The sequence below is a fragment of the Gopherus flavomarginatus genome, chromosome 4 (assembly GCF_025201925.1).
Source record: "Gopherus flavomarginatus isolate rGopFla2 chromosome 4, rGopFla2.mat.asm, whole genome shotgun sequence".
Lineage (NCBI taxonomy): Eukaryota > Metazoa > Chordata > Testudines > Testudinidae > Gopherus > Gopherus flavomarginatus.
Genome location: NC_066620.1, coordinates 29,906,160 through 30,194,517, shown reverse-complemented (window position 1 = coordinate 30,194,517; position 288,358 = coordinate 29,906,160). Strand labels below are relative to the sequence as shown.

Below are 288,358 nucleotides of genomic sequence, written 5' to 3'. Positions count from 1 at the left end.
AAAAGGGAGGGTGACTGGAACCAACTATGGGAGATTATTTAGGGAACCTCATAAGCAAGATCCCAGCAGATCAACACATCATGGCGTTTGTGTCAGCCGGTCTGAAAACACCACTGGTATCATGCTGTTGGGAGGAGAGGCCTGTATGAAAGTCAAAGGGATTTCCCTGAACATAGCAAACTGTGAAAAGATAAACTTTGACAGTTTGAAAGCTCTAGTCCTGGACTATAGAGTGGACCTGAGAAAGAACACCCCAAAAAAGATAGAGGTGCAGCAGCCCTCTCTTGCAAGTAATAAAAATCAGTGGCAAATAGAAACAAAGGCCCTTAAGAAAACACAGAAAGTCATTTACAAAAAGAGGGTCCTCAGAGCAGGGTTTTAAACCCTGCCCTACTGCTTTTGAAAATGGATACGTGGTGGAAACACCCCTTTTCTGTAATTCTCGCAGGGTCTAGCAACTGCAGAAAAAGTTACTTTATAAAAAATGTGTTGGATAATGCTGAGTGAACGTTGTCAGTTATGCCTGAGAACATTGTGTGGTATTACAGTTGCTGGCAACCTCTGTATAAAGGACTGCTTGGTAAATAGCCCTTTATACATTTTGTGGAGGGGTTGCCTGATGCTTTTGATGTTGACCAGTTGTTTCCTACCAATAAAGTAAATATGATTATCTTAGATGATCTGATTAACTCTGCTTGTGAAAGCAGTGAAATTGAGAAAGTCTTTACCAAGTACGTGCATCACAGGAACCTGAGCATTATGTATATAGGTCAGAATGTATTTTGTCAGGGAAAAAGAGCCGCGTGATTAACCGAAACGCAAAGTACATGGTTCTATTCAAAAATCCCAGAGATAAATTACAAATCACAATGTTCACTTGGCAAATGTACCCCAGCAAGGCACAATTCTCTCTGGAAGCTTTTGAGGATGCTATCAAAAGACTTTATGGCTACCTAGTGGTGGATTTAAATGCTTCTACAATAGAGGCTTATCGACTAAGAGCAGATCTTTTCCCTCCAGATTGGCCAGCAGTTTATACTTTGAAAAGAACAACAGTCAGGTATAAAAAGAGATGAATTATCAGCAGATCCTTTTGAACAGCTGGGGCTGCTGACCAAAAACATGTGTGAAGAGAAACCTGGTCCTTTTAAAATTACTTAGCAAATCGTCCCCACAGCAAAGGAAGGCTATGCTGTGTTCGGCCTCTGACGATTTAGTAGCAGCCATCTCAGAAATAGCACTCAATACCTTAAAAGGAAACGTACCTTTGATACAGAATCAAGTGTGCGTGCTGAAAAAGAGACACACATTTATAAAAACTCTGTATAATAAAAGGATCTCTCTTAAAAGAAAGAAGCATCTGGTGAAGCAGTCCAGGGGGTTTATTGGACCTCTGTAAAGTTTTGCTATCCCTCTGATAATCAGGTTTTTGACTAATCAATAATTGAATATGCAGAAAAAAATGTACCTTCTGCCAAGCTGCCAGTTGGAGCAATTAAGGGTTCCACCTCCAGCAGAGGAAAATATCAGAACGACAGTGACTCGCTTACTGAATGCTGAAATGAAGTCTCCTAAGGACTGACTTAGCCAAATAAAAAAGGCTAAACTTTACAGTAACATGCTTCAAAGGCACCTAACTTATGTGAGGCAGAGAGATGTGGATAAAGGGAAAATAAGTCTGCTTCTACTGGAACAGGAATGTAGTGTGACTGCCAGACCCGCAGAATCACCAAAGACCTCTGACTCTGTTGCTCAGGAGGTGTTGGATAACGTGAATAAGTGTTATAAGAAAAATGCATTAGTATTGCTAACTAAGCTGAGTCAGGATAAAAATATCTCTTCATGGAATGATAAAGGGGCTTTTGTGTACAAAGGATCAGTGGTTAACTGCTCGACTTAGTCAGGGCCACCACCCAGACATGCTCTGTTGTTAGCAGATGCGAACCTAAAGGTTGGGATGTGCTTATGAATACTATGGCGGAACTGAATGTACCATCTTCTGTCAGGAGCATCATGGCCAACAGAAATCTTTTGGAACACCTGAAGACCTCGACCACTAACACCAGAGTTGATCAAGAAACAACACCATCGACACCTTTTTGTATTCAAAAAATGAAAATTGGCTAAAAGACCCGAATGGCTAAGTGTGCAATGTTTTTCATGCTCTAAAAATAATTTTAAAACTGTAATGTTTTGCTTTAAATAAACCAGTTCTATGCTTTAAAAAAATTAATATCCACATGTACTTTCTCTGAATTGGTCATTGTAAAATAAGCAAACAAACAAACAAGCAAAACTCCACCAGACATCAATTGTCTTTAAACCCTTCATGTGGGGTGCTTTACTGAGAAACATGGCTATGAAAGTCATTGCAAGATACATGTCTGAGTTTGTTGAAACATGTTTTGAGCAAGCCTAGGTATGCCCGAGAATTTACATTTTATATTTTTTACAAAATTCATCACCATCCAGTCATTTTGCACTAAGTCGTAAGAATACAATTTTAAAATCTGGTCAAAAGATTGAAATGGTGATATAAGAAAAACATTCAGTGATAGCCACAGGCGATGGGGCAGGGGTCTTATAATTGTCTAGTGCGAATCGCAATGTCAATGGCATTTTTGTTTAAAATTTTCATAATGCTTCCATGAAACAACACGCTGTTCGGGAACTGCCTATATGAGTCAAAAAACTCTCTGTGGTTATGCTCCACCAGGTACAAGGTAAGGTTCACCCAGTTGGTTGTGAGTATATGTGTTGACTACCATACCTACGGGTCTCCGAGACAACCTGTCATGAGGAAACCAATCGCAAGGGAACACATCTAAGAAATTCTCTTTTGTGTAAGGGTCTGTTGATAAGACATGCAAGAGCTGTACGGTGTCCATATTCACAGATAGTCAAATAGAACATTTCTCCTCTGATTTATCTCTATGATGTTGTCAAAAAAAGCATACATGATCATATTGACAGTGACTATCAAAACCTTTGCAAAACGTATTTCTGCTTTCAGGTTCCCAGTTTTAATCAGGGAATCGTGATCGGCGCATTGCTGGTTGGGAGATGGGTCAAAAGCAAAGAAAGTGTAACCCTATGCAAACACTTCACGGTCGATTAATGGAGAATGATTTTTCATGTGTTTACCAGCTGTCTGTATCAGATTCATGTACTCTCTTAGACAGCGCCCAACTTCGGAGTCTGGTTGCAGAGGCTTGGCTGGTATCTGTTCACCATTCACATACAAGGCCCCAAAATCAATATCATAATGTTTAAAGTGAAAAGGTTTTTTAATGTAACTTCCGCTAAAGGCATCGTGATCCACAAACCGCAGGATGAGCATTTTCGGTAATTCCCAAGAACAGGTTCTCCTGGTTACTGATTCTGCTGCCTGCAGCGATGCTGAACACTTTCATTCCCCCACGGTTCGCGGGATATTTAGCCTTAGTGGTAAGCTCCAGACAGATGCCCGGGGTCACCCATACTTTCTTCACAAAAAGAGACGCTGATACAATGTGCAGTTTAAAGCCTTCGGCCGCATCGCCCATTAAGCAGAAGATGTCTTTACTGCATGTCAGTTTAATTTTCACATCCACTCCATTCAACAAAAGTTTTTCTTGAAAAAACAGGTCACTGTACAGATGACCCAACGGCTCTATCATCCTGCTCAGGGCCTGCCTCACAAATTTGCTTTTCCTGCCATCCAGCGCCATTGCTTCATATTATCCAGGAGTGTCTTTGTAAAACAGGCCGGCAAAAAATTGTGTGGTGAGGGTGTCATTCCTATAACTGAGTATTGATTCTATAAAGGCCCTGTAAGGGAAACAGTTGTTGCTTTGGCTTAGGAGGTGGTCTCCCAATGTCACATCCAACTGACTGAAAATAGGCATCATGGGGAAATTCACAAAGCCTGCTTCACCCCGCTAGTAAGTTCAATTCTATCTCTTTTTACAATCTTGCAGCAAAGGTGTTGTTTAAATCCATATAATCTGTGCCATTCCCTGACATAAAATAGTCAATGGGAGCAGCCTCCTTAATGGCTGATAGAAGCAGCACCCCAATGAAGATCCTTTTCTCAATGCTGGTCTGTGTAGGGGCTATTTGGAACAAGTCTAGTTTGGATTTGGTGCACTCTTCAGATCTACAGTGAACAAAAGCCATATTGATTAAAATATGTCTCTTTTACTATGTGGAGAGAGTGTCCTCTTTCGCCCAGCCTTCCTTTTGGTCTTTTGCTTATGGCCGGCCCTGCACATCAAAGCTGGTTTTTTAAAGGGTTTCAGGGGACCCAGGAGTCACAGGTCTGACGCATTTCTCTTCCGCCTTTTAATGTACATCAGCCCCCAGCCCTCTTTTGCAGATGCATTCCCAATATTCTTCAGACCAGAGCAGGAGACGTGGCCCAAGTCTCTAGTTATGTTATGAGTGGCGGTTTTTACATGGGGTTTAATAATCTCTAGCCCTCTCCTCTTTTTGAACAAGGTTATGGAATATTCTGCCAACACCAGACCTGTACGTCACAGGGGCCCATGAGATCCAGGAAGGGCGTATCCAGCCTGGGCTTCGTAATAGTTGCTGTAGACAGTAGGGTCACTGTAATTTTTCAGGGTCACCATTACTGACTGGGACATAATGCGGTTTATCATAGGTGATGGTGACAAACACATTGTTCCTTCCTCAGAGGGGATGCAGCGTAACAGGGGAACGGAAATGTCCCCCACAAACTGGTGTTCTACACTATCTATGTATAGACACAAGGAGTTGAAACCCACTGTGATGTCTGCTGAGAAGGGGATTATTTGAATGCTGTGCTTGTGGCCTGAACTCAGGATATTAGCTAGCTCCCCACCGATAGAAAACATATAAACAACACTAGTGGATTTAAGTCTAACTTTTCATGACCACCTCAGGCGGTCCATGATGACAAGCCATGGTGCTGTTCATATGATCCAGTAATTCGGGTATGGACAAATAATAACCTCATTGTAGGATGAAACTCGATGCCTTATTTCCAATGGTGATTTTGAAAGGAGTGTCTTCATTGATACTGTTCCAGGTGTGTGGATATTGTATTTCCATTAACCCCATCTCCCAGGCACCCGGGAAATCCAAGGACTTAATTATCTGTATTGCAAAGTTTGAACTGGTGTTTTGTGGAAAAGCCCCAAAGCTGGCATTGCTGGGCAAAATGATGTAAAAGCCGCCATTACTCTTTTTTTTTCTCTCTCTTTGCAGGATGAATCGTTTGCATTCAAGTCTAAATGTCACAGAGTTGAGAAGCTTCCACTCTACTGTTAAATTTATCGGGCCCCCAACCATTTCACCATAGCTGCTTTTTTCTTCCTTTTCCTTTCTCTGCTAGAACGTTTTCAATCCCATAAATCCTGTCCTGTTTGGGGTTTATTTTTCGTAATTCTTCAGGGTAAAAAGACCCAGTAACTGTCTCACCTTCCTAATCTTTTAATCAGTATACAGGTCTCTGGTCTCTAGTTAAGCTTCATCTACTATGAATATCTCATCGGTAAACATTTGTTCATAACCTTTTTCAAAAGCTTCTTTGGTTATAAATAGTTGCAAGTGATCACCTTTTCTAAAAGGGGCAAGAATTGGTTTTATTTTAAAACCATCTCCTTAAACCATTTTCCATATCTTCAGAGAATTTGAGAGGTTAACATCAACAGGTCTGGTACATATAGTTCTGTGAAAGCTCAGGTTGTAACTCATTTTAAACTCAGGTAACACACTGATGTAGCGAAAGATGTTGTGGGCTGTAAAATATCTCCACATCCTAGATTTTAAAGTTCTGTTAAATCACTCGACAATCCTCAATTTGACTTCATTATTAGTAACAAAATGGTGAATGCCGTGTCACTTTCACAATCTGCTTAAAGGCTTATTTAAAAATTCTTTTCCCTGATCAATTTGTAATTTTTGAGGCATGAGACCTTTGCTGAAAATAACTTCAAAGGCCTTGGATACTTCACCTAAGACCCAGGCATATTTGGATAGAATGTCTATTGCTGTTAAGATGTACTTAAGACCTCTGTTGTGTGTGAAGAACCAGTGCATAGCCACCAAATCTGCCTGCAATTGCACACCCACATCTGAAACAACAGTCTTGTTTCTTTTAAAATGTATATGACACAATTTGTGTAAAGTGTAAGCTCCTGGTCTGACAGCCAAGCTGTTTTCTATTCAAAGTTTTACTATGCTTTTTGCCACTTGAAAAAGGGGGTTAACCCATCAGAAGCTCCCAACTTCCCTAAGGGGTATTATATATTTTCTTCAACAGAGCCATCTGTGTAGACATGACTGTTACTTGTAACATCTTTTCCTAACACGAGTGTGGAGGGGACACATTCACATTGACAAATTTAAACAAGTTTTATTAATCACCTGGTTTCACATACCTTTTACAGCTGCCTGTGAAAATGGACGCCATGGCCCCTACCACTAGGGAGTCCGAGCTGGTTCATTCTTCCATTATTTTCTTTTCTGGATTTTCCTCTCAAGATCCACATCTCAGACATGAGAAAAAACAGCTGATGCAGGACAGATTTGCTCCCACAGGACTACTGATGTGTAAGTTCTCAAAGGTCTCTAGAAAGGCATAGTTGAGCTGTTGAGAGATTTTCAGAAAAGAAACAGCTGTAGGCCCCCACTGCCTGTTTTTTTAGATTTATGCAACCCTGGTTCAGTTCTAACCCCATTATGCCTCATCCTTGACCATCACTTCTTATCGTTCATTTATCTGTGCCATGTCTTCTCCATTCATCTTGTCCACCAGTGACTCCCAGGAGCTACAGTTGCCTTCCTCCATGGGGGAAGACAATGAGAGTCTGTCAAGCTCATCGGTCTGCCTCATGAATGCTTGGGTTTCGGGATAGGGTTCCAGCATACCAATCAATGGCTGACCAAAGGGCCCTCCTTGTCGCTGATGTAGTGCTTTCTCCACAGGTGGTCAAAGGCCCTCAGAGCTAAAACAAATTCTGAAGTTCTCACAGGGGGTGGTGAAGAAGTCCATGGTTCCTCTCAGCATTTTCAGGATTTCTGGAACACACATTTTTGAAATGATATGGCCTCTTTCATACTGCACTGGGACTTGTGAAGGATGGTGATGCCAGACAGCCAACCATCAAGCTCAGAGACCAGGGGGTTCTGGCCCTAGACCACATGCTACTCTATTGCGATTGGTACACTTTTCCCTTCTGGGATGGCCTAAAGGGGCTGAAACTGGTTCCGATTGGTAGAGGGCGGTGGGATGAGTTCTCAGAGGGGTCACACAGCCCTCTTCTGGGCCGGTCACTCCACCCCAGGACATGCCCATTTTTGGTCAAATCTGCTCTCAGGGCAATCCTACGGGCATGAAACCCACCGGGATTGGTAGAGCATGGTAGGAGGAATTCTTAGAGGGGTCACATGACCCACTTCCAGAGGGGACACTCCACCCCGGAACTTCTCCCAATTGGTCAAATCCACTCTTGGGCTGTTCCTACAGGGATGAAACTCACTCCAATTGGTAGAGAGCAAGGGAGGAATTCTTAGAGGGGCCACAGGCAATCCCTTGCTTCTAATCATGTATCCATCTTGACAGCTGGAAGTGGGTGGGTCTTATGATGTCAGGTGAGCAGGGCCTGAGGGGCCAAGGGGAAAGGCCAACCTAACATATGAGCAGGGCATGATGGGGTCATGGAGCAGGTCCAATGTTTGATTGATGGTAGACCCCTTATAGTATTTACTTCTAAAAATATTACAACTTGCACTTAACACCTTTCTTCCAAGGAGCTTTACAAACAATTAATTAGACATCCAGCATCTCTGTGAGGTACTTTTCTCATATGTTTTTTTAGTATGTTGTACTCATTATACTGGGCCAGGACACTTACAGAAAGATTAGATTTGTCTAAAAAGAGATCCTGATGACAAGATACTTAACAGTGCTCTGTTGTATAAATCATGAAGTAAAGGTCAGAGAAGCCATTAATGTGCCCTATTCAAGGCAGCTGTAATAAAAGACATATCCTGCAGGGACTTCTCACTGAGAAAAGATAGACAGGAAAGAACCTTCTACTTTCTTAATTTTGCAAAATGGTCAAATCCTTCTCCGTCTCAGCAGTCAACATGCCAGCTACTGAAAGTTGTATAATTAGCAGTCCAGTCTCACTTATCTCATGTCTAGAATTACCATACTTGGGGATGGTGGTAAGATGACATAGCGCTACTGCAGTCTCCTCACCAGCAGGAGGCACAGTAGTTCAGAGGAAAGGACTAACTTCAGGAATCAATTGTGAGAGTATAGGGGAGGGGAGGGGTAGTAGTGGTACTAGAAGAGACAAGTAGTGTTATTTTTATTTCAACAAATTAAAGCTTGCAATTTTACCGAGAGGATCCTGACTACATACTAGTTAGATGGGCAAATAAAAGGGTGATAATAGCAACAACAAACCCAACTGAAATTGTATATGAACAGAAATCACATTTAAAGACAATACAACAGTCAGAATGCCAGCACTAGGAACAGCAGCCTGCACAACAGGTTGCCACCTAAAAGGAGCACAATGATAAGAACTCCCAACACTAGTACTACTCACTCTAAACATGACAATTCACTACCAGATGATCCAGAAGAGACTTAGTTTTCCTCTGTCAAGACATACATTTAGCAGTTTACCCCAAAACACCTAACCCAATCAAACATTTATTTAGAGGCAGTGGGCCAGATCCTCAGCTAGTGTAAATCAGGATTGCTTAATAGACTTTATTGGAGCTACACTAATTTACAACAGATGAGATCTGGTTCACTGAATCTTAACATACATTTATTTTAGTAATCACACTTCAGTTTGCATAGCTGCCATATGATAGACTGGATCTTACTTTCTTAAAGATCAGAGACTGTACTGGAAACTGCAACTCAGAATGACTTACAACCTATCAACATCTGTGGAAGGGACTTCCCCACACAACACACACTCTTGTGATTTATCTTTCAGATGTACAATAGATATCTCTATTTTAAATGCCTGAAGCTTTAAGGACTTGATATATTAGTAAAGGAGGAATGTAAACAAATTAGCACTTTTGACCACTATTGAAGCAAAACAAAATGAGAGAATATACACACCTCAGTTCTCTTCAGAAATCACAACTGTAGCCCCTCCCTCCAACCTTGCTCCTGACAACTGTACAGCATACAAAAAAAAAAAAGCTGAGAATCAATGACAATCAGTTTAAACCCTACCTCCACTACCAAGAGTCCTGTGGATACTTTGGAGGGACCGGAGGCAGTGCCCAGTGGACTCAACCCTGGGGATGAAGTGATGGATAAGGAAGTGTAGCTGGAGGACAAAGTGGAGCATACAACAGGGTTGTCTGGTGGTGCAGTGAGTTAGGAACTCTTTTTGACTCCAGAAGGGTCTAGCCAGTCCCAGCATTCTGACTTTGGAACACATAATGCAGGAGGAGGAGCTCTGCTAAGTGCTCAGTTTGTTTTGATACTGCACAGTTAGAGGATATTGAGCTCTCATGTACTTTGTTATATGATAGAGAAGGGATAAGGAACAGAAATTAACAAATGAGCTTATGCAGCTATGCAATGGGGGGCATGGCGGAAAAGTTTGTTAATGTACACGGGTATGTCACTGGAATTCTCTATAGTGATCTCTAGGAAACTTTCCTGTAGGTATTCTGTAATCCTCTGCCAAAGATTCCTTGGGAGAACTGCCTTGTTTCTCCCCCTGGTGTAGGAAACTTTGCCACGCCACCAGCAATTATTTCTGAAGGGACCAGAGTGGCACACAGGCGAGAAGCATATGAAGCTGGTCTGATGCCACTTGCATGCGGGAGATGCAACCTTACATCCTGCTTTACCCTTAGGAGGGAGATATCGGATTTGATTACCCTAGCCTGTGGAAAAGGGTACCAATATTCAGAATAGTATCCCTAGCTGCTTGTAGTAACTCCCTTCACAAACCACCCATTGTTCTTTCTTGCCAATTTCTACTTGCCTCCCCATCCCCCCCCGGGTGAACTCATCATATTTGGGACTTGTGCTGAACTGTGTGGGAGCCAAGGGATGGGTGAGAAAGAAGTGTGTGTAACTTTTGTGATTCACGGCTGTGAGCGCACTCAGAATACTATCTCTGTTCATTGTTTTTTTGGCTTCTGCAGATGTGCCCTTCAGGACCCACTTCTCCACGCTGGCTGAGTGCCTCCATCGGGTAAGGCAGCGAACCAGGAGAAATAAGAAGGATATGTTCCGCAAAGTGCTGCAGTCAACAGATACAGCACAAGAGCATGGAGGGAGACAATTAATGAAAGACTCAGGCTGGATAGCCTGGAAAGGAGACAGGGGCAGGGAGTGGATGACAGATGGACAGGAACAGATGATAAAGCTGCTGGAAGGCCAGACAGAGCTGCTCAAGTCCCTCATTACTCTGCTCCTCCTGCAGCCAATGCAGAATGCCGTTTCATACCTTCACCAAACTCCCCCACTGCATTCCTTGCATGTTCCCAGTCCCTCACAGTACCCTCTGCATTCCATGCCTAGGGAGTGGTTTCACAATGAAAGCTGGAGTTACATCTGTGAGAACCTTAACTAAGAGACTGTTCCTCGTTGCCATGTCCCTTTTGATCAAAAAATTGTGTTTTGTCCTGTTTAATAACTTGAGTCTTCGAAATAAAATTAGTCTTTATTTGTGTCATACACATGTCGGTAAGTGCAAACATTCAAACACAGTGGCTATAGGCAGGAATATTTGCTTAGTGCAATTAACTCTCAAGAAGAAAGCACTACAGGGGTCATTCAAGGCGACAAGTAAACATTGCCTGGCTATACAGTCCAGTGCTCCGAAAGATGCATGCATCCTGCATATTCCTTTCTTCTAGTGGATGTGAGAGAGAAGAGGTAAACTCTGGACGTGGCCCTTAAGAACTGTTAGAAAAGATCATATATAATTATTTATAGAATCTAACTTGAACAGCTGCTTCTTTGACTATCTTGTGGGACTCATTAAAAGAGGTTTGATGCTCAAATAAATTCCTGTGTTTGGTGAGTTGGAGAGAGTGTGTGTACTTTAGAAGTTACAAGATTTGGAAAGTAAGATAAAAGATTCAGAACTATTATGGAGTTACTCACTGCTCCCCATGATCTCTTACAAACTGAAAAAATTATGAAAAGAAGCAGAGTAGCCTCTGCTCACTGCAGAGAAAGAAACAAGGAAGTTAAACAGGGAAGAGTCAAAGTGCATTTGAAAAAGGAAGGGAAAAGAGAAGAATAACAATATTAGATGTTCAAATGGCATGTGATGAAGTTACCTGTCCATAGCCACTAACCAAATGTAGTATTATAAGGCTAGCTCGTTAGCTGGTTGGCATAGCACCATTTACTTCACATTAGTGAAATGCCTACTTACATCAGCTAAACAGCTGGCCCTAAATCTTAATTGTCTGTCAACTATAATTTACATTAAATGATTGGACATTATTGTTTACTTCACTGTTGTGTGAATCCTATTAAAAGAGGCAACAACACTCAAATTAAGTGTTTTCCAGGTTCACACTCTGGGAGCTTGTTAGATTCCCAATTTGTTCTGGGAATATGCTGCAGTTGTGACCAAGCACACCTTTTTTCCCTTGTCTGTGCTTTCCTTTCATATGTGAATATGGGCACAGTTATCCATGCCCTGGTCAGCAAAGAGTGGAATGCAGCGCTGGACTCGTCATGGTGCAACACCTGAAGCCCATTTGAAAACTTCAGCTAGTGCGGCTTGTGCTTGCTAGATGGTGTTTTTCACAGGGAGCATCATTATACCTATGTTGTATGTTCTGTGCTGGCTCCAATTCGTTTCCACCTGCAATTCAGTGTTGTTTGTGACCTATAAAGCAATAACTGATTTAGGCCCTACCTACTCTGTGCCTGTCTTCATGGCAGTTGAGAGCAGCCCAGACCCTCAAGCTAACAGCCTCCTGGTTTAAACCATAAAAAATTTACAATACTATACAATACTATATTCTCAGGGGGGCCCCTGCAAGGCCCAGCACAAATTGCCCCACTTGCTCCCCCCGCCCTGCCACCATGGGCGGCCCTGGGAAAAATAAACCTTCTCTATCTCGGCACAAATCCAGTTTTGAGAAAACTTCTTTACAAGGTATGACTGGTTCTTAGCATCAGCTAGTGCTAAAAGGCACTAAAGCTAAATAAAAGGGTTGGACAAATATTTTCCATCAAAACTTTTTCTGGATCGAAAACTAGGGGTTTTTAAAAACAGGAAAAAAAATCACGGACAATGTCTACTTTCCTTCAAAATTTGTTGTGTTTTTTTTAATTGAAAAGTTGAAATTAGTCTGCCAAAACCTGAATATGGTTTGGGGTTTCAGAAGTGTGTGGCCAAACATTTGCTGCTTGCTGTGTTTGATTATTTAAAGAAACAATAAAAAAATTCTGCTTAAAAAAATTCCAAAACTTTTGAACCACTTCAGCTTGTGACTAAATGCCTGAGCCCATCCAGTCAGAGATTTTTCCAGGTTTCTGATACTCTGCTGGCTTCCTTGATTCATATCTATCTCCATAACTTTGGGTTCATTTAGCTTAGAACATAAGAACAGCCATACTGGGTAAACCAAAGGTCCATCCAGCCCAGTAGCCTGTCTACCGACAATGGCCATTGCCAAGTGTCCCAGAGGGAGTAAACCTAACAGGTAATGATCAAGTGATCACTCTCCTGCCATCCATCTCCACTGTCTGACAAACAGGGGCTAGGGACACCATTCCTTACCCATCCTGGCTAATAGCCATTAATGGGCATTTATCTATTTCCTAAAGACTGGCTCCATGGGGTCCCTCACAAACTGAAGACGGTTACTGTGAGTTTGTCTTATGTACATACTCCACGAACTGAGCATTTGAGCTTGTTCCAGGATCTGGGATGAGCCTATGTGGTGAAAACTGAAATGCTCAAAATAGCACGCATGTGAATGGACACAGGGTGCTAAAACTGAATTAACCCAGGGGTTCTCAAACTGGGGGTCAGGACCACTCAGGGGGTCACAAGGTTATTACTGGGGGTCACGAGCTGTCAGTCTGCACCTCAAACCCTGCTTTGCCTCCAGCATTTATAATAGTGATAAATATATAAAAAAGTGTGTTTAATTTATAAGGGGGGGTCGCACTCAGATATTTGCAATGTGAAAGGGGTAACTAGCATAAAAGTTTGAGAACCACTGAATTAACCCCTCTGGAGCCTCAGGAAATGTAGGGGAGGCGGGGGTCTCCCTTGGTAGGGTTAGGAAGGATATTGCTCTTCTCATGTGATCCCTCCCCGAGTGGCTAATTTTAAATGAAACTACCCTCCCCTAACATGAATCTCCCTATGGTACTGAAATTAAATATAGACTATAACTTGGTATTTAAGAAGTGAAAGGGATGGTAGCCCTAACGGAGAAGTGAACAGCTTGGCTTTTCTGCAAGCCTCAAACTGCTGAATGAGCTTTAGGGTAGGGAAGGCTGTGCCTCCCAAACAGTCTGGCCCTGCCCCCATCTGACCCCCACCCACTTCCTGCCCCCCGACTGCCTGCTCCCTCTCAGAATCCCCAACCCATCCTGCTTCTTGTCCCATCACCATCCCCCAGAGACCACACCCCCCACCACCACTCCGGGACCCCACCCCTGCTCCCTGTCCTCTGACTGCCCCGACCCCTATCCACACACTCCCACCCCCCACTGAGTCCTGACAGACCCCCGGAACATCCACGATCCAACCCCCCCTGTTCCCTGTCCCCTGACCTCCCCCCCAACCTCTGTCCCCTCCCTGTGCCCTGACTGTCCCCGGGATTTCCTGCCACTTAGCCAACCCCTCCGGCCCTGGCGCCTTACCGCCGGCTCTCCCCTCAGCCCATCCAGCAGCGTCCCTGGACAGCTGCAGCGTGGCTCCGGCGGGGCCCCTGAGCTCTGCCCTGCTCAGAGCCACGTGGTAAGGCGGCGGGGCTACGAGCTCCACACTGAGCAGAGGGAACTCAGGCCCCGCTGGATCTTGCAGCCCCGCCCCCTTACCACGCGACTCTGAGCGGGGCAGAGCTCTGGGGCCCAGCCGGAGCCACGCTGCAGCTGTCCAGGGATGCTGCTGGATGCCCTGAGGCTCCAGGAGAGAGGCAGAGATAGGGTCAGGTCGGGCTGGGGCCAGGGAGGAAGCCTCAGCCATTCACATGGGGGCCCCTGTGGAGCCCGGGGCCTGGGGAAAATTGCCCCACTTGCCTCCCCTCTGGGCAGCCCTGGTGCAGACAAACACAGAAAATTCAGAAAATAATTCTGGAGTTCTCCTGGATGGATTACTCTCTGATGCTAAGCTCTCACATACTAGTATCCATGAATAATGCTTTCTGGCATCTGCATTTGGCTAGGAGACTCTCCCATCCTGGTGGACAGTGACCTGGTTTCAATTATACACAGTTTCATCACATCTCTACTGAACTACAGCAACATGATATACCTGGGCATGAAACCATCAGCCTTTAGGAAACAAACCCCACCAAATGCTGCTGTGAATATCCTCAGCAGCACAGTCTACTAAAAGCACAGAGTTGTCCTCCACTCTCTACACTGGCTTCCCATAGAATATTGAGTTAAGTTCAAGGTCTTGGTCCTTGTCTTCAAAGTGACTAATGGCCTGGGCCCAGGAGATCTAAAAGGTTATCCAAAGCTTTTGGATGAGGACCGTAATTGACAGCTCTGTTCCTCAGGCAAAATGAGGAAAGCTCACTGTGCCGGAGATAGATCCTTCTCGAAGGCTGGTCCAAGCCTGTGGAACGAACTCCCACAGGAACTAAGAACCACCACAAACCTCAAATCTTCCATGGCATGCATCTTTGACCGGACATCACTAACATAAATGTTCAGCAGCACCTAATTATAATGAAAAACTTCCAAACCCTACGAAAAACCAATCACACAAAATTTTCCCCCTGGGGAGAGGATGCGTGAGAGAGAATGAACCACTAGTGCCAGATGCTATTTATGTTAATACACTAATGGAAGATGCTCAGGTACTATGTTGATGACGATGGTATAAAAACCTGAGCAGAACAGATACAGGTTGGAACTGAGAGCAAGGGCATTTTCAGTGCTGGACTTTTCACTCTGAAACTTGCTTTCCTCCCTTGATCTGACAGATTGAATCTGTTAACCTACAGAGCATGCTACAACCTCTATTCTCTCAGGTTTTCAAGAAGGGTATTGGTTGAGAACAGTGTAAGTGGGTGGAAATTGCAGCCTCTGTGGGGGTGAGGAAGAAGTTCTACTTCTTACCAGTTTATTATGCAACTGTTGTATTTGTTTTTGTACTCTTCATATACCTCGGAGAGGCCTGTTTTATAAATAATACTATCAATAATGAGGAAAAATAACACATAGCACTATCTCTGCATGTATTATGTCTGGATAATTGGTCTACACAATGGGCTGCCTGTTGTTTCTGGGTGGATTTTAAGGTGCTGATTTTAACTTATAAAGCCCTAAATGGCTTGTGACTGGCCTATTTTAGAAGCAATTTTTCCTGTTTGATTCTGTGGCAGCTCTGAAGCTGGGATGCCCTCAGCTAGGAGGAAAAGGAGTTACTGGCTGAATCTACTACATAAGGGTTCCTAAACCTTGTAATTTAATTCCTACAGCATCGTTCAAAATAGCCCTTATCTGTTAAGGTGAAGGGTGTGCTGAGGGTTGGTGTTTTATGTGCCAAGGGCTGTTAATTATGACTGGGATGGGTTTTTGTTCCCTTAAGGGTTTTGTGGGAGCTAGGGGTTTATCTTTTTTTTTTATTAGTATGAGTGCTGTGATACAGCATGGCCAAAGGGCAGCAGGAGAGGGTTAGAAGAGAGCCTTATTCCCTGTAAGGGGAAGAAAGTTTGCTATAGATTAACTAGAGCACCTGATGCCAGTTAGAACACCTGAAGCAAATTAGAGCATCTGGAGCAAATTAGAGCAACTGCAGCCAGTCACATGATAAAACCCATGCTTCAGGCAGACAGTGTGGGAGTAGAAGCAGAAAGGATTGGTGTTGGAGCAGGAAGAATTGGTGTTGAAGCAGAGGACAGTTTGGAGAAGTGCTATGATGGGCTAAGAAGTCCTAGACCCTAGGTAAGGGACACCTGGCTTGTGCAGAGGGAGGGCAGGAAGCCCCCAACAAGCTGAAGGGCAGTAGAGAGAAGTAGCCCAGGGAAAGGAACTGGGAGTTCAAGTGGTTCACCACTATCCTCAGGGCCCCTGGGCTGGGACCTGGAGTAGAGGGCGGGTCCAGGTCCCTCCCTCTCCACTCCCCTCCTCTAGGACACTAGTGGGGCAATTAATATTCCAATTTAGGGGCAAAAAATGGTGCCCTGAACCCCCCCAAAGAAAAGAAAGCGTGAGACCCATCATAATAGTGCTGGCAATTTGCCACAGTGCATTTTTTATACATAGCAAGGGCACCTGGAGACTTGGATTTGTATATCTTAAAATCTATTATATAAATATTAAACAAACATACCTGCTCTGTGAAATTTTCTGGGTGTGGCTTGGTAAGAAAGGAAGGATTGTCTAGTACAGAGATCGGCAACCTTTGGCATGCAGCCCATCAGGGAAATCTGCTGGTGGGCCAGGATGGTTTGTTTACCTGCAGCATCTGCAGGTTTGGCCAATCGCAGCTTCCACTGGCCGCCGTTCGCCGTTCCAGGCCAATGAGGGCTGCAGGAAGTGGCAGCCAGCACATCCCTTGGCCCACGCCACTTCCTGCAGCCCTCATTGGCCTGGAACGGCGAACGGCAGCCAGTGGAAGCTACGATCGGCCAAACCTGCAGATGCTGCGGGTAAACAAACCATCTCAGTCTACCAGCAGATTTCCCTGATGGGCCGTGTGTCAAAGGTTGCCAATCTCTGGTCTAGTGGTTAGGACACTAGACTTGTGACACCTGGATTCAATAAATGGGTATTGTAGTACTTCACTATTTCACAGAGGTGTTCTGAAGACAAAGCCAAAGACTCTGAGGTTCTCATATATGACAGTAGTGGGGACCATTATAAATACCCTACATAGGTAGCAGGAGCTCATATGAACCTCTTCTATGGTTTCAATTCAAATTGCTTTACTTTCCCTAAGATTTTACTTTGAATTTCAGCTCAGATTGAAACTCAATCAAAAATCACTCCCATTTCACAGTGAATTCCACATCTTGAAACAGTAAGTCTTCCCAGATTCACTTAAAACTGTGCATCGATTCTCTCAGTCATGCCTAAGCCTATAGAACAATTTGGAACTGAGTTCCAAGTTCATTACAAAAACAGAACTCAGGCAAGATTCCTATAGATTCAGATCTTGTAATCCAAGTTTCACACAACTATATATCTCTCTCAGCCTGCTGCACATGCACAGTGACATAGGTATGGAATCTGCCATAACTATATTGCCAAGCTGAGTCTAAAACAGCCAATAGTCAAGAGTGCTAAGGGAATTGGCTGATGTGATTGCAGAGTCACTGGGCATTATCTTTGAAAACTCGTGGTGAGTGAGGGAAGTCCCAGACTATTGGAAAAAGGCAAATATAGTGCCCATCTTTAAAAATGGGAAGAAGGAGAAACTGGGGAACTACAGACTGGTCAACCTCACTTCAGTGTCTGGAAAAATCATGGAGCAGGTCCTCAAGGAAACCATTTTGAAGCACTTGGAGAAGAGGGAGGTAATCAGGAACAGTCAACATGGATTCACCAAGGGCAAGTCATGTCTGACCATATTGCCTTCTATGATGAGATAACTCGCTCTGCGGATATGGGGAAAGCAATGGACATGATATATCTTGACTTTAGCAAAGTTTTTGATACAGTCTCCCACAGTATTCTCAGCAAGTTAAAAAAGTATGGACTGGATGAATGGACTATAAGGTGGATAGAAAGCTGTCTAGATAGTTGGGCTCAATGGGTAGCGATTAACAGCTCCATGTCTAGTTGGCAGCCGAAATCAAGTAGAGAGCCCTAGGGGTCAGTCCTGGGGCCAGTTTTGTTCAACATCTTTATTAATGATCTGGGTGATGGAATAGATTCCACCTTCAGCAAGTTCGAGAATGACACTAAGCTGTGGGAGAGGTAGATACGCTGGAGGGTAGAGATAGGGTGACCTAGAAAAATTGGAGGATTGAGCCAAAAGAAATCTGATGAGGTTCAACAAAGACAAGTGCACAGCACTTTGGGCGAAAGAATCCCATGCACCGCTACAGGCTGAAGACCAACTGGCTAAGCAGCAGTTCTGTAGAAAAGGACCTGGGGATTACAATGAATGAGAAGCTGGATATGAATCAGCAGTGTGCACTTGTTGCCAAGAAGGCTAACAGCATATTGGGCTGCATTAGTAGGAGCATTGCCAGCAGATAGAGGGATGTGATTATTCCCCTCTATTCGGCACTGGTGAGGCTACATCTGGAGTATTGTGTCCAGTTTTAGGCCCCCTACTACAGAAAGGATGTGGACAAATTGGAGAGAGTCCAGTGGAGGGGAACGAAAATTTTCAGGGGGCTGGGGCACATGACTTACGAGGAGAGGCTGAGGGAACTGGGTTTATTTAGTCTGCAGAAGAGAAGAGTGAGGGGGGATTTGATAGCTCCTTCAACTACCTGAAAGGGAGTTCCAAAGAGGATGGAGCTCAGCTGTTCTCAGTAGTGGCAGATAGCAGAACAAGGAGCAATGGTCTCAAGTTGCAGTGGGGGAGGTCTAGGTTGGATATTAGGAAACACTATTTCACTAGGAGGGTGGTGAAGTACTGGAAAATGGCACCTAGGGAGGTGGTGGAATCTCCATCCTTAGAGGTTTTTAAGGCCCGGCTTGACAAAGCCCTGGCTGGGATGATTTAGTTGGTGCTGGTCCTGCTCTGAGCAGGGGATTGGACTAGATGACCTCCTGAGGTTTTTTCCAACTCTAATCTTCTATGATTCTGTGAATATGGTAAGTGATGTAAACCTATTCAGCTATAGAGAAATATCAAAATGCACACTAATTTATACATCTGTAGGTATTTATACTGGGTATAACACTGATATCCAAGTGTCTGTCCCTTGATTGTGAATCCACATAGGGAATGTCTACTCCACAGCCAGAAGCATACCAGCTTGGGTAAATAGACACTTGGTAGCTCTGCTTGAGATAGCATGCTAAAAATAGCCTTATATCTGGGGGTAGCTTGGACAGCAGGTTGGGCTAGCCACCCAAATAAGTACCCCGGGAGTCCAGGTTTTTACTCAGGTGGCAAGCCTTAACTGCTACCCATGCTACCTCCATCAACACTGCTATTTTTAGAGTGGTAGCTCGAGCAGACTTAGCAGATATCTGTCTACCCAAGCTGGGAAGCACCCTCCCTGCTATAGTGTGGACATACCCTCAGTGTTAGGGTATGATTAGTTGGCTCATTGGAAGTAGCCTTAGTTCTGACAATAAATGTGAGCAAAGAAGGAAAAGGGAGAGGGTAGGATAAAGGATGTAATATGCTTAGAGATAGAAGAGGGAAAATAATTAACTGACTTGTACTGGCTAACATTGTGAGAGCTCTCTTTCTTATAGTCAGTGAAAATATTTTCCATATTCTCGCAGTATGTCTGTCAGATGCTTAACTATCCCAAGTTATTTGTCTATAGTTATCCTCATAGGAGTTGTGTAAATTGATCTGTAGGATGATTTTTTAGGAAATACTATGTAGAGACTATCCTTTCATTCTGACAGCTTATCTGAGACCAAAAGAATTCAGTTATCAACCCTCTCAAGTCAAAGTAGGGAACATTTCACATGAGATTCTGAATGTAGATTCCATATGGTTTTTTTACATCTGACTTTGCCTCTTGCATTCTGACCTTCTGAAAATTCTAGAGGGATTTTTGTTATCAGCTTTCTATATTCCTTATTCTTGGACAAATATGAAATATTGGCTCTTTCAGCTCCTGTGTCTGGAAAGTAACAATACATGTACTGCAAGGTTGTGCACTTACAGAGATGTTAAAACACAGGCAGCAGGCACTCATATCTTGCCATGTCATGAAAATGAGTTTAGCTGAAGTCAAGAAAACTCTGATACTCTTTCTTAATGTGGGGCACTTATGGTAGTGGAAAGCAGATGCAGACTCCCCTCTGGGGTGGGTGAGCAGGAAGCTAGCACGGCCAAAAAAGTGGATATTATTGGCTGAGGATTGGTTTGACCAGGGACACAATAACTGACTTCAGTGGGACTGTTGAATGAAAGGACTGCAAGATTAGGGCTGCATGTAAGAAACCAGCTAACATCTGGTTGGAAACACATTTCATATAATGCATTTTATATAACTGGTTAAAATTTGTCATTCAAAACTTTTTTTAAATAAAAAATTGCCTTTCTACAAAACTGAAAATTTTCATGGAAAAAAAGATCAACTGAGTTTTTGATTTCAAGGAAAACTAAAACAAAAAAAATTGGTTTTCAAAACCAAATATTACAATTTTACAGTTCTTGATATTTTAAGTTCCCTTCCCTCCTTTTCTTTTTCCCTCCTCCATTCTTTTTTCTGGGCAAAATGGAAAAAAAGGTAAAAGGCAAGGAAAAAGAAAGGAAAAGGAGGTCCAGGGAGAAAAAGATAAAACAAAGACAGAAAACACAGAAACAAAAAACTGAAATATTCTGTGGGCAATTAAAATCAGAAAATTTATATTTTTAATTAAAAATAAAAGGAAATGACTTATTTGAAAAAATTTTACAAACATATTTACCATTTTCCAACCAGCTCTAATATTTTAAAATCTATTTTATTGGACACATCTGAGATTTTGTACAAGTTAACAGAGACAGTTCGAAACAGGGCTTGTTTCCTCTTTTTTTAATATGCCCAACTAACAGAAAATAAACTTTCAATGTAATTTTAAAGTGCTTAATATGAGAAGGCCACAATATTTTTAACCATTATTTTTAAACTAGTAACTTTTTTCATATAGTCCAGCTTTTGCTATTTTTATATTTATACAAATACATGTAATAAGAATTAAGTTGCTGCACCGTTAAAGTGTACAGAAAATAAACATAACATTTAATTTATCTATATGTCTTGCCTTTCTTCTGAGTGGTATTAGATGTTAGGGCCCTGCAGATTAGCTTCCCATTGGAGGAAAAATCAGTGAAGCAGTGTGAATAAATTCTTAGTGCAACTTATTTATCTTAAACTATACCTAGTCCTTAAACAGAGGCAACCTCAAACAGCATGCAGGCAACATCTTTCCGAAATCGCCACCAAAACACTAATGCCTAGTTCCCAGGGAGCAACTGTGCTCCAAAAATTGACTCTAGTTAGAGATATTACGGGTATGTCTACACTACAAAATTAGATCAAATTTATAGAAGTTGATTTTTTAGGAAGCGATTTTATATAGTCCATTGTGTGTGTCCCCACTAAGCGCATTAAGTTAGCAGAGTGCATCCACAGTACTGAGGCTAATGTCAACTTCAGAGAGTTGCACTGTGGGTAGCTATCCCACAGTTCCCACAGTCTCCGCCACCCGCTGGAATTCTGGGTTGAGCTCCCACTGCCTGATGGGGGCAAAAACATTGTTGCGGGTGGTTTTGGGTACATGTTGTCAGTCGCCCCTTCCTCCATGAGAGCAACAGCAGACAATCGTTTCATGCCTTTTTTCTGTGCAGACGTCATACAACGGCAAGCGTGCAGCCTGCTCAGCTCAGCCACCGCTGTTGTGTCCTGGGTGCTGCTGGCTGCAGACAGTACAATAGGACTGAAAACCATCATCATGCTTCTGCTGCCACTCTGCTCTCCTGCTCTGGCAACAGACGGTGCAGTAGTGCTGCAAACCATCATCATGCTTCCGCTGCCACTCTGCTCTCCTGCAGACGCCATACCACGGCAAGCAGGGAGCCCGCTCAGATCACTGCAGCAGTTATGAGCACTGTAAACACCTTGCACATTATCCTGCAGTATATGCAGCACCAGAACCTGCAAAAGCAGGCGAGGAGGCGATGGCAGTGCGGTGAAGAGAGTGATTAGGACATGGAAACAGACTTCTCTCAAAGCATGGGTCCTGGCAATTTGGACATCATGGTGATAATGGGGCAGGTTTATGCCATGGAACAACGATTCTGGGCTTGGGAAACAAGCACAGACTGGTGGGACTGCATAGTGTTGCAGGTCTGGTATGATTCCCAGTGGCTGCAAAACTTTTGCATGCATAAGGGCACTTTAATGGAACTTTGTGACTTGCTTTCCCCTGCCCTGAACTGCAAGAATATCAAGATGAGAGCAGCCCTCACAGTGCTCAAGTGAGTGGCGATAGCCCTCTGGAAGCTTGCAATGCCAGACAGCCACCGGTCAGTTGGGAATCATTTTGGAGTGGGCAAATCTACTGTGGAAGCTGCTGTGATCCAAGTAGCCAACACAATCACTGAGCTGCTGCTATCAAGGGCAGTGACTCTGGGAAATGTGCAGGTCATAGTGGATGGCTTTGCTGCAATGGGATTCCCTAACTGTGGTGAGGCGATAGACGGAATGCATATCCCTATCTTGGGACCGGAGAACCAAGGCAGCCAGTACATAAACCAAAAGGGGTACTTTTCAGTGGTGCTGCAAGCACTGGTGGATCACAAGGGATGTTTCACCAACATCAATGTGGGATGGTCGGGAAAGGTACATGACGCTCACATCTTCAGGAACTCTGGTCTGTCTGAATGGCTGCAGCAAGGGACTTACTTTCCAGACCAGAAAATAACCGTTGAGGATGTTGAAATGCCTATAGTTATCCTTGGGGACCCAGCCTACCCCTTGATGCCATGGCTCATGAAGCCATACACAGGTAGCCTGGACAGTAGTCAAGAGCTGTTCAACTATAGACTGAACAAGTGCAGAATGGTGGTAGAATGTGCATTTGGACGTTTAAAAGCGCGCTGGCACAGTTTACTGACTTGGATAGACCTCAGTGAAACCAATATTCCCATCATTATTACTGCTTGCTTTGTGTTCCACAATATGTGTTAGAGTAAGGGGGAGATATTTATGGTGGGGTGGGAGGTTGAGGCAAATCGCCTGGCCACTGATTACGTGCAGCCTGACACTAGGGCAGTTAGAAGAGCACAGCAGGGTGCACTGTGCATCAGAGAAGCTTTGAAAGCCAGTTTCATGACTGGCCAGGCTACGGTGTTAAAGTTCTGTTTGTTTCTCCTTGATGAAAACCCGCCCCCCTGGTTCACTCTACTTCCCTGTAAGCCAACCGCTCTCTTCTCCCACCTTCGATCACCACTTGCAGAAGCAATAAAGTCACAGTTGTTTCAAACTCATGCATTCTTTATTAATTAGTAACAGAAATAGGGGGATAACTGCCAAGGTAGACCGGGAGGGGTGGTGGAGGAGGGAAGCACCGGGTAGGGTGGTGGAGGAGGGGAGAAAGGAAGGACAAGGTCACACTGCACTTCAAAACTTATTGAATGCCAGCCTTCTGTTGCTTGGGCAGTACTCTGGGGTGGAGTGGTTAGGTGCCCGGAGGCCCCCTCTCCCCACGTTCTTGGGCATCTGGGTGAGGAGAATATGGAACTTGGGGAGGAGGGTGGTTGGTTACACAGGGGCTGCAGTGGCGGTCTGTGCTCCTGCTGCCTTTCCTGCACCTCAACCATATGCCGAAGCATATCAGTTTGATCCTCCAGTAGTCTCAGCATTGCCTACTGTCTCCTTTCATCATGCTGCTGCCACCGTTCCTCTTGCTACCACCACCTCTCATCTTGATCCCGCCACCTCTCATCTCGCGCGTCCCTCCTACTCTCATGTTCATTTTGTGCCTTCCTGGACTCTGACATTGTTTGCCTCCATGCATTCTGCTGGGCTCTTTCAGTGCGGGAGAACTGCATGAGCTCAGAGAACATTTCATCATGATTACATTTTTTTCACTTTCTTATCTGCGCTAGCCTCTGGGAGAGAGATGATAGTGGTAGCGCTGAAAGATTTGCAGCTGTGGGTTGGCCATTTAAAAGGAGGGGATAAGGTTTTCAGGTTAATGTGCAGCACAAACCCAACTAACTCCCCCCCCACACACACACACAATTCTCTGGGATGATCACTTCACCCCTCCCCTCACTGCGTGGCTAAGATAGGGGATGATTTCTTTTCAGCCATAGGCACACAGCCCTGCAGGAACAGCCACCTCTGAATGTCCCTTAATAAAATTCCCCTATTTCAACCTGGTGACCATGAATGATATCACTCTCCTGAGGATAACACAGAGAGATAAAGAACAGATGCTGCTTGACTGCATTCCAATAGCTTTACTGGCTGCAAATACATCCCAAGTCTTCAGGGCAAATTAATCATTAAACACGCTTGCGTTTAAACCATGTATTATATTTACAAAGGTACATTCACCAAAGGTGCCTTCTCCGCCTTCAAGGTACGGGAGCCTGGGTTGGGAGGGTAATATCTCCAGGGTGACAAACAGTTCCTGGATGTCGGGGAGAACGGTCTCTCTGCTTATCTGCTGTGCGCTATCTTCAACCTCCTCATCATCATCATCTTTCTCGTCCCCAAAATCCTCATACCTGTTGTGTCAGACTCTCTTGCAGAAGTCCACATACAGGGGTGGGGTAGTTATAAGGGCACCCCCTAGAACTGCATGCAGCTCATGATAGAAGTGGCATGTCTGGGGGTCTGACCCAGAGTGGCCATTTGCCTCTTTGGTTTTTTGGTAGGCTTGCCTGAGCTCCTTAAGTTTCATGCAGCACTGCTGTGGGTCCCTGTTATAGCCTCTGTCCTTCATGCCCTTGGAGATTTTTTCAAATATTTTGGCATTTCGTCTTTTGGAACTGAGTTCTGAAAGCACAGACTCATCTCTCCATACAGCGATCAGATTCAGTACCTCCTGTTCAGTCCATGTTGGAGCTCTTTTGCGATTCTGGGACTCCATGGTCACCTCTGCTGACAGGGCCAGCTCCAGCTTTTTTGCTGCCCCAAGTGGTGAAGGAAAAAAAAAAGAAAAACCCAATTGAGCTGCTGCCAAAGTGGAAGAGACGGCGTGAAGGACACGCCACCGAATTGCTGCTGAAAACTAAAGCAGAGAGTTTGGGCTGCTGCCGAAGTGCTGCCAAAGACCCGGACATGCCACCCCAATAATGGAGATAGTGCTGCCCCTTTCTATTGGCTGCCTCAGGCACCTGCTTCCTTCGCTGGTGCCTGGAGCCGGCCCTGTCTGCTGATGAGCTCTGCATGGTCACCTGTGCTGATCAGCTTGCCACGCTGGCCAAATAGGAAATAAAATTCAAAGTTCACAGGGCTTTTTCTGTCCACCTGGCCAGTGCATCTGAGTTGATAGTGCTATCCAGAGCAGTCACAATGGAGCACTCTGGGACAACTCCCGGAGGCCAATACCGTTGAATTGCATTCACACTACCTCCGAATTTGACCAGGTGATGTCGATTTCAGCGCTAATCCCCTTGTCAGGGAGGAGTACAGAAATCAATTTTAAGACCCCTTTAAGTCGACAAAAATGGCATCGTCGTGTGGAAGGGTGCAGGGTTAAATAGATCTAACGCTGCTAAATTCAACCTAAACTCGTAGTGTAGATCAGAGCTAGGATAGACAGTAAATTCACTTGCTACTTCCCACAGCTCCCCCATTCTGTAAAAGAAACTGCCTCTGAAAATGGACATAATATAGCCTCTCTTCTAGGCTGTACACTACTAACACCCAACCTAAGACAAAGATCTTATAAAACTGTGTAAAAGCACCATCTGGTGGCTCCAACCATAACAGTATAACCCAATTTCTTTTATTGTGGGTGTCTGGTTTATTTGGTGTTTTTCTGTCCATGGAACTGTTCTGTTTTAACCAATTTCAGTGTAACTTAGGAACAAGTTAGTTAAAAGATAATATTCCTTTTTTGGTAAGAAACATCCTCTTTGCAAGTGTTTTAGAACTGGAAATCTTCGTGGCTTTTTTGTTTGTTTATTTTTCTGGCTTGCATTTTAAACATTATAATAAGAGTAAGATTTAAAAGCCAATCTCATGATTTTTGAGGTTTGACTTGTGATTTTTGAATGCTTGGAGTTGGCAGTACTCTAATTGACTTCAAACCTGACTGAGCCCTCTGGATACTGTAGTGGGGCCGACTGCCCCACTCCCTGGGAGGATGGACTGTGGCAGGCCAGGGAGCCTGTGCAGCCCAGGAGCCAATCAGAAAAGGGCTTAAGGGGAGCCAATCAGGGCCCAGATTGGAGGGAACCAATCAGGGCCAGGCTCACCCATATATAAAGGCTGCCAAGAGCAGGAGCAGTCAGTCTGTCCCTAGCCTTTGAGAGGGGAAGGTCAGTCTTCAAGGGGGAAGACTAGCACTGTGGACAGTGCAGTGCAGTGCTGGGCAGGCTCAGGGAGGCTAGAAGGCTCTAGCCCATAGCTACCAGACTGCAGGCCCTGAGGGGAAGGGCCTAGCGGGTCCAAGGGGCTGTAGGGGAAGTGGCCCAGGGAAACAGACAGAAGAGGGGAAGGAAGTGGACAGCGAGGCTGATGCCAGAGGGTCCCTGGGCTGGGACCCAGAGTAGAGGGCGGGCCTGGGTCCCCCCCTTCCTCCTTGCAGTACATCCAGCCATTGGCTGTAGGGAGTGGCCATTATAGACCACGCCAGATCCCTGCCAAGAGGGATTAGACTGTAGGGCATGTGGTTGCACATGATGGCTGGAATGGAGGACTGCTGATGATTGATCCCTGGAAGGGGGTGCAGATGGACTAAGGGGCACTGCCAGAGAGCAGTGGCCTCAAAGAGGACGCCACCGAGCAGGGAGCAATGTGGGTCCAGAAATGCCAACTGAGGGCAGAAAAACGGACAGGACACCACCAGGAGGGGCACTCCACTGGAATCGAGCTAATTCCCAGAGCTACCAGCAGGAGGTGCCGGGTGGTGAGTCCCAACCCGTTTACAATGCAAATAATAAAATACTGATAATGATGGGATCTGACTTTCTTGAAAGATCGCAACACCTCAGTTTTTATAGTCTTGCTTCACTGCTGCAGCTACCTTCTTTCTCTTAAGGAAACAGTGGTCTGGAGGTGTCTTCTGCTTTATTTAGGGAATATCAATGAACCTCTGCTTTATTTATTCTCCTAGACCAAATATAGCAAATGTTGGTAACTATATTTTTATTTTTTCATAAATTGTAAATGTAATATCTCATTTCCAGAGTATCAATAGTTTTTAACATACATACAACCTCAATGAGAGTACTACGTATTATTTTGTGTAGTATTGCTTTCTCGTGCTTTTATTAAAAACATAAAATAAGAAATAAACCTGATACTTGGCTTCATTCCTCTTGGTTTCCAGGCATTATGCAATTTATATGCCTTCCACACTTTTCCATATTTCATCATTTTTACAACTGATTTCATGGGATTTGAAGGTACTCAGTACTGTACAGAATCAGGCTCTCTTGGTGTAAAGAAGGTGCATGTTGTACACCCCAATTAACATGAACTACAGCCTCACATGAATGAGTTTTTGCATAGATTTTTGAAATCTGGGCATAATAGAGTGAAGCAATCCATTACAGTGAAAACACCTTCTGTCACCTGAGGCTCTAGTAGCCCATGTGGCTTGCTTGGGGGACCTGCTCTTTTACCTGCTTCAGCAGGTGCTGCTGCCACCTCCTGGTGACTTTTTTTTGGCTGCTACTAGGCCCAGTTTGGGGCTCTAATAGAAAGTTAGTTGAGCGCTAGCCTGCATAGTTGAGTGGAGAGGCTGTCATGAGCTGATGCATCCCTCTGGCAGGTCCAATCTGGTGTGAGGCAATAGGGCACTCCCTTTAGCTCCACCTGGCTTCTATGGAATAGGTCCTTCTTTTCTGTCTACCTCAAAAGTAAAATATTTTCTCTTGATCTCCTTCCCCCCCCCCATTGACTAAACATTACAGATACTCTGAAAGTGAGATGGCCAATGGTAAAGCCATGATGAATTTTCCAGTGCCAGTACCGATTTCACATCACTCTTCTGGTGCTCCTGGAAAAGCTCCCTTGTGGGTTGTAATTAGGAAATATATGGCAACTTGTTTTAAAAACTGCAGGCTAGATGCAATCTGAGGGATCAGATCGCTTATTTTGTTTGTTTGTTGTTGTTGTTTTAAGTTCATTCTTTAAACATGTCATACCTGCTGTGATTAATAATATTTATCCTGATATTTAGCATAAGAGTGAATGTGTTTTCCCTGCAGCAGGGGAGACTTGACTAGCTCTAAAACTTTTCCATGAGAGGTATGGGTGCTTTGCCCAGAGCTTTATTTCCTTCCCTTCAGTCCGATAGCACTAGAACATACTGATCCTGTCCTTGCATCAGCCAACAAGATTTCTATGGTCTCTATTTTACAGCTTTGAATCTGTAAGTAGGGGAGATGATTCTTTTATAAACAGATTGGAAGATTGTTTTGCCTTTTACAGCAGTTTATTTCACTTCTTTTAGGCCTGTTCTCAGACTAATATTTCTTGATAGCCCTTTAAGTGAATACACTTTCAGTCCTTCTTTGGCCTTAGAGACTTATCTTTGAATTATGTTATGTAATAGCAGTATTTATGTGGCTTTCCCCATGATGAACAATCAATGTATACTAAATTTTAGCATATAAAAAAGCTGTCATTACATAAATAAGTTATTTAATGTTCAGGAACTTTGGGTTGGTGACTGAATAGTTTGCATTGAGCTACAATCATTTTTAATTAATTCTAATATATCTTAAACTGTAGACTGGTAGATTATAGCAAGTTATAGTCATCTAAAAAGGATCATGTTGGGAATGCTTTGTTATATTATTTTTTTAGAAAAAGACAAACATAAAAGATAAACAGGACAGTTTTATGAGATCTGCCAACTTAATAGTAAACACAGGAGTTTTTCTTTAGATGCTCATGTTGTATCTGTATCTGTTTTAGATTCAAAATTATTTTAACAAAGAAGACAAAAATGTACTATTTGGGGGAAAACTATTTCTATTCATTTTACAGTCGGTACCTTCGAAATGCTGTGGAGCCTACACAGAGCCTCTCAGCTGAAGTGAAAATAGTCCTTTTACCTTTTGTCTCAATTGGCAGGGGGCATTGGTACATTCTCTTCTGGTATCTGAAGATTCTTTAAAAGATATGATTGTTTGATTTTTCACTAGTCTGAAACTCCTTGCCTTGATAAATAAAAGAGAATCAGATTTCTTCTTCAACTATTAAAATATTATCCAAGTCTCTAGGAGAGCTACAAATTTCATGTTACAGTGAAAGTCCTCTAGACCTTGTCTCTTAGATTATTCTTGGGGCATTCTGCACCAAAAAAATTAAAATTCTGCACACAGTATTTTAAAATTCTGAAAAATTCTGCAAATTTTATTTTTTTAAATAACACTACATAATCACACCAGTTTCAATTATTTTGGTAATTTATTTCAAAATACCTGCCAGCAAGTATGTCTGTAACAATACAGACACGTAGGAGTAGAGAGTTAAAGAAACCCTTATGACAACCTAGTTCCTATTTCATTGTCCCCTTCCCTGCCCCCCCTAGAGCCCAGCCATGGTGCACCCCCAACCAACAAACCCAACTCCCACATAGCCTAGTTTCAGGAGGCCCTGGCCCAGATACCCCCTCTCCCCCAGAGCCCACCAGCCATGGGGCCCCCCTGGCCAAGACACCTGCACCCTCTATGCCCTGAGCCCAGCCGCCCCCACAACCCTAGGGTGACCAGACAGCAAGTGTGAAAAAACTAGGCACCTATATAAGACAAAGCATCAAATATCGGGACTGTCCCTATAAAATCGGGACATCTGGTCACTCGACCCAGCCCAGACAGCCACTTCTCTCCCCCACAGAGCCCAGGGATCCAGAGGGAGAAAGAGAAGCTTACTCATCTTGTACAGTAGCTGAGGTTTTTTGAGATGTGTGTCCCTGTGGGTGCTCCACTTAGGTGTTCGTGCGCCCCTATGCTAGTAGTCAAAGACTTTTGGTAGCAGTGCCTGGTTGGCACACGTGTGGTCCCTGCCTCGCACTGCTGCAGGCAGTTAACTGATGATGTGCGACTAACCTCCACTCAGTTCCTTCTCTACTGCAGAGACTAATAAGGAAACTCCAAAGTAGAGAGGAGGAAGGAGAGTATTGGAGCACCCACAGGGACACACATCTCGAAGAACCTAAGTTACTGCACAAGATGAGTAACCTTCTTTTCTTCTTCTTCAAGTGCTGTCCCTGTGGGTGCTCCACTTTATGTGACTTCAGAGCAGTGCCCTCCGATGAAAGGAGGGGCTTTGGACTTGAAGTCGTGACCTCCAATAGTACAGAGCATCCGAAGAAGGTATCAGGTGTTGCCTGTTCCTTTAATGCATAATTGTATGGGCTGAGGCCCAGGTAACAACTCTACAAATGTCCATGATAGGTACATTGTGCAGGGAAGCCATGGAGGCTGATAAGGTTCTAGGGGATTTGCTCACATCCCACATAAGGGATTGGCAGTCACACTGATGGTAGCAATTATGGATCTACTCGGAAAGTCTTTGTTTATAGATGGTGCTCCTTTGGGAGCATTCAGTGATGGATAGAAACAGTCTGGGTGATTTATGGGATGGTTTAGTCCTGTCTATGTAAGAAGCCAATGCCCTCTGAACACCAAGATTATGAAGTATGTAATGTGTTCTATCTGGTTTAGGCAGTGATGAGCTGCTAAAATCTTAACAACCGGTTCCCTATAAAAAGTTCTGATTTAAGGGATGTGGCACAGTATGTATTTTTTGTACCAATAGGGTTACCATATGTTCGTATTTTCCCAGGAGGAATTTTCCCTGGAGGAAGTCCGCCCAGACAGCGATTTAAGAACCAAAAAGCCTGACATCTCCAGTAAAATACGGATGTATGTTAACCCTACCGAAAGTTCTTTTTTAAAAAGATGGGCCTGAACTAGAAATGAGCTCCATTTCACATGTGTGGGTCCCCGCCACGCCCTTGGGGTGTGCTAGGGTGACCAGATGTCCCAATTTTATAGGGGCAGTCTCAATTTTTGGGTCGTCTTCTTATGTAGGCTCCTATTACCCCCCCACCCCATCCCAGTTTTCACACTTGCTGTCTCATCACCCTAGAGTGTGCACATGTGCGCATCCCAGCTGCTCCCTGCCCCTCCTCATTGAAGCAGGTGTGCAGGGTTACTGCCCTGAGAACTGCAGGGCACCAGTGGACATGGGGCTGGCTGAAGACAGGGGCATGGGAGAGGGCTAGCTGGAGGCAGGGAGTGCGACACGGGCTGGCTGTGGGCAGGGGGTGCAGACAGGGGCTGGCTGTCGGCAGGGGGTGGCTGCAGGCAGGGGGTACAGACGGGCTGGTTGTGGGCAGGGGCTGGCTGCGAGCAGGGGTGCGGCAGGGATTGGCTGTGGGCAGGGGCTGGCTGTGGGCAGGGGGTGCAGACATGGGCTGGCTGTCGGCAGGGGCTGGCTGCGGCAGGGGATGCAGACAATGGCTGGCTGAGGGCAGGGGGTGCAGACGGGCTGGCTGTGGGCAGGGGCTGGCTGCGGGCAGGGGTGCAGACGGGCTGGCTGTGGGCAGAGGGTGCGGGCAGGGGGTGCTGACGGGCTGGCTGTGGGCAGGGGCTGCAGACGTGGGCACGGGCTGTGGGTGCAGACAGGGGCTGGCAGCGGGCAGGGGGTGTGATGGGCTGGCAGTTGGCAGGGGCTGGCAGCGGGCAGGAGGTGTGAGGGGCTGGCAGTTGGCAGGGGCTGGCAGCGGGCAGGAGGTGTGAGGGGCTGGCTGCGGGCAGGGGCTGGCTGCGGGCAGGGGCTGGCTGCGGGCAGAGGGTGCAGACAGGGGCAGCAGCAGCGGGCAGGGGCTGGCAGCAGGCAGGGGTGTGGGCAGGGGCTGGCTGCGGGCAGAGGGTGCAGACAGGGGCAGCAGCAGCGGGCAGGGGCTGGCAGCGGGCAGGGGTGTGGGCAGGGGCTGGCAGCGGGCAGGGGTGTGGGCAGGGGCTGGCAGCGGGCAGAGGGTGCAGACAGGGGCAGCAGCAGCGGGCAGAGGGTGCAGACAGGGGCAGCAACAGCGGGCAGAGGCTGGCAGCGGGCAGGGGTGTGGGCAGGGGCTGGCTGCGGGCAGAGGGTGCAGACAGGGGCAGCGGGCAGGGGCTGGCAGCGGGCAGGGGCTGGCAGCGGGCAGGGGGTGCAGACAGGGGCAGCAGCAGCGGGCAGGGGCTGGCAGCGGGCAGGGGGTGCAGACAGGGGCAGCAGCAGCGGGCAGGGGCTGGCAGCGGGCAGGGGGTGGGGAGAGTGGCTGGGAGCAGCCCAGGCCCAGCAGAGCAGCCGGAACACACAACGTAGCAGCAGGAGCCCCAGCCCCAGAGGTCGGGGGAGCAGCAGCAGCAACAGGGCCAGGAGGCAGCCCACATGGCTCCCGCAGTGCAGCGCAGCACCCCCCCGGCGGCCAGGAGGAGGAATTACACGCTTCCCGGCTGGAGCCCATCAAAGCTTCCCTCGCAGGGAAGCCAGTTAACAAGCGGTTCCACCGCTTCTAAATTCAACAACCAGTGGCTCCAGCTCACCCCTGGCTTTAGGGGTGTGGTCTGAGGGAGGCTTTATCCTCAAAGAACACTATGTATGGGGGTTCTGGCATGAAAGCCCACAGTTCTCCCACACATCTGACAGATGTCATTGCCACAAGAAATACTACTCTCATAGAACGATGTAGCAGCAATTATGTCATCATGAGTTCAAACAGGAAAGAGGTGATGATACCAAGGACCAGGTTCAGGTCCTATGGTGTAGTAGGCTCATGTAGTTCAGGGTAGGCATTATTGATTCCTCTGAGGAAACACTGGGTCAGGTAGATGGGTAAAAACGGGATGGCAATCCACCTTGGAGTTGAATGTTGTGATGGTAGATAGATGGACTTTTACTGAGCTCCTGGATAGGTCTGTCCGTTTGAGTTCTAATAGGTAACGCAGTATAGAGGGTAACTTCCCTGGGATGGAAGTCATCTGTTTTAGTTGACACCAGGCCTTAACTCGTCTCCCCTTCAGGGTGCATGGGTGACAGTTCATTTCTGTTCATCTCTGTAACAGTATATTTTTATGTCTTCTGAACAGATCAGCTCAGGTTCCGTGAGCCATGCAGAAGCCATGCTCTGAGATGAGTTTCTGTGGACGCAGGACATGGCCTGAGTCCTGGGACAGCGGGTGAAACAGAAGTGGGAGTGTGATTCATGGACATACGGTTATGCTGAGAGGGTAAGGATAGCATGGTTTGGCATGGCCATGCTAGTAGAATTACTATGGCCCATCCAGCCTGATCCTGTGGATCACTCAGTTCAAGAGAGGAATAGGAGGGAAGGCATACAGAAAGGGAGCGTTCCACTTGAGGAGGAATGCATCGCCTAATGACTGCACACCGAGATCTGCACCAGAATGAAAACGAAGGTGTTTGGTATTTTGTGCAGTTGTAAAAAGGTCTACTGTGGGGAACCCCCAGTGCTGAAATACATGCAGGAGTACTGTGTTGTTGAGCTCCCTTCATGATCCTGAGAAGTTTGACTGCTGAGGTATCTGCTGTGCTGGAGTAGATATTGTGTCGATAGACCATCATCAGGGTTTTATGCTTTGCATACAGAGGTACTGTGAGTGTGCTCCTCCTTGTCTGTATATATAATACATAGAAGCTAAGGCTTCAAATAGCCTTGTCTTTGAGTGGCAGGAATTGCTAGGAAGCATTGTGGACAGCTTGAAGTTCCAATAGGTTTATATGTTGAAGGGATTCTGCAGGGAACCAGTGGCCCTATACAGAATGTGGGTGCAGGTGTGCTCCACATCCCAAGAGTGAGGCATTTGTGGTCTGAATGAAGGGTGCCCCCGTTCATACGTTGGTCGGTTTTGCCCATCAGAGAAGGGGGTCCTTTATTTTGCTCGATATCATGGGATGCTTGTTTATGCTGTGCCTGTGTGGAACAAAGCTGATAGGTAGCCTTCTTTGTAGGTAATGGATGTTTAATCTGGTGTGTCTGACAGCAAATATTGTGGCTGCCATGTGGTCAAGGAGTTGGGGGCAAGTCTTGGCAGATACCTCTGGGCTGTTTTGCGCAGTGAGTATGAGGCTGGTGAGAGTGAGAGAACATTGTCTCAGTAGTGAGGCTATGGCCTCGATAGAGTTGAGATGGGCCCCAATGAAGTCCAGCTCTTGCACAGTTAGTTGTTAGAGTAGGCTGGTCGGTATTTATTAGGAAGCCCAGATTCATGAAGAGGGTTACCACCTGTTCGGTGACTTGCAGTGCTGCCTCCTGGGCTGATGCTTTTAGCAGGCATTCACTTATAGTGTATGGAGTGACCATCTTGAATCGTTGTGTTTCTGACTAACTTGTTGAATTATCAGAGGTCGAGTACTAGTCTCCATCCACCAGAATTCTTGTTCGGGGAGGTTGATGGTTGGGATGCAGCAACTTGAGAAGTAGATTGTTGTCCCCTCAGGGCCTGTGTCTGCAACCCTGTGAATCAAATCACCACTTTTGTTGTGAATACAGTGGACAGTGGTATTGTTGGGATGTAAAGTAATTCCTCTATTTCCTCTTGGTTGGGAGTTATAGGTTTCCAAGGATCAGTCGCTCATGAGTCCATGAGTGAGTGAAGTGAGTCATCTGTCTTTTTCGCAAATAATTTGGGGTGGCAAGTGTTCCACCATGGATTGCACCTCTTCGGGGAAGCCAGAAAGATAGAGCCATGAGGCCCTTCTCAGTACAACCACTGTTGACACAGATGTTGCAGCCCTGTCCTCAGAATCAAGTGCTGTGAATTTTCTATGTCCTTGGCAATGAAATTAATCAATTCGGATATTTTTGGGTAGTCTGTATTGTTGTATTTTGTTAGTAATGTTGCATAGATGGCTAGGTGAAGGTGAGGTGTAGCCAAGGAGTAAGCCTTATTGCCAAAACTGATCAAAGTCTTTTCCAGTCCTTATCATGAGTTGTGTTTCTGGGTGGTTGTTAAATGCAGTCCAGTGACATGGCATGCATCACTAAGAAATTAGGTGCTGGGTGTGAACTCTGCGCCCTTTGTTGGTACACACTTCCTGTCGGACCTCCTGCCAGCTGGAGGGGCAGCCACGGGGGTCTGCAGAATGACCCTTACAGGGTCCATCAGTGCCTCATTCATGTGAAGGGCAACTTTTTTTTAAACAAAGTGGATGTATGCAAAAAGTCCACTACCCCATGCTGTATCATGGGAACCTCCTTGAGGGAGAAGTCCAGAGAGAGCCACCCTCTCAAATAAGCCATGGAAGAGTTTGAAATCATCCCCTATATTAGGGGGAGAAGGCATAAAGGTGTCCTCTGTGGACAATGATGGCAAGTGGGTAGGTGATGTCCCTTGTGTGGGGCATATGACTCATGGATTCCAGTATGCCCATTGAGATGGGAGCAGCATAGAGGGTCCCCATATCACTGTAAGTACCTGGGGACAGCATAATATGTCCCAGGAGAGACTTCTGGGTTGACTGACTCCTGATAGGAGCCGGTGAGGGAATAGCTCTCTGTTCTTCCTCATCATCCTCCTTCAAATAAGGAGCGAGATAGTGAGTGGTGTTGGGGACGCAGAGAGACTTGGTGCCGAGGGTATCATTCTCATATCGGTACCATGGATAGCGGGGTCGGGGCAGAGCCGAATACCAGAACCCTCTGTCTGAGGAACTGCTGCTGTGCTGGTTTGATGGGCCCCTGTGGCCGCCTCCTTGTCAGTGCCAGGGCAGAGAAGGTGGTGCTGTTGGCTGCGCCGCTGTGCATGTCAGGCATGCCTTTGAAGAAGCCCCCTTTTGTAGCAGTGCTGTTCCACCATTTGTAGATTGCGGTGCGGAGGCCTGGATTTTGATTTCTCCTTATTGCCTATGTCAGAGCCAGCTCTTGTAGAGTCTCTGGCTCTAGTGATGCCGGTGATGCTGGGATTTTAGGCTACTTCAGCTCCCGGTGCTGACAGCACAGCTGGTATTGGATGCCTGCCGGCAGAATGAACATACGTCACAGTGCAGAGGCACGGGGCTTTGATTTCCTTGTAGTGCCTGCAACGGAGTCTGCTCTTGTAGAGTCTCTGGCTCTAGTGGTGCCAGCGATTTCCACCACCTCAGCTCCCAGCGCTGAATGCCTGCCCACGAAGAGGCTGTAGACTGTGGCGTGGAGGCACGGGGCTCCAACCTCCCCTCAGTGCCTGCGCTGGAGCTGTCCTCTGCAAAGTCTCTTTCTGTAGCGGTGCTGGAGCTCTCAGCTACCCCTCCTCCTGGCTGCTGACAGCGCAGCCAGTGCTATTATTATCCACAGGGAGGCTTTTTTTTTTTTTTTTTGCCGACTCTTGTGGTGGGGACCCAGGTGCTTCCTCGAGCAATGCCCAGCAGGGCATTCCGACGTGGGGTTGGAAACAAGACTCCTGTCCGAAGCCGCAGTTGGCGAAGTGTGTGTGGGCAGAGATCTTCCCATTCTGTGCCGTTCTGGCCATGAGCCTGAGGCAATGCAACACTTTGTGGCATGCCTGCTTCGCCCAGGCAGCAAACACCGACTGTGGCTGTCAGGGACAGGCACTGTGAGCCTGGAGGAAGGGCGCTGAAAGCCTGGGAAACCAGCCATTCCCATGGGGGGGGGGGCTTTCGCCCCCAAAACAGATGTTTTTCTAAAGTTCCTGGCTGTGAAGAATTTTTTTAAACCAAGGAGAAAAGAGAAAAGAAAAGGGAAACAGTAAGTAGCTAATAATAAGAAAAGTAAGTAACTGACTGCAACTAATTAATTACGAAGTAGCAAGGTGCTGCTGATTGCTCCAACTCCTAGCCAAGGGCGGTAGAGAAGTAACTGAGTGGGGGTTGGTCACACAGCGTTGGTTAACTGCCTGCAGCAGGAGAGGCAGGGACCACATGTAACCCTTCTGCCCCTCTGAGTTGGCAGCAACAAGGGCCGGGTTCAGTATCCAGGAATTCCATTTCAATAACACAATGCAAACCGGCTCGAGCCCCCATCCAGTGACCTGAGACACTTACATCCACCCCCCGACGCGCCTCTAGGAGGCAATACTTCCCCACTCACAAGCACGGAGTCTGAGTGTAGCAAAATCCTTTTAATAAAGGAGGGAAACAATGTGGCATCACCTTGGAGAAATACCACAAACAGGATTATAACACAAACCATAAGCAAAAAAAAAAAAACCCACCTCCAAGTACGTCTGGCAATGTCCTTTCCCCCTTAGGGTCTTAAGTCCAGTCACCCCAAAGTCCAACAGCCCGAAAGTCTCTGGTCAGTGCCACCCCAGAGTTCAAAAGTTTATCTGCAGAGTTTAACCCCCCGCCAGCTTGGGTGGAGGGGAAGCCCACACAGGGTGTGGGGTGTCTTACGTGGGCCAGGGCCAACTGCTCTGCCTCTCTGTGGAGTTCTGCTGCAGCCTTCACCACGACCAGCTCCACTTCACCAGCTGTGCCACTCCTCCAGCCAACCCATGAGTCACTCCAGCTGTCCCTGCAAACCACTCCACTCACTGTTCCATGGGCTGCTCCAACATGCTGCAAACTGCTCCACTCTGCCAGCCACTTAGCAATAGGTCTTCAGGCTCCCCCACTAGCTAACACAGCACTCAGTGATCTCAGATCAGCTCTTTTAGTGATTTCAGCTCTTAACAGCGGAGCCTGGTGCTGGTGCACTATTGGCTCAACATGAATTCAGCTCAGCAGTCTCTAGATGGAGTCCTAATGGTCAAAATTAGCTCTACTCTTTAACAGTGGCGAGAGGAGGATGTGCAATTGGTGTTCCAGGCCCTCAAAAGGGGCCCATACTATCAGGTACACACACCAGTCCCCAACTTCTCTCAATTCACTGGGTTTTGGAACCTATGTCCCTTGTCTAGCAAGTGTCATTTAATTTAGGTTGAGTCATTTCTGTCATAAAGCAGTCTCATAGTTCCTCATTCACATAATTAAGATGACAGCACTTTTTTTCCCTCTTGCCCCAATAACAAAGAAATTGGGGATCCCAGCTGTCAAAATAACCATCCCAGGCAGCCGCAGGCTAGATGGGGTGGGTGTGCCAATGCAAATACTTGGAATTCCTTTCCACACTCCCTGAGATTCTTTCCACACTCCCCATAATTCACCACCAGATGTCAGGGTAGGGCTCATCCTGACTCTGCTTACACACGCATGTGTGACCCAACTGGGCACTGCTACCAAAAGTCTCCGACTACGAGTGCAAGCATGCACAAACACCTAAAGTGGAGCACCCACAGGCAGGGCCGGCTTTAGGAACTGCGGGGCCCGATTCAAATACCTGGTCTGGGTCTTTGGCAGCAGGGGCGATCCTTCACTTGCTCCAGGTCTTCGCAGCACTGAAGGACCCCCCACCGCCAAAATGCCGAACACCCGGAGCAAGTGAAGGACCCCACGCTGCCAAAGTGCCACCAAAGATCCAGACTGCCACCAGGTGAGTAAAAACATTTAAAGGTGCCTAAGGCGAAGGGCCCTCTTAGGTGCAGGCACAGGGCCCGATCCCCAGCCCAGCCTAAAGCAAGATGGAGATGCAGTTACAGGAGGAGACCTGCTCAGCCTCAGGTTGGAACATGCCCAGTATGGACAGAATCTTGGGAATTTAGCTACTAAAATCTGAGGCAGCTCTATTAAGCATGTGCAAACTGCATTTTTTCAAAAGCTATTAACTTGGTCACATTTCGTTGGATTTTCCTGGGGATGGCAAAAAAAGCACATCCCTGATACAAACATCGAATTTCAAGTCCCGTCTTCAAGGCTTTGGGCACGATGACAGCTTCTCAAAAAGACCAACAGAAATTTTTACAATGGGCAAAGTAATATTTTTTTCTTAGCTTTAGTCTCAGAAAAGGAGGAATCATTTTGACTGAAAGGTTCCAAAATAAATTCCGGCTGAAGCAATATGGAAAAGTTCAGCCTACATGGTTAAAGTTAAGGGCCTTATAACGGGAAGTGCTACAAGTCCCACCTATACTATACACACATACTGATGGTGATGGCATCTCCTGTTGAATTTGATAGATGAGCTACAGTCACTTATTGTTGGTCCTGAGATGAGACCAAAGACCAATTTCAGACAGGTAAATTGTAGCAGAAGGTACATTGCTTTTAGCTTTATGCCTTGCACATTTCCACTTGATAGTAGCAATCTGCAAGAGCTCTCAAAGTTTTTCAATCTGAGATGGCAGAGCTGTTGTCATTAAATTTTATCATGGGCTAAGAGCTCCCAGGTGTTGAGGTTAACACTGCATGATTGGAGGTTGGCCTTGAGAGTGTCTTTGTAACATTTTCTTGGTCTACCTATAAAACAAGTTCCAGCCTGCAATTCTCTGTAGAAAAGCCTTTGATATTCTACTGTCAGACATACAGACCACATGACCACACAATCTGAGATATAAATCTTCAATGCCTGTGATGTTGCAGAAATCAAGGACCTCTGCGTTTGGAACAAAATCTTGCTATTTAATGCCAAGTATCCACCTTAGACGTTGTAGTTGGAACTGGTCTAAGCATTTTATGTGGTGTTGATCTGCAGTCCACATATTGCAGCAGTAGAGGAGTGTGGTGATGATAGTGTTGTGGTAAACATCAATTTTTTTTGCAGTCTGATACTGTGTTCATTCTGGAGATGACACTGAAATTTTCTAAAGGCATCACTGGCTTCCTCAATGTGCTTTGTAATGTCATCATCAATCATTGCATCTCATGAAATGACACTGCCTAAGTAGCAAAATTTGTTATTGACCCTGAATTTGTTAAGACAAAAAACATTTTGCTGCACATGCAAAACAGTCAGTGAGCAACTGCATGTCCCTGAAACTATCAGTGAATAATTGTCTCCATAACTTTTGTCTTTGCACACCGGTGATGCAGATTTAAGACACTTCCATTCATACAGTACTGCATATAAATGCCACAATCAATGATGCTGAATGCACCTATTAGAACTACTGCAAATATGATACTAAATAATGTTGGAGCATTTGAAAATCTCAACAGGAATACCATCTGGACCCGCTGCTTTGCTATTTGTCATTTGCTTGACTGCTTTATGCACTTCTATGGGTGAAAGAGACAAACTGCAGAGTTTACACAGAGCTCTTATTCAAGTCTTGTTTCTCTCACCAACAGAAGTTGGTCCAATAAAAGATACTACCTCACCTACCTTGTCTTTCTAATATCCTGGGACCAACAGGGCTACAATAATACTGCATGCAGCTTGCCATACATCAGATATGTTCAGTGGAATTGAAAGTTGGTCTTGAATTGGAAGTTATTCAGGATTATGAAGTGCTGCTGCTCATGAGGTGGACAGCCAATTCAGAACCTTATTAAAGTGTTCATATAACATTTTCAGAATTTGTCCATGATTGGTTAGCAGCAGTGACTCATCTGCATTCCAAATTGAGTGGCACCATTAGGTTGTGGACTGAACATGGTGTTCAGCTCATCAGAAAAACATCTGGAGTCTTTTTGGTCTGATGCTGTGTATTCTTCCTTCTCCATACTTAATCCTAACATTTTCTTGGCCCCACAGTAATGCCAAAGTCACTATAATCATCCTGATACAGACAGTGATTTAAATAGGGGAAGACTTGAGAGATTATGTATAATATAATCTCCTTAGAAAATGGCAGAGGTTGAGGGGAGAGAAGAGGAAGGGGACAACTTGATAAGGGAATTTTTCAAAGCAGGTCAATTTTAAATAACTCCTCCCCTTTGAAACATTCCAGAATACCCAATATTCTTGCATAGGGAGATTTGAGTAAAGTTTTCTATTATTTCTATTTTTTTAAAGTATGAAAGTATTATCTTTTATTAAAACCCTTACTAGAGATTTCATAGTCATTTTGCACCTGTATTTCTCCAAGTGTTTCATTTTTTCCAAACAATTAATATATTTGGTTGCAAATTAAGCGTAGATGATTAAGCAAATACAGCTTTAGATTTAAAATTAATTGAATATAAACTGAATATCACTAACCTTAAATATGAAAAATGAGTCAGGCCCCAAAAATCATGACTGACTTAAAAATTAGTCTTAAAATTGAGGTTCTTTTTGTTTCCCTTCTGGTTTTTGAGCATTCCCTTCATGCTTTCCAACTTTTCTCAATAACCATGAGGGCTAGAAACCTATTTTGTTGAAATGAAAGCTGAGATTCCCACATGAATCAGGAACTGAGGTTTTAGAAAAACTCCAGGTATCCCAACACTTTATTTTTAAAAATGTTTTATTTAAAATAATTAGCATACTGAAACAGCTCACTTGATGTAAGAAAAATCTAATGGAACTAATTCTCTTCTCCCATCAGTGTAAATCAGGAGCAGGTTCACTGAATTCAGATGTCTTGCACACACATAAGTAAAAGAATCAGACCTATTGTTGAGTAATAATAACAAATTAAAGTTGTCAGCACTATAACAATTATAGTAGTAATGCAGATCCAGTTAGGATGCATCACTTACAAAACCAAAAACACCACACTGTGTCATGAATCATAAAGCAACATAGAGTGAAAAAAAATAACACATTCCATCACTGTACAATACTGATTTAAGATACAGCATTCATCATCTTTGCAAGACAATTTTTATAGTGAACATATTTCTGTTGATTTTCTTCTCTGACTTGTTCTGTGGGCATGTAACATTCAAGAAGGAGATTTTTACACTCAATTTTTCACTTGCACACTCCTTAGTTTTGTACTGGACAAATATCCCATTAACAAGTATTGGAAGTGGATTACAGAGATTAATGTTATTTACCTGGGAAAGAATTGAAAGACTGAATGTAACTCATATGTAGTTAATAGCATGGACTAGGTAGGTGGCATTATAAGGCAGCATCATCCATTGAATCACATGGAACCATAATTTGGATGGAAAAACAAGTGATACAAAGATAAGATTTTGGAAAGTTAAAGAATACTAATAAGAGTATAAAGAGGTTAAATTAACATTTATAAGTAAGTATCTAAAAAGATAGCTAGCCCCTCTATTCTTCAGAGTGACTGTCAGTAACCTGTCTGCCCAAACAAGAATACCATGTACTGGCATGCTGATTTTCTTTTTGACACCGATTCCAACTAGAAAGGCAAATTCTGAATTCACAGAAGAGTTGGTGGCAAGTCTTGTGCTATTTAATGTTTTTTCTAAAGTCCCAGTTCCTGGAGCCATGTCAGTACAAGAAAATCTCAGTTTTCATTTAAAAAAAAAAAGGAAGATTTTAACTCCTGTGGCTGTGGTGAAAAGCCTGAAAACATGAGCTGAGTGTATCCCAAAGAAACCAAAAGCTAAATATAAATAACCCCAAATTTATTATTTATTAATATTATATTATGAGTTTTAAACCAATCTTGATTTTTTTGGTTGACTAATTTTGAACACTAGGAGTTGATAGGAGTTGGATGAGTGGTTCTAACAGTACACTATTTAATCTGGAGTAATTTTAATAAGTATTTCATGTTGTTTTATTTCATTAATGACCTGTAGAAGCAACACACGTTTGCTTATATTTCATACATTACTTCAATGATTAGATCACATCAATGTTCACTACTGTTGATTCACATTTCATGCATATGCATCTGAACTGTCTTCTCCCTCCCTCCCTCTGTCCCTCTACAACAAAATATTGAGGACTTGAGATATTAAGACATAGGTGATTAGTAAAGATTAGTACAAGTTATATATAGTATTCTTTTGTTACTGCAGTCAAAACAGGTCAATTCCTGCTATTGAGATCTATTGCATAACACATCTTGCTAGACATCTTCCTCATCTTTGTTGTCTTAATCAGACACTTTTAAAACACCACTTGTATTTTGGATTTTGAGGCCAAGTTGATAAAAACATATGTATACTCCTTCTTTAAGTAGGAAGTACTTTTTTTAGGGCTTTCAGTGTAAGTGTGAGATTATCTAGAGAGGTCATTTTGAGGAATCAGGTTATTACTATGAGTCACTGTAATTAACAATAACCCTAAACCACTGTGCCTTATTTAAGATTTGTTCTTACCTACTACTTTGCACGTATCTACAGATTTAAAGATGTACAAAGTGTAGGAGTTATGTCATCAAAACATTGTTCTGAGTTTTAACTGTATGATTCCTGGTAACTGATATGGATTGCACAGTGTAAATGCATTTGAAAAGGTTTCCTTTTACCAAAGGAAAAGAGACTATAGTACATAATGAGAACTAACATTTAGTCTTTTGACTAGAATTTCTGTCTTCGGAATTTCTAGTGTGCCAGTTTTAACAAGGTTTCAAGGAGCAGTGTGAGCAGAGAATTTTTGTCTGAGTTCTATGCAAGCAACTCCTTGGAGACGAGGGTAGTCTGTATCATGGTTGTAGCTACTAGAGCAGGGGTAAGCAAACTTTTTGGCCTGAGGGCCACATCTGGGAATAGAAATTGTATGGTGGGCCATGAATGCTCACAAAATTGGGGTTGGGGTGTGGGAGGGGGTGAGGGGTCTGGTGGGGGTGCGGGCTCTGGGGTGGGGCCAGAAATGAGGAGTTCAGGGTGCAGGAGTATAGGGTGCAGGCTGGGGGAGGAGAGTAGGGGGCAGGGGGGCAGGGCTGGGGATGAGGAGTTTGGAGTATAGGAGGGGATCTCAGCTAGAACCAAGGGGTTCGGAGGGCGGGAGGGAGATCAGGGCTGGGGCAGGGAGTTAGGGTGCAGGAAGAGGTGCAGGCTCTGGCTGGGGATGCAGGATCTGGGGTGGGAATGAGGGGTTTTGGGTGCAGGAGGGTGCTCCAGGCTGAGATTGAGGGGTTCAGAGGGCGGGAGAGGGATCAGGGCTGGGGCAGGGGATTGGGATGTGGGGAGAGTCTCGGGGGTGCAGGCTCTGGGCGGTGTTTATCTCAAGCAGGTCCCGGAAGCAGTGGCATGTCCCTTTTCCATTGGAGTGCCGGAGGGGGCCATTGGAGCACGTAGGAGCTGGAGGAGGGGCCATACCACAGCTTCCGGGAGCCGCATTGAGCAGCCCCTGACTGGAATGGTGGAGGAGGACAAGCCCCAGACTCCACTCCCCAGCAAGAGCTCAAGGGCCAGCTTAAAATGGCTGGTGGGCCGGATCCATCTCGCAGGCTGTAGTTTGCCCACCCTTGTACTAGAGGTACAATCCTATTATGGACAATAGTTTTGTTTAATCCTGGGTTCATTTACACACAAGAATCTTATGGAAGCCCCTTCAATAACCACAAATAATAGACCTGCACTGCATTCTCTACTCAGGCAAAATTCCAGTTGCATGAATAGTAACTGTGGGGTATGGAAGACCCTACTTGAGTGATGTTACAGAGAACAAATTAATTTGTAATAGATCTAATAGGTAACCCACATTTTTCTTATTTGCTTGCAGTGTTATTGTAGCCTGTTGGTCCCAGGATATGAGGGACAAGATGGGTACGGTAATATATTTTATTGGACCCACGGCTGTTGGAATAAAAGAGAAGTTTCGAGCTTCACAGATCTCTTCTTCAAGTCTAGAAAGACGGGAAAAGATAACCAGACTGTCATGGTTAAAAACAAGGTGGGACCGATTGTTAAGCATAAGGGGTTAAGATATGTTGCGGGCTACCTCTTAAAATGAAGTGGGTAATTAACATCTTCAGTCATAAGACAAAGGAAAGTTAATAGGTTACAAATTGTAATGGAACAATAAAACCAATGTCTTTATTAAGTCTATGATTTTTATTGTATAGCAGCGTTATGAATTTAAGTTCCCAGACTCATCTTTTGAAAGTGTTGTGCAGGTTTCCTCTGAGGATGAGGACTGAGAAGTCAGCGATGGAGTGATTCCCTTTGTGAAAAGTGTTTGCCACTGGGTGGTAGGGTGTTTTTGTCTTTTATAACTTTTCTGTGAATTCACTCAAGAGTGTAGTATTTGTCTGGTTTCACCCATGTAGTTGTTATTGGTGCATTTGATACACAGGATTAGGTTCACCATATTGTGATAGGCATGTATAGGACCCATGGATGTCACAAAGAGTATCATGGAGGGTAATAATCATTGTAGCAGTGAAGACATGTCTACAGGTTTGAATCGGTTGTTATGGCAGGGTCTGGTGCCACTTTGAATTGATGTGTCCTGGTCTGTGGGGAGGCTTACTTCTGATGATGAGCTTGGTGAGGTTGGGGGATTGTTTGAATGCCAGGAGAGGGAGCTCGGGAAAGATTTATTTCAAGATGCAGTCCCCATCAAGTATAAGTTGTAATTGCTTGATGATGTGCTGTATGGGTTTCTGAGTGGGGTGATAGTGACTGCACACCTCCAGTTGTCACTTAAGGATTTGGGTTTCTTTTTTAAATAGAAGCATGTTCTTTTGGGGTATTTGAGAGGCCTGTTCCATGATGCGATCTACTTCTCTGGTGGAGTGTCCACGTTTGGTGAAGGCAGTTTTAAGTGTGTTAAGTTGTGTATCCTGAACTTTCTCCTCAGAGCAATTTTTGTGGTGTCTGAGTGCCTGGCTGTAGATTACAGAGTTCTCTGTGTAACTGGGGTGGTTACTGGATCTGTGGAACTAAGTGGGGTGATCTGTGGGTTTCTTGTACACAGCTGGCTGTAGGGTTCCATTGCTGAAGCTGATTGTGGCATCTAGTAAGTTGATGCTAGTGTGGGAGTGTTCTAGAGTTTGATAGATGTGCAGTGGTTGTTGAAGTTGTGGTGGAAATCTGTGAGGCAGTGAAGGTAATCTGTCCAGAGGATGAAAATATTATTCATGTATTGCAGGTATGTCATCCATTGTGTGTTGCATTTTTCCAGCAATTCTTTCTCAAGTCAGCTTCTGAAGAGGTTGACATATTGGGTCAGACCAAAGGTCCATCTAGCCCAATATCCTGTCTTCCAAAAGTGGCCACTGTCAGGTGCCCCAGAGGGAATGAACAGAGCAGGTAATCATCAAGTGAGTCATCCCCTGTTGCCCATTCCCAGCTTCTGGCAAACACAGGCTAGGGACACCAACCCTGCCCACCCTGGCTAATTGATGGACCTATCCTCCATGAATTTATCTAGTTCTTTTTAAACTCTGTTATAATCTTGGCCTTCACGACATCCCATAGCTGTGCCCATGTTTTGGACAAAGTTAAATGTAAAGTTGTTATGCGTTAAGGTGAAAAAGAATGAATTCGGTGATGTGTTTGGGATGGACATGATCTTATAGACATTTGAGACAGAGAGCAAGATCATCATGGTGATATTATCTCATCCATCTCATTTCTCTCCTATTTCTTATTTAGGGGACAAATTACCAGGCAAGGCATTAGTTTAAGAGCATTTTAATAGGGTTTTTTTTTTCCCCATAGCACCTTGATACACAGTCTGCAGTCCTGTCATCTTTAAATACTGGGTGAAATCATGGTTCCACTGACATCAATAAGAATTTTGCCATTGATTTCCACAGTGCCTGGATTCACCCACTATGATTAAGTGATCAGTATAAACCTACTATTATGTACCATTTCATCTGTCCCCGCATCCATTTATTTGAGATGCATCCCCATCCTGGTCAGATAAAACTATCCCCTTCTCCCCACCTCACACTTTTTGATGCAAATTAATTGAGAACACCACATTTATATAAATACAGCAGGATTTCTAACCATCTTCCACTTAATAGCTATTTGAAGAGAAAAAACTGAAAGCATTACACAGTGTTGTTTTTTCACATTTGAAATGCAGATTGTTAATATGAATAATGTGAAACAAAAGCAATTTAATAGATGTTAGTAGTTGCAAGTTAAGGTTGTATATTTTTAATAAATTAGTAAATAGCTCTAACCATTGAACAGGATTATTTTTGGTGGTGATAAAGCTACAGTTGAATTAAACATGTATAAATAAATATTAAGCATATAAATAATGCATATATATAAATTGCATTTACAAAACATGTTATCAAGAAGGTTAAGTTTATCACTGTGCAGCATTTCCACCATGCCCTGGTAGAAGTCTGTTTTCGCTGTTTAGCATGATATACTTGAAGCTAGTTCAAAACACAGAACATATCTATATGTAAAAAGAAAGTTAGTATTTAAGACATGGTTATCAACCTGTGAAAGTAATGCCAGAAGTTATTTCATTTCAGTTCTAACCGCTAGGCAAACTATACAATGTACGACAAGTCCTTTGCCCACTGGCTTCCCCAGTAAAGTTCAGAGAGGCTTCTAGTTCTGCAGCACCCATAGCTTTATTTACACAATGTTCTCCCACCACCAGTGTTATACTATATACAGAGCTTGCAGGCCAGGCCAGGCCAGGCCAGGCCAGGCCAGGCCAGGCCAGGCCTCTCCTCTCCTCTCCTCTCCTCTCCTCAACAGAGTCTGCCCTCAGCCTGGAGACTGACCTTCCCCTGACCATTCCCCCTTCTTCTGGCTGCCAGTCAGCCTTTATAGCCCTTGAATCCTCAGGCCCACAGGTGCAGCCAATTCTAAAGGCCAGGCACCAGGCTTCTCCCCAGCCCCAATCTATTTCCCCTGATTGGGGCTGGCTGAGCAGGGGCTAATTAGGTGCCTTTGCACCAGCACCCTGCTATACAATGAAGTTTTTTGCTTTTTATATTCAGCTACCATATTAAGAAGTATTTAAAAAAATACTTCCATCTGTTTCTAGAAAACCAAACAAGAACATTCACCAAAGCAAAAAAAGGTACGATCCAAGAGGAAAAAAAGTGTCAGAAAGTTCTCACCAATCTTAATTCTGCCCTGTATACTTCCACCTATCCAGCATATATGGGCTGGATCCCATACTGGTATCAACTCCCCTCCCAAATGCAGACCAGAGACAACCTTTATATCTGTCACAATGTGGGTTTCAGTTGTTCCTCTATTTCTACTGACTGATGAACTCTTCAACATCTAGCCACCTTCCCAATACAGTCTAATTACCACCCTCTATGTCTACCCAACTCCTTACTGATGCCTACCCTCAGGATGTGGCCTGGAGATGCCAATTTGCTAGTAAACTATATCTGTCATCCTGAAACAAGGTGCAGCAAAGGAGAAAAATGGGTGGTTTTATAACAAAACCCCATGTTATGATGCTCATGCAAGGAGTTCAGACTGGTGTGGTCACCTTTGCTGAGAATTTCCTGCCTTTTTCACATTTTAGTATTCAAGCTCAAGTTTTATTCAAGATTTTGCTGTGATTGTGAGGTGGCTCCAATGCTTACAATAAGATGTCAACCATTTAGGAACATGTGGAAAAACAATTTGGTAGTGGCACGACAGCACTAAAATTAAGCTTGTGTCACAACTTCTGTTTTAAGTCTTAGGTTCTTTAACACAAGAATTTTATGGAAGCCCCCTGAACAACCATAAATAATATGCCTTGGACTGCATTCATTACTCAGGCAGATTGACTCTTCTAAGTCCTCTAAAATGGACATTCTCAGTTGGATTCCTCTGAAATTTGCTGTGCCTCAACTGCGTGCAATATTGGATTAGTGACCCAAATTTGGGGTTATTTGAGTTAGAGGTTCTGGAGATATAATCCTACCAACATAGCCATTTTTCAAAAAGTTTGTAGATGGTTGGTTTGTTTTTTTGCATGGCGCTAGAGACCAAATTATTGCTGTGATGTAGGTCAAAATGGTTTTAACCTGTCAAATTTTACCTATGGTAGTGCATGGCACCCACTAAATCTTTTCAGGACCCAAATTGAGAACAGTATTTAAGAAATATATATCTTTTCCACTCTACATATACCAATACAGAAAAATGCCATTTCCACTATTTTATAGGCTTTAAATTTTGACTCTTGTAAGTGATCTAAAATCTGAATGGTTACTTAGATTGCTTTGAAATGTGATGTGCCTCATTGGGGAGGCATCGAGTGGTGTTAGTGATCCAGATTTGGGGTCACTTGACCAAGGGTTCATGAGTTATAGCCTCCCCCCAACCCAATTTTCTTCTACTGTATTTCACTATTAAGATAAGAGGTACTAAGGATCAGCTGAATCACAGACTTCATTAGGACTAACATAACTAAGGATAAGCTAATCACAGGCTCCCACCTAAGACAAAAGGAGTTTTGGACTGAGTGGCTGGATATTGCTTCAGTTCCTGAGCTCTGAGTGGCAATTTTATTTTGGGGGGAATTTACATACATGAATGCTTCCTGGGAGAGGACTTAGGGGGCAGAGAAGTAGGGGAATAGGAAGAGAGGGGTTTGGGGCTGCAATGAGAGGAGTGGAGTCATGGAGAGGAGAAAGAGGCTGAGGGATCATATGAGGGAGGCATGGGAAATGGGGATTACAGCAGTGGGACACTGGGAAGAGGGATGTGGGCCTCAGTGATGGAGGCCTGGGGGAGAATAGAGGCAGGGGTGCTTGTCAGGCCCACATTCCCCTTCCATTTGTGTCAAGATCTGCCACCGCTCCAGCTCATCTACAGAGGTGTGACCCCCATCCCTACCTCGCATGTAACCCAGTTTCTGGAGGGGGCTTGCCTATTGGTGTCTGGGAGGGGGTCTGAGCCCTTCTTCCTATTTCCCCTATGTGAGCTGGGATCTGGGGGTCCCTGAGGCCATTCCCTGCCCCCAAATGTGTACCAGCCTCCAGGGGCTCTCTGGTCATCTGTGATGATCTGACCTCTCCTCCCTGCCCCCCTCACATGAGCCAAGTTGTGAGGAAGGTCTGAGCCAAATGAGCTGAGAGGAGCTCCCTGCTCCCCAATAGTATCTGAACCCTACCCAGATATATATACCAGTACTTCGGGACCTCTACCCATCTATAAAGGGTTGACACTCCCACGCTGACACCTCAGAAATAGGCAGAGTAAGGGGTTATCTGTTGGACAGAGGATCTTTCTCTCAGTTATAAAACCATCAGTATTTTGGAACAAGAAACACTGTCTGTGATTTCTCTCACCAGCCCGTCTAAAAATTCCTCCCTCCTTCCCTTCTGAAATACACTCCAGAAACAAAAAAAAAAATAAAAAAAATCCCCCATACTAATTTCCCCCTACTGTTACTCACACCTTCTTGTCAACTGTTTGAAATGGGCCACTCTCATTACCACTACAAAAGTTTTATTTTTCCTCCCTTGGTATCCTACTGTTAATTGAATTGTTTTGTTAGACTGACCTCACACTTGGTAAGGCAACTCCTATCTTCTCATGTATTTATACCTGCTCCTGTATTTTCCACTCCATGCATCTGTGAACTGGGTTTTAGCCCACAAAAGCTTATGCCCAAATAAATTTGTTAGTCTCTGAGGAGCCACAAGGACTCTTCATTGTTTTTGCTGATACAGACTAACACAGCTACTACTCTGAAACCTGACTCCAGAAACCGAACATGAGCAGGGTTAGAGGAAAGGGGGAAGTAAGGCAACAGAAATGTTTGTATAGCAAGGAGTGAAGACATCAGGGACCTGAGTTGGAGCAGGGCTTGTTGGAGTGGGAAATGCAGTGAAGAGGTCAGTTCATGCTGAATTAAGGCTGGTGGGACCCTTCTAATTGGTTTGCATACTGGCTGGCTCTGTATGCAAAGCATAGGATGTGATATGTACAACTGCCTAAATATCTACCCGTTGCTACCAAACAATCACCTGTACTTGGAGGTGCAGATCCCAGTGCGAGGAGTGCAGTGCATGGGGGAAAAGGATCTGATGTGAGTGGCAGGAAAGATGGAAGCTGAGCCGAGTCCAGACTTCCCCACAACTCTCGCTGCCCATTCTGGAAAGGAAGAGATGGAGGAGGTAACATGAGGAGATCATCTCCTGCCTCACAGTAGGGGCTGCCCATGTTACCAAGCCACCATCTCTGATAGAATCATAGAACATTAGGGTTGGAAGAGACCTCAGGAGGTCATCTAGTCCAATTCTCTGCTCAAAGCAGGACCAACACCAGCTAAATCATCCCAGCCAAGGCTTTGTCAAGACGGGCCTGTTAGATAAATAGTGCTGTGGATTAGAGTGAATGGGTTCTAAAAGGAGGGGAAGAGTTTGTATATTACAGAAGCTGTGGGGCTGGCAGAGTAAAGGTGATAAGGGGGCATAGCCAAAAGAGGAGAGAAGTAAGATTGCACGGGCAATCATAACTTTGCATTTCTTAAATCTTCAGAAGTTTGAGTCTTGCTCAACTCAAGATTCTGCAAAAGGGACAACGTACCACCCCCCCACCTTAACTCTGCAGTAATGTAGGTTTTTTACCATTGAATATATAAGGTTTTTTTTTTTTCAGCATCTGTGACTACATGCACGGCCAGGAAGTTGCATCCTTTTAAACTAGCAATTAACATAGGGCTGATCCAACTCCCTTTCAAGTTAACAGGAGAATTTTAAATTGATTTCAGAGGCCATAGGCCTTGTCATAAATATAAAGGGAAGGGTAACCACCTTTCTGTATACATTACTGTAAAATCCCTCCTGGCCAGAGCCACAAAATCCTTTTACCTGTAAAGAATCTCAGGCAACCTAGCTGGCTCCTGACCAAAAGGACCAATAAGGGGACAAGATACTTTCAAATCTGGGGAGGGGGAAAAGGTTTTGTTTTGTCTGTTCTTTGTTTGTCTGTTCTGTGTGCTTGCTGGAGACAGATCAAGACAGCAAGCAATCCAACTCAATTAGAATTAGTAAGTAATAATAAGGAAGTGTGTTAGCTTACTTTTATTTTGGCTTGTGATTTCCTTTGTAGGAGGAGGAGGGAGGTTTATCTCAGGTTTTGTAATTTTAAGGTTTTGCCTAGAGGGGAGATCCTCTATGTTCTTGAGTCTTTCGTTATTCTGTAAAGTACTTACCATCCCAATTTTATAGAGGTATTCCTTTACCTTTTAATTAAAAAATTCTTCTTTTAAGAACCTGATTGATTTTTCATTGTTTTAAGATCCAAGGGTTTGGGTCTGTGTTCACCTGTACCAATTGGTGAGGATATATTCTCAAGCCTGCCCAGAAAAAGGGGTGTAGGGGTTTGGGGGGATATTTGGGGAAGGTAGGGCTCCAAGTGGCCCTCCCTAAATGTTTGTTTAAATCACTTGGTGGTGGCAGCATTACTTAATCCAAGGAATAGGGGAGTTTTTAACATAAGATGGTAGAAATAAGCTTAGGGGATATTCATGCGGGTCCTCATATCTGTACCATAAAGTTCAGAGTGGATAGGGAACCCTGACAAGTCTAATTCAACTCTCACTAACTTCAACCAAAAGACTACCCCTGACATATTGGGAATTGGATCATATCCCATCAAAATAAGTGGATTGAAACACCCAGGAAAAGTCTTCACAGTACTAATTGTGGTGCATTAAAAAACAAACCAACCACACACAAACAAGAAAAACACCACCACTTTTTCATTTTTTAGCTTACAATTACAGTTTTAGCTTTGAATTCTTATTTTTGATCCACAATATCAATTGTTTTTCCTGAGAAGATAGAAGAAGTCTGGTTTCATAACACAGGTGTCTACAGTTGCATGAAATTATATAACATTTTCTAGCTCTTGCACCATTCAGCCTAGATTTCAAATGTTTTGTGCCCCAAATTTACAGTTTGGATTAAATAAATTAAGTAAAATGGTGATTCCTGACAGAATGCTATCTGGTGTCTTCACATGGCTTTAATAAATTCTATGCAGACAAGCAAAGTATATTATGGATAGTGCATTCTCTCTCACCTCAGAACATTAAAAGAATCTTCTCTAATAGAGAATGTTTGCACCCTTGATAGCATTAAAATCTTCATTCAGACCACCTTATACTAGTAGTCTTTTCTTTCCTTATAACTTCCTTTTGTAAAATGAGAAAAGCTCAAATTCCTGAGTGCAAGTATAAGGAATTATCTTCTAATGTAAAAGTCACAAGTTGACTTACACCAGAGCAATGAGATTGGAATACAAATAAGACAGTAACCTGAGGATTCTTGATAAGTCACTTTTTTTTATTTCTTCCCCGTTCTTTCGCAATAAGATATTTTACTTTTTGAGCTCAAAGGAATGGACTGCCTTCTCAGTTGAGATTATCTGAGAATATTACTCCTGGGGGAATTCTGCACCAAAAAATTAAAAATTCTGCACACAATATTTTAAAATTTTGCAAAATTCTGCATATTTTATTTGTCAAAATTACAATATAATCACACCAGTTTCCAGTTATTTTTGGTCATTTATTTAAAAATACCTGTCAGCAAGTATGCTTGTAACAATATAGGCAACAATTTTTTTTTTTGACAAATAGACTCCTTACTAGGCATATTAATACAGAACTGAGTAATAATTTGTTTAAACTACAACACAGAACTTTATTTCCTGCACCCTCCAGAAGCAGGGCAAAGGCCTAGGGGAGTCAGGGGTAACAGAGGAGCTGAGGGTGAGGGAAATAATGGCTGGGAAGGAGCCTAGATGTGAACTTGGAGGATTGTTGGCTATGGTGGGGAAAAAGTACAGAACAGGGTTTTTTGGGGGGCAGGGAGGGATTGTTAGGGAGCTTCCCCCATGCAGACTCTGGCTAACCCCTAGCCTAGGGACAGGTAACCTATGGCATGGGTGCCGAAGGCGGCACGCAAGCTGAGTTTCAGTGGCACTCACACTGCCTGGGTCCTGGCCACCGGTCCAGGGGGCTCTGCATTTTAATTTAATTTTAAATGAAGCTTCTTAAACATTTTAAAAACCTTATTTACTTTACATACAACAATAGATTAGTTATATATTATAGATTTATAGAAAGAGACCTTCTAAAAACATTAACATGTATTACTGGCACGCAAAACTTTAAATTAGGGTGAATAAATGAAGATTTGGCACACCACTTCTGAAAGGTTGCCAACCCCTGCCCTAGCCTCTCCCATTCAGTCAGGCACATCTGCCCCTGTCCCCATGTGTCCTTGCACTCACAAGTGACCACAATCAAGGCAGTCATTTGAGACAACTTCCCCCAAAACACAAAGGATTTCAAATGGAAATGCATATTTTTTAAATTTGTGATAGTGCTCAGAATATCCTTTGTGCTGTCTAAAACATAGTAAGTGGTAGCAGGTGTTGCAAATCTCTTTATGCAGAAAGGGATACAGTAGACCAGCAGAGTATGATGGCTGATGGCTGAAATGCTTGTTAATTCAATGTCTTTTTTTTCCTTTTGTTTATATTATAAACATTTAATTATAGGGTACTTAGGTGGCTTGTTCCACAAAAACCACCAAACAGCCTTCAAATAGTGGCTGTTTTGCTACTACTATTGACATTAGCTGAATTTGAACCAGTGATGTATCAATACCCAAACCTTGTGCAGCGTTTTTCCATCAGTAGCAGAGGGGCTGTCTTTCTAAGTTGCCAGGGGTGCTTGACCACTGCCCCAGACCCTGCCCCCACTCCACTCCCTCCCCGAGCATGCCCTGCCCCTGCTCCTCCCCCTGGCACCTCCTGCACACTACTGAACAGCTGATCTGCAGCGGGCGGGAGGTGCTGGGAGGAAGTGGGAAGAGCTGATGCGGAGGCTGCCAGCGGAGGGAGGTGTTGGGGGGAGGGGCTGCCGGTGGGTGGTAGGCACCCACTATTTTTTTCCTCTGTGGATGCGCCAGCTTGGGAACATTCATGGAGTCAGCTCCTATGATCAGTAGCTCTCAAACTGCTTTACAAAGGAGGTCAGCATCATCATCTCCATGCATCCAATGATGTGGGCTGTAGTGCACGAAAGCTTATGCGCAAATAAATTTGTTAGTCTCTAAGGTGCCACAAGCACTACTGTTCTTTTTGCAGCTACAGACTAACATGGCTGCTACTCTGAAACCTGACATGTTACAAGTGATATCCAGAAAGGTGAAATGACTTTCCCAATAAGCCTGTTGCAGAGCCAGGAATAGAATCCAGGTCTCTTGAGTCCCAATCAAGTTCTTTATCCATGAAGCCATACTGCCTAGTATGAAAGATTGTCATTTCCAACATTGTTCTGAGCCATTCAGTCATCTTGACTAGAAATCTCCTATCAAGAGGATCTTTGGGCTGAGTGAACATGGGCTACTGAATTATTTTTTCACCCTCAAAGTGCATCTTCCAGGTGCAGCTACGATCATCCTTTCCTTTATATTGTTAGTCATATCTAGAATTAGCTGAATCCTGTGCCTCTGGAAAAGTAGTACTTCACTCTTTATATGTAGTTGGGTTGGTTTGTCTTTGTTTTGGCAACTCCTTTCCCCAGTTGCCTCTTACATTCATGAAATGAAAAGAACTTTTGATCTCAGGCAGTATATGTAAACATTTCCACTCCTGCTGAACAAAATTTTAACAATTTATTATTCCTGTAACTTACCTGAAAACCTATCTATTTTCCTAAATCTTTGCAAGTCAATTTTTACCCGCCATTGGAGTATAGTCTTTAGGGGAGTCTTCTGCTGTAACTATATACTCTTGGCTTCTGAAATAAGAAAAAAGGAGAGAGAAAAAAACCTCAAACACATTGTTAACAAATGGTATGTGTTCATATGAAAATCATATAACAAATCTGGTTTCTCTTCTTAGGTTCTGCCCTAAGAAAAGGTTAGGAGAAGCCTAAAGCATACTGTATTTTTTTCTAAATATTTATAATGACTTCCTAGACCAACTGCAAAAAAGCAACAAATCTTGGTGGAAATGATTGCTGAACTTAACTTGTAATCAAAACTACACTTCTAATAATTTTTTACAATTCCAATAACATCACTGGGATTCAAAGCTATTTTGGGAGAGAGTGCTGTCTCTTGAGAATCCGTAAGAGGGGGTAGGGGACAGGGACACGAGGTAGGACACTGTGAAGGCTCTTCCATCAGACTACTCCTAGAATAGATTTAATAACTAGCAAGACATTTTTTCTTTATCTTGCCACTCTCACAACTGTCACAGAGCCTTCCAGTTCCAACATTCCATCTTTCTTGCATAAAGAATCAAAATAACACTTGAAAACAAGTGTAACAGAGAGGAACAAAATATAACAGGTTGCATGGGGAAGAACACAGTGTTTGGAACCACTTTCAATTACTTATATTTCTGCTGCTGGTTCTGTTTAACTCGGAAGAAATTTTGCACTGGAGCTATGCTGCCAGAAGGCTTAGGCTGCAAGACAGTAGGGAGACAGCAATCACTGTGTAGACAACCCTGCAAAGCTACATCAAAACTACAGTAGCATTAGTGAATCTTTTTGTGTTCAGGAGATTTGAGGGGTCTACCCCTCTGCTTTTGTCAGGAGGGGGGCAAACTCCACACTCCCTCACCAGAAAATGCTAGCAAAAATCTGTAAGGGGAACGCTATCTCCCCAGACCCCCTTCCACAGGCTTTCCTATAGCTAGGAATTATGTGGATTTTTGACTTTTTTTTCCGCAAAACCTCTCAAGACTGGCTTGTATACCTCAGTATAATATGAGGGGTAGAGTCTAATGTGTCTGCTGTTAGAGCAAGTACAAGCACTATCACAAGTTTAAAAATATGCATTTCCATTTGAAATCCTTTGTGTTTTGGGAGAGGTTGTCTGAAATGACTGCCCTGATGGTGGTCACTTTGGTGGACATTTCCTTTCCCACCCTTTTTCTGCCTTGCCTATTTGGACTAAGCAGTTTGGGGGCAAGGACCATCTTACTATAGGCAGGTCATCATTACAAACATTCGCCAGCATAGCTATGTCAGGTGGGGGTGCAAGGAGTTAGAATTTTTGCTGATACAGCTATGCCAGTCACAAGCTCCTAGCATAGACACCGTTATGCTAACAAAGTATGCTTTTGCCAGTATACCTAATTTCACATGAGAGCAGGAGGGCTGGAACAAGCTATACAATCAAAAGCATATGTTTGCTGGTGTAGCTACATGTGCACTTATAGCTATGCTGATATACAAGTTTCATTGGTTAAGGGCATGGGGGAAAACGCCACACCTCTGACTGACAGCTATTCTGATAAAAACACCAGTGTACATGCAGTAATGCTGATAGAAAAGTTCTATTATCATTTGTGGAGGTGGTGCTCCTATACCAGCAGAAAAACTCTTTGGGTCAGTGGCCACACTAGGGAGCTATGCTGGCATAGCTATGCCAACACAAACTCTGTAGCTTAGACATGCCTAGAAACGCTTTGCCCATAAAATATATTAATATACTGGCAAAGCGCTTCTAGTATAGATATGGCCTATCTGTTTTTACAGCAGTTAGTATAGTCAGTTGGGGGTCTCTAGATGTTATTGTAATACAATAATAGAAGTATTTTTCCAGTGACTGCAAGAAAGCAGGGAGATGTAACTAAACCCATGCAAAGACAGGTTCACTTTGGTTTAATGCTACAATAGGGTATGATCGATCTCTGAACAAAACTTGTTTGGTTTGAGCATTGGCCTGCTAAACCCAGGGTTGTGAGTTCAATCCCTGAGCAGGCCATTTGGGGATTGGCCCTGCTTTGAGCAGGGGGTTGGACTAGATGATCTCCTGAAGTCCCTTCCAACACTAATAATCTATGATACTCTAAGATCACATCTCAGATTTCAGAGCCACAGATGAATAAAGATGGCCATTGCTGGAGGATAGAGTAGATGAATATTTACTATTTTAATTTAACATTTAGGGTTTTTTTTGCCAGGAATTTATTTACCTTATAAAGTGTAAAAATTGCTTAGCAACATGAGTTTCTGTACAAGCTTGTTTTATCCCTCTCCCAGAATGTGACTCTCTAGCACAGTTCACTCCCACAATCAGTTCTCATTCTCCTCACCACCAACCCAAACCACTTGGTTCCATAAACTATACATACATATATATATACACACACACCCCATACAACATACACACACACTGAAACTGTTTATAAGAAAAATCCACAGAGGCTGTAATGTATCCTGAAATGGCTTATAACTAAGTTTTGTCAAGTACCCCAACGCTGGTCAAAGGCTCCAGTTCTCAGCATGACCAACATATTATCAATATTTGAGATCCTCATTTGAAAAAAGTATCCTAAGTGTCCACCTTGATTTGGCTTTAAGCTTTTTCAGTAAAGCTCTATGCTAACCTATCAATTTGAACCTTCAGACAGATTGATTTCATTCTGGCAAAATTAGATCATAAATCTGGAGGCTGCCTTTCAGCAACTCATGTCCAAATCTTAAAAGTAGGGCCCAACCAAATTCATGGTCCATTTTGGGTCAATTTCAGTCATAGGATTTTTAAAATTGTAAATATCATGATTTCAGATATTTAAATCTGAAATTTCATGGTGTTGTAATTGTAGGGGTCCTGACCCAAAAAAGGAGTTGTGGGGAGGATGCAAGGTTATTGTAGGGGGGTTTGCAGTACTATTACCCTTTCTTCTGCGCTGCTGCTGGCGGCAGAACTGCCAGCAGAGCTGGGTGGCCAGAGCTGCCACCAGCAGAAGCGCAGAAGGATGGCATGGAATGATATTGCCACTCTTACTTCTGCACTGCTGCCTTCAGAGCTGGGTCCTTGGTCAGCAGCTGCCACTCTCTGGCTGTCCAGCTCTGAATGCAGCACAAAAGTAAGATTGGCAATACTGTGACCCCCTTAAAATAACCTTGTGACTCTGCTGCAACTCCCTTTTGGGTCAGGACCCCAATTTGAGAAACGCTGGTCTCCCCTGTGAAATCTGCATAGTATAAGGTAAAAGCACACAAGATCAGATTTAATGGGGAGAGACCAGCTTTCACAGTCAGTAAAGCATTTTTTATGACCGTGAATTTGGTAGGGCCTACTTAAAACCAAAGCACTAAAAGTAAAGGAGTATACTGGTAGTGAAGAATTTTAAATAATGAGCTGGGACACTAAGATTTCACAGCTTAGAGCTAGGTTTAAAGGAAAAAGCATTTATATCAGGGATCTCAAACTCAAGATGACCATGAGGACCACATGAAGATTAGTACATTGGCCCGAGGGCCACATTACTGACACCCCCCCGACTGCCCTGATCCCCGGCCCCACTCAACCCCTTCCATGAGGCCATACCCCTGCCCCGCCTCTTCCCACCCCTTCACTGGCCCCATTCCAACCCCTTCCCCAAAATCCCAACCCCAACTCCGCCCCCTCCCTGCCCCCAGAGGGTGCAGGAGGGATGTGGCAGGGGCTCAGGGCAGGAGGTGTGGGGTGTGGGGTGCAGGAGAGATGAGGGGTGCAGGGGGGGTCAGGGAAGGGGGTCAGGGTGTGGGGTGCAGGAGGGGTGTGGCAGGGGACTGAGGGCAGGAAGTTGGGGTGTGGGGTGCAGGAGGAGTGAGGGTTGCGGCAGGGAGTTCAGGGAAGGGGGTTGGGTGCAGGGTGCAGCAGGGTGCAGCAGGGTGCAGGGTACGGCAGGGGGTCAGGGCGCAGCAGGGGGCTCAGGGCAGTGGGTTGGGGTGTGGCAGGGGGTCAGGGTGTGGCAAGCGGCTCAGGGAGGGGGGTTTGACTGCAGGAGTGACTCGAGGGGCAGACTCTGGCCCGCCCCTCTCCCGGGGGCAGGGCAGGCTCCCTGTCTACCCTGCCCCTGCGCTGCTCCGGGAAGCGGCTGGGCTGGAATGTGGGGGAGGAGAGGTGCAGGGGTGTGTGTTGCTGTTGCTTCAGGCACCGCCCCCCAGCATCTCCCATTGGCCAGGAACAGGCCAGAGCTGCTCTAGGTAAACACTGGTGGAGGGTGTGGGGGCCGCAAGAAGCTTGCAGGCCACAGAAAATAACGTGCGGCCCACGGGCCGTGTGTTTGAGACCCGTGAGTTAGATAGGACATCTATAAAATTACAATATTGTATTTAAAGATTTGCAAGTTTGCAGAAGTTATGTTTGTACCTTATATTGTCATCTGAGTTTTAGAATCAAGTGATTATGAAAGCAGGAGTATTCAAATAATTATTTAAAGGAGAGCATTACAAAAATTTCTCAGAAGCCTTACAACCAAGATTTAAATTTGGTAAAATTCTGCAGACTAGATCAAGGTCCAAACGAAAGCACAGTTTTGTTACAAATAATTTTTTTTTTCTGAGAACAGTGGAATTATAATCATGCTGGCACGCAGAGCCTTTTTGGAATGGACAAAGTGGACTAGACCCAAATAAGAAATTGGCAATAATTCTGAGTGAAAGTTCTTTTCTCTTCCTACAAATAAAGTTATCTTTCTACAGATAAAATAATGTAATTTATTTATCATCTCTCTGCTTTCAATGAAAGAGGCAGAGTTAGCATTCTTTTTTCAGGCAAGAGGAAAAACTATACTGGATTTGTTGACCACTTCTCAAGGCAACAAAATGGTACAGGCCACAGTATATACTGCTCAATAGATGGCATCTTGTTGTCACACAAAGTTGTTAAAATAAATTTTACCATTATATTAGGCTAAACCTGAAACACACCAAGAGAAAAAGTCTTTGAATTCAGATTTGATTTTTTTAGAATAACTGTTGTTTCCTAGAGCCTATGCGACTTCCACTTGTTCACCTGGAACAAATTTACCTTCAGCCTGGAATTCTTTTGAGTCTTCAGTAACTATTTGCTTACACTTAGCATAGCTAACAAGTGTTTGTTATTGAAGCTCTGACATAAAATAGTGGAAGGCTTTGCAAGGATCAGGGCCTGGGTAAACAAAAAGAACTCAAGTGTTTATACTTAAGCATGCCTGCTTGCAGGATTGAGGCGATAGTCTTAAGGGAGTAACTTTGGAGACAGCAAATGATTTTCCTCGTATTGCTACCATTTCCACAGGATATGTATTCTTTATACAAAAGAAAAATAAATGTAACTCATTTCATTGGTTTCTGGTCTGAAGTCCCCTGTTGACTACCAGCCATGATAAGCAGTGATTATTTTAAAAAGTGTAAGTCTGAAACACTGGAACAAGACCAATAATATATTGTTATATTTAGTGAAAAATAATACAAGTGAGAATTTGTAAGAGGGAGATATACATTCCTGGGATGGAAGAGTTGCTGAACAGAATCCAGCAATAGGTAGGCATTGAGTGGAAACCAAGGAAACCCCCACCCCAAGACATTGAGGCCAAGTACACATCTAACAAAGTTACCAGGGCACACAATACACACAACAAGGCATTTTAGTCAATCATTTCATGTCTCCCTGCCTACCATTTTATACATTACATTAGCTGAAGGTTCTGAACGCTTACTCTCCCACCACACTTCCTCTTTTGTTGCTGCTCCACACTGCTACCAAAAATAGCAGGCTCTGTAGAGACGCAACTGGAATCGTAACCTGCTCTCTGAAGATTCACATAAACCCAATCTGCTTAAATAGCTGCTCTCTTCACTTTGTTGCTCCAGGAACCGATTAATCACTTCTCTCCATGAGATCACCACCTATATCTACACTATTATTATTTCCACCCTACATTTTTCCTCCTCCCACAAAGAAATGTATCTAGCCTCCCTTCTTAAATGCCAAACCTTCACCACTCTCTTCCAACCTCTTCTTCCAGAGGCACACACATCTATGATCCTTTCATAGATATTGCTGCTGTTACCACCAGTCATTCAAGAACTCGTTCTGCTTCCACTAAGAAAAGCATTTGTAACCCTTGTGAACAAACCATTACTGCTTTCAACTCCCCTAAAAAAGCCCCCTTTCCCCTCCTCCTCCTCTCCCCCAAAGCATCATCCTTTGTAATCCAAACCCTTATATCCCGCTTCCGCCAAACACGTCTAGGCCTCTTCTCTCACAGTGTCTGTACAGAACTCCCCCATAAACACTGAGCCCCAACAGCTACCACCCAGCCCCCTCTTCTATCCCCCACAACCCCTCGTATCTCCCCTATGGGGTGTGTGTGTCCCAACCCCTTGCTTTATATGCTGCTTCTGCCTCCAGCCACCCCACCCCGCTCACCCCAGAACCCCCTCCCCACTTTGGCTATGATGAAAGCTGCTAAGTGATTGGCTGCGAGACTGCCTTCTCTCTGTGTGGGAGGTGCTGATTGGTGGAGAGCGGCCGCGAGTGGTTGCCTCTCACTGAGTGTCTCAGGCAGTGTCAATGGCTCCTCCTGCCACGGAGCAGCTACAGTCTTGAGGATTGCGGGGCTCCTTTAAGAGAGGGTTTTGGGGGGGCTGGGGAGGGGGGAAGCGGAGCGAACATCCCCCATAGCGAGCGCCCGGGAGACCCAGGCGGCCCCTGTTCCTCCATAGCGAGCCGGGGAGGAGACGGCAGCAGCGGCGGGACCCGCAACTGGAGACACCCCCCACGCCGCCGCCGTGAAGCGGCCACCCCCGGGGCTCCCCTATCCCCCCCCGAAGAGGCACCGTTTGTCGGAGGATCAACCCCCCCCTCCCCTTCCGCCACCCACACGAGCCGGCAAATGAACTCGGTCCGAGCCGCCAACAGGAGACCCAGGCGAGTGTCCAGGCCGCGCCCGGTGCTGCAGCAGCAGGAGAGAAACAACGCAGCCGCCGCCGGGGAACGGGGTAAGCGAGCCTGGCTGCGGCGCGGAGGGGCCCTGCCCGAGGGGAAGCGGGAGGCCGGGGTGGTAAAGCCCCCTCCCCGCGTCGCCCGGCCGTGGACCGCCAGGAAAAGCCCAGGCTGCTTCACCCTTGGCTCCTGCTCAGGCCGCGCTTTGTTTGGCTTGGGCTCTGCCCCGGCTAGGGCTGCTGGGCCCTACAGCCGGGCGGCGGCGGCGGGGACGAGGCTCGGCTCTTCCCCAGTTCCGGGGAGGGTCCCCCCCGCATGCGGGGGCCGCAGCTGCTCCCCTTTCTCCCCGGGGAGCCCCTCATTGAGGTCTGTGGGCGATCTGCTAGAGCGAGGAGGAGGAGGGCACAGCGACCCCCGTGATGCGGGGTGAGGGACTAGCCCCCTGGGCCGAGGGGGATCCGCTGTGCCTGGGGACATGAGGAGATAGTAACCAGGCTGCTGGGGTAACCGAGTAACTTGTGTTGACACCGTCTCCTCTTCTCCACCCCCATCGTTTAAATGGTGTCTCAGGGAGACAGCGGCAGCCGCCGCGGCTCCTCTCTCTGCCTCTTCCCAGTCTCCTGAGCCGCACAATGTTTGCTGCGCAGTTTGGATTCAGTGCTTTGGTTACACAGCCCCGAAGGGGGAGGGGGACCTATTACAGCGAAGCATTTCAGTGTAACACATCGGCCATTTATTTACCTCCACCTCGCAACTCTTTTCTCCCTTCACCCGATATCCCCTCACCACGTTTGTTCCTGCTGAGAAAAGCTAGTGTCAGGATCCGGGGTGGGAAACGGTAGGTGCTGACCAAATGCATCTGAACCCTGATTGTTTTGTGTGTGTATGTCGGTCCAGGGCCTAGTGCAGAAATGTCAATTTGAACCTAATCAGGGCAGCACCATTGTCTAAAAGGGCTGAGAATTTACCGAGGTGGGATTCCGCCTCCAATGGAGATGGTAGCGGAAACGCTGGAGCCCAGGTTTTATTTTTTGTTTGGAAGGAGAATGGTTCCTTGATCACTTAGCTCTGTAACTGTTGCCATATTAATTAGCTGGTATGTGTGTGTACAGTATTTTCTGGGGGTATATTTTAAAGGAGAGATGGTGGTGGGATTGAAGGAGACATTTTGCACGTCTTCTCTGGTTGATTGGATTTTATTTTTTTTACACATTGGCTGTCACACCTCTCGCCTGATAAAGGGAACTGATCTGTGATGCTGTTAAGATGTACAAATGTCTTTTTAAAATAAAAGGTTTCATTGTGAGCTGAATGTCTTTTGTTTCTGAGTACCTGGGATGTTACATTAGAAGCAAAATATATTCACAACAGAGATACATTATGTTTTGATTGCATAAAAACACTAAACTGTATAAAAATGAAGTAAAGCATTTAAGATGAAATATTTTAAATTCTCTATTTCTCCCTTCTCTTCTCTTCTTTTCTTTCCTCCTTCTCTATGTCCCCACCACCACCACCACACACATTGGTCAGAGCAAGGAATGTTACTCAGACCAGATCATTGTATATGTAACTAGAGGATGTGATGTCTTATGCCCAATTATGGAGTTTGTGTAAACCTTTACAAATCTTCCTCAGTAATTATATAATTAAAATGACTTTTCTGATAAACTGATATTTAAAACATTTTTATTTCCTTCTTTTGTATGACACTTTCATCTCCTATGTTATGCATAATGTAAGGTGTGTTTTTTTTTTTAATTCTCCTGGGTTGATTGTTTTTAAAAACAGAATAATTTTGTAAAAGAGAAAAATTACATAGTTATAGGTAAATGGCTATGACTATTCAACCTTAGTGTTCTGCTAATCATCTCAAACTCTACTAATTTGTTAATTATATGAGCAGAAACTTTTTCAGTTAGAATGCCAGGCTGTAAATTAATTAGTCACGTTACATATTTGAGGAGGTCTGTGTACCCTAAAATTCTTGGACTACTTATTTAATGTTGTTTACCACCTACTGATGATGAAGGAACTACACCTCTACCTCGATATAATGCTTTCCTTGGGAGCCAAAAAATCTTACCGCATTATAGGTGAACTTGGTTTAATCAATAGGTTATATTGAACTTGCTTTGATCCACTGGAGTGCGCAGCCCCGCTCCCCCTGTTTTACACTGCTTTATATCCAAATTCGTGTTGTATTGGGTGGCGTTATATCGAGGTAGCGGTGTGTAACAACATCAAGTTTCACTGTTTGTTTGAACTTTTTTTCCCCTCTTCCACTTTGTAAGTTTGGCTTGATCCCAATCTGATTATAAATTGTTGGATGTTACATCAGTTTTATACTAACATTTAGAGCATCTCTGCCATGCTTGTTTTTTCGTAGAGGTGTAAGAGGCTGAACCAATATTCATGGAAGTTAACAGGAGCTTTTCCAATGGCTTTCAAGGGAGTAGGACTGGACAATATTGAGGATAGTCAATAAAGTAAATAAAATATTAAGGGATTAGAGAAATGTCATTATATAGATCAGTGGTGTACTTTCATTTTTATTACTACCTTCAGTTTTGGTCATCATCTGAATAAAAGTAATAGAGAAGTGAGCAATGTAAAATTATTAGTAAAAGGCTTGCATCTGGAAAGAAAGATATATAATACTGGGATCTGGTTTAGAAATAAGAGGAGCAAATGTGATGATGTATAAAATAATGAATGGTATTTATTTGTCTCATGCCTTAATATAGAACCAACTTTTAGGGATGTAAATAAAAAATAAAGTTTTTAATGCCTTGTACTGTTTATCTGTACAACTCCTTATTGCTTGAGACAAATGGTGTTGTTTATATAGAGATCAGACCTTTTATATATTGGTGCTTTACATCCACAACAGCAACAACATTTTAAACAAACTTGAGTAATAACTAAAGGTTATACCTCCTGCTACAGGAAATAAATGGATTACTAGGTGGAATTAGAAAGCAGTCTTTCACCCATGGTACGTTATAGGGGTTTGAACTACAAGGGGTTTGCCAACGCTTTGCTGTGTGACTTGACACAACCCAGTCATGGGCATTTATATTCTGGTATTTCATATTTGCAGTGTAGCAGGGCCGCCTAGAGGATTCCGGGGGCCTGGGGCCATCGGTGGCAGGTGGCTCCAGTGGACCTCCCGCAGGCGTGCCTGCGGAGGGTCCGCTGGTCCCGCAGCTCCGGTGGAGCATCCGCAGGCACGCCTGCGGGAGGTCCACCGGAGCCGCGGGACCAGCGGACCCTCCGCAGCCATGCCTGTGGGAGGTCCACCAGAGCCGTGGGACCAGCAAGCGGCAGGGGGCCCCCCGCGCGGCGAAATGTCTAGAGCCAGCCCTGTTCGGCGGCAGGGGACCCTTCCGTTCTGGGACCCGCCGCTGAAGTGCCCCGAAGACCCGTGGTGGGGGCCCCCCGCTGGCGAATTACCGCCGAAGCGGGACCCACCACCGAAGTGCAGCCCGCTCTTCGGCGGTAATTCGGCGGCGGGGGGCCCCCGCCACGGGTCTTGGGGGCACTTCGGCAGCGGGTCCATAAACGGAAGGGCCCCCCACCGCCGAATTACTGCCGAAGATCGGGTTGCACTTCGGCGGCAGGTCCCGCTTCGGTGGTAATGCGATGGTGGGGGGTCCTTCCGCCCCGGAGCGGAAGGACTCCCCCGCCAGCGAAGACTGGGAGTGGAAGAAGCTCCGGGGCCCGGCCCCGCAAGAGTTTTCTGGGGCCCCCGAGCGAGTGAAGGACCCCGCTCCAGGGGCCCCTAAAAACTCTCGTGAGGGCCTCTGCAGAGCCCAGGGCCTGGGGCAAATTGCCCCTCTTGCCGCCCCCTCCCCCCGGGCGGCCCTGCAGTGTAGTATCGTCATGGTATCTCCACATTATAAACTATTAGATCACAGAAGCTGGTAACCAGTGGGTTCTTTTGTTTGCAATGTGAAAAGAACATAATCATAAGCAAATGCAAATCAAATAAAATAAACCTGTTCCAGCATATATAACTGTGTCATATAGCTGTGATGTGGTTAAGGCTATGGTGTAGTTGAGTCCTTTCATCTTCCTCTGAAACATGTGGGACAGACTTCTTTCAGAGACAGGATACTGGACTAGATGGACTTTTTGTTCCATGTTAAATATTACCACATTTCCTGTGTAGTACCATTGTTCACTAATAGTAATGATTGTTATAATTTGTGAAAGAAAACAAGGTTAGGCCATATTTAAAAATTCTTGCTCAGTACATAGCTTAAAACTGTTAGCGTGAGAAGTGGCACAGAAGATATGTGTTTTTTCCCCTTGTTTGCAAAAAGCAGCTGTTTATATACATATATATATATATTCATTCATTCTTTGTGTCTTAGTCCTGCATATGCTACTGAGTGTAATCCCATTGAAGCCCAGGGGTTATGTCCAGAACCAAGTTCTTAATGGAATTGAGGGTCCTATATTGTAAACTGAAAGTATACCTTGCAAGTTTGTTTGATTTTTGATTCTGCCTGTATCTTTACCAGTGATGATTTCATATTTTCTTCCAGTTAACTGACGATAATAATAAAAAATTAAATGGTGTAGAGCCAATAACATTGGCATAACAAAAAGTGTGTGTTAAAATTGATTTTATTTTGGTGTGTTTGTGTGAACACTCTTATTTTGGAATAAAAGTGGCTAAAGTCAGTTCAGTCACTTTTATTGTGAAATAAGAGTGTCCATACACAAACTCGCACCAAAATAACTGAATCAGTTTCAGTTTGTGTATAGATCAGCTCCGAGATGTCAAGAAATTAGAGAGAGATACTAGAGGTAGAAAGAAATTTAATGTCAATTTTTTGTGTTCCTTAAAAATCATATCTGGCTAAGAAAAGGTGATTTGTTTATACAGGGATCTGTATTCCTTATTCCTCTAAAGGGAAATTTTGAAAAAGTATCTTAAATAAAATTAGTGAAAGTTATACACTCGGTTCTCCAGTACTGCTTTGGGCCCAAATTCTGTATTGTGAATTGTGGGATGCAGGTTTTGATGCCTAAGTTAGTAAAAATACTGTCACGCTGTTGTTGAAAAATCAAAGGCAAGTTTGTCCATTGTCCTTATCAAGACATTATCCCTCATCTAGTGGCCACAAAGACATTGATTTGAGAATAGTTGGGCCTCATATGCCAACACACAGGGTTCCCGCTCTCCCTCATTTTGTGTGTACGCGTGGTTTTATTTTTATTTTTTGTGTGTGTGTGTGTGTGTGTAATCCTAAACCTTACTTATTTTGGTTCTGGCTTACAAAAGCTTTTATTTTTCATAGTTGCTTAAATTTCCTTTTTTATAGATTAAAAGAGAGAAATCTATGTATCTAAAAGGGTGTCATAAGGAGGTGGGAGAAAACTTGTTTATCTTAGCCTCTAAGGATAGAACAAGAAGCAGTGGGCTTAAACTGCAGCAAAGGAGGTTTAGATTGGACATTAGGAAAAAGTTCCTAACTGTCAGAGTGGTTAAACATTGGAATAAACTGCCTAGGGAGGTTGTGGAATCTCCATCTTTGGAGATATTTAAGAGTAGATTAGATAAATGTCTATCAGGGATGGTCTGGACAGTATTTGGTCCTGCCATGAGGGCAGGGGACTGGATTCGATGACCCCTCGAGGTCACTTCCAGTCCTAGAGTCTATGAATCTATGTTTATATATACAGAGACAAGCAAATACATTTCTGTAACATTGCTAAATTTTGTTATGTGATTGCTTTTTATTTTACTTTTTTTAATAAGAAACAAAACCAAATATATTTGATGTAGGAAAAATAATTCAGTAACATATGATGTATGTAGACTACACATCCACAGTAAGGGCAAAGAATAAGATATACATGTTAATAGGAAAAATATTTTGTTTTGGAATAGGTATTGTAGAGTAAAAGTGATCAAGAAAAAGTAATGTTTATTACCTGTTTGATATTGTCATTACTTAATCTTTTGACATTGTTTGTTACACTTGTCTCATAATTGTTATACTTTGGCTAGTTTTTAGCTTAAAATCTCCATTGGTAGTTTTGAGTGGTGTATGTAGTGGTGTAAATATGCCTGGTGAGTTTATTACTTGCATATATGATCGGTACATAGCTCAGACATCTTTGTTTTAGTTCTTTACTGATCAGTGAAATTAGTCTCCTATGAATATCAGAGAAAACAGTAAGTTAAATAACCTCTGAAACATTGCTTTCTATAGTTTTAAAATGTAGCATTTTTTACAAAATTTTTTAAAAGGAGACTTTTAAAATTTTGTTTTATTAGAGCAAGCTAACAAACATTAAGTGTGCAGTAAGTATTTTAAACTTGCGATATAGGAACCAGTTGTTGCTAAATCTTACTTCTTTCTGTAGCATGGTGCTGCTGGGCTGGGGTCCCTCCGGATGGTTAACATCGGTTAATGGTAAGCCTAATGCTTACTGTTTAACCTTTTATATCCCTAATGGGGAGACTAGGATGGAAGACACACTTTTCCAGGCATAGATTTATTATCAATCAAGTCTAGCTGTTGCCTTATGAGGTATTAGCTCATATGATCTATGCTTTGATTCATATTACTGACTGCAAAGTTGATAGTTAATAAGGCTGTTATCATCTATGGATGATATCAAAGAGGCTCCCAACTTCATTTATCTGATCCATGCATCTGCTTTATCGGTGGAAATATAGATGAGACGGGAGGCAGTATTTGCTCCTTGCGCAAGAGATGCCTTGCTCCAAAAACTGGCTCACTTTTGTATGTCTACTGTGTGAGAGTCCCAGGATGGAAATACATTTTGAGTAGATGGAGTATACAAACTACCATTTTAAATTTCCTGCCCAGATTAACCGAGGTCTCATCTCTGTTATTGGAGTCAGCAGAGCTTGATGTCTTGGGTGACTTCAACATCTAGGGCAAGAAAAGAAGAGGGATTTCATGGTCATCATGTCTATTGTATGTGTAATCCAAGTGGCTGGTTTCATTTGCAGGGAAGCGTGTACTCTGCTCTCTAAAGTGCACGTTTTCTGGTTCTCAGCTTGGGGTGCATATGCGGGGTAGGGACGACGATTACACTTTTGTCATCTTTCATTCACTTGCAGTTTGAAGTTTGTGGCCACTTTTACTACTCTTGGGGTGGAGAATGCATTTAATTGGCTTGTCTACAGAATTAATGGGCCTACGCGCATTTCAGTGCTCTCTGTGGGAGACTATATACAGCTTATGTTCCTTTCTGTTGGTTATCATGATTGTATTTTGTCGTTGGCCATTCAAACAATGTCTCTTCAATTTCTTCTTAATATGTAATCCTCATGTGTCACTGTACTTCATGCATGCCCTGCATCAGATGAAATGTGGCAGTTGTACCCAAAGCAGCAAAAGCTAATTTTTATGATTATAGTTCTAGTGGATAATGGAAAGGAACATCTTTCTCCTTTCACTTTTACTGTTGGTGAAGACGCAAACCATGGAATTTATTTTCAGGTGGGCAAATCTTGTTGATTTTGAGCTGCTTCCGAGTGTGGAACCTGGAGAAGACAATTTGTCTTCTGTGAGTTTGGCAAGTTTGGATACCTGTAATGCTAAATGTACTGCCTATACTCTATTAAAAGAAACAAAACAAAAAAAAATTAGGTTTTGCCTATAATGCATAAACTGGACTTTTCTGTTTCTGGCTGATTAAAATCTAGCTAGAGTGAGGGATTGGGTTCACTGTTATTTGAGATTATTAGCACTTCTATCCTAGAGAGCTGGGTGCCAGCTTCTCTTGTGTAGTGACTAGACTTTTGCCCAAGAAACTGTCTCTTGACATTGGTGTTCTTGCCAACCAGCGCCTCATCTCTAACCTTTCTCTTTCTGGATAGGTTTATTGAGAAGATTGTTGGGAGGAAACTTTGGCCTCATTTGAAGTCTTCAAGCTGATAGGTGAGGGAAATCAGCTTTTAACTAAATACTGTATGGAAACTGTGCAAGTGAGGTCCCTTGTTTTTGTTTTACACTTACCAGTATTCTTTGATACCATTGACTATGAGGCTTTGTTGACTTGCTTGCTGACCATGTTTAGCATAGGCAGGGTCACATTTCAGTGTCTGTTCCCCATGGGATGATCCCAGTTCGTAACATTAAATAATGACTAATTTGTCCCAAGGGCTGTGTTTTGCGAATTCTATTCTATCACCCTTTTATATCATGTATATGTGGTAGCAAACGGATATAGTTGGACAATCTTGATTATGTAGCATTCAGTATATGCGTGATGTGTGACTGTGCATCTGACTCAGACGTCGTATTCTCCCACTAGCCAGTGTCTAGTTGAGATAAGTTCTAGAACAGAACATCCTGACAGAAGCTCTATCCAGACAAAATGGGAGTGATTCTGGTTTGTGGAGGAAAGCATCTGGAAGGGGTTGCTAGGGGTGTTTTCTCTTCTGTGTGAAGATCAGACAATTCACAATTTGGGATTGCCCTGGATTTTCAGATCATGGTGGTGAAGAAGCTTCTCACCCTAAATGATCTGTTTGTGCGCTTATGATCTTTTCTCAAAGATGTGGACCACTCCACAGTTTCCCATGTCGTAATTGTCTCCAGATTGGATATGGGCAGTGAATGCTACATGGGACTACTCTTGATAACAGCTCAAAAGCCATAACTAGTGCAATGTGCATCTGCAAACTTCTTCAGAGGTGCCAATCATAGGGAGCGTATTCCATCTGTTGCTGAAGTCTATTAATTTCAGGCTTGCTTCTGGAAGAAACTCAGGTGTTTATTGACCTATAAAGTCATAAATGGTTTGATCTTTGCTTCGGAAACTACCTTTGTATGTACTTCCATGACTGCTGAGTTGGTTTACCTATAGTCTGTAGCAGGGGTCAGCAACCTTTGTCACATGGCCCATCACAGTATCTGCTGGTGGGCCGCAAGATGTTTCCTTTACGTTGACCATCTGTGGGCACAGTCCCCCGCAGCTACCAGTGACCGAGGTTCACCGTTCCCAGCCAACGGGAGCTGCGGGAAGCAGCGCAGGCCTCAGGGATGTGCTGGGAGCTGCAGGGGGCCATGTCTGCAGGCAGTCAATATAAACAAAACGTCTTGTGGCCCGCCAGTGGATTGCTGTGTTGGGCTGCATGCCAAAGGTTGCCGACCCCTGGTCTGTAGCTTTGAGTGGCTGGAAACTGGAACTAGCACATTCTTAGTGGATAGTCCTTGAGTTAGTAATTCACTTCCCCTCTTCACCCAAAAGAACCATAATATGTTTTAAAGTACCTGGAATAAAACCTGCCTTTTTTTTGTTTGGTTGGTTGGTTTTTGGTCAGGCTTCTCATTGAGTGTCATCCTATGGGAATGATGTTTCAACTCTTTGTGTTTTCCATTAATAAATTCTTGTACTTAGAGAGGGCTTATCAGTAAATTTTTAGAATCCTATACATTAGTTATTGTTGGTTATTTCATGTTGTCTTGAAAGACTTTTTACCTATATAAACAAAACTGTTTTCACATCAGTTTCTTTTAGAATGTGCTTTCTAATAGAGTATAAAAAGTCAGCAGTTTTGTGTGTATTTAAAAAAAATGCTATGACTAAGACAACATGTAATATATGTATGCTCTCATTTTCAAGGGTGATGAGCAAAGTATGAAAACTTAGATAGTTGTCATGAAAATGGAAATAATGCATTTATGGCCTAATCAAAAGTCCATTCAAGTCAGGTGAAAGAGTCCCAATGATTACAGTGATATTTGGATCGGCCCTTAAATGACGCACATGGTCAAAACAGCCGATTTCCCATTTCTTCAATTGCTTATCCATTTACTGTGCATTTAGCTAAAGCTTTTTTTAAAGTAAAATCTGAATTTTATAAAGTAAAGCTCTCAGTAGCTGTTGATGAAACAAACTGTCCTAACAGGTCAGCTTTTTAAATGACAAAGCATGTATTACTTAAATAGCTAAATAATGGAAAATGTCTCTTCATGTAGCGAAATTTCCACACATCAGTGATTGAACAGTGAGAGTCTTAGGGGAAGAAACTTCCCATGCTAATTTTTTTTTTCTTATCACACTAGCCCTGTGAGTACAGCTGGTTGGTTGAATAGTGGTCCTGTAGTTATGGCTGAAGAGGCACTTCTTCCAGTCTCTTTATTTTATTTATTTATTTTTATTGTTTAAGGAAAGCTTACCTTCTGCTCAAATTTTTCATGTTTATTCTGAGTTCAACAGTAACTTTCTTTGGAAAACTTGTTATAATTCAGTGTTATCCAGTTATCTGAGCATGGGCAAGTGATTGTGAGTATTGTTTTTGTGTCTGCAGTTTAAGCATCATATTAAAACTTCAGACTTCGCACATTCTTACTGTAGTCTTCTGAGGAATGTAGACCTCCAGTGTTACGCCTTAGGTGTCTCCAGAGTGGGGCAGAGCCCAAACCCTGCTGCCAGCCCCAGCAACCCAACACCAAGGCAGTGCATCCTGGAGCAACAGAGAGCGGGAGGGGCTGCTACTTCCATCCTCACCCACAGCGGAGGAAGCTGTGGCTGCAAGAAAAGCCCCTGGTGGCTCATTTGAGAAATGCTGTTTAATCCATCCATTTAGTAGCAGCAGCAATGGTTGAGAACTCACCCCGTCCAAGTCAGTCTCCTAAATGAAATTTGAGTATCTAAGCTTAATTGGAATTAAATACAGTATTAACATCATTATTACTCCTGGGGGAATTCTGTGCCTAAAAATTATGCAAATTTTGTTTGTAAAAATAATGCAATATAATCACACCAGTTTCAATTGTTTTGGTAAATTATTTAAACTATAATACAGAAAAAAGTCACAATAACTATTCAGAATTTCCTAAACACATGAAAGTTAACTTACAAATACTTTGTAACTGATACCCTGCATTCAAGTTATTATCCTGGATTTTCATTTAAATTACATTGCAGAACACCAAACAGGAAAAAAAAAAAGTAGAATGTCATTTTAAATTGCTCAGACTAGCTGAGTACTTTGGGAAGTACCTGTTTCTGATTGTCCTAACATTTTATTGACTGCTTGGTAAAAGTTTTATTTGCCCTCAAAGGTCTTTTTACTTACCCGTTTAAAAAAAAAAAAAATCTACCCCCACTGTACCACTTTGGCACAGGAAAAAAGTGAGAAGGTGCATAGATCTTCCTAGCTGATTCCCTTACTGTCATTTTTAAGGCTTTACATCACTCTCTGGCAATATAGGGGCCTTAAAGCTTCTACAGGTTTTTATGCTCCTGGGGGAATTGGCTGAGAATGGGAATAGTTAACTAACAATGGAATAATTAATAATGTTACTATGCAGACAGGTTGCTACATTTCTGCCTATGAGAATGAGAGAGCAACATTAACAAAATGTGGGTGTCAGTTTTTGTAAAAAAAAAAAAAAAAAAAAAATTGCTTTCATTACAGTTTTTTTTCAGTAACATGATACTAATATTTTTTTTTTTCAATTCACAAGAAGTTACATTTTAGTAGGCAAGCAGGCTGCTACACTTCTGCATAACAAAAAGACATACGCTCCTCCACGCCCTTTGAGCCGCAGTATCAAGAGGCTTGTTGGCCTGCACCCTGATGGTGATCAGCGTCTCCCCTGCAGGCATGCATGCTGAGCCCCCCCTTTCCCTGCAGTGATTCGCATCTCTGAAGCTGCTCCAGGCACTCTGGAACAGATGTGCTGCTGGGGAAGAGACGCGTGTTCCCCCCCGCAGATTTCTTTAGCGTTTTTCTGTGCGGAGGGGGGCCACACAAATATGCGGGCCATATGAATTTTGTACCCCTGGATCGGCACAGAATTCTGTCAGAAGTAAATTATTAACTACAAGTAATTTTTTTTTACCTTGAAGTACCTTCTGCACGCTTAAATTTTTATTTTTTTTTAAAGCAAAAAACAAAACAAATTGAGAATTTCACTCAAGTTTTCTACGGTGAAGTGAGCTTGGTCATACTATACCAATGTTCACCATTATATTAATGGATATCACAAAATATACAATGACCAGTGAAAATATATTGAACATTTAATAGGAAGTTTATGTATGCTGCCTAAGTTAATACTGCAGTGGGAGATCTAACTTTTCTACATTTCATGCCTTATTGTGGAGCTGCTTATGTCTATTCCATAGTTAAGGTTGCGTAAGAAGTTTTCACTTTAACAGGAGCTTTAAACCTTTTTTTTTTCTTTAAAGAAACCTAAATATAGAAGGTATACTTTGAATACTAGGATTTTTGTTGGTCATTTGATAGAAGTTGGGTTAGATTCAGAAAAAACAGTAAGTGTTAATAAATGACCCCTTTACATCTTTTTACTGTATTGTCTCACCTTGTTTCAGACAACTTTTGGAAGAAATCTAAAATGCTCTATGATCTGTGCTTTTCGTATCTTAAGGTGATTAATACAGAATTGGTTATAAATGAATGGTATTTGTCAGTGTTGTGGTTTTCACTTTCTTCATAACTGAAAAGAAATGTTCCAATTAAAGGTGACGCAAGGTCATTGCAAGCAATGTCAGGAATAGATTCCAAAATTTAAGCCATGGTAGGCTTAAATCATAGCTATTCACCCATAGGCTTCTCAGATAGGATAAACTAAGCACATTCTTTCTCTGTCCAGTATACTCTTTTATTAGAGCCAGGGATAGAAGTCGGTTTCCTGATCTCCAATATGCGGCTGCTGTCCAGCAAACAAATATGTAAAGCAATGGGCTCCCTGCTGCAGCCAGGTTAGAACAGTTTGGATGGCGCTCTAGCTTGTACCCACTGGTAATGGTCGCCTAGGGACTTTATGCCATTTGAGGATAGCTGGAGTACAGCAAAATCTATCTATTTTCTCTTCTCATCCTGACGTATCCCTTGCACAAGAGGCGGTGGGGTGGGTAGAAGATGAGTATGCTGACTCCATGTCTGCTGGGGGAATTCTCAACAGGATGTGGATGGTTTTTCCTTCCTCTGGCGTGCCTAAGAATGTATCACAAAGTATTGATTGTGGCCTTTGTGAATTAGAGAGTTTGGTCCTGAGGCTGAAAAGATTGGACCCCCGACCCTACAATATGGCATTTTTAATCAACCCACCATCACCCTCCATCCCACATAATTTCGAAAATAACTGGAATTAAAACTTGGCATGAAGTTACTGTGCAAAATTCCATTTTGTCACTTGCCTGCTGCAAGTAGCTCTTCGACAGAGGAAAATATTATTTCAGCCTGAATGTGAACCTTTCTTTTTGGCGTTTATTTGGTTATCAATATTTTGACCGTAACAAATACAATTTGAACAGATAAAGTGCTTTAAAAAGCATATTTTAAAAATCTACAATATGCGATAGAAACATCTTTGATAAATGATTGCCTCCAAGTGTATTGGCAAGCAGTCTAGAAATTTAAGATTTCACTTTTCATAATCTCCTTCTGTTTAGTTACTTTGGTTACAGCATTTGCCCAAGATCGTACATGAAATTTGGGGCACTCAGAAGTAAAACTTGGATCTCCTGACTTCAGACTGCATGTTTTGACCATGAGACCCGCTTCCTCTGGATCAGTTAGCAATGACTGATTGCTGGCAACAGTCCTGTTTTGGTTGTAACTGGCCCAGTTTTTACAAAAATTTGGTCACAGCCAATTTCCTGGGATGCTGGCAGCAGCTTTTTAAAAAAATGTAATACTGGCCTCCTGCATCTAAGAACAGCAGTGCTGAGTGGGTGTGAGGCTAGCTGGTGAGAGCGCTACCTCCCTTCCTCATTCCTGCCTCAGACTTTCCTCTGTGCTATTCCTAGCTCAGAACAGAGAGCACAGTGTAGCCTTAGACCAGGGGTGGCCACCCTATGGCTCCGGAGCTACATGCGGCTCTTCAGAAGTTAATATGTGGTTCCTTGCGTAGGCACTGACTCCAGGGCTGGAGCTACAGGTGCCAACTTTCCAATGTGCCTAGGGGTGCTCACTGCTCAACCCATGGATCTGCCACAGGCTCTGCCCCCACTCCACCCCTTCCCGCTCCCTCCCCAGAGCTTGCCATTCCCTCATTCCTCCCACCTTCCCCCAGAGCCTCCTGCATGCCACGAAACAGATGATCAGGAGGGAGGAGGAGGCGGAGGTGCTGGTGGGTGGGAGGCACTGCGAGCAGGGTGGGGGAGCTGATGGGGGGCTGCTGATGTATTACTCTGGCTCTTTGGCAATGTACGTTGGTAAATTCTGGCTCCTTCTCCGGCTCAGGTTGGCCACTCCTGCCCTAGGCAGTCACTTCCCACCTGCTCAGCAGAGCCAACCTCTTCCCCTATTAGTGCCTCTCTTCTCACACTACAATCTCTCAGCTCACACTAGGCTTAGAATGCTTTACAGGAGAACTCAAGAATGACTTCCCTGGAAAATCCTTCACTTTTAGTGAGTTCCTCTTACAACATGTCCTGATGCATTGTGGTAACTGAAGGGTAGGAACTGTATGAGTGGAATCCTGCCTCCATCATTGGAGATATTAGGATAATTATCAGCTCCATCCTCCTTGTTCCTTCTCTCCCCCTTTTTTTTGTGCTTTTGTCCCATGCTCTCTCTGTGTCCCTGTGGAGATGGCCCCTCACTTTCTGTTTGTAAGGCTCCTTACTGCAGCTTTTAATGGAGTTTATTCTTCTGTGCTGTGCTTGCTTTTTTCCCCCTTGTCTCTTCTTTGGGCTGGATCTTTTTCATGCTCTCTCTTTCTGTGGTTGTTCAGCCCCAGCCTGCACTGAGTCTGCTCCGCTTCTTTGAGGGTGAGGAACTCTCGTCTCCCACAGTAGAAGAGTTTTTTACGTTTTCTTTTTCTTCCTTTCATTTAGGTTGAATTTCGTCACTTTGACACCGTGTAGTCTGAGCTGAAAAATGCGACTCCAAATGCTTTAGCAGAAAGCTTCTCCAGGTTCTGGTTCCTGATAACAGTGGGAGTAGATGGCTCATGTCCTTGAGAGTTTGATCTAGTGTCCATCTTTCCTCCCCTGTCCGTGACAGGCACAATCCTTCACAAGATTGTAAAATCCAGGTCAGCTTGTTAGTCGTGGACTGGCCCAGGAATCCTTAGTTTGGGGAGCTGCCTAACTTCTTCCTTGATCAATCTCTCTGCATTTCCCCCAAACAAGGCTTTGATTGACAGTTCACCATGGGGAAACCTGATAATCTGTTTGGCAACCTGATGACATGTTTTTAGGTAGTTGTGTGTGAAGTAGCAGCAGTTTTCAGAATGGATGCCTTCCACACTGGTGTACCTGTGATATCTGCATGATCTGGTAATCTGAGGTAACTTCAGATCATAGAATCATAGAAGATTTAGGTTTGGAAGAGACCTCAGGTCATCATCTAGTCCAAACCCCTGCTCAAAGCTGGAGCAACCCCAATTAAATTATCCCAGCCAGGGCTTTGTGAAGTCAGACCTTAAAAACCTCTAAGGATGGAAATTCCACCATCTCCCTAGGTAACCCATTCCAGTGCTTCACCACCCTCTTAAACGACGCATGGGAGGAGGAGAATTCAAATCTTTAAAATGCAATGTTCTAGCATTTTTGCCACTTTTCAGGGTAAAATATATAAAGACTTGAATGACTAAGTGTCAGCTATTGGGGGCCTTGAGAAACAACAACAAATGTTGCTCCATGGGTTCCCATCTGGAGACAGTGACCTCAGAGCAGCTGAGAAGCTAAAACAGAGAACTTTTGGGTGTACACAAAGCTCTTAACTCATTGGGATACAACTGGGTGTTAAATGCTGTTAACAAATGCTTCTTTCTGAAGAAAAGAGAGTGTCTTGAGAGGTGCCTCCCCTTAAAACTGTCTTTCTAATTGCCGCCATGTTATCTTGGTCTTGGTCTTCACTTAAAACTTACACCGGCATAGTTATGTTGGTTTTCTCCCTCCACCTCGCCCCCCCACCAAAGGTTAAATAGTGAATAAGCTTGTTCCTGTCAAAATGGTTTTCTGTTTCCACTTGATCATAAGGTTTGTCTCATTCTCCTTTCTGCACAAAGGAAACTTTGCATATGGATAATGGCATAGAGAGTACATTTATAAAAGTTTGCAGATGGTACCAAGCATGGAGGTGTTACAAGTATTGGAGGACAGGATTAAAATTAAAAATTATCTTGACAAACTGGAGAAATGGTCTAAAATAAATAGGATGATATTGTATAAGGGCAAATGCAAAGTACTTCATTTAGGAAGGAATAATCAGTTGCACAAATACAGAATGAGAACTGCCTGCCTAAGAAGGACTACTGCAGAAAAGTATCTGGGGATTTTGGTGGATCACAAACTAAATATGAGTCAACAATGTAATACTGTTGCAAAAAAAGTAAATATTCTGGGACGTATTAGCAGGAGTGTTGTAAGAAAGACAAAAGAAGTAATTCTTCCATTCTACTCAGCACTGATAAGGTCTCAACTGGAATATTGTGTCCAGTTCGGGAAAGCTGTGGACAAAATTGGAGGAAGTCCAGAGGAGAGCAACAAAAATGATTAAAGGTCTAGAAAACATGACCTACAAGAAAAGAGTGGGAAAAAATTGGGCTTGATCTGAAGAAGGGACATAAGTCTTCAAGTTGTTATAAACAGGAGCACGATAAATTGTTGTCCTATCATAAGTGGATAAAGAGAAGAACTAAAGGGCTTAAATTGCAGCATGGGAGATTTAGGTTACATTAGGGAAATTCCTAACAATAAGGGTAGTTAAGCACTGGAACAAATTACCTAGGGAGTTTATGGAATCTCTATCATAGGAGGTTTTTAGGAACTTGTTAGACAAATACCTGTCTGAGATGGTCTTAGATCAGTGGTGGGCAACCTGCGGCCCATCAGAGTAATCTGCTGGCGGGCCGCCAGACAGTTTTATATTTGCATGGCTGCCCGCAGCTCCCAGTGGCTGTGGTTTGCTGTTCCCAGCCAATGGGAGCTGTGGGAAGTGGTGCGGGGATGTGCTGGCTGCCACTTCCCACAGCTCCCATTGGCCAGGAATGGTGAACCATGGCCATTGGGAGCTGCGGGCAGTCGTGCAAATGTAAACAAACTGTCTGGCGGCCTGCCCCCGAATTACCCTGATTTAGATAATCCTTAGTCCTGCCTCAGTGCATGGGTCTGGAATAGGTGATCTGTGAAGGTGCCTGTGAGTCCTATATTTCTATGATTCTACACATCTGAAGAGAACTTTGAATGTTAGAAAATGAAGCGGTTTTTTCGTTTGTGAAGTGTGCGTGTTTTGTTTTGGGTTGTTTGTTTTTTTTAATTTTCTTTTGATGTGTGTGAGTTCTAGGAAGAAAAGCTTAATAGTTCCTAGAGGTTTTTTTTTCTTGTTGAGGTCACAACTGGATTAAGGAGGCCAGTGTCCTAGATAAACAAGAATTATTCAGTGAGAAGGGTCCCTTTCTTAGGATGAGAGAGGGTAATGCTTCCCTTCTTGAACTGAACAAGGCAGTCACTTGAGCATCCTCATATACTTTTTCTTGTCTTTTTGAAGTGGTAGATTGGTGGATGCTACCGTTTGCAGGCTGGTCCGGTAATCATCTTCAATTAATCTGATTGTCTGTATCTGTTCTAAAATTGGGTATTAATGCAGAAGTTCCTGATATCTTTGCTGGTGCAGAGGGATGGTGGAGAATAGTAATGTCTTAATTTCTTGTGGTCTCTCTAGAAAACTATATACAGTAATGTTTAGATGGTGGTAGAGTTACGATTTTGAACTAAACTATTTAGTGCTATATACGTTTTAGCCCTAGATTTATGTATGTGTTTGGGTGATTTTTTTTTCTTTTGATAACCAGATACAGGGGTATAAACCTTGGAAGGGAATGTCAGATCAGTATGCAGGGGTGGCAATTTTAAAGCCTACTGTGTATTTTATTTTATGGATTAAATGGGCATATTGCTGATCAGTCATGATGGCTTAAATAATACGTTTTTGAGTAACCAGAGAGCCTGTTTTTGAGTAACCATACTGCATTCTCCTTGGTGAAATAAATTGCTACTTTTGCATAGAAACTTGTATTTAGCGTAACTGTTTTTGCTGTTTTCATACCAATACCGAGCGGTCTTATCCTCAGACTCATGAAAAACTTTAATCAAACAAAAATAAAATTAAGCTGATCTATGTAACCATGACATCTTAAGCATCAGGGTCAAAATTTTCAAATGTCAGCCACCCAATTCAGAAAGTTAGCACTAAACTTGTATCTCCTTCCTTTCTGTTTCTGTGAAGATACAGACTGAGATTTTGAAAACTGTCTAGCCAATTCACATGAATGCTAATGAAAACTGAGTCTTATAGGAATTAAGTATCCAAGTCCCTCTGGCAGCTTTGAAAAGCTCAGACAGAATAGTAAATTTTTTTGCTAAACTTTAAAAAAAAAAAAAAAAAAAAAAAACGGGGGGGGGGAGGGACGGGGAAACAAAAAAAAAACCTTGAGATACCCTTCTATGTCAGATTCCATTAATTAATTTTTAAAGGCTTGTTATGTTATACAGTAGTGTTTTCAGGATTCCTTTAATAATAATTTCTCTCTTCTCCCTCTCCTCCCTACAAACTTGTAGCCTTTTGTCGTTCCTGGTTTGCCCCTCTGCTTTTCATCTTTACCATATATGGTGTCAAAGAAGTGCCACGGCTGCTGCGTGGAAGGGGAGATGTAGGAGATCATTCTGCCTGGCCACTTAAGAGTTGAATAATCTATTATCACATGCTTCCCCTGCAGCTGAATATTATGCTGCTGGAAAAGATGTGTAGCATGTATTTCCTGCAGCCTCTAAGGGAAGCGACATATCCAGACTACCTGCTACTGGAAGGAGGCAGCTTGCTGTCTCAAATCCAAAGATACAGAAGTAGAGGAGAGTTAAATGAAGCTCACTGAATATCCTGACTGAGGGTAGGTGTTCTGGAGCCTCCATCTCCGTGTCTAAAGATGTCTGCAGATGGCATTCCCACTTACCTGTCTCTGAGGCCATGGCTACATTGGCGCTTTATAGCGCTGCAACTTTCGCGCTCGGGTGTGAAAAAAACACCCCCCTGAGCGCTGCAAGATACAGCGCTGTAAAGCCTCAGTGTAAACTGTGCCGCAGCGCTGGGAGCATGGCTCCCAGCGCTACAAGCTACACCCGTAGAGGATGTGGAGTACGTGCAGCACTGGAATTACACTCGAAATTTCAGAGCGCTGCAGTGGCAGCACTTCGAAGTGCAAGTGTAGCCATACCCTAAGAGATTTTCACTCTGGGCAATAAGTGGAGGTAGCTCAGGAACTAGATGCAGTGCTGGTTTCTCCCAGAGGTGCTGTTAAAGCAGAGAGCAGAGATCTAAAGGAAACATGGATGAGCAGAAAGTGGCAGTGAATATTTGGCCATTTGCCTGTTATGTCCCATGCAGTGGGTGGATGTAAGGCATTGGAGGTAGGTGTGAATATGACAATATCAGCTTCCATGAGTAAGAATTGAAGGTCTGGGATTCAGGAGTTGATGGGTTAGTATAGGCCTGTAACTTAACTTAAAAACATAAAAATACCCTTACAAACTTATAAGCCAATTGATCTACATTAACAAACTGGTTTAAATACGTTTTATTTAAAAATAAGTCTAGTCAAATTGGTGTAAACCTCCAAAGTTGGCACACTTAAAACAGTTTTATCTGGCTTAAAATTATGACTGTATTGGAGGTTTACATTGGTTTAACTAGACTGATTTGAAATAAACTTTTAAACCAGTGCAACTTTGATAAAGTAGTCTTGCTTAATAAAACACCTCTCACAGTGTGGAGAAGTCTTTTTTCCTTTGTGAAAGGAAAGCGTACAGGGCTGATCAGTTTGACTTACAATATACAGTACAAACTTTGTTATCTGGCATGTTGGGAGAATGGGGGTGCCTGTAAGTAAAAAATTCCAGTTAACTAAGAGGAAGGGAGTTTGGGTGTGGGAGGGGGCCCAGGACTGGGGGTTGGGGCGAAGGAGGGGTACAGGCTCTGGGAGGGAGTTTAGGTGCAGAAGGGGGCTTAGAGCGCAGGAGGGGATGCAGGGTGCTGGATCTAGGCGACACTCATCTCGAGCGGCTCCTTGCAAGCTGTAACATGTCCCTGCTGCTCTTAAGCAGAGGTGTGGCTAGGCGGCTCTGTGCCCTGCCCCCAACCACCCTGAGCGCTGGCTCTGCCTCGGAGCAGCAGGGATAGGTCATCACAGGGAGCTGTCCAAGGTGAGCGCTGCCTGGATCCGGTACCATGCACCTCCTGCCTCCAGAGCCCATACCCTGCACTCCTGCGCCCCAGCACTGAGCCCCCTCCTGCACCCAAACTCCCTCCCAGACCCCACACCCCTTCCCACACTCCAAACTCCTCCTGGCTGTTCCTTCACCTATGAGCAGCAAGGGCATGTTGCCACTTCTGGTGAGCCACATGGAGCCTAGTAGGGAGCCTGCCAGCCCCACACCAACCGGACTATACACCAGACTTTCAATGAAGATCAGAAATGCCAGTTTATAGAGCTTTCCAGTATGTAAAGTGCCGGATAATACAGCTTTTACTGCAGCTTGTGTTTTCAGTTGTATTTGATTCACTCTACTGTAATGTCCTTTGATGCTTTGTATAGCATTGATGTCCCTTTACAGAATGCTTGTGAGTTTGCATAATATTTGAGATACAGAGTGGCCTTAAGTGTTTTTTTTTTTTTGTGTGTCCTGGTGGCAATACATACCTCCCTTTGGAACCCAGGAATACCTGTGATCTTTCCCTTCCCTCTGTTGTGTGTTCTTTTTGGCACGTAAGTGCCAACAGCTGTGATCAAGTATAAGGTAGAACTTATTAATGTTCCATTGCTAGTACATTAAGGGTACATCTACAGTACAAAATTAATTCAAACTTATTTTATTCTAATTTTCGGAAGCGATTTTATACATTCGGTGTTGTATGTCCCCACTAAAGCACGTGAATTTGGCAGAGTGCATCCACAGTACCAAGGCTAGCATTGAATGTCAGAGCGATGCACTGTGGGAAGCTATCCCACAGTTCCCGCAGTCTCTGCCACCCATTGGAATTGTGGGTTAAGCTCCCAGTGCATGATGGGGCAAAAACATTCTCGCAGGTGTTTATGAGTGTGTGCCGTCACTCGCTCCTCTCCTCTGTGAAAGCTATGGCAAACTCCATACTACCAGCAGACAGTGCAGCACTGTGCACCACCTTTCTCCTGGTACTATGAATCCACCTCGCATGTCTTCTCGTCTTTCTATCTACTGTTTCATCTAACCATTTCCCGCCTTTTTTCAGCTACCGTGAACTGAGCCTCACAGTTTCTGCCACTTTTTCCATGTTGTCGGTCCTGGGCTCCCGTGGAAGCTACAGAAGGCAACAGTTCCCCACCATTTTTCAGCCATCATGAGCAGAGCCACACAGCTTCTGCCACAAACTCTGCTCACGTTTCCGCCGCAAATTCTGCTCTCCCACTCTTGCAGCTCTAACGAGCTTCCTGACTCCATGAAAGCTACACCATTTACCGCCTTTTATCGGCCATCTTGAACCGAACAGCTTGTTTCATGCCCTTTTCCAGGATTAACCATGCAGGCCCCATAGCGCAGCAAGCATGGAGCCTGCTCAGATCTCGACTTCAGTTTTGACCAACTCGCTTATTATCCAGCAGTATGTGCAGTGCCTGCAAAACCGGGTAAGGAAGTGACGACAGCGCAATTACTATACTGATGAGGACATGGACACAGACATTCCTAGAAGCATGGCATGTGGCAATTGGGAGATCATGCTGGCAGTGGGCCTGGTTCATGCTGTGGAATGCCGATTCTGAGCCCGGGAAACAAGCGCAGACTGGTGGGACCACATAGTGTTATAGGTCTGGGATGATTCCCAGTGACTGCGAAACTTCCGTATGCATAGGGCCACTTTCATGGAACTTTGTGACTTGCTGTCCCCTGCCCTGCCTGAAGTGAAAAGACACCAAAATGAGAGCAGCCCTCACAGTTGAGAAGCAAGTGGCCATAGCATTGTGGAAGCTTGCAACGCCTGACAGCTACTGGTCAGTCAGGAATCAGTTTGGAGTGGGCAAATCTACTGTGGGGGCTGCAGTGCTGCAAGTAGTCAGCACAATCATTGACTAGCCGCTATCAAGGGTAGTGTCTCTGGGAAATGTGCAGACCATAGTGGATGGCTTTAATGTGCAGGGGTTCCCTAACTGTAGTGGAGCGATAAATGGAACACATATCCCTATCTTGGCCCCGGCACACCGGGGTGGCCAGTACATAAACCGCAAGGGGTAGGTATTTTTCAATGGTGCTGCAAGCACTGGTGGATCACAAGGGACATTTCACTGACATCAACGTGGGATGGCCAGGAAAGGTTTATTACGCTCGCATCTTCGGGAACTCTGGTCTGTTTGAACAGCTGCAGGAGGGGACTTACTTCCCAGATCAGAAAATAACTGTTGAGGATGTTGAAATGCCTATAGTTATCCTTGGGGACCCCGCCTACACCTTAATGCTATGGCTTATGAAGCCGTACACAGGCACTCTGGACATTAGTAAGGAGCAATTCAACTATAGGCTGAGCAAGTGCAGAATGGTGGTAGAATGTGCTTTTAGACGGTTGAAAGCGCGCTGGTGCAGTTTACTGACTCGGTTAAATCTCAGCACAATCAGTATTCCAGTTGTAATTGCTGCTTCTTGTGTGCTCCACAATATGTGTGAGAGTAAGGGGGAGACATTTATGGTGGGGTGGGAGGTTGAGGCAAATCACCTGGCCGCTGATTACGTGCAGCCTGACACCAGGGCAGTTAGAAGAGCGCAGCAGTGTGTGCTGCGCATCAGAGAAGCTTTGAAAGCCAGTTTCATGACAGGCCAATTGTACGGTGTGACAGTTGTGTTTGTTTCTCTTGAAGTTACCCACCCCCTACATATATGAAAGGAAATAAAGTCTAAATTGTTTAAAAACCGTTCTTTATTATTTGTTGCACAACACAGAGAGAGAAATCAGAAGGCAGACTTGGGGAGGAGCATTAGGGGTGTGGAGGAGGAGGGAAGGAGAAGTTGAGTAACCAAATCAAAAGTTCTCATATTCTAGCTTTCTGCTGCTTGGACGATCATCTGGGGTTGAGTGTGTGGATCCCTGTAGCCTCCCCCCTCATGTTCTTGGGTGTCTGGGTGAGGAGGCTATGGAAGTTGGGGAGGAGGGAGTGTGGTTATACAGAGGCTGCAGCGGCAGTCTGTGGTCTTGCTGCCTTTTCTGCATTAGATCCACCATATAGCGGGGCATGTCAGTTTGCTCCCCCATGAGCTTGACCATAGCGTTGTGCCTGCTCTCATTGCACGTATCCCTCCTCTCTTTGTGTTCCTGTAATGCTTTACAGGACTCTGCAATTGTTTGCCTCCATGCATTCAGCTGGGCCCTATCAGTGCTGGAGGACTGCATGAGCTCAGCGAACATGTCTTCCCAAGTTTGTTTTTTCTGCATTCTAATCTGGACCAGCCTGTGGGACAGAGTAGATAGGCGCCGCGTTGAAACATTTGCACCTGCGGGAGAAGAAAAAGGGAGGGTAGTATTTTAAAATATACATTTCAGAGAACAAAGGGGACACTTTGATGTGAGTAAGCCATCACACACTGTCGGGCAACGGAATTCATTCATTTCAGTGTTTTCAAACTGCTGGGACCCCTTTCCCATAGCAAGCCATGCCTGGTGGGTTTGCCATGAAGGAGGGGCCTGCAGACTCCCTGGGATGATCACTTCACACAACACCCAACCACCCCCTGCATCCACCGCATGGCTTCGATGAGGTTCTGAGCAGGAGCCCTTTAAACTATACACGAACAGCCCAGCATGGCTGGGTTCTTCCCCCCTACCCCTCCCGCATGGCTCCGATCAGGCTCTCACTCAGCAGAAGTACCTTCTCCAGGGTCAGGTCCGGGAGCCCACACTGGGAGTAGCGGGGAGGCTATTGGCTCCAGTGTTAAGCATAGTTCCTGGGATAACGGATTCCTCACTTGCTGCCTGTGCACTGTGCTCCTCCTCCTCTTCGTCCTCCAATGACCCTTGCTCCGTGCAACTCTCCCCCTGCAGGTGTCCACGGACAGTGGTGGGGTAGTGGTGGCATCACGCCCCATAATTGCATGGAGCTCACGGTAGAAGCAGAAGGTATGGAGCTGTGACTCAGAGTGTCCGTTTGCCTCCCTGGCTTTTTGGTATGCTTGCCTGAGCTTCTTGATTTTTGTACGACACTGCTCTGTGTCTCTGGAGTAGCCTCTTTCTGTCATGGCCCTGGAGAGTTCATCGTACGTATTTGCATTCCTTTTTTGGAACATAGTTCTGCCATAAGACTCGTCTCCCCAACATGCAATGAGATCCAGTATCTCCCGTTCGGACCATGCTGGAGCTCGTCTGTGAATCTGGGACTGCATGATCTCTTGTGATGGTGGGCTCTGCGTGGTTGCCTGTGATGGTGGACTGTGCTGATGGTCACCGGTGCTGATGGTGATCAAACAGGAAATGAAATTCAAAAGTTCCCTGGGGCTTTTCCTGCCCCACCTGGCTAGTGCATCGGAGTTGAGAGTGTTGTCCAGAGCGGTCACAAGGGAGGATTCTGAGATAGCTCCCAGAGGCCAGTAACGTTGAATTGTGTCCACAGTACCTTTTAACCTGGGATTGCGATCTCTATTTAAGCACTACTCCACTTGCCGAGGTGGAGTACAGAAATCGGATTAAAGAGCCCTTTAAATCGAAAAAGCCAGTTTGGTCATGTGGACGGATTTTTTTTTTCCGAATTAACTCTGCTAATTCCGAAATAACAGACTAGTGTAGACCAGGCCTAAGTTTAGGATCAGCAGGTAGTGTTAAATGTATCAGGGATTGATTTATTGTGTCTCGTCTGGACGCGATATATCGATCTAATTGACACCCGTACTCCACCTTGGCAGGAGGAGTAAGCAGAGTCGACGGGGGAGCTGCGGCAGTCGACTCACCGCTGTGAGGACGGCCAGATATGTCAAACTAAGATACTTAGACTTCAGCTACTCGAGTAGCGTAGCTGAAGTTGCGTATCTTAGTTCAAACCCCCCCACTAGTGTAGCCTAGGCCTTAAACTCTATTATTGCATGGTCTTTGGACAAGAGTTTGAGCAAATTGGAGTAGATAATATGCCATTCTGATGGTCACAGGGTGAGGCTTCCAGGAGAGAGAGAGAGGGTGCGTGTATGTGTTTATATGTACTTAACTGGAAAATACAGAAAACTCTGTTTATCCTATGATTTAATTTCAGTGGATAATCTCAGTGTCATCTATAATCTAGCTAGGGTAAAACAGAGTAAACTTTAAAAATTCAGCTTCCACCTTCTTCCCTCCCAAATGCTTTAGCTGTAGAAAGCGAACTTTTATTACCTTTAAAATCATGTAGTATGCTGTGGAGATTGGAGGAACATGCAAGGAAAGTTCCACTTTTTTGTGTCTGAAGACTCTTTGGAGATCCCTTGAAATGACTGAAAAACCAACCTCTCTGGCCATGTCAGTTTCATGTGGCTAGGGTAGCAGGTTCTGGAAACCTGTTTTGCTGCCTTCTACATACTTCTGTGGGCGGAAGAAGTTCATGACATCTTAGGAGCCTTACTTAAATTATAAGGAATACCTGAACTCTTCTTTGTATTTAATTACTATAAATTTATACTAGTAAATGAGTCATTTAAAAAAGATCTGAAAATAAAAATCTTTAAAAATCAGAAGTCTTTCTTCATTACAATTAGGGCTGTTGATTAATTGCAGTTAGCTCATGTGATTAACTCAAAAATTAATCACGTTTAATTACAGTTTTAATCACACTGTTAAACAGTAGAATGCCAATTGAAATTTATTAAATATTTTTGGATGTTTTTCTAAATTTTCAAATATATTGATTTCAATTGCAGCACAGAATACGAAGCGTACAGTGCTCACTTTATATTACTTTTGTTTATAAATATTTGCACTGTAAAAATGACTAAATAGTATTTTTCAGTTCACATCATACAAATACTGTAGTGCAATCTCTTTATCGTGAAAATACAACTTACAAACGTAGATTTTTTTTTCCAGTGCATAACTGTGCTCAAGAACAAAACAGTGTAAAACTTTAGAGCAGGGTTTGGCAACCTATAGCTAACCGCCAAAGGCGGCACGCGACCTGATTTATTGTGGCACGCTGCTGCCTGGGATACTGGCCTGAATAGATGGAACTCCGGGCTGGCAGCGAGCTGAGTGGGGCCAGTCGCCGGGACCGTGGTTGGCAGGGGCCGGCTAAGAGAAATGCAGACCGGTAGCGGGCTGAGTGGCTCAGCCCGCTGCCGGCCTGGTGTCCAGCCCACTGCTGGCCTGGGGTTCCACCTGCCGCTCCGCTCAGCCTGGTGCCAGTCTGGAGTTCCTTCCACCGGCTCCTGTAAATGTAAAATGTATTACTGGCACATGAAACCATAAATTACCGTGAATAAATGAAGACGTGCCACATCACTTATGAAAGGTTGCTGACCCCTGCTTTAGAGCCTACAAATCCACTCAGTCCTACTTCTTGTTCAGCCAGTTGCTAAGAGAAACAAATTTGTTTACATTTGTGGGAGATAATACTGCCCGCTTCTTATTTACAACATCCCCTGAAACTGAGAACAGGCGTTCACATGGTACTTTTGTAGCTGGCATTGCAAGGTATTTACATGCCAGATATGCTAAACATTCATATGCCTCTTCATGCTTCGATCACCATTCCAGAGGATGTGCTGATGATGCTCATTTAAAAAAAAATGCATTAATTACATTTGTGACTGACCTCCTGGAGGAGAATTGTATGTCTCCTGTTCCATGGTTTTACCCACTTTCTGTCATATATTTTGTGTTGTGGGAGTCTCGGATGATGACCCAGCATACGTTGTTTAATTTAAGAACACTTTCACTGCAGATCTGACAAAATGCAAAGAAGGTTCCAATGTTAGATTTCTAAAGATAGTTATAGCACTTGACCCAAGGTTTAAGAATCTGAAGTACGCTTCCAAAGTCTGAGAGGGATGAGATGCGGAGCATGCTTTCAGAAGTCTGAAAAGAGTAACATTCTGATACAGAAACTACAGTTCACTCAGATAATGTGATCAGCTGACTCAGATAATGAAAATGAATATGCGTCAGTCCGCGCTGTTTTGGATCATTATCGAGCAGAATCTGTCATCAGCATGGACGTGTCACCTCTGGAATGGTGGTTGAAGCATGAAGGGACATACGAATCTTTAGCGGATCTGGCACGTAAATACCTTGCGATGCTAGCTGCGACAGTACCATGTGAAGGCCTGTTCTCACTTTCAGGTGACACTGTAAACAAGCGGGCAGCATTATCTCCTGCAAATGTAACCAAACTTGTTTGTTTGAGCAATTGACCGAAGTAGGACTGAGTGGACTTGTTGGCTCTAAAGCAGTGGTCCCCAACCTTTTTTGGCTGGTGAAATTTTATTTTTGAATGCAGTTAATTTTTTGTACAGAATTCTACATTTCTAAGTTCGACTTTCATGATAAAGAGATTGCACTATAGCATTTGTTTTAGGTGAACTGAAAAATACTGTTTCTTTTTAACAGTACAAATATTTTTGTAATAAAAATAAAGTGAGCATTGTATACTTTGTATTCTGTGTTGTAATTGAAATCAATATATTTGAACATGTAGAAAACATCAAAAAATATTTAAATGAATGGTATTCTGTTATTGTTTAACAGTGCATTTAATCATGATTAATTTTTTTGATGGCTTGACAGCCCTAATTATAATGTATAAGGAGAAACTGAAAAGTAGGGAGGTTTGTTATGTTTATTTTTAATCTTAGGAATGCCAAGTCCAACCTTGCCTGGAGGTAGCAGGGGCTCTCACAAGATGTGTATAGTTAGCTCTCACACATTAATTGAAGCAGGAGGGCTTATAACACAGACTTCCTTTCTCCAGAATATCGGTTAGCCATTGAAGTTAACCCTGGAATTTTTTTTATGTGTAGTCTGACTGAGGCTTCATTGGCTATATTACAAGTTGCACTGGTTTAACTAAAATCTGTTTTGGGTGAGCTGTTTCAACCTCCTACATGGCCTTCTTTAAAGTGATGTAAAACTGACTTATATTGAGGTTTAAATCAACTTAAATGTCCACACAGGGGTTTGCACTGGCTTACTTACATCAATCTAAAATAAGATTGTCCAACTTGTAATCAAGACATGGCCTCTAAATCCTTTCCCCTCTGAATAGTTCATCTTTCATTGTCTTGACCATTTCATTAGTTCTAGTGCTCAGAGACTTCCAGGCTAAATGTATAATTTAAAAAACAAACAGAAGTTTTTTTAACTCTTCAGGTCTTGTTTATACATCATAAAGAAACAACTAAACAAAAAAGCACAAGATTAGATTTGTTTAATATTCTTTACATCCTATCTTTAAGATAAATTTTTATTCATCATACTGAAGATTTAAACTACTTTAAAATAATAAATATAATTTTAATATAATTAAAATGATTTTACTGCAGTCATTCCAAATACTATCACTTGTTTGGGCTGAGTAAAATATTGGGTTTTTTTCTATAGCATCATGGGTAAGAGAGCAAATTTCTGTGCTTGAGCTAATAGATTTGCGTATTGGCTTTGCAATGCCTTGTTTAAAACACATTTTAGGATTTTAATTGCACAAAAGTCCAGAAATTCAAAGTTTAGCTGAGGGGGAATCTTAACTTTGCCCCATTTTGTGTGTGTGTGTGTATTACAGCAAGATCTTTTATTACATGGTCATGCAACGCACAATAAATACAATTGTTTATTATGAAAGAATATACAATTCAGCATATTTAATCTCATTGGAGTAATATAGAAAAAGTGTGTTGTATTACTGTATATTGAAGTTGCTGTCTAATCTTTCATCTCTTACACAATAGTGGGTAGTAAGACTCTATTGTAATTCACAGGAAGGAAGAGTTAAGTTTGCTGTGAAAACCTTAATGTTGGATTTCCTAATTTCTACAAGGTTAGTGTGTAGTTCAGGTTGATATTTCAAGTGCTTTTTGTATTTTCTTATTCTAAAATGGCAAAATTTAAAAAAGAGAGTGTGTTTGGAGGTAGAGTAGGTAGGGAAATGGCAGTAGTTTATTCAGATTAGTATTTCATAATAAAATGTGCCTACACTAGGCTTTGGAATTTTTAAAATTCAGTCTTGCTTGAATGCACTGAATCCTGGGCTATTTTTAATTGAGTTCATGGTTAAGGTGCACCCAATGGAAAAATAGGTTTAGCACAACTTTCTAAAACAATTCTGTGGTAGAATTTTGTCATGCTTTTTCTCAGCCTACAGTTGATGGGTGTTTTTCTAATATAAAAAAAAACAAACAGTCATTTGAGACTAGGACAATCAAATATATTTACTTATGGCTAAACCTCACCCAGAGTTCATCCCCTAGAATTTCATCCAAACCAATACGAGCAACACTTTGCACCAGGGGAAAAGAAATTGCACATGCTAGATGTGTCTGGGACTTCGGTTCAGTCCTGTCTATGTACTCAAACTGTTTCTCCATCTATTTCTGGCTACTCTTAAGTTCAGACCATCTCTTCACAGAGAATTATCAAAATGGATAACAGGATGTATCTTGCTCTGTTATCAGCTGGTTGGTGTACCTTTCCCACAGAATGTTAAGCTCCGTCCACCAGACCTCAAGTGGCATGCTCTGCCTGCTTCAGGCCTTTGCAGATATCAGAAAACTGCAAAACAGTGACATGAAGTAACCCACTAACCTTTGTTAAGCATTGCTTTTTGGACTTAGCAGCCATATTTAATGCCAAGTTCAGAAGAGCAGTTCTTCAACTGCTGTTTTGATTGTTGTAGCTGACACTCATTCCCACTATTCTGAAGAGATGCTGCTTGCCAGTCACCTACAGTGGAATCCACACTGACACATACTCTTAAGAACAATTACTTTGTAGTAACTGTGGTTCTTCAAGATGTCAGTGTAGATCAGGGGTCTCAAATACGCTGCGGCCCACAGAGCTCTTCTCTGTGGCCTGCCAAGCTTCCTGCGTACCCCCCTCCCCCAGTTAATTCCTGTCGCCGCCAAACTCCCCTCACCCCCACCCCAAGTTATTTTATATGACAGCTAAGCTCCCCGTGTGCTGCTCCCCAATGTTTGGGGCCAGGTCTCTCCCCTGGCCTCGCCTGCCACCCCCATGCGCCTCCCCCGAGTGTCCCCTGGCCTCACTTGCTGCCCCCTCACCGCCCCGGAGCCTGCAGCTCATGGGGACTCTGCCTGGCTCTGCCGGCTTCTGACATCACCTGCTGCCACAGGGTCCTAGTGCCTCCCCACCACCACTATGGCCAGGACAGCCTGCCCTTCCCCTGCTCTAGTCCTGAGCCTCTCCAATGCCCCAAACCCTTCATTCCCAGCCCCACAGCCCTCACCCCTGCACTCCCTCCTAACCCCAAATTCCATCCCAGAGCCTGCACCCCCACCTCCTGCCTCAGCCTGGAGCCTGCACCCAGTACCCAAACTCCATCCCAGAGTCTGCACCCCAGACCCCCTCCCCTACCCAAACTCCCTCCCAGAGCCTTAGGCAGGTGGGGGCAGAGTTTTGGGGAGGGCAGGTTCTGGGCACCACCAAAAGTTCTACAAACCTGCCACCCCTGGAAGAGGCAGAGCAAGAGTGGAGTGGTGGTGCAGCCCAGTGCGGGGCAGGGGGAGCTTTACTGAGTGTATATATTTTATTAAAACCGCTTGGAAATGACTTCATTGAAAAAAAGACCACTCATGGAAGAAAAGAGAGTTTTTTTCAGAGGTAAAATATAAAATTCAGTGCCTTATTTGTCAGCAAACGATTGCTGTTCCCAAGGAGTATAATGTGTGTCGGCACTGCGACACAATGCACCGTGAAACATATGATGCATTCACTGGAATAATCCGAGAAGAAGAAGTTCAGCAACTTAAAGCAGCATTTGCGAAGCAAAGACATTTCTTTTCGGGGATTAACAAGTCTAGCGAAGATTCAGTAAGAGTAAGTTTTGTCATAAGCGAAATGATAGCTAAATCATAGCAACCTTTTACAGAAGCCTTATTCGTAAAAGAATGTCTTATGAAGACCAGCGAAATTTTATGTCCTGATAGGAAGAAAGTTTTTGAAGACATATGCTTGTCTGCCAATACAGTTGCCTGCAGTATAACAGATTTAGCTGATAATTTGCAAAAACAATTGATTCAAATGGCAAAAGACTTTGAAGCATTTTCAGTTGCTCTTGATGAGAGTACAGATGTATCAGATATCGCACAGTGTGCAGTGTTCATTAGAGGTGTGCCAATTTGAATATAACTGAAGAATTGCTAGACTTAATGCCACTGAAGATTACCACAACGGGACGTGACATATTTCAAGGACTGGAAGAGTGCATAGAAAAAGCTGCGCTGCCATGGAACAAACTCGTATCTTTGGCTATGGACGGTGCACCATCAATGTGCTCTGAAAACGTTGGTGTGGTTGGATTACTGAAGACCAAACTGAAAAGCCTCAATATACCAGGAATTAGCTTCACCAGTATACATTGTATTTTGCACGAAGAAGCCCTGTGTAGTAAAAGTCTACAAATGAAGGAAGTCCTGGATGTAGTTGTTAAAAGTGTTAATTTTATACGTGCCCGAGGGCTGAATCACAGACAGTTCACTTCTTTTCTAGCAAGTATGGACAGCGAATATGGGGAACGTCTGTATCACACTCAAGTTAGATGGCTGAGTTGTGGAAGCGTTTTTTTGTACTTAGGGAGGAGATGTTTTTCATTTTCATGAAGGAATCAAAGGAGGTTCCACAGCTTGCTGATTCCACTTTTATCTGCAGTCTTGCTTTTCTAACAGATGTAACTGATCTCCTGAATGCACGGAACTTGAAACTTCGGGGTAGAAAACATGTGATAACACAGAGGTATGACACTGTTAAGTCATTCAAAGTCAAACTTACTTTGTGGGGGAAACAGCTGACAATGTGGTTCATTTCTCGACTCTGGATTCCTTAGGAAAAGTTGAATCCAAATCCTTGAAAGCATATTCAGAGATCATTCCTAACTTACACAAACAGTTTGATGTGCGGTTTAAAGATTTCAAGGCACTTGAACCACATTTTTCAAATTTTTCCACACCATTTGCTGTTGAAATTGACTATGTTGTAGAGGAAATGCGGATGGAGTTAGTGGAGCTTCAGTATGACACCATTTTAAAGCAGAAGTATACAGATGTTGGAATTCCAGAATTCTACAGATTTCTTTCATAAGAAAGATTTCCCATGTTACTCTCTGCTTCTGCAAGGATAATGGCAATGTTTGGAAGTACATATTAATGTGAACAGTTTTTCTCTTCCATGAAGATTAACAATTCTGTGTTAAGGTCAAGGCTTACTGATGAACATTTGAAAGCAACACTGATACTGGTTTCATCTCAGGGTATCAAACCTAATATTAATGCTCTGGTTGATGCAAAATGCTGCCAGCTAAGTGGCCAAAAATGAAATGACTGTCAAAAATAGTACTTTTCACATTACAGTTAAAGAAGTTGTTAAAAAAAAAAAAGTTAATAAATTGACTTTTAATAGCATGCTGTATTTTAATACTATACTACTATATTACTCTTCTCTTTTTTTCTGCCTACCTGCAGGCACTTCCCACCGCCAAGCTACCAAATAGCTGTTGGTGGCGCTTAGCACTTTCCAGGAGGGAGAGGGGAGGAGTGGGGAGCCGCGCACTCAGGGGAGGAGGTGGAGAAGAGATGGGGCAGGGGCAGGGCCTCATGGAAGGGGTGGAGTGGGGCCGGGGCCAGGGGCAGTGGGGGGGGCGTGTGTCAGTGATGCGGTCCTTGGGCCAATGCACTAGTCCTCATGTGGCCCTAGTGGTCATTTGAATTTGAGATCCCTGGTGTAGATCTACCAATCCACTGCTGCTTTTTGGAGTTCTCAGCTATCACAGGTTTTGAATTGAGAGAACTGAGAGAGGGTCACAGCTGCTTCTCCTATTATGCTTGCATAGGAGAGCAGGAGGAGGCACAGTGAATGCAAGCCCAGGATCCTGCTTTTCAAAAGACTCTGATCTCACACACAAGAGGTGCATGCATGCGTGCCTATAGTTAGATCCACACTGACTACAACATCTCATTGAACTACGGTTACTGTAGAGAAAGTTTACACTTTCTCCAGACTCAGAAAAAATGGTAACAATGGCTGTGAACTCTTTCTCTCTTTCCCTTCATTCATTTTATTGTGGTGTTAATCATCATTAGGCACTAGTTTTGAGTTAGCATTAAATAGTTAGTTGCTGATCATTTCAGTGGATGGAAGAGGGAAGAAAGCTAACAGGCTGTGGGATTGAATTGAGGGGTTGCTGCAGGAAAGTAAAGAAGAGACATAGAGAAAGGAGGATGGAGAAGCTAGAAAGAAAAAGGAAATAGTAATTGTCCTAAAAGTGAGAGTATTTCCCTACTAAGAGATATTGAATGTAGCAGTAAGGTACCAGACTTTTCAGCGATTGTCTACTTACTGCACAAAGGCCACATTCTCTTGATCTTCATTCAGAAATCCCATTGACATCAATGAGAGTTCCATTTTGGTTGGCGGAAAATATATAATATGACATTCATACACTGGCTCATGGACAATAATTGAAAATGGAATTCAGATTTCTCCACATAATGCACATGACCCTCCTGCACTAGCTGACTTGTTGCTTCCAGCTCAAGTATACGAGTCTCTCAAGGTAGACCTGCTATTATACCAGATCTTGAAAACCCTGCTGTTCCTGGTAAGTGCCATTAACTTCTGCAGACTCAGTTTTACTTAGGCCTGGTCTACACTATAAACTTAGGTTGACAGAAGCTGCCTTACATCTATCTAATAATGTATGTGTCTATACCTCCAGGTCTCTTCTGCCGACCTAGTTTGCCTGCTGTATCTACTTAATTACTCCACCTCCACGAGAGGTATAGGGTGTAATTTGATGTTGGTGGGTCGACATAAAGGGAGAATAGATGCAGAGTTGTTTAAATTGACTGAATTAGCCTCCAGGAAGTATCCCACAATGCTTTGCTGTGACTGCTCTGGTGATCGTTTTCAACTCTGCTACACAGCAACCAGTTACACAGGAAACAGTCCCTCCTGTTAAAGATCCAGGAACTTGTGAATTCTCATTTCCTGTTTGATCAGCCTGGAGAGCTCACCAGCCCAGCTAATCATGGTGACTCAGTGCCCAAAACATGCTCTAGCCTGGAGTACACAGGAGGTGGTGGATCTTATTGGTCTGAGAGAAGTAGAGTCTGTGCAGGCCTGTGCACCAGCCAGAGAAATGTTAATATCTACAAGAAGATCACGTAGGACATTGAGGAAAAGGGCTACAGCAGAGACATACAGTAGTGCCATGTGAAAATCAATGAACTTTGGCAGGCATACTAGAAGACAAGGGAGGCAGTTGTACTGCATTCTGCACTGCAGACATGATGCTTCTACAGTGAGCTGCATGCAATTCTAAGCTGGGACCCCACCACTACCCCCAAAAGCAGCGTGGATACCTCAGAGGAGTCTGAGTATCGGGCTGCCTCAGTCAACAACAAGGAGAAAGTTTTGGACAAGGAAGAGTAGGGGGAGAATGGGGAGATTGGCGAGTGGGGGATCCATTCTCCCTGAGAGCCAGGAGCTGTTTTTAACCTCGGAGCAGTCCAACCAGTCGCACAACAGCATCGTGGCCGAGTGTGATGCCGGGGAAGGCACCTCTGGTGAGCATGCAATTCCAATCAAACTGTAGGGATTATATGCTCTTATGAATAGCTGAAGAAAAAGTGAGATACAGTGAGTATCTGCCTCCCAGTGGTCGCTCCAGCTATGCAGACTATTTATGTGCACAGAGATGGCCCGGATATCCTCCATGGAGATCTCCAGGAAACTTTCATGGAGGTACACCTCTACCCCAATATAACGCTGTCTTCAGGAGCCAAAAAATCTTACCGCGTTATAGGTGAAACCACGTGATATTGAACTTGCTTTGATATACCAGAGTGCGCAGCCCTGCCCCCCGGAGCACTGCTTTATCACATTATATCCGAATTCGTGTTATATCTGGTTGCATTATATCGGGGTAGAGGTGTACTCTGCAATCCTTTTCAGAAGGTTTCTGGGGAGGGCTGCCTTATTTCTTCTACCACAGTAGGACACTTTCCCGCACCACTCCAGTATTATTTCTGCTGGCATCATTGTGGTACACAGCGTAGCAGGATAAGGACAAGGTCATACCCAGATGCTTTCAGCATCTGCTCCCTTGCTTCCTCTGTTACCCTCCAGAGACTGATATCACATAGGGTCACCTAGGGAGATGGTGGTAGTTTTCATTACAAGTGCTCATACCACAAACAGTAGAGCATGTGATCCTCCACTCATCATGATTTCTGGGTCCCTCTCAAACACAATTTCCCTATCATGCCGGTGGTTTGAGTGGCAGGGATCGGCGTTGACCTAGGAATTTGCAAGCCCTGGACAGCTGCTACCAGCAGCATTAAGGGAAGGGGGGGCGTGTCCTGTCTTCTCTCGCAGCCGCATCCTCCCTTCTCCCTATTCTCCCTCAGAGCCTCCTTGGACAAAGATCACACTTTGGGAGGCTCAACACTGGTCCCCAGTCTCTGTGCACTGTCAGTGTTGCTAAGTGGAGGGGGCATTGCACACCTGTACTTCCAATACGGGTTGCCTGCATGTTGCATTACAATACCTGTCGCCCATATCCCTGCACCATACTCACCATGGCTGGAACAGCAAACTGGTTCATTGAATAGCTGGGAATACTGATTATGTTCTGAATTTCACTTCAGTGGAATCAGGGAAGTGATTTTTAAATACTAAGTGTATGCTAGACCTAGGGTATGCACTGACAGTGGTTGCCTTGTGCTTTGCATGCTTTACTGTGAAAAGCTTGGCCTTCAGCGAATCCTTCACACCAGTGGAGAGACTTCCCCAGATTTCGAAAACATGACATGTTCAGTGAGATAATGAATGCCTCTTGGACAGAGGGAATGGAGGTAAGAGCCTGGGGGATTTCATTTTCTGAAAAATTGGACATGGACATGGAGAACAGGAGAGCATCCCAGGAGCATGAGTGTGCCATGCAGGATGAGATGCTGCGGATTGTGAAGGAGCTATCATACATGTTGAGGCATCCAGCTGAACTTCAGAAGAGACAGCAGAACAGCCTGCAAACATCGCTATATTCCCACTCCTCCTCCCCCAAATGTTCCATGAGGCGGGGTGGGGAAAAGAGCAATATCCCTTCCACATAACACGAGGGTCGAGTACGAAGAACAAAACCCAGCAATTCGATGACCTTTGATGGGCCAGACTGCTGTGCTTTTACAGACAAGCTGACTTGGTGTCTCCCTTCCCAGTTTTATTACACTGTTTGTCTGAGGTTAAATTCTTTTCCTGGTCTTTCAGTTTCTTTGTGTTTGTGCAATAAAAGTAAATGTTTTGAGATTGAAATAGTCTTTTATTTATTCCAAACAAAAGGGTCATTACTGAAATGGGTTTTCAAAGCATCCCGCAGTTGCAGAGCTCCTCACTGGCTCTTCTTATTGCTGCTCAAAATTAGCAGACAGCCTCTCTGCCTCCACATACCACTCCTGTGGAAACTTCTCTCCCTTTGCCTCACAGATGTTATGGAGCATGCATCACATAGCAATAACAGTGGTGATATTGCTTTCACTGAGGTCTAACCTAGTAAGCAAACTGTGCCAGCGACCCTTTAAACATCCAAAGGCACATTCCACCACAGTCCCGCACTTGCTGAGCCTGTTGTTGAATGGCACCTTACTGCTATCCAGGTGTCCAGTGTACAGCTTCATGAGCCATAGGAGCAAGCGGTAGGCTGGATCTCCTTGGATCACAATTGGCATTTCAGTGTGGTTATTTTGTGATCTGGAAAGAAAGTCCCTTCTTGCAGCCTTCTGAACAGATCTGTGTTCCTAAAGATGTGCACATCATGCACCTTTCCTGACCATCCCACGTTGATGTCAGTGAAATGCCCCCTATGATCCACCAGTGCTTGCAACACCAGCTGTTTGAATGATATTGCAATGTTCCACACGGCAGCTTCTGTCTCATCTCTGGAAATACTGCAAGATAAGATGCAAGGTGTTTCTAATGCTCACAACAGTATTGCACAGCTGAGCGGGATCTGTACTTCTTGGATTATGGCGTATGCCTGGCTAAGCCAGCTTTTTGAAAAAAGGTGTGAAAAAGTATGGAGTGTTTGCTGCTGAAATCAGGGTAGGTAGGGAGGGAAGAAACTGCATCATGGGAGGTCAAAGCCATGTTCCCATTTCCCAATTCAACAATGTTTTGGTCCCATGAGGCATTGCAAGTCCTTCCCCAAAACCTGTGCAGTTAGTACACTGTGGGATATCTACCAACAGTGCACTGCTCTCTGCATCGATGCAAGAGCTGCTAGTGAGGAGGCAGTCCACTGACACAGTGAGCATGGTGTGGACATGCACGACTGACTTAATTACTGTGGCAGCTGGATGTCGACTTAAGTTGACTTAATTTTGTAGTGTAGACATGCCTTTGGAAAAAGTAAGTCTGCAGACTGACAACCGTGGTGTTACTGCTTCTGCCTATAACTTTGCCAAATTATAGCAGAGTGAAATTGACAAGATTCTGGTCAGCTTCACTATTATTAAGAACTTTATTGGCAGCAATGAAACTGAGAAGAATTGAAACATTTCACTCTGCTGCCTCTTGGCAGAGCTTTGAGCGGCACTGGAGGCATGTGTTGGAGCTTTGCACTAGGGAAGAGGACTCATTGAGGTGATTGTAGGGTGTTCCGTTATAGTGATGTGTCCATTTATTGCCTCTCACGGATTCTGTCATGGCCAGGGGTGCCTCTGTGCAGTCCTACTCTTTCTCCATCTTCCAGGTCTTTTTACACAGACTCCATATCCTTTTGCTCATCCAGTCACCACACTCCTTCTTCAGGTCTGGGTTTATTCAGATAAACTTAAAAGTAAAATGCAGTCTTGAACCAAATCCATCCATTTTATTGTTTTGGGGTCATTTCCTGGCCTTTCCTGCCTCTCTGCTGGATCCTCCTCACTCCTAGCAGCTTTTTATTTCCCTGAGCATCTCCCCACTCAGTGCAGCTTCCAGCTGCTCTTCATTGGTGAATCACTTGATTCCTGTCAGGTATGGCTCATTATGTAATCAGGGTTGGCTAGCCCCAGCTTCTCCAGTCTGTGGAGCAAGCCACCCTGTTACAGCCTCTGTTCAGCAGCCATAAAGCAGCCATAGGGGCTGGGAGAATCTGGAATGAGAGAGGTGGGTGAGAGGAAGAGAGAGAGAATGTTACTTCTTCCATTAAGGAGCCAGAGAAGGGCTTGATTTTCTGGTAGAGGGGTATGTGTGGAGCATCAAATATTGGGTAACTATTAGCAAGAGTCTGATATTAGAGAGAGAAGATAGGTTAGGTAATACCTTTTATTAGACTTACTTGTGTCTGGTGAGAGAGACAAGCTTTTGAGCTGCACAGAGCTATTCTTCAGGTCTGAAAAAGGTACTAAGAGTGTGTTTAGCTGTGACATGGGATTTAGAGGCAGCATTCTCCCTTTTTCCAACTGCTTTTGGAGCATAGTTGGCTTCTCACATGTTCATGGTCCCAAGGCAGAGGCAAGTCCCTTTACTATCAGTCTACAGCTAGTAGGTTTAGAGACTGGCAGGTATCTGCTTACATTTCCAAATTAATGGGGATGTTGATGAGTAAGAGGGGGTGAGTGGGAGAGATTGAATTTATTATCTCCCATTCTGTGTCTGTGCATATTCCATGCAAAATAACTACATTAAAAATCATTAAGGTTGCAAAGTCAAGCTCTGAAGAGTTAGGAAATGCCAGAATAAAAGCTATCCATGCAATCCTAATTCAGCTCCAATGTAAATATGCATGTGATGAGAAATCCTTAATTACATTACTGCATACTATGTGTTCTGAATCGTTGCCTTATTCAGTGTACCAAGTGGACAGTGTTAAGTATTTCTTTTTATCTGTATCATTCATCATATGGCTCTATGCCTTATTTACTGAACTTCATCTTAACCCTGCTCTGAATGAGCCCTTTATTTCTTCAGAGGCTTTTCTGTGATACTCATCATTGTATCTGAGTGCTTCACGGTTACAAATTAGCCCAGAGGATGGGTTAATTAATAAGATAGGGAAATCTTAACCCTGTTTTAGAGAGAGAGAGAGAACAGAGTATTTTTCAAAAATAGCCACTAATTTTGGGTACTGGTAGTTAGAGTTAACTATTGGCATGGACAGCCATCTCTAAAATGTGCTTGTTACTGGAATAGCTTAGCTGAATGTTCAACCAAGAAAAGAACACTAACCATGAGGAAGAACTTCTGTCTATCTGGGAACCAAATTCAGCACCAAACTGGGCAGAGTAGTTCCAGTTCAGGACAGGTAACCTAAAAGTATAATAATATATCATTCTGTGTTGTCATCAGGTACCCCTCCTCAGTGGAAGATGAATTCCAGGCACTTGAAGAAACAGCTAGTCCTGGCCCAGTCTGTTGTACTTTCTCTGAGGTGGTTGTTGAAACATAACCAATTTAAAAGCAAGCATGCTGGAACATGGGGGGAGGGATAGCTCAGTGGTTTGAGCATTGGCCTGTTAAACCCAGGTTTGTGAGTGTAATCCTTTGAGGGGGCTGTTTGGAGATTGAGTTGGGGATTGGTCCTGCTTTGAGCGGGTGGTTGGACTAGATGACCTCCTGAGGTCCCTTCCAACCCTGATATTCTGTGATTCTATGATCTTCCTTCCAATGGCTCACCATCCTTTGGAATCCTCTCCAAGGATCCCAGTCACTTATCAGAAAGGAAGATTATAGCCATCAGTCATTCTATGCTTCCACCACAAATTTAAAAATGCCTGATTTGAGGATATAGTTGGACAATGCAGCCTCCATCCTAAATCTAAATAAACTAAAAGAAAGTATATGACCAAGGAAAATCAGCTTTTGATAGGATAGTATGGGCAGAGAAATGTAGACTCTTAACCTAGCCAAAGCACACAACACATATTATGTGCACTTTGTATTATTGTTAGTTTGCATTATATCTTCCACCCCCGACCCCAATTCCATTACACTATTGTGTCTTGTCGTCATAAGTCATGACTATAAGCTCTTCAATGCAAGGATCATCTCTTTTTCTACATGTTTGAACTATGATTTGCACAGTTGAGTCTCTTAATAGATGTTACTATATTATAAAAAGTACTGGAATGATTAAGCAGTCCCAGATATGCTTGGGAGTTTAGAAAACTAAAAGCAGATTAAATTATGACAAGATTACTCAGTGGAGGTGATCATAAATAGAGATGATGGCTACAAAGGCTAATGAGGAAAAAAGACAGGTGTTTCAGCAGGGCCAGAAAGAAGATTAAAGAAGCACCTGTACCATTTAAAAACTATTGTAGTGTAGTATGTAGATTAATTAGCTGTGAGAACAATCTTAAGTAGGCTTGGTGGAATTTCATTTTTATTATTTTTATAATTATGACTGATAATATTGGTCTATTTTTAATTTTTTTCAATTTGTATCGATTTAAGTTTTCACAGTTGCAGGATATTATGGGGGAATCAAACAATTATTTGACAGTAGATGTTGAGATTCAAAAAGTTAAAGCTTTATAACCATTAAAACACAAACTGTCAGTCAATATAAAATGTCAAAACATACAAAGTAAATCTCCTTATATCAAACTCAAAGTTATCAAGCAACATTTTTCTTTCTTTGTCTATCTGTAAATTTCAGTTATCATCAATGGAAATATTTTTGTTGGTTTGTGTGTGTACAGTGAAACCAACATTTAATTATGAAAATCTAATCCTTCCAAGCCTACAGTAGTCCATACTGTTTGCATACCTAATTTTTAATGTAAAAAAACAAGTAGAACAGTCCTCTTCTCCTCTTTGGAAAAGACTTTCAGAATGCCTTTATTCATCATAAGTTAAAATGTGGACTTTTTTTTTTTTAAATCACTTTGCAGGTCTCCTTTAACATAGACTTTAATTTTTTTAAGATATAATTAAGAAAAAGTGAAGGGTCCATTCTGACCTCAGCTAAAAATGAATGATTATTAGTTTATCCCTCAGCATTCAGTTTTAAGGAAAGTCTTAATGCTACTTACACTGAATTCTTCCTTGTTATAAAAGGCTTATTGCCTGTAAGCCTAGAAGTGGAAGTAGAGTGTTGCACTTCTAAGCAGCATGTTCTTGGCTTTGTAACGCCTTGCTCCCCTGGCCAGCAGCATCTGGGAGTGGCAGACAGCAGGGATTCTGCACAAAAGGCTCTGTCCAGCCTTTTAGACTAGAATGGTGTTGCTGTGGGAACTGGGTCTTGCGAATAGGAGACAAGGTGCCAAACTTGTTTGTGGTTTTTTTTTTATGACAGCATATCAATAACTTCAATTAATACTTAAAATATTTAGCATTGTTGTATGTAGTGTTGTTGTAGCCATGCTAGTCCCAGGATATTAACAATACAAGGTGTGTTTTCGAGTGCTTGTCATGTCTATTACATTCTAGGTGCGTGCACAGTTGTTGGAGACTTTTGTCTTAGTGGTATCCGTAGGGTTGGCTATGGTGCCCCCTGGAGTGCCGCGCTCATGCGTTAGTATATCAGGCACCGCCGGCCCTATGCCTTCTCAGTTCCTTCTTATTGCCTGTGGTGGTTGGTCAGAGTACCTCCATTGCTTTGCAAGTGGTCAGCAGTTTTCTTAGGGCTTGGCTACACTGGCGCTTTACAGCGCTGCAGCTTTCGTGCTCAGGGATGTGAAAAAACACCCCCCTGAGCGCTGCAAGATACAGTGCTGTAAAGCCTCAGTGTAATCAGTGCCGCAGCGCTGGGAGCGCGGCTCCCAGCGCTGCAAGCTACACCCGTAGAGGATGTGGTTTACGTGCAGCGCTGGGAGAGCTCTCTCCCAGCGCTGGCGCTCCGACCACAGTCACACTTCAAAGTTCAAGTGTAGCCATACCCTTACTCTTAGAACCTCATGTTCCAGCTGTAAATAGTTTGTTTTATTGTAGGTTAGTTAGTAAGTAGCTGTTAAGTACTGTAGTTAGTCAGTTAGGGTCCTGGCAGGGACTTTGCCCCAGGCAGGGCATGCGCACGTCTCCAGGTTTTAAGCCCTGCTCTGACTGCAACAGGCCTATGCCTGTTAGTGACCTGCATGGTAGCTGTCTGAAATGCTTGGGGGAATCCCACGTTAAAGAAAAGTGTTGCATCTGTAAGAACTTTTGTCCAAGGACACAGAAAGAATGCAGCATTCACTTCAGGGCCTTTCTCATGGAAGCCGCTCTTCACCCAGCCTCTGAGCTAGCCCAGCCAGACTCAACTGCCAGCACTTTGGCCTCAGTGCATAGCGCTCCCCAGCACCAGGCTCTACTCGACACTAATCCCATCATTGGCGCTGAAGATGAAGACGAAGAAGAGGGATCTGGCACTGAGCAAGTCAGACCAAGGGGCATTGGGCAAAGGACCGTGCTCGGGCTGCCCGCTGACATTGGAGCCACAAGGGGTCACATCCCCAAGGGGACCTCCTACCCCTCTATGGGATCTACCACCGACTCTGGGTAGGGGACCCAGACTGATGATGCAATCAATGCCTTCTCGGCTCCCGGCACCCAGAGAGCAAAGGACTCTCCCACCACAGCCAGCACTTCGTGCGGCAATGAACCGGCAAGCCAGCCAAGAAAGCCGCCCAGAAGGTGAGTAAGCACCACCAGTCTCAGCAGCTGAGGCAGAGCCCTTTGTTGCCATGCCCCTGGTCTCTGCATCAGCCCAGGTCACCCGTTCTCCACTACTGGCACCATGTTCTCACTGGCACCATGTTCCTGGTCTCCACCCTCACCCAGTCTTGGCCAGAGGGAAGTTTTGGTTGCCATACAATCAGCACCAGTCATCTTCGCACCAATGGTCACTGTCACAGAGACTTCAGGGACTCTCTCCAACATAGCACTGCTCCCTCTACTCCTGACACCAGTCTGACTATTCGAGGCACCAGTCTCCCATGGCAGGATCATCACCTGCATCCTGCTATGATCAGGCAAAGGTGCCTCCACTGGCTATTGTAACCGCCCACTGAACTATAGCACAAGCCTCAGTGCCGGCTTTCCTGGCCCATATGCCAATTTCTGATCTCCGTAGGGCTGCCACCTGGTCGTCCATCCATACGTTCATGTCTCACTATGCGGTTACCCAGCAAGCCCAAGACGATGCTGACTTTTGTAGAGCGGTGTTACAAGCTGTGCATCTGTGAATTCTGAGCCCACTTCCAGAGATCCTGCTTGTGAGTCACTTAGAATGGAATCAATATGAGCAAGCACTCGAAGAAGAAAAAACAGTTACCTACTGGGACACTTCTGAGAGTACCAATTCAGGACAGATTGCTGAGAGCAGGACAGTTACAGCTCAAAGCTGGGATTCCTTTGCACACGAAGGCAAACCAAACCAACCAGAAAGAGAGAACTTTGGTTTTACCTCACTGGCTAATAAGTCACACAAGCAATTCCCTTAGGCGCTCCTGTTTCCCAGTATCCCCACCAGTGCCACTCGTTATGGGGATGAATGGTTGTGAAAACCAATATCCCAGTAAAAGAAAAAGGTTCTCACGATCCCAAAGGACCAAGCCCAGACCCAGGTCAATATACAGGTCAGATCTTATCCACAAATCATGCTGTTGCCAATCCTTTAGAATCTAAAGGTTTATTCATAAAAGGAAAAAGATATAGATGAGAGCTAGAATTGGTTAAATGGAATCAATTACATATAGTAATGGCAGAGTTCTTGGTTCAGGCTTGTAGCAGGCTTTTAGAATAAACTGAAGATTCAGATCAAGTGTCTGGAATACATCCACAGGTTTGGATCCACAGGTCATTCAGTCCTTTGTTCAGAGCTTCAGTTTGTAGCAAAGTCCCTCCAGAAGTAAGAAGCAGGACTGAAGACAAGATGGAGGAGATGCACCTGCCTTTTAATATATTTTCTCTTGTGGCTGGAAACCCCTTGGTTCTCCTGTGCAAGATCACAGCAAGATGGAGTTTGGAGCCACATGGGCAAGTCACATGTCCATGCATGACTCAGTTTTTTACAGGCCGACGCCATTGTTTACATGTTAGTTTGAAAGTTCCCAAGAAAGCTCAGATGTGGATTGGCGTCTCCCAAAGTCCATTGTCAGTTAAGTGATTCTTGATTGGGCACTTACTAAGAATAGTCCCTTCTCAAGAAGCTGACCAAATGCTTCACTGAGGTCACTTAGAATCAAAACACATTGATATGCAGGTACATAGCCAATATTCATAACTTCAACTACAAAAATGATGCACCCATATAGATATCATAATCAGCAAATCATAACCTTTCCATAGACACCTAACACAACAACCTTTGTACAATATTTGCTACAAATATATAACAGTGGTTGCAACAATGAACTATACGGTCAGAGGTTATATCAGAACGTCACACCTACCTTTTGTAACTGTTGTTCTTTGAGATGTGTTGCTCATGTCCATTCCATTACCCGCTCTCCTGCCCCTCTGTTGAAGTTGCCAGCAAGAAGGAACTGAGAGGGCATGGGGCTGGCGGCACCTGATATACATGAGCGCAGCACTCAAGGGAGTGCCACAGCCAAGTCTACGGATACTGCTAAGGCAAAAGTCTCCCAACAACTTTGCACATCGGTGCGCACGCACCTAGAATGCCTTATGAAAGAAGACTCAAAGAGCTTGGCTTGTTTAGCCTGGCCAAAAGAAGGCTGTGGGGGGATATGCTTGCTCTATATTAATATATCAGGGGGGTTAACGTTAGGGAGGGAGAGGAATTATTTAAGTTTAGTACTAATGTAGGCACGAGGATGAATGGGTACAAACTGGATATAAGGAAGTTTAGACTTGAAATTAGACAAAGGTTTCTAACCATTAGGGGAGTGAAGTTCTGGAACAGCCTTCCGAGGGAAGTAGTGGGGGCAAAAGACTTTTCTGGCTTTAAGACTAAGCTTGATAAGTATATGGAGGGGATGTTATGATAGGATAGTTTAATTTGGGCAATTGATCTTGGATTATCACCAGATAAGTCTGCTCAATGGTCTGCGGGGAGATGTTGGATGGGATGGGAACTGAGTTACTGCAGAGAATTCCTTCTTGGGTGCTGGCTGGTGAGTCTTGCCCACATGCTCAGGGTTTAGCTGATCGCCATATTTGGGGTCGGGAAGGAATTTTCCTCCAGGGCGGATTGGCAAGGCCCCTGGAGGTTTTTCGCCTTCTCCTGCAGCGTGGGGCATGGGTCGCTTGCTGGTGGATTCTCTGCAGCTTGAGGTCTTCAAACCAATTTTGAGGATTTCAATAACTCAGTCCTGGGTTAGGAGTTGTTATAAAAGTGGATGAGTCGGGTTCTGTGGCCTGCCTTGTGCAGGAGGTCAGACTAGATGATCATATTGGTCCCTTCTGACCTATGAGTCTATGAGAATGGAATGGACATGAGCAACACATCTCAAAGAACAACAGTTATGAAAGGTAGGTAATCGTTTTATTCCAGGACTCTTCAGAAATGTATGCCTGAAAGTAGGAGCCCAAGGCCATATTTAGGCATGTAAATAAGTGGTCATATATTTTCAAAAGTGCTAAGCACTCAGCAGCTGCTTTTGACATCATGCAAGATTCTGCAGCACAATTCTGGAGCAAGCTGTGACTTGTGTGGAAAAGTCGCAGAATTGTAGGCTTCCTGGAGTCCTGAATGTGATTTTAAAATTGTAAATTTCTGAGGTCTACATACACTTACATCCACAACATATAAACATATCAATTCATGATCTAAATAGATGAAAATAATAATGAAATATTCTTCTACCCCAACACATTTAAAATATGGAATTTTACAAAACTCTTTCAGAACATCATGTATCATGTGTTTCTTTCAAAATATTTATGCACATTTATTAAAGACTATACAAAATCAATAGTTTACACTCAACATCAGATTTCTATAAGAGAAGAAACCAAATGAGGAAAATTTAAAGTTGGGTGGACATTGTAAATTAGATAGGGTTAGATTACACTGGTCTACAATTTTTGAGAAGTCGTCTGCTTCAGAGATAAAATGTGATATTTACTATGTATTTTGATGTGCTGAATTCAAATATGACAATTAAAACAACTGATTGGCTACTGTTTCTAAGATATTTAAGTTTTTACATTTTATATCTATGTATACTATGTAGATAGTAGAGTTTTAATCATAAATTGTAAACCTAGGTCTTTTCATGTGTTTATGGTTGCTTTACATGATAATATTTCACCTATCCTGTTTATGTAACACTTTAAAAATCAGCAAAAGGGTTATATAAATAAAATGTATTATGAAACAAAAGGCAAAAAACTATTATGTACATAGTTTAGTCCTATTCAGTGTCTACTCGGCGCTTCTTGGCTTGTCTCTTGTATTCATTAAATGGAGCATCTCTTGTCACTGTCCAGCAATAGTCTGCAAGCATAGATGGGCTCCATTTGCGCTGATAGCCTGCCAGGAGATTCCACTGCTGTAGTCTGGAGCCCAACAGCTCTGCCTTACTCTTGGGTAGTTCCAAATCTTTGATAAGATTATTCAGTTCACCTTGTGTTATGAGGTGTGGTTCAGAGGAGGAGGATGGGAGAAAATGTGGGTCCTGTGACATTGATGGTTCAGGACCAGAAGTTTCATGCTCATCCTCTTCCTCGTCTGACTCAAGTGAGAATGATTCTGGTGCATCAGGAACCGGCAGTCCTTCTCCGTGGGGTACTGGGCGTATAGCTGATGGAATGTTTGGATAATGCACAGTCCACTTTTTCTTCTTTGACACACCTTTCCCAACTGGAGGCACCATGCAGAAGTAGCAATTGCTGGTATGATCTGTTGGCTCTCTCCAAATCATTGGCACTGCAAAAGGCATAGATTTCCTTTTCCTGTTCAACCACTGGTGAAGATTCGTTGCACAAGTGTTGCAGCATATGTGTGGGGCCCACCTCTTGTCCTGATCTCCAATTTTGCAGCCAAAATAAAGGTGAGAGGCTTTCTTAACCATAGTGGTTATACTGCACTTTTGTGATGCAAAAGTCACTTCACCACAAACATAGCAGAAGTTATCTGCACTGTTCACACAAGTACGAGGCATTTCTGTTCACTTTGGCTAAACAGAAATGTGTCCCTTTGCAAAATCAAACACTGACAAATAAGAGAGCACGACACTGTATGATTTCTAGAGCTGATATAGGGCAATTTGTTCAGCAGAGTGATGTAAGCTTCGTTATGATTGCATCATCCATGACTTCTAGGAATAACATGATGCAATTCATATCATGTATGACGCAATACCAGCTTCAGATTGCATCATTCATTGTTTTGCCTAAAAAGCAAGTACTGTCCAAACCCAGTCATAGATTTATTCATAGATCCGGTCAAAGATGTACTGTAGTCATTTCTGGTTTAAATTGAGATCCCTTCCCTTTATAACTCACTTATCCTCCGCCGTTCCCAAGTCAAGGATCGTATATACTGATCCAATAGCATATCTTGAAAACTAGAGCCAATCAACAATTTTAAGCATCATTTTCGTTCTCAGTGACCCATAATTAGTAAAGTTGGACTACATTTATTTCAGAAGCATTTTGGCTGTAGAGCAGTGTTATATGGCAGACGGGGTATTGGATGAGTTGCCTGACTGTTCACTTCCAACATTCCGATGTTTAGGTTTTTAAAAAAGTATGGAACATTTAGTATGGAAAACATAATATTGTTTTTCAACCGTAACCCTTTTTAACAAAGGTTCTTTTTCTTTGTGATCGATGCAGAATCCTATGCTAAGAGAGAGGAAGTAAACCACATGGAGGCAAAATTGGGGGAATATAACTAAACAACTGAACTTGTTTCCATCATAGTAGATAGTTATTTGCATGTGGTGGATATTTTCCTAATATGATTTCTTGTATCCAAACACTGTAGCTGCTGCATGGAATGTATGGGATTAGGAAGGATGTCTATTCCAGAATATGGAAAAATATTGATTAGTACTTATAAATTATATCTTCAGTCACATGACATAAAAGCTTCTTCCCAGCTTAAATGTCTTCCATTCTGGAAATGTGTATTGATGGAATTGGACGGTGATATTTGTGTAACTTGTATTCAAATTTAAATTTGATAACAGACTTATTCTACTAGGTCTAACACATAACGGAAGAGAAAGCATGAGCTACACTCTTTAAAGATTTATGTTCACATTTAAAAAGGATCCTCGCCCTGGTCTACACTACGGGGTTAGGTCAAATTTAGCTGCCTTAGGTTGATTTAAAAATGACTGTATCCACACAACCAACCCTGTGCATTCTTGTTGGTTTTAATTACCTTAATACATATTCTTCACAACTTGGAGATAGATGTAGGTTTCATTTTTAAAAGGTACACGTTATACATTTTTAAAGTGATTTATTTTGAAAACTTTTAAGATTAATTTTACAGCTATATCAGAAAATGAATGTTTGGTTATTTCATTTACCAAAGGTAATTGAAGCAGATATTTATGAAGTCATTGGGAGGTGAACTATCTCCAATTCAACAGGTTAATCATTAATATTTGAAGGATTTTCTTGCCATGCTGTATTAGGAGGAGAACATTACCAGACAGACATTTAAATTGTTTTATTAAACTAAAACAATGTTATGTATTCTGAATTTTTTTCTTCAACAGCAAACATACAATATTTTAACACAACAAGCATATGAATTTTTGAATTTAGTTAAGTTTTTTAAAATCAGATTTGTTTTTGTTAAAATTGTTTTTAACTAAAATATCTAAATGAAATATTTTAAAAAAATAATTAATCCACTATGTCTGCCAGGTCAACATGAGAAACTTAAAATATTGGCTTCTGCAGCTAACTCAGTCGTCTTCTCCTTCATTTTCCTGTTCGTTCATAATCTGGAAAAGGAAAAACAAGCCTGCTTTTTCAGGTCCCTAAACGATTTCTCAATTTGGAATGAATTAGTCCAAAGGAAGAAAATATTCTTTCTGTACCGGCAGAAGAAGCTACTGCTGTTAAAAGTGAGATTAGCACTTCAACAGTCTCTGAATCCAAGTGCTTAAGTGACTTCCATCAGTTCACTGGTGTGCCTTTCTTTAAAATATCAGCAAATATATATTTCTTGAATGGTTCACCCTTAGCTCTGACGTTTATTATAGTTGGCATTATGGAGGGATGATTGCTGGATGTCCCTGTCATAGCCAACTCCTCTTCTTCGGCAGTTAAGGTTTGACCCTGGTACTGAGTTTTAAAAATATTTGCAAGAAAATGAGCTGGAGATAGTGCTTGTCCCATTTGGTTTTTTCAATGCTTGTAATTTGTCTGTCATTGCATATTTCTCTCTTTAAGATCTCTTTTTTTTAAGAATTTCAAGAGCATCAGCATTAAAACAGCTATTTCCCTGCATTTTGTTCAAGGCTACAGAAATAGGCTTCAGGGTATTCAGCATGTGTTCAACATATCTCTTAAGCCCAATGTTGAGAACTTTGGCTGTGACAGTGCCATCTATTTTTTCACAATTTTGTTCACAAACTATCATCAGATTAGGCCAGTTCTTGAGATAATGCTCAAAACAGTCCACTACTGAGTTCCATTGCATGTCTTCTGGGAGAGTTAGCTTGGTTCCTCCCACTTTTTTCAGAGCAGCTGCTGCAAAGTGGTTCTTACGAAAGCATTTTGCAGTTTCAACAACATTAGCCTTTATTTCTGGAACACTGAAGTCTTTGGCTAGGAAGTGCATCAAATGAGCATTGCAACTGTATGTTATTAGCTTGCTAGTCTCTTCACTCCCTTCTAAATAATTCCTTCTCATATTGGATATATTTGCAGCATTGTCTGTGACCAAGCTACATACTGGACATTTGAATTTTTTTTTCACAGTTTGTTGTAGCTCTTACTGATACTTGTAAGTATTCTGCACACTGCTCAATTTCTCTTTCATACACTTTATCCAGCAATTGGCCTGCGACATCTGCTCTGTTGGATGGACTGTATCCTGGTCTTAATGACTGAATCATGTTAATGAAGTGTGGATTCTCAATCATATGGAAAGGAGAGTTTGTTGCATAAACAAACCGGACAATTTTTTCCTCAATTACCTCTTTTTTTTTGTAATCTGCTGGTCCTTATCACAAACTTTACCTGTAGTTATAGGTTTCAGAGGGGTAGCCATGTTAGTCTGTATCAGCAGAAACAACAAGGAGTCCTTGTGGCACCTTAGAGACTAATGTTTATTAATAACATAAAATAAAATAAAATAAATTTGTTAGTCTCTAAGGTGCCACAAGGGCTCCTCGTTGTTTTATCTATGGTTGTTTCTGGATGATGGCAATATTTTTTTTTTCTTTTTGCTACAGGCGGTGATGTACTATGGCTGTGTGACATACATGATGTGACTGAAACACTATCTTTGGCAGATCACTATCATTTTCTATAGTTTCAGAGTTATCTTGAAGATAATGAGTCTTCAGAATCCTGTATGTTGAGGATGGATTCTGCTAAACAAAATATGTCAATGCATTTATTTTAATTATTATTACCATACTACTCATTTAGTATTACTCATTGCATTCACTGACACTCAGTACTACTTTAAAGGTGAAATTGTAAAAGGAAGATCTGCCTATTTCAGCTATTTATATTTTATCTCAACTGCATCTAAAATGATAGTACCATAGAGTAACAACTATATTTTTTGCTCAAATATGAGAATTCAAGAATAGTCCAGAAGGAAGACAGGCAGTCCTTAAGAAAGAAGTGTGAAAGAAAAAAGTTGACCAACCTGAAAATCCTGCATGTTCAGACATGTTCCTCTTGTCATCTTCAACACCGCTTCCTCCTGAGAAGGAACATTTCTCATGATGATGTTTCATTGAGGCAACCAGGCCTTGCATTGCTTTGTTGCACTGTTTGCATTTTGCACGCATACCTGTCTTACCCACAGGTAGAGGAACATCATTAAAATATTCCCAAACTGTGTCTCTTTTATGGCCTGGTGCCATTGTTGGTTTTCCCTTCTAGTGAGAGAATGGTATGGTAGGTCTCAAATCAATGAAGGCTACACTCAGAAAGACCTCAAGACTTTAGGAATATGCTGCTCAAATAGTTTCACTTTTGTTTCTACTGCCTGTCTCTCCCTTCTCACATTCATCTCCAGTCTTCTCTTGGTCCAGATCTATTCCACCCTCAACCATCTTCTGTTCATTGAACTTTTTGAAACTTCGCACTTTTAGAGAGAGGTAAGGGACACAAATTTGCAGAGGGACAATAGGGTTGAGATCTTATTTCTTACCTCTATATAAATAAATTAGTGGAGATATCCTATCTCCTAGAACTGGAAAGGACCTTGGAAGGTCATCGAGTCCAGCCCCCAGCCTTCACTAGCAGGACCAAGTACTGATTTTGCCCCAGATCCCTAAGTGGCCCCCTCAAGGATTGAGCTCACAACCCTGGGTTTTGCAGGCCAAATGCTTAAACCACTGCGCTATCCCCACCCCTCTTGCTGTTAACAAGCATGTTATCTCTGTAGACACAAATCCACAGTTTGAGAACTGCAAAACTGAGCATCTCTGATGGTATCTTCTAGACTGAGCACCAAGTCCCATTGGGTAGATAGAATAATTTAAATAATCTATACAGAAGCCCCTGGAACCCCTTAAGATCAGGTCTCTAATCCATGAACTATTGGAACTCATTTAGAAAACTTTTCTTAAACATTACATGACTATATTGTCTCATACTATAGAATTAGAATGTATAATCCCTATTCCATGGGGAGATATCTTTGAGCTATAATGTATCTTAATTAAAACTTTAGATAGGTTTTTCCCTCAAAAAGCATTTTATGAAAAAAATCCTATTTAAACAAAAAAAAAATCCGATTTTTAAATTTTTTTTAATCCTTGATTTTTATCCACCCTGATTGCAATTAATCACAGTTCTAATCGCACTGTTAAACAATAGAATACCAATTGAAATGTATTAAATATTTTTGGATGTTTTTCTACATTTTCAAATATGTTGATTTGTTACCCGCAAAAAATCCAGGACACTCTGCTTATACCCTGCCGAGGGCTCAAGGCACGACCTGGTCAATTTCAGGCATCCTCACCCTTTCCCTTCCAAGGGTTCAAGGTATAAGACACCTATCCTTACCTACAGGGCTCAGGAAGAAACCTGGTCAACATACATACCCGCCCTTTCCCTCGGGACTCAGGGTTCTAGAGGACTGTGGAATCACTTCCCAGTGAAAGAGCCTTACACAGCTGTGCTCTAAACATCTATTTATTAGCAACACACACAGAATACATAGCCGAGCAAATCTCTCATACTCACCACTCCCAATATACAGACAAAATTCACCCAGTGGCCAGTCAGGATCTGCTTGTCTGGGGGTTCCAGCAGTGCCTCTGCACATCACAGTCATGCAGAGGGTTCAGAGTTCTAGCAACTTGATATTAAATTGCAGTCTGGAGATGAATCCCAAAGAGCATTGTTTTTTGGTTACATTATATAGGTAAAACTAGCTACCTCCTTTAACTTCACTAAACCTATCACATTGTTCAGTACTCCTAGGTAACAAACTTTAACCAATCACACACTGGCACCTATGTTTTCTCGTCCCTGCTCAACTCTTTTTATATTTTATCTCTCATGCCCAAATTGTTACTTATGACCTTTTTTTGTGCAGATGGTCAGCATAAATTCACTGGTCAGAGTTTATCTTATCTATTTTACCCGTTCTTGGGGTCTTTCTGTTTCTTCCCTAAACTTCCCAGCACTTGGGTATCTCTACTTTAAAACTCTTGGTGTTATGACTTGTGTTAGGGGCATTCCTGAGGTGGAGCCACCTTAGCAGCAGTGGAGCATTTTTTCCCTCTTAATTTTAATGGTGAAATCCCTGAGTTTCACCCAAGACTGGTTTAGTATGCGGTGAGTTAAATCTCAGGCCTACAGATTTTAATTACAACACAGAATATGAAGTGTTACTCCTGGGGGAATTTTGCACCACTGCGCATGCACAGAATTCATATCGCCTGCAGATTTTTTTTTTCTTCCCCATAGAAAAATGACTTTCTGACAGGGAAGCAAAGAGAAGCTGCAAAAACAGTCACACACCACTCCCTAGCAGTGCAGGTATGTCATTTCAGACAGCTAGAAGAGAGGTGAATCACCGCGGGGTGGGGGACAGCCCAGATAGTGGCTGCTACCCTGAGCCGGAATCAGCTGCTAGTCCTGGCTGGACTGGAGGCAGGAGAGGATGGGGCTTCCTTTTCCTCTGCAGGGAGTTGTTGGGGATGTTTCAGACCCACCCCCAGGAACCTCCCCCAGCTGCAGGAAGCTCAGCATCCTCCCCTGCTTTATGTCCACCATGGCTCTCAGCTGTGCCTGTGGGAGGAAATCGCTGTAGGGAGAGCTGCTCCCCCATCGATCCAACCCCCTGTGCGTCCAGACCTTCCATACCCAGACACCCTTGCCAAGCCTCACTGGGTACATCCAGAACTCCCCTAGCCTTCCATACCTGAACCTCACCCCATTCACCCTCAACCGCTGCATCTAGCGTCACCCTGCACCCAGACTCCCTGCTGCTGGACCCTCACCGCTGCACCCAGACCACCCTCTATTGAGCTCCCTCCACTCAAACCCCCACCGTGATGCCCCACCTTGAGCCCCCACATCATTAACCCTCAACTAGCTACACCCAGACACTCACTGCACCAATCCCCATTTCCCCAACACCCAGACACCCCCACTGAGACCTCCACACTCAGACCCTTCCGCTGAGCCCCAGTCACCTTCATCTGGAAGCCTCTGTAGAGTACCATTGCCCCTGCACCTGGAACCCCCCTCAGTGAGCCTCTGTGCATCCAGATCCCTCCATACCTAGATCCTCTACTGAACTGCCTGCTCCCAGATTGTCCCACAGAGAATCCTCTCACCCCATACCTGTATCCCCCCATACTAAGCCCCTCCATGCTGCCCAGCTGAGCTGGGTGTTTCTGGGGCAGGCCCAGACCTTGTGTGTCAGTGTTGGGTGCAGCCTCACTGCTGAGTCCATGTTCTGTAGGGTGATCTCCCACCTTCGTGCAGCCAGTGGCCTGTGTGCCCCACTGCCACGCTGGAACCTCTACATTTATTTATTGACAAATAAAAGTTTAGAATTTTGCAGGCTTATAATTTTTTGGCTCAGAATGCCCTCAAGATTAAAAGTATATAGTGCTCACTTTATATTATTATTTTTATTACAAATATTTGCACTGTAAAAATGATAAAAGAAATATTTTTCAATTCACCTCATATAAGTGCTATAGTTACGGCCATACCAAATTCATGGTCATGAAAAACGCATTACGGACCATGAAATCTGCATAGTATAGAGTAAAAGAACACAAGAGACCAGATTTTATTGGGGAGACTAGTGTTCCTTAAATTGGGGGTTCTCACCCAAAGGGGAGTTGGAGGAGGGTCACAAGGTTATTGTGGGGTGGCCGCGGTATTGTCGCCCTTCTGTGCTGCTTTCAGAGCTGGGTGGCTCGAGAGTGGCAGCTGGTGGCTGGGTGCCCAGCTTTGAAGGCAGCGCCCCATCAGCAGCAGTGCAGAAGTAAGGGTGGCAATACCATACAATGCCATTCTTATTTCTGCGCTGCTGCTGGTGGTGGCTCTGCCTTCAGAGCTGGGCTCCCGGCCAGCAGGGGCCACTCTCCAGCTGTCTAGCTCGGAAGACAGCGTAGAAGTAAGGGTAGCAGTGCCGCAACCGCCTCTACAATAACCTTTTGACCCCTCCCCCCCACAACTCCTTTTTGGGTGAGGACCCCTATAATTACAATGCTACGAAATTTCAGATTTAATTATATGAAATCATGAAATTAACGATTTTTAAAATCCTATGACTGAAAATGACCAAAATGGTCCAGGCCCTTTCTTTGTCATGAAAGTGCAACTTACAAATGTAATTTTTTTTTTTTTTACATAACTGAACTCAAAAACAATATAAAACTTTAGAGCCTACAAGTGCACTCAGTCCAACTTCTTTTTCAGCAAGTCATGAAAACAAACAAGTTTGTTTACATTTACAGGAGATAATGCTGCCCACTTGTTATTTACAGTGACACCCAAAAGTGAGAACAGGCATTCACATGGCACTTTTGTAGCCGGTATTGCAAGGTATTTATGTGCCGGATATGCCAAACATTCTTATGCCCCTTCATGCTTCAGCCTCCATTCCAGAGGACATGCTTTCATGCTGATGACGCTTATTAAAAAAATAATACTTTAATTAAATTTGGACTGAACTGCTTGGGGGAGAATTGAATGTCTCCTGCTCTGTTTTACCCACATTCTGTCATATATTTCATGTTATAGCAGTCTCGGACAGTGACCCAGCACATGTTGTTCATTTTAAGAACACTTTCACTGCAGTGCAGATTTGACGAAAGGCAAAGAAGGTACCAATGTGAGATTTCTAAAGATAGCTGCAGCACTTGACCCAAGGTTTAAGAATCTGAAGTGCCTTCCAAAATCTCAGAGCAATGAGATGTGGAGCGTGCTTTCAGAAGTCTTAAAAGAGTAGCACTCTGATGTGGAAACTACAGAACCCAAACCACTAAAAAAGAAAATCAAACTTCTGCTGGTGATACCTTACTCAGATGATGAAAATGAGCCTGCATTGGTCTTCACTGCTTTGGATTGCCATCGAGCAGAACCCGTCATCAGCATGGATGCATGTCTTCTGGAATGGTGGTTGAAGCATGAATTTTTAGCGCATCTCGAACATAAATATCTTGTGATGCCAGCTACAACAGTGCCATGCCTGTTATCTCTTTCAGGTGATGTAGACCGGCATCGTGCAGCATTATCTCCTGCAATTGTAAAAAACTTGTCTATCTGAGTGATTGGTTGAACCGGAAGTAGGACTGAGCGGACTTGTAGGCTCTAAAGTTTTTCATTGTTTTATTTTTGAATCCAGTTATTTTTTTGTACATAATTCTACTTTTGTAAGTTCAGCTTTCATCATAAAGAGATTGCACCACAGTAATTGTATCAGGTGAATTGAAATACTATTTTTTTTTGTTTCTTTTTTGCAGTGCAAATATTTGTAATGACAAATATAAAAGTAAAAAGAACAAGAGTACTTGTAGCACCTTAGAGACTAACAAATTTATTTGAGCATAAGCTTTCATGGGCAACAGCCCACTCATCAAAGGCATAGAATGGAACATACAGTAAGAAATATATACATACAGAGAACATGAAAAGGTGGAAGTAGCCATACCAACTGTTGGAGGCTAATTAATTAAGATGAGCTATTATCAGCAGGAGGAGAAAAAAACATTTTAGACAGTTGACAAGAAGATGTGAGGATACTTAACATGGGGAAATAGATTCAACATATGTAATGACCCAGCTCTCCCAGTCTCTATTCAAACCCGGCTTAATGGTATCTAGTTTGCATATTAATTCAAGCTCAGCAGTTTCTCATTGGAGTCTGTTTTTGAAGCTTTTCTGTTGCAAAATTGCCACCTTAAGTCTGTTACTGAGTGACCAGAGAGGTTGAAGTGTTCTGCTGGTTTTTGAATGTTATGATTCCTGATGTCAGATTTGTGTCCATTTATTCTTTTGTGTAGAGACTGTCCCGTTTGGCCAATGTACATGACAGAGGGGCATTGCTGGCACATGGTGGCATATATCACATTGGTAGATGTGCAGGTGAATGAGCTCCCGATGGCGTGGTTTATGTGATTAGGTGCTATGATGGTGTCATTTGAATAAATATGTGGACAGAGTTGGCATCAGGCTTCGTTGCAAGGATAGGTTCCTGGGTTAGTGTTTTTGTTGTGTGGTGTGAGTATTTGCTTCAGATTGGGGGGCTGTCTGTGAGCAAGAACTGGTGTGTCTCTCAAGATCTGTGAGAGTGAGGGATCATCTTTCAGGATAGGTTGTAGATCTTTGGTGATGCACTGGAGAGGTTTTAGTTGGGAGCTGAAGATGACGGCTAGTGGTATTCTGTTGTTTTCTTTGTTAGGCCTGTCCTGTAGTAGGTGACTTCTGGGTACTGTTCTGGCTCTATCAATCTGTTTTTTCACTTTAGCAGGTGGGTATTGTGGTTTTCAGAAGCATGATAGAGATCTTGTAGGTATTTGTCTCTGTCTGAGGGATTGGAGCAAATGCGGTTGTTTCTTAGAGCTTGGCTATAGACAATAGATGGTGTGGTGTGTCCTGGATGGAAGCTGGAGGCATGTAGGTAAGTATAGCATGGTGTTTATGTGACCATCGCTTATTAGTACAGTAATGTCCAGGAAATGGACTGCTTGTATGGATTGGTTGACTGTTATCAAGTATCCTCACAGTTATCTTTTCTCAAGAGTAAATGTACCCAGTTTTTTTAACCTTTATAGATTAGGTTTTCTAAACCTTTCATCATTTTTTGTTGCTCTTCTCTGAACAGTCCAGATTGTCCATATCTTAAGTAAAATATGATGCCCAAAACTGGACACAGTATTTCATCTGAGACTTCACCAATGCTGAGTAGAATGGGACAGTTACTTCCCGTGTCTCACGTGCTACACTCACGTTAATGTATCCCAGAACAATATTAGCCTTTTTGCAAGTGCATCACAATTTTGTCTCGCATTCAATTTGTGATCTGCTTTAAATCTGAGGCCCTTTTCTGCTGTACTACTGCTTAGCCAATTATTCCACGTTTTGTGTTTTTGCATTTGATGTGGTTAATCCTCCCCTTTTCGAAGAAAGGCATACTGTCTATGAACTGGATAGACACACAGAAAAAAGATACAACACATCATATTGGCTGCTTGTTGTTCTGCCTGCACCACCATAAGATCATCTAGGCACATTCGCACCACTAGACATTGCCTCCCAGTGCTTCTTGTCCCTGTTCAGAATCTGCCTGTTCTTGCTGCCTCTTTTCCCTTTGTGGATCTGGAGTTGATAGATTACCTCAAAAAGTTCTCTAGAGAAACCAAAGCCACCGTATGCTAAGAAGCCTATAATGAGAGGCCTAAAAATGCTAACAAGAAAAAGCATATCTTCCTAGAGGCTTCTAAGGAAGAAGCAGCAATTTCTTTATCATCTAATCAGTTACTTACACACGTGTAGGACAGTCACAAAGAAGTTTTAGTGGGAAGATTTTTGGAAAGCTGTTTCACTTGCAAATAGTTAGTTTGTTTTCTCAGCTCCATCTGTTTGCCAAACAAGTATCAAAACTTTGGATTAAGGCTGTCATGCTTTGACATACTAACTTTTTCCCACTACCCATTAGATCTGTGATTTCCTCACTACAGGCATCAAAAAATTCACCTCTTGGAGAAGAAACTCACCATTCTGGAGGACCTCAGAAAAGCTGGACTCAAACCATGCAGTTCCACAGTCAGATCCCAATTTGGTCACCGTAATTACAGATGCCAGTCACATCTGACCTAGAGCCAATATGAAGCAGATGTCTCTGCATGGCAAGTGATGAGATGGTTGTGGTTCCAAGAGACATAGAATTCCAGTGTTCCCTAGTTTTAGTAAGTTCTTGTATCTACCATAAAATTAGAGGCACTTTGCAGTTGTGGCTTGTAGCAAAGAAGTCTGTTGCTGGAGTTCTCCATTTCCTGTAAATTTGGTGAAATATTTGTGAACTGAGACACCCTTTCATGGGAGGTACGCTGGGACAGCGCTGAAAGTCTTTAGTAATGAAGAGATTCCCAACTATATAGATTGCTCTGATAGCTGGATTGTTTTCTGTCCATATCAGAGTAAGTGATGCCTCCCTGAGTGAGGTTACCTGTTTCCCCTTGATTGTAGAGATAAGCCACCACTGCTGCAAACATATGAGGGCTGCATTCTGTAAAATTTGAGGCTTGAAGTGGAAGAATAGCAGGTGAATTGTTTTCATTTCTAGTCTGTAGATGTGAAGGTATTTCTCAATGTCTGTATCGTCTTGTATCTTAGGAATGTACAAAAGGAGAGATTTAAAAAGACTGAGACTTTTCAGCTTGGAAAAGAGACGACTAAGAGAGGTTATGATAGAGGTCTGTAAAATCTTGAATGGTGTGGAGAATGTGAATAAAGAAGTATTATTTACCCCTTCATGTAACACAGGAACCAGGAATCACCCAATGAAATTAATAGGTAGCAGGTTTAAAACAACAAAAGGAAGTACTTCTTCACACAGTGCAGTCAGTCTGTGGAACTCAGTGCCAGGGGATGTTGTGAAGGCCAAAAACAGTATCTGGGTTCAAAAAAGAGTTAGATAAGCTTATGGAGGCTAGATTCATCATTGGCTATTCATCATTGGTTGTGCGTGTCTCTAAGGGTACGTCTACAGGATTATTCCGATTTTACATAAACCAGTTTTGTAAAACAGATTGTATAAAGTAGAGTGCATGCGGACACACAGAGCACAATAATTTGGTGGTGTGCGTCTATGTACCGAGGCTAGCGTCGATTTCTGGAGCATTGCACTGTGGGTAGCTGTCATGGTGTAATTCCCCACTCTGAACCTTAGCGTCCAAGAGATGGGGTACCAACATGAATTCCTCTAAGCTCAATTACCGGCTTAGTACTTGTAGCACTGCCACCAACCAGGATTCCAGTGCCTGGTACACTCGGGGGTCCCCAGGCAAGGTTTTGGGGGGACGAAAGACCCAGACCCTCTGGATCTTACCACAAGGAAAGTAAACCCTTTCCCCCACCGTTGCCTCTCCCAGGCTTCCCCTCCCTGGGTTACCCTGGAAGATCACTGTGATTCAAACTCCTTGAATCTTAAAACAGAGAGGAAAATGCACCTTCCCCCCCTCCTTCTCTCTTCCCCTCCCAGATTCTCCCTGAGAGAGACAGTAATCCTAACACAGAGAAATTAGCCTCTCTCTCCCCCTTCCCTCCTTTCTCCCCACCAATTCCCTGGTGAATCCAGACCCCGTCCCCTGGGGTCTCACACCAGAATAAAAAAACAATCAGGTTCTTAAACAAGAAACTTTTAATTAAAAGAGAGAAAAACAGTAAAAATTATCTTTGTAAATTTAAAAAATGAAATAGGTACAGGGTCTTTCAGCTATAGACACCGGGAATACCCTCCCAGCCTAAGTATACAAGTACAAATTAAAATCTTTTCAGCAAAATACCAATTTGAATTCCTTTCAGCCAAATACACATTTGAACTCCTTCCAACCAAATACACATTTTCAAATAAAGAAAACAACCATAAGCCTAACTCGCTTTATCTACCTAGTACTCACTATTCTGAACTTATAAGAGCCTGTATCAGAGAGATTGGAGAGAAACCTGGTTGCACGTCTGATCCCTCTGAGCCCCCAGAGTGAACAACAACCAAACACTAACAGCACACACGCAAACTTCCCTCCCTCAAGATTTGAAAGTATCCTGTCCCCTGATTGGTCCTCTGGTCAGGTGACAGCCAGGCTCACTGAACTTAACCGTTTATAGGCAAAAGAGACATGAAGTACTTCTGTTCTATTAACCCTTGACTATCTGTTTTTGACAGTAGCTATCCCGTAGCTATCCCATAGTTCCCGCAGTCTCCCCCGCCCATTGGAATTCTGGGTTGAGATCCCAATGCATGATGGTGCAAAAACAGTGTCGCGGGTGATTCTGGGTAGATGTCGTCACTCATTCCTTCCTCCATGAAAGCAACGGCAGACAATCATTTTGCTCCCTTTTTCCCTGGATTGCCCTGGCAGACGCAATAGCATGGCAACCGTGGAGCCCGTTTTGCCTTTTGTCACTGTCACCGTATGTGTACTGGATGCCGCTGACAGAGGTGGTACTGCAGTGCTACACAGCAGCATTCATTTGCCTTTGCAAGGTAGCAGAGACGGTTACCAGTTCTGTACTGTCTGCTGTGCCATTGTAAATTGGCGATGAGATGATGGTTATCAGTCGTTCTGTACCGTCGGCTGCTGTCATGGGTGCTCCTGCCTGACTTGCTGAGGTCGGCCGGGGGCGCAAAGAGAAAAATGGGAATGACCCCCCCTCGAGTCATTCCCTCCTTTATGTTGTATCTAAAAATAGTCAGTCCTGCCTAGAATATGGGGCAAGTGTACTAGAGAACCAGTGTACCAGAGAGCACAGCCGCTCCGTGTCAGATCCCGCAGAAATGATGAGCTGCATGTCATTCTAGGGGGTGCCCCTGCAACAACCCCACCTGTTGCTTCCCTCCTCCCCCAACCCTCCTGGGCTACCATTGCAGGGTCCCCCCATTTGTGTGATGAAGTAATAAAGAATGCAGGAATAAGAAACACTGACTTTTTAGTGAGATAAAATGAGAGGGAGGCAGCCTCCAGCTGCTATGATAGTCCAGGCAGTACAGAATCTTTTCTTTAGACATGAAAGGGGTGGGCCTGATGGAGCTCAGCCCCCAGTTGCTATGATGAGGACAGTTACCAGCCGTTCTGTACCATCTGCCGGGAATAACCGGGAGACATTCCTATTTTTACCCAGGCTCCCCCGGCCGACCTCACCTAAGGCCAGCCAGGAGCACTCACGGGATGATAAGGACGGCTACTAGTCCTTCTGCACTGTACCGTCTGCCACCGGGGAAGGGAGGAGAGAGGGTGCTGCTGTTCAGTGCCGCACCACCGTGTCTACCAGCAGCATGCAGTAGACATATGGTGACATTGAAAAAAGCCAAGAAATAATTTTTTCCCTTTTCTTTCACTGGAGGGACGGGGGGTAAATTGACAAGAAAAACCCTGAACCACCCCGGACAACGTGTTTGACCCTACAGGCATTGGGAGCTCAGCCAAGAATGCAAATGCTTTTCGGAGACTGCGGGGACTGTGGAATAGCTGGAGTCCTCAGTCCCCCTTCCCTTCCTCCATGAGCATCCATTTGATTCTTTGGCTTTCCGTTATGCTTGTCACACAGCACTGTGCTGTGGACTGTGTATCATAGCCTGGAGATTTTTTTCAAATGCTTTGGCATTTCATCTTCTGTAACGGAGCTGTGATAGAACAGATTTGTCTCCCCATACAGCGATCAGATCCAGTATCTCCCGTACGGTCCATGCTGGAGCTCTTTTTGGATTTGGGACTGCATCGCCACCCGTGCTGATCAGAGCTCCACATTGGGCAAACAGGAAATGAAATTCAAAAGTTTGCGGGGCTTTTCCTGTCTCCCTGGCCAGTGCATCCGAGTTCAGATTGCTTTCCAGAGCGGTCACAGTGGTGCACTGTGGGATACCGCCCGGAGGCCAATACCGTCGATTAGCGGCCACACTAACCCTAATCCGATATGGTAATACCGATTTCAGTGCTACTCCTCTTGTCAGGGAGGAGTACAGAAACCGGTTTTTTAAGAGCCCTTTATATCGATATAAAAGGCCTCGTGTGGACTGGTGCAGGGTTAAATCGGTTTAACGCTGCTAAAATCGGTTTAAACGCGTAGTGTAGACCAGGTCTAAGCCTCTGATTGCCTCATGCTGTGACTGGACGACAGCGGATGGATCACTTGATCTCCCTGTTCTGTTCATTTCCTTTGAAGCATCTGGCATTGGTCACTGTTGGAAGACAGGATACTTGGCTAGATGGACCATTGATCTGATCCAGTATGGCCATTCTTATGATATAATAAACTGTTTCTCATAGCTGAAGAGTGAACACGAAGCTTGGTTGGTGAGAAACTTTTACACACTATATATGATTAAACCATGGAAATTGTTGCCACAGGAAGGTGAGACGAAGAATTTAACAAGATTAAAAAAGGGTTAGGTTATTTACATGTAATTCAAGACTGTACTAAGTTATTCTAATTAGGGCTGTTCGTGATTGATCGCGTGATTAAAAAAATTAATTGCGATTAATCAAACTGCTAAACATTAATAGAATACATTTATTTAAATATTTTTGGATGTTTTCTACATATTCAAATATATTGATTTCAGTTACAACACAGAATAGAAAGTGCGCAGTGCTCATTTTCTATTTATTTTTTATTACAAATATTTGGACTGTAAAAAACAAAAGAGATAGTATTTTCAGTTCACCTAATATAAGTACTGTAATTTAAATCTCTTTATCAAGAAAGGTGAACTTATAAATGTAGAATTATGTACAAAAAAAATGCACTCAAAAACAAAACAATGTAAAACTTCAGAGCCTACAAGTCCACTCAGTCCTACTTCAGCCAACTGCTCAGACAAACATGTTTGGTTACATTTGCAGGAGATAATGCTACCTGTTTCTTGTTTATCATGTCACCTGAAAGTGAGAACAGGCATTCGCATGGCACTGTTGTAATCAGCATCGCAAGAATTTATGTGCCAGATGCACTGAAGATTCATATGTCCCTTCATGCTTCAACCACCATTCCATAGGATATGCATCCATGCTGATGACGGGTTCTGCTTGATAACGATCTAAAGCAGATGCATGTTCATTTTCATCATCTGAGTCAGATGCCACCAGCAGAAGGTTGATTTTCTTTTTGATGGCTTAGGTTCTGTAGTTTCTGCATCTGAGTGTTGCTCTTTTAAGACTTCTGAAAGCATGCTCTACACCTTGTCCCTCTCAGATTTTGGACATTACTTCAGATTCTTAAACCTTGGTTCGAGTACTGTAGCTATCTTTAGAAATCTCACAGTGGTACCTTCTTTGCATTTCGTCAAACATGCAATGACGGTGTTCTTAAATCAAACAACATGTACTGGGTCATCATCCGAGACTTCTATAACATGAAAAATATGGCAGAATACGGGTAAAACAGAGCAGGGGACATACAATTCTCCCCAAGGAGTTCAGTCACAAATTTAATTAACGCACGATTTTTTTTTTTAACAAATATCATCAGCATGGAAGCATGTCCTCTGGAATGATGGCTGAAGTATGAAGAGGCATACAAATGTTTAGCATATATGGTATGTAAATACCTTGCAACGCTGGTCACAGAAGTGCCATGTGAACATCTCAGGTGACATAGTAAATAAGAAGCGGGCAGTATTATCTCCTAGAAATGTAAACAAACTTGTTTGTCTTAGCAATTGGCTGAACAAGAAGTTGGACTGAGTGGACTTGTAGGCTCTAAAGTTTTACATTGTTTTGTTTTTGAGTGCAGTTATGTAACAACAACAAAATATATATTTGTAAGTTACATTTTCATGATAGCGACTGCACTACAGACGCTCCCCGGGTTACGCAAGACCCAACTGAGGCAAATTTGCACTTACAGAAAAAGTTCCATAAACCAGAAATAGGATTTTCGAGTTAAGGAAATTTTTGTGTAACATACGGGTATACGTTTCCGACTTATGCAAAATTCAAGTTATGCAAGGCTTTCTGGAATGGAACACTTGTGTAAGTCAGGGGGCATCTGTACAGTATCTATATGAGGTGAATTGAAAAAATACTATTTCTTCTATCATTTTACAGTGCAAATATTTGTAATAAAAATAATATTAAGTGCGCACTGTACACTTTGTATTCTATGTTGTAATAGAAATCAATATATTTGAAAATGTAGAAAAACATCCAAAAATATTTAATAAATTTCAATTGGTATTCTATTGTTTAACAGTACAATTAATCATAATAAAATTTTTTAATCACAATTAATTTTTCTAATTCTAATTAATGACATTTACAATTTTAGAAGAGATAGTAAACCTTATGTTTCAGGTCTTAACTATTAGAGATTAGTATGAGATCTGTGTAAGGGCATGTGTAATATGAGATCTATGACAGGACTGCCTCTCTCAGGACTTGCTGGTCTCTAGTCAGTAAAAGTCCAGCAGAAGGGGGTCAGGGAAGTTGAAGTGCTCTCAACAGAAGAGATTTGCAAAGCAGCCACCAGGAAGTTAATCCACTCATTTACTAAGCACTATAGGGTGTACTTCAGTGTCTCAGCTAGTCCAAATATTAGCCTAATATTTCTGAGGACTTTAATTCAGGAATCCATTTTTTAAAAAAATTATTAAGAGGGATATTTTTTCCTCTCACTGTTTTAGCTCATTGGCATTGTTGTGTAAAGCCTACTAGTATGGATTATTGGAGCTGCATGCTTTAAAAAAGGGAATTTTTCCCTGTCTGTAAAATGGGTTTGAGAGTAGCTCCAGTATTCGTATACCCACACAGTTATTTTGTATTCTTCATGTAAAGTGGTTCTGTCAGCATTTCAATAGAATTAAATTTTCTTGGGTACTGTGTGCACTAGTAGCAATGACTTTCTGTGATGAAGGCTTGGATTTGTCTGTTTGCCTGAAAATCACCTATTGAAAGTGAAGACCCATTAGTATGGATTATTGCAGCTGATCTGACAGAAAACCATTGTATAGATAAAGTAAATCACCTCTTTCATCTGTCTCTTTGGTATCTAAGGGTTAGTTCTGTAAGAACTGTGTAATTGTGGGCAGACTAAAATTAACAAGATGTTTTTTTCCAATTACATCTGTGAATAGTCAGACATTAAGTGTGCAGAATTTGATGGGGATGAGGACTTGTTGGAGTATCTTAGCGAGTGTTTTGTATGTGTGTGAAATCATAGTTATATTGCACACTTTCCTAAAGCTCTGTTTCATCCCTTTTCTCCTGCTTATAAAGCTGGATTGATCACTTTCGGAATTTGATACCTCTTATGAATATCAGAAATTTACAGTGTACATTTTTGGGTCATGAAAAGTGGTATATTTCTTCCTAGTATCTCTCCTATGAGATTTCTTTGCTTATATTTGTCAATTCCTTTCTGACAGTCACTTTTTAATGTAAGCTTTACTCCTGGTGAGAAGGACTGTCTATATATATAGTTTGTCAATGACTACTGGGAACTGATTTCCCTAAGGTGGAGGCAGCAGGACTGAAGCCCAAAGCCTGAGCCCCACTGCCCCTGTGAAGGTGGGGAATTCACTGTCTGCCTTCTCCTTCAGCATTGTACCCCAGGTGTCTCTAGAGGGGGGCAGGGCTCAACTGCTGCAGGCAGCCCCAGCAATCAACACCAAGGCAGTGCATCCGGGAGCAACAGGCAGTCAGAGAGGCTGCCAGCCCCCCCGCAATCACAGCCCAGGAGGCTGTGGCTGCAAGAAAAGAAAAGAAAAGGTCCTGTTTCAGAGCAGATGGTCTGACCTCGTGCACAAGGCAGGTCACAGAATCTCACCCACCCACTCCTGTATCAGACCCCTAACCTACGTCTGAGCTATTGAAGTCCTCAAATCGTGGTTTAAAGACTTCTTCAAGGGGCAGAGAATCCTCCAGCAAATGACCCATGCCCCACTCTGCAGAAGGCGGCGAAAAACCTCCAGGGCCTCCTCCAATGTACCCTGGAGGAAAATTCCTTCCTGACCTCAGATATGGCGATCAGCTAAACCCTGAGCATATGTGCAAGACTCATCAGCCAGACTCCCAGGAAAGAATTGTCTGTAGTAACTCAGATCGTACCCCATCTAACATCCTATCACAGGCCATTGGGCATATTTACCACTAATGGTCAAAGATCAATTAATTTCCAAAATTAGGCTATCCCATCATACTATCCCCTCCATAAACTTATCAAGCTTAGTCTTCAAGCCAGATATGTTTTTCCCCCCACTGCTCCCCTTGGAAGACTGTTCCAGAATTTCACTCGTCTAATGGTTAGAAACCTTTGTCCAATTTCAAGTCTAAACTTCCTGTTGGCCAGTTTATATCCATTTGTTTTTGTGTCCACATTGGTGGTTCTTCACACAGTGCACAGTCAACTTGTGGAACTCCTTGCCTGAGGAGGTTGTGAAAGCTAGGACTATAACAGGGTTTAAAAGAGAACTGGATAAATTCATGGAAGTTAAGTCCATTAATGGCTATTAGCCAGGATGGGTAAGGAATGGTGTCCCTACCACCATGGATAGCAGGAGAGAGATCACTTGATTATTACCAGTTAAGTTCACTCCCTCTGGGGCACTTGGCATTGGCCAATGTCGATAGACAGGATACTGGGCTGGATGGACCTTTAGTCTGACCCAGTACGGCCATTCTTGTGTTCTTATGTTCTTCTTATGTATTGAGCTTAAATAATTCCTCTCCCTCCCTGATATTTATTCCTCTGATATATTTATAGAGAGCAATCATATTTTGAATGAATAGCTTTGACTCACCTACCTCTATTATAATGAAAATTATTAGTATTTAACAAGACTTGTGGAGAGGGAGCCTTGATTCAGGATGAAGTTGAGAACCAAAGACTTATGGTTGTTCCTCCTTTCACTGATAAAATAATGATGTGTCTACTTTCCAGATTTTTCACTAAGGTCCCCAGATGCCTCTTGAATCAGTTCAACATTTGTCTAGGCCTTTTCCCTAGACTTTACAGTTTATGCAGGAAAACTGAGGTACATAGTGAGCTATTACCTGAACAAGTTTCTATAAGTATTCACAGTTGAGTGTGATATTTCCTGGTCTTGTGGTTGGAGTACAGGACTAGTAATCAGACTAGTGGCCTATTTTTTTTTTTCTTTCAGGGATGTTAAACACCTCTTGACTTACGTTGGAATTGTACCAATACAGTCTTATGGCTTACTTTTTGTAACCACTTTTGAGATGTCTGATAAGAGCTGCCATTATTAGCGGTAGTAATAAAATAATGTTAGACTCTCAAAGATCAATATGTTTTTAACTTTTTCTTTCTTTTTAATAACAAAACAATAGCAATTTGTTTTTGTCAGATATTGATTTTTTTCTTATTACATAATATACTTAGTGTAAGAAATACAAAGGCATCTTGTACAAATAATCTGAGGCAGAGAAATGCTAAGTATTTATAATTTTCAGAAATCTGCTCTTGTGTTCACAGGATAAAACTGATGATTACAAATGGCATATGCTTCAAGAGGTGTCCTTCAGAGCATAAATGATATTCTGTTGAAACAAGTGGATATGGCGTGACAGACCCAAACCAGTAGGGTACAGGAGTCTGGTAGAGGGCAAATATACTGGTCACTGGCTGAGTAGTTTTCTGTTCCCTGAGTGACCAGAGCAGGGGCTGCACTAGAGTAATCAGGAACCTGCTAGAACCAATTAAGGCAAACAGACTGATTAGAACACCTGCAGCCAATCAAGGCAGGCTAATCAAGGCGCTTGGGTTTAAATAGGAGCTCACTCCAGTCAGGCCAGAGCCAGAGGAGAGGAAGTGTGTGTGAGGAGCTGGGAGCAAGAAGTACAAGGAGCTGAGTGAGAGCGTGTGCTACTGGAGGACTAAGGAGTGCAAGCGTTATCAGACACCAGGAGGAAGGTCCTGTGGTGAGAATAAAGAAGGTGTTTGGAGGAGGCCATGGGGAAGTAACTATCATAACCTTAGTCCCAGATTTGGACCTTAGCGTCCAAAATATGGGGGTTAGCATGAAAACCTCCAAGCTTAGTTACCAGCTTGGACCTGGTACTTGCTGCCACCACCCAAAAAATTAGAGTGTTTTGGGGCACTCTGGTCCCCCTGAAAAAACCTTCCCTGGGGACCCCAAGACCCAAATCCCTTGAGTCTCACAACAAAGGGAAATAATCCTTTTTCCCTTCCCCCCTCCAGGTGCTCCTGGAGAGATACACAGACACAAGCTCTGTGAATCCAAACAGAGTGACTCCCCCTCTCCGTTCCCAGTCCTGGAAACAAAAAGCACTTTCCTCTTCACCCAGAGGGAATGCAAAATCAGGCTAACAAATCCAACACACACAGATCTCCCCCTAATTTCTTCCTCCCACCAATTCCCTGGTGAGTACAGACTCAATTTCCCTGAAGTAAAGAAAAACTCCAACAGGTCTTAAAAGAAAGCTTTATATAAAAAGAAAGAAAAATACATACAAATGGTCTCTCTGTATTAAGGTGACAAAATACAGGGTTAATTGCTTAAAAGAATATTGAATAAACAGCCTTATTCAAAAAGAATACAAATCAAAGCACTCCAGCACTTATATTCATGCAAATACCAAAGAAAAGAAAACATATAACTTACTATCTGATCTCTTTGTCCTTACACTTAGAAACAGAAGATTAGAAAGCAGAACTACTTCTCCAAAGCTCAGAGAAAGCAGGCAGACAGACAAAGACTCAGACACAAACTTCCCTCCACCCAGAGTTGAAAAAAATCCGGTTTCCTGATTTGTCCTCTGGTCAGGTGCTTCAGGTGAAAGAGACATTAACCCTTAGCTATCTGTTTATGACAGTAACCCAGGGAGTTGTAGCTGTCATGCAGCTGTTACAGGAGGCCTGCTGTTACAGGAGACAGCTGCAATCCACAGGGCCCTGGGCTGGAACTCGGAGTAGAGGGCAGGCCCGGGTTCCCCCCAAACCTCCCAACTCCTGATCAGATACAGGAGGAGTTGACTCGGACTGTGGGTTCCACCATAGGGGAAGATCACTAAGGTGTGCAAATCTGCCAATAAGTGCAGGACTCACCAAGGTAGAGGAGGAACTTTGTCACAATGGGTATTGTCATAGGATAATCTAAATTGTAGTCAACATTTTTATTATAATACACTTTACTCTTGTTGTCAGATACTAATAATTAATACTTATTGATAACTACTTAGCATGAAATAGAGGCTCTCAAAGAATATCTTTAGTCACCAGTTTTGCCTCTCTTATTAAATCTGAGTTGTGTTTTGCACTTAAACAGAGGATGAATCCCTGCTTTAAGCTATTTGGGGTAGAGACTGTCTCTCATTACGTTTGTGTATAACACTTAGCACAATGGATTCTCAGTTTCAATGGGGTCTCTAAGCACTAATGTAATACAAATATAATAAATACTACTACTGTGTTTTGTAGATGAAGAATAAGGTGTCTCCTCTGCAAAAGTTCATCATTTACTCTTGGATTATAGAATTAGTTTGTGAGAATTTACAAGAAAATAAGTTAAAGCTAATATTAACTCAAACTTTAAATGAGGTCTTAAAAATAAATAAATAAAATTAGCATTGTAATGCTTATTTTTGCTCCCAATTTCAGGAATGGAATAACTTCGATATTTCAAATTTCCCATATTGTTAAAATTCATTGAAATCACATGCCTAGGTTATATTTGAAGAAGTTAAGTTGTAATACTGATTGTGTGTATTTTTTATAAATATAGACTATAGCGGTCAGTAGTTGAGGTCACTCTTAACTAGAGCTTTTATGACATCAGAATTAACTCAAACAATTGTTAACCTTCCTCTGTGGCTAATTTGGCTTGTTTCAATTCTATTGATTATAATGTGTCAGTAGCAGGAGACACTGGACTTGTTTGAAGAGTTCTCATTAGTAGGTTACTGTAATCCCAATTGTGTTGGCTCTTCAAAAGTTCCTAGGCCACAGATTTGCTTGGCAATCAGTTCTTGAAAGGTTGCATATAGCTCTGTTGACTTTGCTCCAGAGCCAGTCCGGCAGTACTACAAGCAAGGAGGCATAGAGGAAGCTTAGTAAATAGCACAGTAAGGGCCTGCAGTGAGGCCAAGTGGCCTCCCTCCAAGCCGGAGAGCGAGGGACCATTACACTCCCCTGGGAGGGCGGAGCCTAGATCGCCCCACCACCCTCGTCAGAAGTAATGGGGTGTGACCAAACCTATAAAAGGCCGGCCCTGCAGCACAATTGCAGGAGAGGCTGTGGAGGGGAAGGACGCTTTGCTGCGTCCCCGAGAGGAACCCTCACTGAGCAGTGCCCAATTCACAGACTCTGACGAGGACTAGCCCGGAGTGCCTGCTGCCATCTACCCTGAGTAGCCGTAGAGTCCTGGAGGCTAGAGGTACCGAATACCATGGTAGCGGCCATGGGGCAGCCCCAAAGCAGCTGGCTGCAGAGCCAGGGGTGGCCCAGTTGGCATGTTGCGGCTGGATCCTCGCTGATGCAGGGATAGCCAATTCTGCCCCTGCCAGGGCCCTGGGCTGGGACACGGTGGAGTAGGGTGGCCTGTGTCCCTCTGTCACCCCACCCCAGGGTGGCTGACCCCCTACACTGTGAAAGGAGGCACTAGCTCTGAAGAGGAGCTTCCCTTAGCACTCACCTGTAGACTAGTTTGCCTGAGCCCTGCCCAGGCCAAAGCCAGCCCTGAAAGACTGTGTGCTTGCTGGCACCCTGAGCCTACTCAGGTCCAGCTCACCTGTGACTGTTTTGCTTGCTGGCTGCTTGAGCCCCGCCCAGGCCAAAGTCAGCCGAGAGACTGTTTGCTTTCTGGTAGCCTGTGCCTCTCCAAGCCCAGGACCCAGTTCCCCTGAAAAGCTGTTTGTTTGCTGGCTGAACCCAGCCCTGAGACTGTTTTGCTTGTGGGCTGCCTGAGCCTCCTCAGGCCCAGGCCCGACTCACCTAGAAACTGTATTGGTTTGCTGGCTGCCTGAGCTCCGCCCAGGCCAAAGCCAGCCTTGAGAGACTGTTTTGGTTTGCTGCCTGCCTGAGCTCCGCCTTGGCCACAGCCAGCCTGAATAGACTTGATTTAAGGGCTGACTGCTTGAGTCACTCAAACCCAGGCAAAAGCCTGACAGGGACTATTAATCACATAGCCCTATTGCCTGTCTTGCAGACTCTGGTCCTGGCCCGACAAGACTAGCCTGAGTGGCCTCCCTCCAAGCGGGAGAGCGAGGGACCATTACCCGACCATTAAAAACAGTGATGATGGGACCCAGGGTATTAGGGTCCTTCCATCCAACCTAGCTCTCCCCTTCACGCAGCGCCAGACTCCCTAACAAGGCCCTTTCCCCTTAGACCTACAGTTCCTCCAGGCCTACGCAGATCTCTGCTATTCCTCTTACCCACATCATCTCATTCAACTCTCCTCTTTCTAGTTGTATTTAGATCTTAAATTGCTCTAATAAAAGTATAGTGTATGTACACGTGAATCTTACTTTGTGCTTAAGATCTTTTCTGTTAAAGTTTTAACCCAGAAATCCAAGATGTCATTCCTTTGTATAGCCTAGCCGCCTCTTTTTCCATCATTATGCAATGTAGATTATTTGATCTGTAGCCCTAAGGATTAATCTGCTGGTCTGTATAAATTTGTCTGTCTTATACATTTGAGTATTTGATGTAATAGGCTTATAGATTTATATTAAAAATAAGTTTGGCTGTAATGTAAGAGACTCACAGGCCAAAACCCTGTATGTTAAGCTAAGGCAAAGTTAGCACATTTTGGGACCCTTACTCAGAAAAGTAATAATAGACAAAACACCCATGCAGATGTCTAGAGACCTTTTGCCTAAACCAATGAATAATGGAAGATGGCAAAGGGAATTTTTCAAAGTGGTATGACAAATGTAACAAGTATACCACAAATGCGTACTTAGCCGTCATCCATACGCACATACATACTAGCCTATGGGGTAAGTGTACCCTAACATTTCTATGGGGGAAGGATGAAATTTGGGCATAATAGGAAGGATTTCCAACCAATGCCCTATAAAAAGGCGAGGCAGCTCGCCATTAGGGAGGTAATCTACCCACCTGTCTACTCCTATCTACTCTTCATTGCCTCCACCTTTAGCAACGTATCGATGCTACCCGTCTACGACGACTATTAATAGGCCGTATTTTATTTCTTTCAAACTGTAAGCTTAAGGTAACTAGGCTAAACCTATGTTTTATTTAGTTTAAGGCTTACAGAGTTAAGTTAAAGAGTAAGAAACTTTAACAGCTCTGCATTTAGCTTCCTCTGCCAGAGGTGTGAAAATGGTACTGCCACAGGCGTGGTCTCATATCTTCCAACACTAGGTTATTAAAACAGAGTGTGAGTATTAACCACGTTTGCAGCTTATAATATTGTATTATCATGTGTATCTCTTGAATAACAGTAATACAAATGTAACTCTGTAATTCTAACTGTTTTACCATTTGCTTACTATTTCATTGATTTTTAATAAAAAGGTCTTTATGTCTATATCTGTTTCAGTGTAAGCTTCCTGTCATACCCCCGAAGGTCCTTTTATGAACTCTATGAAGCCTGATTCAGGACAAACTGTTATCTTCTGATCAAACAAGTTGGCGAGCCTAAGCCCTTATGAATTAATATCCATAATAATCATTAATATTATTATTAATATTAATTAAGTGGATAAATTAAATGAACATTATTAACACACCCCAAATCAGGCTACAGATCATATAGAAGGTTTTTAAAGTCTTTCATTAACTTTTATGAATCTCACTTTTGGAGATATATATATACATCTTCTAATTCTAAAGTATTCTGAGACATGCTCTTTTCCTCCAGATAATCGTGGTAGAGGAAGATAGTTACTTATAAAGAAAGGGAGTATGTCTTTGCCTCTGTCTTCGCACTAGACACTTTTTTTTTAGTGGTGTCATCCTATTATTTTAATTTTAATTTTACTTAAACTTCTGTTTTCTCTTGCAGCACTGACAGCATCTTTTTATCCCAAGTGACTATTACTGGTTTACTTTCAGAACCAGACTGGGATTATCTATGAAAATCTTCCCCTTCTCTCTAGCTGTAGGAAGAGCAAACTGCTGAGTTGGGATTTTTTTCCAATTTTTTCTTTCTGTCTCCCTGATCCTTTTTTCTGTTTATTATAGTAGTTTGGAAGCACTGCATTAATCAGTGACACAAATTCTGCAGCAGTTACAGCCTCATTGTTTAGAGCAGGGGTGGCCAACCTGCAGCTCTTCAGAGGTTAATATGTGGTTCCTTACCTAAGCTCTAATTCTGGTACTGGAGCTATAGATGCTGACTTTCCAATGTGCTGGTGGGTGCTCACTGCTCAACCCCCCTGCTCCGCCCCAAGCCCTACCCCTACTCAACCCCTTCCCCCAAGGCCCCTGCCCTTCCCTATAGCCTGCCGTGTCTTCACTCCTCCCCCCACCTCCCCCATAGCCTCCTGCACACGTGAAACAGCTGATTGCAGTGCGTGGAGGGTGGGGGGAGTAGGCGCTGGTTGGGGGCTGCTGGCAGGTGGGAGGCGCGAGGGAGCAGATGCGGGGCTGCTGACGTATTACGGTGGCTCTTTAGCAATGTACATTGGTAAATTCTGGCTCCTTCTGAGGCCTGGTCTACACTATGCGTTTAAACCGAATTTAGCAGCGTTAAACCGATTTAACCCTGCACCTGTCCACACAACGAGGCCTTTTATATCGTTATAAAGGGCTCTTTAAACCGATTTCTGTACTCCTCCCTGCCGAGAGAAGTAGTGCTGAAATCGGTATTGCCGTGTCAGATTAGGGTTAGTGTGGCCGCAAATCGATGGTATTGGCCTCCAGGCGGTATCCCACAGTGCACCATTGTGACCGCTCTGGAAAGCAATCTGAACTCGGATGCACTGGCCAGGTAGACAGGAAAAGCCCCACAAACTTTTGAATTTCATTTTCTGTTTGCCCAGTGTGGAGCTCTGATCAGCACGGGTGGCGATGCAGTCCCAAATCCAAAAAGAGCTCCAGCATGGACCGTACGGGAGATACTGGATCTGATCACTGTATGGGGAGACAAATCTGTTCTATCAGAGCTCTGTTACAGAAGATGAAATGACAAAGCATTTGAAAAAATCTCCAGGCTATGATAGACAGAGAGGCCACAGCACAGTGCTGTGTGACAAGTGTAACGGAAAGCCAAAGAGTCAAATGGATGCTCATGGAGGGAGGGAGGGGATACTGAGGAGTCCAGCTATCCCACAGTCTCCGAAAAGCATTTGCATTCTTGGCTGAGCTCCCAGTGCCTAAAGGGTCAAAAAACATTTTCCTGAGTGTTTCAGGGTATATGTCGTCAATTTACACCCTTCGCCCCCTCCCCCGAAAGAAAAGGGAAAAAAAAAGTTTCTCGCCTATTTTCAATGTCACCCTATGTCCAGCGCTGCAGCACCCCGTCTACCAGCAGCATGCAGTAAACACCAGCATCCCCTTCCCGGTGGCAGATGGTGCAATATGACTGCTATCCATCGTCGTCATCAGCCTGTGAATGCTCCTGGCTGGCCTCGGTGAGGTCGGCCGGGGGAGCCTGGGTAAAAATGGGAATGACTCCCGGTCATTTCCGGCAGATGGTACAGAACGGCTGGTAACCGTATTCATCATAGCAACTGGAGGCTGAGCTCTGTCAGCCCCCCTCTTTCATGTCTAAAGAAAATATTCTGTACTGCCTGGACTATCATAGCAGTGGGAGGCTGGGCTCCTCTCCCCCGCCACCCTTTAATGTCCTGCCTGGACTTCATAGCAGCTGGAGGCTTTCTTCCCCTCATTTTATCTCACTAAAAAGTCAATGTTTCTTATTTCTGCATTCTTTATTACTTCATCACACAAATAGAGGGACACTGCCACGGTAGCCCAGGAGGGTTGGGGGAGGAGGGAAGCAATGGGTGGGGTTGTTGCAGGGGCACCCCCTAGAATGGCATGCAGCTCATCATTTCTGCGGGATCTCTGGGGCTCTGACACGGAGCGACTGTGCTCTTCGGTTCTCTAGTAGACTTGCCCCATATTCTTGGCAGGACTGACTCTATTTTTAGACAAAACAGAAAGAAGGGAATGACCCAGGGAGTCATTCCCATTTTTGTCCATGCGGCCCCGGCCGACCTCAGCGAGGCCAGCCAGGAGCACCCATGACAGCAGCAGACGGTACAGAACGACTGATAACTGTCATCTCATCGCCAATTTACAATGGCATGGCAGATGGTGCAATAGGGATGGTAACCGTCTCTGCTACCTTGCAAAGGCAAATGAATGCTGCTGTGTAGCACTGCAGTACCGCGTCTGTCAGCAGCATCCAGTACACATATGGTGACAGTGACAAAAGGCAAAATGGGCTCCATAGTTGCCATGCTGTGGCGTCTGCCAGGGAAAAAGGGCGCAAAATGATTGTCTGCCGTTGCTTTCGCGGAGGAAGGATTGAGTGACGACATTTACCCAGAATCACCCGCGACTCTGTTTTTGCATTGGGATCTCAACCCAGAATTCCAATGGGCGGCGGAGACTGCGGGAACTATGGGATAGCTACAGGATAGCTACCCACAGTGCAACGCTCCGGAAATTGACGCTAGCCTTGGTACATGGACGCACACCACCAAATTAATGTGCTTAGTATGGCCGCGTGCACTTGACTTTATGCAATCTGTTTTACAAAACCGGTTTATGTAAAATCGGAATAATCCCATAGTGTAGACATACCCTCAAGCTCAGGTTGGCCACTCCTCGTTTAGAGAGCCACACCTAGTTTCATTTTACTAATGTATGTTGCCTATATGTCTACCTTTCTCGCCATTTATGGCATTTTATGGGTGAAACAATTAGCATCTTTTGGTGCGGGTGGCGTGATGATCAGAAATGTCAAGTAACGTAACAGTGATCCCAGATTACTTCCGACCTTTACATATCCTGCAGAACAAAATTTTTGAGACTGTAAAGTTCTAGGCTTAAGTGGGGTTACAGCTTCTATTTATGAAGAACCAAGGGCATTTATTCTGTAGTTTGAGACATGGGCATTATTACAGGGCTTGGTTGTTGAATCCCCTTTGGCTACTGGATAGGTTAATTCTATTACCAGAAGATGGTGACAGATGAAGAAAATAAGATATTAAGGCTGCATCTACACTAATAAATTTTGTGGCTGTAATTCACCGTTGGTGGTAACATAAACTAGATTCTAGGCTACAGGAGGCTGGTAAAGCCTAAGTCTCAGAATCGGGCCCTACTGGGATTCACAAACCCCCTGTTTAGCTGCCACCAAACCCTATAGGCACCTAAAGTCATTTGATGCCTACATTTTTGCAGTAAAAGTTCCCTAGTCACCTATGTTTCTGCCTGTGTGCATGCGCACTGTAACCCCACTGCAGGCCCAGAGCAGTGCACAAACTGGGGGAAGATAGGTGTTCCTCCTCCTAACTTGCTTTTGGGTCCTGATCAGGTAAGTGTATTCAGAGCTTGCCTAACATATGGAGCCTCTGTAGATGATCTTACACAAAACAGCCTGAGCAGTATGAGGAGGACTTCCCTCATAACTTTTAGCTCAGTGGTTAGGGTTCTGACCTGTGATGTGCGAGACCCCTAGTTCCATTTCCCCTTCAACTGAGGCAAAGAGGGCATTTAAACAGTGATTTTCCACTTCTCAGGTGAGTGCCTTAGCCACTGGGCTATGGGATATTCTGATGTGGTCTCCCTTAATCTCTCCTGCTGAAGTTGAATGAGGATTAATAATGAATGAATCATTGGGCCAAAGAGCGAGCGAGAGAGAGCAAGCATCAGAATGACGCTATAGCCTAGTTAGAGCACTCACCTGGGAGTAGAAAGCCATGATCCAGTCCCCTGCTTCAATAACTTTTAAAAATTATTTATCCATGTTGGAATATCTTCAGCAGAAGAGGTTGATGGAACCTTTTCCCCGCCCCCATCAGCATATCCCGTAGCCCATCTGAAAGGTGGCGGATCCCTGTTTAAATGCCTTCTCCCACTCACGTGGAGGAGGGACTGGGGGTCTCCCACATCCCAGGTGGGAACTCTTGTCAATGGGCTAAATATTATGAGGGAGCTCCCCATGCCTTGGCTTCTTGCAAAAACAGCATAGGCTCCTATTGCCAAGAGCGAGTTTGCAGCTGAGAATCCCAGGCAGAGTGAGGTGCCTCCCTTGCAGCCTTAGCATGGGGAGAGCTGAGACCCCAGCTGAGTAGGGGGACACCCAGGCAGGGCAGGTCGGCTGCCAGCCAGGTTTGCCTGGTCCAGATGTGCTGCTGGAAAGTGATTACACAGCAGGGAGGGAGCTACCACGGACAGGGCTCAGGGGGGCTGTGATCCCAGGCCCAGCCAGCGAGAGGGAGCAGGTCCCACTCCCTTCCCCAGCCGCTGAATCCCAGACCGAGCTGCAGAAGGATCCCTCCTTGGACAAGCTGAGGGAACTTGCTGGCCACAGCGCTGCAAGCCTGGATTCAGGCACCTATCTCTGTGAGAGGGGCAGGGCTTAGCACACACTCCTCACCTTGGACTCTCCCATTGGCTAGCTTAGGTGGAGACCTGACTGGTGTGCTGGATTTTGTGATCCCATTTTGATGCACCGTTCATTGTACAGGAAGCCTGAATGTCTTACCTGGTCTTTGTGAATTGCAGTGATATTCTAGACACCTAAAAGTTAGGTTTGGCAGTGCTCAACTTCATCGTGAATCTGATCCTTAGTCTTTGCACCTGAGTTCCCCATCTGTAAAATTGGGATATTAGCACTTTCTTACCTCATGGAGGTGTTGTGAAGATAAATACGTTGGAGATTGTGAGGTGCTCATATACTATGGTAATGAGTGCCATATAAGTAGCAGAGAAGCTTGCTGGTTTTTTTTTATTTTTTAAATCCTGTTTTCTTATAGAGCTCAGTCCATTTCACATCTCCTCCAGCATCTCTGTGACCTGACAATTTTTCAGTAAGGCTTGTAGGTTGAGAAGTGATGGTTTACATAATGGATAGAGAAATAATAATGAAGCGAGAACGTCAGAAGTATATGGGTTTTTTTTAGAATTTTCTTTCACATTAGCTGCTGCTGTTTGAAGTAGCTTTGCTTACAAAAGTATGTATTACCCTCTCTATATTATTCATATATTTTATAATTTTTTAATGTTTTTGAAATAATATTAAAATCTTGAACTGTGAAGGATGGCTTTTGTTTTGTATTATTTTTATTCTTAGATTAAGTGCATTGACCACAGACTATTTAGCATATTGAACAAAAAAATTGGGGTTTCCTCAGTAGATCTCTTCCTGCACAACCTCCATCACTCACTTTTATTCCATATTTCAAGTTTAAAATGGTTTAGAATGAGAGAGAACGGATATACAAAGGTGAGTCCAAAAATCTTTCCTCAGTTAAGCAAAAAATGTGTTTTCTGAAAAGGCCTATGTAAGAGATACAGGTTTCTTTATTAATTAAGAAAGAAGCATCAAGTTTATACTTTGACTTCCACATGTATTTGTTCTTGTAGTTTTGTTTAATGTGTGTGGTACAATGTTGTGAATAAATGATTTAATTGCTGAAGTATTAAAACAGATTATTCCTTTCTCATTGCATTGTGTATTCCTGTCAGAACATTTTCATGAGGTAATAGCTTGAAATAAAGCATAGCAATAAAACAAAAGCCCTACAAATGAAATTTATCATACCATTGTTCTTGGTTTTATTAAGGGGTTGTAGGGAGCACACACTTATTACCATCATCTTCTTTGTGTCTTTCGCCAAATAAACAAAAAACAAAGCAACTTTTTTTCCTCTTTAGGTAATGCGTAATGCTATGCTAGTTTTCCCCCTCTGTAGTAAAGAGCTAGCACATTGAGATGCACCATCCCTGAAATGCTTAGGGAACCTAGCCGTAAATTTTGTGGTAAATATGATGACAAAGTACATGCCTTCTCGATAGCTTATGGTTAACTTAAAACTTTTGTATCATTCACTGTAAAGGTAGTGGTAAGCAGAAGTAAAAAGCACTGACATTTAAAAGTTGACTCTTCATTAGCACAGTTAATAATTTATTTGTTGTTAAAGTAATCCCTAGTATAAAGGACACAACATAGAATTTGCAGCATAAATATTGTGTAAATACAAAGAAAGAAATGGGTTAATGTGTAGAAAACAATTGAAAATAAAAATATATAGAGCATACATGAAGATGAACTTGTGCATGCACTTCTAGCAAGTGGATTATTGTGGCATCTTTCTGGCTGCACGTGCTTAGAAAAGCAAGTCGTTAATGCTTCTTTTGTACCAGGAGAATACCCAAGCTTCCTGCACGCTTTTTTACTGAGTTTTTTTGAAGCTATATAATTCAAATTAATGAATTTCCTTTTGACCTTTCGATAGATGATGATGTACCTGCAGATATGGTTGCAGAAGAATCGGGTCCTGGTGCACAAAATAGTCCATACCAACTTCGTAGAAAAACTCTTCTACCTAAAAGAACAGCTTGCCCTACAAAGAGCAGTATGGAGGTAATTTTTTTTTTATAAAGTATATTTTGTTTTCAGGAATAGGTGGCTAACATGAACACTTTTGCAAGTGCTATAATGTCTTAACTAATTCTTATTTATGTGGTTAAAGGGTGCCTCCACTTCAGCTACCGAGAACTTTGGTCATCGAGCTAAACGTGCTAGAGTATCTGGAAAATGCCAGGATTTATCAGGTAATATTTTTTGGGGAAGGGGAAGATTGGAGAAAAAACGTTTTGACTACAGCAGAGGTTCTCAAATTTCATTGCACTGTGACCCCCTTTGGACAACAAAAATTACTACACTATCCTAGGAGTAAGGGGCCAAAGCCTGAGCCCCACTGCTGCAGGCGGGGGGGTCTGAAGCCGAAGCCCAAGGACTTCAGCCCTAGGCAGGGGGCCTGTAACCTGAGCCCTGCCACCCAGGGTTGAAGCCCTCGGGCTTCGGCCATGGGCGGTGGGGCTTGGGCTTTGGCCCCAGGCCCCACCAAGTCTAACAGCAGCCCTAGTGACCCCAATAAAACAGGGTCACAACCCACTTTGGGGTCCCAACTCATACTTTGAGAACCACTGGACTGCAGTGTACAGTGTTGCAAAAGAGTTGTGTTCCACCCCCCATCGCCCCTGATAGATAAATAGAAGAAAATGAAGTGAGAGGAAAAAACAAGTTTCTAATTGTTTGAACTTAAATTTTGGAAGCTTGTAGGTGTTCAGATCTGACTTTTAAAGGTATAAAGACTCACTGATTAAAACCTTGCTGCCTGAGAACTGGTGCCTGTGGCGAGGGCTGGGCTTTACTGGTGGTGCTACCTAGTGGTTAGGTCATTGGGTCCCAGTTCTTCTCAATTACCGGCATCCCTCGCCGGGCATCACTCCAGCGCTGTGGTGGTTTATCTTCCTCTAGATAGCAACTTGGCCTTCTGGCCATATAGCTATCTTTCCCCCTTCCGAACTAAAAAATTCAATAACTCCACAACAGAAAGGATCTTCATCTCACCTCCAGACCTCTATGGATTGGTATACCCTTAACTTGAGACTTACAATGTCTCTAACCTCTCCTTTCCTCCAAGTTTATGCCCCCTCCCCAAAAAGGGCAGTTGTTAGGGTAGCCTGGACCTCCATCTCCACCTGGCTCCAACCAAGAGGCAGTGATAGCAAACACCCTGGAGTGCTTTGGGGCTGCCTTCCTGTGCCACATCTTAATACTTGCTTTCCCAGAAGACCTTAAAATTCTTCACTTAAAATCCAACAGAAAATAACAAAAACAATGGAATTTACAGCACACCTGGGCTCAGCTGGTAGCCACCTTCTTTACAGTGTAGCCCCAGCTTCAAACTGGCCTAAGTTCCTGCATTTCACTCTCACTGCCTAATGCCATTGTACTCTCTGTCTACCTAGGGTTTCAGGCAGGTCACAGTCCTTGATCGGCCTCCATCTCCAGTCAGGCTTCCCTCAGCCAAAGAAAGAAGTTTCCAGCTATCTCTCTCCTGGGTCTTTTCTCTAGCCTCTTCTCTGAAGGCTGGGGTAGCTGCCATTGTAGGCCTGTTCCTTGCGGCCAGGACCTCGACTGTACTCTTATTCAGGAGCCCCCAATATAAGTCTCTGCTCCTTTATTGTCATGCCCTGTTTCCCGAACCCCTGAGATGCCTAGCTCCCTTTTAAGCTCCTCCTCCAGCTGGAGCAGGCTCTGCAGGTACAGCAGAACCGAATCACCTGTGCCCAGAACTCCTCCTTAACCCCATCTGTCCTAGGGTTGAGTTTATACACCGCATCACCGTGACAAAGATGTCTCTCCATACTCCTCACTCAATTGATGTTAAATGGTGGCTCTGCTGGTGCAGAACAGGGTCAAGGATTTTTGAAAGAAACAGGATTTTGACAAAGACAGGAGAAGAATCAACTGCCAAGTGGATTTTCTTTCTCGCAGCTGGAGCCATATCCTTCCACACACCTACCATGGCCTCTCTCCCCATCTTTCACGGCTTCTCCAAATACTGGATTCTGTACCATCATTCTCTTTTAGTGGATCTTCCCTGCACTTCAGTGTGACCATATGCCCTGCTTTTCATACTATTGTATCCACCCATCATGTCTCAGCTCTTTGTGGTGCTCATTTTGCATTAAGAATTTGAAGGCTGCCGTTTCTCCTTTGTGGGCAGTGCCTCAAAACAGAGGAACCACAACAATGCTTGTGTATCTCTCTTACCTCATCCATTTCCACACTTCCATGCATGTAGTCTGTCATCTGTGTTTCTCTTCATTCTTTCTCAGCATCTTCCCTTTCCTATTACTCTTACCACCATCTTCTTACCTACTTGCTGTCTCTCATTGAATTCCCATTCTCCTGTTTTGTCAGCAAGATCTGACCATTTTATCTCTGATTCCTTCCAGTTCTTATCAAAACTTGGTTCTTTTTCACTGACTCAGCATCTGTTGCCTTTCTCCCCTATGGTTCGTTTATCCTCACTCTCCAAATCTGAAGGTCATGGAGTTTGCACTAGGCAGCTCCTTCACCCATTCTGTAACTTATAGCTCCCCCTTTTTTTGCTGGAAGGCCATTCTATTTGGTTTGTGTCTCTGAGTGAGTTTTGTCTGCCGACCCCCAGTTCTGACATTGATGAGTAGCTTTATAATAATAGTAATAATTATTATTATTAATAATAAATTTTTCCACCTCCATCTTCTGCCCTTGAGGTTGTCTAGAATAACTTCCACAACTACCAGTGTGGTTCTACTTATGCAGTTTCTTTTGTTAACTTTATTTGATATCTAACTTTGTACCAATTCCTCTACTCTCTTTTGACTTGGTTTTTGTGTCTGTCTCTGTATGTCACTGACTCTCACCAACTCCTAGTTATTCTTCAACCTTGTTTGCTCTTCCACACAGCTTTTGTGATATTCATTGCACCAACCTTTCTGACCTCTGTACTGCTCTTAGACAGCTCCTTGTTCCATGCCGTAAGCTTTACTTCTGTTTATATTTTTTCTACTGATTTCCTGTGTTGTACTCTACACCATGTCTATCCCTTTAATCCCCAAGCTTGATTCTGTGTCCCATTTTTTTTACCATTGCTGTCACAGTGCTTGCATCTTTGGAAAAAGAATTGAGATTATGCAGATAGCTCCAGCATGGAATTGCTTCACAGATGCTCGCTGTAAGAATTGCAAACCATGGTTTATGGGCCCCTAGACTGTTTCATAACAGTATTCTTAGTAGACAAGTACACGTCAACTACAGATCAGACTTTTCAAACTATGACTAAAAAGGCCTGTCCCTGAACCCACTCGGTCTGCCAGCCAAGATGCTCTCATTCTCTTCCTTGTTCAATTTTTTGTTCCATATTCTAATTTTGTAATAGGGGTGTGTGTCTTTGTGTGTGTTGTTCCAACAGAGTAAAAATAATGGAAGATATTAGTGATGGGGAGTAAGGTGTTTCTGGGGTGCCATTGTGGGAGACAGTGTGGTGTCACTGAGGACCAATTATCATAGGGAACCAAGAGATGGAATGAGATCTCAGGACCACTGGTGCAGATGGTGGTGGTGTGGGTAAAGGCATGGGGGTGAAGACCATAGGGGACCTTGAGAATATATCTCAGAAGATCGTCACTGTCACTACATGGATTTTCCGGATAGAAAGACAGCGAAAATATAGCACTGATTATAGTGTCTTCCAAATTAATGGCAACCACATACAGTATCTGAAAAAAACACATAGCCTAGGAACTGGTTCTTAATTTTAAGATCTATCCCAGACTTGTTACTCATGTGTAAAACGAGTTTACCATTTCAAAATTTTAACATCTATCTCTGTACAATATCTAATTGTGTGTCAACCTTATTTTGACAATTTGAGTTAGTTTTCTAATCTCTGAAACCCTCTCATTTAGTTGTCTTTATCTGGACAACACTATTTCCACTCTGTGAAAGAAAGTATATTATTAACATATGAAAACCTTGATGAAAAGTGTAATGTTCATGTTAATATTCCAAATGAATGTCCTAATTGCTTTACTAAAATAAAAATTCAATGTTTATGAAACACCCACATAAAATAATTCAGTTTACAAAATGACAGTCTTGTATAGTGCTTGTTTGAAATACTCAAATGGCATTTAATTTCCAAATAAAAATAGAAAGATTTCCTTTCACTATATTCTAAATATTTACTTACTTAACCTGGAACAATCTGTAGGAAAATACACACCACTTCTACCATGATCCGTTGCTCTCTTCTGTCACCTGCTCCTCCTTGTCACCTTAAATCCGCTGCTTAAGTCATCTGACTTCCACTTCTCTCCTTGCTTGCATTGTCACCTTTTTCATCTTCCACTTTAGCTGTAAATGTTGGTAGCTCTCCCGTGATGTACCCTCCTACCCCATTTTAACTGCTTTTGGAACATTAGATGACTGCCTTTAATCTTGTACTTCCTCAGCCAACTTTTCCTGCTCAAAAGGCTCTGGAGCTGCTGTAGATGCTAAAATATGCTACAGAGTACTGTATCACATAGTATTGGTTACTACTGTTCCATTAGTTGAATGTATATGTACTCAGATGAATATGCAGACTCAAAAAATAATTCACACAGTAACTTGCCTTTCTTTCTCTTCCAAAACTCTGTGTTTTCAGCCTCCTATATTTGTTGACTTTTTTATAGTATAGTGATGGGTTTAGAAAATATGTTTGTCATATCTACATCTAACCCTCTCCTCCCAATTAATTTTAATAATTTCCACTTGGGTATATACTGATCTTTTGCTTTCCTCAGTTGTGTAGTCTCCAGCTTTCCCCTACAAAAAGGCTTCCATACAAGACATAGTGCTGCACATCAGGATTGAGAGACCATTACACTTTTGAGCTATATGTATGAGGGCTGTAAATCCTTTCAATCCCTCATCCCTCATTTTTGGTCATACTAGTTCCTGTTCTCAATCAATTGTTAAACTAACAATAAATATGAATCAACTCTGTACACATAATACACAGGGGGGGAGAGAGAGAGCTTTAAAACACAGTAAAGACTTTACCATTGGTTAAGTCTTCATGTCTGCTGTGATCCAGTCAATTAGTCATATTAAGAAACATTTAAGAAAATGTTTACTTTTTAAATATTACAAATTTTACCATTTACTGTGTTAAATAAAGAGAAGAAGGAGAATGAAGGTGTGGGGATAGCAGAGTGGTTTTCTCCTTCTCCAGTCTCCCACATTTTTTTCCCTCTCCCCGCATCCACTAGTCTACTGTCCCTTATGGTTATACCAATTACTTGAAAAGCTGTCAATTTTATTTTTTTTATTGTATATAAAATACATACATTCTTTCCTTTGTAAATGAAAGTAAGGGTGTGTCAGCAGTGGGCAGGGTGAGGACAAAAGAAGATAGTGAGGAGTTAGTAAACTGGTAGAGAGATATAAGAGTAGAGAATAGTATGCATGTTGCTCAATCTCCCCTCCCCCCATAGACAGACAGACAGACAGACTGTGACCATTCTCTCTCATAGTTGCCATGTTTGTGTGGCTCCATGTAACATTTTATATAAATTATTTAATGAGCTGATTTACCTATGTTCAAAAAATAGCATATGACTAAACTTTTTTGTATGGTCCATACACCCTTCCCTGAGCAGCAGTGAGGGTAGGACACGGAATTGCACAAAAACTTGGCAGCTGGGTTGGAGGGTATCTAAGGGTTCAGTGGTAGCAGTGAAGAGTGCTTGTGTGTGATTGGGATTGCTAAACTAAATAGGTGGTTGCTAGGGTGTGTGGGACGCTTGGATCGGTGGGTCCTGGAGAGTGTCTGGAGGGAGGTGGGAAACTGGGTGGTATTTTGGTGTCTGGGGTTGTTGGATTGTTGGGGGTAGGTTCATGAGTACTGTTTGAGTGGGTGGATGGATGGATGGGACCTGGCCGTGGGATGCTCTTAGGGTAGGTAGGGTGCTGGTATGTTTGGGAGTGCTCAGGTAGGTGGGTGGATGTTATCTGGTGATGACAGTGGGGTCTCTTTGGGGGGCAGGCTCTGAATTCTCTTTGGAGTTCTGGCTGATGGTTTAGGCTTTGGCAGGGAACCAGGGTCTCTCTGGGGGTATGAGATCTGTCTGGGATGCTGGGAGTCTGGGGTCTGGTTCAGGGGCAGATGAGCTGAGGGCTAGTATTGAGCCCCCCTTATCTTCTGTTTTCTCCAGTCACCTACCTGCTGCTGCCACCTCTCTGCCTGTATTGCTGCTGTGCCTTTTCCACTTGAATCCTGCAGGAGCAGCAACTAAAAGGCAGACAGACATGTGGCCTGTTTGCCTGAATCCAGTTTCCACAGCTGCCTGTAGTGGCCTCTGGTGGAATTGTAGATCCTGCCTGCAGCTCAGCCAAATATGTGACATTTAGGTTGAGCTGTGGGAGTGCAGACTGGGCTCCCTAACACATGAGTGTCACAAGATGTGTGACAGTTGGTAACCTTGCTTATTGTCAGTCTCCATAGTGAGGCCTTTCCAGTCTCCATAGCAACTGAAGACAGACTGTATCTTTTGGCTCTGAAAATGGGTTTAGGACTGGCTCTCAGGAAGAATTTCCCAAATGTCTCTGCCTCCAGATCTGGACAGATGGCAGATTTCAGGTCTTCCTTTTTAGCAGCTTTTCACGGGATTTCAAAAAGAGTGTTAACTAAATATCTGTTTCTTCATCGGCTTCTAGGTTTTTCTTAAAACTTTCAGTTGGTTTTCTGAGGAGGTCAGTAACTTCCCTCCCCACATCCAAAATGTCAGACAGATAGCTTGGGTAAGCAGCTTCCCCTGCTCTTAGTTGGTAGGTTCCTGGAGGCAGAGGTGATGCTCCTAGCCAGCACATTGGCATTATCCACAGTGAGGTGTTTGAATGAAGCTGTAAGGAAACTCAGGTCTTGGCCAGTGTATAGGCAAAGGTCCATGTTACTATGATTGAGCAGGCTGCAGGGAAGCTCTCTTATCTGAGACCAGGTCAAGAAGTAGTAGTATGGATTCAAGGATTAGGTTTCATTTGTTTGCATGTCCCCTGAAAAGGCTGCCTGCCTCCCCTCAAGCATGGGAGTCCCATTTCCACAGTTTGCACACCCAGCCAAGAAAGCTTCAGTGGAGCTCCCTGACTCCATAGTATCAAAGAGGGAAGAAAGCCCTACTCCCAGCCACCACATAGGTGAGGTTCATGCTGAGGTGGTGGAGAGGTCTGCAGTGGTAACCCTATACCATGGAAGCTTTTATACTTTTTGATCGCTAAGGTACTTCAGTGCGTCTGGCAGCCCCATAGATATTGGTCACTCATCTGTCTTCAGTTGCTCTGGTTCACTTGTTCTCTGTGGTTGGTTCACACTCAGCTAAGAGTAAGTAGTAGAAAGCAGGGAGTTGCACAGTTCAAATCCCCTTCCATTAGGGATGGTCCTCTTTCTTCTCCTCACCTCCATGAGTCCCACAGGAGGCTACTCTTTTTTTGAGACACATGTTGGGAACACACATCTCCAGCCTCTGTCCTTATAGTCACCCTGGTAATGTTCCCTTTCTCTCACAGGGGTTCCCCCTTCACTCAGGAGTTTGATCCAGGGCACAGCAAAAGATGATGTTGCTCACAGTGAGCTCTTAAAGGGGCAGCAAGTTTTTTACTCATCCCCTAAAATAGGCTGTCCTGTTGGCCTCAAAACTTCTGTTGAAGCCTTAAAAATCTGTGGAAATATTCTCCCCTCAAAGATCCTCTAAAGTTAAGGGAAATTTCTGAATCTGCTGTTTGGAACAAGATCTCAGACTTTCAGCTAGGTTTTCTAGAATTAAGCACAAAAGGAGAACTCTACAGGCTCCTGTGTTTATAGAAAAACAAGCAAGCAATGGGAGGAAAAAATAACATTCTTGCTAATTTGAAGATCTGTAATTACTCCTCAACTGCTTTGTGGGGACATGATTAAGGAGGAGTAAGAATTCCCCAACAGACAAATGAAATTTTATATGCACCCAAAATACTACAAAGACTTCAAAACCCTGCCTAAGATTGCACCTGCTTACTAGTCCTTAATAAAGGGCATTGAGGAAATATCATAGTCAAACAGATTCTGAATGGAAATACTGAAATCTATCATTATGGCATTATCCTCTCAGGACTGCATATCTTTAATAGATGGCCAAGAGGTTTCTCTTGACACTTGGATCAGGAAGAGTTATTGAAGATACCTTAGTTTCTGATACAACAGGAAACTTTCAGTACTCCCCTCCTTTGGGCTTCTCTACATAGGAAGGTTATACTGGTGCAAGATTCAAATTAAGCTAAGGTGTGATTTATACGACTATGTTTATACTGGTATAATCTCCTTTGTGAACACTCTTACTGCAATATGAGAAGGCCTCTTTATTTGATTTAGCTTATTTATTGGGAAGGCATTTAAATAAAATCCCCAAAAGCCATTTGTATGGTGGAATAAGTATGTCCACAGAGGGGTTTATATCTGTTTAATTATATTGTAATAACCAGAAGAAGTTTCCTGTGTAGGTAAGCCTTTTGACCCATAACTTCCACATGGGTATTCATAAAGACTCTAAACATCCTTCCCCTTTCAAAGAAAGAGATGTCTACTCTTGTCCTGATGAGTTCATCAGGACCATTTCACAGTCAGTGCTACGCAGGATGTAGTAGCCAGTGTAATCTGCCTTCAGCTTTAAGTGAATGAGTGGAAGAGCCAGTTTTGTAGTCCTCACAAAATGCCAGCATCTATGGGTTCTGGTTGCCATTCCAGAATAAAGTATTTCAGAATATAGTATTTATGATTTGTCAAGCATTTGAACATCTTTCCCAGTTATTGAATTATTGACTCTGCTCCCGAGCTTGTAGTCTCCTGCACAGATACTCGGCACAATTTCTGCTGCATATCCAGCCTGTAATTGCAGCAAATTGATATATAAAGATCTTGGTCTTGAGCCGGGACTTCCATCTCTTGAGAAGTTGCTCTTAAGGATTTAGCAGCAGCTACCTGATCTTGGGTTCAGAGAGACTGGCCATCAGTGCAGATACCAGATTTTATGTAAATGGAGCACATCTGGACTCATGTGACTCATGGGATGTGGCCCAAAGAGGAGGCATCATGGAGGAGTATATCCTTTTTTGGAGACCCAATCAACCTCCAGATCATTGCATTTTAAGTAGAATGCCCACCGAGGAACCTACTTGAGTCCAGGTCTAGTTGGAAAACCAAAAGTTCATAGGTAGACACGCACCAGAGTCAGAATTGTTTACAGTAGTGTCTGTTGACCTGCACATGCATCGTGCGTTGACCACGTGGCATATCCAAGGTTTTAAAAAGCCATGCAGGTCAACCCCTCTCCAGTTCCCTCTTACTGCCATATGGCCAGAGTCCAAACCCCCGTTCCTCTGTGCTCTTAGCTTGCATTGAGTACTGTATTTCTCCTGTTATTGCTGTATGTAGTTCTTTGTAGTATAGTTGTCCATCCTTGTTTTTCCCCCCATCTATTAGTTTGTTAGTAATCCGTTAGCTAGATTAGGAATGGGAATCAAAGACTTTCCCCTTGGTGGGAATCTTCCCTGGCTAGGGCACTATGCCCAGGCAAGCCAGGTTTAAGTACTGTGCTTCTTGCCCTCACTAGTTCTCTGTGACTGCATGCAGCAACAATCTACCACTACTTCTTGCCCCAAACCCAAGAGGCTCATGAACTTTGCCTCCATAAATTCCTGATGGATGCAACAATGCACCCTCATGCGCCACAGGATCTGCACCGGTGTCCAGCCCCACTCCTGGTCCATCCCACCTGGCACCGGTGACACCACCGAATCCACCCAAGCAGCATTGTGTGCATACGAAGCACACACGGGGACAAGGGTGGCTCGCCAATGGGGGCCACCCCCAAGCACGTTTCCTCTCTGAGCCATGCCAGTTTGGGTGAGAAGTTGCACACCGACAATGTGAAGACGTTTCAGAGCATAAGTCCAGGTACTGTGCTCCAGCAGCGTTGACCTTGGCTCCAGTGACCGCTCCGCAGTCTTTGCCTCTGCCACCATCCATTATGCTAAGACTGTCTGGTCTCTCCTGCTTGGTTCTGTGCATGTTAGGATGCCTGTCCCCCTTGACTCCCACGGCTGAACTGATGTTGCCATTAGCTGGCTCCCTGCCAGTTACCGTTGGTCCTCCGTTCCCGCTTGAGGAACCTCTCCTATTGATGGACTGTCTTCCATTGGCTCTTGTAGACGTGCGGACTCACTCCTGCAGCGCCTCCTGCTGGTCTGTTAAAAATTAGCTCATTCCAGCTCTGGAGTGCCCTCTGTAGGCCAGTGATCCGCCTGTCCTCTGGCCCCCGTGTCCCTTCCTTGACCCAGTGCCCTTTTATCTGGGCTGCTGCCCCCTGGCAGTAGCCCCTGTGTCTTAAGGTCTCCCTCTCCCAGGGGAACCCCAACCCACTATCCCCACCTCGCCTCAGTGTATGGCTACTGCCAGTCATCATCTAGCTCCCATACCCTGGGGCAGACTGCAGTATCAGCCTACGCCTCACTGGCAAGGTTGGCTTTGAACCTGCTGCCTTTGCATACCCCTGAACTGCACTCTGTAACCCCCCATACCTCTTGGCCTTGTGCTAGGCCGCAGCCTGGGGCTTTCCAGGCTGGAGCTCCCCAGCTCCTCTGCCTTTCCCCAGCCCTGCTCCACTCAGGTACCCTGTCTCTAGCTCCCTGCAGCCAGGCCCATCTCCCTCTACAGGCAGAGGGATACTGCCTGGGCCTCTGGATCACTGCCTCTTATAGGGGCCAGCTGGGCCTGATTGGGGTGTGGCCCAGCTGCACCACTTCTCAATCGGCCCAGTTTAGCAGCTCCCAGCCACAACCTTCCCTCAGGGCTGTTTTCAGCATTCAGGGCAGAAGCAGGGGACCGGCCCGCTACCGGGAGCGCTCTATGTCCTTGGGCTGCCCTGCTGGCTGGAGCACTATCCCCCTTCCCTGGCTGCCTTGCTGGCTGGAGCTCCTTCTCCCTTCCTGAGCTGCTGCTGCTGGCTGGAGTGCTCTTTCCCTGGACTGCTGCTGCCGCCCCCACTCCCCCACCTCCAGAGGGAGAAGCCAGGACCCCACCACCGCTACCACCTGTGAGGGGTCCTTCCTGCCTGGCCACCAGGGTTGCTGGAGGAGGAGCTGCTGCTCGAGCTGTGTTTGTCCTGGGGAGCTGCTGGAACCTGGAGGAGGAAGAGGACTGAGAAGACCACCGGCTGCTGGGGGAGCGCACAGGACTCTGGAGACCACTGTGGAGGGGGCCATCAAAGACTGAGTAACTCTTTAACTGTGCTCTAGTGGTGGGGATTTAGACAGTGTTTGTGGGGACACAGGGGGTGTGGCTTGGAGCCTGCCCCCTGGTCCATCTGTGTCCCCCCCCCCCAACCCTCACCACCACCGCTGCCCCTTCCACCACCCCCACAGGCCACTTACTGTCTTCCTCGGTTCCTACCTCTGGGACTCAGCTGCTTGCCTGACCTGCCATGCCCTATTGACACCGTTTGGGCCTGCAGCAGCAGCCAGCCAAACACTGACTTCGCACAAGCGCTCGTGGGTGCACACACCCCCGCCCTCCCCCGGACTGATCCCTTCCCCTCTGCAACAGGTCCCCTAGCTTTCCCCTTGTTGCCTGCCCCGTTTGCCCCTCGTAGCCTTCCCCCACCCCCAGCTTCAGTTTGTTTGCCTGCCCCGCCCGTCTCCCTTTACAGCTTTGTTTGTCATGCCCCAGCTCTGAAGCTAGCCCCTTGATCCCTCTGCCCAACTCCCAGCCTGGTTGCTCCCCTCCTCTGTGACCCCCTCACCTTGATTAGCCCCTCCCCTCGTGCGCCCATGCCCCTATAGTGCGCTTGTGCTTCTCCCCTGTTTGAGTTTGCCCATATTGCACTGCACCCCCCCATTGATGTTGTACCGCTCTCCTCCCCTAGTGCAGCTAGAGGAGCCGGGTTTGATCCTGTGTCGGTGACTGACACCCCCCCCCAGTCCTTGATAGTCCCCCTATCTGCCCCCTCCCCCATTTTGGCACCCTCCTTCCCTGCCTGCAGCCTAGCAGGGAGAAGTGGTTGACCTGCATCCCCTCCCCCATTCCTTTCTCTGGTGTCTCCCCTCCCTCCCTACTCACCATGGCGGGAGGTGCGGCGGGTGGGACCCCTGGGGCAAGGTCCATCCCCCCTGCTCCGCCTGCTCCCCCGACAACCCCTCTAGTCTCCACCTCAGCCGCCGCTGTCGGACCACCTGCTACCGCTCCCGCTGAGGCGCCGGCAGCGGCGGGTGACAGGGTGCCCTCTTCTGCTGCCACATCCCTTACCCCCTCCGATTGTGGGGGAGCCCTCCCGGCCGACAGAAAGGACCACGGCAAAAAGAAAGGAAAGGGCCCCACTAAAAAGACTAGGCCCTCCATGGCGGAGACTGCCACCACTGCCATGGCCTCGCCACCGGCCGTGGCGCCCCTCCCCACTGTTCCCTTCACCAGCCCTGCGGGTGCCCCTCCCCTGGCCCCCAGGGCGTATGCCCAGGTGGCAGCGGCCCCCCCGCCTGCCGCTACGTCATATCCCCCGACCGCCGCCTCTGCTACCATCTACAGTGGCTGGGGCCCCTTCCCCACCTTAACCGGGAAGCACAGCGTCCGTTGCCTCCTGGTGCCCGCCTCACCCCATGTGGAGACCTACGTGTGGGCGTTGGCGAAGGTGGTGGGGCCCACGGCCATCGTGGCGGCCTTCAAAATGTATGGCAAGGTTGTCTTCTTCCTTGCCTCGGAGGCCGCTGCCCAGGAGGCGGTGGAGAAGGGCCTGGCGATGGGGGGCGTTCGTCCCCCTGGAGCCGCTGGAGGACCTGGGTGTCCGTGTGGTCCTGACCTCTGTCCCTCCCTTCCTTCCCAATGCCACCCTGTTACCTGTCCTGTCTACCCTGGGGAAGCCCACTTCCATTGTGAGCCCTCTCCCATTGGGCTGCAAAGACCCCGCCCTCCGTCACGTCTTCTTGTTCCGCTGGCAGGTGCAGCTTCAACTGCCACCAGCAGCACGTGGCAGAGAGGGGCTCGAGGGGTCTTTCCTGGTTCCCTATCAGAGGGCCCATTACCGGGTGCACTACTCCACGAGGGAGGCCTGGTGTTACCTCTTCCAGGCGACGGGGCACGTTCGGAGGGACTGCCCCTTGGCCTGGCACGGAGGACCGCTTGGGACCCCCAATCCCCGGCAGGGTGCCAGCCCCGTCATCACCGGCGCCCCTGGCTGCCCGGTGCCCAGAGCCGCCCCTCCTCCCTCCCAGCCCATCACTGCTCCCGCTCGGGCCTCAGGGGTACCTCCTCCAGTGCGCTCAGATGAGTGGGAGAGCTCTGCCTCTACTGCCTGCACTCCGGCGGAGCCCATGGAGGAGGGTGCGGCAGGGGTACTGCTGGGCGTGGGAGAGGGCTCTCCCGAAGGGGAATCTTCCCTCCCTCCTGTTGTTCCACCAGTACCTCCCTGAGTCCCTGAGCTGTCATCCCTGCCCCCCGACCCAACCACTGTCAACCAGCCCTCAGGCGATGCCATGGAGGGCTGAACCCGAGTACAGGGTAAGCGGGGCAAGCAGAAGGCTTGAGCTCCACTCGTGCCACCTGATGCGGAAGCCCCCCATAAGACCAGAAAGGGGGCCGCAGACACCAAGCCTTCCACATTGCCCATGGGGTCAGTCCATCTGCCGGTGCCGGCTAGGGAAGACGTGGCAGCACCGGAGGGTACCACCATTCCTCCTCTGCAGTCCCTCCCTGCAGAGGCCCCGGATGAGGCCCCTCCTGTTCCCTTGCCACCTGCGCCCCCTGCAACACCCGAGGTGAGCGTCGCCTTGGGCACTAGTGGGAAGGACCCTAGGGTAAGGGGAGGTGAGCTCCCCTCCATCTTTGCGGAGATCGAGGCTCTGGGTCTGACCTCGGTCACCCAGGGGGAGGACGACCCTCTGCCAGTGGGCCTCGACCTGGCCAGCCTCACCTCAGCTTCCCCTTCCCCATGTTCCATCGCCCCGACTGCTGCATCCGCTCCTGCCTCCGAGGGTCCCCTGTATTCCTCGACCTACCCGGCTGCGGGTGGCACCCTGCTGATGGCCACCGAGCCTGTTGAGGTGACGACCGGTGCCTCGTGGCTGGGACCCGAGCTACCAGGGGTATCCCTCGTTGGTGTGGGGCGACCGGGTTCCTTCCCGGGTGGGGGCCCCACCTTTGCCACACTGAACACCCGGGGCTGTAGGGTGAGTTTCCGCAGGAGCCAGGTGCTCTCCTTCCTTCGGGGGGGGGTACTCTGTGGTTTTCCTGCAGGAGATCCACATGGATCCAGCTGCCGAAGCCAGCTGGCAGCTGGAGTAGGGGGACAGGGTCTACTTTAGCCATCTCACAGCCTGTACGGCTGGAGTGGCTACCCTGTTCTCCCCCAACCTACGGCCTGAGGTGCTGGGGGTCGCCGAGGCTGTGCCGGGCCGCCTGCTGCACCTCCTGGTCCGCATGGAGGGGCTCGTGGTCAGGCTCGTGAACGTCTATGCCCCGACATCGGGCCCGGAGCGGCTGCGGTTCTATCAGCAGGCGTCCGCCTTCCTCGGCTCCTCGGATCCTCACAAATACCTGGTCCTGAGTGGGGACTTTAACACCACACTCGAGGAGTGGGACAGCTGGGGAACCGAGCAGAGCCCAGCCGCCTCGGACGTCCTCCAGCAGATTGTCAGCCGTCACTCCCTGGTGGACATCTGGCGCGACCACCACCTGGACAATGTCTCCACGTTTACTTATGTCCGGGTGGGAGCCCATCGGTCGTGCCACTCCCAGTTGGACCGCATCTATTTGTCACGCTTCCATCTTTCACGGGCCCAGTCCTCCAGCATCCGGCCGGCCCCTTTTTCGGATCACCACTTCGTCACTGTGATGGCCTCTCTCTGTGCAGAGAGGTCGCGGCCAGCCTATTGGCATTTTAACAGCTTGCTGGAGGATACGGACTTCGTGGCATCCTTCCGGGAGTTCTGGCTGGCCTGATTAGGGCAGCGGCTTACCTTTCCCTCGGCGCGGCGGTGGTGGCATGTGGGAAAGATGCGCATCCGGCTCTTCTGCCGAGACTACACCCTGGGCGCCAGGCGACGGAGGGTTGTAGCGATAGAGCAGCTGGAACTGGAGAGGCATCTGGCTGCCAGCCCCAAGGATCCATCCCTTTGCAGAGCGTGCCGGGAGAAGCGGGAGGAGCTCCGGGTCCTCGAAGACCATTGGGCCCGGGGCGCCTTTGTTCGACCCCGCATTCGCCTCCTTCGGGAGATGGATCGCGGCTCCCGCTTCTTCTGCGCCCTGGAGAAAAAGAGGGGGGCCAAGAAGCACGTCACCTGCATTCTGGCAGAGGACGGCACCCTCCTCACGGATCCAGCGGAGATGTGCGAGCGGGCCAGGACCTTTACTCCCCAGATCTGACCGATCCTGCCACTTGCAGAGTGCTCTATGATGGGCTCCCAACGGTCAGCGCGAGCGACTGGGACCGGCTAGAGCTGTCTCTCTGGCCGAATTCTCGGAAGCCCTCTGTTGCATGCCCACCAACAAATCTCCAGGCATGGACGGGCTGACCAGGGAGTTCTACCGCGTGTTCTGGGACGTCCTCGGCCTTGACCTGGTCGCCGTCTGGGCCGAGTCCCTGCAGAGCGGGGTCCTCCCTCTCTCGTGCAAGCGAGCCGTGCTCACCTTATTGCCGAAGAAGGGGGACCTCCGCGACTTACGTAATTGGCGTCCCATCTTGCTCCTCAGCACGGACTACAAAATCGTAGCCAAGGCCATCTTGCTGCGGCTGGGGGCCGTGCTGGAGGACGTGATCCACCTAGACCAGACCTACACTGTCCCGGGCCATAGCATCTTTGATAACCTGTATCTGGTCTGGGATCTCTTGGAGCTTGGATGCAGGGATGGTCTGTCATTCGCCCTCCTGTCCCTGGATCAGGAGAAGGCGTTCGACAGGGTGGACCACGGGTATCTCCTGGGCGCTCTGCGAGCGTTAGGCTTCGGATCCCAGTTTGTGGGTTTTCTCCAGGTGCTGTACGCTTCCACAGAGTGTCTGATCAGGCTCAACTGGACCCTGACCGAGCCAGTCAGCTTCGGGCGGGGAGTACGACAGGGGTGCCCCTTCTTGGGCCAGCTGTACGCTCTGGCGATCGAGCCCTTCCTCTGTCTCCTCCGCAGGAGGTTGATGAGGTTGGTGCTTTGGGAGCCGGGGCTACAGCTGGTCCTGTCGGCGTACACCGACGATGTGCTCCTCGTGGTCCAGGACCCGGGCGACTTGGCGCGGATGGAGGCTTGCCAGGCAGTGTACTCGGTGGCCTCCTCCGCTCGGGTCAACTGGGTCAAGAGCTCTGGCCTGGTGGTTGGGGACGGGTGACAGGCAAGCTCCCTCCCACCCGCGCTTCAGGCCATCTGGTGGAGCGCAGGTCCGCCGCTCTATCTCGGCGTTTACCTTTCTGCCACGCATCCATCTCTTCCGGAGAACTGGCAGGGTTTGCAGGGCAGGGTGACGGAGCGGCTCCGGAAATGGTTGGGACTCCTCCGGTGCCTTTCCCTTCGAGGGAGGGCACTGGTGCTCAATCAATTGGTCCTGTCCATGCCCTGGTACCGGCTCAACACCCTGGTCCTGGCCCCGATTTTCCTGGCCGACCTCTGGAAAGTGGTTCTGGAGTTCCTCTGGCCAGGACTGCACTGGGTCCCTGCAGGGATCCTCCACCTGCCCCTGGAGGAGGGAGGGCAGGGCTTGAAGTGCCTACGCACTCAGGTCCACGTCTTCCACCTCCAGGCCCTGCAGAGGCTTCTTTATGGTGCAGGCAGTCCGGCGTGGAGAGTACTAGCGCACGCCTTCCTGCGCCACTTCCAAGTGCTCCGATACGACCGGCAGCTCCTTTGTCTTGATCCGAGGGGTCTTCCGCGAGACCTCTCCGGGCTACCAGTCTCCTCCGGACATGGAAGTTGTGTCTGTGACCAGGTCCGTGTCGGCCACCGAGGGGGCAGATCTCCTCACGTAGCCCTTGCTACACAACCCCCAGCTCCGTGTGCAGGTGGCGGAGTCTCCCATGGTGCACCAGAGGTTGGTCCTGGCAGAAGCTACCAGGGTTGGAGACCTCCTGGACTACGACTGGGGAGGCTGGCTGGATTCCCTGATGCTCGCTCAGCGTACGGGGCTCTCCAGACCTTGTACTCCCCGGCGCGTACTACAGTAGGTGGAGGCCGCTTTGCCGCCCGCTGCTCGGGCCTATCTCGACCGGGTCCTGCGAGAGGGCACGCCCTGCCCACCCACCACTCCGGGCCCTCCGGACCTTTTCATCAGGTCTCTGCCCCGTGGACCCGACCGGCCCCCTTGCCCCTTCTCCGCAAGCCGGCTGCATGATCTGCAGCCAGTCCGCTTCCAAACCGCGCCAAGTACACATCTCTACACGCTCGTGCTGCATACTCTTCTCTTCCTCACCCTTGTGTCCTGCCCCGACACAGAGTGGCAGGACTTCCTGCTACCTCTGGAGGGTGAGGAGCCCTGGTTGGCCAGCCTATACTCTACCCTGGTCCCGAGGACCACCGGGGATATCAGTTGGCAGCTCCTTCATGGGGCCATGAGCACGGGCATGTACTTGGCGCAGTTTACCCCTGTCCCAGACAATTGCCCCTTCTGCGGCGTGCAGGAGACCCTGGCACATGTTTACTTACAGTGCGCCAGGTTGCAGCCCCTATACTGGCTCCTCACCAATATCCTGTTACGTTTCTGGCTGCACTTTTCCCCTCACCTCCTTCTTTATGCACACCCTATCCATGGCCCCACAAAGTCGCGGGACCTCCTGGTCAATCTCCTCCTCGCCTTGGCAAATATGGCCATCTACGCAACCAGGGAGAGGAGGTTGGCCAATGGAGACTCCTGTGACTGGGGGGCTTGTTTCCGATCCTTAGTCCGTTTATGTATCCGGGCGGAGTTCCTCTGGGCGGTGTCCACTGGCTCCCTTCTCCCTTGACGCCTTCGAGGAGCAGTGGGCGCTGTCTGGGATTCTCTGCTCGATGTCCCCGTCAGGCTCCCTTCTTATGACCCTCTGACCGCACTCCTGTCCCTGTTCTGTTATTAGTTGTCCCTCGAAATCAGTGGAGTTCTGAGGTCCTGTAGATCCTCCCCTTAGGCTGGGGGAGGGATCTGTTAGCAATGGGCGGGCTTCCGCCTGCCCAGTTCCCAGAAACCGATAGGTACAGCTCCCATCCTCAGATTGTCCCATTGCTTCTGACAGCTCCGCGTCTGCTAGGCCCATCCTTAGACTTGGACTAGTGCCCTGATGCGGATCCTGCCTTTTCTCCAGCCCATTCTTACAGTCCAGACAGCAGACCTGTCCACCAGCTTATGGGCGATTCGCCAACCCTGTGTGCCTTGCTTGGCGAACTTGGCATTTGCATCAACAAAGAAAAATCAGTACTTACCCCTACTTGCAACCTCATCATTATAGGGGCGCACCTTGACTCTGTCATGGCTCGTGCCTTCCTACCATCAGACCATTTTTCTGCCCTCATTGCTCTCATTGTGAGGCTTCACTGTCGACCATGCATGCCCGTCTGACAGTGTCTCTCGCTCCTTGGCCATATGGCAGCCTGCACCTCAGTTACACCCTTCACCCACCTTCATATGCACTGCCTGCAACAATGTCTCTGCTTAACTTGCAGTAAGCAGACGGACCCTCTCACCAAACCGGTCCTTCTTGCCCTTTCCATCCTCACCTCCCTCACTTGGTGGCGCAACCCATTCTCTGTCCTAGTGGGTATCCCTTTGATGCCTCCAGTGCCACACACCACTGATGCCTCCATGGTGGGCTGGTGAGCACATGTGGGAGACCACACGGCCTATGGCCTCTAGATGCCCGGGGAAGCGAGAATGCACATCAGTGTCCTTGAACTCAACGCTGTTTGCCTGGCCTGCCAAGCACTCCTGCCATGTCCAGCTGCCCTCCGACACCATGGTGATCATTGTATATGTCAACTAGTAGTGTGTGCGGACGCCATCCTCCTTTGGCATTGGTGCCTCAAACATGAGAACTCTCCACACCGTGCACCTTCCCAGTGCAAGCAACTCTCTTGCAGATACTCCTTCCATGCCAACCACGAGTGGGAACTCCACAACCCCATGTTCCGTTCCATCTTTTGTCAGCGAGGCACACCTTGCTGGGATCTCTTCGCCACTGCGAACAATCACAAACTACCTCTTTTCTGCTCATGGGGAGCCCTAGGCCCAAGCATGCAAGGATGCCCTTCTCCCTTGGACCACCGAACTCCCCTATGCCTTCCCACCCATTCCCCTGCTTCTGCAAGTCCTATGTAAAATACACCAGGATCAGGTGACTGTCCTCCATGTGACCCCTACTTGGCCTCGCCAGTACTGCTTTATGGACCTTCTTCTCTGAGTCTGCCTCCAATCTGGCTTTCCAACCTTCCTAATCCCCTGACGCAGGATCATGGCCGTATCTGACACCCCAGCCTTGGCCCTCTTCACCTCATGGCCTAGTATTTGGATAGGGCTGATGGTAGATACAGTATGCTCCACTCCTGTCCATGACATCCTGGCACACAGCCGGCACCCATCCACTGGAGTTTCCTGTGAAGCCAAATGACGCCACTTCACCCTTTGGTCACGTGACCACGGCTCCTTCCTGGATGACATCTATTGTGAGACAATATGGCCTCACACACTCCTCAATTCATGTCCACCTGGCGGCACTCAGTGTCTTCCTCTTTCCAGTGGATGGCTTCTCTGTTTTCACTCACCCAACTGCTGCCTGTTTCCTCTGTGGCCTTCTAAATGTCTTTCCCAGAGTCCACAAGCCCATCCCCTTTCTGGTACCTTAACTTGGTCCTCTCTGCCCTTGCTCTCTGCTGCTCTTTGAACCTCTTGCCACAAGCTCCGTTGCTTACTTTTCCATGAATGTCATCTTCTTAGTGGCCATTACCTCTGTATGTTGCGTCAGCGAACTGGTGGCCATGATGGCAGAGCCTCCCATTACTGTCTTTCACAAAGGTAAGGTCTCCTTCTGCTTCAACCCCAAATTTCTCCTCAAGGTGGCATCCCTGTTCCATCCACCTTTTACCCCAAGCTACAAACCTCCACAAGGCACTGCGAACTCCATTCCCTGGGCATATGTAGGGCACTTGCATTTTACCTTCAGCACACCTGCCCCTTTCGCACCTTCTCTCGCCTCTTCGTCGTCATTGCTGACTGCTGTCGAGGCTGTGTGCTCTCCTCACAACATATTTCTCGCTGGATCTGCCACTGTATTACTGACTGCTTTACTTCCTCATGTTCCTCCGCCAACAAGGGTCACGGCTTGTTCCCCGCGGTCTCATGCCACCACGTCAGCCTTCCTTGCTGACGTTCCATGGCAGGACATTTGTCATGTGGCCACTTGATCCTCTGTCCATACCTTTGTCACACATTATGCCATCGCCCCTGCTGAAAGGCAGGCACTGTCATCGGACAAGCTGTTTTACAGCAGGGCTCGACTGCTGTCGAACCCTTGCACCTACCTCCACTCTGAACACTGCTTGCTACTCTCACACGATTGGCATCCACGTGAGGCCCATCTCTTGAAAAAGAGAATGTTACTTACTCTAATTGAAGGTTCTTCGGGATGTGTTGTCCCTATCTGGATTTCAACACCCGTCCTCAATTACCTCCACGGTGTGCTCCTTTGTAAGAGGGAACTGGAGCAGCAGCGATCTGCGCAGCTTCTTAAAGCCTCGGATGCACCATGTGGTGAACGCACAGATACTACTATGAACACACCTGGTGTATGACACACATGCACACCCCAATTGGAATCCGGATAGGGACTACACAATTGAAGAAACTCCAGTTACGGTAAGTAACCTTCTCTTACTACAAGAGGAAGACGCACCTAGAAGTGGCAGATCGGGTCATCTTATCTCAGAAGTGGACTCCTATATGCCCATTTCTCCCTCTAAGCCATTGAAGGTGAGATTAGTAAAGAAGATTTCAAAGGAAAAGGCCAGAATGATCCTGGTTACCTTCTGCTTGACCTTAATCTTGGTACTTAGACCTGATTCAGACATAACTGGATCTTTGTCTCAAGATACCAGCATGAAAGAACATAAAGTAATGGGCATATTCTACATCAAGATCACATGCTGTTAAAATGGTCGGCTAGGATACTGAGAAAGAACTTGTCATTCATTTTTAATGAGTAGGTGATAAACATCCTCCTAGCATCTCAGTGGAGACTTGTTGATGTCTGGGACTCGCTTGAATGAGGTTAACATATTGGTGTTAAAAGGGGTGCATCAGGACAAAATCAGCCAAAGTAAAGCACATTCTAGTGTTTCTACTCAAGGCTAATACTTAGTAAAGACAAATCTGCAGTTGTAAGAAATCAAGGAACATCTCTGATCACCGCCACAGTAAGGTTCCCCCAGACCACCTTTCTCATTCAGTCCCTCAGTAATACACAGGTTTTTGTTGAGATCTTGACTTGTGGGATAAAAATGAATTATTAAAAAAAATTGGAGTTTATTTAAATTGTTTTTTAATTATTTAAAATTAAATTTGAAATTATGACTAATGTTAAGGCCTAAACTTAAGATCTTTTATACTTACAATCTAGAAATCTATTACAATTATATAATGTAAATAAAATTAATGTTAAGCAGTATTTATTTGTTTGCCAAAGGTTTTTAAAAAGTTAAACCACTGAACAGGTGGAAGTAACTGGGTAAAGCACCTGTTTGTAGAAGTGCTAAATCGGATTTTTAACAACAGTTGTCTCTTCTGCAGGTGTAGAGAGAATACTTGAAATTTCTTTTATTCAGTCAGGTCAGTTCAGTGACTAGTTCATTAAAAGTAAAGAAATTGATTGGAAGTTGAAAAAGCAGGAAAGCTTGTTTTCCTCTTCCAATCTCTGAACAAAAATGAAATGTGAGAGGGTGAAATCAGAAACAATCACTTTAATTCACTAACTGCAGATAATGCTTCCTTTTTTTAATAAATCAATTTTCAGTAAATCAAAATAAATCAATTTTGAATGCGAAATGTTTATCAAACATTTTTTTTTCTTATGAATCTAGCACATTTTAGGTAATTTTTTTTAATAAAATAAAAATATGCAAATAGTGTTTTTATGCATTTTTATTGAATTCAGTCAAATTAGTTTCCATCAAAGTAGAACATCACACAAATCACAAATAAAAATGAATCCTCCAGTAAATAAGAAGCGTATCGTCCACCATTCTCAAACAAATAGCAAAAAGAACCAAATTTAATGTAAATACTATATTTAGTTGCAAATCAACATGGTTTCATGGTTACCAACCTATGAGAATCAGCTTTTTTAAAGAAAATAATTAAAAAGTACAAATGTGAAACAAGATTAAAATTGATTATTTAAATCAACGCTTCCTGCTTGCTGATTTAATCATGATAAAAATCAGTGATTTATATCATTTTGATTTAAATCAATCCACTCCGGTCTGTGCCTCTTCTCACTGAAAGTAACTTACCTGCTTACTACATCTGTAACCAGAGGGATTTTGGAGCTTGGCATGCTCTCTGTGAAACCTCAGTTGTATAGTTATCAAAGTATGGTAATTCTTCAAACTGACCTGGCCTTTTTTCTCACTGTCACCATAATCTTCCTGCTATGAGAGAAAGTGGTACTGTTGTCCTTCTGGCTAAGACCAAACATCATACTGAAGTATAATATCATAAGTTTATGTGAATAGGAACATCAAAAGGATGTGTGTATAGCAAAGTCATTCAAAGTCTTAAGTACAGCTTTTGCCAAGTGTATTACTGCTCACTTTTTTAAAGAAGTGATGGTCATTGTGAGTGGAGACATCACACACATCTTGCAGTGAGAAATAAAAGGTCAGTTTGTCATGTTCCACCTATGGCTTCTCAAAACACCATGGAATTGATCACCTCCTCTGGAGATACAGTAATTCCTCACTTAACGTTGTTGTTTCATTGTTACATCGATGATTTATTAGAGAACATGCTTGTTTAAAGTTGCACAGTGCTCCCTTATAACATTGATTGGCAGCAACCTGCTTAGTCCACTGCTTGCAGGAAGAGCGGCCCATTGGAGCTAGCTGGTGAGGGCTTGGAACCAAGGTGGGCTCGCAGCCACACATCCGCTCCCCTAAGTTTCCTGTGCGGTAGCTGCCCAGCAGGCTATCAAGTGCCGGGAAATTCAGGTATCCCTATCCCCACTGCTGTGTACTACTCCTGCCCTCGGCCTTGGAGCTGCTCCCAGGAGCCTCCTGCTTGCTGTGCAGGGGTTGGAGGGGGAAGAGGGGTGCTGATGTCAGGGTGTCTCCTCCCTCGCTCTTGCCCCCCACTCCTGTACCTCATCTCCACCGAGTGGCAGTGGGGGTGTGGGGGAGACACATGATAGGGCTCTGGAAGAAGGGAGGTTGCTGGCAGCAGCTGCTGTCTCAACTTGCTAATATACTTAAAAAGGCAGTGTACTTGAAAGGGCAATGCATGTGTCTCTCTTACACTCTCTCTCTCTCTCTCTCTCTCTCTCTCTCTCTCTCTCTCTCTCTCTCTCTCTCTCATGAACACACACACACACACACACTCTCTGTCAGTCTCACACACACATGCACACACACACACCCCCGGCACTTTGGAAAGTGGAGGGAGTGGTGCACTCCAGTGGGATAGCTTGGGGTCATCATCATGTTCAGTTTCCGCAGGGAATATTTGCAGACACTGCCATGCATCTATTCTGTCTCTTCCCTCCATTCATGCTGCCTTGTAGAGTGTGAGGCTACGTTAGCAACAATGTGTTAGTTCAGGGGTTCTCAGACTTTTGTACTGGTGACCCCTTTCACACAGCAAGCCTCTGAGTGCGACACCCACCCCTTATACATTAAAAATCCTTTTAAATATATTTAATACCATTATAAATGCTGGATACAAAGCAGGTTTGGGGTGGAGGCTGACAGCTCGCAACCCCCCATGTAATAACCTCGCAACCCCCTGAGGGTCCCAACCCCCAGTTTGAGAACCCCTGTGTTAGTTCATCATTTAGCAGCAGGGCATTCCTTGGGAAATATCCCACTCTCTTCCATTCTCTGACCTCCACCTCAACCATAAGCAAGGAGTTACTGTATTGACTCCTCCCTGTCTCCATAGAGGTGATATCAGCTTTGTAAATCAACAACAAAGACTGCCTGATATGGCAAGGACAGAGAAGAAAAAATTCTGTCTCACCATTAATTTTCTTTCTAGACTTGTGCACGTCAGCCAGCCTGACCCTCTCTGAGAGGATTGAGTTATGTCCAGATTCTTTCTGGCTTTTGCTGGCTTGTTAAATAATTTTAAAGGGACGTGTTCCTCTAAGAACCTTTCTAAATTTCTCAATCCTTAAATTTGTTGTGGAGGCTCTGCAGCAAATGATTTGAGTTGAATAATATGTGTATAGGTTTATTTATTGAAACTTTTGGAAGTTGTTGTTCTGTACAGTTCTTCCTGAGGAGTAATCCTGAACACAATCTGAGCCAAAGAACTGGTCTGACTTCAGTGACTAAGGAGATGGGGAATATCCTCACTGTGAAGAGTGTCAAGGAAAATGCACTAATGGAAAATGTTTCCATTCTAAAATGTATGGAGAAAGAGAGTGCAAAGTACGAGGGGTGGAGTACAGTACTAGCTATAGTCCCCTTTTCTCCACCTTGATGTCCTAGCTTAATCCCTAGTATATTTTTTAAAGGTAACATTTGAAATGATCAACTTTAATTCTTAGTTACCTTTTCCCCACATTAAAATAGAGATCAGGGCAAGGACATTGAGGGGAAAAGGGGGCAGAGCACATTGGGGTCATTGCTTGATAGCAATCTCCCAACGTCCCCAGCACCATTCACAAATCTTTTCTAATGTCAGTGTGGAAAAACAAGGACTTTTTATTAATGGCGTTTTCTGGCAATTAACCCTTCTGAGAAAATTGTCCTGTGCTTGGGAGTTTGATGGTATTTTGTCTCTGGGATTTGGAGTTCTTGATTGCTTTCTATGCTAAGATATGCGCCAAAAATTTAATGTCAGAATAAATTTAAAACAGCATTTAAGAGTTTTATTGAATTTTTCTATATAACGCATGTATAATAACTTAAGTATAATAATATGCAAATAAATTGGTTGCTCTAATCAAAAGGTTGAGGGAATAAGTTTAAAATTAGGATTTGAAGGATGTCTAAATCAGTGTTTCTCAAACTTTTGTATTGATGACCCCTTTCACATAGCAAACCTATGAGTGCGACCCCCTCCCCAATTAAAAACACTTTTTTTTGTAAAAAGAACAGGAGTACTTGTGGCACCTTAGAGACTGACAAATTTATTTGTGCGTAAGCTTTCATGGGCTACAGCCCACTTCTTCGGATGCATGGAATGGAACATGTGTTGAGGAGATATATATACACATACAGAGAGCATGAAAAGGTGGGAGTTGCTCTACCAATTCTAAGAGGCCAATTAAGTAAGGAAAGAAAAAAAAAGAACTTTTGAAGTGATAATCAAGATAGCCCAGTACAGACAGTTCGATAAGAAGTGTGAGAATGCTTACAAGGGGAGATAGATTCAATGTTTGTAATGGCTCAGCCATTCCCAGTCCCTATTTAAACCTTTCTTTTGTGATTAACACTATTATAAATGATGGAGGCTGACAGCTTGTGACTCCCCATGTAATAACCTCATGACCCCCTGAGACATCACGACCCCCAGTTTGAGAACCCCTGGTCTAAATTAATCTTAATTATAGAGTTACAGACGGTGCCCCATATTATGCCGATTATTCATGCTTACCTCTGCATGTAGATTAAATTTACTCAATGAAATTTACTGTTTAAATAAACTACCAGATTCAGGCTGCAGAGGATGTGATGATTAGTATTGTGTGAGCTTGAACAGCTTTTCTCCTTCAATTTGTAGTACTAATCATGTGTAAAAAACACTCTAATCATTAGAATAGTAGGAAAAGTCAATGATTGCTTTAAATCAGAAACTGGGTAGGTTAAATGTATCAATAATTTGATGTACATTAATATTTTAATAGCAGCACCTGCAGAACAATATCTTCAGGAGAAACTGCCAGATGAAGTGGTTCTAAAGATCTTTTCCTACTTGCTGGAGCAAGATCTTTGTAGAGCAGCTTGTGTGTGTAAACGCTTCAGTGAGTTGGCTAATGATCCAATTTTGTGGTAAGTGAAAAGTTATTCCTCATTATCTTGAGATATATTGTATGTGCTGCACAAAATGCCAAGTACAAGAGAAAAATTAAAATGCTGGTTAGGAATTATAATTAGTTTAAATTAAAACAAATGTGTTTTAATATGCTTACCTTATATCAGTTTTATCTGTTATAAGCAGATATGCACAAGCATATCAGTTACATGTAGTTAAAAATAGTAAAACTTTTCCGCCTAGAATTATGCCTCTTTAGTAATGTTATCTGAAAGTTCAATTACTTATCTTTTAGTACCTTCCTCCCTCTTAAAGTTTGTGTGGGAATTGTATACCTTGATCCAAGATAGCAAACTCTTCCTTAAGTGTCAAGGAAGATCCTGCCTACAACCGCACTATGATTTTTATTTGTTTGGATTTTCAAAAAGAATATAGGTGTTGCGTATGCAGACTTTTTCTCTTTCTAGGGTTATTGGGATCCTGAAAACATCTTATTTAATTGAGAACCAGTATTCCAGATTAGAAAAAAATTGAACTTGAATATCTAGGAAGACACGATTAGGTTTATCTCTGTTTGTTTCTTTATGGCTTGTAGATTCCTCTATGTTAACCCCAAATGCTTTTGTTTTGCTTGTAACCTTTAGCTGGACCTCAAGGTGGTTATTCTTGATACTTAGGTTTTGTAAATGGGTTTTTAAAATCTAGCAGTAGCCTGAGTTTTCAAATGTACTTCCTTTCTTTTTGTTTTTAATAAAATTTACCTTTTTTAAGAACAGGATTGGATTTTGTCCTAAGAGGTTTGTGCACATGATGGTTACTTAGCTGATGGCAACAGCTGATTTCCTTTGATTTCCTTTCTCAGCTCTTCCCCGGAGGGGGCATGAAGGGGCTTGAGGGTACTCCACAGGAAGGAATTCCTAAATGCACCTTCCTGGGTTCTGAAGGGGGTTTTTGCACTTGGGTGGCGGGAGCATCTACGCATCCAAGGTCAGGGAGAAGCGGTAACCTTGGGAGTTTAATACAAGCCTGGAGTGGCCAGTATTAATTTTTAAAATCTTTGCAAGCCCCCACCTTCTGCACCCAGAGTGGGGAATCAGCCTTGACAGATGCAATTTTAATTCTTCAAATAATGTCCCTATGAGTGCTCCACTTTAGGTGCTTGTGCGTCCCTGTGCTTGTAATCAGAGACTTGTGGTACCAGTGCCTGGTTGAGTTGCACATGTGCAATCCCCATCTCATGCCACTTCAGGTGCTGTGCGACCAGGGGCGGCTCTAGACATTTCGCTGCCCCAAGCACGGCATCATGCTGCGGGGGGCGCTCTGCCTCTCGCCGGTCCCGCGGCTCCGGTGGACCTCCTGCAGGCGTGCCTGCGGAGGGTCCGCTGGTCCGGACCAGAGGACCCTCCACAGGCATGCCTCCGAAGGCACCCTGCCTGCCACCCTCCCGGCGACCAGCAGAGTGCCCCCACTGCATGCCACCCCAACTACGTGCTTGGCGTGCTGGGATCTGGAGCCACCCCTGTGTGCGACCAACACACGCACACACCCCTCCACCCCCAGTTCCTTCTCTAGCGCCTTTGGCTTAAGTCGGAGCATTTAGCTGCGCTCCAGAGCTTAGTCTTCCTAGCATAGCCCTTATCCTTTACTTTCTTTCCCTGTTTCTTTTTGGAAGAAACAAACAGGGAGAGAAATAATGTGTTACTCTTCCCTTACTTAGAATTTCAGGTTTCCGTTAACCGTTAATGTAGGACCCCTGATAAGGAGGGGAAACATTCCCATCAGGGGCATGCTCGGTTCACTGAGTTTCAAAAGCGGCCTAACCTGCAGGCTCTCAATACCTATGTCAGACGGGCACTTGCAGTGTGTTTGGCTTAGGCAAGACACACATACCCCAAAAGTGCTTACACTGTCAGAAGTTAAAAGCCTGGATCCGAAAGGCCAGAGACTTGCTGCTCGAACTGCTCCTGATGGAGAAGTCTCTCCGTCTGGCATCTGAGCCAGAAGCTCGGACCCCTCCTGGACAGAGGTCACCAACAGCAGCCTCTGACAGAGGCTCTTCTTCCTCTGTGGCTCACACTACAGACCTAAAAAGATGGCTAAAAAGTGTGCTCCATCCTCACCAGATTGAGGACCAACCAAGAAATGGCACTCCCCAAACAGAGAGACACCGTCGGTACCGACTGCACTGGCAGTCTTTGCAGTCGAGGTTCCTAGACCATCCAGTACCTTGATACCACGAGAGCTAAAGACTCCAAGAGAGCTAGCTCTGACATAAGCAATGAGGGGAAACTGAAAATCCATGCCGTGGCACCATCGGAGCAGACTAGATACCCAGCACCGAGCACATCGAGACAGCTAATGACTATGCTGTCACTTACCATTGGCACAACACAATCGATGCAGCCACCCATACTGACAATGACCTCACAGACATCAGCATCGACCCTTTCGGTACTACAGCAGTTACTGCACTGCTCCAGGTCTCCTCAATACCAGAATCCTCCATTCTCTACACCAGCGTCACTCCAACATAGTCAGTACCTACTCACCTTGCTGCTCCGCTCCTCCATTCTCAATCGATGAAGAAGAGAGGATGAAGGGGAAATGTATTTTCCACACTATTTTCCCCCCTATCCATGAACTGACCAAACTGGATCCCCCATCACAAAGGGGATATTATACTGGAGCTAAAGAGCACCACTGGTTTGGACACCCTGGGATGACACTCATGTCTACCTCACCACACTGGCTTTATGGGAACCCTTAGATGGCATATCCTCCACACTATTGCAAGCTTCCCAGCCCACCCAGCGAGAGCACATGACAGTCTTCCATACCATTGGTATCAGGACCATCTGAAACTCCGGAGGAGATACCTAGACAACCAGAGGAGACCTCTGACTTAGAGATGAAACCAGCAACTCACCTATCCTCATCATTCCTTGATGACACCATCATCGTTACCCCATCCCCCCGCCCAATGTGGGCGGCCAATGATTTTAAACACTTTCAGGACCTCTACAGGAGGGTCACAGAATCCCTGGACATCGTATCCCTGGGGAATTAGTTAAATTGGAAAAGATGGGCATCAGTGTGAAAATTGAAAGGTGGATAAAGAACTGGTTAAAGGGGAGACTACAAGGTGAACTGTTAGGTTGGAAGGAGGTTACTAGTGGAGTTCCTCAGGGATCAATTTTGGGACCTATCTTATTTAACCTTTTTATTACTGACCGTGGCACAAAAAGTGGAAATGTGCTACTAAAGTTTGCGAATGACACAAAGCTGGGAGGTATTGCTAACACAGAGAAGGACCGGGATATCATACAGGAAGATCTGGATGACCTTGTAAACTGGAGTAATAGTAATAGGATGAAATTTAATAGTGAAAAGTGCAAGGTCATGCATTTAGGGATTAATAACAAGAATTTTAGTTATAAATTGAGGACACATCAGTTGGAAGTAACGGAGGAGGAGAAGGACCTCGGAGTATTGGTTGATCTATGGATGACTGTGAGCTGCCAATGTGATATGTCCGTTAAAAAAGCTAATGCAGTTTTAAGATACATCAGGCGAGGTATTCCCAGCAAAGATAAGGAGGTGTTAGTACCGTTGTACAAGGCACTGGTGAGACCTCATCTGGAATACTATGTGCAGTTCTGGTCTCCCATGTTTAAGAAGGATGAATTCAAACTGTAACAGGTTCGGAGACGGGCTACTAGGATGATCCGAGGAATGGAAAACCTGTCTTATGAAAGGAGACTCAAAGAGCTTGGCTTGTTTAGCCTAACCAAGAGAAGGTTGAGGGGAGATATGATTGCTCTTTATAAATATATCAGAAGGATTAATATCAAGGAGGGAGAGGAATTATTTAAGCTTAGTACCAATGTGGACACAAGAACAGATGGATATAAACTGAACACTAGGAAGTTTAGACTTGAAATTAGATGAAAGTTTCTAACCATTAGAGGAGTGAGGTTCTGGAACAGCCTTCCAAGGGGAGTAGTGGGGGCAAAAGATATATCTGGCTTTAAGACTAAGCTTGATAAGTTTATGGAGAGGATGGTATGATGGGATAACCAATGATCAACTGCTAAAATTAGGCTATCAGCAGGTAAGTATGCCCAGTGGTCTGTGATGGGATGTGAGATGGGTTGGGATCTGAGTTACTATATATATATTCTTTCCTGGGTGCTGGCTGGTGAGTCTTGCCCACATGCTCAGGGTTTAACTGACTGCCATATTTGGGGTTGAGAAGGAATTTTCCTCCAGTGCAGATTGGCAGAGGCCCTGGAGGTGTTTTGCCTTCCTCTGCAGCATGGGGTACGAGTCACTTGCTGGAGGATTCTCTGCAGCTTGAGGTCTTCAAACCACAATTTGAGGACTTCAATAACTCAGACATAGGTTACGGGTTTGTTATAGAGGTGGTGGGTGAGATTCTGTGGCCTGCGTTGTGCAGGAGGTCAGACTAGATGATCATAATGGTCCCACCTGACCTTAAAGTCTGAGTCTATGAATAACAACATAAGTTCCTTGACATCTTCCATACATCGACATCTTCCAAAATAGCTTTGTCCGTGAATGATGCAATCATGGAACCCCTTATGTTCATTTGGTAGACTCCAGCAACGATCCCTCCCTCCTGCAATAGATCTGACAGAAAATATTATATGCACAGACAACAGAATTTCTCTGTTCTCCCTATGCCCAATTCTTTGGTGGTGGACGCTGTTAATAAGAGGGGCAGACAATCTTACCCCCAAAACAGCCCATACAACAACAATTGGAAGAGGCTCTGCCTCTTTGGCTGAAAGGCCTACTCCTCGGCGACACACCACCTTCGGATTGGCAATTATGAAGCAAAGCTGGCAAAATATGACCACACAAACTATGAGAAGTTCTCCAAATTTATTGAATTCCTGCTGGAGGAGAAAAAAGAACAGTTCAGAGGACTCATCTCCTAGGGACAGCTGATCTCCAGGATGGCATTACAGGCTGCTTTGGACTCAGCAGATACTGCTGCGCAATCTACAAATACTGCAGTAGTCATGAGACAAGTTTCTTGGTTGTCTCTCTGTAGTCTCCCAAGGGAGGTGCAATCAGTTATGGAAGATCTGCCTTTTGATGGGCCTAAGCTCTTTGCGACTGAGATAGATGGGTATCTGCACAGGCTTAAGGACTCGAGGGCAACACTGATGTCCCTGGTCATCTATACTCCTAGGACAAAGAGATGACAAGGAAAGTATTACGGCCCACACCATATTCACAAACACATAGGCAATACGAGCCACAAGGCCAAAAACAGCGGCCCGCAAAGAGATGACAACCTCCACCTCAATCTACCACTTCTCACCAACCTTATTCCAGACAGCAAGTTTGAGATGTTGGTTGAGAGTCCAAGACCCTCTGCATCTTTCAGTGCTGGAACTTTCTTCTGTCTCTCAGCCATTCAGAGATCACCTGACTCCATACTACTCAGTTTGGCAATCCATCACTACAGACAGATGGCTGTTGGAGATAATTGATGTTGGATACTCCGTCCCATTTACTTCCACCCTCCCTCTCCCTCCATCTTCAGGGACTCCTCTCACGAAGATCTACTGTGACAAGAGCAATAGAGTCCTGTGGCATCTTATAGACTAACAGATGAGACTGTGACAAGAGGTAACCCACCTTCATCCATCTAGGAGCAGTAGAACCAGTACCAACAAAACACAGAGGGAAGAGTTTCTATTCAAATTACTTCCTCTCTCAAAAAAAAAAACAGGAGGGTGGAGACCATTCTCGATCTCTGATGGCTCAACAAATTTGTCAGACACCAACAGTTCAAGATGGTCACAGTGGCCACCATAATTCCAGCACTAGAAAGTGGGAACTGATTCTCGGCACTCGACCTTCTGGATGTAAACTTCCATGTAACAATTCACCCATCACATTGAAGGTTTCTTCAATTCGCTCTAGGACCAGATAACTTCAAATACAAGATTCTACCCTTCAGACTGTCCACTGCTTCTCAAGTTTTCTCAAAGGTACTCGCAGTATTCACATCGTACCTGTGCAGGAGAAGTATCATATTTCCGTATCTGGACAATTACCTACTGAAAGTGCCAAATCAATCCGCAACAATAGAGGCCACCAAACAAATGGTAGCACATTAGGTCTCCAGTTAAACACTCAACAATCAACCCTCACACCAGTACATTGGAGCCTACCTCAGTTCACCTGAGGCAACGGCCTCTCTACCAAGGCAACAGTTCTAACTCTAACAAAGCTATCTTCCACAATACTAAAAAGTCCTCGGACAAAAGCCGGGACTTGTCTACAGTTACAAGGCCACATGGCTGCAACGGCTTTCGTTGTCCAGCACGCAAGAGTCCACATGCGGACCTTGGAGGCATGGCTCTGTACACAGGACTCCCTAACAAGGCGCAGCATAAACAGAAGCCTCACAATGCCAAGCGCAGTGAAAGACCCGCTCTCCGAGGCCAGGGAGCACATCTGAATTCTCATTTTGCCCAGGGCCGCTAGTCCCCAACTGAAGCCCTGCTACACATAAATCTCCTGGAATTACAAGCCGTTCACAATGTGTGCGTCCAGTTTTTACCCATGATCAAGCAGAAAACCTTCCTCCAGATCATTAATCAAGATATTGAACAAAACTGGCCCCAGGACCAGCCCTTGGGGCACTCCGCTTGATACTGGCTACCAACTAGACATAGAGCCAATGATCACTCCCCGTTGAGGCCAACAATCTAGTCAGCTTTCTATCCACCTTATAGTCCATTCATCCAGCGCGTACTTCTTTAACTTGCCAGCAAGAATACTGTGGGAAGACCGTATCAAAAGCTTTGCTAAAGTCAAGGAATAACACAACCAGCACTTTCTCCTCATCCACAGAGTCAGTTATCTTGTCATAGAAGGCAGTTAGGTTAGTCAGGCATGACTTGTCCTTGGTGAATCCATGCTGATTGTTCCTGATCACTTTTCTCTTCCATAAGTGCTTCAGAATTGATTCCTTGAGGACCTGCTCCATGATTTTTCCAGGGACTTAGGTGAGGCTGACTGGCCTGTAGTTCCTCGGGTCGTCCTCCTTCCCTTTTATAAAGATGGACACTACATTAGCCTTTATCCAGTCATCCGGGTCCTCCCCCGATTGTCATGAGTTTTCAAAGATAATGGACAATGGCTTTGCAGTCACATTTGCCAGCTGCTTTAGCACCTCGGATGCAGCGCATCCAGCCCCGTGGTGCTCGTCCAGCTTTTCTAAATAGTCCTCAGCCACTTCTTTCTCCACAGGGGGCTGGTGGGGACTTCTTCCCCATGCTATGCTGCCCAATGCATAAGTCTGGGAGCTGACCTTGTTCGTGAAGACAGAGGCAAAAAAAGCATTGAGTGCATTAGCTTTTTCCACATCCTCTGTCACTAGGTTGCCTCCCTCATTCAGTAAGGGGCCTACACTTTCCTTGACTTTCTTCTTGTTGCTAACATACCTGAAGAAACCCTTCTTGTTACTCTTAACATCTCTTGCTAGCTGCAACTCCAAGAGTGATTTGGCTTTCCTGATTTCACTCCTGCATGCCTGAGCAATGTTTTTATACTCCTCCATGGTCATTTGTCCAATCTTCCACTTCTTGTAAGCTTCTTTTTTGTTTTTAAGATCAGCAAGGATTTCACTGTTAAGCCAAGCTGGTTGCCTGCCATATTTACTATTTTTTTTATACATCAGGATGGTTTGTTCCTGCAACCTCAATAATAATTCTTTAAAATACAGCCAGCTCTCCTGGACTCCTTTCTCGCTCATGTTGTTCTCCCAGGGGATCCTGCCCATCAGTTCCCTGAGGGAGTCAGAGTCTGCTTTTCTGAAGTCCAGGGTCCATATTTTGCTGCTCTCCTTTCTTCCTTGTGTCAGGATCCTGAACTCAACCATCTCATGGTCACTGCCTCCCAGGTTCCCATCCACTTTTGCTTCCCCTACTAATTCTTCCTTTTTTGTGTACAGCAGGTCAAGAAGAGCTCTGTCTCTAGTTGGTTTCTCCAGCACTTGCACCAGGAAATTGTCCCCTACACTTTTTCTAAAAACTTCCTGGATTGTCTGTGCACCGCTGCAATGGTCTCCTAGCAGATATTAGGGTGGTTGAAGTCCCCCATGAGAACCAGGGCCTGTTATCTAGTAACTTCTGTTAATTGCTGGAAGAAAGCCTCATCCCCCAGGTCTGGTGGCCTATAGCAGACTCCTACCATGACATCACCGTTGTTGCTCACACTTCTAAATCTAATCCAGAGACACTCAGGTTTTCCTGCAGTTTCATACCGAAGCTCTGAGCAGTCATACTGCTCTCTTACATACAGTGCAACTCCTCCACCTTTTCTGCTCTACCTGTCCTTCCTGAATAGTTTATATCCATCTATGACAGTACTCCAGTCATGTGAGTTATCCCACCAAGTCTCTGTTATTCCAGTCACATCAGAGTTCCTTGACTGTGCCAGGACTTGCAGTTCTCCCTGCTTGTTTCCCAGGCTTCTTGCGTTTGTGTATAGGCACTTAAGATAACCCACTGCTTGTCCCGCTTTCTTGGTCTGAAACAGGAGTCCTCCCCTCTTGCACTCTCCTGCTCGTGCTTCCTCCCGGTATCCCATTTTCCCACTTACCTCAGGCCTTTGGTCTCCTTCCCCCGGTGAACCTAGTTTAAAGCCCTCCTCACTAGGTTAGCCAGCCTGCTTGCAAAGATGCTCTTCCCTCTCTTAGTTAGGTGGACCCCGTCTCTCCCTAGCACTCCTCCTTCTTGGAACACTGTACCATAGTCAAAGAATCCAAAGCCTTCTCTCCAACACCACTTGTGTAGCTATTTGTTGATTTCCATGATTCGATGGTCTGTACCTAGGCCTTTTCCTTCCACAGGGAGGATGGACGATGGACTTACTCCTCAAACTCCTTTATCCTTCTTCCCAGAGCCACATAGCCTGCAGTGATCTGCTCAGGGTCATTCTTGGCAGTATCATTGGTGCCTACGTGGAGAAGCAGGAAGGGGTAGCGATCCAAGGGCTTGATGAGTCTCGGCAGTCTCTCCATCACATCATGAATTCCAACTCCTGGCAAGCAGCATGCTTCTCAATTTTCCCAGTTGGGACAGCAAATAAATGATTCAGTCCCCCTGAGGAGGGAGTCCCCAACCACCACCACCCGCCTCCTTCTCTTGGGAGTGGTGGTCGTGGAACCCCCATCCCTAGGACAATGCATCTTATGCCTTCCAATCATGGAGTCTCCTTCTGCTCCCTTCCCTCAGATGCATCATCTAGTCCACTCTTCGCATTAGTACCTGTGGAGAGAACATAAAAACGGTTGCTCATTTGTATCTGCATTGCTGGTACATGGACGCTCCTGTTTCTTTTTCTGGAGGTCACATGCTGCCAATTTCCCTCACCATCCTTCTGTCCCCGCTGCGCAGTCTGCTCTGATTCTTCAGAATGTTGTGCTCGTAGAAGTATCCCTGACGTCTGTCCAGGAAATCTTCATTTTCTCTTATGCAACGCAGAGTTAATAACTTGTTTCTGCAGACCTTGAACCTTCTGTTCCAATATGGAGACTACCTTGCACTTTGTACAGATGAAGTTGCTTCTGTCCTGTGGAAGAAAGACAAACATGGCGTATCCTATGCAGGTCACAACGGCCGATTGCTCACCATCCATATCACCTTTCTTCTAAGAGCTTCCTCAGCTGTTGCGGCAACTGCTCAGAGGAGCCTGCAAGTTGAACACCTCAGTGGGCTTTCCCCTGGTGAACTCCTAGTCAAACTCCCTCTGTTAGCCTCTCCGCTGTTTGCCACTCAGCTGGTTTGTAGCTGATTTGCCTTTTTATAACAGTCAGGCCCACTCAAGGCCCACCTGAAACGAAGCACTCCCAATTCACACTTTTCAAACAAACAAGCACACAAATTGACAAACTGTCCCCGCAACAGACACTCAGAGATGACCTGCTCCAAAGAAGTGCAGAACCTTTTACTGAATAGTCGCAGAGCAACTATCTGTCACACACATCTACACAAATTCATGGTATCAAAAGAGGCAGATCATATCGATCTCATCTCACTTACCTATTATTCTGGACTATCTACTCAACTCAAGGAATCAGGACTTTCAGTGAGTTCAGTCAAGGTACACCTCTCTACCATCACAGTATTCCACCACAGAATGGACAGAATATCCATTTTCGCGCATCCCATCAGCCAGTGCTTTCTCAAGGGCCTCAACAACATCTACCCTGCCATTGGACCTCAATTTAGTGTTCTGGGGAATCACCAGACACCCCTTCAAGCTGTTATCTACATGTTCTCTCCTTCACCTTTCAATGAAGGTGGTCTTCCATGTTGCCATTACTTCCGCAAGATGGATAGTAATACTTGGGGCCCTCATGACTGATCCACCCTACACAATATTCTCCAGAGATAAAATTACCCTCAGGCCGCATCCTAAGTTCCTACCCAAGGTCGTCATTTCACCTCAACCAACCCATTCACCGAACATTCTACCTGAAACTACATAGGGACAGATGGGAAGCCATACTGTATACCCTTGATTTACGCAGGGCCCTGGCCTTTTACCAGGACCAGCTCTAGGCACCAGCAAAGCAAGCTCATGCTTGGGGCAGCACAATTCCAGGGGCAGCACTCCAGCCATTCTATTTTTGTTAGTTTGTTTGTTTTTGTTTGGGCAGTTGCACTCTTGGAGCTTGGGGCAGCTTGGAGCCAGCCCTGCCATTTACACAGACATAATAAGGTCGTTCCTCAGGACTCTGAAACTGTTTGTCTCAAACTGTTACTGTCAATATAACCTGCAACCCACAACAGGGATTTGCACATACTCTACCAGGGAAATATCAACCTGGATAGCTTTTGTAAACAGTGTTCCCATTACTGACATCTGTAGAGCTTCAACCTGGGCATCAGCCCATGCATTTATGCAACATTATGCATTAGAACAACATATAACATCTAATGTAATGTTTGGGCTCATTGTACTGTCATCTGCCATGACTTCAACTCCAAAGACCCTTCCTTCCACCGGAGGGCACTGCTCTGAAGTCACCTAAAGTGGAGCACCCACGGGGACAGCACTGGAAAAAGAAGAGAGAGTTACTCACCTTGTGCAGTAACGTAGGTTCTTCAAGATGTGTGTACCTGTGGGTGCTCCACTACCCTCTGTCCTACCCTTTACTTTGGAGTTGCATACTAAATACTCTGTAGTAGAGAAGGAACAGAGGGCAGGTTGGTCACACAGCGCCAGATCACTGCTTAAAGTGGCACAAGACGGGGATGACGCATGTGTGACCAAACCGGGCACTGCTACTACAAGTCTCCGATTACAAGCACAGGGGCACACAAGCACCTAAAGTGGAGCATCCACAGGGACACACATCTCAAAGAACCTATGTTGCTGCACAAGGTATCTTTCTCTTTGCACTACCAAATGCAGCGTGTTGTGTACTCATGCACTAGGATATTTGGCAGCTGTTTTTGGGATATGGTGGTGAACATCAATAAAAAGAATAGCAACATTTTAAGAGAGGTTATGCTGCTCTGTCCTTTCTGTCCTTATGTTGGCACACACTTCAGCTGTGATTCAGCAGAGCACGTAACCACATCCTTTAATCTCTCTATTTAGAGAAGTATGTAATGTGCTTAATATTATGCATGTACCTAAGTCTTTTGCTGACTTGAGCCTTTAAATGTGCACCAAATGCATATTACAAAATGCAGCAGTGTCTCTTCTCTTCAGTCTTCAACCAGAATTGTTTTAACTTAAAGCCACTTTTACTCATTAATTTTATAAGCACCAGTAAAATATTTTTGGTTTTAAAACTTTGGGTTGAGATCTTTGAAAATACTCAATATTGACCAAACTCTGAAATCTATGGAGTTTTGCCATTGACTTCAATGAAAGTAAAATAAACAGTGAATGCTTTTGAAAATTCCTCCCTTAAGGTTTTAAATAGGTTTGTTGTAGTTGTGATACACCTGACTTATAACTTTGTACCATTTAAATACATTCTTAATTTTCTGTTCTGATTATTTTTTGTGAAAACATTTTTTTGTTTAGGAAACGACTGTATATGGAAGTATTTGAATATACACGTCCAATGATGCATCCAGAACCTGGTAAATTCTATCAGATTAATCCAGAAGAATATGAACACTCAAATCCCTGGAAAGAAAGCTTTCAGCAGCTGGTATGAATGTTGTCTTTTCACATCCCCAGAAAGATTACATATTGTAATTTAAAGACAATTTGCATAGCTGAAGTACCAGATTTCAGTAACTAAACCAATATGTGCAGGATTCCCTCAACAGCCAGAGAGAGACTGGTTGCATGCTGTTTTTCTTAAAATCTTGAAAGAAAAAAAAGTTGTGCGTTGTTGTTGTTTTTTTTTTGTTTGGGGGTTTTTTGGGGGGGGAGAGGAGGACTCCCTTTTTTGTATTGCTCCTTTTAGCTTGTTTATGCTGGGCAGTCAATACACGGGCAAAGTTACTGAAATATTGAGGGAATTTTACATTTGCAAGTCACCTTTTAAAACACGGTATTCCTGTCAAGCTTTGATGGTGATGTAGAAGGTTTGCAGCTTTATGGTGCAATATTATAATAAATCATGATTTAAAAAATCATTGTACCTGTCTGAAAAAGGTGCCTGTATCTGAGTAACTCTTTGACCACTCTTGGCAGAAATTTGACTTCCTGTGATGGAGCTTCTGGTGAGCTTACCAGCTCAATGTTTCTGGGCGTGAATTGAGGTTCTTGTTAGCGTGTTTGTCATTGATTCTATGGAGCTTTGTCATAGCCCTTGGCTATGTATTCTTGTTGTCATAATGGAACTGACTCATTAATATTTGGTGCACTTTCCTTAGTAAGCTCAGAATACATTGACAGTAGCATTTGGTCTTGAACGAGAGGACATTCTAGCTTATGTGCCAGGAGTTTAGCAGCAAATCATCTTTTAAGGCCAATGATGGGAATTCTAATCCAAAATATAAGAATGGGTGGGCACCACACTTTCCAAAATGTGTGTAAAGGAGTAATAAAGTAAGATACTGAGTTCAGTTTATTAATATTTATAATAGTATTCACATTCTAAGATTGTTGAATAAGGGCATTTGGTTTGGCTATAAGTATGGGGCTAATGGTTAGCCCAGAAAAATCAGGTGCAAAGCTGCAAGGAAATTGAAAGATTTGTTAAAATAAAATCTCCACCCCACTTTGGTAATGTGACAGGTGGCCACAGAATGAAAATGGGGGATAGGAAAAGCTACCATTTTGATAAGATGAGAATTCTGCTCCCTTTTTCTGACTTTCGCCTTACGCAATCAAGCGCCTTTTAAAAGAAAGGATTGTGTGTTCTTTTTATACCTTTTTTTTTTTTTAAATCCAATCCTTGATGTTTAAGTAGAGGAATACCATGTAAAAGTGAGGAGGTGATATTGCCATCGTTTACAGGACTGGTCAGATCATCACTGAAATGCTATGTCCAGTTCTGATGTCTACACTTTAAATAGGATGTTGAAAAATTGGAAAGGGCTTGAAAAAGAGTTACGAGAATAATCTGAGGTCTGGGAAAATGTGCCGTAGATTGAGAAACTTAAGAAGCTCAGTATCTTTTGTTTATCCTAGGGAAGGTTAGTAAGAGGTTACTTGATCGCAATGTGCAAGTACCTGCATGGGGGAAAATATTTCTGATATCAGAAGGCTCTTTAATCTAGCAAACAAAGTAATAACATCTGTTGGCTGGAAACTGAACCTAGACAAATTCACACCTAAAATAAGGCACACATGTTTCAGAGAGGGAGATTAACTATTGAAACAACTTACCTATAGATTCTCCATCACATGAAGTCTTTAAATCAAGATTTAATGTTTTGTAAAAGATATACTCCAGGTCAATCAGAAGTTATGAGTTTGATGCAGGAATGACTTAATTCTATGCCCTGTGCAGGAGGTCAGATAACATAGTCATGATGGTCCTTTCTCATCTTAAAAATTCTGAATCTTTTATTGCTTGCTTAATGGTTGATATCAGTATTAACATTACAACTTCTTCCTTGGTCCTAATTAACATTTTAAAAATACTTGGTGGAAATTCCAACTCATGGAGTCCAGATGTATAATGAACACATTTTCAAAATATAAATTATGTTACAGAACCTATCAAACTATTACAGCTATACCCTTTTGCTGATTTACTTTCTAAAATGTTTATATATACATGTGTGTATATATACACGTATACAACAAGCTTGCTTAGTTATAGGTTTATCTTGAAATATTTTCTCTGTTTCAGTACAAAGGAGCACATGTAAAGCCAGGCTTTGCTGAACACTTCTACAGTAACCCTGCAAGATATAAAGGAAGAGAAAACATGTTGGTATGTTTCTGAATCACTTTATATGAATATTTATATATCTTTCTCATCCATTATTTTTTTTGCTAAACTCATGTTTGTATTTTGTTTTTTAGTACTATGACACCATTGAGGATGCCCTCGGTGGGGTTCAGGAAGCTCATTTTGATGGACTTATCTTTGTTCATTCTGGTATATATACTGATGAATGGATATATATCGAATCTCCAATCACTATGATTGGTGCAGGTATTTAATTTGAAATCTTTATCTCAATGTGTAACCTTTCTTTTCTCTTAATAGCTGTGTTACAAAAATCTTAGAATATAAAGTAACATGTATAAAGATTTTTCTGTATCCAGTCGTCATATGTATCTTCTGTGGCAAGAGTGTGTGTCACTAATAGAGACAACTGGGGTATGTCCTGTTCTCTTTCAACCAGACAAGAAGCCAGAGATCAGAATGAAGCAATTTACACTCTTGGCACACTGTCTTTTTCTACTTTCTGCAAGTAGACTGTGCAGTTTTCTTCTTGCCTCACTTCAGAAAGCAGCTGATGGTTCTGACAGAGGTGCTTTCTCTGTTTGTTAGTTATTGCTGTATCTGGTTTTCTTTATAATGGAGAAGAAACGAGAGACTTAAAAAAAATTACTTTTGAAATATTGCCTGCTCTACACTGCAGCTGAGATGCTCAGTCCTCTTTCATGGGACCTGTTTATATGCAGAGCTTCACTGTGTCTGTAGAGCAGACGCCGTCAGTTTTTTTGCGATCAGCTGTTGACCATAATGGAAGAAGCCCAAACAATTTGTGCAACACATTAGGGCCCTCCTAGAGTCATCTCTTCTGCCAGACCATAGATTCATCCTAGAGAAGGTACCTGTACTCAAACACAAGAAGCCTGGGAAACAAGCAGGAAGAATTGGAAGTCATGGCACAGTCAAGGAACTATGATGTGATTGGAATAACAGAGACTTGCTGGAGTAACTCACATGACTGGAGTACTGTCATGTATGGGTATAAACTGTTGAGGAAGGACAGGTGGGAGAGAAAAGGTGGAGGAGTTGCACTGTATATAAGAGAGCAGTATGATTGCTCAGAGCTCCGATATGAAACTGGAGAAAAGTCTGTTGAGAGTCTTTGGGTTAAGTTTAGAGGCAAGAGCAACATGGGTGGCATCTTGATGGGCTTCTGCTATAGAGCATCAGACCAGGAGGATGAGGTAGACGAGGCTTTCTTCAGACAGAAGTTTCCAGATCACAGGCCCTGGTTCTCATGGGGGACTTCAATCACCTTGACATCTTCTGGGAGAGCAATACAGCAGCGCACAGACAATCCAGGAAGTTTTTTGGAGAGTGTTGGGGACAACTCCCTGGTGCACGTGCTGGAGGAACCAACTAGGGACCATGCTCCTCTTGACCTGCTGCTCACAAACAGGGAGGAATTGGTAGGGGAAGTAGAAGTGGGTGGCAACCTGGGCCATGAGGTGGTAGAGTTCAGGATCCTGACAAAAGGAAGAAAGGAGAGCAGCAGAATACGGACTCTGGTCAGAAAAGCAGACTCTGACTTCCACAGGGAACTGATGGGCAGGATCCCCTGGGAGGCTAATATGGGAAGGGGGAGGCAAGGAGTCCAGGAAAGCTGGCTGTATTTTAAAGAAGCCTTATTGAGGGCGCAGGAACAAATCATCCCTTTGTGCAGAAAGAATTGCAAATATGGAAGCAGACCAGCTTGGCTTAACAGTGAAATCTTTGGTGAACTTAAACACAAAAAGCAAACTTACAAGAAGTTGAAACTTGAACTGATGACTAAAGAGTACAAAAATACTGCTTGAGCATGCAGGGATCTAATCAGAAAAGCCAAAGCACAATTGGAGTTGCAGCTAGCAATGGATGTGAAGGGTAACAAAAAGGGTTGCTACAAGTATGTTAGCAACAAGAAGGTGGTCAGGGAAAGGCAGCTGAATTGAGGAGACAACTTAGTGACAGATGATGTGGAAAAAGCAGAAGTCATAGAATCATAGAAGATTAGGGTTGGAAGAGACCTCAGGAGGTCATCTAATCCAACTCCCTGCTAGGCCTTAAAAACTTCTAAGGATGGAGATTCCACCACTTCCCTAGGTAACCCATTCCAGTGCTTCACCACCCTCCTAGTGAAATAGTTTTTCCTAATATCCAACCTAGACCACCCCCACTGCAACTTGGGACCATTGCTCCTTGTTCTGTCATCTGCCACTACTGAGAACTGCTGAGCTCCATCCTCTTTGGATCCCCACTTCAGGTAGTTGAAGGCTACTATCAAATCCCCCCTCACTCTTCTCCTCTGCAGACTAAATAAGCCCAGGTTCCTCAGCCTCTCCTCAATGCTTATTTTGCCTTGTTCTTCATGGACAAGGTCAGCTTCCAAGACTCTTGCATTGGGCTGCACAGTATGGGGAGGAGGTGCGCATCTCTCAGTGAAAGAACAAGTTAAGGACTATTTAGAAAAGTTGGACATGCACAAGTCCATTTGGCCGGATGCCCCTGAGGGAGTTGGCTGATGTGATTGCAGAGCCATTAGCCATTATTGGCCATTATCTTTGAAAACTCTTGGAGATTGGGGGAATCTTGGATGATTGGAAAAAGGCAAATATAGTTTCCATATTTGAAAAAGGGAAGAAGGAGAGTCCGGGGAACTACAGACTGGTCAGCCTCACCTCGGTCCCTAGAAAAATCATGGAGCATGTCCCCAAGGTGGCAGTTACTAGATCTAAGCTGATAAATAAGCTTAGGGGTTATCTCATGCAGGTCCCCACAATTGTACCCTAAAATTCAGAGTAGGGGTGACACCTTGACAACCTTAAAGGAGGGAAACAGATCAGATAGATAGATCATAGAAAATTAGGGTTGGAAAAGACCTCAGGACCAACCCCAACTAAATCATCCCAGCCAGGGCTTTGTCAAGCCAGGCCTTAAAAACCTTTAAATATGGAGAGTCTACCAACTCCCTAGGTAACCCATTCCAGTGCTTCACCACCCTCCTAGTGAAATAGGGTTTCCTAATATCCAACCTAGACCTCCCCCACTGCAACTTGAGACCATTGCTTCTTGTTCTGTCATCTGCCACCACTGAGAACAGCCTAGCTCCCTCTTTGGAGCCCCCCTTCAAGTAATTGAAGTCTGCTATCAAATCCCCCCTCGTCTTCTTTTCTGCAGACTAAATAACCCCAGTTCCCTCAGCCTCTCCTCAAAAGTCATGTGCCCCAGCCCCCTAATCATTTTTGTTGCCCTCCACTGGACTCTGTCCAATTTGTCTACATCCTTCTGTAGTGGGGGGACCAAACCTGGACCCAATACTACAGGTGTGGCCTCACCGGTGCCGAATAGAGAGCAATAATCACTTTCCTCAATCTGTTGGCAATGGTCCTACTAATGCAGCCAGAATGCCGTTGGCCTTCTTGGTAACAGGGGCACACTGCTGACTCATATCCAGCTTCTCGTCCACTGTAATCCCCAGGTCCTTTTCTGGAGAACTGCTGCTTAGCCAGTCAGTCCCTGACCTGAAGCGGTGCATGAGGTTTTTCCGTCCTAAGTGCAGGACTCTGCACTTGTCCTTGTTGAACTTCATCAGATTTCTTTTGGCCCAGTCCTCCAATTTGTCTAGTTCACTCTGGACCCTGTCCCTACCCTCCAGCATATCTACCTCTCCCCTCATCTTAGTGTCATCTGCGAACTTGCTGAAGGTGCAATTCATCCCATTATCCAGATCATTAATAAAGATGTTGAACAAAACTGGCCCCAGGACTGACCCCTGGGGCACTCTGCTTGATACTGGCTGCCAACTACACATTGAGCTGTTGATCAAAGCCATTGATTGAGCCCAACAATCTAGCTAGCTTTCTGTCCACCTTATAGTCCATTCATCCAATCCATACTTCTTTAACTTGCTGGCAAGAATACTGTGGGAGACCATATCAAATGCTTGCTAAAGTCAAGATATCTGACATCCACCACTTCCCCCGTATCCACAGAGCCAGTTATCTCATCATAGAAGGCAATCAGGTTGGTCAGGCATGACTTGCCCTTGGTGAATCCATGTTGACTGTTCCTGATCTGCTTCACCAACTCTATTTAGAGTAGCACAGCAACAGGAACTACTGCCGCTGAAGTACGGCTACTGTAATAGTGGTTCAAGGGTAGTGGTCCTTGCCTCTCCATGGACAGCGGGAGGATTCCTTCTCCTGCTGATGTACCAAGCACAGCTGTATGGGCATGATTCGGGGAAAAGATTAAGAAGTAGCTCTCTCCTATTTACTTAGCAATGCCATTGTATTGTAGAACTACAAAGAATACCAAAGTCCTTCATTTCTTTCTTTGCAATATTCCCTCAGGTTAGTTGTTTTGATGCAAATCTGGGTGGATATTCTTAGGGTTAGTCTAAACATATTTTTGTACTGCTATAAGTATATTGGATTGATATAGTTAGTGGTACAACCTTCTGGAGTGAATGTAGTTTTACTGCTATAAAGGTGCTTATCAGTATGGTTTAGTCTCATAAAAGTTTCTAAACTGATATAGTTATAGCAGTATAAAAATGGTGTAGGCGAGCCCTTATTTCTGAATAAGAGTGTTCCATACAGACTTGTACCAAAAGAACTAAAAGTGTGAATGAATTATAACTGGTTTAGTTATTTCAGTTCCAGTTTGTGGTGACATAAAATTGGCTTTTTTGTTTACTACTGTTTCTTGAGCACCAATATCACTGAAGTCAACACAGCTTTAAGAATATTTTTTTAAAACTTGTGCTCCCTCTGCTGGCTCTTCAGCAATAGCATGCAAACACTTTTTTTGTCTAGACTAGAGTTCTGCAACCTTTCAGAAGTGCTGTTCCGAGTCTTCATTTATTCACTCTAATTTAAGGTTTCGTGTGCCAGGAATGCATTTTAACATTTTTAGAAGGTCTCTTTCTCTAAGTCTATAATATGTAACTAAACTATTGTTATATGTAAAGTAAATAAGGTTTTTAAAATGTTTAAGAAGCTTCTTTTGAAAATTAAATTAAAATGCAGACCTCCCCTGACTGGTGGCCAGGACCTGGGCAGTGTGAGTGCCGCTGAAAATCAGCTTGCGTGCCGCCCTTGGCACCCGTGCCATAGGTTGCCTTCCCCTGGTCTAGTCTCAGTATAAAGATTGCTGAAGAACCTTGCTATTCATCAGATTTCGAGTTACTGCATCTTGTAGATTACCAATTTTAAAACATTCTTTTAACACTTATTTTGAAAAGCTTAACACTTATTTATTCTGAACTGTAGTTCAGTTTTAAACTGTAATAAACTTTTAGTACATTAAGTATAAAAAATAGACTTTCCTACAGCACTCTGTATGTAAGTGGTGAGAAATGAGGAGATACCACTTTTTTGATGTTGTGAAAGTTGTAAAGAACATGCATGAATTAGCAAGGATCAGCTATGTGATGGTGTACTGAATTTATGTATTTAATCTTAATAGAAAGATTTAGAATCCAGACCATATACAGCACCAGGTTTTAACTGTTTTACAATAGTACAAGTTTGAGCCCAAATATGTTACAGTCTCTCTAATTTTTATTAGAAAACTTAAATGGTATTTTGTAATCAGTTCTGTTTTTCTACGCACTATATTGAATTATCTATTTCTGGTTTGTTTTAATGGGGAACAATTTCCTAGTAGTTAGGGAATTGGAAGTCAGAACACCTGGCCAAGTCTGCACTAGAAAAGGTTTGCTGGTATATATTTAATACTAGTATTAGGTGTGGCTTTTACACCAGTAAAAAAGTGCTTCCCTGAACAACATAAGCTATACTAGCAAAGGCACTTTTATGCCAGTATAACTGCATCTAAACTAAGGCCACGTCTATCCTACAGATTTCTGCTGGTGTAGCAGATTTCTGCTGGTGTAGCTAGGTCATGGATCCTCTTTGCACCTATGACTGAGGCAGCTGTATTGGCAGAAGGTGGTAAACAACTATACTGGCAAAACTGCATTGTTACTAGAATAGCTTGTTTTTCTAATGGGGAGTGGTTTCACTATGCCAGTGCAAAGCACAGCTTTGCTGGTATTGCTGTGTCCACATTAGGAGCACTTTTCAAGTATAGTATACTAATATTCCTAGATGGTATAGTGCTCCTAATGTAAATGTGCCTGAGAATCCGCATCTTTTTTTTCACTTGTAGAACTTGAAATTGCATCGTGTTTGTTTTCAGTTTTCATAGGAAAAGAGTAAGCTTTTAAAATAACTTCTTGTTTACAGCACCTGGAAAAGTAGCAGATAAAGTCATAATAGAAAACACTAGGGATTCCACCTTCGTTTTTATGGAGGGGTCTGAAGATGCATACGTTGGGTATATGACAATCAGGGTAAGCAACCTTAGTAGAACTTCCAATAATTTCCAAAATTATGCTTTATTAAAAAATATCAAAACATTAAATTTTATTCTTTTAGTTCAATCCTGATGACAAATCTGCTCAACACCACAATGCACACCACTGCTTAGAGATTACCGTGAACTGCAGCCCAATAATAGATCATTGTATCATTCGAAGTACCTGTACAGGTTAGTGTCCCCTTCACTGTTAAATTAATTCTAAACACTGTTACTGAAATAGGATAATTGCAGTGAACAGAATTTTTTTCGTCCATTTGCAGCACAAAACTTAGTCATGAACATTTTTCCCTCTCATTATATTTGGCTAGAACTTGTCCTTTTCGATGCAGACCTTGCTGTAGTTTATCTATACTTTAGTCACTTTGAAATTGAAATTATTGCCATGCATTCTATGTAAAGCTATGCCTGAAGATCATTTAGAAACTACAGCTGGTACAGAGTGCCCTGGTCTGTTTGGATGATGATATTTCATGTTGGGAGTGCATAACAGTTATTATTGATGTCTGCTTACCAGACATCATGGATGAGATCCTGGCCCTACTGAAGATTAGTGGAAGGGTATCTCTGGAGAGGGTCCCCTTACTCTGGAACCTGCTCTTCTTCCCCATTGTTTAGACAATGCAATACTCTGTTGATGATCTTGGCATGATACAAAATATTTGATTACTCCAGGCCCTTGAAGATGGTAGATTACTGAGGGTGTAAATACACTCACGTGGGGGAGTAGTTAGCAGCCTTGAGAGAGTGTAGAGAGCTTTGTTGTATCTTTTTGTTTTTCTTGTGCGTATTGTTCAGTGAAGGTGTGAAAAGTTGGATGAACTATTCTTTTATTAACTTAAATAAATATACAAAATATTGCCCATTCTGCCAGTGACATGCTGTTTGAGTAACTTTTGACATTTGACTTAAACTCTCTGTCTGAGCTTCCATATCTGTAAAATGGGGATGGTAATAGTTTCCTATCTGGGCAAAGTACTTTTCATTGCTTTAATAAAAGGCATTAAATGAATGCTACATTTTTAAAATATCCATTTTACATGCCATTGCATACTGTATGTTTTCTCGTAAGAATAAGGCCAAACTGTCTATAAATACACTACACTTGGAATCTTTGATAACTGTACACTTTTCTTCCAGTGGGCTCTGCAGTATGTGTTAGTGGCCAGGGAGCTTGTCCCACTATCAAACACTGTAATATCAGCGACTGTGAAAATGTTGGACTTTATATTACAGATCATGCACAGGTATTTTCTATTTCTGATTTCCCCCCTAACTTTTGTTGAACTATTTATTACTGTTGATTTTTGATTTTTACTTACTTTTTGCCAGGGAATATATGAGGACAACGAGATCTCCAATAATGCATTAGCAGGAATTTGGGTTAAAAACCATGGAAACCCCATTATCAGACGGAATCACATTCATCATGGACGTGATGTTGGTGTTTTCACGTTTGACCATGGCATGGTAATGTACATTTTTGTTTTGAAGAGAGGTTACTGTACACTACTGTACATCTGTAGCTCTCAAATATCACTGCACAATAGTTTTGAAGAAATGTTTTTTATTTGTGACCAATTATTTTTAAAATCTCTGATGTTCCTTCCCCCAACTCTCCTCATAGTACAAAATTGTTTACCTTAGTTTTAAAAACAAATGTAGCTAAAAAGTGAAAAATCAGAACAAAGCATAGCGAAGGACCACTTCACAGTAGGTTGGCAACACAAATGGATTAGATTCAGGATTCAGAATAATGAAAAATCACTGCTGTAACAAAATATTGTAAATATTTAGGTGCGCACTTACACTATTGGCTCTTAAATAAATAAAATAAGGTTTTTTTTATGTTAATTCTGTATCTTATGAAAGTACCTGAAAGATTTAGGAGTGTAGTAAAATGTAGCATGAAAACAAAAGAATTTAATGGTGCATCTCTACAACAGAATATACCAAACCTTTTTTAGTAGAGGGTCTTGAGTAATATGCAGGATGCTGGCTCTTTTGTTGTGGAATTGGTGGTGTAATCCACCCATTATCACAGAATTGTGCTTCAGAATTGAAGCTTTCCTTTAGAAGAAAAAGCTTCTTACACATAGGTATTGCAAAGAAAACCTTAAAAATACGAACTGAATGAAAACTGATGCAATGGTTTTGTCTTGATTTTGCACAGACCTTGAAACACTAACTGGAATGTAAACTATCCTGAATAATCCCAATGGGTTATTATCTCTGAAATACAGAGATGACATTATACACGTCTACACTGTTAATTGTTTTATTGCTGATCATATTAGCAGAAATATCCTGTTGGAGTGCAACATTCCCAAAGCATAACCCATGCATGCTTGAGTGCCAAAAGTCTCAACTTCACCCAGTTGCCAAAACCAGCAGTTCTTTTTCGAGTGATTGCTCATGTGTATTCCACAGTAGGTGTGTGTGCTTGCCACATGCACTAATGCCGGAAGTTTTTCCCTTAGCAGTACCCCTAGTGAGGGAGCACAGCTGTGACCCTTAGAGTGGCTCCTCTATATCGCCCTATAAGGGGAGCTGCGCAGTCCCCCCACCCTCAGTTCTTTCTTGCCACCAGTGAAGGTAGTCAGAACTTTGTGCTCCAGCTCTGCTGTAGCGCTTCTAGCCTTAGGAGTACAACTCTTCTTTGTAGATTGCTTCTCTAGTTAGTTGCCTGGCTCGGGACATGCCCTGTGCCCCAAGCTTCAAGTTGTGCGACTCCTTTCACAGTTCTATGCCCAGGAGCGACCCACACTCTGTGTCTTCGCTGTCTGAGTGAGACTCACGTAAGTGAGCGTTGTAAAATCTGCAGATCGTTGAAGCCTCAAACGAAGTGTGAAAGAGATATCCAACTCCGGGCCCTGCTAATGGAGTTGGCATTGGCCCTGGCACTGGAACGCCTACCCGACTCGGCTCCGGGCACCGCATCATCGGTGCGGAGTGAGGCTCCATCCACCAGTCGGCACCGCTCCCCCATCAAGAAGCAAGGGGAGACTCAGCGGCGCCGAGAGAGGGACAGGGGTGAGGCCAGACCCGAGTTGGGCAGCCCACGATCTCCCTCGGTTACCAGACCTCTGACTCATGCTGAGCGGAGTAGTCCAGTCCCGTCCGTGCATGCCTCCTGTGGTGAGAATGCTGTCAACGCCGGAAGCAACACAGGCAGCGCGTGACATCTTCGCCCTTCTGTGCCAGGTGCGCCACCTGAGACGGGCCCCCAATCCTGAGGGAAGCCACCGCTGGGAGCTCCTCAACCCTCTCCAGTCCGGCATAGCCCCCTGCTCCAAGGACAAGATACCTACCTGTTCCGAGGGGCCATCCCGGAGCCCGCACCAGACTTCCACTCCGTTAGCTGATTTGCCTGAGAGGGCTGATTTGCCATAGAGGTCGCAGGCACCGAGACAAGAGGCGTCAACGCTCCTCTTCCCACCGAAGCTATAGGAGCAGGTCTCGACGCCATCGGCACCAACGCTCAGATCCTGCCTCTGGAAATTTCCACTACATTCATCCGACGACCTGGGTATTCACCCACGAAAACTCATGCTCCAATATGTTAGTTAGTCTATAAGGTGCCACAGAACTCATTGCCGCTTTTTCAGATTCGAGTGTTCGCTCCGTGATCCGTCGTGCTCGGAATGCCCCTCGACCATCATCAGCACCAGGCGTCGTAACTATGGTCGCCGGGGGGAATCTAGAAGCAGCACCTCCAACGGGAAAATGTCTTCATCATCGAGGTCTAAATCTCAAGGTCGGCACCGACACGGCCATGAATGCTCCCCACACTCGTACGGCACTGTGCGTTCCTCAGCGACTTCGGCACCTGGACACCCACCCCTGGGCCATGCCGTCCCCCATGATCAAGCAGCTTGGCTCGTTCCCCAAGTGGATCAGTGGCAAGCGGCGCCTTGGCAAGGGCAGTGGTGTCAATGGCCCCAATTACCTGCACCAGCGAGACCCCATTCAGTGGCTGGGGCATCACAGGTACACTCTAAGACCCCACCTTGGCACCAGGAAAAGTCAGCTGATACCGAACCAGTGGCACCACACCCGGACTCATACTTAGGGGTAGAACCACTGGAACCGCCCGACGCCCTGGGGGCAGAACCGATCCCCTCATGGGCACCAGAGGAATCCATAGTGGCGCCACCACCTGCCCTACAGGAAGATTTTTAAGGCTCACCAAGAGCTCCTTAATCGAGTGGCCTTGAATCATCAGCTTCAGGCTGAGGAGATGGAGGAGCCGTTGGACTCCCTGTTCAACGTGTTATCCTCCTCAGCACTGGGCCATGTGGCCTTACCTCTCCACCAGGGGGTGGCCAACATATTGACTTCGCTTTGGCGAACCCCGGCCTCCTTGACACCTATTTCTAAAAAGGCGGAGAGAAGGTATTTCTTGCCAACAAAGGGGCACCAATACTTGTACTCTCATCCGGCACCCAGCTTTCTGGTGGTGGAGTCTCTAAACCACCGAGAGAGGCATGGTCAACCCGCGCCCACCCACCAAGGATAAAGACACCAGGAGACTGGATAACTTTGGCAGGAAGGTTTATTCATTGGCAAGCTTACAGCTTAGGGTGGCAAATCACCAAGTCCTGCTGAGCCAGTATGATTTTAACTTATGGGGGTCACTGCCAAAGTTTGAACCTCTTCTCCAGGAAAGGGACAAGAGGGACTTGAAAGCTTTGGTCGACAAAGGAGCGGCAGCGGCGAAAGCGGTTCTTCAAGCGGCTTTGGACGCAGCAGATACAGTGGCCCGTTCAATGGCCTCAACCATTTCCATGTGCAGGGCGTCGTGGCTCTCACTGTCCGGGCTGTCTGCGGAATTCCAGTCCCTCATGCAGGACCTGCCCTTTGACGGAAAGGCCCTGTTTGCGGATCAAACAGACATCCGTCTGCATGGGATGAAAGACTCCCGCACCACCCTGCAAACTCTGGGCCTATATGTCCCCCCAGCAAAGGACAAACCCAGGCCACAGACCTCTGCCCCTCCAGCTAGAGGCAGATATGAGCCCCTACCTAAGAGGCCGAGGGAGCAGAGATGCAGGTCCTAGTGCCAGTCCCGCTCGGCCCTGTGATCTGGCCCCTCAAAGGGCAAGAGGCAGGGAAGAGGCTCTTTTGACTCTTTGCGGGAGGCCACCAGGCCTGTTCCCAGGGAAGCCCCCCAGTTAATAAAGTTGTGTTCTGCAACCATTTATCTGCCTTCAGAGTGCAATGGTCCCATGTAATGTCGGACCAGTGGGTCCTCAGCACCATTTCCAAGGGCTACATGTTGCAGTTCACTTTGCTCCCCTCCTCATCCCCGTCCCCGGGGACCCAGACCACACCTTCCTTTTAGACCAGGAGGTGACGCGCCTCCTCACGCTGGGCGCAATGGAGAAGGTACCTCAGGAATTCCAGGGCAGAGGGTTTTACTCCTGGTATTTCCTGATTCCGAAGGCAAAAAGCAAGCTCAGGTCCATCCTTGACCTGTGGAACCTCAACCAATTTATGGTCCATTACAAATTCCATATACTTTCCCTGACCTGTATTATTCCATCCCTAGACCCGAGGGATTGGTTCGCAGCCCTGGACCTCCAGGATGCATATTTCCACATCCATATTTTCGAGGGTCATAAGCGCTTCCTCCACTTCCAGGTAGGGCGGGACCGCTACCAGGACCGTAAATTGGTAGTGGTCCCGCCCTACCCATGCCAGGCTCAGAATGAGGCCCCTCCAACTCTGGCTGGCCTCCCAATATTCCCAGGCCAAGGACAACCTGGACACGGTGGTCACATTACCTCCCAACATAGTGGCCGACCTGCAGTGATGGTCCCTCCCAAACAACATGTTACAAGGGATTCCCCTCCGAGAGACTCCTCCCTCGCTAGATCTGGTGTTGGATGCCTCGAACCTGAGTTGGGAAGCCCATACAGGGAGCTTCAAAAGCCAGGGCAGAAGGTCGACCTCGGAATTGTCTCTGCACATAAACGTCAGGGAACTCAGGGCGGTACACCTGGCGTTCATAGCTTTCAGCCCGCACCTACGGGGAAAGATGATCAGAGTCCTCACAGACAATACAGCCGCAGTGTATTACATCAACAGGCAAGGGGACACGCGCTTTTCGGCTTTGTGCCAGGAAGCCCTGGACCTATAGGAATTCTGCATAGCCCATGATATCTCTCTGAGGGCTTTTCACCTACCCGGCACTCGCAGTACACGAGGCAATCACCTAGCAGGGTTTTCTCCCACCAACATGAGTGGTCACTCCACTGGGAGGTCACTCGACAATTCTTCTGAGTGGGGAGCTCCCCAGGTAGATCTCTTTGCTACCGCCCATAATTCTCTGCCTCCAGTTCTGCTCCAGGGCAGGGGGGCAATCTCTGATGCATTCCTGATTCGGTGATCGGGCCACTTATTCTATGCCTTTCCGCCATTTCCCCTGATAGGCAAGGTCTTACAGAAAGTGAAGGCAGACAAGTCGAGGGTTATCCTCATAGCCCCGGATTGGGCCCAACAATACTGGTACAGAACCCTCCTGCAGCTCCTAGCGGCCCCATCTCCTCTCCCAGGACGGGGGATGCCTCCTGCATCCCAACCTGTCCACACTTCATTTGATAGCGTGGCTGCTCCATGGTTAGACGAGGAGGAAGGGAGGTATTCGGAGGATGTCAGGCAAGTTCTGCTGGAAAGCAGAAAGCCGTCCACACAACAGCCTACCTGGCCAAATGGTCTAGGTTCTCTAGGTGGGTGAGAGAAGGGGGTACTTCCCCATCATCCGCATCGCTTCAACTCATACTCGGTTTCCTCCTGTCCCTTAGGACTCGGAGGCTAGCTCCCACCTCGGTCAGGGTACACTTAGCGGCCATTTCGGCTTTCCACCCTCCAGTGCATGGTCACTCAGTATTTTCCCATCACATGACATCCCGGTTTCTGAAAGGACTGGATCGGGCATTCCCTTACACCAGGCCCCCAGTCTCCCTATGGGACCTGAACCTAGTGCTTTCCCGCCTCATGGATCCCCTTTTTGAACCCTTGGCCACGTGTTCCTGGTCCCACCTAGCATGGAAGGTAGTGTTCCTGATGGCGATCACCTCAGCCTGCCATGTCCCAGAGCTTAGAGCCCTAACCTTGGAACCCCTGTATAGAGTCTTCCACAGGGGTAAGGTCCAGCTTTGCCCACATTCTGCTTTTCTGCCGAAGGTGGTCTCAAGTTTTCATATGGATCAGGACATTTTCCTTCCAATACTCTGTCCCAAACTCCATTTCTCCAATGAAGAACGACGCCTACGCATGCTGGATGTGCGTAGGATGCTGGCCTTTTACCTAAACCGAACCAAGCCATTCCGGAAATTCCTGCAACTTTTCTCTGCATCAGCCGAACCGCATGACAGGGTAACCAGTTTCTACCCAGCGACTTTCCTGCTGGAACACCTCGTGTATACACACGTTACAACCTGGCAGGGATTGTCCCGGCGCCTATCATGAAGGCACATTCTACGAGAGCTCAGCCCTCATCAGCCACCTACGTAGCTCACATCCCTATTCAGGACATTTGTAGAGCTGCCACGTGGTCCTCTGTCCACATCTTTTCATCGCACTATGCGATCATCTCCCAAACACGCAATGACTCCAGGTTTGGTAGTGTGGTACTCCATCCTGGAAACCCTTAAACTCCTACCCACCTCCACCAGATATAGCTTGCAGTCACCTACTGTGGAATACACATGAGCAATCATTCTAAGAAGAAAGGGCAGTTACCTGTTCCATAACTGGGGTTCTTCGATAGAGGGGAAGGAGGGCGGGATGCGGGATGTAGCTGAGCAACACATCTCGGAGTTGTCTGGCAATAAGGAACTGAAGGTGGGGGGAGTGAGCAGCTCCCCTTATAGCGCGATATAGAGGCGCCACTTTAGGGGTCGCAGCGGTGCTCCCCCACTACAGGTACTGCTAAGAGAAAAACTTTCGGCACTTGTGCACGTGGCGAGCACGCACACCTACTGTGGAATACACCTGAGCAACACATCTCGAAGAATGCCAGTTACGGAAGAGGTAACTGTCCTTTTCCTCCAACCACTTCTCTCACGCAGTTATGTATATAAATATGTGCAGTACATTGACTGAAATTGTGGAGGGAGAATAAGGTGAATTTAATGTATTATGAAACTAAACACGAGGGCTACGTCACTAATTATATTATTCAATTTTAATATTTAATATAAATAGAAGTGTACTAACCTGTATAATTTGGAACAGAAAGTGGACATGCCATTTTTTCTGAAAGGCAGTTTCATACTTCAATGATGGAATGCTGTTTAATGATGGGTGTGTGATATCATGAGCAGAGAGTATCATTGGATGTCACATAGGGACTGCTCTTCAAGCCTTTAAAAATGATAAAATGGCTCCTTACCTACGTTTTATTTAGGCTGCTGAGTATTTATCTGAAAATAAATATATAAAAAACAGATAATCCATAGCAGTTTTCTTATCTATTTAATGTGCTCATGGTGTTGCTGCAAGGTATAGAGGTTTTATAAAGATGTTCATGATGATGCACTGTTTTGATTTCTTACATTGAAAAAAAAAAGTGCACCAGTTCTGTCTCTGTTGTTTGCTTATAATGCAGTAAGACATATATAACTATCCTCTCTAAATGGGAGTTAGAAATAGGTCAAACTGAGACCGATGAATCATAATGTCCCAGTTTTAGTATTGTAATATTCTTAATCATAAAATCCTTTGAAAGAGCACTTCCCACATCTTACGGGCCCTTTTTGGCTAACAGTATTCTCTTTGGGGTTTTTTGTGCTGGTAACTGGGTAACATCACTGGACAAAATCTCTTTATGGTAACACTTTTTATATGTAACTACTAAGCATGTCTAAGCACAAACACAAACAAAACCTAAAATAAATTTTCTATGTACCCTTCGTCTTCAACTTCTGTCATTCTTTGATATATTTTTTCACCCTTTCTGACACATTTACGTTTTAAAAATCCAGAGATAGTATGTTCCAGTACTGAATTCCTACCCTATATGTACTCTGTTCCTTTTGAGTTTTTCCAAATTTCTGCTCTTGAGTGCTGGCTGCATAAGATTCTACAGTGCTTTCTTTGTCAGATGTCTTGTTCTCAGGCCATTCTTTGTGTTTCAGCAATCATGGGCTCTTTAATTTCTTGTCACTGGTGTGGCAATTTTCCAACCTTTGTATAAGTGCTATGGCACTGATTCAGATCTGCCAGTGCCAAACTTTTAACAAGAAGCATTTAAAAATTCGATATGTTGTTGACAGTCTTAGATGTTGTGCATTGGACACTGTTACTAGGTGCCTGACATGAATTGCCGCAGCCATCTACCATAAACCATATATTTACTCAGTGCATGAAAAGAAACTTTCATTTACCAAGAGAATAAGTTTTCATAATTCTCTAATTTAAAAGCTTTGGCAACAGGCAGTCAGTTTTGTGTCTCCCCCCCCCACCCCCCCGCAATATATAATAATACTTCCTACCCTGATGAGTGTTCTGTGTCTGTGTCCACACTGAGAAACAGTGTGTAGACTGGGACTTACTGGGTGATTTCAGGAATTTTGCGGCTCATTTTTTAAATAAAAAATAAAATAGAAAGCTTATTTAAATTAAAAAATAGCTATAAAAACCTTTTTGTTATGTTGCACATGGTCAAAATTCGGTAGTGTAATCAAAATTCATCTTGGCTGTCAAATCAAAGGTCTGATCTTGTAAACCCTCACAATTGAGCTTAGTCCCATTGACTTCAAATTATGATATAAAATAAAACAACACTTGTACTGAAGTGGAGAGGATTCCAAAATTTTGTGAGGCAGATTTTATACTTACATTTCTTTTTAAGCTACCAATCAGATTAACTATGGTTGTTAATTGAATTGATATCAGGAATTCAGATAATCTTCATCTCATTTAACCAGTTTGTAACCAGTTCACTTTTTTTCCTTCTTGTTCCCCTCATATTTTGTTTCTTATCCATTCTTCTCTTCTAGTCCTTTCTTTACAGTACTTCCCACATTGTTGTTCTATTTGGTTTGTTGCACTCATTCTGTTCCCTTCATGCTGGTGCTTCTACTGCTGCCTGTAGCACTTTCTGCAGCAACAGAGTGAAGCTGGCTCTTGATAAACTGAAGAAGTCATTCCTGTTTCTCTATTCTCATCATATGTTTCCAACAGAAATTAGCAGATTGTTGGGGGTTTCTGCATGCAGCTATTTGAGTGAGTCAGAGGAGTAAAACTGATTAGGTTCATGTTCATTCTGATTTGCTGAGTAAATGTTGTGAGCACCTGGTGCACTTGGTGTGTTTCTTTTAGGAGAGTAGCAGACACAAGCAATTTAGTTGACTTGCACATCATAAATCATTTAAAAGTTAATTATGTCTACTCTATGATGAGGTATGGTGTGGAGCTGACAAATGGTACTGTTACCATAGAAATGCAGATAAACAATGGCATCAACATGTTAAAATGACGACCACTGAAATATTTTGATTCATTTTTGTTAGTTGAACAACATGTATTATTTCAAGACAAAAAACTGAATTTGTTTGTGACAAAGCATTGCAAGAACAATCTAAAAAGTAAAACAAAATCTACTAATAAATTTGTATCAGTATCACTGAAATGTAATAGTTTCGGTGACATTTCTAGTCGACATCATTATCATCTTATTCTTTATTATGATGTCTGTCAAGAGTTTCTGGGTTATCACATATCAGGGGGTAGCTGTGTTATTCTGTAGCCCAGTTTTCATTGCCTTGGCATGTACCCAGTTATGTGCAAGGAGGATTGTTCTGACTACAGACACAGTTGATTATGCAGTGATCCTACTGGTACAGGCACAAATAAGGTCTTGAAGAATCTCAGATGCCATTGGGCCCCTGAAGAATACAGGAGGTGGTCCATCATCCACATTTTTCCATCCATGTTGCAATGGTGATCCAATATATGGTTTACCTATGAGAAAAGACATCCAAATCTTTGTTTGCCAAGATGCTCTTTTGATACATTCTTCCAAACTGTCCCACCTCATGAAAGTTTGGGCAGTGACTTGTCCTTTCTAGACTAGCCTAGATTGAGGCACAAGCGATCCAGGTCTCTTTAGTCCTTTTTTGTCCTCACTCTGGTCATGCAGCAGCAGTGCTACCAACTTCCTTGTTGCAGAAGTTGCAGGGTGTGTGTCTGTCATAAACAGATAGTTAAGGGTTAATGTTTCTTTTACCTGTAAAGGGTTACAAGCAGTGAATCTGGACCACCTGACTAGAGGACCAATCAGAAGACAAGATACTTTCAAATCTCGGTGGAGGGAAGTCTTTGTTTTGTGTTGTTTGTCTGTTGTTCTCTCTGGGTTCTGAGAGTAACCAAACGTACCTACAGGCGCTCTAATTTTCTGTTCAAATAGTGAGTATAAGTACAAAGGCGGTTTAGTCTTTTGATTGTTTTCTTTATTTGCAAATATGTATTTTGCTGGAATGATTTTAATGTGTATTTGTGCTAGGGGGAAGGCTCCTCTCTAGTGTCTATAAGCTGAAAGACCCTGTAACATTTACCATCTAAATTACAGTGACAAATTTTACTTTTTTTCTTTCTTTTATTAAAAGTTTTTTTTTAAGACCTAATTGATTTTTTCCCCTTGTTGAGGCTCAAGGGAATTGAGTCTGTACTCACCAGGGAATTGGTAGGAGACAGGGAGAGAGAAGAGTGGGGTTGGGGAAGGTGGAATCCCTGTTTTAGATTCACGGAGCTTGAATCTGTATTACCTCTTGGGGAGGAGAAAAGAGGAGGGGGAAAGGTGCATTCCTCTCTGTTTTAAAATTCAAGGAGTTTGAATCACAGTGATCTTCCAGGCTAACCCAGGGAGGGAAAGCCTGGGAGAGGCAACGGTGGGGGAAAGGGTTTACTTTCCTTGTGTAAGATCCAGGGGGTCTGGGTCTTGGGGTCCTCTGAGAAGGTTTTGGGGAGACCAGAGTGTACCAGGCACTGCAAGTCCTGGTTGGTGGCAGCACTACAAGATCTAAGCTGGTAATTAAGCTTAGGGGGATTCATGCTGGTACCCCATCTTTTGGACGCTAAGATTCAGAGTGGGGGTTATACCATGACGTGGTGGCAGCAGCGTGTGGGTTAGATAGAATCCAAAAGCCAGTAGGATTTTTTTTTCTTTTCTCTCTGCTAGCTGTTTATAAGCAAGAGAAGAGGGGTTTTTAAAAAAGCAAGTCTGCAGGGTTTTTTTTTCTCTCTCTTCATTCTGAGTACTCTGAAGGCAGACATTAAGTTTAACGAGGGTCTTTTGTTAAACAAAGCAGGCTTAAGCTGTGAACAACAGAGACCAGCAAAACATGTTTGCAAATCAAAGGGGTTTTTTTTATTTTTTTACTCTATCAAGAAAGGCTAGTTCAAAAATGTTAAGAAAGACACTGTTGCTAAGCAACCCTAAGAAGGCAACAAAGCAGCAGCATTTCAAGCAGTAAACACCAGAGGGCGCCCCAATACAAGAAAGCAGGAACCATGACTACCAAGGATACACTGAAACAGGAACGGGCAAGACTGGATGCAGAGGCACAAATCAAAGACGCAAACCACAAGCGAGACATGGAAAAGAAACTACAAAAACTAGAAATGAAACAAAAGAGATGGAACTGAGAGAAAGAGAAAGAGAGGCTGCCCACAGGAGAGAGCTGGAGATAAAAGAAAGAGAGAGGGAAGAGAGAGAAAAAGACAGAGGCAGCCCACAGAAGACAGATAGAACTCCAGAAGGAGGCCCACCAGCAGACCCTGGAATTAGAACAGGCTAAGCAGAAAAACACAGCCGATCCTAGCAACCCTTTGCCAGTTATTGTTCCACATCCCAAGAAATTTCCCACCTATAAGGCAGGTGATGACACTGAGGCCTTCCTAGAAAATTTTGAAAGGACTTGCCATGGATACAGCATCCCTGAAGACCAGTACATGATAGAACTGAGGCCACAGCTCAGTGGACCCTTAGCAGAGATGGCGGCTGAAATGCCTAAGGAAAACATGAACAATTATAAACTTTTTCAAACCAAGGCCAGACTCAGAATGGGGATAACACTTGAGCATACCCGTCGGCGGTTCAGAACCCTAAGGTTGAAACCAGATGTGTCATTCCCCCGACACACCTACCACATTGGAAAGAATTATGAGGCCTGGATATCGGGAACCAAGGTTAACAATATGGGCGAGCTGCACCTCCTAATACAAATGGAGCAGTTCTTAGACGGTGTCCCTAAGGAAATAGAAAGGTACGTCCTAGATGGGAAACCCAAAACTGTAACCGAGGTGGGGGAGATTGGAGCCAAATGGGTGGAAGTAACAGAAAAGAAAAAAGCTACTGTCAAGGGGAGCGAATACCACAGGGGGCACACCGACAATAAACCCTACAACCGAGGACAACCCAAGACCCCACCTACAACCCAAGGAAAGCCGCAGACTCCCTATTCTCCCACCTCACCAGTCTCCAGTAAGCCACCTCAGCCCAGTGACCAGTCAGCTGGGCGATGCTTTAAGTGTAATGAACTGGAACATATAAAGGCCAACTGCCCCAAGAACCCCAACCGAGTGTAGTTCATTACACCACCATCACACCAACGATCCGCAGGCCCAGATGCCTCTCAAATACCCTTGGAGCGAAGGGAAATTTTGAGAGTTGGTGGAAAGAAGGTTCTTCTTCGAGTGATTGCTCACATCCATTCCAGTTAGGTGTGCGCGCTGTGCATGCACGTTCGTCGGAAACTTTTTACCCTAGCAACTCCAGTGGGCCGGCAGGTCGCCCCTGGAGTGGCGCCGCCATGGCGCTCAATATATACCCCTGCCGGCCCACCCGCTCCTCAGTTCCTTCTTACCGCCGTGTCGGTCGTTGGAACTGTGGAGCGCGGCATTGCTGTCCTCCACGTCCCTAGCTCTCCTTGTTACTACCGTTATTACTACAGTTGTTAGTTAGTCGTTAAGTATAGTTAGTTAATTAGTTGTAGTGTAAATAGTATTTGTATATAGTTGTTCGCCGGTCTGGGCTGTAGCCCTTCCCGGCACCGGGCTCATGCCTGGTTCGCCAGGCTTTAAGCAGTGTGCGGCCTGTAAAAAGCCTATGCCAACCAGCGACCCTCACGACGCGTGTCTAAAGTGCCTGGGGGAATCGCACAGGTCGGACAAGTGCCGCATTTGCAAGGCTTTTAAGCCCAGAACAAAAAAGGAGAGAGACCAGAGACTCAGGACTCTCCTAATGGAAGCGGCACTTGACTCAGCAGCTTCGCAGGCCGTGATCTCGACGCCGGCACCGGATCGCACCGGCACCGGAAAGACTCCCCGGCACCGAACTTCCCCGGCACCGGGTGCAGAAGCGAGACCATCAACGTCTGCTACTCCAGCCAGGCAGACTCGAATGGAGCACCCGGCATCGACATCGGCCGCGGCACTACCGGCACCGTCGACTCCAGGCCCGGTGGGTCCATCGAGTCCGGTACCGCCAAGCTCCCCCATAAGATCTGGGGTTGAGTTATTGGTCCCATCCACTCCGGAGACCTTCGCCTCGGCACGGGACCTTATCGCCCTGACTGAGTCTACTCAGCCGCCACCCCCGGTATCTCCGGTGCGGGTAGCATCTAGGGGCAAGCCCATGATGACGGCACCGTCTCGGGACTCGCGCTCGCGATCGAGGTCCCGACGCCACGGTCGCTCGAGATCCCGCCGCCGCTCGCAGTCCCGGCACCACTCCCCTCGGCGGTACCGGTCGCACTCGCGGCACCGATCGACCTCCAGACGGTCACGGTCTGACTCCAGCCGTCGATACCGGCACCGTGACTCTAGGAGCCAGTCTCGCCGTCATTCACCGCGCCGGTCGACCTCCCGGCACCGAGCTGGTGGCAGGTCCCGGTCCCGGTCTACCTCCCGGCACCACGTCGGTGGCAGGTCCCGGTCCCGATCCCGGCACCGAAGCAGCGGCCGGTACCGGTCCAGATCCCGGCACCGTGACAGAACCCGGTCCCGATCCCGGCGCCGCTATGACTCCCGGTACCGATCCTCGGCACCGAGAAGATCTTCGGTGCCGAACCGCGCAGACTCTTATCAGCCGCGGTCAGCCCCGCCATGGCCTTCTAGACAGCCGTCGGTGTCATCTCAAGCGGACAGCGTGTATGCGCTTGGCACCGACAGACAGGCGGCATTATTCCAGGACCCTCCGCAACAGGACCAGGGTCCGCAGCAGTGGGGGTTTTGGACACCCTGGGCGTACCATCAAGCCCAGGGCCCCCAACAGCTTCCTGCTAGGCCTGCAACGGCGGAGCACAGGGTGCCAGAGGCTTCGTTGTCTCGCCCCCCTCCCTCCCCGGATGGAGAGGAAGGATCGAAGCAGCAAGACCCTGGTCTTGCTCCTGAGACAGAGGCGAGGGCTGAGGGGGACCCCCCACTGGACACTTTCTTGCCAGGGGTCTCCTCTTCCTCCTCCCCCGACGAAGCGGTGGCTGGCACTTCCTCCAGTAGCCCTCCTCCGCTAGATCTCAGGGCATACCAAGACCTTCTTAGGCGAGTAGCACAGAATCTGAACTTGCAAGCCGAGGAGGTCTCTGAGATCGAGGACCCCATCGTCACCATCCTCTCATCCGATGCTCCCACCAGGGTCGCCCTACCCTTCATTAGGACGATCCAGGCCAACGCCAATACAATCTGGCAATCACCGGCCTCCATCCCCCCTACGGCGAGGGGCGGCGAGAGGAAGTACATGGCCCCCTCCAAGGGCTACGAGTACCTCCACGTCCACCCGACACCGTGTTCCCTGGTGGTGCAGTCGGTGAACGAGAGGGAGCGCCATGGACAGGAAGCCCCAGCCCCCAAATCCAAGGAGGCCAGGCGTATGGACCTCCTCGGCCGCAAGGTCTATTCGGCTGGGGCCCTTCAGCTCAGGGTTTCAAATCAGCAAGTCCTTCTTAGCAGATATGCTTTTAACTCATGGGTGGCAGCGGACAAATTCAAAGAGCTGCTGCCACAGGAGGCCCGTCAAGAATTTGCGGCCATTCTGGACGAGGGCAAGAAGGTTGCACGAACCTCGTTGCAGGCCTCTTTGGACGCTGCGGACTCGGCTGCCCGCACCCTCGCCTTGGGGGTAACGATGCGCCGCATCTCCTGGCTTCAGGTCTCTGGCCTTCCACCGGAGCTCCAATACACCATCCAGGACCTCCCGTTCGAAGGCCAGGGCCTGTTTTCAGAAAAGACAGACCCCGGACTCAAAAGTCTTAAAGACAATCGAGTCATTATGCGCTCCCTCGGGATGCACACGCCAGGAACGCAGCGCAGACCCTTCCGGCCACAGCAGCAACAGCAGCGTAGGCCATACCCCCAGTTCCGCCAACGGCAGGACCTTAATAGGCGCCGCGGCAGGAATGGAAGGCGTAGACATTTGGGGAACCAAGGGGGGCAGAATCAAAGCTCCTCTAAGCCCCCGCCTGGGCCCAAGCCTTCGTTTTGAAGGTGCGCACGAGGGCGCAGTAACAGTTTTCCCCACGGATCCTTCCCCCCGTTTTCCAACCGCCTTTCGTTTTTCCTCCCGGCGTGGACCCAAATAACATCGGACCGCTGGGTCTTACGCACGGTGCAGACGGGATACCGCCTGCAGTTTATATCATTTCCTCCTTCCCGCCCCCCTTCCTCGTCCCTCTTCAGGGACCCCTCTCACGAGCAATTCCTTCGGCAGGAGATACAGACGCTCCTCAACAAAGGAGCTATAGAGGCGGTTCCGGAAAACGAGAAAGGCAAGGGGTTTTATTCCCGCTACTTTCTGGTCCCCAAGGCCAAGGGAGGCCTCAGGCCTATCCTCGACCTGCGAGAGCTCAACAAGTACCTAGTGAACTTGAAGTTCCGCATGGTATCCCTGGGGACCATTATCCCATCCCTGGATCCGGGAGACTGGTACGCCGCCCTCGACATGCAGGACGCTTATTTTCACATTGCCATTTGGCCACACCACAGACGTTTCCTTCGATTCGTGGTGGGCCGCCTTCACTACCAATTTGCAGTCCTCCCATTTGGCCTTTCTACGGCTCCGAGGGTATTCACAAAATGCATGGCCATCGTTGTGGCACATCTTCGGCGCAGTCGTATCCACGTGTTCCCTTACCTAGACGATTGGTTAATTCGGGGCACGTCGGAGCTACAGGTTTGCAGCCACGTCCGCAGGATCACCGGCCTGTTTGCTACCTTGGGCCTCATGATCAACGTAGACAAGTCCACCGTGCTCCCCACGCAGAGGGTGGAGTTCATCGGGGCCATCCTGGACTCCACCGTGGCCAGGGCTCTTCTGCCGTTACCAAGGTTCCAGGCGTTGTCGGCGATCGTTCAGCGATTGCGGGCAGCCCCCTTAACATCAATACGGACATGTCTAACCCTGTTAGGCCACATGGCAGCATGCACATTTGTGACCAGTTACGCTCGGCTCCGCATGAGGCCCCTCCAGTCGTGGCTCATCGCACATTACCGGCCGGCAAGAGAACCACTAGACATGCTGATCACAATTCCCCAGGGGGTGTTGGATTCTCTCAGCTGGTGGCTAGACCAGTCCGTAGTGTGTGCGGGGCTCCCATTCCACCCACCCCAGCCCTCGGTGTCCCTAACGACGGATGCCTCAGATCTTGGCTGGGGGGCCCACCTGGGATCCCTGAGAACACAAGGCCTGTGGTCCTCGCAGGAGGTGAAGCTGCACATCAACATGCGGGAGTTGAGAGCGGTCCGCCTTGCTTGTCAAACGTTCTGTCACCAGCTTCGGGGTCGTTGTGTCGCGGTGTTTACCGACAACACGACGACCATGTACTATATCAACAAGCAGGGCGGCACCAGATCCTCTCCCCTATGTCACGAGGCGATGCAACTCTGGGACTTTTGCGTAGCCCACTCCATTCACCTCACGGCTTCCTTTCTCCCCGGAGTACGGAACACGCTGGCGGACCGCCTGAGCAGATCCTTCCTTTCACACGAGTGGTCTCTTTGCCCGGACGTCGCCCTCTCGATCTTCCAGAGGTGGGGTTATCCCCGTGTGGACCTCTTCGCGTCCGGGGGGAACAGGAAATGCCAGGCGTTCTGCTCTTTTCAGGGCAGAGAACCCGGGTCTATAGCGGATGCCTTCCTTATTCCGTGGACGACCCACTTATACTACGCGTTTCCCCCGTTCCCGCTGGTCCACAGGGTCCTTCTGAAGGTGCGCAGGGACAGGGCTCGCATGATCATGGTAGCCCCGGCGTGGCCCAGGCAACATTGGTACTCCATGTTGCTGGACCTGGCCATAGCCGACCCAGTTCCCCTGCCCCTTCACCCGGACCTGATCACCCAGGAACACGGGACTCTCTGTCACCCGGACCTGCAGTCGCTGCACCTAGCGGCGTGGTTCCTGCGTGGCTGACCAGTTCTGAACTGCGCTGCTCCACCCCGGTACGGGAGGTACTCTTGGGCAGCAGGAAGCCTTCCACTAGAGTGACATACTCGGCCAAGTGGAAGCGTTTCTCCTGTTGGTGCGTGGAGAAAGGTCTCCGCCCGATGGAAGTTTCGGTGGCCAATATTTTAGACTATATTTGGTCCCTCAAACAACAGGGCCTGGCGATATCGTCCTTGCGGGTCCACCTGGCAGCTGTCTCCACCTTTCACCCGGGTGGGGATGGCCGCTCCGTTTTTCTCACCCGACGGTGACTAGATTCCTGAAGGGGCTGAAACGTTTGTACCCTAACGTCCGACTCCCTGCTCCAACCTGGGATCTTAACCTGGTGTTGTCTCGGCTCATGGGGCCCCCCTTCTAGCCGTTAGCTACTTGCTCCCTACTCTATCTCTCTTGGAAGACTGCTTTTCTAGTAGCTATCACCTCAGCTAGACAGGTGTCGGAACTCCGGGCTCTCATGGTAGACCCCCCGTATACAGTCTTCCATAAAGATAAGGTGCAGCTGAGGCCACACCCTGCCTTTCTCCCCAAGGTGGTCTCAGCCTTCCACATCAACCACATCCTGGATATTTCCATTACATGCATCTGAGGAAGTGGGTATTCACCCACGAAAGCTCATGCTCCCAAACGTCTGTTAGTCTATAAGGTGCCACAGGATTCTTTGCTGCTTTTACACATCAACCAAGAGATATTCCTCCCGGTTTTTTTCCCGAAACCTCACTCTTCAGGCAGGGAGCAACAGCTCCACTCGCTTGATGTCCGTAGGGCTCTCGTGTTCTATGTGGAGAGGACCAGACCGTTCCGCAAATCCCCCCAGCTTTTCGTGGCAGTAGCGGACCGCATGAAGGGGCTTCCCATTTCTTCGCAGAGGTTATCCTCGTGGGTAACGTCCTGTATCAGGACCTGCTATGACTTGGCCCACGTCCCTACGGGCCGTGTGACTGCGCATTCTACCAGGGCGCAGGCGTCGTCGCTGGTTTTCCTCGCCCGTGTGCCCATCCAGGAAATCTGTCGGGCAGCGACCTGGTCATCGGTCCACACCTTTGCTTCCCACTACACCCTGGTCCAGCAGTCAAGAGAGGATGCGGCCTTCGGATCTGCAGTGCTCCATGCCGCTACTTCTCACTCCGACCCCACCGCCTAGGTATGGCTTGGGATTCACCTAACTGGAATGGATGTGAGCAATCACTCGAAGAAGAAAAGACGGTTACTCACCTTTGTAACTGTTGTTCTTCGAGATGTGTTGCTCACATCCATTCCACACCCGCCCTCCTTCCCCACTGTCGGAGTAGCCGGCAAGAAGGAACTGAGGAGCGGGTGGGCCGGCAGGGGTATATATTGAGCGCCATGGCGGCGCCACTCCAGGGGGCGACCTGCCGGCCCACTGGAGTTGCTAGGGTAAAAAGTTTCCGACGAACGTGCACGCGCGGCGCGCACACCTAACTGGAATGGATGTGAGCAACACATCTCAAAGAACAACAGTTACAAAGGTGAGTAACCGTCTTTTATCGCTTGGAGAGACACGGGGGCACAAGTGTCAGCTATCCACCAATCCTTGGTGGACCCCAAATTCATCAACCCAAAGGCCAAAGTGACAATTTACCCCTTCATGTCACAAGCTGTAGACTTGCCTACAGCTGAACTGCCTGTCCAGTACAAAGGCTGGTCAGGAATGTGGACTTTTTCAGTCTATGACAGTTATTCCATCCCCATGCTACTGGGGGAAGATTTGACCAACCAGGTAAAGGAGGCCAAGAGGGTGGGAATGGTTACCCGCAGCCAAGCCAGGCAAGCTTCCAGACCCATCCCTGTTCCTGAGCCGTCCACAGGGGCCCCGTCTGTGTTGCCAGAGACCCAGACAGAGGTATTGGACCCGGATCCCCTATCAACGACTGAAACGGCCACAGTGCCTCCAGTCCCAAACCAGGAACTGGAAAAGCAACCAGCACCAGAACTATTGTCAATACTGACGCCAGCGCTTGCAAACCCATCTTCGACCCCAACGCCAGAGGGCGCCAGCGAGCCTGAACTGGCAGAAGCAGCAAACAACCATACCCAAGAGGCTCAGCCAGAGCCAGAAATACCACCTGGTGTACCAGCGGAGAGCGGCTCACCAGCAACGAAAACAACCCCATCACCTACATCGCTTCCCGAGGGACCAAGCCCAAGTCCACAGTCTAAGGAAGAACTGGTGTCTCCAGCCTCAAGGGAACAGTTCCAGACTGAGCAGGAAGCAACTGACAGCCTTCAGAAAGCTTGGACGGCAACACGGAACACCCCACCGCCTCTCAGCTCTTCTAACCGATCCCGGTTTGTTATAGAACAAGGACTTTTATACAAGGAGACTCTTTCTGGTGGACACCAGGAAGACTGGCATCTGCAAAAACAGTTGGTGGTTCCAACTATGTACTGGGAAAAGCTCTTAAGCTTAGCCCATGATCATCCCAGTGGCCATGCTGGGGTGAACAGAACCAAAGACCGGTTGGGGAGGTCCTTCCACTGGGAGGGGATGGGCAAAGACGTTGCCAAGTATGTCCGGTCTTGTGAGGTGTGCCAAAGAGTGGGAAAGCCCCAAGACCAGGTCATGGCCCCTCTCCGGCCACTCCCCATAATTGAGGTCCCATTTCAGCGAGTAGCTGTGGATATTCTGGGTCCTTTCCCAAAAAAGACCCCCAGAGGAAAGCAGTACATACTGACTTTCGTGGACTTTGCTACCCAATGGCCAGAAGCAGTAGCTCTAGGCAACACCAGGGCTAAAACTGTGTGCCAGGCCCTAACAGATGTTTTTGCCAGGGTAGGTTGGCCCTCCGACATCCTTACAGATTCAGGATCTAATTTCCTGGCAGGGACCGTAAAAGAACTGTGGGAAACTCATGGGGTGAATCACTTGGTTGCCACCCTTTACCACCATAAACCAATGGCCTGGTGGAGAGGTTTAATGGAACTTTGGGGGCCATGATACATAAATTCGTAAATGAACACTCCAATGATTGGGACCTAGTGTTGCAGCAGTTGCTTTTTGCCTACAGGGCTGTGCCACATCCCAGTTTAGGGTTTTCACCGTTTGAACTTGTGTATGGCCACGAGGTTAAGGGGCCATTACAGTTGGTAAAGCAGCAATGGGAGGGGTTTACGCCTTCTCCAGGAACTAACATTCTGGACTTTGTAAGCAATCTGCAAAACACCCTCCGACACTCTTTAGCCCTTGCTACAGAAAACCTAAAGGATGCTCAGGAAGAGCAAAAGGCCTGGTATGATAGACATACTAGGGAGCGTACCTTCAAGGTAGGAGACCAGGTTATGGTCTTAAAGGCACAACAGGCCCATAAGATGGAAGCATCATGGGAAGGGCCATTCACGGTCCAGGAGTGCCTGGGAGCTGTTAACTACCTCATAGCATTTCCCAATTCCTCCCTAAAGCCCAGAGTGTACCATGTTAATTCTCTCAAGCCCTTTTATTCCAGAGACTTACAGGTTTGTCAGTTTACAGCCCAGGGAGGAGATGATGCTGAGTGGCCTGAAGGTGTCTACTACGAAGGAGGAAGTGACAGGGGTGTGGAAGAGGTGAACCTCTCCACAGCCCTGGAACATCTGCAGCGACAACAGATCAAGGAGCTGTGCACTAGCTTCGCTTCATTGTTCTCAGCCCCCCCAAGACGGACTGAACGGGCATACCACTCCATTGACACAGGTAATGCTCACCCAATTAGAACCCCACCCTGCTGGGTGTCTCCTCATACCCAAACTGCTATAGAACGGGAGGTCCAAAACATGCTACAGATGGGTATAATCCACTCCTCTACCAGTGCATGGGCATCTCCAGTGGTTCTGGTACCCAAACCAGATGGGGAAATACGCTTTTGCATGGACTACAGTAAGCTAAATGCGGTAACTCGTCCTGACAACTATCCCATGCCACGCACCGATGAGCTATTGGAGAAGTTGGGACGTGCCCAATTCATCTTTACAATAGACTTAAGCAGGGGGTACTGGCAAGTACCGCTAGATGAACCTGCCAAAGAGAGGTCAGCATTCATCACCCAGGCGGGAGTGTATGAATTTAATGTGCTTTCTTTCGGGCTGCGAAATGCATCCGCCACCTTCCGAAGGCTGGTAGATGGTCTACTAGCAGGATTGGGAAACTATGCAGTTGCCTACCTCGATGATGTGGCCATTTTTTCAGATTCATGGCCCGAACACCTGGAAAAAGTCTTTGAGCGCATCAGGCAGGCAGGACCAACTGTTAAGGCCAAAAAGTGTCAAATAAGCCAAAACAGAGTGACTTACCTTGGACACCAGGTGGGTCGAGGAACCATAAACCCCTTACAGGCCAAGGTGGATGCTATCCGAAAGTGGTCGGTCCCAAAGTCAAAGAAACAGGTCCAGTCCTTCTTAGGCTTGGCCGGATATTACAGGCGATTTGTACCACACTACAGCCAAATTGCTGTCCCACTGACCGACCTGACCAAAAAGACCCAGCTGAATGCAGTTAAGTGGACTGATGAGTGTCAGAAGGCCTTTACCCAGCTTAAGGCGATGCTCATGTCTGACCCTGTGCTAAGGCCCTTCGACAAACCATTCCTAGTAACCACAGATGCATCTGAGCATGGTGTAGGAGCAGTTCTCATGCAGAAAGGACCAGATCACAACTTCCATCCTGTCATATTTCTCAGCAAGAAACTGTCTGAGAGGGAAAGCCACTGGTCAGTCAGTGAAAAGGAATGCTACGCCATTGTGTACGCCCTGGAAAAGCTACGCCCATGAGTTTGGGGACGGCGGTTCCAGCTACAAACCGACCATGCTGCGCTAAAGTGGCTTCATACTGCTAAGGGAAACAACAAAAAACTGCTTCGATGGAATTTAGCTCTCCAAGATTTTGATTTTGAAATTCAACATATTTCAGGAGCTTCTAACAAAGTAGCTGATGCCCTCTCTCGTGAAAGTTTCCCAGAATCCACTGGTTAAAAATTGTCCTTAAAATGTAGAAAGTCTTGTAGTTTACATACTTAGTAGTATATATAAAGGTGCATGTGTTGTATTAATCTGTTTATTCTAAAGTTCTAGGAAGAAATCACTGCCAGTGAGGTTCCCCACTGTCTGTGATTTGGGGGGCGTGTCATAAACAGATAGTTAAGGGTTAATGTCTCTTTTACCTGTAAAGGGTTACAAGCAGTGAACCTGGACCACCTGACTAGAGGACCAATCAGAAGACAAGGTACTTTCAAATCTCAGTGGAGGGAAGTTTTGTGTTTGTTTGTTTGTCTATTGTTCTCTTTGGGTTCTGAGAGTAACCAAACGTACCTACAGGTGCTCTAATTTTCTGTTCAAATAGTGAGTATAAGTACAAAGGCGGTTTAGTCTTTTTGATTGTTTTCTTTATTTACAAATGTGTATTTTGCTGGAATGATTTTAATGTGTATTTGTGCTAGGGGGAAGGCTCCTCTCTAGTGTCTATAAGCTGAAAGACCCTGTAACATTTACCATCTAAATTACAGTGACAACTTTTACTTTTTTCTTTCTTTTATTAGAAGTTTCTTTTTTAAAGACCTGATTGATTTTTTTCCTCTTGTTGAGGCTCAAGGGAATTGAGTCTGTACTCACCAGGGAATTGGTGGGAGACAGGGAAAGAGAAGGGTGGGGTTGGGGAAGGTGGAATCCCTCTGTTTTAGATTCACAGAGCTTGAATCTATATTACCTCTTGGGGAGGGGAAAAGAGGAGGGGGAAAGGTGCATTCCTCTCTGTTTTAAAATTCAAGGAGTTTGAATCACAGTGATCTTCCAGGCTAACCCAGGGAGGGAAAGCCTGGGAGAGGCAATGGTGGGGGAAAGGGTTTACTTTCCTTGTGTAAGATCCAGGGGGTCTGGGTCTTGGGGTCCTCTGAGAAGGTTTTGGGGGGACCAGAGTGTACCAGGCACTGCAAGTCCTGGTTGGTGGCAGCACTACACTTTCTTCTGATTTGGCAAGATCTCTGAAATGGTAAGCTCTCTTTTGTTTTGACAACATTAAACGTAGTTTTTCCCCAATTTCAAATAGGCATAACACAGTCACATTCTATTAATGCATGTACAGCAGAAAATATGTTTCAGAAGTCAGGAGTGAGGGCGTAACAAATTGTATGTACAGATATGAAGCAGCACTTGTCAGTTGTGCTGGTAATGGTGCTAATTTCAAGCCATGCATTAGCCATGTGCTCAGTTTTTTGGAAAATGACCAGCAAGGACAAAAACAGCTGTATCAAGTGAGCTAATCGTTATGGTTTCTTTGACATCAAGAGACCCAAAAATTCATATTAGCGCGTGCAGAAGCAATCTCACGTCGGCTTTCTCTTGAGTACTCTACAAGTTTTGGGCTTCTTCAGCACATCTACTAGTGACAGACTTTGCTACTTCACTGTTGGAAAAGCCTCCAGCAAGGTGGAGTGTTTGTGCTGGGTGTGCTCCTACAATCTCAGGTGCATTTTGACCCATGTATTCACAGAAGACTTTTATAAGTGATTGCTGGATGCCACATTTAGAAACTTTTTCTGTGGAGTGTGACAGACTCAGGCCAGTGGGGTACAGGAGTCTGGTAGAGGGCAAATATACTGGTCACTGGATGAGTAGTTTTCTGTTCCCTGAGTGACCAGAGCAGGGGCTGCACTAGAGTAATCAGGAACCTGCTAGAACCAATTCAGGCAGACAGGCTGATTAGAACACCTGCAGCCAATCAAGGCAGGCTAATCAGGGCACCTGGGTTTAAAAAGGAGCTCACTCCAGTCAGAGAAGGGGGAGCCAGTGGAGAGGAAGTGCGTGTGAGGAGCTGGGAGCAAGAGGCACAAGGAGCTGAGACTGAGAGGGTGTGCTGCTGGAGGAGTAAGGAGTACAAGCGTTATCAGACACCAGGAGGAAGATCATGTGATGAGGATAAAGAAGGTGTTTGGAGAAGGCCATGGGATCGTAGCCCAGGGAGGTGTAGCTGTCATGCAACTGTTACAGGAGGTACTATAGACAGCTGCAATCCACAGGGCCCTGGGCTGGAACCCGGAGTAGAGGGCGGGCCCGGGTTCCCCCCAAACCTCGCAACTCCTGATCAGATACAGGAGGAGCTGATCCAGACTGTGGGGAAGATCACTGAGATGAGCCAATCTGCCAATAAGCGCAGGACCCACCAAGGTAGAGGAGGAACTTTGTCACAGGAGGCACAGGGCATCCACGACCCGCTGGTATTTCTTATACCCAACCTAGATCCTGTCTGGTGCTGTCTTTCTACAGTTTTCACAGAGTTACTGTTGTCATCTGTCGAAGACGAAAGATTACAGAATTAGCTTTGTCAAATCCCTTAGGGCCTGCCTCAGGTACTCAGCAGCCAGTTTTATCGAAAGTGTGGGGAATTTGTCTCCAGCCATCATTTGTGTGAAACCTGTGATATCTCTCATGTACACTGTGGTTTCTTTGTTGCATGCTCTAAGCTCATGGATTCATTCAGCTTGAGCTTCCAGCTCATGTCCAAAATCAGCTTTGTCTGTTCTTTCCATTGTTCCATCAGCTTGGAAGAGGGAAATAGGCACAGATCCTATTGGGTAACTAACAGCCATCACCTCTGAAATATCATCTCTGTATCTTGCTAAGGACAGAAAACAATATCTGGGCTGATAGCTGCTGTGATTCTCCCTCCCTTGCCAGACTTAAATTTGGTGGTCTTGACCACAGAGTCATAAAAGATTAGTGTTGGAAGAGACCTCATGAGGTCATCTAGTCCAACCCCTGCTCAAAGCAGGACCAACACCAACTAAATCATCCCAGCCAGGGCTTTATCAAGCTGGGCCTTAAAATCCTCTAAGGATGGAGATTCCACCACCTCCCTAGGTAAACCATTCCAGTGCTTTATCCTCCTAGTGAAATAGTTTTTCCTAATATCCAAACTAGACCCCCCCACTGCAACTTGAGACCATTGCTCCTTGTTCTGTCATCTGCCACCACTGAGAACAGCCTAGCTCCATCTTCTCTGGAATCCCCCTTCAGGTAGTTGAAGGCTGCTAACAAATCCCCCCACTCTTTTTTTTTCTGCAGACTAAATATTAAAGCTCAGTTCCCTGAGCCTCTCCTCATAAGTCATGTGCCCCAGCCCCCTAATCATTTTTGTTGCCCTCCACTGGACTCTCTCCAGTTCGTCCACATCCTTTCTGTAATGGGGGGGCCCAAAACTGGACGCAGTACTCCATGTGGCCTCACCAGTGCCGAATAGAGGGGAATAATTACTTCCCTCCATCTGCTGACAGTGCTCTTACTAATGCAGTCCAATATGTCATTAGTCTTCTTGGCAACAAGGGCACGCTTCTGACTCTTATCCAGCTTCTTGTCCACTGTTATACCCCTCTGCAGAACTGCCGCTTAGTCAGTGGGTCCACAGCCTGTAGCAGTGCATGGGATTCTTCTGTCTTAAGTGCAGGACTCTGCACTTGTCCTTGTTGAACCTCATCAGATTTCTTTTGGCCCAATCCTCCAATTTGTCTAGATCACTCTGGACCCTATTCCTACTCTCTAGCATATTAACCTGTCCCCCCAGTTTAGTGTCATCTGCAAACTTGCTGAGGGGGCAATCTATTCTACCTCAGCAAGTGTTTTGATGCCAGATATCTGAAGAAGTTTTGTGTCCCATCAGAATCAAGTGCACCTCTCACAAATCTCTTCATTTGTTCTTCACCAACATCTGCTGTTTTCAGTTGAGACTCCTGTACATCTGATGTTACATGCAATCCAGTGGACATGTTGATAAGCTCCTCTGGATGTGATTACGGGTCAAATGGGTTTGTTATATTGTTGACATAATTTGTAAGATCCTTTAACGTGCTCTTCATCCCTCTTCAGTGCAGAGGCAAGGGCTTTTTTCGGTCATAGCTTTTGCTTATTCATAACATGAAACTGTGTAATATCCAACATGTAATATTGACTTGTGCATAAGTGTCACTGAATCAGAAAGCTACCTTCTAGAATATTTCAAAAGCTAGCACTGACAATTACAGCTAGCAATAGACAATTACAAATTAAAACTTTCTACCAGGCAGACAAGCTGCTGCACTGTATGTACAAACAATTACCGATTGAGAAGCATTACATTAGGAATTCATATACATTTATGTCTACCCACGATGCAGTACAAATTATGGGCATGCAATCTTCTGGTACTGCTGCATAGCCTTCAGTGAGAGACTGATCTAGTCAGCAAATTTCACTTGGAAAATATAGAACACTATTATAATCACTTGTGAGATACTTTGACAATTAAGAATATGCCATTTGAAAACATTTCATGTTAGTATATTACAAAATCTGGATATTCACCACATACTCAACAGCTTCGTCATCTCGGGGGGGGGGGGGGGATATTTGCCTATGCAAATCCAATAAAAATCTTTTAATAGATTGTTGTTTGGTAGCTTTGACTAGTAAACACCACATTAAGGTGTTGAAATTAATGTAAACAGTAAAAACTATAGCCACAGTCATGTTGCCTGGCTATACCGGAAGAAGGACAGGAAACACTGAATGTGGTTTAATTAGGCCACAACTTTATTATTGAGTGTTTGGAAGTACTCCAGATAAAAGTATACAGTACAAGTAACTCTATGATCATTTCAGTATTTACCCAAAGGGCTTCTGTCAGCCCCTTCATCCTGGTCCCTGGCCAACCCACTGCTGGACTTTACCATTCCCCCCTGCCAAATGAGGGTTAAGGTGGGCTATGAAGTGGGGGGGCTCCCTCCCCTGCCAGTCATAAGAGCCCCGAAACCCTTTCCCTCCCCATTTCCACTCTTTTAACCAGCATCTCCTTTAAATCCTTTATAAAACCAATTATCTGATCACTGAATCCCTTCTCTATGGAGTGTCAGAGTACCTGCACTGGACATCCACTCCACACTTACAGAATGAGTTGTGATATCATAACCTAACCAAGCCCCCCTTATCCTCCCACCAACCCACTGTGGGGAAGGCCATTCTGCCTTGGCCAATCTGTCTGTTAGGGAAAAATTCCTTCCCAGCCTCCCAAGAAAGGAGCAGCTAGCGCAGTGCGCCCTCAGCAGAACCTTACCAAACCTGTTATTTCACCACTTTCAAGGTGGGGAGGGTGAGTGGTGCTCTGCCTAGTCTGGCTGAAAGAAAACTAAGAGAGAGAGAGAGAGAGAGTTGCCCCTGTGAGTGCTGCACTCCTGGTATTGGTGCACCCCTGCACCTTCACTCAGATTTTGACAGCAGTACTTGTACCGGTCATGCATGGGCAGAGCCTGCCCTCATGCGTTGAGCGTGTTTTAATAATACGCATGCGCGACTGGTCTCCTCAGTTCCTTCTCTACTGTCCCCGGCCTGAGACGGAGCTCAGCAGACTCGTTAGAGAATTTTCTCTCCCTTTGTTTAAAATAATTTCCTTGTTACTTTAGTTTCCCAGTATTAGTTAAATACCACTTCCCCTATCTTTTTCTCAAAAATACAAACACCAAAAACTAAACAAAACAAAAAAACCTTCCTTGTTCTTATCAGCGGCATCCACTTCCGACATGTCTGGCTCCCCGGGCTTTAAGCGCTGCTCTACCTGCCATGATGCCATTCCTCTCTCAGATGGCCACTCAAAATGTATAAAATGTTTGGAGGAATCCCACACCCCCCCTAAAATGTGCCCACATGCAGAAGTCCTTGAGACCAGCCTCAGACCCGGGCGCTGACTCCGCTGCACACCGCAGCTCCTTGTCTTCCCCCTCCCCCACCTCCAAAAAGGAGAAGAAATCTTCAAAAAAAATGGCAGGAAATAGTGAGTTATTATAATTCCTTACCTTGATGACTGTCTCCTCAAAGCCTCAACGCTTGACCAAACTCTTTGATACACACAGCTGACCGTCACCTGCTTCCTGTCCCTCAGCCTACAAATAAACAAATCCACCTCATCTCCTCCCCAACAACTGGAGCTCATAGGAGCACGCCTCGATTCCCAGAAGGGAATAGCATTTCTCCAGCTCGACCATTTCAACACTCCTGGTCACAAAACTTCACAGCAGTCCTCAGGTCACTGCTCGGGACTGCCTACAACTTTTAGGTCACATGGGCTCATGTACTTTTGTGGTCAGGAATGCATGACTATACATGAAGTGCTTCCAAGCTTGGTTGGCCATGGTTTAGAGACTGAACGTACACGCTTTAAACAAGCCTCTATCCATACCCTTCAGAGTCTAGGACTCTCTCCTATGGTGGATAGTTTCCTCCAACCTCGGCTCAGGAGTCCCTTTTCTCCAGGACGCTCCATCCATTTTAATGACTACCGATGCATCCCTTGCAGGATGGGAAGCACACGTTCCACCATACAGTTCAGGGGCTATGGTCTTCCACCGAACCCTCCCTACACATAAATGTTCTAGAACTTCGAGCCATACACAATGCATGATGTCACTTCCTCCCATTCATTCAGAACCACCATGTTTGAGTAACGACAGACAACATTGCCTGCATGTTCTATGTGAACAGACAAGGAGGAGCTCGATCTCACTCACTGCACAGAAGCTATGAACCTCTGGAACTGGTGCCTTGCGCACAACGTCCAGATATCAGCCACCTATCTACCCGGGGCCTAGAATACCACTGCGGACAAACTAAGCAGACGATTTCCTTGAGATCACAAATAGGAGATAAACAAGACAGTCATACGCAACATATTCCGCATTTGGGGCTACCCAACGCTGGACCTCTTCGCAACTGTGAAGAACAAGAAATGTCCTGAATTTTGCTCGAGAGCAGGACTGGGCAAACATTCCCTAGGAGGTATGCTCATGATCTCATGGCATTAAGACTTACTGTATGCATTTCCCCCAACACTACTTCTCCACAGGGTTCTGACAAAGAGTCAAACAGATCGTGCCACGGTAATTCTGATTGCCCTGTTTTGGCCAGACAACCATGGTATCTGTTCCTCACCAGAATGTCAGTTCGCCCACCAATTCCATTGCCCTGCACTCCGAATCTCCTATCACAGAAACACGGCCAATTTCTCCACCCCAACCTATCCATGCTTCACATCAAAGCTTGATTCCTACATGGTTCTCACAAAATGAACTAGCATGGTCTGAATAGGTTCAGAGAGTACTCTCAGACAGCAGAACACAATCTACTCGCACCACCTATCTCCGAAAGTGGAAGCGATTCACACAATGGTGTTCGACCAAACAAATTCCTCCCACTTTCACACCTCTTCCGTTAATACTTGACTACCTATTCAACTTTAAGCAATCTGGCCTTTCTTTTAGCTCCATCAAAGTCCATTTAGCTGCTATTACAGCTTTTCACCACAAGAGCGACGATACCTCTGTTTTAGCCCATCCAGTCCCCAAGCATTTTCTCAAAAGGCTACAATCCCTATACCTGGACATTCAACCCCCTACCCATCCATGGAACCTTCACTTAGTATTAACCTGCTTGATTCAATTACCTTTCAAGCCACTAGCCGCATGCTCTCTCTTACACCTCTCCATGAAAACAGCATTCTTAGTGACAATCACCACCGCCAGACATGCAGGAGAAATAGCAGCTCTCATGGCGGACCCACCCTACAAAATATTTTTTAAGGACAAAGTTATCCCCCAACTACACCCCAGTTTTCTTCCAAAAGTGCATTTATCTTTTCAGATCAATGAACCCCTGCCAACCTTCTTTCCCAGACCGCATGCAAACTCCTTCGCATACACGATGCGTATGCAGGCCTCTGTCTTATCTGGAGAGAACCAAGCCCTTTAGGAACTCTTCCAGACTCTTTGTCTCCATTGCAGAGCAATCCAAAGGAACACCTATTTCCACTCAGACATTTTCCAATTGAATCTCCAATTGTATCAGACTGTGCTATCAAATACAGAATGCAACTTCTCCAGCCTTCATCAGAACTCGCTCCACTAGATGTGTAGCTATCTCCGTGGCTTTTCTATGCAAAGTTCTTCTGGCTGACATTTGTAAAGCGGCTACTTGGACTTCTGAACATACATTTGTTAAGCATTACTTACTCAAGGCCCTCTCACTGATACACAGTTGGGCAGCACTGTATTATCCACCGTATTTCTACCAGATCCAAAGTTCCTACCTCCTTGAGATAAACTGCTTTTAAGTCACCTGGAGTAGAGCACCCACAGGGACATCTCTCAAATAAGAAGAGGAGGTTACTCACCTGTGCAGTAACTGACATTCTTTGAGTTGAATGTCCCTGTGGGAGCTCCACTACCCACCCTCCTCCCCTCTACTTCGGAGATGGGATAGCCTCCATTGTAGAGAAGGAACTGAGGAGACTGGTGGCGCATATGTATTATTAAAGCACACTCAAGGCATGGGGGCAGGCTCTATGCGTGCGCGATCGATACAAGTACTGCTGTCGAAATCTCCGAGCGAAGGCGCAGTGATGCACCAACACCTGGAGTGGAGCACCCACAGGGACACTCATCTCAAAGAATATCAGTTACTGCACAGGTGAGTAACCTCCTCTTCTCTTGCCTGACTTGCACCTATGTACTTTCCACTCTCTTTTTGTCAATGTGGCATTGCTGACCTGCTCTGTGTCTGCAGCAATGTTCGTGCCCCTGTCCTTAAAGAGGTATACTCCTCTTCAAGACACTTTTTCTTATTTTGTGTACCATTGTTTCACCTCGCCTACAGGCTTACAGCACCACTTGACGGTTCCATATTATATCTCATGTGACAAAGTTCCTCCTCTACCTTGGTGGGTCCTGCACTCATTGGCAGATTTGCACACCTTAGTGATCTTCCGCTCTGGTGGAACCCACAGTCTGGGTCAACTCCTCCTGAGTCTGATCACGCTTGTACTCCTTAGTCCTCCAGCAGCACACCCTCTCACTCTCAGCTCCTTGTGCCTCTTGCTCCCACCTCCTCACACACCCCCCACAAACTGAAGTGAGCTCCTTTTTAAAACTAGGTGCCCTGATTAGCCTGCCTTGATTGGCTGCAGGTGTTCTAATCAGTCTGTCTGCCTTAATTGGTTCTAGCAGGTTCCTGATGACTCTGGTGCAGCCCCTGCTCTGGTTGCTTAGGGAACAGAAAACTACTCATCCAGCGACCAGTATATTTGCCCTCTACCAGACTCCTGTACCCCACTGGCCTGGGTCTGTCACACTCATTTAAGTGTACGTAAAATAAGATTTCAAATGATATGTGATATGAGTGTGTGTAGGATGAGTAAATTCAACTCCAGAAATATACTTTTTTTGGAGAATTGCTGCATGCTTATTTGGGTAACTTGAGAAATGCAGGTGGGGTAGGGATGTGAGCATCCTGTTTTGAACTTCAGTTCTCATAACTCTTAGATTAAAATGCAGAATTACCAGTTTCTAATTTAATCTAATCTTTCTGAATTTACTTGTCTCTTTTTAGAAGTTATTACATAATCTACTGTTCAATTTTTGGAAATTTATCTCCCTGTTATATAAATACCTACAAATTAAAGTTCCTCGAGTGGTGTCCTTGTGGGTGCTCCACTGTAGGTGTGATTGTGTCCCTGCGCTGCTGATAGGAGAACTTCGGTAGCAGTGCCCGTTAGACCTGCCACACGCTGTCTCTCCTTGTGATGAGTCTAGTCTAGTCAGTATGCACAGGCTAATCTGCCTCTCCTCTCCCTGCCCCGCTCCTTCTCAACCACCCCTTGCTAGAAACAGAGCTATTCATAGTCCGTTAGGATCATTACTTTCTATTTGCGTTTCTATAGTTAGTCTGTTAGTATAGTTGTATTTTTTTCTTTACCCTGTGTTTTTCTCTTAAAATAAATAAAAACTTTATCCTCCTTTCTCTCCCGCTTTTTCTTCCTCATTGGGGAGTCTTTACCCTACAAAGAGTGCTCAGTTCACTGGACTTCAAGAAGTGCATCACTTGCAAGGAGGCAATTCTGGTTGCAGACAGGTACTCCCGGTGTATTCACTGCCTCGGGGAAGGCCACATCCAGCAGAAGTGTGGTCTCTTCCAGCAACTCAGGCCACATTCATGTAAGGACAGAGCTCCGACAGATGATTATCTTCATGGAGGCGGCTCTCAGGACCCAGTCACATGGCAGATGTGAGTCTTCCCCATAGCCCTCTACATCTAAAGGCTGTGGGTTGAAGAAACAAACTGCTGACCCTTCTCACAAGTCATTGAAGAAGGTGGGAAGCCCTGATAGTGAGCCCCAAGATAGCTCTAAGCAGTCCTTATCACGCTTAGTGTCATCGGCACTGAGACCTTCTCAGCCTGGTACCCACAGCTCACTGAAACTGACAGCAGAAGGTACCATTGACACGCTTATGGACACCGAGTCATCGGCATTGAGAGACAGGAGTAAGCACTCCACTAAAAAGGCACTCCTGGTACATAGGTCTGTATTGGTACCATCATCGACACCTCATCCGGCATTAAAGCGACAGCTATGGACAAGATCCCAGCACTGCCATTGGCACTGAGCCAATCAGTACCAGTGAAATTCTGCCACTCCACACATCTCCGCAAATTGGACATATCCGAGTCCTCACTTCTCTGTACCAGGACCTCTGGACCAACTCTCTGCCTAGCATGAGAATCATCCCGGCTGCCATGCCACGCTCACCCACTCTCTAGCGAAGATTCAGACAGTAAGCCAGAGGAGATGGCATCACAGTACTCCTCCCAGGCTCCATATGGTGCCCAATATCAGCAGGGGCCTAGAATGTACCCTCATATGACCCCACCATCACCATCCTGGTATGGCCATTCATGGACACCACCGTCGGGCTCTATGCCACCACCACCCCAGTGGCCATATTGGGGACCTTGGTCAGCATATTGTCAGCATGCCCCTCGAGCTTTGAGCCGCACCCAAGAAGTGTCAAGAGATACCCCCTCAGCTTGCAGCCTCCAGAGCTTCGGCGCCTTCAGAAAACATCATAGAAGAAAATAAAGATGGTGCTGAGGAAGAAGTGACCCCAAGGACCGTATCCTCGTCCTCCATGGATGAAGCCCATCATGCCTTCCCCACCATCTCTAGCTGATGACTTTTTGTCTCTTCTAGGATTTGGCAAAGAGAGTTGCAGACACTCTCCAGATACCACTGGAAGAAGTCAAGGACACCCACCCTCATCTCCTTGATGTGCTCCATTCACCCTCTTCCTCAAAGATCCAACTTCCTATTAATGAAGACATTGTGGGCCCGTCACGAACTGTCTGGCAAACCCCAGTGTTGGTAGTGCCTACCTGCAAGCAGGCATGCAAAAAATACTATGTCCCAGCTACGGAATCTGAATTCTCTTCTCCCACTCTCCATCTAACTCCATCGCAGTGGATGACATCAACTCCTGTGGCCTGGCCATCAACACCAGATGAGGTCCATTTCCTACGATACGAACTGGAAGTGCCTGGACTTTTTTGCGGGGTGGATTTGATTTAAATCAAGAAGACTCGATTTAATCATGGATTTCTACATAAAAGTGCATTATTGTTGGTTGGTTGTTACAACCTTAATAGATATTCTTCACAACTCAGATGTAGGTTTCATTTTTAGAAGATATACACTATACATTTTTAAGTGATCTGAAAAGTTTTTTCGAAATAAGTTTAACTATATCAGAAAATGAATGATTGTTTGGTTATATCATTTACCAAAGGTAATTGGAGCAGATATATTTATGAAGTCATTGAGAGATGAACTATCTCCAATTCAACAGGTTAATCATTAATATTTGGAGGATTTTTTTGCCATGCTCTATTAGGAGGAGAACATCACCAGACATACATTTAAATTGTTTTGTTTAACTAAAACAACATTATGTATTCTGGATTTTTTTCTTCAACAGCAAACATAATATTTTAACAAAACAAACGTGAATTTTTGAATTTAGTTAAACATTCAAGTTTTTAAAATCTGGTTTGTTTTTGTTAAAATTGTTCTTAACTAAAATAGTTAAATGAAATATTAAAAATTAATCCACTCTGTCCCCCAGGTCAACATGAGAAACTTAAAATATTGGCTTCTGCAGCTGCCTCAGTCGCCGTCACCTTTATTTTCCTGTTTGTTCGTAATCTGGAAAAGAAAAACAAGGTTTTCTGCTTATTCAGGTCCCAAACGATTTCTCAGTTTGGAATGAATTAGTCCAAAGGAAGAAAATATTCTTTCTACACTGGCAGAAGAAGCTACTGCTGTTAAAAGTGAGGTTATTACTTCAGCAGTCTCTGAATCCCAGTGCTTGTGTGACTTTCTTTAAAACATCATCAGCAAATATATATTTATTGAATGATTCACCCTTAGCTCTGAAGTTTATTATAGTTGGCATTATGGAGGGATGATTGCTGGATGTCCATGTCATAGCCAACTCCTCTTCTTCAGCAGTTAAAGTTTGAACCTGGTACCGAGTATTGAGAATATTTGCAAGAAAATGAGCTGGAGAGAGTGCTTGTTCCATTCTTTTAAAGCTTGTGATTTAAGTCTGTCATTGCATGTTTTTCTTTTTAAGGTTTCACTCAGATCCTTCCAAATTTCAACAGTGTCAGCAATAAAACAGCTATTTCCCTGCATTTTGTTCAAGGCTACTGAAATAGGCTTCAGGGTACTCAGCATGTGTTTCAACATTTCTCTTAAGCCCAATGTTGAGAACTTTGGCTGTGACAGTGCCACCTATTTTTTCACAATTTTGTTCATAAACTGTCATCAGATTAGGCAGTTCTTGATATAGTGCTCAAAATAGTCCACTACTAAGTTTCATCTCACGTCTTCTGGGAGAGTTAGCTTGGTTCCTCCTATTTTTTTCAGAGCAGCTACCGCAAAGTGGTTATAGAAGCATTTTGCAGTTTCAACAACATTAGCCTTTATTTCTGGAACACTGAAGTCTTTGGCTAGGAGGTGCATTAAATGAGCACTGCAACTGTATGTTATTAGCTTGCTAGTCTCTTCACTCTCTTCTAAATGATTCCTTCTCATATTGGATACATTTGCAGCATTGTCTGTGACCAAGGTGCGTACTAGACATTTGAATTTTTTTTCACAGTTTGTTATAGCTCTTACTGATACTTCTTGTAAGTATTCTGCTGTGTGTGCATTTCCTGATGTATCAGTTGTTTCTGTAAGGAAAACATTCCCTTCTTCTGTTGTCACACAGGCACATACAACAGGATCATTGTGGACATTGCTCCGCCCATCAAGACTCAGGTTAACAGTTTTACCCTCTAGACCTTTGGCACACTGCTCAATTTCTCTTTCATACACTTTATCCAGCAATTTGCCTGCGACATCTGCTCTGTTAGGCGGACTGTATCCTGGTCTTAATGACTGAACCATATTAATGAAGTGTGGATTCTCAATAATACGGAAAGCAGAGTTTGTTGCACAAACGGGGCAATTTTTTCATCAGTTACCTCTTTTTGTAACCTACTGGTTATTATCACAAACTTATCTGTGGTTGTTTCTGGATGATGGAGTTTTGTTTTTTGTTTTTTTTGCTACAGGTGATGATGTACTGTGGCTATGTGACATACATGATGTGACAGAAACACTGTAATTGGCAGATGACTCTGAAACTATAGAAAATGATGGTGATCTTGAAGGTCTTCAGAATCCTGTATGTTGAGGATGGATTCTCCTAAATAAAATAAGTCAATGCAGTTATTTAATTATTATTACTGTACTGCTCATTTAGTATTACTCATTGCATTCACTGACACTCAGTACTACTTTAAAGGTGAAATTGTAAAAGTAAGATCTGCCTATTTCAGTAATATATCTTTTATCACGACTGCATCGAAAATGGGTCTCTCTTATGGCCTGCTGCCGTTATGGGTTTTCCCTTCTAGTGAGAGAACAGTATGGTAGATCTCAAATCAGTGAAGGCTACACTCAGAAAGACCTCAAGACTTCTGGAATATGCTGCTCAAACAGTTTCACTTTTGTTTCTGCTGCCTGTCCCTCTCTTCACATTTATCTCCAGACTTTTCTCCTTGTCCAGATCTATTCCGCCCCCAACAATCTTCTATTCATTGAACTTTTTGAAACTTTGCACTTTTAGAGAGAGGTAAGGGATTGATTCTGTGTACACAAATTTGCAGAGGGACAATAGGGTTGAGGTCTGTTATTTCTCATCTCTATATATTTATTTATTTATTTACATTTTTGCTGTTAACAAGCATATTGTCTCTGGAGACTCAAATCTACAGCTTGAGAACTACAAAACTAAGCATCTTTGATGGTATCTTCTAGACTGAGCACTGAGTCCCACTGGGTAGATAGAAAGATTAACCTAAACAATCTATACAGAGGCCCCTGAAACCCCGTAAGATTGAGTCCCTAATCCATGAACTGTTGGAACTCATTTAGGAAACTTTTCTTAAACATTACATGAATATATTGTCTCATACTATAGAATTAGAATGTATGATCCCTATTCCATGGGGAGCTATCTTTGAGCTATAATGTATCTTAATTAAAACTATCTTTAGATAGGTTTCTTCCTCAAAAAGCATTTTATCAAAAAAATCTGTTCTTTTTAAAGTTTATTTTTAAAAAAAAAATCATTGATTTTTATCCACCCTGCCTTTTTGGAAGAAAAGCATACTCTGCCACTCTTCAGTTCTGCATCACCAACTGCTGAGGGGGGAGGGATAGCTCAGTGGTTTGAGCATTGGCCTGTTAAACCCAGAGTTGTGAGTTCAGTCCTTGAGGGGGCCACTTAGGGATCTAGGACAAAAATCAATACTTGGTCCTGCTAGTGAAGGCAGGGGCTGGACTCAATGACCTTTCAAGGTCCCTTCCAGTTCTAGGAGATAGGTATATCTCCAGTTATTTTATTTTTTAAGGCTTCATGATGAAATACGATTATATAAATTATTCAAAACTGAATGACTTGATGTGACCCCAGCAGCTGTTCAATAATGACCAATTTAAGGCCATTATCCAGGAGGTCCACTTAATGGCAAAGACAATGCTACAGTCTGCCCTCAACGCAGCCAACGTAGCAGTTAGGTCCATATCCATGGTGGTAGTGATGCATCAAGCATCATGGCGCTGTCTATTGAGCTTCCCAAAGGAGGTACAGTAGACCGTTGAAGACATTCCTTTTGAGGGCACAAAGCTCTTTGTGGAAAAGACTGATGCCTCCCTTCACACCCTGAAGACTCTAGGGCCACTCTCCATCAACACACCAGGACAGAAAAGGAGATTCAATACCCAATCCTAGCAAAGACCACATACATCCCAGTATCCCACTCAATGCCATTACGAGTAGCAGAGAAAGAAAAGTTGATTTTTCTAGGCATAAATCATCTGGCCCACAATCTTTCGTGTCCCAGCCATATATGTCCAAACATGGACTGGTCGAGGCATCTATAGACCACTCCCCCCAACCACTACAGCTGACCAACACTATACACCCATTTGGCCACTGATTGGCAGCATTCTGCAGTTCCTGGGAATGCATAACATTGGACCAGCAGGTCCTCAAGATTGTTCACACTAGGTACTCCATGCATTTTATCTCCTTACTCTCTCCACAACACTCTTCCCCGTTCGTCTTCAGGGACTCTTCTCACAAGAGTTTACTAGTATGACAAGAGAGAGCTCACCTCCTCCAGTTAAGCGCCTTACCTGATACCTCAACATCTGTGAGGCAAACAGTTCTACTCTTGGTGTTTCTAATACCCACGAGGAAGGGAGGCTGGAGACCCATACTATACCTCAGAGCTCTCAACAAGTTTGTCAAAGCTCAAAAATTCAAGATGGCCACTCTAGCAACAATCATTCCAGTATTGGAACAGGGAGACTGGTTTTCAGCCCTCGACCATTAGGACACCTACTTTCATATCTCAATCCTATTGTCTCACAGGCAATTTTACCAACACACAGTGCTCCAGTTCAGAGTATCATCTGCCTTTAGAGTAGTTTCCAAAGTTTTCTCAGTAGCAGTTATGCACTTATGCTCTCAAGGTGTCATGATTTACTTTACCTGGACAATTACCTTCTCAGAGCCCCATCTCTCCTAGAGGCTCACCATCTCACCAAAGCTAGAGTACACCTGTTTACAGAATTGGGCCTACAAGTCAATGCCCAGAATTCAACCCTTGTTCCAGTATAGCGCCTGGAATTCATAGGCGCAGACCTCAACTCGCTATAGGCCAGAGCTGTTCTACCTCAACACAGACTTCTCTCACTGGTCACACTCGAAGAGACCGCAGATATCAGCCAGACACTCTCTCCAACTCTTGGGTCAGATGGCAGCAAGCACAGCAGTAATAGCACATGCCAGGTTTCCTATTCAATTCCTTCAGATGTGGTTCAGCTCAGTTTACAGCCCCAAAATGGACAGGTTAGAGAAACCCCAGTCACTACTATCCAGGATCAAAAACTCCTTACCCAGGCCAATATTTGCAGAGGAATTCCCTTCTCGCAACCTCATCCATCATTGCTTCTCACCGCTGACGCATCACTCAAAGTGTGGTGCACATCTAAATGATCTCACCAGGCAAGGCAAGCAGTCACCCGCAGAGATGTCTTGTCAATCAATCTCCTCAAACTCAGAGGAGTCAGGAATGCCTGCACCTGCTTCCTACCATTGTTCAAAAGATCATACATGAAAATTCTAACAGACAATGTAGCCTGCATATACTACATAAATCAACAAGAGGGAGCTAGGACACCCTCCCTTTGTATGGAAGCGATGAGACTATGGAACTGGTGTATCTCCTATGACGTCACATTGCCAGTAGCCTACCTCCCAGGCATACAAAACTACATAGTGGACAGTCTCAGTCAAACATTCCCACACAAACATGAATGGGCCCTAGACCCAGTAGCAATTCATAATCTATTCAGGCAGTGAGGGACACCAACCACAGACTCGTTCGCCCCTTACCTGAACAAGAAATGTCCACACTACTGCTCCAGAGCAGGAATAGGACAAAACTTCTTGAGTGATGCTTTCCTCTCCCCCCTCCAGCCTCCCCCCGGACAGGAACCTCCTTTTACGCCTTTCCTTCTTTTCCCCTACTATCAAAGGTCCTGCTGAAAATAAAATAAAATAAAAAGATGGTGCACACAGGGAGTTTCCTTGATTCACTCTGAAGAACTCTGATCCTTAGTCCTTGAAACCTATTTTAAATGTTTACTACAAGAGGCAGTCTTTTCAATTTATGATTTTATCACTAGGCTTGGGACCAAAGAAGACTAAGACCACACTGCCCATGCCTGGAGCATCTTTTTTGAAGGTTTAATGAGCTTGATGACCTGGCTGTTTGCAAGCCATGTAATACTGATGGCTTGCTTACCAAAGACCTTGTTTCAGATTTTTCACCATATTGTATTAACACTTCTTGAACTTTATTTTTCTCTTGCAAGTGCATAGTAGTCCACTGGATCAGACAAACTCTGCAAGACGGATGCTGATACACCTGATTGTGTTTTGTCCAGTTCAGATAGGTATAGATGTTTTTCTTCGAGTGCTTGCTCATGTTGATTTTATTTTAGGTGTGTACATGCTCATATGCAGTTATTAGAGATTTCTGCCTTAGCAGTATCAATAGGGCCAGCTGTAGTGCCCTCTGGAGTGGCACTTCCATGTGGCAGTATATCAGGCACCACCAGCCCTGTGCCCTCTCAGTTCCTTCTTACCGCCCATGACAGTTAGTTGGAGCACCTTGTCTTGTTTTGCAAGAGCAGCAGTGGTTTATCCATTGACTTATTTAGTTGTTGTTGTACATAGTTTCATAGTTAATAGTGTTAGTCAGGGGAGTCCCAGTTGCGAGTTTGCCCTGAGCGGGGCATGCCCGCCTCCCCCAGCTTCAAGCTGTGTGCATCATGCAGCAGGCTCTGCCGATTAGCAATCTGCATGACAGCTGTCTTAAGTGTGTGGGAGAAAGCCACAGGAAAGACAGGTGCTGCATCTGTAAAAACTTTGGCCCGTGGACTCAGAAGGAGGGTGTTATCGATGGGGGTCGCTCTTCATCTTGTGTCAGAACACTCCATCACAGCACCCACACCCAGTACTTTGGCTTCAGCACGCAGCACACTGCCAAAGAAGAGGCAAAAGAAAAGAAGCCCCGAAGGACAGAGGGGCCTTGGGCAAAGGACCTGTGTTAGGCCATGCGCCCGCTATGGGGCTTCACAGGAGTACTGCAGAGGTCAGACCCCCCCAGCCTGGCCAGGGACCCACCCGCCCCCGACCCCAGGCAGCGGCAGGGGTTCCCAGCCGGTGATGGGAACTTCAGTGCCTGAAGCAGTCTCAGTGGCTACGGAGCACAGCTGACCAATTCCACAAGTGCCACGCCAGGTGACCAACAAGGCTCTCCTCATGCCATCAAAGGGGAAAGCCACCAGGGTGCTGCAGTATAGACTGGCAGAACACCCCAGGTCGCCGAACTGCAGATGCAAGTCCCCATCGCTGCGACCTCAGGACCCAGCACTGCAGCCTAGCTCGCCGGACAGAAAGCCTAGATCTCCATTGAGATCCCCTCCTACTAGGCAAGGACTCTAGATTTGTGGTGCCACTCCTCGGTACTGATGACCATCTGGCCATAGGTCACCTAGACACCAATGACCCTCTCCCAGAAGGTCTCTTTGTCGTCAGTCTCCGTCCCAGAGGGCTCATTCAGGATCTCGGTGTCATTCATGGTCACCCAGTACCATTCCTCCAGCAGGCAGTACTACTCCCTGTTCCCCCACTGATCACTTACCGGGGTCAGTAGGCAAACCCAGGCCCCAACGGCCCTGCCATGGTCACCGAAGAGACAGTGGTCAGGGTTGGACCACGATTTCAGGCCATCACCGAGAACGGGCAATTCCCCACCAATGCGGGAGACTGAGGTGACACCAGATACGGTGCCAACGCAGCAGGGCCTTTGGCTCCCCCCCTCCTCCCCCCCTCGTGGCCATATTGGAACCCATGGGTAGTGCCGGTGATGCCTGTCCAGTACTCCCTGCTCTCCCTGGCTGCATCAGACAAACCGGCCAAGGTACCACCGGTACCGCAATTGGAACATGGCACAAGGCAGAGGCTGATCCCGTGCACCGTACCCCAGCACCGAGGGAGCCCTCCTCTGACAAGGGAAGGGAGGACACCATCCGTAAGGTGATACAATCATTCTCATCATCCCTGGGCGAGGCAGTGGCTGGACCCTCCCATACCAGCAGTTCCCCAGACAATTTTAAGGAGCACCAGGCCCTCACTAAACGGGTGACTGAAAACCTTGGCCTGTTTATTGAGGAGGTCGCTGAGGAGGCAGACAACCTCTTCAATGTCATCTCGACCACCATACTGCAAAGATTGCATTGGCCGTCCACCCAGGGGTGCTCAAAATAGCCAAATCAGTGTGGCAAATCCCCTCCTCTATTCCGCTGACGTCGAATTCAGCAGAAAAGAAATACTATGTCCCTGCAAAGGGCTTCGAGTATCTATATACTCATCACATGCGCGGGCACGCACGCACGCACACACACACACAAAAGACAGGGTGGTTCAGGGCCACCCCAGTGGAACACCAAAGAATAAAAAGGCCAAAAGACTGGACTCTTTTGGCAGGAAAGTTTATTCAACGACCAGCTTACAGTTTAGGGTCCTTAACCACCAGGCCTTGTTGGGACGTTATAACTTTAACCTGTGGGACGCACTTTATAAGTTCACTGAGGCCCGCCCACAGGATCATGCCCAAGGGTTTGCCACGTTGGTGAGCCTTCCAGATGGCCTGAGATGCAACGGACTTGGCTGCCAGTGTGATCACATTGGCAGTGGCCATGAGATGCAGCTCCTGGTTGCAGGCTTCTGGGCTGTCCCTGGAGATGCAGGCCACGATCCAGGACCCCCCATTTGAGAGTTTGGGGCTCTTTTCTGAGCTGATTGACTCTAGGCTCCATGGGCTCAAGGACTACCGAGCCATCCTCCACTCCCAGGGCTTACACGCTCCTCAGCAGTCCAGGAAGCTGTTCTGACCTCCACCTCTTCGTCCTCCAACAGTCTAAGTCCTGGGGGGCTCCCAAATCTGGCTCCTACAGGAGAAAGGACAAGGGTAAAGGGCCTAAGAGATGCTATCTGTCCTTCTCTCACTCGGCTGAAGTCAGGGAGGCCAGAAGCAGCCATTTTGAGGGTGGCGCCCCAGCCACAGTACTGGATACATCCCTCCCTTTCCTCAACCTCCTCTGTCCTTTCTGGTTGGCCTTGTCCTGTGTCACCTCAGACAGCTGGGTGCTCGACACAGTTTCTTTGGGCTACCCCCTTCTTTAAGGGCCTAAAGCCTTTACCCACATATTAGGGACCCTGTCCCTCTGTGGAACTTGAATCTGGCTCTATCGCAGCTCACAGATTCTCCCTTCGAGCCTTTGGCTTCCTGCTCTCTCCCTTCTCCTCTCCTGGACGGTCATGTTCCTGGTCGTGGCAACGTCTGCCTGCTGGGTATCCAAGATTCGGGCACTCACCTCAGAGCTGTCGTACACGGTCTTCTACAAGGAAAAGGTCCAGCTAAGGCCATCCTGGCTTTTCTTCTTAAGGTCATCTCTCAGTTCCATTTGAGCCAGGACATTTACTTACCGGTCTTCTTTCTGAAGCCGCATAAATCAGAGGAGGAGCGCAGGCTACATGTCCTGGATGTCAGGAGGGCCCTAGCTTTCTACATTAACAGGACCAAGCCATTCCATAATTCAGTGCAATTATTCATCACTGTGGCCGACAAGATGAAAGGTCGCTCTGTATCAGCTCAAAGAATTTCTTCTTGGATCACTGCCTGTATTTGCTTCTGCTATGACCAAGCAAAGGCGCCACCTCTGGCGATTTTCACCTCCTACTCTGCTAGGGCGTAGGCCTCTTCGGCAGCCTTTCTGGCCCATGTGTCTATCCAGGACAACTGTAGAGCAGCCACCTGGTCATCTGTATGCACCTTTACATCCCACAATGCACTGACCCAGCAGGCCTCGGACGAAGCTGGCTTTGATAGGGCAGTACTGGAAGATAAGCTGTGAACTCCAAGCCCACCTCTATGGATAATGCTTGTGAGTCACCTAAAATGGAATTGACATGAGCAAGCACTAAGAAAAAACAGTTACTTTTTTGTAATTGTTGTTCTTTGAGGTATGTTGCTCAGGTCCATTCCATTTCCTGCCCTCTTCCCCCTCTGGCGAAGTTGCCGGCAAGAAGGAACTGAGAGGGCACAGGGCCGGCGGTGCCTGATGTACCGCCGCATGGGAGCGCCACTCCAAAGAGTGCCACAGCTAGCCCTGAGGCAGAAATCGACAACTGTGCACGTGGGCGCGCACACACCTAAAATGGAATGAACATGAGCAACACATTTTGAAGAACAGTTACAAAAAGATAGGTAATCATTTTTTCTTTTTTCATCTTCAGGTAATGCACTGTGTCTTTATTTCTTCCTTGGACTTTGCATGTTGGGTATGGTTTTCTATACTAGAGAACTAGTAAATGCAGTTTTTCTATAGCTCACAGCATTCAGATACCAGGACAATGATGTTCTGTACCTAACGTGCCCTTCTTTCGCCGCTCCCCCCCCCCGAAAAAAAGAAAAAGCACTGGGACTTTAAAACCAGACCTCATCTAGATATTTCCAAGTACAGGAGAGCTAACTTATCAAGGATAGAATCATCAGAGATTCGGGCATACAAAGTAACGGTTCCATGATCATATGTACATGTGCACTGTGGGATATCTAACTCCACAGAGAACGGGGAGGGAGGAATAGCTTTTTTAGGCATAGCGACATGGTTAGAGATGCCCATTTAGCAAAATAAATGTACTTACAGGCTTACATGAATGACCGTATTCCAGCCTTGGCAGCTAGCAGGGGCGGCATATTGTAAAGATTCACTGGTAATTAGTTAGTGATTAGCTGCTGAGATTAGGTCACATGTTATACAGATTATAGGTACTGTTGTGTGTTGGACTTCTTGGACATTATATTCAGGCACAGCCAAGGAGGTGGAGGGATTAAAGTAGCTTCAAGCCACGATTTGTGTTTGGTGCTGGGCTGTTGAGGGATGGTGGAGTCCAGCAGCAGCATCAATAAGAGAATCTTCATAGTACTGTGCGCAGTAGCCCAGCCCCAGCAAATCCCTCCCAGCTGGCCTGTCTCCCCTAGCATATTCCCTACAGTTGGGGCATGTGAGGATTTCAGCATAAGGCCAGTATGGCATCCTTTTGCAGTGCCTGTGCTGTGGGGATTCTCCATCAGATAGCTATGGCGCTTTTCTAGGCTCTTTCTTCTGCCACAACAGAGTATGAGGATTGACCTGCTTGGATGAATCCCTTCCTATATTCATATACTTGGTTGTTGCATACTCCTTTTTCAGGCTAGCAACCTTTCAAAGGAATAACAAAAATTGATTATTTTTTCAGAGACTGTACAATCTTACATTTCTGTAAAAACCCTGCATGAAAGCATCCAAGATAACTTAGTACCTAAAACCATATTGAATAAAAACTGAGCTTTTGAAAAGTCTTAGTCATTTCATTTTTCTTTGAAAGGCACTCTAGAAGAAGTAAAAACCCAGTAACTGAGACTTCAGTTTGGTAGTTAAGAGCAGTATTTTTGCTGTTCTTAAGAAAGATGTTAGGTGGTGCTTTGATGGGGAAGGTATAGTCGTTAAACAGAAGAGGAATACTTAGTCAATATGTTGCTTAACATGGAACAAATAAAACTGTAAAATGTGAGTGCTGAATGCTGAAAACATAGTACTTGTAAATCTTGCAGCAACTTTCTGAACCGTCAGCAAATGCCACAAAACTCTGTAATGAAACTAGCAAGTGGAGATTGATTTATTGATTTGATTGATTTTCAGTAAGCAGTCCTTGAAGTTTCTAAAAGATGTATCCCCTTTCTTGCATTAAGCTTTGCTTCACAATTTCTTACATGGATAAAGAGAAGAACAATCAACCACATTAAAACTGGCTTCAAAGGACAAAGCTGAATTTATGACATGCCAGAAATTATTGGTGCTGTTGAAAGGAGCAGTCAGAATATTACTTGTGAATTTCCTTTACATTGAAATAAACATCTGTTTTCAAAGCATGGGCCTCCTAGTAGTGTATTATTTAGCTCTCAACTTGTATTATAAGAAAATAACTTTATTCAGTGATGGCTGGTGCCCAGAATAGGTGGAAAGGCTGGATACCACACCCTGAGAGAAATTACTTCTCTCTCTTTTATTCTGATCTCCCAAATAGAATTAGTCAGTGAAGTAAACAATTTGGGGGTCTTCCTCTTTCCTAAGTAAATTCTGCCTTACCATAGCTTTTGGGCGTCTCCTGAAAATGAGTAGGCAGCACCTTCAGCTCTGCTCCCTGTCTCCTTACCTCACCTGAAAAAAAGTCAGCTTCCGTTGCTCTGCACCCATTGTTTCGAATAGAAGTGAGGCCAAGCTACTCTTAGGAAACATGGTGGCTCCGTGTTATGTTAAGCAGAGTGGAGCTCTGTGGAGAATAGAGGAATAAAGACAGTGGCCTTTTTTGCTCACTCGAGGCATCTTGTTGCTTCAGTTCGGCTGAGAACAATGAGAGATGGCAGCCATTTTGCAAGAGACCAGTTCTTCGAGTGCTTGCACATGTCCATTCCAATATAGGTGTGTGTGTGCCGTGAGCACAGCTGTCAGGAATTTTTTCCCCTAGTGGTATTCGCTGGCTCCTTATCTTCAAGGTCAAATTCCCAATCTGACTTTTCAAGACACCGACACCATCTGGAGGCTACGCACCAATCCCTGCACCCATCTTTGACTTCGGGAGCACCAGGAGCAATGATGCCCCAGAATACCTGGCCCGTGGGGACTGACACCCTTACAGTGGCCCTTTTGGAACCCATGGGGGTTTTCCCTAGGTCAAGCCACTAGTGTGAGGCGCTCTTCCCCATGCGTTCGCGGACTCAGCAGCACTGGTGGCGCACTGAGAGACTCCACAACCCATTGCTGGAGCTGGTCTCAGCACAGGCCCGGCACTGACTCTCAGTTACACCCCAGTACCAAAGCCAGCACTGAGACCAGTACCAGCTACCAGGACCTGAGGTCCTCAGGAGGAGGTTATATTGGATGCTATGGCAGCACATGCCTCCTCCTCATCTTCACCAGAGAATGAGCTGATGCTCAAGGGATCTTCTCCACAAGATGACCTAAGAGCCCACCAGCACTTATTGAAGCAAGTGGTCTCTAACCTAGGTCTGCAAGCTGACGTTGTCAAGGAGCCATCTGGTGGATTCCTAGAGGATCTTCACCAAATGCATTGCAGTGGTAGCAGCTTTTCTCAAGAGGAGTCCATGTATTCCCATACCTCAATGACTGACTTCATCAAGGGCAGGTCTCAAGTTCAAGTGGCGTTATAAGAATATAAGAAGGGCCATATTGGGTTAGACCAAAGGTCCATCTAACCCAATATCCTGTCTTCCGACAGTGGCCAATGCCAGGTGCCCTAGAGGAGAATGAACAGAACAGGTAATCATCAAGTGATCCATTCCCTGGTGCTCATTCCCAGATTCCAGCAAACAGAGGCTAGGGACACTATCCCTGCCCATCCTGGCTAATAGCCATTGATGAACCTATCCTCAATGCATTTATCTAGTTCTTTATTTTCACCCTGTTATTGTCTTGGCCTTCACAACATCCTCTGGCAAAGAGGATGTTTTGTTTGTTTTTAAATCTGCTGCCTATTGATTTCATTTGGTGATCCCTAGTTCTTGTATTATGAGGAGTAAATAACACTTCCTTACTTACTCTGCACCAGTCATAATTTTATAGATCTCAATCATCTCTCCCTTAGTCATCTCTTTTCCAAGCTGAAAAGTCAGTCATATTAATCTCTCCTCATACGGAAGTTGTTCCATACCCCTAACAATTTTTGTTGTCCTTTTCTGAACCTTTTCCAAGTCCAATATATCTTTTTTGATGTGGAGCAACCACATCTGCATGCAGTGTTCAAGATGGGGGCATACCATGGATTTATAGAGAGGCAATATGATATTTTTTGTCTTCTTATCTATCCCTTTCTCAGTGATTTCCAACATTTTGTTTGCTTTTTTGTCTGCCGCTGCACATTGAATGGATGTTTTCAGAGAACTATCCACAATGACTCCAAGATCTCTTTCTTGAGTGGGAATGACTAATTTAGACCCCATCATTTTATATGTATAGTTGGGATTACATTTTCCAATGTGCATTATTCTGCATTTATCAACACTGAATTTCACCTGCTATTTTGTTGCCCAGTCACCTAGTTTTGAGCGATCCTTCTGTAGCTCTTTGCAGTTTGCTTTGGACTTAACTGGTGTTCCTGCCCTGCCCCCTGGTTAAAAGTTGATGGGTGCTAAAGGGCTTAGGGAGCAATGCTTCATTAAGAAGCTCTCAGCCTTGCCTAGCAGGCCGCTAGGCTCAGCACACACACTGTCAGCACGCAGACCCCAAACAGACCATATGGTATTTCTAAGTCAAGCAGCAAGTGCACCACACACACACACACAGTACAGGCAACAAACTTACCCCCAGGGTCACATAATCGTTCCTCCTTCACCTGGAGAACTCCTTCGCAAAACTCCTCAGTGAGCCGTTCCCATTCACTAGCTCCTCTGGTTCCAATCAACGTTCCAGGCATTGGGCCTTCTAATCAATGTACAAAAGTTGACCCTAATACCGATTCAGAGAAAAGCATTCATTGAGGCGGTCCTTAACTCCCATCTGGCAAATGCTCTTCTTCTGGAAGATCGCTTTCAGGCAATATCGGAGTTAGTACACTACATACAGGCTCACCCAATCACAATGATCAGACTCTGATTGAGCCTTCTTAGCCACATGGCTTCGTGCATGTATGTGGTTCATCATACGAGGCTGAGACTCAAAGCTCTCCAAGCCTGGCTCACCACGGTGTATTCCCCCTCCAGGCAGCACCTGGATAGGGTTATCACAGTGCCTGTTCATATCCTCGGCTCCCTGTCATGGTGGTTGGATCGCCGAGTACTTTGCAAAGGGATTCACTTCACAAACCTCAGCCATCGGCATACCTGGGGTCTCTGACACCTCAGCACGGGACTGGGGAGCCCCCCTGGAGATGTTCAGGACCCAAGGTTGCTGGTCCGCAGAGGATCTATCGCTCTACATCAATATCAGAGAACTCAGGGCCGTCCGATTAGCATGCCAGGCGTTTTTGCCCCACATTGGGAACATGACAGTCTCGATTCTCCTGGGCGATACATCAACCATGTATTACATCAACAGACCGGGCAGATCCCGTTCTTCCCCCCCGTGTCAGGAGGCAGTCCGTCTGTGGGAGTTTTGCATTGCGCACTGTGATATAGCATGGCTAGAGGGCAGCAGGAGAGTGATATATGGGAGATACATAAGCCTCAGGATGATGAGAGGCTGCTACAGTTTATTTAGAGCACCAGAAGCCCATTAAGGCAATTAGAGCACCTGAAGCCAGTCACCTGATAAAACTCCCCTGCTTGAATCAGACAGTTGGAGGAATTGAAGCAGAGTGGTTTGGTGTTTGAGCAGAGAGCAATTTGGAGGAGTTGGAGCACAGAGTAGTTGTGGTGTTGGAACAGAGAGCAGTTTGGAGGGAAGCAGAGGAGAGTTTGGAAAAGTGCTGTGGTGGGCCAGAAGACCAAGACCCTAGGTAAAAGGAAACCCAGCTTGTACCGAGTAGAGGGACTCCACAGACACGAAGGGTTGGGAGAAACCTTGCCCGAGCAGAGAGAGGGCAGGACACCCCACAAGCTGAAGGGCTGGAGAGGGAAGTAGCCCAGGGGAAGGAATCATTAGTTCAAGTAGTTTGCTGCTATCCCTAGGGCCCTTGGGTTGGGACCCAGAATAGAGGGCGGGCCCAGGTCCCTCCCTCTCCACCCCACTTCTCTGGGATACTAGTGAGACAGTTAATACTCCAGATCAGTGGCAAGAAATGGCACCCTGAACACCCCCACAAGAAGAGAAAGCGCAGGACCCATCATAGTAGTGCCGGCAATTTGCCACAGCACTCAATCGAGATCGAGGCTTCATACCTGCCAGGGGTGCAGAACCAGTTTGCAGACGGCCTCAGCAGGTCCTTCTGCACTGATCACGAGTGGTCCCTACGCCCAGATGTTACAATGAGCATTTTCCACAAGTGGTGTTTACCCCACATAGATCTGTTCGCTACATGTTCCAACAGGAAGAGCCAGCAGTTCTGCTCCCTGAGGGGTCAAGCCCAGGCTCCATGATGGATGCCTTTCTGATGAAGTGATCTCATTACCTTTTCTATGCCTTTCCACCCATCCTGCTGATCCACAAGGTGCTGACAAAGATTAAGCAGAACCGGGCTCGGGTCATACTAATAGCTCCAGCTTGGCCCAGGCAACACTTGTACACCTAACTTGTTCATCCTTCTCTCTCAAGACCTCAATTGAGCTCCTTCTGTATCCAGACCTGATCTCTCAAGACCATGGTCGGCTGCTCCACCTGAACCTCAGCACTCTACACCTGATGGGCTGGAATCTGTGTGGCTAAACCTCAATGAACAGGCTTGTTTGGAGCAAGTCCACAAAATTCTCCTGGGCAGCAGGAAGCCTTCCACGAGGACAGCTTATCATGCAAAGTGAAAGCAGTTCTCCCTCTGGTCATCCGAACATGGAGTCCTGCCAATGCAGTCTTCATCCATCTCATCTTGGATTACCACTTATCTTTGAAACAGCAGGGCCTGGCCCTTTCCTCTATAAAGGTCCACCTGGTGGCCATTTCATTATTCCACCTGACAGTCAACAGTAGGTCAGTATTGTCTCATGAAATGGTACTTCGCTTCCTCAAAGGTCTGAAGGGGACCTTCCCTCAGATGAGGGAACCTCTTCCCTCATGTGACATGTGAATTTCCTCTAGAAACTCATGGGGCCACCCTTCAAGCTACTGGCGACATGTTCTCTGCTACCTCTTTTGTAGAAGGAAACCTTTCTGGTGTCAATTGCATTGGCCAGGAGAGTGTCAAAGATTTGAGCCCTCATGGCAGAGCTCCCCTATTTAGTCGTCTTTAAGGACAAGGTACAACTTTTGCCACACCCGAAATTCCTACCGAAGGTCGTGTCCCAATTTCACTACAACTAACCAATTTTTCTCCTAATCTTTTTCCCTGAACCTCATGCAAGTAGGGAAGAACAACACCTGCATTACTTGGACATCAGACGTGCTATGGCATTTTATATTGCACAGACCAAACCATTCGTAGGTCACCACAGCTCTTCATAGCAATAGCTGACAGAATTAAAGGGCTTCCCAACTCTGCCCAAAGGATCTCATCTTGGAACACATCTTGCATGCAAACATGCTACGATCTCCTGGGCGTTCCGCCTCTGTTGAATTTGACTGTCTACTCCATGAGGTCTCCAGCCTCTTCAGCGGCCTTCCTAGCACAGGTCCCGATGCAGGAGATATGTAGAGCAGTGACTTGGTTCTCAACGCACTTTGCTATCACACAGGAGGCCAGAGACAACCCCCACTTTGGCCGAGCAGTACAAACTACAGTTGGCTTTCCTTGAACTCTGAGCCCACCACCAAGTCTACTGCTTGCTAGTCACCCAAATTAGAATGGACACGTGCAAGTACTCGAAGAAAAAACGGTTACCTACCTTTCTGTAACTATTTGTTCTTGTGCCCCTCGCCGCAGGGCTGAAACCCCGAGCACTAGTTGCATAGTTGCAATGCCAGAATGGGGCAGTCCTGGGGGCAGCTCCACGCCCTTCCCCTCCCAGCCCCTGAAGCGACACCCCCTGGCCAGGTCGGAGGCAGGAAGCCAGAGTGAGACAGTGTGGACAGCTGCTGCTCTGGCTGGTGTCATGGAGCAGTCAGCCATGGCATTCCCCCTACCTGCAGCTGGTGCCCGGGATTGCGGCTGCTCCTTAGCTCACGCAGTCGGTAAGAGCTGCCCAGGCAGGGAGACCCCGCTTTGTGGTTGGCACTGCTCTTGGGGAGCAGTGACCACAGGGGAGCCTTCGTGGCACACAGCCCCTACTTGTCCCCTCCCGGCATCCTGAGCTACCTTCCTGCCTGCACACAGCCTCTAACTATCCCCTCCTTGTACCTTGAGCAGTTTTCAAACTTTATGAGCTGAACCCCCACCACACACAATCCAGACAGGCTGGGTGGCCTGCTGAGGTGAATCCAAGGGGTGGAGGTGGTGCTGCCTTCCTGGACCATGCTGTGCAGAGCTGGCCCAACCCCTACTGGTCCCTGCCCCCCCAAAATAGAAGTCAAACTATGCCTATGCCCAAAGCCCCCTACCCCAGCCTGGAGCCCTGTGTCCCTACCCATCCACTCACCCATTCCCCTGCTGGGCCCTGAAGTTTTTATTGCATGTTGAGGGGGGCCTCAGAAAGGAAAAGGTTGAGAACTCCTACCTTATTGGCCTGGGTAAGCCCCAAAACGTCACACCCCATAAAGCGACTGTGTTTCAGTCAGTACCTGCCATTGAAAGGCAGCCCTTTTTAGGGTGTCTGAAGTTGGACATCCCAAGTCATTAGTCACTCTTGGAAATGTTGGCTTTTTTCTTGGGAAGGGTGTCATTTAGGTCTTCAAACTTTACCTTGATTACCCGAAATTGTGAAAGAAGATTATACCATGTTGTTGTTTTTTTCAGTTTATATTGAAAACATTGATCAAGGCAGTTTATGAACTGTGGGGGGGGGGGGGTTGGAATTCTGAAAGCCAGTCTAAAAAGGAAATGAAGTAAATGAGTAATTCAAATACTCTTTTCTCCACTAAAATGCAGTAAGAAAATACTAGTAATTGGAGGGTGACAGTAGGGCAAATAGTACAAATATTCTTTCCCTTTGCTTATGCCATTTTAGTGAGTTGGTTGGTTTGTTTTTATAATTGCAGCCATGCATATAGCTAGATTCTAAAGATTTTTCTCACTAACTTGAGTAGCCTACTCTTAAATTGTTTCTCATTAGTACTCAACTTTCATTTTAAGATTTTCAGACATCTCATGGGGAATCATTTGAAAAACACTTAAGATGTGTTAAATCTTTTATTACTACTGGGGATGTTTTCACGAAAAAAAATCCTTTTCTTTAAAAGATGTTTGTTGAATTTTTCTCACATGAACTAATAATGTGTCAATTTAACATCACAGTTATTTGCTCTGGAAATGATTGAAACCATAAATAAGAATATGACTTTAGGGATTCAGCGGTAGCAGCAGATCCTGTTTCTTCACAGATCACTAATAATAAATAAGGACCAAGAAAAAGGCCTGAAAAGAAGACATATAAACTTTTGTTTTGGAAACGGAATCCTCCTTGAATGCTCCTCTTCTCCTCTCCCCTCATCCAATTTTCCATGTGGAATAATTTGCTCTTTTAGATTGATTTTTTTTTTTTGGTTAAGCACCCAGTTCCCTTTAATTAACTCCCTTTGGTACTTTCCTGGATTAGGCCTTTCAGGTGCAATTTTGAAGACTTATAAGCAGTAACTTTATTTTGAACAGTCACAGTGAAGTCTAATAAAATTAATCACTTTTCAGAATCAGCACCTAAACTAGTTCTTATTTTGGTTTTGATTGCAGTGTATTTGGGAAACATAAGTAAAGTCTTAAGTAATTTTTTATGTTGTTCAATTTGATAAACTAAGAAAATACAGATTCAATAGAGCAATTTCTTAAAATAGCAATTTTGGTATGTGTTTTTTTAAACTTGACTCTCAGCAATATTAGTGTAAGACAATTTCAAATAAGCAGCACTAGAATACTGAAAGTAAACACACAAATTCCTTAATAGATAGAAATACAAAGAAATCTTTTCTCAATTAATAAGGTTTTCTGTATTTGTTTCATTTTACTTACTTGGAAGATGCTTATGCTACAGTGATTATGGCTATGTAATTACCTAGATCTATAGCAATAATGGTACTTTTTGTAGACATGGCTATCTTTTTTTTTCCTTTTTAGATTCCCAAGTTTTAGGAAGAGCATTTTAAAACTATAATCTTTTCTCATATTTTTAAGATTTTCTTACAGAAAACTTTGTGTGTTGTTTTTGTAGGGTTATTTTGAAAGCTGCAACATACATAGAAACAGGATAGCTGGCTTTGAGGTCAAAGCTTATGCCAACCCTACAGTAGTTCGGTGTGAAATCCATCACGGTCAGACTGGAGGAATCTATGTTCATGAAAAAGGAAGAGGACAATTCATAGAGAATAAAATCTATGCAAACAATTTTGCAGGTGTTTGGATTACCTCAAACAGTGACCCAACAATAAGGTTGGTTTGTTTCTTTAGTGGTTGGGTATTTAGTTGGTGCTTGTTTGTAGGAATGTTTTAGGGTGAAAGGAAAATGTATGCCATATTACTTCAGTTTTTTAATAACATTAACATTCCTACATATATAAAAATGACATGGATGTGTCAGGGTGCAATGGAATTATATTTTTAACTTGCATGCATACGATACATTTTTAGAAGTATGTAGTTTCGTAAAATTCTGCAATCCTGACACTATTCTAGATTTCAAAACCTGATGAGTTTTACATATATTTGTACATTTTCTGTATATGTTTAGATTATATGGTACAGTGTAACTTACTTTCATAGTTTTGTAATGTGTGGTTTTGTTCCTTAGGGGCAATGCAATTTTTAATGGGAATCAAGGTGGAGTTTACATCTTTGGTGATGGGAGAGGCCTTATTGAAGGAAATGACATTTATGGTAAATTTATACATTTACCCTATTGTATCTTGGACTTTTTATATTTTGTGTGCCAAATTTTCCTAAAGTATGACCCCTTTCAACAGGTAATGCATTAGCAGGAATTCAGATTCGAACAAATAGTTGTCCCATTGTTCGACACAACAAGATTCATGATGGCCAACATGGTGGAATTTATGTGGTGAGTACTAACTACATATAGAGAGTCTAGGCGTGCAGATTCTGCTAGGTAGTATTTTCTGTGAGTGTTACGGAAGTGTAATGCCTTGTATACACACTTTAAAATTTAAGTAAACATTTAAAGTTTCCTTTTCTGTTTTGTTAAACTCTGAAGTAGTTTCTTACGTTCTACAGATAGATTCACCTAATTACAAATAATCTTGTTTTAATTTTGACAAATACAGCTAGAATATTTCTTTTAAATTCAAGACATTGCCCTACAGTGTAGGTAGCAAAATATCAAATTAAAAAAAAAAAAAAGTTTTCACCTTACATCAGTTTTTGGTAATAATTTGACATCATGTACACTTAAAATCTAGAAACGTGGAGCATTTCACGGTTATCACTAGACTGACAAAATTCAGATATCCCCACCGACAAGTTGGCAGGTGTCACTAAAAGTACGCAGAGCAGTTAGAAGTCAAGACTAGAATCTGAGTCTTTAGCATGTGAAACCAAGGGTTATTTAACATGAACTGAAGCTCTCAGATTAGAATTGTATAATTATTTGCCTTACTATCTGACCCTCAGAGTCTAATGTTGCTTTAATTTTAAACACAAATGCACCAGTAAAGATTGTTATATGCTTTAAGTAAGAAACATGACAATTTATGTAACTTATTTTATTTTTAATAGATAATGCTGGATTTAAGATTAGAACCTGGTTACCTAGCGCACACAGTTGAGTGCAGAGCTCCACTAGCAAAGCCCAGCAGAGATTTCTAAACTTCAGTACAAACCCTTGAAATCTCCAGTAGTAAATCAGATGTAAAACGAGAAATTCTTAATCTGTTTTTACACTTAAAATGTTCAGAAATATAAAGTCTCACAAATAGTACAAAACAATTTTAAAAATGGTAGTAACTTGAGAACTCAGGAGACTTCTACCATAAGAACGGCCATCACAACTGGACAAAGCAATTTTTTTTCTTCCCTACAAAAAGAAAAAAGCCATAAAGCCAATATTTGCAAGAGACAACTTGACTTAACCTTTGACTTATCTTGCTTGTATTTAGCATGAAAAAGGACAAGGAGTTATTGAAGAAAATGAAGTTTACAGTAATACTTTGGCTGGAGTCTGGGTGACAACAGGAAGTACTCCAGTACTGAGGAGAAATAGAATACATAGTGGGAAACAGGTGGGTTTTGTTTTGCATGATAGAAATACTGTTTTCACACTTCTTTCTTTCTTCTAATTTAATTTATTTTATTTTTAATGTCAGGTTGGTGTTTATTTTTATGACAACGGACATGGAGTGTTGGAGGACAATGACATCTATAATCACATGTACTCAGGGGTTCAAATAAGGTAATACGTGTTTTCATTTTACATCTAAAAAGAGATTTTATTGTATTAGCCTTATTTTTCTCTTTACTCCTCCTCATCATTCGGTTCCTAAAATTTACCCTGGGGTGTCCTTTTAAATCTAGTGTTCTTAGTTTCAGTTCAAGGGGAGGAATTCTTGTCAGGAGAACCTAGATACTAACTTTTATCTCCAGTTTCTTTCTCTGTTCATAATGGTGTGAAGTCTTAAATCTTTTGTTTCCAAGTAAGCAATCAATGATTTCTAAAGGCTTGCAAGCAATGTCTTTTATATTTGTACATGGAGTCTGATGTGTAAACGTACAGAATGCTGATGTGATTGATGTACTATTTTCCCCCTATCTTTAGATGTATTTTAAATGTTCAGTTTTAGGAAACCTTTTTTAATAATTCATTTGCTTGTGGTTATCTGTAGAACTGGAAGCAACCCCAAAATTAGGCGCAACAAAATCTGGGGAGGTCAGAATGGTGGTATTCTTGTTTATAATTCTGGTAGGTCTATTTCATTTTTTCAGACATTAAGATGCTTTGCAACATGGTTATTAGAAAGACAGTTATGTTGAATATTTTTTTTATAGGGCTTGGATTTATAGAAGACAATGAAATTTTTGATAATGCAATGGCTGGAGTATGGATTAAGACAGACAGTAATCCTACGCTAAGAAGAAATAAAATCCATGATGGAAGAGATGGGGGCATCTGTATATTTAATGGTGGCAGAGGTAGCATTCTTTCCTCATTAGAATACACTACATATATTGGATTATAACCTAATTTCAGACTGATATTGTTCTTTTAAATTGCTCTTTAGAAATTTGATTATTTTTCTTTATGAAGTAGTAAAATATTTATTTAAAACGTACTAATGCTTTTTAGTGTCATCAGTTACATCTGTAATACTAAACTGTAATAGGCAAAGGAGTAATTCACCTCATCCAGGAAGCCTATTCCAGACTGCTTCTATAAGGCTAGACTTCTTCCTTATTACCTGCGATCTACATTTGTAACTTTTTTGCCATTTAACTGAAGGACAAAAGGTCCGATGTAACCATCAAATTGAAGATCCCAGATCTTGGCTTTGTGGGGGCTTTGTTTTTGTTTTTAAATGTATGGTTTTTGTCAATACCAAAGATCTGGAAAGAGCCAGACTTTTTCCCATCCTATCCATTAAAAGGAAAATATCTTATTAAGAAATTAGGTGGGTAGTCTTTCATTGTGGATTATAAACTTTAATTTTAGGTTATGTAGTTTTAAATTGAGCTGCACTGCAGTGGCAAAGTACCAGTCAAAAAATTATGCTCTCCTTTGAGACTACCAAATGCTGCTGGAGAAGAAAGAGCAGAGCACAAAGTCTGACGGATTTGGTTTTCTTAAATATAAAGTAGCCTTTAGGCCAGTGGCTCTCAACCTTTCCAGACTACTGTACCCCTTTCAGGAGTCTTTGTCTTGCGTACCCCAAAGTTTCACTTCATTTAAAAAGCTACTTGCTTACAAACTCAGACATAAAAAATACAAGTGGCATAGCACACTATTACTGAAAAACTGCTTGCTTTCTTATTTTTACCATATAATTATTAAATAAATAAATTGGAATATAAATATTGTACTTACATTTCAGAGTATTAGTATATAGAGCCGTATGAACAAGTCATATGAAATTTTGTTTTGTACTGACTTGGCTACTGCTTTTTATGTAGCTTGTTGTAAAGCTACACAAAAATCTAGATGAGTTGATGTACCTCCTGGAAGACCTCTGTGTATCCCCAGGGGTACGTGTACACGTGGTTGAGAACCACTAGTCTAGGTGTATTATTTACGAGCTTATTGTGGGTCATAGGTCCCATGTTTTCCCCATCTGTACTGAAAATCCTTGTTTTATTAAATATCCTTAGATGCATATAAATTGAGAATAACTTTCAAAGGATGATGTATATTATCTCCAACATCCTGGTAATCCTTTCAGCCTGGGAATACCCATCACTGACATTGAAACCATTGATATTATGAATAAAATATACAGATTTCTTATAAAGAGAAACACAGTTATGCTTAGCCTTAAATCTGGTGCTTGTTGTTGGTTCTGTTGTAGGTCTCCTTGAAGAGAATGATATTTTTAGAAATGCTCAAGCTGGTGTTCTCATCAGCACCAACAGTCACCCTGTGTTAAGGAAAAATCGAATATTTGATGGCTTTGCTGCAGGTTTGTATTCTTTAAATCATATTTTGAAGAGTTAGAGCAGGGGTCTCAAATATGCGGCCCACGAGCTCCTCGCGGGCCCCCCACCCTCCCCCAGCGTTTACTTACAGTGGCTCTGGCTCGACCCGCACCGGGGGCCAGGCAGGCTCCCTGTCTGCCTCGCAGCCAATGGGAGCTGCTGGGGGCGGTGCCTGAAGCACCAGCCACACACACCCCTGCGCCCCTCCTTCCCCAGGTTCCAGCCATTTCGCGGAGCAGCACGAGGGCAGGGCAGGCAGGCAGGCAGGGAGCCTTCCCTGCCCCTGGTGTGCATCGAGCCGGAGCCCACCCCCCGAACCACTCCTGCAGCCGAACCCCCTGCTGCACCCCACACCTCTTACCCTGAAACCCCTGTTGCACCACACACCCCCACTCGCTGCCCTGAGCCCCTGTCACATCCCACACCCCTCCTGCGCCCCCTGGGGACAGGGAGGGAGTTGAGTTGGGGTGGGGATTTCGAAGGGGTTGGAATGGGGGCGGGGCGGGGCCTCATTGAAGGGGTGGAGTGGGGACAGGGCCAAGGGCAGTGGCGGGGGGGGGTGTCAGTAAATGTGGCCCTCGGGCCAATGTACTAGTCCTCATGTGGCCCTCGTTGTCATTTAAGTTTGAGACCCCTGGCTTAGAGCTTACAGATTTCAGTTCAGTATTATGACAGGCAAGAGTCCCTTTTCTACAGCTAGGATTATTATTCATATGAACAGTCTGAGATATTCTACAGTTATATTCTAGAAATTATTTGGGATTTTAGAATTGCCAAAATGCCAGTTTTGCAACATTCTCTGAACTTGTCAGGAAATAATGCAGTTTCTATCTCATCATATAGCAGATTTGCTAGTAACTGTTCACAATTTTCTTTTGAAAATCAATCAGGATGTAAATGTTACTGACTTGGTGAGAGTTGACTTGAATTTTCTATCACTAATCCTGTTTTAGAGCAAGGAAAATTTTAGCAACATACTTCTGAGATGCTGGAATCACTTTGCGTGGAAAGCATCAAAAGTATTGAAATCTGTATTTTTTTTATGGAATCAGTTGAATAGGAATTCTAAGTCTTACTGTAATAATGGTGACTTTCATACACTGCTGCTTGTTAGAAATTGTGCTATAATAGTTCTTTAATCCTAATCAATTGAAATTGCATGCTTGAGTTTTCTCCATTTGTCTTTCAGAAAAAGCAAGCTTCTGTGAAGACCTTTAAAAGGTCTTGCTTCTGTGTAACGCTGGGGAGCTGCCAAAATTTCTGGCCAAGTGACCTGAAAGAGTTTGATTTCTGAAAATCATGGGTTTAATCGACAGACTTTTTGGGTGCCCAACTTGACACCTTTAAAAGAGCGTATCTTTTCAGATAGTGTACAGTTCCTGAAAACCAGGTCAGGATGGGCACCTGAAAACATCAGATCATTTTTGAAAATCTTGGCCAGTTGTACTGCTCTGTTATCTGAGAAACTAGTGGTTTGATTATTAGTTGCTAATTGGAAAACATGAAATTGGCTTTACCTCTATGAAGAGATGCAGTGGAAATGTTTGGACGTTAGCTCAGTCAGTCACAGCACAATTTCTAGATATTAGTCATTTTGCCAATGACTGTCTGACAGATAGTAGGAAATACTAAGTGCTTTAACTGTAAATCTCGCTGCTGAAAAAGGTATAAAATGCACACTAAGGCTTTGATTCTCTGCCTCACCTCCACCAAATACAGGTATTGAAATAACAAATCATGCAACTGCAACATTAGAAGGCAATCAGATTTTCAACAACCGTTTTGGAGGCTTATTTCTAGCATCTGGTGTCAATGTAACAATGAAAGGTGTGTAGATTTTACATTGCATATTTGTTTATGTATGACATTTCTTCAAGATGAGTGGCGTGCTGGAGACTTCAGTATTGTAGAATTTGTCATATCCCAGTGTCTCACTTTTGGCAGTATTACACTTTAAATTGCCCTGAACCTAAAAAAAAGGTTGAGGTTTGTTCAGAGTTAAACCAATAGCTGGAACACCTTTAAAGCACTGCAGATTCCAAGGGAATAAAGTGAAAACTATTGTTTGTATCTAAATTTTCCCTGGCAGAATATAGCCTTTTCCACTGACCACTTCATCAGTTAATCCAGGGTTGGCCAACCTGAGCCTGAGAAGGAGCCCAAATATACCAATGTATATTGCCAAAGAGCCACAGTAATATGTCAGCAGCCCCCTATCCACTCCCCTAGCTCCCAGCACCTCCCACCCAGTGGCAGCCCTGCTGATCAGCACCTCTCCTTCCCTGCCTGCACTTCCGGTCAGCTGTTTTGTGGCATGCAGGAGGCTCTGAGGGGAGGGGGAGAAGTGAGGACACAGCAGGCTCAAGGGGGGAAGGGTAGGGCCACGGGTTAAGCAGTGAGCACCCTCACCCCCACCCAGGCACATTGGAAAGTCAGTGCCAGTAGCTTCCGCCCCGGAGTCAGTGCCTATACAAGGAGCCGCATATTAACTTCTGAAGAGCCACATGTGGCTCCAGAGCCACAGGTTTGGCCACTCTTCAGTTAATCCTCCTTCAGACTGTTTTGATAGTGGTTAATTCTTTCTGGTTGGGAATTTGAAAGACCATACAAAATTCCTGTAATCAGAACTCTTTGCTACATGAGTGAAAAGAAGTAGCCAGTACGGTTCAGAAACTTACTTTACAAGTCTGTTAAAGTAAGTTGCTATGAACCAAACACTAGTGAGGCACCATTTTGCAAGTTTATTATAAAGCTAGTTGTGAGACAACAGACTTGGGTACCAAGTTTCTTAGGATCTGTGCTTGGTTCTAGGAGGCAAGTATAGCCTACTGCTAAGAACAATGGGTATAGATAGACTGAGTGGATGAGACCTGTGTTCTATTCCCAGTTCTGCTGGAAGTAACCTTTTACAACGTTACCTTATTTGAAAAATTAGGGGAAATAATACTGTCGTGCTTCCTAGAATATAGGTGTGAAACCTTGGTCAATAAGGGCTATGGGTACACCCACTGAAAGAAATAAGAACAGAGCTGCTTGGTGTTTTTCTCTGTCTCACTTTCAATGAGGATTTCAGTTCTGCTGTGCGTTCCTGAGGGATGCAGAAGCAGCCCTATCAATTGGCCTACTAATCTGACAGCAACCCTGACCTGAAATCTAGAAGGGATGGCTCAGTTGTTTACCTATCAGTAGTACTTAAACTCTAGAACTATAGCCTAAAATTCTGACAGAGAACTCAACCTGTTCCTGTAGTTCCATTACTCCTAGGGGAATTCTGCACATAACTAATGAGCTGCGCATATTTTTAATTTTTTTGCGCAGAAAAAAGCTTCTGCCAGTAAATTGCTGCAGTTCTGCCTTTTGCTCATCAGAGGGTGCTATGGCACTAGAACAGAGCAGCAGCTTCTGGCCAGCTAGGAAAGAGGAAGAGCCTGCCTTCTTCACAGTGACTGTCAGGCCAGGTCAGGAGACGGGGAGACAGACAGCGTTGGGCTGCTGGGGGTGGGCCCTAGACGGGGGCTCATAAGGGCTAGTGGGGGACAGACTAGGGTAGGGGCTGAATGGGAATGGAGGTGCAGGGCCACAGATACACATAGGGACAGGAGGGCTAAAAGAATACATGGGGGTGCAGGGACACCTGGAGTCAGGGGCAGATGTACCTGTCTGAAGGGGAGAGGCTGGGGTCAGCCAGGGTCTGCATGGGGGAAGCTCCCTAACAGTCCCTCTCTGCCCCCCGAAAAAACCTTGTTCTGTACTTTTCCCCCCCTCATACCCAACAAGTTCTCCCCCTGGCTCCTTCCCAGCATTACTTGCCTCTCCCTCAGCTCCTCTGTTACCCCAACTCCCCCAAACCTTTGCACTGCTTTTGAGGGATGCAGGAAATACAGTTCTGTATTGTAATTTAAATGAATTATTACTCAGTTCTGTATTAATATGTCTAGTAAGGAATCTATTTGTCAAAAAACATTTCCTTAATCATTTTTGTCTGTACTGTTAGACATACTTGCTGACAGGTATTCTGAAATTTAATTAATTGAAACTGTCAAAACAACACAATATAATCACACCAAACAAAATGTGCAGAATTTGAAAATATTGGGTGCAGAAGAATTCCCCCAGGAGTATTCCATGGGTGGGAGGGGAGTGGTGAGACCTAAAAGGAATGTTTTAATTATCTGATAGTTTACCCTTTTATTACAGATAACAAAATAATGAACAATCAAGATGCCATAGAAAAGGCTGTCAGTAGAGGCCAATGTCTGTATAAGATATCAAGTTACACCAGCTACCCAATGCATGACTTCTACAGGTAACAAATTTATAAACAGTTGTAGGTCATGAAAGGTAAGCATCCCTCTAGCATATAAGTGATTAAATAGAAATCTGTCTAGTGTAAATGATGAACCAACTTAGATCTATTTTCTAGAGTCTGCAAGTTAAGTACTCAGATGTAATATAAAAATGATTGGTTTTTGATTATGAACATTACTTCTACAAGGAGGTTGGTATTTTTATGTGCGTAACATTGCCAATTACAGATGTGCCTGTAACCACCTGTCCATTTCCAAATCATGCCTAATGTGCTACATTTTACTTTAGATGTCACACTTGTAACACCACAGATCGTAACGCCATATGTGTGAACTGCATTAAGAAGTGCCATCAAGGACATGATGTAGAATTTATTAGACACGATAGGTATGTTAACAAGAATGAATACTTTGGCTGAGTAGTTTTACCATTCAAACTTAAAGCAAGTTTAATTCTCCTACTGAAGATAATTTTTTTCTTCTAGGTTTTTCTGTGACTGTGGTGCTGGAACACTGTCTAATCCCTGTACGCTAGCTGGGGAGCCTACACATGATACAGATACACTATATGACTCTGCTCCACCTATAGAATCTAATACATTGCAGCACAACTAAATTCCTTTCAGGAAAAAAAAAAGTCCTGCCATTCTAATATCATAACTGTTAAACTTTTTTTTTTGGAGGAAATTATACTTGCCCATTTCTGCAGAAAGAGACTGTATTAAAAATGGATGTGTAAGGTGTTGACACTATGGAGCTCAACCTACCAAAAAGAAAGTGGCAATATGTTGACTCAGGATAACAGAACTGGGCGTTTTAGCATTACTGTGTAAACAAAGACTCTTGAAGGGACAGAAGTGAAGAAAATAAGCTGCAATTTTGTACAGATACCAACTTCTGAAAAGCTGGTGTTTTTACAAGTAGCATTGAAATGCAGTCCAATTTGCAGTAGTACTATTCTGTAGACAAGCAGCATTCCTTGTTGCTGCTGTTATGGACATGGGTACCAATTGCTTTTGTAACATGGTAAAATGTGAGCTAGCACTTCTGCATTTCTTTTGATTTTTTTTAACATTTACTCAGATTGAAAAATATGATTTTAAATGCTTTACTCATGTAGTTTGTTTTTAATTTCAAGCAAAAAATTCTTATTGTACTTGAATGTGTCCTGTTTTGTTAGCACACCTAGACTTGCTGTAACTGTACTCATGTCCCAGTATGTACGTTCTTTCTGTGAAAGAGAAAACACTAATCTTAAATTATATCCAGCAATTTTTCTGGTATCCTTTGAAAAAGTTAATCTCCTTCCCTGCCCCAGCAATAGTCTGTCGTCAAATCACCCTAACAAAGCAAGTGTTTTAATGAGACTTCCTAGCATAAATAATGCACTATAAAACAAAGTACCCATGTAACTAAGTTTTACTATGTTTTAAAGTACACATTAGAAAGTCTCCTCAAAACAAGCTTGTATTTTACTCTGTTCATAGTTTTTTTTTGAACAGTCTGGACATTACCTATATCAACAATTTCCTGCTATAATGAAGCTGAGACAAGTATATATACAGCTCAATACAGTTTCATAGCTCTTTCCATTTATGTGTATTGGTGACAGTGGGTAATCAACAGCCTGAAAGTGTATGCATGTACCATAACATCTAGACTTAATATATTGTGGAGTATTCAATAACCATTATGTAGAGGGTAGGTAAGAATTAAAAGGGTTTAATTTCCTAGGAAAGAAAATGGAAAAAATGGTCATTTTTAAAAAATAAAGTTTATTAGATCATAATGTTGTCTGCATACCATCTTTGTGAGAAAACCACCACTCTTAACACTTGTTACTGTATCTTACAGATTATTGATTACAGTCATCAGTTTAGGAACAGCTTTATCTCCTGCTGCATTCTCTGCCACCAGGCAAAGGTGCCTAAAGGGGGGGGAAAAAAAGTCCACATTGCTAAGTAACATTTATGTTTAGTAAAAGAGGTCTAGTAAGTTCTTCACTAAGTAATATATTTTCTAGGTAAATCAGTCTCCACCTTTAAGGATGGATCAGGAGTTTTTTCTGGCAGGCAGTTAGTCAAAATAAGGGGCTAACCCTCCTTTGCCTTCATTTTTACCACTTAACTTAGTCTATATTTGAAGAATGGTTTTTTAATGTCTAAGGATATATTTTATTAGACTGTTTTATTCAGACCCTTGATGGGTTTCATATGAATTTATAAAGGATAGTCTTATGATTTTAAACATATTACTGTTTCTCTGAAGTCATGTAGCACCTAAGAATTGCCAAGGCATTACAAGATAAGTGAACCGTGAGAAAATGTCTAGCTCCCCCTAGGAGCCAAGAGGAAAAGTTATTTTCCCCTCCTCCCCTTTCTGTTGTGCTCTAGCATAGCCACTTAAACAACCCTCTCTACATGGCACAGCACCTGAGTTTTGGGGTGTTTTTTTTTTTTAAATAAATTCAGGAAATAACTTACCTGAAGAGTCTCAGTGAAACTGTAACTTTCTCAAAGTCCCGTGCTTTTCTGTGACCTTTCTGAATAACTTCCTCTGGAATATTAGCAAGCCTTGCTGCATTGAAACCATAGCTTTTAGGACAAGCTCCTCTAATGAATTTATAGAGGAATGTAATAGTTTCCTGGCTTGGATCTTCACTTTCATTTTCAACCATACATGCCTAAAAGAAATCATAAAAGCAGTTTATTCAATACTTTTAGATTAGTGTACATAGAACATTTCTTTCTTTCAGGACACCCTTTTTGATTACAGGTAGAAAACGGAGGCTCTATGCACCCTGTGGAACACAACCTACCAATAAAAACTCCACTTCCCAAAGTGATGCAAATACCTTTACTTGAAGTTCAACAGTTTGTACATACCATATGGCCCAGTCGCACAGCAGCACTGTGTGAATAGTCTTCTACTAATGAATAATAGTGTGTGGAAAAAAGTGTGCGACACTTTATATTTTCTGCAAGTTCTTTAACAACTGCACTTGCTATAGCTGTACCATCAAAAGTAGCTGTGCCTCTACCTGCAAGAGAAGAAGATAATCTTTCACACATCCAAAGTGGAACTAACTTGTGTTAGCAAAACAGGAGTTCAACCCTGCATTTAAAGAGATAATTTAAACCAGATTCAAGTTACTGTAGATGTTATTGAAAGAGTCCCCTAAATTTTACTAACAGCTTGTCTACTCAGGGAAGTTAGTGCAAAACAACTATGGTGGAATTTATAGCACAAAGTCTTGGAAGCTTATTCTAGAATTTATCTATCCTTATCCTTAAGTTAAATATTCAGAAAAATCCTTCTAAATCTCTCTCGTTGCAGAATAAGCCCACTGCTACTTGTCCTACCTTCAGTGGACATGTAGAACAATTGATCACTGTCCTCTTAACATAGCTGAAGACTTATCAGGTCCCTCAGTCATCTTTTCTCAAGACTAAGCAAGCTGAGTTTCTTAACCTCCTCTCATACGCCAAGTTTTCTAAACTTTTCATCATTTGTTTCTCTCTTCTGGACTCCAGCTGAAGCCTGACTAGTATGGAGTACAGAGGGAGAATTACCTCACATCTTCAATATAAACACTCCTATTAATGAACTCCAGAATATTAGCCTTCTTTTCTCCCCACTGTTGATTCATTCAGTTTGTGATCCATTATAACCCCAAAATCCTTTTCAGCTGTACTGTCACATAGCCAGTTATTTCCCATTTTGTAATTGGACATTTGAGTTTTCCTTCCTAACTGTAGTGCTTTGCATGTGTCTTTAAGGAATTTTACCTTGCTGATTTCATATCAAATCTCTAAATTGTCACAGTCAATTAACTCTGTCCTCCAAAGTGCTAGCAACCCTTCCCAAGTTGGCATCATCTGCACATTTCATAAGCATACTCTTCTCTCAAAAGTCATTAATGAAAATACTGAATTAAATACTCAACCCAGGACTGACCCCTGTGGGTCTTCACTAGATACATCCTCCCAGTTTGACAGCAAACCATTAACAACACTGAGTACAGCCTTTCAACCAAAAAAGTGTACCCTCTATGATAATTCAATCTAGTCACATTTCCCTAGAGTTCTTACTACAATCAAGATATATCATGTCTACAGCTTCCCCACCTGTAATGCTGTCAAAGGAAATTAGACTGGTTTGGCAAGCTTTGTTCTTGACAAATCCATGCTGGCTATTCCTTATAACCTATTATCCTCTAGGTGCTTACAAATTATTTTATAATTAGTTCCAGTAGCTTTTTAGATATCAAAGTCAGTCTGACTGCTCTATAATTTCCCAGGTTCTCTTTGTTCCCTTTTATAAAGATCTTTGCCCTTTTCCAGTCTCTGGGACCTCACTTGTCCTCCAGGCATTCTTAAAGAAAAGTGCTAAGGGTTCCAAGATTGCTTCAGCTAGTTCCTCAAAGTACCACCTATAATGAATATCACCAGGCTCTCCTGAATTGAATACATCTAATTTATCTAAATACACTAACCTGTTCTTTATATATTTTGGCTTATGTTTCTTCCCCACTGTTAATACTAATTGTGTTGAGTATGTGGTCACCATTAACCTTTTTCATGAAGGCAAACAAAATAGACTTATTAAACAAAATCAATCTTTATGTCAAGTTATTAGCTCTTCCCCCCTAAGGAGAGGACCTAAGTTTTCCTTCATCTTTCTCTAATTCCTGATGTATTTATTACCATCACATTTATTCAACCAATTCTTCCCTTGCTGGTCAGAATCAAGTCTAAAATGGCTATCCCCTCCATTATTTCCTCCACTTTCTGGAACAAAATGTCCTCAATAATTTCCAATAAGTTCTTGAAATGTGTGTGCTGCTATATTAATTTTGCAACAGAGGTAGTTAAAGTCCCCCATAAATACCAAGTCTTGTGTTTTGGATATTTGTTCTAGAAATGCCTCTTCCTCCTAGTCTTGATTTGGTGGTCTAGAGTAGACCCCTACCATGTCGTCACCCATTTTTTTTAACCCCCCGTCAGACTTAACTGGTCTATTCTCACCCCCTTCTGGTTCTCAAAACAAGTGATATGTATTCTTGATGCAACACCACCTATTTTTTCCCATCTGGATTCCTGAACAAGCTTATGTCCCTCTATACCAATATTCCAGTCATGAGATTTATCCACAAAGTCTGATGTCAACTAATTTAACTTATTTGCTAATACTTCCAGTTTTCCCTGTTTATTCCCCATGCTTATTAAAAGAGCCTGAATACCTAGTTCATCCACAAGCACAAGGGAATGCTCTGTTGCATGCTGGAGTATGCTGGAAGTCTCACTCAGCTCAACAAAAAAGGTACTCTCTCCTAAAAAGGACAAAAACAAAGCTTCATTCAAAGCGTATAGAAGTTTTGCAAAGGCAGGCATGTACAGCATACAGTTCAACAATAGAACATTTATTAGCTTGCTGGAAGTTTCAGTTTAGTCTGTGACCAGAGCTTTAGCAAGAACATCTCCCTAGGAAAAAGCGGAGCTTAAAAAAAGACATTCAAACTAGCAGGTAGGGGAACAAGCATAACTGAGTGTTTTTTAGTATTACTAGTTTTCAACCCCGTTTGTACACTAGTCCTAATGTAAAAAAGCAAGCAGGAAAAAACCAACGTTCTCTCTCTGGTAGAAGAATAACTAGTGAAATAGTGACACGAACCAATAAGTTGAGAAAATGATGGGGAAGGGGCTATTAGACTGTTAAATGTTGTTACAAACACCTATTTAAGTCCATTTACTAACATTTTTGGAAAATAAAGCCTTTGTTACAGATTTCAATTTAAGACGATAAAATTCAAACGTCCCAAAGATTCTCAAGTAAGAGAAAACTAGGCTTGAAATTTCTGCTGTTTCTACAAACACAATACAAGCAGAAGTAACATATTTCAGATCTTTACATATCACAAAATACAAGGCCCTTTTCTCAATGGGACTCACACCTGAGTAGAATTCTGAACTGACAAAACACAAAGTTCCATACATGCAAGACAGCAGACTTCGCAGCAGTTATTTTTAAATGATCAAATTAAACCAGATATGAACTTAACTTTCCCCAGCTAGAGAGAAATCCCAAAATGTATTTAACTTAACCAGTAACTTTTCTCAGGTTTCAGTAAAACTTTGAGAAGGAGGAAGTTTTTGGAGACAGAGCAGAATTATCCTGAGGAATCCTGAGGAATTTTGAACACTTGCTGCTTCTTTCAAGTAACTCTTCAGTCCTATCAATTTTCCTTCCACTGACTGCCATAAAGCTGTTCTCTCTCCTGCCACTGAAATGTTTAAATGATGCTGATGTTGACAGTCATATTTCCAAAACAAGCTCTCATGCAGTATTCAATATTGCTTCTCAGATGACTACCGCATGCATTAATTCCATCTGTGTATGTGGTATTCTAAGATGTGTGGCAGATTGAGGGACCAGTATTAAATGCCATGATTTCTCTAGACCACATCTTTATACAGATGGAAGACATTTTTGCAAGAACCTTTTAATTAACAGAAATAAATACGGAACATTCTAGAGCTAAAAATCCAGCCCAAGAGAGTGAGCGAGTGTAAAATATAGCAAGCCCCCAACCCCTAGCAGGTGGAGCAGAGCATCCTGCCTCAACCAAGCTTCACAATCATTATTGGTGAGTCCAGTATTAAAAAGTGTTTAAAATTATTTAAAAAAAACCTTATATTGTGTATGTCTTTTGTCTGGTAAAAAAAATTCCATGGAACCTAAGCCCCCCTATTGACATTAATTCTTATGGGGAAATTGAATTTGCTTAATAGTTTTGCTTAAAGTTGCATTTTTCAAGAACATAACTAGGTCATTAAGTGAGGAATTACTGTATATGCTTATGAATCCGTAAGTCCTCATGTCTCCACCTCCCTGACACTTACACTTCTGCCCTACAGTCAGCTACCATGCAGTCAACCTCTTCCATGCTGGCTTCCTTCTTTTTCCCTAAATAGATGGCTAAGATAAAATATTCCAAGAAATTTATGAGCTCTACTTTTCTACATTCTCTGAGTGATGTGGACTCAGAGTTCTTGATGCATTTTGACATCAGCCACACTGTTTTGGATATTTGTGAGACAGATGATGTTCTTATAACAGAGCCTTACACCACAAAAGTCTAAGTAGTACCTGACTTTCTCTGTTCCAAAGTACTTGGAAAAGGGTATTCTAAGGAGACCTGCCATCAGCTGTTTAACTTCCAGAAAGCTACCTCAAAATTTGTCTCCCAATGGGGAATCCAGTTTCAAGGGTAATCGAGTTATCCTGGTCTCCCATCAGACATAATAGACAAGCATGCGGAATACCCAGACACAACTGAGGTCCTGTTTCTGCCCTGAAAGCCACACCTCAGGGTTCACTTTCCCCCACGAGACAGGTAAGTGAAGAACTGCAACTGGTTACCCCCTTTAATACAGGATGACATACACAGCTTCAGCCTCAGACTTGGTCCACTGGCAAGGGATCAGAATTGTACTCAAATGTCTAGAAAATCACCCAGTGAATTATTTGAATCTACTCAAGTACTTTTACCCACCTACTCAGTTCTACATTTGTACAATTTTAGGAACTCACCTGACATAATTTTGTCTGAGGCACCTAGTCTTGTAAATACTCTGTCAATAGGAGTAAGCCTGCAAGCTTCAGCAGGTACATAGCATCCCAACTGAGCCATTATTGCCAAAAGGCCAGCCTGCGGAACAAAAAGAAAAAGCATACTACTGTCCAACTTTTCTCCTTCCACATGCTTCACTTTGTGATTTAGTTCCACAGCAAGAACAAAGGAATCAAAGTACATCGTCCCCCACTCTTGGGCCCATACCAGCTAGGACTACAAGTTAAGTAGGACTGAACCTAGCTAGTAATTGGACAGATATCTTTGAAAAAACTAAAGACTGCAGGAATTGGTGTTGGCAATTCAGTACTCCCTTCCACACAACTCCAAAGTTCATATTGAATCAATATCCCATTATGCCAACAGAGGTAGTGTGTTATGAAAAGTACCTCTATCCAATGAAATAAAGTCCTGAGCCCACCTGCATTTATTAAAGAACCTCTGCCACTTCCTGAGAACAAGAGTGTCTTGTTTCTCTGACTAAATTCTTATTGGTAGGTAACATCCTTCTTATGAAAATACAGCAAGTATTTACATACCACAGAGTATTTTTCACTTTACAGCCCAAACTGCTGACGTGTTACTGTGGGCTGTCAAGCTGTGACTACACTCCAACCTTGAGATTTCAATAGTGCATTTAATAACTCCTTGATGTAATGTTCTTTAGTGCCCTGGAACAAAACATGTTTTAAGTAACCATATTTCATAGTCACCTGTCTCATTAATGTAGATTTGCCACCCATGTTTGGGCCAGTTACTAAAACACAATAGGCTTCACTATTGCTGTCTTCATCTTCATTCTTGGAACCTATCACAATATCATTAGGAATAAAATCATCCCCAAAAAAAGTTTTTGTAATGCATGGATGGCGTGAACCTTTAAGCTCCAAGAAGGGTGGAGTATTCTGTTCTGGCAGTAGAATTACAGGTCGGCAGAATGGTCCATCACCACCTTGACTATAGTTAGCGAGGCACATCAAGACATCTATAAAAGTTAGAAAGATTCCAATTAATTGTAATTATCCCCCATTCCTGGATTTCTCATTGTTCTCACACACACACACACAAAAAAGTTACTGTTGTTCTTTGAGATGTGTTGCTCATATCGATTCCAATCAGGTGTGCGTGCCCAGTCATTTGGGAGAAATGTGCAGTGGCACCCAAAGACAGATAGGAGAGGGATAGCTCAATGGCTTGAGCATTGGCCTGCTAAACCCAGGGTTGTGAGTTAAATCCTTGAGGGGGCCATTTAGGGATTTGAGGCAAAAATCGGGGGATTGGACTAGATGATCTCCTGAGGTCCCCTCTAACCCTGATATTCTATGATTCTAAGTGCAGTAGGTAATCCATGATAAGCAATATGGGCGCCTGCAGTGTGGGTGTGCAGCTCTGAGTGCACCAGATTGTGAATCTTTTCCACTTGGCCACGTAGACAGCCCTGGGGGAGGGTTTCCTGCTATCAAGCTAGACCCTCCTAACCTGCTTGGAGCACATGAGTTCCATGGGGTTTAGCCATGAAGCTTCCAAGCCATGGAGGTTGGGCTGGTGAAGGCAACCATGGTCCTGGGTAATCAGCTCTAGGATCAGGGGCAATGCAATAAGGGTGTCCACCAACAGCTCCAGTAGTGTGGTACCAGTGTTCGTGAGGCCACGCTGGCGCCACCAGTCTGACCGCCTTATCTCTGCAGCTCTTGAGCAGGACCTTGTGGAGGAGTGGGAACATGTACAGCAGATGTTCCATCCAGGGGAGGAGAAAAGCATCCGCAAGAGAGCTTAGACTGACTCCAGAAGGAGCAAAATCGCAGACATTTCCAGTTGCCTTGCATGGCAAAGAGGTCAATCTGGGAAACTTCTCACCTCTGGAAAAAACTCTATCATATCCAGACAGATGGACCACTCGTGGTTGTGGAAGGATCTGCTGAGGTAGTCTGCCAGCTCGTTCTTGGAACCTGGGAGGTAGGATGCTTCCAGGTGAATGGAGTGTGCTATGCAGAACTCCCACAGCTTGAGACTTCCAGCCATAGGAGATTGGAACTGGCTCCACCCTGCTTATTTATGTAAAACATTGCAGTTGTGTTGTCCGTCATGACTCTCATGCACTGCCCTTGCAGAAGAGCTTGGAAGGTTTGGCATGTTCATCAGACCGCCCTCAACTCCTCGATGTTGATATGGAGTGAGAGCTTGTCTTGAGACCAGAGGGCCTGTGTTTGAAGGCCCCCAGGTATGTGCCACAGCCCAGCGCTGACGCATCCAATACTAGAGACAGAGGGCTGTGGGAAGGGAATTCCCTCACACACCTCCTGCGGGTTGAGCCATCAGCCAAGGGACTCTAGGGCTTGCACCGGAAGGGTGACCACTGAGTCCAGGCTGTCACACCAGGCTGACAGTAGGTAGATGCTAGCCAAGCTTCAAAAGATCTGAGCTGCAGCCTGGCCTGGTGTATGTGCATGCCACCATGTGGCCAAGTAGCCTCAGACAACCCCTTGTTGTGGTAGTAGGGTACCATCCGAGGCCTTGTATGATGTCCGTCATGGCTTGGAAACAAGCCTCCACCAGGAACGCCCTGGTCTGGCCAGAGTCCAACACGGCACCTATGAACTCTATCCTTTGAGTTGGTAACAGAGTCCACTTCTTCTTGTTGAGGAGACCCAACCTGTCGAAGGTGTCTCTCACGAAGCGGACCCGAGCTTCCACTTGGTCCCTGGACTGCCCCTGAGCAGCTAGTCGTCAAAGTAAGGGTATATCTGCACCTGGCTCCAACGCAGGAAGGCTGCCACAAACGATAGGCACTTGAACACTCCAGGGGTCAAGGACAGACTGAAAGGGAGGACAACCTCCACACAGCCAAATCTGCAGTGTCCAGTGAGGCCTGTAAGGAGGTCCATGCCACTGCCCTGCTCTCATCAAAAATTGCCCCAAACCCCTCCCTGGACTCCATGGGCACTAGTTCCTTTAACTCCTAGAACTCCATGTTAAACTTTAACTTATATCTGCCAACTAACAGGCAATCCTGAGCAATCCTGAGTTGGAGCTCCCCGGTCGAGTATATCTTTCAGGTGAAAAGGTCTAACCATCTGGAGTCCTTGGACTTGGAGTAGGGCGCAGGTGCCCCTGCCTCTCATGCTCATTCACTGCCACCACCACCACCGAGCAGGGCTGGGAGTGCATGTATAAGTACTTATATCCCTCTGAAAGGACAAAATACTTCCTTCAACTCCCTTTGAGGGCAGAGGAATAGAGGCAGGGGTCTGCCACAGGGTCTTCATGTTAGCCTGCATGGTCTTAATGGGGAGTAATGCCACTCTTGATGGTCTTTTCGGGGCTAGGATGTCCACCATGGGGTCCTCTGGGTCAACCACCCCCTCAGCTTACAACGCCATGTTGCGCGATACCTTGTGCGGAAGGTCCTGGTGTGATCAGCTGTCTATTGAGTGGCCCCAAGTTGGAGGTCCCCACAACCGCCTCATCCAGGGAAGATGATGCTAGTGAGGATACCAGATCCTCTTGGCCCTCCAGGTCCCTGGGAACATGAGGCTATGCAGGATGTTTCATCCTGACTGCCCCAGAGTCAGCATCGGTGGTGGGAGCAGGATTCGGGGGCGGTTGTGAGGTCTGTACTGGCATCACTTTGGAACCCCTAGGGGTAGAATGACTTGCCGATGCTTCGGGTACCCATGGCTCCGACACCACCGAGTGGGAGCCCTTGGAATGGGTGTCCTGGGCCCAGTGTCCATAATGGCCATTGCACAGGCCTTTGCCACTGTGTGTGCCACAGCCCTGCACCCACATGCTGCCGTCAATGGTGCAGTTTATGTCAGCTGTGCCTAGAGTAATGGGACTCCCACCTCCAAATCAGATGATGAGGACCTGGGCAATGCTGGGAGGGCTGGGGAGCAGTGCCGCGACGTCGAATTGTGCCAGGAGCAGCACCATGATGCCGTCTGGTTGGTGCCAGGGAACGGTGCTGCAGACGTAGTCAGAAGCCAATCGAGGCAATCTCCGCATCAGCATCATGGGCTTGCCTCTAGACAGTGCTGAGCACTGCAGTACCGGAAGCTTATCTGAACCAGCTGGGGACTGTGGTGATTAAGTCCCTCGCAGTCTCAGTGGTGTCCGGGATAATGGATGGCAACTCTATGTCCTCCACCTTACACTCCTGGCCGGTGCTCATGGACTCTCTTGGACTTGACAGCCCCCTTGTGAGGCCAAAGTCAATGGTGCCATCTCCTGGGTCACCAGCACTGGGTACTCCTCTCTGGGACACACACCAATGGCTCTTTCCAAGGTGGCCATCCTCGGCACAGGCAAGCACCCCCATCCAACTTTCAGTGCCGTTTCTGTAACATCGGGGAGTGAGAGCAGTGCCACGTCACCTCTGACGGCTGCAGTTTTGGGGAGCACCGGTGCAGAGGGTCTCTATGCCCAGAGTCCTTCCATGGTACCGCTTCATGTACAGAGGCCAGAGCACTCTGCACACAGAGAAGCTCAGCACTGGATCCCGCCTGCCCGAGGCTGGCTGGGGATGAAGAGCCACCTCCATCAGGAGCTGTTTTAGGCGAAAGTTCTGCGCCTTCTTCATCCTGGGACAAAACCCCTTGTAGATCATGCAGCGGTCCGTTTGGTGTCTTAAGACAAGAGTCTTTGGGGTTGCCCATTGGCATGGGCTCATGGCAGGATCTGCAGGGTTTGAATCCTTGGGACTGAGGCAGGACATGCCCCGAATCCCCGTGAAACAGAAAAAGGAGTACCCCCACTCCTACCCTACTAACACACTATAAAACTATTACAACTCTGACACTATGCTAGAAGAACTACAGGAGCACTTGGAATTGTGGGGGCTTGCTCTTACAACAACTGTCACTGGTGGTAAGGAACTGAGGAAGTGCTGGGTCAGGAGGATTATATATTCACCGCCATGGTGGCACCACTGCCCGGGGCTCTACAGCTGACCCAAGGAATGCTGCTAGGGGAAAAACTTTGACGACTGTGCACATGGTGCGCACACACCTAATTGGAATAGATATGAACAATCACTTGAAGAACAAGATGATCCTTCCTTCTCCTGAGGATATTACCTTGCTGAACCTTTATTACATTAGTAGCACTCATGCTTTCAGAAGTGGAGACTATATGTAGAGATTTTATATTTCTCACCCAATTGATTTTATTGGATTTTATTTGGTCATAAGTAATTTCCTCCACTGGACATCACTTTAAATAGAAGCCTTCAACATCTGCCTTTTGCTTCGGTTAGAAGGCAAAAACTCAAGTACATAAGCAATATATATTTGTATTTAGTGCATCTTACATAGCTTTCCCCTGGGTTCTGATAGAAAACTAAGAAAAATGGCTTCTACAATAATGAATTACTTCATGGCAAAAAGGGACTCGCCAGAAGATTGTTATTGCTTGAAATTTATTAGAATAAAGTTTTAAAATATTAAGTCTGTTGTCCTATCAGAGATGGACATAATCAAATCAATGTTATTTCAGTCTAATGCATCTCACAGCTGGAGTTGCCTCAGCTCTAGCTTCAATGCATGGTCACAACAACTGTGTACTTCTTAAGCGTAAAACCTATCCTAAGCTTTCCATTGCCCCATAGGAGAGAATCCTACTTTTTCGCACGGGGCAGCTGAGCCGGGACCACATCCCAAGAACAATTATTGGTCCCTAGTATCAGTATGCATCAAGCCACATATTTTAGGTGTTCTAAAAATGGGTTTTGGTGACTAGGTACCCACATTTTAAATATTTAGACCCAACTGCCTTGCAGCTTTATCCGCCTCAGCATCTTCTGGGAAGAGACCAATTGTTTCATGTTCAGGCTGTGGCTGGTTGGACCCTTCTTCCAAACCACCCAGTCCCAGATAATAATACTGGCCTGCCTGCCCTCCCTTTCCCACAGCAGTCCCACTATGCTTTATTTCTCTCCAGAGCAAAGATATCCCACAGTGTTCCATGCTAACAGAGCACTTCCAACAGGCACAGCAATACTTCTAGTTCTGCAGATGTGGAAGGTGAACACAGCAGATAATTTCTGGGAGAAGAGTTAACAGCAGGTTTGAGGATTAATGGCCTATCTTCCAACCCCCAACCCTCCTCTTCAAGAGAGAAAAGGAAGTAAGGAAGGTAGATGGTTAAGTCATTCAGGAGTAAAAGGCTTCCTACCATAAAACGGTGAAAGGGGAAGGAGGAGGAAGATTGTTAGGCCTTTCCTGGCTCGAGTTTTACTTTCACGATACACTTTTTAATGGCTTCAGATTTTATGTACTTTCATTAGGAATTTTTTGCATAGTAATGTTTGTTCTCAAGGAGTGATTAAAACATACAAGCAGGTGATCTGCACTTAAGATTCCTAACTTTTCTGACTGACCATTTATATTGAACTTGGACTTAACTGGCAATGCACACCTCCAAGTGCAATATGGGAAGAAGGAACTTGTAAGACAGCAGGGCCTGGTGATTCATTGCTGCTGTTTAGTTGCAACTGAGAAAAAGGTCAGGTGGCTACTTCTCATTTTCATGCCGAGGTGAAATGCACTGGTCTAACACTGCATTCAGAATTTTTAAGAGCAAGTCAGCAGCTGCCCCTCAGCAGTTTTAGCTTATCCACACCAGATTTCTGGGTTTTCAGTACTATCAGATAACAGGATGTTTTTATTAGTGTGATAAGCAATTAAAAAAAAAAAGATACACAGCTTACCTAATACAGCAAAGCACTCCACTGCTGTTTGCCAGTCTTTGCTATTTTTATCAAAATTGTGGAACAGTCTCCTCATACAGTCTTTCAGCGCTACATCTCTCCGTTCTTCGGCACTGACCATCTCTGCCAGCATCTTCTCTATCTCCTTGGTCCAGTAACGTTTATAACCCTTTCTGGTGGACTTCAATTCATATTCCTCAGGCAAATTGTGAGATATTGCATTTTCTGGGATTTCCATTTGGTAGCGATTTTTGCCTGCTCCCCAATACAGCATGGCTTTGAATCCAAGCCGTTTGCGTTGTTTATCCAAATACTCCCGAAGATTCTCTTCAATGTCTATAATATCCTTTAGTGCTTTATCATAATCGGGGTCAAACCCAGCCTTTGGAGTAATCACTCCAGTCTTTCGAGCCTCATTATGGTCAAAAGCAGTATCCCATCTTTTAAGTTCTGTACTCAAGTCTGGGAAACAGCCCTCTGGATTTTTAGACTTCAGGGTGACTAACTGCTTAAGTATTTTAGATTTGAAATCAGCAGCAATTTCTTCCATAATCCCTATGGTCTCAAGCATTACTTTAAATCCTTCCAGTGCAGACAAGAAGTCAGCGATTTTTTTTTTGCTGTATCTGGTTTCTTCATAAAAGATAGCCCTGTTGTCTGGATAAGTCTCACTTTTAAGTGGCAATCCAATACTGTGAATTTTGCTTAGGAGCCTTTCAAGGTCTGGAAGTTTCTTCAGAAGTTCACTAACTTCAAACATTTTATCAGGAATTGCCAGAAGATCTTCGATTGCGTCTAAACGATCATTGATAGAATGGGGATTACAGAGGGGCGCACATACCCACTGTTTCAGAAGTCGCTTTCCAAAAGGGGTACAACAAACGTCAATCCTTTCCAGTAACGTGCCTTCTGTGGTGCCAGTAGTTCCATTCTGCAGGATTTCCAAGTTCGCTAGCGTCACCCCATCCAGCACCATTCGCTGATTAGTTTTAGTGAAGAAACTGCTTGATCCCTTAGCTTTTGCAACATCAACATCCACAGGAACATACTCTTCAAAGTTTGCCAGAGATAAGAGCTCCTGGTCAATAAGGCATTTCTTGAGGTAGAAGATACATCCACCAAGAGCTGACAAAGCTAACTCACAGTTTTCACCAGGAGTAAGACCCAGAGAGTCACTTTCTGAGGTCATGGATTTGATCACAGGAGGCAGAATAAACCTATTATCAACACTTTTCTTATCCTCAAAGTATCCTTCTTCAATTAGAGTTTTCAGTGTTTTAGATGCATTCCAGAACTGGGAGCCAGAGATCAAGCCTTCTTGCATGGAAGAAGAGAGTGAGCCTTTTAATATCTTGTGTGTGTCTGCAGACAGATTTCCCTTCTCAAAAAGGATCTGCACAGGAGTGTAGTGTGCCACCAAAGTTCTAAACCTTGAGCAGTGGCGGTCATCTGGGAACTGGCCCACATAAAATTTTCCTACTGATGTGTCAACAAAACAGACACCATATGCACGGTGGTGCCCAGAAGAGTCTTCAACTTTTTCTTTTATACTGAGAAGGTATTTATTAAGGTTTTCAGAAGGGTCTCCATCCAGAACACTGTAGGTCTGTGTCCCTTTGGTAATTATCCTGCATATTTCTCTGCGTACAACCCTATCAAACTTTGTTGGGTGGGACAGGGATCTGCAGCGTGCCTCCATCATCTCAGGAGTCTCTGTCTGCTCAACCCGAACTACTTTATAACCCTTCTGTACCAGAACATCAGAGAATCTGCCAAATGCAATTTCTGGAAAACCTGAATGAGCCCAAATACCTTTCATAAATATCAGTCCCAGCTCATTTACACCAGTGACTGCATCCATATGATACAACTCATAGAACTTCCCAACTTTGTAGAAGATTACAGCATCAAAATTCTGAGACTTTAGCTGCCACCACTTCCGCATTCCTGGGGTACACTTGTTAAGGTAGTCCTCTGGCACATGGAGGGTACATGGGTCATAATGAGGATCACTTTGTCGTCTTCTACATCCATCTCTCTTTTTCCCTTCCTGAAGCCATTCAAGTTTATCATGTTCCCATACAGAAGAACTGCTAACATTTGGCTGAGACTCAAAGTTTTCAGGCGCTGCAAAAGAGGTCAGCCTTGATTTGGTTTCTAATGAAACAGGTACTGCTCTTTTGGGTGTTTCAGAAAGGTCATTTTCCAAGCTATTCCTTTTAGCAGGTTTGTGGTCAGTTTCTCTCTTTCGTTTAGAAGAGACTTTCACAGGACTATCTACATCCATCTTTGTGTCCGTCTCGGAACTGGCAGATTCACCTTCGCCCATTCCACTGCTTGCTTCATCACTGCTTGCTTCATCTTTGGCATCTGGCTTAAACTCTTCATCTGAACCGTCATTGTCACCGTCAGAGTCCACCACTCTTCGTTTTTTGGCTTTCCCACTACTTCTCCACCTGCTTGCCAGCAGCTTTTTTTTTTTCTCCTCCTCCTCGCTATCATAATCTTCACTGTTGCCCGAAGCACTTTCACTAACCTGTTGGAAAGCAAAAGGCAAATTGCTTGATCAGCTACAGCATAAGGTGGCATTCCTGACAGTCTTGGCTAATAGCCATTGATAGACCAATCCAGCATGAATTTGCTTAACTAACTTATGCTTTTGACCTTCACAACACCCCCTGGCAGGGAGTTCAACAGATTGATTATGCGTTGTGTGAAGTACTTCTTTTGTTTTAAACCTGCTGCCTGTTAATTTCACTAGGTGACTCTTGCTTCTTGTGTTATGTGAAGGGGTCAAAAAACAAACAAACAAACAAACAAACAAAAAAAAACCACACACACACCTCCCTAGTCACTTTCTTCATCCACACCATTCATGATTTTATAGACCTCTGTCTTATCACCCCTTTGTCATTTCATTGCCAAGCTGAACAATGCCAGTCTTTTTAATTTTTCCTCATATGGAAGCTGTTCCATACCATTTATCATTTTTGTTGCCCCTCTATTTTTTCCAATTCTAATACATCTTTTTTGAGATGGGGCAACCAGCACCACATGCACTATTCAAGGTGCAGGTGGATCATGGATGTACACAGCAGCATTATATTTGTCTGTTTTATTATTTATCGTTTTCCTAATGGTTCTGCACACTGAGTAGATGTGCTCAGAGAACTATCCATGATGACTAAGATTTTTATTGAGTGATAACAGCTAATTTAGTCTCCCCATTATTTTGTATGTATAGTTGGGATTATATTTTCCAACGTGCATTGCTTTGCATTTATCAACACTGAATTTCATCTGCCATTTTGTTCACTCAGTTTTGTGAGAGCCCTTTGTAACTCTGAGCAGTCAGCTTTGGACTTAACTATCCTAAGTAATTTTGTATAGTATGCAAATTTCGTCACTTTCCTGTTTACTCCCATTTCCAGATCATTTATGAATATGGTGAGCAGCACTGGTCCCAGGACAGATCTTTGGGGGACAGCCGCTTTTTACCTCTCTCCATTCTGAAAACTGACCATTTATTCCTACCTTTGTTTCCTGTCTTCAAACCAGTTACTGAACCACAAGAGAACATTCCCTCTTATCCCATGGCTGCTTACTTTGCTTAAGAGCCTCTGATATGGGACTTTCTCAAAGGCTTTCTGAAAATCAAAACACCCTCTATCGACTGGATCACGTTTGTCCATATGCTTGTTGACACCCTCAAAGAATATTAATAGACAGGCGAGGCATGATTTCCCTTTACAAAAGCAGTGTTGACTCTTTCCCCACATATCAGGGTTTATATGGGTCTCTGATAATTCTGTTCTTTACTATACTTTCAGCCAATTTGCTTGGTACTGAAGTTAGGCTTACAGGCTTGTAATTGCCAGAATCACCTCTGGAGACATTTTTTAAAATGGGTGTTATACTAGCTATCATCCAGTCATCTGGTACAGAGTTGGATTTAAGTGGTAGGTTACATACCACAGTTATTACGTCTGCAATTTCATATTTGAGTCCCTTTAGAACTCTTGGGTGAATACCATATGATCCTGATGACTTACTACTCTTTACTTTATCAGACATGTTCCAAACCACCTCTAGTGACAATCAGGGACCGTTCCTCAGATTTGTCACCTAAAAGAAGCCTTGGGTGTGGGGGATCTCCCCTTTATCCTCTGCAGTGAATTAACTTCTCTACAATGGCCTCGTCTTCCGTGAGTGCTTCTTTCATACCTTGATCAGCCAGTGGCTGAACTGTTCGGCAAGCTTCCTGATTCTGATGTACTTACAAAAAAAAAAAAAAAAAAAAAAGTTGAAGTCTTTTGCTAGTTCCTCTTCAAATTCTTTTTTGGCCTGCCTAATTAAACTTTTATGCTTGATATACCAGAGTTCGTGTCTTTCTATTCTCCTCAATAGAATAGAATGTCCAGTTTTTAAAGGATGCCTTTTTGCCTCTAACCACTTTTTTACTCCGTCTTTTAGCCATGGCAGCATTTTTTGGTCCTCGTTTGACAAAACTAATTTTCCATTTTGACCATTTTTTTGGTATTAATAGGAGAAGATGGAATTAAGTAATTTCTTTAAATGAACCTTTTTATAGTGTTAAGAGATGCCAAACTAAATTGATACAATCTGATTTTCTATGGCATATACTGGACTCTTGTACTTTTGCATCAACAACAAATTTTTCCATGCTTAAAAGGCCTTCAATCCCAGATTATATAGTCAAAATTATACAAATGATCTCTGTAGGGACTTACGCAAACCCCTGCATAAATACAGGCAGAACCAACAAACACTGATGAATTTGATCTCTCCAACACCTTGCCTTCCTGCTGCCTATATATTTAAGGCTCCATCACAATTAAAAATCTAGTTCTTGTTTATTCCATTTTTCAAAAACAGCTATGGAGAAAATGAGAAGAATGATCCAGTTTAGTGGTTAGGATACCAGTCCAGGTCTCTGGTTCGATTCCCTGCTCCGCTACAGACTTGTGATCTTGGGCAAGTCACAATCTCTCTGCCTCTGTTTCCCCATCTGTAAAATTGGGGTTACGGCACTTCCCTACCTCACAGAGGTGGTGTAAGGATAAATACCTAAAGGACTGTGAGACGATCAAATCCTATGATGGGGGCTATACAAAATACATAAGACAGACAGAACTGGTAGACTTATGACACTGAAAAGATAGAAAAAGCTTAAAATGTATTAACTAAGGGAAAAGGGCATCGCTGAGTCATCAAACTGGACCTACTTTCAATGGCTACAATTACATTATTTGGTCTGAAGCCACTCAGAAGAGAAACATAACCCTGCTTAGCACACACAGCTACTGCTTAGCAGTTGCACAGAAACAGTGATGGAGGAGTAAAGATCTGAACCAGTTTCCTTCCCCCCCCCCCCCCAGCCCCAACTGTCCAGGGGGCTGAGCAGGGACAAAATTGAGACTTCCTGCTTGGATTTCATTTTAGCAGTCCAGCTGCAAGGTGGGATCTTCCCACACATGGAGGCTGCTTGAAGTTGTGCAATCCAATTGCAGTTTAAGACTATAAAACTGACCAGTCAAACCAAACACACTGGATCTTAGTGAATCAGCAACTTTAGACAAGGTCACACATCAATTAATAATAGCTATGACAAGTTTAGTCCCATTTCCTAGAAGCCTCTGCAAAATTAACATTAAGTGGACACCCTCTTAAAAACCTAGTCAATTTCAAAACATTGAAATAGAAGTAGTTTCAGGAACACCACCTGCTCAATAGTTCCCTTGCCAATTTTGATTTTCACTACATTTTAAGACTTTTTCTTCCCTGTTACTGTCTGAATCACACATAGCAAGAGAAATGTGGAACAGATCAAAGTGCTGTCAAAACACCCAAAACAAAAACGAAAGTAAGACTACTTTTTAGAATCACAAAAACAGAGCTGAAAGGAACCTCAAATTTATGTCTACACTACAGCTAGGAGGTGTGATTTCGAGCACAAGTAGACAGGGTCACGCTAGCTCAGGTTGAGTTAGTGTGCTAAAGATAGTGTGGATGTTGCAGCACTGATGGCAGCCTGGGCTAGCCACCACATTCCAAACCCACCTCCCCCCTCTCCCCAGGCAGCTAGCAGCACTGATGGTGGCACAAGCAACATCCAACATTGCTACTGTTAGCATACTAGCTCAAGCTGAGCTATCACAGGTCTGTCTACTCAGACTGGAAATTACACTTCTCCACTGCATTGTAAATAGTCCTGCCTCAACATGGCAGGGTATAAGTATACTTGGACCCTCCTTGACATCTGTTTATCTAACTTGTTCTTAAAAGCCTCCAGTGTCAGGGATCACACAACCTCCCTAGGTAACCCATTTCCTTTATTCTGTCACTTACGTTGCAGTTAACTGGAAACTATGTTGATGCTGTCACTGTAACAATCCAGTGATGCATGTCTATTTCTTGTGCTGAGTATGTAGCTGCTGAATTGACTCTGATTAGAAGTCTAAGCCAAAATTTGCAAAAAAATGCATGTTTGTAGTTAGCTTCTGAAATTCATGTTTAAGTGCCTGATTTTAAACACTCCCTTCCTTTTTTAAATCTTGGCCCTAGTTTGTCGTCAGATGTACTTCTGTCTGCCTTCTACCACAGAAACACTGAACATTAAACTCAATTTTCTTCTTGCCAAGTTTTCAGTTACTGAAAATACAGAGCTTAATCAAAACCACTAGAACATGTTATAAGTAACTATCCCTTACAAGATGCACATAGTGGAATTTTGATTTACCTCTGACTGCTAATTTGTATTTACTATTAATGCCTCCTGATGTAATTTATTAGTGCAGTCCGCTGGTAGCACATTTCAACAGCTAAAATAGCCAGGAATAATTATAGGTTAGATCAGTGGTTCTCAAACTTTTTTTTCCTGCAGACCACTTAATGATCTTTCCAAATGTTGTTTGTACCATTAGTTATCTATTGTAAAGTGCTTTGGATAAAAGCGCTATATTAAAAAAAAAAAACCTTTTGTTGTTCTACAAATAAAAGCACACAACTTATTTTAATATCAGTAGTCTGACCTTCCTAATGCAATGGATGTGCCCTCTCTCCCCTGCCACAGCAGCCCCCGAGCTGGGGCAGGGAAGGGGGGCGGGGCGGGTCTCTCCCCAGCAGCCACAGCCCTGGAGCTGGGGAAAGTCGCCTCTTTCTCTGGCTGCTGCAGCCTTGTACATCCTAAATTCCCCCCAAGGCTACGACCTCACCTTAAATGAGCCTATTCTCCAGGGTCCAGGCACCTAATTAGTGGAGCCACACCTACATTAATCAGGAGAGTGGCCCTTCATTTTCTCCTGTGCAGCTGCCCAGGCATGCATCTTAGAGGGAACTATCAGTGGACCACCTGAATGGAGCTTGCAGACCACAGTTTGCGAACTCTGAAAAGGGATCTAGCCCATGGTCCATGACTGTAGATCTCTTCAACTTAAAGATCTTAGATCCCACTAATTTCTCCGACATAACCACCTTCACACTTCAAAAATGTAACAAATTTATCATGGCCAGATGAAATGTTATATAAGAGCTATCATTCGCAGAAAGCTTCAAAAGTAGGTAAATATTACCCTTATTTTACAGATAGGGATATGGAAGCACAGACTGGGTAAGTGAGACAACAAGTTACACAGGAAGACAATGGCAGAACAAAAAACAAACCCAAGTCTTAAGACTTCCAGTCTAATGCCCTATCCACTGCAACCTGCTCTCAAGACAGCCAGCCTTAGCAGTGTGGTATAGTGGACAGAGCACACGAGTAGGGCTCAGGAGCCCATGGATTCTAGTCCTTGCTCAGTGACTGAGCAAGTCTGAGAGAGGAAGAGAGAGGTGAAGTAATTTTCCCAGTTTCCCCATCTGTAAAATATGCATAATGACCTCCTTTGTAAAGTACTGAAATCAACTAATGAAAGATTCCATATAAAACTAGGTATTATTAAATACGGGAAGGCCTGCACGACCACCTTTTTGCTGTCTCCTCACCACAACCATCCACCATAACCCCAGCATTATTATTCATAGGACTGGGAAAATTAAAAGTTTTTTGGTTTTGGTGTTTTTTGTTTTTTTTGTTTGTTTGTTTTTTTTAAAGAACACATCCCTAACTCATTTTAAATAAATGAGTGTCTCTCCATCTATCTCCAATAGAAGGGGGCTAGATCCCCCAAATTCCTGCTGAAGTGGAGCCCAGCTGATTGTTCCTGTTTTTTCAAGTTTATTTTTGTGAAGAACACACCTAGGAGGCTTTGTGTTTGGTGTTTTTCTTGAAGAAAAATGAAAGTGTGACTGAATGTAAAAGAAAAATCTTCGAAATCGGTTAAGGAAACCAAAGTGAACATGGGATGAGATGTAGAGTATTTTCATGGATTACAAACTGGCCAGGAGACATGAGTATGAACAAACACCCAATTTTCCACATGACAAGTTTGTCAGTGAGGGTGCCCCACATTTCTACAATTAAGACCAATGTTTCATAGGGATAGTTTGTTCCATAACTGCTCACTCACTATGCTGTTTCTTGTACATTACTCTGAAGAGTAAGCTGAGACACTGGTCTGATACAATATGACAATTCATCTCTTTCCTGTGCTTCTACATTCATTCTTCAACAGTAACATTATGCAGGAATACTATTATTTGGCTATTAACAGGTTTCATTAGAACCCAAATTGAATCAGGAGTAATCCAGAAATAGACAACAAAAGGGGTTATTGAGAAAGGAAACGATAAGATGGCAATATAACAAATGTGGGCTCTTTTTCCCCCACTTTTAACACCGCCTCTGCAATGAGATCACAGAAAACGGGAGGAAAAAAAAAAAAGTTACCTCCATCTCTTCCTCATCTTCAGTATCTGAAGGTTCATTGCACACTGCAAGCTCAAGCCGCTTAGTTTTATCTTTGCGCATAGCATCATCTGCCATTTCCATTGCTCTTTTAATTTCAGGCTTTGAACTATAAAACATACCTCCCCTCTGCGTTTCCCTAACCGCTGAGCCTACAAAACATGCAAATAATATGTCAGAACCTGAAGCAAAGTCTAGCCTGAGGCCAGTCATCACTGTAGATACTCACTCTCCGCATTATCTCTCTCCGCATTATCTCTAGTATTATCCAGCATTTTTGAATCACAAATCCAATGTGAGATTATTCCATCTGACTTATTTTAAACATGTAAACTTATTTATTCAGCATGAAGAAGTGGGGGCAAAGCTTGCCTAAGAGAATTAGTTTGTATATCTGTCTAGTAAAATGTGTACCCAGTGCAAGAACTCTGGATGAGTCTCACATTTCTACAACTGATCAGACCAAGACTAAACATTTATCCAATTATAAGAAAATTATTTTCTGGATTTAGCATTTGCAATTAAATTCTATATCTGACAGTACCCATCATGGTTGAAAAATGACAACATTTTACACTGGCAACATGAGAGCTCAAATTGAGACCATGATCTGGGAACGGGACCTACTCAAATAGAACCTTATGCCCTTTCTGTGGATCACTTTAAAGAACTTGGGTTGAAGTTAGTAATCCAGCTTCTACCCACTGGCTTTTCAATTAGAACAGTGGTTCCCAAACTGTGGGGCACACACCCCTAGAGAGGCATAGAAGAACATTCGGGGGAGCACTCAAAAAACAAAATAATGTAAAAAACTTTAGAGCCTACAAGTCCACTCAGTCCGACTTCTCGTTCACCCAACCGCTAAGACAAACAAGTTTGTTTACATTTATGAGAGATAATGCTGTCCACCTGTTATTTACAATGTCACCAGAAAGCAAGACCAGGCATTCTCATGGGACTGTTGTAGCCAGCATTGCCAGATTGTATCTACATGCCAGATATGCTAAACTTTCGTATGCCCCTTCATGCTTCGGCCACCATTCCAGATGACATGCTTCCATGCAGATGACACTTATTAAAAAAATAATGCATTAATTAAGTTTGTGACTGAACTCCTTGGGGAATAATTGTATGTCTCTGGCTCTATTTTACCCGCATTCTCCCATATATATTTCATGTTATAGTAGTCTTGGATGATAACTCAACACATGTTCATTTTAAGAACACTTTCTCTGCAGATGTTTGACAAAATGCAAAGATTTCTAAAGATGCTACAGCTCTCGACCCAAGGTTTAAGAATCTGAAGGGCCTTCCAAAATCTGAGAGGGATGAGGTGTGGAGCATGCATTCAAAAGTCTAAAAAGAGAACCCGAACCACTAAAAAAGAAAATCAACCTGCTGGTGGCATCTGACTACGATGATGAAAATGACCATGCGTCGGTCCGCACTGCTATGGATTATTATCAAGCAGAACCTGTAATCAGCATGGATGCATGTCCTCTGGAATGGTGATTGAAGCATGAAGGAACATATGAATCTTTAGCACATCTGGCATGTAAATATCTTGCAATGCCGGCTACAACAGTGCCATGAGAACACTTGTTCTCACTTTCAGGTGACATTGTAAATAATAAGCGGGCAGCATTATCTTCTGAAAATATAAACAAACTTGTTTGTCTGAGCAATTGGCTGAACAAAAAGTAGGACTGAGTGGACTTGCAGGCTCTAAAATTTTACTTTGTTTTATTTTTGAATGCAGTTTTTTGGGTACATAGTTCTACTGAGCACCATACACTCTGTATTCTGTGTTGTAATCGAAATCAATACATTTGAAAATGTAGACAACATCCAAAAATATTTAAATTAATGGTGTTCTATTATTAACACTGCAATTAATCGCAGTTAATTTTTTAATCGCTTGACAGTCCTAAATATAACATACACTTTATCAAGAATCAACAAATCTATATCTTGTCACAATAAACCTTATGACAGCAGTGATTTACTCTAACCTATTTTGACTATGTAATTTTGATATCAGTATAAAACTAAACAGTCCTTGGTACAAGTCCTTTATCAGTTTGCCAGTCAAGGTTAATATGCGAGTTACAGACTATGGGAATTGGTTGTGCTAAATCAGTGAAACAATTCAGAACTTGGACAGTTGCTTAATTATTCAAAGCAGGAACTTAAATTTACCTCTCAGGTACAGATATCAGTAGTTATGCCTTTCCATTCATGCACACTCAAATACATTGCACCTCCCTGAAGTTTATACACCCATAAAAAAAATGAAAATTGCCCAATTATTTAACATATAATTGTTGGTGTGAAATGCATCTACATCTTCGGTATGTAATTTTTTTTACTATATCTTCCCCATAGAAAATAAATTCAAGAGTCAAATACAGAGTTAGAAAATATATTAGCATTTTTCAATTTACATGCATATGGGAGTAAAATAAGTAAGTCGTTAACAGCTTTTAAAATAAAATTATAAAAAAATTATAAACAAGTTAATCATGCAATTAAACAATAGAATATCATGTATTTAAATATTTTTGGATGTTTTCTACATTTTCAAATATACTGACTTCAATTACAACACACAATACAAAGTGTACAGTGCTCACTATTTTTTATTACAAATATTTGCACTGCAAAAATAGTATTTTTCAATTCACCTAATACAAGTATTGTTGTGCAATCTCTATCATGAAAGTTGATCTTACAAATGTAGAACTATATACAAAAAACTAATTTGGTTTTATTTTTGAATGCAACTTTAGAGCCTACAACTCCACTCAGTTGTATTTCTTGTTCTGCAAAATGTAAACAAACTTGTTTGAGCAATTGGCTATAGATAATGCTGCCTGCTTCTTGTTCACAGTGTCATCTGAAAGTGAGAACAGGTGTTCTCATGGCACTGTTGTAGCCGGCGTTGCAATATATGTACATGCCAGATGTGGGTAAAACAGAGCAGGGGACATACAATTCTCCCACAGAGTTCAGTCACAATTTAAATTAATGCATTTTTTTAAAGGAGTGTCATCAGCATGGAAGCATGTCCTCTAGAGTGGTGGCCAAAGCATGAAGGGGCATACAAATGTTTAGCATATCTGGCATGTAGATACCTTGTAGGGTGACCAAATCTCCCGATTTTATAGGAACAGTCCCGATATTCAGGGTTTTTTCTTATATAGGTGCCTATTACCACCCACCCCCATCCCAATTTTTCACACTTTCTATCTGGTCACTCTAATACCTTGCAATGCTAGCTACAAAAGTGCCATGCAAATGCCTGTTTTCACTTTCTGGTGACATTGTAAAAATGCTGCCCGCTGCTACTGCTGCATCTCCTGTAAATGTAAACAAACTTGTTTGTCTTAGCAATTGGCTGCACAAGAAGTAGGACTGAGTGGACTTGTAGGCACTGAAGATTTACATGGTTTTGGTTTTGAATGCAGTTATGTAACAAAAACACTGCATTTGTAAGTTGCACTTTCACAACAAAGAGATTGCAATATAGTACAGGAAATCCTCAGTCTTACAACACAATTGGTTCCTGAAAATTGCGTCATAAGTCGAAACGTTGTAATAGGAACCGCAATCCACTCCATTGCGGGACACAATGTCAAAGTGAAAACCAGTGGTCAGAAGTCAAGTCAGGATGTCAATTCAGAACCGTTGTAAGTGCTGTTCATCCTAAATCGAACATTGTAAAGTCGAGGACTGCCTGTACTTGTATGAGGTGCATTGAAAAGTTTTTTTATTTTTTTTATTTTTACAGTGCAAATAATTTGTAATAAAAATATACACTTTGATTACAACACAGAATATAGTATACATGAAAATGTAGACAAAAATCCAAAATATTTAATACATTTAAAAATTGGTATTCTATTAACAGTTCGATTAAACCTGCGATTAATCAAGATTAATTTTTGAGTTAACTGCAATTAATTGACAGCCTTAGTTATATTCATTCTTTGAAACAATATAAACACTATAATTTAATCTGTTCTGTAATTTCTAATATTACCATAAAACTTTAATACAATGTATGAATTTAGAAGAAATCAAAGCTGTACTTAGCTAAACCAGCCAAAATCTTAAGGATCACCAGAACTGATATGGTTAACTTAAATTATTTAATCAATGCGTGTCTAATCCTACATCTAGTCTATTGTTCTCAGACAAATAGCAATCCTTGAGACCTCCCAAGGTCCCCCAGCAAAATCAAGAAAGACCAGGCTTGACATTCCTGATATTTCTAGGGTAATAAAAACAAACAGAAAATCTTTACAAAATATATACTTTGTATATCCAGAATTAAAAAAAAAAAAAAAAAAAAAAAGGACAAACCCATTTTTTTGTTTAAAACCCTTTAAAGCAAGGAGTTTCTGTTCAATGGGAAACAGAATTTTCCCCACACAGGAACATCAGCACAAGTGTTTATTCCTTTAGACCAAACTGCCTCTCTCCAGATCCCTTTTCAAATATTTAAGTTACGCCTCCTACCTTTATATGGCTTTAAGTATTTAATGCTAACCCAGCCCCTTGTTGGGCTATCATCAAAAAATTGTACATGTACACGAGAGGATTTTCCTTTCGCTCTGATTAGTGTTCCTTCAGTTGGGTGGTTGTATACAAGACATGGCCACCAGGGGTACCCTTCCATCTTGGCCCAAACCAAATCACCAGGTGAATAATCACAGGAGACACTGCAAACACAAAGAAACAGAACTTGATTAACAGGAAAAAGCCCCCAGTCTTTAAGTCAGTCCCTTCATAAAAGTTATAGCACTACTTCTAAGTCAAACTATTTATCAGAAGCTACTAGAGAGACTGGGTTGGTCTCAGGAGGTCTTAGTTGCTCTTGGGTTAACATTATATTTTACATGCAAACACTTCTACTGAACAAAACCTGGTTCTTACGCTCCCAAATCTCTCTAAAAATCCAGTAGATTATCTATGGGGTGTAAAAATACAGGACATAATTTAGCTAACAGAAAAAAATCTTCAGATACAGATTTTCAAGAGCAATTAACAGACGCAATTAAGAACAGATTTTTAACAGAACTCAGTTCTCACTAAGATACCTAAGGGAAGTGACTAGAACTTTCAAAAAAACCTCAGCAGCTAACAGAAATAGGACTGTTGGATGCTGAGGACTTGAAAAAAAAAATTGGAAAATAATGGCCTGCTTTTCAAATCAGCAAAAGCTGGAATCCAGTGATTAGCACAGATTTTATAGCACATATTAAGACATCAGTCAAACAAGCAACAATATTCAAGATTAACTAAATACTGACTGATTCACCATCGTTTCTTTATCCTAGAAGAAAAATTGTTTCTTCGAACATGATTTTCACAAAGCGCTGTAAGAAATTATTTCAAAGCCGTTTTAAGTCCTTCCCCCAAAAGACAGTTTTATTCCATCTACAATAGCAGTTTATTTCCACTACTGTATAATTACTAGCAACAAGCCGGTTTCAGTGAAAATGGACTTTCTGTATTAAAAAAGAGACACATACTTTCTCTGAAAGTGGTGAGATTACATAAAAGGTTTGTGTACCCCACTGTAAATTTGTACATTACAGTAACTTCTCGCTTAACATTGTAGTGATGCTCCTGAAAAAATGCAACTTTAAGCAAAACAATGTTAAGCGAATCCAATTTCTTCATAAGAATTAATGTAAATGGTGGGGGTTAGGTTCCAGGGAAATTTTTTTCACCAGACAAAAAGCTATATATTATATAGATATACACACAGTATACATTTTAAAACAAACAATTTAATACTGTTCACAACTATGATGATTGTGAAGGTTGGTTGAGGTGGTGAAGTTAGAGGGTGGAAGAGGGAGGGATATTTCACAGGGAATGCCTTGCTGCTAAATGATGAACTCCCTGAGCCCTCAAGGGTTAACACAGGGCTGCTCTTCCTGCAAGCAGCAGACTTAGCATGTTCCCTAATTGATCAGCAAGGTAACAACGTTAACTGGGACAACTTTAAGTGAGGAGTTACTAGCATTTAGAGGACAGAATTAGAATCTAGAGAATTATCTTTAACAACATTTTAATAATTATACATAAAAAATTGTTTAAAACACTAAGATCGCAACGTTAAGCACTCAAAAGTTAGGAAATGCGAGTATTACGGTTGCAATTTCAAATCAGCCCCTTGTATGCATGTATTATGATACAGTAATTAAAATGATCACATTTTATTTCGACAGCACCCTCATCCTATTCAGCATACAGAATGGATGGTGCTCACTGAATAGGAGACCAGATAGCAACTCTGAAAAAACAGGACAGGGGATGGGGTGTAACAGAAAAAGTCCCCCAAAACAGGACTGTCCCTTTAAAAACGCAAGCAGCTATTCAGTATTTTGTTTTCTCCTTATTCAGTGTGTGTATAGGACAGGTCTACACTACAAACTTACATTGGTGAAATTACATTGCTTGGCACTGTGAAAAATCCACCTAGCCCCCACTGTAGACAGTGCTATGTCAACAGGAGAGCTTCTCCTGCCAACATGATTATTGTCTCTCAAGGAGATGGATTAACTACAGCTGACAGAAACTCTCCTGTCCACTTAACAGGGTCTTCACTAAAGTGCTGCAACACTGTAGTGTATGTAGATCAGAGGTTCTCAATCTTCTTCTTTTTGAGCTCTCCCCCCCCCCCTGCGCACACACCATGCTATAAGAACTCCACGGCCCACCTGTGCCACAATAACTGGTTTTCTGCATATAAAAGCCAGGGCTAGCGTTAAGAGGTAGCAGGCAGGGCAACTGCCTGAAGCCCACACAAAGCTACATTGCTCAGGTTTCAGGGCTCGGTGAGTCTAATGCTGTCCTTGCTTGAAGGCCACTCTGAAACCTGCTTGAGGCCCCTAAGGGACCCCAGACCCCTGTTTGAGAACCACTGGTGTAGATAAGCCCTTAGTTACTGCACATTATTCAAACCCTGCTCTGAACACCACATGATTAACTCTTCCATAGGTTTTTCTGTGGCTAGGGTGACCAGATGTCCCATTTTTAAAGAGACAGTCCCGTTTTGGGGGACTTTTTCTTATATAGGCGCCTATTAGGCCCCCACCCCCAGCCCGTTTTTTCACCATTGCTTTCTGATCAGATTCCTATCTACGGCGCTTATCACTACGGTGTTCATCGTCACAATCCCGCTGTGAGATGAGGCGGTGCGTACAGATGGAGGGGAGGGGAAGCCACAGAATGGGAATGTGGGTAAGACTTCAGAGCCGGCCAGTACCTCCGGGAGCCTGCCTCACCCCCGCACTCGGGAGCCTGCCTCACCCCCGCACTCGGGAGCCTGCCTCACCCCCGCACGGGCTCCATCTGCTGGGAGTGCCGAGAGAAAGCACAGAACCCAGCCCCTTTCGCGCCATCCTCCCAACGCCCCCGGCCCCTCGCATCCCTGCCTGCCACTGTCCCCGGCACCTCGTGCCCCCAACCACCAGCAGGCCTCGGCACCCACACACACCCGCCTGCGCGGTTACCTGGGGGCCCGGGCGGCCTTGGTTCTCCCCTTCCTCGCCCCCTGGGCCTCGACTCCGCCGGATCGTCCCATCTCCTCCGCGCCGCCGCTGGGAGCCAGGGCTGCCTCACCCCCGGCTGCCTCGCTGGAGGCCCAGCCCCTCCGCCTCCCTGCGGCCGCAGGGGAAGGGGCCTGGGTCGGACCGACGCCTGGCGCCCGGGCCTTGGGGAAGAAACGGAGCAGAGTGCTCTGCCGAGACATGGCTGCGGCGGGAACCAACGGCCTGCGGCCCAATCCAGGCAGAGCGCGAAACCCTCCACCGTCCGCCCCGCCTCTGCTGGGGGTGGAGTGACCCGGCGGGGCTGGGCCGCAGGCCGCGCCTGCCCAGAGCTGTCACTAACCGCCATCCAGCGCCGGCCCAGGCCCGCCCCTAACATTTAAACTGGGATTGTTATACGGCACTGTAATAATCCGGCTAATTCTTCACTGCGTAGCCCCCCCCCCCCGTTGTACAGCCTTATACCGGTTGCACTGTGGCATCCTGACTTGCACCCTATCAACACGCACCAGCTTCAATGCAATGCGGCGCCCTGCACCCTTCACATGCCACCCACTTCCCTGTAGCTCTATTATCTGCTAATCAATTGCACAACCGGTGCTGGAAGGTGGGTCTAAATTATGGTTCTAACAAGGTCCCTAGATTTCTGCAGCACAGTGGATTGGAGTAGACTGGGTGCAGTAGAGTGGAGTTCCTGCAGCAGTTTCGCATAAATTTAAAAAATGAATGCTTCTGTTGCTTTAAATATGATAGTGGATACTACAGTGTTCCCTGTGCTATTTAATTTTTTAGTAAATTCAATTTATTTTATGCTATCTTTGCATAAACCTGGACTGCAGTGACAATGTGATTTGCGCAAATGTCCAGTCTTGACACCCAGGATTTGTTTTCAGGTAGTTGCTGAGCTTGAGAAGCTGGGATTTTGAAATAGGAATCTACTGTAAAACATGACTTCAGAAATAGCATTGATTTCTAGAGAAAATAGCTTAATTTAAATAGTGGCTTCCCAAGAGAGAAGCTGTTTGATTTTAAGTGCTCAAGAGTCATCAGATAGCAATAGCTACTAAAGTAAGTGAGATAAACTTTCTGAAAGACAAATGATGTACTAAAAAGACAAAGCATCGGTATGGAAAGTTGCCAATTAATAAAAAGAGACTGAAGACTGAATATATTTTTTTATATTTCTTAATTCACTTTTTTTGTTGTTGTTGTCGGTAATTCCCTGAGGTAAAGATATTCATTATCTTAAAGCTAACAATGCTGACTTGATCATTGTATGTCAGGAAATGTTAGCCTGCCACAGAATAACAGTAGCTCCTGTAGCTCCACAAAAAGAAGCCATATATATGTATGTTATAGATTTTGGCTATTGATGTGCATTTTGGGCAGTATTCAGTGAGATACTGGGAGAAATCATTAAACAATTTGTAAGCACCTAGAGGACAACAGAGTGATAAGTAATAGCCAACATGGATTTGTCAAGAACAACTCATACCAAACCAACCTAATTTCCTTTTTTGATAGGTTACTGGCCTGGTGGTTAGAGGGAAAGCTGTAGATGTGATGTATCTAGAATTTACTAAGGCTTTTGGTGCAGTTCTACTTGACATTTTTATAAATAAACTAGTGAAATGTGGTCTAGATAAAATTACAATAAGGTAGATGCAAAACTGGTTGAAAGACAGTACTCAAAGAATAGTTTATCAATGGTACACTGCCCAGTTTGGAGGACATATCTAGTGGGGTCCCCCAGGGGTCTGAGCTGGGTCTGATACTATTCAGTGTTTTCATGAATGACTTGTAGAATAGAGTGGAGAGTATCCTGATAAACTTCGTGGATGATACCAAGCTGGGAGGAGTTGATAACATTTAAAGGACAGAATTAGAATTCAAAACAACCTTGACTAATTGGTCTGAAATCAACATGGTGAAATACAATAAAGATAAATGCAAAGTACTTCACTTAGGAAGTAAAAATCAAATGCACAACTACAACATGGGAAATAACTAGTTAGCATAGTACTGCTAAAAAGGATCTGGGGATTATAGTGGAGTACAAATTGAATATGAGTCAACAATGTGATGCAGTTGTAAAAAAGGCTAAGATCATTCTGGATTGTATTAACAGAAGGCTAAGATCATTCTGGAGTGTATTAACAGAAGTGTCATATGTAAGGTCATATGCCCCTGGAAATTTCCACTACATGCATCCAACGAAGTGGGTATTCACCCACGAAAGCTCATGCTCCAAAATGTCTGTTAGTCTATAAGGTGCCACAGGACTCTTTGCTGCTTTTACAGATCCAGACTAACGCAGCTATCCGTCTGATACTTGACACCATGCAAGGCATTGCATTTAGCCGTATGGAGTGGAAATCCATCAACCTCATGAAGAAACTTGCACAAATACAGGCAGATATCGTCTTCCTTTCCAAGTGCAAACGGATGGACATCATACCAAATGGACTAAAGGTAAAAAATCCACTGCTATTTACATACTACACAGACCACAGTGAGAGATTATGCCATACTCTATCAAAGAAACTGAGGAACTACCTGATCAGCATCCTATACAGCAAACAGGAAAACATCAAAAAAGAGCTCTCCAACCTGGAGACTCTCATAAATAACCAAACTTCCATACAAACAGACTTCACTAAAATAAGACAGGAGATCTACATTACTCACTTTACCTCTCTACAAAGGAAAAAGGACTGTAAGCTGTCTAAACTCGTACCTGCCACATGGGGCCACAACCGTGGTACCCCTAACCCTCCCAGCAATATCGTCAATCTATCCAACCACACACTAAGCCCAGAAGAAAAGTCTTTCCTATTTTGGGGACTCTCTTTCTGCCCTGCCACCCCCACTAACATGATACAGATCTGTGGCGATCTGGAAGCTTACTTTCGCCGTCTCTGACTCAAAGAATACTTTCAGGATAACACTGAACAGCCCACTGATACACAGTTACCCTCCCACCAATAGCACAAGAAAAAAAACTCCACATGGACTCCCCTTGAGGGTCGAAATGACAGTCTGGACCTATACATAGAATGCTTCCGCCTACGTGCACAGGCAGAAATTGTGGAAAAACAACATCGCTTGCCTCATAACCTAAGTCGTGCAGAACGCAATGCCATCCACAGCCTCAGAAACCACCCTGACATTATAATGAAAGAGGCTGATAAAGGAGGTGTTGTTGTCATCATGAATAGGTCTGACTACCAAAAGGAGGCTGCCAGACAACTCTCCGATACCTGATTCTACAAGCCACTTCCCTCAGGTCCCACTGAGGAATACACTAAGAAACTGCACCATCTACTCAGGACACTACCTACACTAACACTGGAACAAATCAACATACCCTTAGAGCCCCAACCAAGGTTATTCTATCTATTACCCAAGATCCGCAAACCCGGAAATCCTGGACGCCCCATCATCTCAGGCATTGGCACTCTCACTGAAGGACTGTCTGGATATGTGGATTCTCTACTCAGACCCTATGCCACCAGCGCTCCCAGCTATCTCCGTGACACCACTGATTTCTTGAGGAAACTACAATGCATTGGTGACCTTCCAGAAAACACCATCCTAACCACCATGGATGTAGAGGCTCTCTACACAAACATCCCACACACAGATGGAATACAAGCTGTCAGGAACAGTATCCCTGATGATGCCACAGTACAACTGGCTGCTGAGCTCTGTGCCTTTATCCTCACACATAACTATTTCAAATTTGATGACAATATATATCTCCAGATCAGTGGCACCGCTATGGGCACCCGCATGGCCCCACAATATGCCAATATTTTTATGGCTGACCTGGAACAACGCTTCCTCAGCTCTCGTCAACTCACGCCCCTTCTCTACCTACGCTACATGGATGGCATCTTCATCTCTGGACCCATGGGAAGGAGACTCTGGAAAAATTCAACCACGATTTCAACAGCTTCCACCCCACCATCAATCTCAGCCTGGACTAATCCACACGGGAGGTCCATTTTCTAGACACCACGGTGCAAATAAGTGATGGTCACATTAACACCACGCTATACCGAAAACCTACCGACCGCTATGCCTACCTTCATGCCTCCAGCTTCCATCCTGGGCACACCACACGATCCATTGTCTACAGCCAAGCACTGAGGTACAACCGCATCTGCTCTAAACCCTCACACAGAGACCAACACCTACAAAATCTCCACCAAGCATTCTCAAAACTACAATACCCGCACGAGGAAATAAGGAAACAGATCAACAGAGCCAGACGTGTACCCAGAAGCCTCCTACTGCAAGACAAACCCAAGAAAGAAACCAACAGGACTCCACTGGCCATCACATACAGTCCCCAGCTAAAACTCCTCCAACCCATCATCAGGGATCTACAACCCATCCTAGACAATGATCCCACACTTTCACAGGCCTTGGATGGCAGGCCAGTCCTCGCCCACAGACAGCCTGCCAACCTGAAGCATATTCTCACCAGTAACCGCACACTGCACCATAGTAACTCTAACTCAGGAACCAATCCATGCAACAAACCTCGATGCCAACTCCGCCCACATATCTACACTAGCGACACCATCACAGGACCTAACCAGATCAGCCACACCATCACTGGTTCATTCACCTGCACGTCCACCAATGTAATATACGCCATCATATGCCAGCAATGCCCCTCTGCTATGTTCATCGGCCAAACTGGACAGTCTCTACGGAAAAGGATAAATGGACACAAATCAGATATTAGGAATGGCAATATACAAAAACCTGTAGGAGAACACTTCAACCTCCCTGGCCACACAATAGCAGATCTTGAAGTGGCCATCCTGCAGCAAAAAAACTTCAGGACCAGACCTCAAAGAGAAACTGCTGAGCTTCAGTTCATCTGCAAATTTGACACCATCAGCTCAGGATTAAACAAAGACTGTGAATGGCTTGCCAACTGCAAAACCAGTTTCTCTCCCTTGGTTTTCACACCTCAGCTGCTAGAAGAGGGCCTTATCCTCCCTGATTGAACTAACCTCGTTATCTCTAGCCCGCTTCTTGCTTGCATATATATACCTGCCCCTGGAAATTTCCACTGCATGCATCCACCGAAGTGGGTATTCACCCACAAAAGCTCATGCTCCAAAACGTCTCTTAGTCTATAAGGTGCCACAGGACTCTTTGCTGCTTTTACAGATCCAGACTAACACGGCTACCCCTCTGATATGTAAGGTTAGTGTAAAATGAAAAATGAGAAGTTCTGTCAAGAGGAGGCAGCAGGGAAAGAATTGGTGAGGGGAGCTGCTGCTTCCCTC

General features: G+C 44.4%; 2 protein-coding genes across 11 annotated transcripts; one reads left to right on the top strand and one right to left on the bottom strand.

Annotated features, from left to right (window-relative positions):
- Positions 1 to 61,868: 61,868 nt before the first annotated feature.
- On the top strand, positions 61,869 to 254,068 carry FBXO11 (F-box protein 11). Of its 9 annotated transcripts, none has more exons than XM_050951810.1 (25): positions 62,229 to 62,311; positions 70,129 to 70,189; positions 142,071 to 142,198; positions 142,308 to 142,389; positions 165,236 to 165,377; positions 168,236 to 168,380; positions 180,454 to 180,583; positions 182,684 to 182,767; positions 182,860 to 182,992; positions 189,010 to 189,116; positions 189,202 to 189,313; positions 190,283 to 190,389; positions 190,475 to 190,612; positions 243,552 to 243,769; positions 244,128 to 244,213; positions 244,300 to 244,394; positions 245,449 to 245,571; positions 245,656 to 245,741; positions 246,172 to 246,248; positions 246,335 to 246,478; positions 247,846 to 247,956; positions 249,692 to 249,799; positions 252,170 to 252,278; positions 252,569 to 252,667; positions 252,747 to 252,840. In XM_050951810.1, exons 3-25 carry the CDS (start codon positions 142,071 to 142,073, stop codon positions 252,748 to 252,750), a joined length of 2,568 nt encoding a protein of 855 aa, XP_050807767.1. In that variant the 5' UTR covers positions 62,229 to 62,311; positions 70,129 to 70,189; the 3' UTR covers positions 252,751 to 252,840. The 9 variants fall into 9 exon arrangements, with proteins under 9 accessions (XP_050807766.1, XP_050807765.1, XP_050807761.1 ...); XM_050951807.1 differs by having other exon boundaries at positions 62,236 to 62,311; positions 168,239 to 168,380; positions 252,765 to 254,068; XM_050951803.1 differs by having other exon boundaries at positions 62,236 to 62,311; positions 252,765 to 254,068.
- MSH6 (mutS homolog 6) lies at positions 254,035 to 283,290 on the bottom strand. 2 transcript variants are annotated; one of them, XM_050951751.1, is made up of 10 exons: positions 283,014 to 283,288; positions 280,006 to 280,208; positions 275,467 to 275,636; positions 266,619 to 269,154; positions 260,626 to 260,897; positions 259,873 to 259,990; positions 257,522 to 257,611; positions 255,165 to 255,319; positions 254,763 to 254,962; positions 254,035 to 254,206 (listed from the first exon to the last, which is right to left on the bottom strand). In XM_050951751.1, the coding sequence occupies exons 1-10, from the start codon at positions 283,250 to 283,252 to the stop codon at positions 254,128 to 254,130; spliced, it is 4,062 nt and encodes a 1,353-aa protein (XP_050807708.1). In that variant the 5' UTR covers positions 283,253 to 283,288; the 3' UTR covers positions 254,035 to 254,127. The 2 variants fall into 2 exon arrangements, 1 of the variants encoding a protein (XP_050807708.1); XR_007774148.1 differs by lacking the exons at positions 254,035 to 254,206; positions 254,763 to 254,962 and having other exon boundaries at positions 255,221 to 255,319; positions 257,522 to 257,608; positions 259,869 to 259,990; positions 283,014 to 283,290.
- Between the last annotated feature and the right edge of the window lie 5,068 nt (positions 283,291 to 288,358).

Excerpts from the sequence above, each read along its gene's own strand:
- FBXO11 (XM_050951804.1), top strand. The coding sequence starts at position 142,071 with ATGATGATGTACCTGCAGATATGGTTGCAGAAGAATCGGGTCCTGGTG. Across the intron at positions 180,584-182,683 it reads AAGAAAGCTTTCAGCAGCTG|TACAAAGGAGCACATGTAAA; the intron begins GTATGAATGTTG and ends TCTCTGTTTCAG. Across the intron at positions 243,770-244,127 it reads AACAGTGACCCAACAATAAG|GGGCAATGCAATTTTTAATG; the intron begins GTTGGTTTGTTT and ends TTTGTTCCTTAG.
- MSH6 (XM_050951751.1), bottom strand. The coding sequence starts at position 283,252 with ATGTCTCGGCAGAGCACTCTGCTCCGTTTCTTCCCCAAGGCCCGGGCG. Across the intron at positions 269,155-275,466 it reads AAGATGAGGAAGAGATGGAG|GTTAGTGAAAGTGCTTCGGG; the intron begins GTAACTTTTTTT and ends GCTTTCCAACAG. Across the intron at positions 254,963-255,164 it reads CTGTGCGACTGGGCCATATG|GCATGTATGGTTGAAAATGA; the intron begins GTATGTACAAAC and ends GATTTCTTTTAG.